Here is a 288,358-nt window from a genome sequence, read left to right on the forward strand (position 1 = left end):
TTTAAAAATGGAGGGCAGACTGGACTGACTTGTTTATGTCAGGGTCTACCACGATGTTGTTGGTTGAGGATACATTCGACAACAAGGTTCTCTGTTTATCTGTTAGCGTTAGGTACTTCCCTGCTGAAGAAGAACAGCATTGAAAGTCGCTAGCGTATGAGTTAAGCCAGTAAGTTTTATAGGTGAACAGCATCTATGCTGCTCCACTAGCAAAACAACATTTACCAGAACAATCCAGCATTTACAAGCTGGCCTGTTCAGCAGGCTAGACCACTTCTCATTTGCCTTAATGTTTTCTATTAGGCAACAAAAGCGTTGAAGAATTCCTAACATTCATATATCCGAAGGAAATATTTGCATATTCACATTTTCTCTCCCTTCATTATCTGAACAGTATTATTTCTCACTTTAATCTCTCCCCGTGGAGCAGAGATCAGTAAATGTACACATTTAGACGGGCCGTGTTCTTTATGATGTTGGTGAGGTAAAGGGAGTCTTTAACCGAGCTGACCCCCACCTCTGTGTGTTCATATGGGTATGAAGACATGTGAAGATGAGCCTGGTCTCAGAGAGTAGGTGGTGGGAGGAGAGAAAGACGGATAGATTAGGGCTTTTTATTTGACAGAACAATAGACTTCTCCTTCCTGTGCATCTCTAGCAGTGAGGTGGTGGTGGCTGAGTGTGCGGATTTGTATGTGTGGTGTTGTGATGTGCGTGTCTATGGTACAGCGTACTTGGTAAATGTGTCATAATGTAGATGTAATACTATATTTCGTACAGGGTTTCCATTATCAGTTTTAAAGTGACAGTTCACCCATGAAGACAATGTGAATATTTATTAATTCGCATGCAATTCCAAACCTGAAGACTTCAATGTGAAGCACAAAAGGAAAAAAATCACAGTTTTTTTCCCATACAAAATAGCTTATATATTTTTAATGATTTCCGCGATGTGGAAAGTGCGGACAGAATCGCGAAATGCATTAAAATGGAATGTGATGTGTAACGCAGAATGGCGCGGAATCTTGCACATTTAGAACCTCTTCATTTAGAAAATAGCACTGAACAGCTATAATAAAATTCAATTTGTGCTTTAAATAACATCAGTAGTGATTCAGATGCGGTTTAAATCTGCCTGTTCTGCGTGTCTGCGTGTTTCCTGTACTGCACACATGACACGTCTGTTTACAGCATCTCACTATATGGGGATGCGAGACATCTTCAGAGATTCTTTAAGAGTTTACCTCATGAGCTTTTCACATCTTCTTTTGAGTAAAGCTACTGTCAAACATGCAATAAAAAGGTCTTTGCAACAAGTTAAATAAAAGTTTGGTTAACTTAAATTAACCATGACACACCCACATGAATATACTACAGTATATTATATTATTTACTTTAAGTAAATGTACTAGTAAAATAAAAAAATCTTAAATTTGAGTAGGTGTAAAAAACAAAAGAAAAAACAGAAAATGCACTGGAGAGATGCTGGTTTATATTAACATAGTTGTGCATTATATTGTTTATGGATTTTGTCCATTGGGTTCAAAAACACTGTAGTATCTAGGTGTCTTACTATAGTTAATGAGTAAATGCTATAGTATACTGAAGTATTTTTCATGTGGGCAAAAATATTACTAGTGTATCTTAAAAAAGAAAAGAAAACACAGAATCCAGAAAAATTAAAACAGAAAAACAGAATTTGGGAAAAAATCAAACGGATTTCATAGGGCCCTACTTATAGTGACCACTGTTCAAAGCTCAAATAAATTCACCATTGAAGTACATAGTATAAGTCTTCTGAAGCTACAAAACCAGATGAATTTGAATATTTAGTGATATAATATATTCACTTTTATATACAATATGTATTTGTATATTGTATCATATTCGTTGATAATAATCTCCTTTGCAGCAGCACGCCTGTGCAGCTATGAAATCAGTGCCTTTTTTTAGACTGACCGACAGGATCTCCGTGAAAATAGTGCTGCTTTAAAATGCTTAATGTGTGACATAATGGCAGCATGCAGGCTTGAAGTAATATTATTGTAAGCAAATAAAGACAGAATTTGTATTGTTGGGTGATATATTACTTTATTAGTATTGCCCCAGCTTTACTCTCTACAGTGAGGTCAAAGCAAAGGTCAGTATTAACTCATGTATCGATCTCCATCCCTTCTTGATTCAGGCAACATATGTTCCCGGGCAGTCGCTAACATCGTGTTTCTTCCGACATAGCATCTTTCTCTTGTCATCACAAGAGGACGCTCCTTACTTCATCCATAAAAAAACAAAAAGCCTTTTTAATTTCACCCACACATGGTGCATTTACAGATTCATGAGAATTAAAATATTCCAAATAAAGTGTAGCGAATGAGGGGGGCAGGCAGAACCATGAAAACACATCAGATTTATTCCCCCTGTCTTGTTTACTGGGCCACGGAACATTGGATGCAAACAGAATGCAAATTCATTTGATTGGATCAGGTGATGCAGAGGTAATTGTATTTGGAGAAATGTCCAAGACTTCTTTTTTTCTTTATTATTATCAGTGGGGGAGGGGTGCTTTATGAAATCCATCTTAAACAAAAGCTATCATCGTCCCCAAGCCCTGAGACACTCCTTTGTCATTTGCGGATGTGGATGCGTCTTTAATTTCCTTTCAATTAAAAGTAAATATGCGGTTTTCTTTTTTCTCCCACCACTGTGAAATCTAAACAAGAGGAGTCAACATCAGCCGACAGGTGAAGAATATTCATTTTGTTGCTGTCTGATTCAACAGGCTCCGAGTTTCTTTGCCTTTTTTTCCCTATACTCGTCGGAGTCAGTTTTTTGACTGCATGTTTTCTAAACATTTAATACACTCAAAGTTGGCAAAGAAGAGAAATAAGGTAACATCCTCCTTTTTTACAAGTATGACTTCGTGTCAGTGGCCTTGATATTGAATTAGACTGTTGTTTAGGATTGTGAGCCCACAATAGGTTGTTTGCACATAACGTCACGGCACTGCGCGATTTTCTCCAGAGGAATTCAATATAACAGACTCAAAATACCTGTGTTTTGCGTCGGTTTTGACTGTTCAAATCGATCAAACCATGAAAAGGTTTTTTTTATTGTGTAGCAAAAGTTAAAAAGGGGAAAAATGCGAGTATTGACTGAGAAACGGAGATGAAAGTGGCTTGTAAACCTGAATCTGCGGTTGGGATGAGCCGAGCCAGATGACTTTCTAAAACGCTTAACGAGGCTTAACGTACCTAAACAATGACCAGGTGAGCACAAATTTCTGTCAAACCTTGTCATGAACACTAGCTGCAAAGATGGAGTCCTGATTAAAGGGATAAAGTGATAAATCTCGCGTTAAGCATTTCTCCCCCATATAAGTCAATTATAATGAAACAGCTAAATGTACCGAAACAACGACCACGTAAAAACAAATTTCTATTAAACCTTAATTGTAATAAACACTAGCTACTGTTAAAAGAACAAGCACTTATTCCAGGGATAAGAATAGTCTCACATTAAGCTTGTTCTTCATTAAAGTGTATGTTTGATATCAGTGATAAACAAATGTATTTCTTTTGGTTTTCCGTGGCTGTTGTTTTGGTACGTTAAGCTGTTTCCTTATAATGGATGAAACGCTTAGTGCAAGATTATTCACTTTATCCATTTAATAAGGGTTCGTTCTTTTAACGGAAGCTAGTGTTTATTACAAGTACAGTTTGACAGAAATTTGGGCTTACCTGGTCGTTGTCGTTAAACATAGATACTTTGAGTTTGTGACAGTGAATTCCTATGGAGGAAAATCACTTCCTGCCCTCCAGCCGCGCCTCGCGCGTCATAAAAACCATGTGATTGCAAACGACCTATTACTCTCATTCCCTTACAGTACATTAAAACGCAGTGTGGCATTTTTATGTGTGCCCAATCTGACTAGAGTCATTTTCAGATCCCACAAATATTAAACTCTTATTTATTCCTTCCTTTCTTTTTTAAATTATTTTTTGTTGTTGAGGCATGTTTTGGCAAAAGACATTCAATTACTGTATTTGATCATTCATCAGTCCTGTTGGAATTGTTCCTTGTACGGGCGCCCTACTTTTAATCCAATTAGCTGCAGCCCTGTTTTAAAACACATTTAAAGTCCACCCTCATATAATTTCAAACCTGTATGACTTTCTTCTGCAGAACACAAAAGAAGACATTTTGAAGAATGTCGGTAACCAAACAACATTAGACCCCATTGACTTCCATTTTATGGACACAAAATCACATTTCTTAAAATATTTGTTTGCGTTCCATAAAACAAATTACACAGGTTTTAAATGACATAAGGGTGAATAAATAATGATATCATTTGTATTTTTGGATAAACCATCCCTTTAAAGTTGAGAAACTAGGCCCAGGGGTTAGCGCTGGAGTCATGATGCATGAACTGGTGTTTATGAAAGAAGAGCAACTACAAATCTGACTTCTCCTATCTCTCATTGTAATTAATAAGTTAGTGAGAACAGCAACAATAAAGTAAAAAATAATGTATGTTTGCTCAAGTAAGTTGTTGTTCTTTTCGTCTCTTCCCATCAATAAAAAAATAGTCCAGGTATTGAGTGGCATCTAAGCATCTATAGATGCATCAGGACTGTTGAGTCTGTTGTTTTTGAGATCAGCATTGGAGCAGATCAGTCAAGTACATAATGGCAGAATTATGAATGTGTCAGTCACTCTCAATAGCAACAGTTAAAGAGCCCTCATAGTGTCAACAACACAACAACTTCAAAAACAAACCTCTCCTGTCGCAGCCCTTGCTGCTCTCAATGGCTTTTAGCTGTGTTCACTGGTTGCATTGAAACGTAATCCATGACCCTCGTGCTCAAGTAGACAAATACAGATAGATAGCAATTACGTAAACCACAATCAATAAAAAAAATCTGCCAACTTCCCAGGCTATTTTTGCTCTTCAGATGCGCTCTCGAAAATTAGGCTTTCTGAAAATCAAAACGCTCTAAATCAAACTGTGTCTTGGGCCTGCTGTAACGTAAACAACAAGCATATTCAATTTACTAATTTTACATGAAGAAGGACACTGGTTCACCTTAAGTAATACAGAATCAGGGGTTTGATTGAATTTCAGTGATGTCATTATGGGGTCACATTTCAATGTGTAATATGATATAAATTTGGTTATGGCCGCTCTCCTCGTCTGCTGGGCCTGTTCAGCTAGTGCTTTTAAGCGGCAGTGTTTCTCTCAGCACACTTGATGATGGATAGCTACAGGTCTGCCCATTGTGTTAGCGCTCATTAAAGTTTGTCCTGATGCCATTGTCATGAGTGCAGGAGCTGAACAGAGGTCAGCATCACTGTATACCGTGTTCAACTGGTATGTGGCTTTAGTAACGTGGTGATGGGTTTCCTGTATATTATGATGATATTATGCTTTCCTGTAGCTCAGTGGTTAGAGCATGGCGCTAGCAACAGCAATGTCATGGGTTCGATCCCAGGGGATTGCACATACTCAGATACAATGTATAGTATAATGCAATGTAAGTCGCTTTGGATAAAAGCGTCTGCCAAATGCGTAAATGTAAATGAGATTGACAAAAGTGAGGTATACAAGAAGGTTACAATGCATAAAATAAAAAAATACTCTATTTAATTTCTTATGTAAGCCCCAGTCTCTTTTTTTCTCTCTAGGTCATATTTTTGAGCACCATTCACATTGTTTTCCCTCTTTCTCTCGTCTGTCTTTCTGCATCACCCAAGGTGAGCTAACACAGAGCACCTCCTTGTTCTCGGGTGTGATTTCGTTTTAGACCCCATGCTGTCGGAAGACTTTTTGAATAACAGACTCCTGCGCGCAACTTGTTTTCACCAAGGCCTCATGTAAAATGGATAGGGGTGGCACATTTATTGAAGTTTGATTTAAAGTGAGGGGCAAAAAAACGAGATCCTGTCATAAATTATTTTACTCATATCCAGCCCTGGCGATGTATGTTGGCTTGTTAAATAATGCATCAGCCGCCTCGTAATTAGGACAACAATAGTCCTTTACCCCTCGATGAAAACTCAACCGTTCCCTTCCGTTTGCGGCCTGATTTTCAAATGAATTCAGAAGACACCTGAATGATCTCCGCGACACATTTCTCCTCTCTAAATGGCAGGCAGTGCTTTAAATTCATATTTCACTCTAAATGATATAGGTTATCATTCCAGTGCTCATTATCATTTAGACACAAAATAAGCAACAGTAATGTGCCCGGGAATGCAAGTCACCAGCCTAATGTTACTCCCAATAATATACATGCATATTTGTCTCAGTGATTATTGCCAGCCGTAGCGCACGTCGTTTGATTCTAATGCAATGTGACAAAATGTAAGAACACTGTAAAGGAAAGGCAAAAACGAGAGAGATAGTGAATTAATTATATATATTGCCTCATTCTTTTTGGGGGGCGGTAGATAACACCTTTGGAGGAAGTGCCCAGGTGCATTAATAACCTGACAGGACAAATGGGCAATCTCCCACGTCGAGCCATTACGGCACATTTATCAGTGACCCGCACGCTTTACGCGACTACAGTTAAAGTCCGTGGAAGTGTGTTTAGACAAAGACAAAGGCATTACCTGCACGGAAACCCCTCATGCTATTAAAGGCTTAGCCCTGGCGATGTGAACTGGATATTAAATATCCTTTATCTTAAATTTCCCTCAGCCTCGGGTAAGCCGATATCTCTCTGCGCCTCACCCTCATTTTGCTCTATTGCTGTAATAAATACATAGATATCAATGGTGGTAAGTTTGTCCCAGTCTGAAAAGATTATGTGCGCCTGGCCCGCTTTAATAATGTACGACGGCTTTATGTTTATGTATAAAGGAGGAGTTGCTTGTAAAAGAAAGCTTGCTTGTGAATGACCATTGTTCTGGTGACACAGCGAAGCAGTTAAGTGCACAAACACAGGGGGTAGTGCAGGCCATCTGGTGCTCCTTGGGGAGCGAGCTCACCTGTATTTGATCTCTCACTCTCTCTCTCACCCTTCCGCTCTCTCTCTCTCTACTCTCACTTTCTGTCTCGCAACTTTCTTCAAGGGAACCTTGCGTTGGGAGCTCCCCCAGGCACCGGCTCGCTCCCCAGAGCCCGCGGGGTTGATGAAATTAACCTGCGTGTAGAGCTCGATCCTCTCTCATCGCTACACGGCTCTGTGGAGTCAAAGATGGAGAGATAGAGACTTTAAAGCGTTGCACCTTAAACACAGCGTTTCCATTTCGATGTCAAACCACTCCGCTCTGTTCATCTCAATTTCCATTTCCCCTGCGCTCCCTCTCTGTGCGTGGCATTTTTAGCTCCGTTCGCTTAAACCGGGATTTGAAAATGATATGGTGAGTGCGTTTTTCGAACATCCCGCAGGCTGTAGATACTTATTTGTGTCTAGGATTGCTCTCGGTAACCAGTAAAGCGTCAAGGCCCCTTGCTTCAAACTTAAATATACAGTAGTGACTGCATCCATTCATGTTAAGTCATCCTTCTTCAAATACTCGCACCCTTTTACATCTTCCCTAACCAGCCTGACAGAAAGCAATAAATCCCGGTCGGGTCGCGCACACTAGCTTTAACCAACCCCTGTAAGATAAGGTTTACAAATGCTGCGGCATCTATTACACAAACGGAGGGGTGAGTCGCTGGAAATACGAGGAACCGGCTCATAACTCTCTTATTATGAATAGCCCCAAACGAAAGGTCATGGTCATGACAACCATGTGATGGATGTCACCAGCACCCAATTAAATCTCTCTAAAAAAAAAGGCACCTCCCAGCGATCTAGTCCCTTATTAAATATGAAACTGCTAAATCAACAGTCAGAGGGATGGGTGCAGTTTTCTCATCTGCTTTTGGACAAGTGCTGGCCCGGCTGTGAATAATTCATGGTGTTGATAAGAGGGTCAATAACATAACAAATCTTCCTTATTAATGTTACTAGCTAAGCCCAAAGGTCAGTCAGTAACTTTTCCAATGTTCCAACTGCTTTTTTTACTTTCTAGACAAACAGAGACGGCACTGGCGTAAATCTGTGTTTGGTGGCAAGTAAATATTAGCCGACCAGCCGCAAAAGCTTTTGATTCATAACTGCCTCCATCATTTCTATCTGCTTCCTCCGTGTCTCTAACTTGTGATGTGTGTCTATCACCGTTTCTGTTTGCTTTGAGGGTATCCAGCCTCCATGCAGTCTACTGTATGTTATCTTCCGGAAATAAAAGAGAGATGAGCAGCATACAAGATGGCCGCGACGCTGAGGTGCGGACAACTGTTGCACTCTACCAGAAATGCCAGGGCACGGGGGTCATATTTAAAGCTTGTTAGTCTGTGAGCTCGACCACATAAAACTAAGATGAATGTGTTTCGTTTGATGTGTTTTGTTCTTTATCTACATTTTTGCTGAACTTACGGTGCCTCTTCTGCCTCGTATAGGCAGTACGGGAATATAGATGATGATAATAATAATAATGTCATTTTGGACCGGAATCTCTGTCATTACCTGCCGTAAAGTGCTTCTAATTGATATCTCTGGAGAGATAATGATTGCAATGCCCTCCAGGAAGATATTATTACAATATTAACCTTTGTATATACTTTTATGCAGAGGACTCAGGAACATTAAGTGATCTGTAAATCTTACTTCTGTGCTAATGCTGTTACAGAAGAATGGCGTTCTGGAGGCGTGCCCTTTCGCTGATTAACTATGTCCAGGGTTCTGTTCGCTGTGAAGAAATTGATGACAGTGTGAAGCTATTTTCCAGCGCTTCTCTCTTGACAGGGTAAAGGTTTTTGACTGAACAACAACCAAGATTTTGTTTGTCCTCTTGCCAGATGGGCTAGAGAGGTGGACTGCCCACAGACAGGGGCGGCCAATCCAGAAATAGGGGAAAGAGGTTATTTTTGGACAACGCCGTCGTCCCGCAGATAATTGGGACCCGCCACGGTCGCCGTCCCTGCTCTTTGGCAGTGGATTGGCCTGACATTGTAGCAGCGGTGGCTGGCAACGTTCTGACAACACAGGACAAACACTAGGGGAATGTTGCAGAAAAGCACACTGCGAAGAGGGATCCACCACAGATGCAGCTGAGGAGAGAGCCGCGGCAGGCTGTTTATGTATTTACTGCCATAGCACTGTAAAAAACATACATACAGTCAGATTTAATGATCAAGAAGCAGAAACAGACTCGAGCGAGGGAGATTCTTTGCTCTGCCACAGAGAACAACTACATATTTTCAGTTGACATACTGCAAATGAAAACAAATTAATTCAGGGAATGCTTCTGCTAAGAGTGTCTGCGAGCGAGCAAGCGAGCGAGCGAGAGAGAGAGAGAGAGAGAGAGAGAGAGAGAGAGAGAGAGAGAGAGGCTAGAGTCAGGGAGGAGGGTGGTGGCAACATGGGCAATGATTCAAACTCATGACATAGAAAACACATCACAAACTGTGTCTGTGGGTTTGGACATTTAGAATGCAGGAAGTGATTGTGACCACAGAGTGGGTGACCTTTGCTCATGGCTGTCTGCTGGGCTTCTCCAGCCGCAAATGTACAGTCTTTTCTTGCAATACTGTCTCTGGCCTCTAGAAAGTGCAATACTGACCGTGCATGCCACACAAACACACTTTTTTCACATTCTTTACACTGTGTAAGAAGCTATTGAGCACAGGGCAGATGCCTCTACAGTACCACGTGAAATCTATAATTAATAACATATAATAAAAAACAAGGAAAACAATACTTTGGAGCTCTTTTGTCACCCTGTCATGATCTATTTTAGATTCCATTGTCCAAGGCCGGTTGATTCCTGTCTTCAGCTTATATTAGTGGTTTCATACTTTTGCCTCAAAGTCTGCGGTTTTCACAGATGACATGCATAACTGCTGAGGTGAGGAGAGATAATTTGCTGATCATTTTAGCACTTGCCACAGCATAGATGTGTCGTCCGGTGTTTTCTTTATAAAACAGCGTATTCCTCCTTTTATTCTGGCTCTGCTATTGTTCTCCGCAGTTTTCTGAGCTGACATTAACCCACTAAAACAGGCCTTTTGTTCTGGGTAACTGGAGAGCATTGCTAAGTGTACACAGAGGTTGGTGTGACTGAACCACTTGTGCGGTGTGGCCGTGCCTTGCACTTTACGCTCTGCGTGGTCCACAACAATGGAACAAAATGGTAAAAGAGGCCGGGACGGATTGGGCACCGATGTTGGGGAGAGATAGCAGGTGTCATATTGGATATTTAGTGGGTTTGTTTATGGTATTTTCTTAAACTAGATATTTATACTGTGCTAAAGGAAAGACTATAGATTACCGTTTTGCTTGTTTATTTGGTTGTGAATTAAACGCAGGCTGTTGGCAGGTTTCCAGTGAATTATACTGCGCATAAGTGAATTACGGCTGCAGTCAAAATAGCTGACCCAGGAATTCGTTCTTAGTTGCGACCAACTTTTCAGTTTTATAAACATATCGGTGGAGTCAAAGATCTTTCTCTGCAGCCACATAACAGTTGTAGTGCCCTTTAACAACGATTCTGCATTCACCATACAATGTGCGAATGCAAGCCACACGCAACTTAATGCAGCAATTGTGGTCGTGTCCCGGCACCTCACCATAATCTGACCATTAAACAGTAAGTGGGGGGAGCAAGGAGGAGAAGACCGAAGAGGTACGCATGTCCGGTGGAAGTCATTGATGGTCTGCAAGGTTCTAATTATGTGCTAATAGCCACTGAGGAGGTCATTTGGAGCCATTAGCAAGCGCCTGTAGGTAGTTAACGGCCCACAGCATAACCCAGGCTCCCTAATGCTCCCATGGAGGCCGTTAGTTCGCTGTCACCAAACGGCAGACGCCTCATTACCATGATTAGAAACCAATTGATAGGTAATAGTAAAATATGATGGCTCGCTTTCACAGAAATATGAAGTTTAAAGAGGAAGCAACACTGTGTTTGAACTGTGGTGTCGGTCGTGGAGTACGTATTACAGGGTTTCGTTTTTGGAGCTGTTTGAGTTCAACCGTGTCAAAGTTCAATAATTTGTTTTTCATGGTCTCAAGACTGAGATTAAGAGAAGCTAACGGTATAATGAAACAACTTAGACACTGATTAGCAAGCTGAATTTTCCCAATGCTAATGTTGTTTGTTTGTTTGTGCATCGTAGCTCCTCTTGTGAAGCAAACTCTCACAGAGATACGCACACAAACACAGCGCCTGCTTTAACTAAGAGATATAAGAGTGATGGATTCTCAAAAGGGCCTGGATAATTTAAGCATGTAATCATTATTAAATCCCCTGCTCAACATTGTTAGTAATCCGTTTGAGTCATATGTTTTCATTTAGATTTTTGTTCCCAAGCTAGACATTGATTCAGATGATTTAAATTAGCACCGGTCCGGTTATAAGTCATAGACATTATACACTTCTCTCAGTTCATCAGCAGTGGGTGGGATTCGGAGCAGACGTGTTATCTAAACTGTGGCCTGAAGAATATGGAAAACTTACTCTCTCCCCTCTAGTATCATCACACCGAAACACTGAAAACGTAGAACTAGGCTCTAAATATTTGCCTCTGTAATATTTCACTAAATCATCGTTAGACTTTTAGATCTGCCAAACATGTTGTCCACCTCCCAGTGAAGAGACAGGAAAACAGTAATGGAGTTTGGAGAGTTTCACGAGGGGCTCACATAAGGGACCAATGTATCAGATCCTGATGAGAGGATATGAAGTAAATACAGCGTAGCGTGTTTGTTATGCCAGGGCTCCTAGTTAGTGGATGTCATACTTTAAAGGGTAATTGATGCAATTCTTAAGTGCAATTTTAAAAGTTTAGAGTCACAGAAGGTTCAGAAAATCAGATTGTTTGAAATTGTGCTCACTCCCTTCTCATTAAATCAGTCGGCGTGATACTTTGAGAACATTTGTTCATCAAAGACCTGGAACAGATTATGCTCAGAGAAACTTGATTTAAAAAGTTTTTTCCCTTTTTTCCATATGAGAAAATAATTCTGGTCTGGTTACATGTGGACCTTCATGCTGGCGCTGGATGAAATGCTTAGGCAGTCTTTAGTGTTTTACACTCTCTCCCTGTTTCTCTCTTTCTGACTGATCAGAGGGGTTTTACTTCCTTGATCATACAATTAGTAGATTGATTTTATTATTGAATGAACTTTTTATACTGGACATCAGCTAAAAGGTGTATACACTCCAAATAGCCCAGGCAAATGAAGATAACAAATTTTTTGTTTTCTATTTTCTTTTTACATTTTTAACTAAACCTTGGCATAACACGTTTCTAAATTATGCCCGTGTTTAGATAAATATATATATTTACAGTGCCAATGTGTTTAAATTCAGTCATTTTTACTGTGACTTTGACACTTTGGTTACTGTTATGAGCGTGCACTGGAAGTGAAATGCACAGTGTTTGCATGTACTTTGATGTCTTGAAATATTTACATTGAATGTGTGTGGTCTTGGTCTAATAGTATAAACAAACCCTGTGGGTTATACTCTGAGCAGTGTTTTACCCACAACAGCTTTTTCAGTGTCACAAAACTAACAAGTCCAGTTTAGTAATGCAGTAATGCAAAATGAATGGCCCACAAGTCTCAACCTTACAGCAGTAAACTAGTATATTAGGAAAATAGTATGTATAAAAAATTCAGTTCAACTGAATTAAAGGCTACGCGTACATATTAGTACAGTAATTGAATTATATATCTACATTAAATATAAAAATTGTCTTCATGCATACATATAATCTTTAAAGAAAGCAGGTATGAAAAGGAAATATGAAAAGATGCTTTGAGACCTCCCTTCTCTCCCCTTGTGCACCTGTTGCTCGCGGGCAGTGAGGCGTCACATGACTCGAGACGTCAGGATCTTTCGACCTTTTGATTCCTGTTACAAGTTGATATTTGCGGAGACAAAATGATCAATCTCAAATGCTGCCCTTCCAAACACCCCAGACAACGTGACAATTTTACCGTATTCTCTTCCTGTTCCGCCAAAATCCATAAAATGGATACCAGCCAAACTGAACGTATCCACATTTGTTTGTTTGCATAAAAGCCACAAATAAAGTAAACACACAAGAGACACAGACGAGCGATTCACTTTAACAAGAATACAGCTGTCCTACTTTATCCACAACAAATGTCTCAACTTCATTTAACCCTAAGCACTTCAAAATAAATGATAAATAAAAAGAATGATCAACACATGTCTGTGTGAAGGAGATCTCTGCCCTATATTGTTGAAAAGTGCATGTTTAAGTCCATATGGCAACTTCCTTTTGACCTGCTTTCCCGTCTTCGTCGTGTATTGTCAGGCCTGTCACCGATAAAGAATCACTTGACTTGCTATAACAAGTTCAAAAGAAACAGAGAATCCATGAAGAATTGAGTAAAGGAACACCCCTACTGCTTTCGCTATCATTCCCATAGAGATAGTGATATTATTGATGGGATGGTTATGCTAATTTCTTTAGAGGCACAACTTTTATTTTGGAATTTGTTCAAAAAGGAATTTCATACACATCAAACTGGAAAATGCGGGCTGAATTCCTGAGCGTTTAAGGGGCAGCATGGGAATCTGATTTTCATAGTGAATAATGAATGTGCTATCTTTTAAAACGTGTGTTTTGTCTGGAAAGAAAATAAAGAGAAGGCAAGCCTTTGCCTCGGGATTTTAATAACAATTAATGCTCCTTTGAACAAGCTAAATAACCTCAAACACGCAACTGCTCTGCACTAAAAGAATGAAAAAAAGTAACCCTTCTAGTCCTAAAGGTGGCAAAGCATAAAACCGTTTCCTGGATCATGTTAAGAGCCAGTGTTTTGTCCTTGCTGTGTAAATATGGCATATCATTAGATGTCAGGTGATAATACGGAAATCATTCATAATTTAACCTATTGATTTAGTTTTTCTTTTTAGAAAAAAACAAATCAAACAAGTTCAGATCCGTCGATAACAACAACAGAAAAAAATAATGTGCAAAATAAAAGTTTGCCTACTAAATATTATTAATAAGTAATTAAATAAACAAATTAACAAAATTAAATACAAATACTTAATTTATCAAAGGCAATATGAGCCTTTTAGTATAGAAAATATGTCTATTGTTTTTTATATTGATTAATTGATTTAATAAAATTCATTAATTGTTTGTTTGTCTCTTCAAGGATGCAGAATTGCTGCTCGGTGGGAAAAAAGAATAGTAAAGTGGAGGACTTCACTATTTTAAGCTATTGCTTCTTTTTCCTCCTCCTGATTTACCGCGATCTATATCACGATCAATACATTCAGTAATCAATCCGTCTGCATCCTCGCATCAGTGTCCTTTTCTCCACGATCAGCCTCTCTCACCGTCCAAAGCGTTCCCTGAATCTAGTCCCCCTGGATTGCATTTTCTTTTATTATTATTACCAAAGCATTCCCATAATTGCAACATAATCATAATATAATCCCTGAACAAAGACTTTATTGAATCAGTAGCTTTTGGTACACTGCATAGCCTATATAATTGCATCATTCTGCCTCGTAATCTATCAAACTTCACCGGCCTGAGCGCTACTGTCCTGCCGCTGAAGTTCAGCCCCAAAAAGTTTCATGTCCCCATCGAAGTACCTTTTCAGAGGACACTCTCCCACGTCTCTGAGCTCGTGTCTCGACCGGTGTCTGGACCCTTTTCCTTATTCTGTAATGAAGAGTGAGGTTGTTGGTTAGACTACGCGCCTCGCTTAGTGGCAGTTTCATATCATATCATATTTACAAACCGATAAGCTTTCCTCGCAGTTGTTTTAAATATGCGCTCCTGCACGACGCGTTATCTTATAAAAGTGTGGAAAAAGCGCTTTCCATCTCGGCCGTTCTCTGTTTGTATGTATGTATGTGTGTGTGCGCGCGATCGTGTGCAACATAACCGGCTTATTTACATTAAATACGCCACAAGGTTACAGTGCAGATGAGCGTCATTTTATCACTCATTACTTCTCTCTTATACTGACTGATGCTCGCTCCCTCCGCTCATCTCACTGGACTTTTTCTCAAGCGTTCAAGACTTCAGATAGTTTCCCCAAAAGGTAAGAACATCTATTTTTGAATTGCATTTGTGTTTTTCATCGTGTTATTTAAAGGGCGACAGGCATCAAAGCCAATTACGCCTCGTCTGAATAACGGGACTGACAATGTGCGTGAGGGTAGACAGATTTGAATAAGTGTTTACAGGGAAGTCAAGGTCAATAAAATGATCGGATGGAGTTAAATTCGTTTTAGCATGGGGAAAATAGACGATTAGAGATTATATTCCGTTCAGCGGGGCTGCTTTATCAGGGTTCGAGCTTTTAGTCCCATCAAATACCGCAAGACTCTCTCCGCTCTCTGGGAATGGACGACAATGGAGTGTATTTTTAACGGTACAATGCGTTTCGCCGTCCAGATAGGGGGAGTCCGAATGGAAAGATGAGGGAAATGTCTTGTGATGCTGGCCGATCGGTATCAATGAACGCGTTTATATTGATAATAAACTGAGCGGGGGAAATCAAAGGCGCTTTTTCATCACTCGGGATGCGCGAGGAACAGTTGGGAAAAGGATTCAGGAGAGGACGAGCATAACAGGTCCGAAGCGCGCGTGTGTGTATACTTTAACCCCCTCAGCAGTATAAGAAAATGATCGGCTCAATCATGTGGACATGCTTCGTTATTCAATGAAGACAATCTTTCACAACGCATCTTGTACGCGCAGGACGTCTGGATAAATTTTAAGGTAAGAAGTGGCGAGATCGGTATAGTGGCTTCGCGGATGGTCTTCTCTCGATTCGCGTTTTAAGACAGTTTTGCGTGTGTATCTTTACATATAAGCCTTTTAATTGTTTTGATGGGAAGCGATACGGCATTAAATGTCTAGTGCGTTGTCGTTTGTTGTCACGAGATAATAAAACAGCTTCATATCGAAAGCGCAGTGGAAGCCATTGCACGCGCTTGCTGGAACTTACTTTAAAGAAAAAAGATCGCCGTGTTATATTGAACTCTTATTAACACAACTTTATTAACAAAGCATTAAGACATATCGTGCATCATTTATTGTAAGGTGGCATAAAGCTTTCCAGGGATGCGCACCAGACTTACATTCGCTGCTGGCCAAGCAGAGATACCAAGCTGTTAGAAACTTTCCGCTTTTCCAATCTCTGCTCAAACTTTCTCACTTCAGCCCCAAGGGGTTTGCGTTTAGGATTTCAGCTGAAGTGAACGCAGATCGGTTGGAGAATTATGATCAAAGTTACCCGGTGCGTGCCATGTGTCAAAACTTGTGAGATGGAAGAGCCGGTGAGACCTGCCATTTTGTGCTGTGATCGACCTCTTATGAACAGAAGCTTTATGATGGCATTCAACAACTGAGGGCTAAATGTCATATCAGACTTAAAAACCTTTTTATCTGCAGGAAAACACGCACATCTCCCATGGAAATTGAGATTTTAACGACTGTTGCGAGCATTGTCGCTTGGGGAAATGATGTATTATGGGAGGAAAAAAGGCAAAGAAAGTTGTAAGAATTAAAGATGAGGAGAGAAATGCGCGCGGCAGTGCGGGAGTTATTGAATCTAAGATTAAATGTATGTAAGCACAATCGCGTCAGCCGCGTTTAGACACGCTATTTAATTCCACGCATTGTTTGGCGCATATTTTGCAAGTTCACAAATATCCCGATTATGACATTTAAAGGTTCTCAGGGTCAGAATGATGATGTGACAGATTGCATGACCTCGATGTTGTATGGCAAATCTACTGCACATACTTTAGGTACTTACTGCAGACTTATATTGTGCTGAAAGATGTAACAAAATTGGTCTCTCGCTTTTGATCCAGGTGCACGTTTCTTTTATTAGCATGAGCAGAAACTTTTACCAATTTTTTAAGGAATATGAAACGCACGCACACATTCAGCTCTGGCCATACTTTTAGTTTGTTTGCATCTTCCGTAGTGTTGAAATGAGATAACTGTTTTTTTCGTCAGGTTCATTGTTCGTGAAAAGGGACAAATAGCAGGCGGTACAGATGTACCGTCATTGTTTAACGGATATTATGTCTGTAATTGTGTATGGGCGTAGACATTTTTTGTCAGCTCTTTTCATTTTTCTGACTTGAAATGACATTGTGATGTAGTCAAGTCACACATTCTTCTCAAAATCCCACACAATTTTGCGTGGACATTTGAAAGGCCAGCATTAATATAACCACAAGTATAGTTCTGTTGTCTTCTTTATAAATTAAAATAAATAAATAAATGAAAAGGGTGTTAGGAGGATGTGGAAAATTAGGAAAGGAATAGAAAATGGGCTAGTCATGCATGGTGTGTGTTTATAATTGAGAAGCCATCTGATTGTTATCATACAAATGTTTGATTAATTTATCTGCAATTGTAAGAATATTTAATTACAAAATAATTGTAGGACAAAATATTTCTCTTAAAAACAAATATTTTTTATGCCAAATAATAACATTATTTAACGGATATATTTCTAATAATTTGCATAATTAATAAAAATATCTGGGACAATCCTAAAGATGTTGTTGTTGTTGTAATTGCTGCAGGGTTAGTTTATTCATTTTTGTTATTATTTTTGCCATCACAAAGACAGTTTAACTGAAAACGTATATCATGCTAACATGGATTTTATCATCTTTGAGACAAAATGTTTTTTCGGCAAGGAAAAATATCAATCTCGTTTAAATGCAGTGAGAGAGAGGGTGTTATGAAGACTCTTGCGAATACACTTTGCCAGTGCAACTGATAGCAGTTCGATGGGGCTAAACAGACCAAGCCAATCCTGTCAAAATGTCTCCTCCCTGGTGTGTACGTTCTCATTTACATATGCGTCTTGCACTCATCCGGCAAGGAAAGTGTGTGTTGTGTGGCAGAACTTGGCATCGTTTGCGCGTCAGTGTGTCCCCAGGTCTGCCCGCTTGCCCCCGCCGTCACCGATAACCCTGGTGTGTGGAGGTGCACGTCGCACGGCCCAAACCACAGCCGAGGGCAGGGCATTGCCAACGGGCAGTAGAGACGAGTATGCAGCCCTCTCTCTCTCTCTCTCTCTCTCTCTCTCTTTCTCTCTCTCTCACCCAGTCTGTCTCTAGGCCTGTCAGTCTCCAGTTTTGCTGGATAGATCTGTGCTTCAGCCTTGGAGACTTGATCAAACAGCCATTGCACACTTAAATGCCTCCCGCTCCTTTTAATTGGAGGAAATTGTCTTCCAGATGCCCAGGCCCTAGCCAGGGAACTCTGGAGGGACGGTGTGGCAGGCAAGGCCATGGTGTTTAGGTATTAATTGATATGTGCTGCGGAGACACCAGCCCCACGCCCCCACCTCATCGTCGCTCTCGTTCCCTTCCTCTTTAACTCGGGCCTTTCCTTTTCTGGCTGTAGAATCCCCAAACACCTAGAGCGTCGTGTTTATTTGTTGGGGGGCATCTGCACGATGCTCTTTGCTTAACAAAGACAGTGCTAGGGCTTGTTAATGACCTTGATACAGAAAGTTAACTTAAGGTTGTTATGTTTCTTTGGTAATGATATTTAAAATCCGTCTGGACAAAATCGTTACAAAATCTTTTATTTTTTGAAGCAAAGGAAAATGATTTTTTCCTTTTTTTGTGAATAGCATTGTTTCCAAACTCATGTTTGTGATCGCCGTGCAAAGCTCTGGGTGGGGTCTTATACCGGCTGCTCTAGAATCTCTGAAAGTACATTTAGAAAAGGAGTGCCTCACATTACTCCAATGCCTGTCCTATCCAATTGATTAAGCGCATAATTCCCTGTCATTCAATATCCGCCGTGTACAGCCGAAGACACAGTTCAGCATGTCACTTTACGTAATATAAATGGGAATGTTCAGTTACTGACAGATGTCAACTTTTGTATTTAACAAATAATTATAGTGGAATAAGGACATTTCGTTATGCACATGTCACTTATAAATGAGTGATGATTTCTAAGGCTTTTCGGAGTTGTTGGAAAGAAGGAGGGAGAGAGGGGAAAGAGGGGGTAGAGGAGTGGAAGGTTTTGAGCGGGCTAATCACAGACGTCAGTCAGTGTGTGATCTAAGAATAAAGAGTGCCCTGACAGATGAGGTGGTGACGGATGATCTTGTCTCCACTGCCTCATGCCAGGGTGCCACCAGAAGGAGCGTCTGTCTGTCTACAGAGAGAGAGAGTGAGAGGGTCTTTGGTTATACAGCTTGCTCTATTCCACCCCGAGGCACTTTCCACGAGGAAAATATATAGATAGATTAATGGTGCTGTGAGAAATATTGAGCAATGGGAAATAAGCGTACGTTACAGTTAAAGTTAGCCCGTGCACGAATGACGGAGCTGAACAGATGTGTGCAGATGTTTTGTGTCCTACTAAGTTTTTTTCTCCCTTCTCATAATTCTCTCCTCTGGGAGAGAGAATGGGTGGACAAAATTCAGCCCCAAACACCACCAAACACACATACTCCTCTCTATTGCTCTCGTTTTCTCATTTCTCTACTGAGTACACAGGGAAGACAGCGTATAGACAGACTGTGGCATATGTGGTCATTATGAAGAGTGTCGAATCAGGGCAGGTTTACACAGCGTTTGGAGACACGGTCAGCCTTCGACTATGGCCTTAAGCTTTTTCCAGAGAGGGACACCTATTTAGCAGCACACCCATCCGACCACACCCCATTCCATCTGTTTGTTATCAGTTTTATCTCATAAGTGCAATAATAGTTTTAATTGTAACTTTATTGAATCAACTTTATTTCTTAAAACTAACCAAATTCATATTTGCTGTAAGGCACTTTGTGACATGCCTATGCTGGCTTGTTTTTAATTTAGCGAGAAGCACAAAATTACAGCCATGTCATCTTTGCAGACAGGGGCTTTATGCAAACAGACAACTTCCTGTCAATCACTGGCCTTAAGCACATGCTATTATGCTGTTTTGCATTCTAATCCGAGCTCTTAAAATACCGGTAAATATTTGCAGCCCTGCATATGTAGGCACCAAAAATAGTGGCAGATACCTCTGGTGACTGGGTGGTCTGCGTGGATCGGAGGGCATCTCCGTTACAAGATGTCCCCAGATAATTGAGGGAGTTTAACAACGCCTATGCTTGAACTGTTTCCAGGTCGTGACCCCAACGGATGCGCCCTCGAGCGCAGGGGACAGCGGTCCCCTAGAGGGCGGCCCAGTTAAAATGGACGCCAGTGAGAAGTAAAGAGGGGACCCTGCACCTTTAATTATGATCAAGAGGTTTTCTCCAAAGGATGGAGGCGTAGCAGTTATGTTGCCTCGTAAATCTGCCTCAGATGCAGTATATTGTGTTGAACTATTACGGTACACTATTATACTGCATATTCAACTGGCTCTTCAGGACCTGATTTGCATAATTGGATCTTTAATGAAACTTGCCTTGTGGAACAAAAAAGGAAAAAAATGAGGAGAGAGATGAAAAAATACATTATAGTATTATAGGCAAACCCCAGCGAGTATTTGTAGTAGAAGGTTGCACTTGCCTACAAAAAATAATAATAAAAAGAATCTGTTTAGGAGAGTGTATGAGTAGTGACCTACGCGCTGTGTTTCTTACACACATACATCACTGCCGGGGCTACAAATAGGATGAGAAGTACCTCTGAAAGCTGTACATACTCAGCCAGGTCTCGGGGGTTATTATTACAATAGCTGGATTTCTTTAGCCTGAGGGATTTTAGCTTCTCTGTCGACATTCATTCCCTTCACTTGTTACTCAGAGAAGATGGGTCCTTTGTAGGGGAGCCCATGCCGCTCACATGTCGGAATTCCTCCACCGCAAATATTTTGACAATTCCTAATCACGGGCAGTCAGATTTGCGGCGACTATATTTCTCCTGTCCCTCCTCCACTAGGGGTGCCCATATTAAACATGACACAAGCCTTTTCTCTCCATAATTTGTTCTCTATGTGTGTGTACTTCTCCAAGGGTGTCTTAATGCCTTGTTAGTGTTTACCATAGGTACACATTAAGCTTTGGTGTATTTGTGTGTTGTGTTGTGTCTGTGTGTATAATCGCCACAGTGATTTTACGGCGGTTTATTTACGCGTTTTCTCGGGAACAGACACTTTATAATCCATAACATCTGTTTTTATTCCCTCTCTTATTCGGGACTCAGGGTTGTTTTTTTATTGGTTAATTAAAACGCATGCGTCTTTTTTCCTGTTCTTGAGCAGATGAAGGTTAAAATGCTGATAGTGACCCTTTCAAACAGACGTGACTGTCATGGTTAATGAAATGTTATTTGTCCTATCTTTGAAGGACCTATAATTTAAAAAGTGTTGGGGGAAAAGGGATTGAAAGAAAAAGAGAAACTGAAATTAGGAGAGAGAGAAGAAGAGGCAAGCTGTTTAGCCGCGCTGTAGCAGTAGCGGTTCGTATCCAGGGGGGAAGAGTGTTGTTAATCAGGGAGAGAGGTTAAAAACGGATATTAGCTAAACGATGATGATTTATCATTGGAGGAGGGGGCCGAAAACACAGAGGTGACTCCACTCCAGAGGCCTGGGAGTGGATCATATGGCTGCGCGGTTCACAGGTGGCTATTAGCGCAATGTTCGAGAGGGGCAGCAAGGGGAGACAGAAAAAGAGGGGAAAAACGGGGAGGGAGGGCGCGGGAAAAAAGTGCCACAGCTAGCGGCGAGCTGCCATTTACCCTGTATGTGCAAACGACTCTCACTCACTCACTCTCTTTTTTCCTCTCTCTTTCTTCACGCTCTCCACTTGGGAACTTTCAGCTGACAGTGTGCCCCGGTCCCTGGTATCTCACAGGTAGGCTTGTGTTATTTTTACTCCCCATAATTTCCCCTGAAAACTACCCTTTTATGTTTTCCAAACACGCACGCAAGCACACAACGGTGGATGCATACATGTTCGTACACACACACACTTACACGCGGTCATAGTGCTTGTGCTGTTGATTCTCCCGGTAATGATGTCATTGCGATAGTGGAGGAGAGCAAATGTCTCCTGATTCCTCCATTTAACGGCTGGCTGAATTGGCTGATAATGATAGCATTGGCGTCTCCAGCCTTACAGACAGATCAGACCCTGTGAATTAGCAGCTCCTAACCAGAGAGAGAGAGAGGGAGAGAGATGGCATACGGAGGAGAAAGAGAGAGCCACTGGCACGGGGATAAAGGGAGAGAGCGAAAAAGATAGAGATGTTGAAAGAGAGAGAGGGTGATGTACTTAACATATCTGTGCTGTGCTCTTGAACAGGCTGCGAGAGATCTGTGTGTGGCAGTGCTGATAACTGCCGCTTGATATCAGTCAGGGACATGACCGCCTGTTTGCAAAGCTCTTTAATGCCTCTGCACGTCTGTCCCGATACTTTGAACTGAATCGTGGTCACATCGGCGCCGTATCTCCCGATATCTGACCTAAACATAACAATTTATTTAAATAGAATGGAATTCATATTGAATATGTATTCATGGAATAGAATTAAAGGAAATTCATATCAAATGTATAAAACAAAATATCTTTAGTGAATTATTTAAGCACATAATCTGAACGCCTTTTGATTGATAAAGATGATTATTTTAGCACAGTGGTTCTCAAACTGGGGGCCCCAAGACAGATCCATGGGGCCCACAGATTTTGTGGCATTTTATGAAAGAGAGAAATTTATCATACATTTTATGCAATCAAAAATCAGAAAAATAAGCCCATCAACTAAAAGAATTGATGTTCGGGCATTGTATACCTGAATATGTTTTTGGTTGAACTAAAACTCTAAGTTTAAGATTATATGTGTTTGTTTGGGGGGGGGCAAAACGATGCACCCTAGGGGGCCTTACCACGAAAAAGTTTGAGAACCACTGTTTTAGCATTTTATATGGAATTTTACAGTCTTTGGTAATTCTAAAAACGACCAAAAATCTTGTACTAAAATGTATCTGCAAATATTGAGCAACTTTAAATACCACGCAGCCTTCAACCTTTAAAACATAATTTTCCCTCTCCTCTCCTAAAGCGCTAATAGTGTTGTACTGTTTTTCCGGCAACCTTAAAGTAAATAAATAGGTCTGAATGCTAATGAGCATACCGAGCTTTGAACACATGAACCTCTGTGACTGTCCACCCCACACCTCCCCATCCCTCTACCCTCACCAGCACCAGCCAGTCTTCAGACCTCAGTGTCATATGAGTAACCAGACCTGCCTGGAAGTTTTCAGAACAAATATTAAGTATCCATGTACTGTATATGTGTGCTATATTTGCTGATTTTTAGCTTATTTCTGAAGTAATAGGAGACAGTTCACACTTTGGTTAATTGTTCACATTTGAAGTTATTCACAAGAAAATAGACGCAGTCTTGCTGCACAGTCACATATTAAATGTTTTATGTCAGCATTGTTAAAATGTAAATTATATAAAAAATTATAATATTGATTTTATATATAATAAAACATGACGGTTTATATATTTATGACGGTTTATATATTTTAAGTCGCTATGTATTTCCTGGTTGCTTTGTTCGTAGAGGACTGTCAGTCCTGTGAGGAGCACTTTAACTAACTCTTGCTGAAAGTGAGAGTTAAACAGTATTTACTTTAGGGAATTTGCCTTTATTTATCTGCATTAATAGAGGTGAAATTTAAAGGGCCTCTCAGAGAGAATTCCCCCGATGCTCAGCTTACTTTACACACCTTTAAAGTCTTAAGATGTGTTTTCTCCCCTCCTGCCTACGCGTACCCATAACACATCTCCCACAATCTCTGCCGATTTTCACAAATCAGCTTTTTTTCCCTCTCCCCCTTTCTTGTCTGTTATTGTTTTTGTTCTCTCGCCTGCTCCCTTTTTTCGGTCTTGATCACGAAGTGTTGTTGTCTGTCTCTTAAGTTGCCTGTTTCATCTCCTTTGTTATGGCGTCCATGCCAATCGTTGTAATTGGGAAAAAGCGAAGTTAAGTGAGTGAAGGAGAGAGTGTGGGGTAACTTGCCTTGTTACTCTTCCCCGCGATTTTGTAAATAAGGCTGTCAGTATAGATCAGCCTGCGGTAATGTGGACAATCCAATCCACTCCAAACCCACACGACTGGAGGCTGGAAGTTTAGAGGGGGAAAAATGGAAAGCGTGCTCGGAGAGGACAGCTCAGAGTTCAGTTACACTTCTGCAAGTTTTTATGCATGACTTCGTTGTGTCAGATTAACAGCCAACATCCTTCTCAGCTTCCCAAGGTCAAGTGAACTCATAAAAGAGGTGCCGTGTTAGCTAGCGTCTCTGTTACTGGACACATACGGAAATACGTTTGAAATTATATAACATTGTGGAAGGCAGAGTGCATTTGTTCTCTGAAAAGAGTTGTTTCATGCTTTTTAGAGAGGCGATTTTCCATAAACAGTGTAGATTAAATGTCTTTGATTTTCTAACATGTAAACATAATTTTAATGATTTAGATTTTTTTCTACGAGAATGGTATTTATAAGGTTTGGTATTTTGGATTTTGCTAAGATTCTTAAGGAATTAATTTCATGTAGCTACTGTATTTAGAACAGTTTCAAGAGCAAAGTGGAGCCGGCGGTGATATGTTTTCGTGTTGATCATTTACTCCCGCTGTATGTGCAGCCCCCCTCATCAGGCGGCTAAAAGATCATCTCTGTTTAAATTTGCATGATGATGGTACTGTGACCAGTCATCGTTAGATCAACTAACTAGAGAGGCTTAAGGTTGGGCAGAGAAGATTCATGAGTCTTAAACCCACTCCCCCTCCCGCAGACGCTCTCCGTCGTGGGAGGTCCCCTTTAAAGTACAAACCTCAGCCCCCCTCTCGTCCCGCGTCTCCAGGAATGATGATCCGACGCGATCCTGTTTCGGGGCGAGCTGAACAGGGAAGCTTTGGGAGATTTTCGCTCCGTTTATATATTTTTCTTCCTCTCTCTCCCTCACTCAGCCCCGCTGATTGCCATAGCCTCGGGGCTCTCCGCCGTACGCTACATCCCTGTGATTATATTAATGGCCTCCCGCGCTGGGTTCGGAGGCTGAGGACGGCCGCGGTAATGCGAAGCATCGCGGAGGAACGGTTAAGGAGATGGACCTCTGACCACAGGGGGTCCCGGGATCAAGGCCCAGGTGGGCCACAGCCTAGCTCCGCGCTCCCTCCGGGCAGGCCACTTAACTCGCAACGCCTCAGTGAGCGCCCTAACCGCAGCAGTCGAGAGAAAGAGAAATGTGATGTGGGGTTCTGTGTCTGCTGTGAGAAAGGGAAGTTATGAGTGAGACAGAACAAATCACACCCAGAGGCTTTTGGCTAAAACTCACAAAGCTGGCTAATAATTCTCCTCTGAGAAGTATTGATCTTTATTTGTTATTATGTGACTTCTAGGCACTCCCGCACGTTTATTTGTCTTCATTAGACTTGCACAGCACCTGCAGCGTTGTTACTCTAAAATGGAGTGTGTGCATTTGCGTTATTGCATACGAAAATGTTTGTTTGATTCCCTGGTATGTGTCTATGTGTTAGCACCTTTATTTGGGGGGACTTTGTTATTTCTTTTCCTCTAATTCTGGGATTTATTGTGAAATTGCTGTGCGTGCGTTTGTGTGTACATGTGTGAAATGACTTCTGTCACTGCGCGCTGAACATATTACCTGATATGTGGAGCACAAGCCGTATGTAGAAGTGTTTGCGTTCTCTGTCTGTGTGCAGTGGTAGCAATTGGGGTCCTTCTTTCCTCGGCTGCACCTTTGATCAAGGCACAAGAGGGGTTTACCCCGTCTCCTGCCCCTGTATTTCATCAACTGGCCTTGGCCGCAGGATTCCCTTTTCCTCACTTTTGTTGTCGTGTGTAATCTCGGAATTGATCTTAATTATGGAGGATGGCCCGGTTTTCTTTCCCTACCACCCAAATGCGCTTTTAATCAAACGGTGCAGTCAGTTAGTTATGAACAAGGGGGAGGAACCCCACACCTCCAAGCCTAGGATGAGGGTTGTGTGAAGGGATAGAGCAGGTGTTCAAGAGCTGCAAAACAGACCATTTTAAAAGATCATACTTTTTTCTGGATTCTTCTGGTGGGGTGGTCTTACGAAACACAAATAAATGTAGGAGTTTAACAAAAAATAAATAAGTGTGGATTTATTTGTTGTAACTGGTTATATAAATGTATATTTCTGAGACCGATATGTCTATTTTGAGATTATCAGCAACTAACAGAAGCGTTATTGCTCCCTTTTCAAATACAGCCAATAATAACAATATTCGCAGTTTTTCTTTTCTAAAAAACTATTAAATGTTAATACTGAATTCAGAACATAGAAAATGTTTATAACTGCCTTTTTATTTATTACAGTAAACTTGATTTTTAATTTGAGTATAATTTCACGGGTCAGTTTGACACAGTTTGACTTTAACGGATGGAAAGATAAATACATTAATTATTTAATGTCATTTAATTTGAGTTTTTATGTTTTACACATAGTGACAAAAGTTTTATACATTGCAGCTAAAAAATATATATAATTAAGTAATATACTTGTTGGATAGTATCACACAATGAAAAATTAAAATGATATAAAATAAATATTTTAAAAAGGGGAAAAAGAGAGGCAGTAAAGCAGGCGATAGTAGAGATGGATCGAGGAAGAGGGATTCCATTACACATAAACATGCTTTAAGCACTGATAGGATGATCCAATGGGATTAAAAGAAAATCCTGATGGACGTTGAAAAGGTGACCACTTGGTGGAAAGGCGTTAATATATGGCTCACTGCAAATCCCACACACATACATGCAGACAGAAACACCCAAAAACTCCCGGATCAGGAAGAGGGGTTATCGTAAAGGTCAAAGGCCACACAGTCTGCTTAACGCTTTGTAAATCGAGGATTAATAAGTGTGAAGGCTTCAGTGGCATGTGTCTGGATTCTCAAGAATGACTTATCAAAAAATTGTTTTTGTTTTTTTCCAGATTTTTTATTCACTCCGAAAATGTAGTTTAAATGTTAGGCTTACAGTAAAGCCAATAAAAACACCAAGAAAATAAAAATAGGAACCTACAGTACAACAATTGAGCACTCATGCTGTCTACAGCTGAATCCCTTAAACTGAGTCGAGTCGGCGGCCGCACAACAAATTAGATTGTGTAGCACTGCAAGCGTGTGTTTTTTTATACCCGTAACAAAAGCAAGTAAAGTTCACACAGGGGCAGATTTGGATAAGAATCAGTTGTGATTTGCAGCAGGGGATCTAGATCTTCTCATTATGTATGCATGGTGGCATTCCCACATCTTGTCTCTATATTATTAAAAGTAGTTTGCCCATAGGCTCTGTGCTGAAGGAAGTTGGACAGATGGCCATGTTTTTTTAATAGATCACAACCATATCTAAAGCACGACAGAGGATGAGAGAAAAGGATGGAAGCACCTCTCTTTCACTGGCTGCTGGATTCTCATCGGGGGAAAATACTCCTCTAGCTATAGCATTCGTGAGTGTAGCGATTCATTAAATAGAATCTAAAAACTAATACAACATTCAATGAATTCTTGCTGAGGATGACAACTTAATTTGCTGTTTATGCCTTTGTATGTCACATTATATAGCAGTTATGATGGTCTTTTAAATAGCGTGTGCGCCATGAACTGTTTTTAATCTTAAAAACCCTCCTTAGCCTTTTTGTGCTTGGCTGAAAGTTACTCATAACAGGATGTTTAATGTATCGCAGGGAGAGAGGGAGGGAGGGAGGGAGAGATTATGTCTGTGTGGTTGCACTATTTCTTGATGTATACGCCATGTCAGGCAGCCTTTGTCTCCTGGGTAAGGAATGATAGTTCAAATACCTACCATCTCTCCCTTGGTGCTCCAAATGCTCGCCTTTGAAGTTTTTATAATCCATCTGTCATCTTGAAGGTGGGAGGGCACATGTTCTGTACCACACAATTATGGAATTTTTATTTTTGCCAGCCACATTAGAACAGAAGAAGAATAATGCAGACGACCCGGAGAGAGATAAAAACGATGTTATAGATTCTTGAATTTCTCACTAGTTAATAATCCGTCTCATTTTCTATCATGATTTCCTCACGCGTACGCACACAGGTGCGGTCGCGCTCGCACACACACACATCGAAACAGAACATTTGTTGTGGGTGGAAAGCCTAAAATGCTTCCCACTGTTACAATTATAAGAAATTTGACTGAATGCTTATTGTTTCAAGTGGGCTGATTTTGAACAATCCTTTCAAGAGGCTGAAACTGTGTTTTCTTCGCTAACGTTTAAATTAATCATTTAATCTAACTTTTTACATCATCTAAATATTTATTTGATGTGAAAACACACTTCTAGAGGCTGAGAAACAGGAAAACAGAATAATGTGTGTGTGAATGGGATGTCCCATACAGAATGGAGGAGAGAGGCGGTTCCACACACACCCTAATGAAGTCTGTCGCAGTGCATGGTGGTAAAATCATTTTTAATTAGAGAATGCGGCACAGGCTTGCAGAGTTATAACGCTATTTGAAAATCACAAAACAGACAGATGCATAAAGAGGGAGAGCGAGTCAACAAGAGGATCCGAAAACTTCACAGACTGTTTCTTAAAGATGAGGGGAAAGCAATAACAGCAGTTGGGCATCGGAAATCTGAAGCATTTCTTTTACACAATAAAACAATAATAACCTTTTACCTTTAATATTTTACTTTTTACGTTACCTTTAGATGTCTTTGTGTCTCGCGTTATCTGAAGCGAACAGCAAAGCACGAAGACGGAAAGATGAAAGATTGCAGGAGGTGTAATGATAAAAGGAAATTTCACAGTCTTTTGTTGTCTTTGAATCATCAATATTTGGGCTGTAATTGTTTTGTTGGCGCTATATATCTTCATTTACGGTGGAACAACATGTAGGCCTTTTTTCCTGGCTAAATAAAAGCAGCACCCATCTGCCTCTAGACGGGCTCCAGCCTCCTGCTCATCGCAAAAATAATGCGCGTCCTAATGACTTCCACATATTTGGAAATCTCCCTTTTGAAATTGGTCTTGGCAGATTATTTGCAGGTACTTGAGTTGCATCTGTTTGCAATTTCGCAAATGTGGAAGACTTTAATATGGCACTCTTGGTTTGGAATGATAGGGGCTATTCTAATCCTGGGGTAGCGCCGGCTGTCATCACCAAAACAAACGACCTTCTCTTTCCTCTTTTCTTCCTCAATGGAAGAAGAGAAACGATAGATGTGAGATCCAGTGTGCAGGGCAAGGTCATGAGAAACACCCTGGTCTGGAGCGGACAGTGACTCAGGTACACTTGTGGCTGGAGTACGGTGTCAAAGTTTTTAAGGATGAATAAATGAGGGAAATAGAAAGAATGAGAGGAAAAATGGGAGGGAGGGTGGACATGCAAGCCAGGCTGGAATCATTGTGCTTCAGTCCTTGTTAGTTCTACCATGTGGCAAGCAGCTGACCAGCCTAAGCCATTTATTCTCTCTCTCTCTCGATCATAATTTTTTCTTTCAAATATAAACTCTACTATCTGTTCCTGTTTCCCAGCCTGCGCGCCTGCGAATTCTCTCTCTCTCTTTCTCACTCTTTTACCAACAGATTGCAATTGTATAGGTGGTTACAATTACATCCATTACAGATTTCATCAACTGTGTTTATTCAGAGCGAGGAAAAATGAAAAGGCGAACTTTTAACTCCTTTGTTTTGTTTCCCCCCCTTTCCCTCTCTCTTTTGAATTTTTGGAGAGGTTTTGTTTTATTAGGAGTGAGGGGCAGGCGATGCCAGACAGGGAATTATGTTGAAAGTGTATGCCTTGCAACTTTTCTCCCTGTTGGAAATGTTTATTTGAACAGTAAGCTCATGATTTGAATATTTGTAATCCATGCTTAAATTTACAGGCCAGATGAACTTTTTGGCACAGATTCGCTACCATAAGTAGGATTTTCTCAAAAGCTTTACAAAATTTTAAGCCATTTGCATGGCTTATCTAATTTAGAGGGAGGGGGACGACTCTCCCTTCTATTATTTTCATACCTCTGGAAAAGAACATTGTTCGCCTCTTAATGTATAGGCATACCTCCGCCGGCAGTCTGTGGTGACCAACATTGAAAGCACTTAGTGAGAGACAAAGGGGAAGAGGGAACTAGGGAAAGTGGAATACATAAATGCATGTGTGGAAGGGGGGGAGAAGGAGAATGTATGCAGTGGCCTAAGTCTGGAGTGCTTTTTCTCTACATTCAATTCAAATGAGTTTACTAGGTATTGACTTCTAGTGTGGGGAGAGGCCACCCATCTAGTTCCGGGCGGTCTTCTTGACACTCTGCGCTTTCTTAAATGATGCTAATCAGTCCGGTGGGGCCTGGCCTCTGTCCACCATCAGTTTTTCAGTCATTCACATGTGGTGAGAACCTGAAATGAAACGCGTCCGCGTGTGTGCTGTAAGTAGACGTGTCGAGATGTGCGCTTTGTGTGTGCGTGCGCACGTTGGGGTCAAGGGCAAACCAAATTAGCAGGAAACTGCTGAAGCTCTGGCTTTCTCCTGGTCATGTTAAGGGTAAATGTCAACTTGATTTAGCCGCCGCCCCCTTGTCTGCTGACTGGCTCCGAATGGTTTCTAGTTTTTATATCTCAATTATGAGCATTTTTTTAACGATTTATCATTTGTTTGTAGGCGTCAATGTTTATCTATCAGCGTGCCGTGCCTATATGTGTGTACGTCTGCAGACAGCAGTTGGATGAACAGCTGACTCAATGATGTAGCCGTTACCCGTGTTTCCGCTTGGCTCTGGGCGCTGTGAAAAAGCTCGCTCTTTGGGGGCATTATATAGATTAATGGTGTGGGCCAAGGGCTCCTGGGAGGCCTAGCGTGAAGCCTTGGACTCGACTGGGATGGAAGGGGGAGCGGAGAGAACGTAGCCCCGGCCTGCTGAAAGCAAACACAGGCTTCTGGTCTGGATCTGGTGGGATGGAGCTGGAGCATCATCTGCTCCAAGCTGCTCGTTATATCAGCACGACCCTCCTCTTCTAAGCCATCAGACACCAAACACCCACAGACACACACACACTTAGTCACTTGTCAATAACACAGTCCACTCGTATGTTTACACATTTGCTTCCCGAATTCCTCGAACACGTCAGCAGTCACGTACAGCAGAGATTCACAAACATGCTTGATATAGGCTCTCATTTGCAAAGAAAGCTCTTATGTGTCTTTACCCACTGACCTCTGCATATCTTGACCAAAGGAGTAGGTGTATTAAATATATGTTGTATTTATTACGGGTTATGTATAGTATAATATATTTATTATTATTATAATCATCATTATCATTATTATTTTTCCTAGAGAAGGTCAAAGCTCTGCCTCCCTCGTGTGAGAAATGAGAATGCAATAATTGAGAATCCTATTACGCACACACACGCTTGCGGATGAGGGCCAAGGCCTTTTTTTCTCAAGGACTGGTGGACAAACAACAAGAGAGCGAGCATGTGTTAATGAAAGGTGAAATAAAACTCCAGAGGACGCAAACAGCACATTAACTCACAACAGGTTCTTTGTTGTCTCTGTGCTGATGGCTGTGTTTAAGACCGCTGTTTCATAACTTCACCTGTCATGAGGAAAATGACTTGGCTTTTGTTGTGTGAGATTTGAGCACATTCCAGATAAGATTATGATTGTGTGTATAAAAATGGCACAGAGAGAGTTAGAGAAGTAAACTAAGAACTAGATTTCGTTGTGTCTTTGAGGCCCGGTTTCACAGACACGGCTTAGCTTAAACCAGGACTATGCCTTAGTTGAATTAAGATATTTCTGTCGCTTTTATAAAAATGGCATTAATGCATCTTGAGACAAAACAATGGCACTAATATATTTTTAAGATGTTTCTGGGCAAGTTATATTCAGTTAAGACTGGTCAAACATTCATTTTAGTCTGGGACTAGCCTTAAGCCTTGTCTGTGAAACCGGGCATGAGTGTTACTGGATGTGTTCTGCAGTGACTAACAATACTATCCAAACTTGATTTCAGTCGTGTGACGGTGATACGTTAGTTAGCACTTACAAAATATAGTGGTATAAAATGCTTTATTTTCCATCCTGTAGTTTTGTTGTGCCAGATTTTAAGTGTCATCTTATAATTCTACATATCGTTTGCCTTGGCATTATAAAGATCTATCTGACATTTTTGTCAAAATTTGTTCAAATTTATTTACATGTGATGTTTACGTTATGCACATTTTGGGACTTTTTTTAAACAAACAAAAAGGTTTCATATACAAAGTCAAATGGAATGCAAAAACTTTGAAGCTCAGAATGCAGATAGATCCTTATAATATAATGTAAAGGTATAGTTTTTCTTTAAATAGTTTAAATGTATAATTTGCTTCTTTTTATTAGCTATTTATTTATTTATTATTAGTAGTAGTATTTTAGATAATTGTTTTTTAAATAATATTTTTATCTTGGCAAGCTTCCGTACATAACTGTTATTCTGATAACTCCGCCTTAATGTAAATATGTGCTCTGTTTGTAGACATCTACATCTGGTCTATACGCTGTACATGTCTGGCATCGGTATGATTTCACGCATATGCCAGACGTGTGTACGTTAGTGTTTGTGTGCGTGCGTTGTTAAAGTGGGGAGCTTAAATAACCTACTTTTGTCTTGACAACAGCATCAGTTGTAGAGGTGCACATATGCAGAAAGCTATTTGGAAAGGCATCCTCGTGCCTGTCAGCTTTTATTATGCGGGAAGGTGTCATGTTTGTAACGAAGCTGAGTGCAGATGGCAGAGTGGAAGAAATGGATCACTAATTTTAACAATGATTAATGAACAGAGATGGAAAATGAATTACGCTCCACCATTGGAGGGAGGAATATTCTCTCTGAAAATGTTAACTTCGGCTGCCAGCCGAAAAGAGGGAGAGAGATGGTGATGGGGGGGTGTCTGTTTTTCCCCGTATCCTTTGTAAAGTCAACACTTCACTGGTTTTGCTATTACTTTTACCGTTTTGCCGCTCTGACAGACAGCATTGTTCCGCGATCAGCCTGTTAAGTTCTAGGAGTGGAGAAGCAGTTCTTTAAAAAGCAAATATTGTGATTAGGTAACTGGAAGAATCATTTCTTTAATTCTCTTTAGTGCGGTCTTGAGGAAGTAGAGCATTATTCAGGCATTCTGCTGATAAGATGCTGTCGTTTATTGAAGATTGGGCCTGGCGGGTAGCGAGCGCGCTCCAATGTACTGCTCATGTGTGGGTGATCCGAGATTGATTCTGGCTCGGACGGGACGTTTCCTAATCCTAATCACTTCCATAGTCTTCTATTCACTTAAAGCCAAACCCCCATAAAAATATTTTTTAATTAAAAAAAGAGAAACAGATTTTCTGCTGTGGCTCTGAGCAGTGAAGTTTTGACTGTGTGATACACCTCCGCTCAAGATGGCAGGTGTTGGGCATCGGAAATCAGTGTTAAAATACGTTTAAGCTCCGAGCGGAACAGCTCGAGGAATATGTTGGCATCCCACAATAAGTTTTAATAAAACAAAACTGTGGGATATCATTGTCAGTCATCAATCATTGTGTTCCGCACGCAAATGCAGAGGAACTTATTTTAGGTCACCCCTCAGAAAAATACGAAGAAAAAACAATATAATAAACATGCACCCCCCCCCGACTGCAAGTCTCACCTAATCTCTCTTATTTTTTAATCTTTCCAAATTTTATGACGGGTGTTGTTTTTTTAAGTTTGACATAATAGATATATGTGTGGTATTTTGAACTTAATTAAGCTCCTAATGGGAAATACCTTTAGGAGGAAGAAAAGAGCAACTACTACTTCTGGAAACAATATGTTTGTGTGTGTGTGTGGTTGTGTTAAAGAGTGCTCAGGTTACCCAGCATATGCTGAGAACTCGCAAAACATACACAATGCCTTTGGTGAACAAGGTAGAGAAAAAGCTCTTGGGATCCAATTTAGAATGTGACTTAAGGCAGGCATGCCTTTGAGTATGTGTGTGACTGTGTATCTGTTTGTGTGTATGTTCATCTTGGCACTCTATTGAAATACTACAGGGTGATTAGAATTCCCCTTGCAGGCTCCGGGGGTGGGCTGCTTTTGAGCCCCACATCTGTGCCCCTGCCCTTACACTGCTGCCCTCTCTCTCTCTCTCTCTCTCTCTCTCTCTCTCTCTCTCTCTCTCTCTCTCTGGGAGGGCTGTATTCTCATGGCTCTGTGCTACTTTAAAGGGAGGTCAGGTTATGTAGTTCACAGAGTTTATGCCGTCCAGATTATTTATTTAGCGCTGAGCAGGAGTCTTTCAAAGCGGGATTGGGTAACGCTCAAGACTTTGTACGTTTGTGTCAGATTTTTTTCATTCTGTAATAGCCTGCATGTCTGTTATGATTACAACAAAACAAAAAGGCTAAATAAATGGAGTCATTGCATGCAAGTGCATTTCTCGTGGGCCTTTATGGAATAGGTCATGCTTAAATAGGTCATATCATACTGTAATTTTCAGAACAGAAGACTTTATGCTAAGTTCATATAGAGGATTTATTGGAATTGAGCTAATTAAAAGAAAGAAAAAATCTTTGGATGTCAGACCAATCATAACATCTGGCCGTTCACATTTACAATGATGCCGATTGGGTGAAGAGAGACTTGGCCCAGCCAGTCAAGGTGAGATATAAAGATAAAGATTTTTCTTCTGGCTGTCTTGCACTTCTGCATATACTTCTGAAGGCTCAATGTTAGACAGAACAGCTTAAGTTTATGTTTAGCAAGATCAGTCACACTTTTATGACACTTTGAAGATCTTCTCAAAAAGAGAAAACTAAAAGAAAAAAAGAATAATAATAATGAAAAAGAGTTTCTCTTTTAAAATGTATTACTGTTAAATAATGCATTTCATTATTTGCAAATAATTGTTATATTAATACGTTAACCACAACCACTATAGGCTAAACACAGTTTCAAAGCCACACAATTCACAGTGTTTTAGTGAGTTTTTATCCGGAAAGTTGACATGGGAGGATCGCCATCCGATAAACTGACAGATGTCGCAGCCTCTTGATGACTGAAATCACTGCCGTCTTCTCATACATTGGATAAAAGTCAGGCTTTAAAACATAGTTGCGTTTGTATGAGCTCGTGGGACACTGGTGTGCACCGGACTGCTTTGACACAGCACTGGTAAATAGTTGAATAAACAATGGCGCAAACCAGCGTCTCATGTGCGTTTCGGGTTAAAGAACGTGTTTCTTAATGTGACAACTAAAGACCAATAGACTGATGAAAATGCGTGACATTTTCTCGATATGCGACATGCGGGACAAGGGGTGAAAATGCTGTGCGGTACAACGCAAAGCGGGACGGGTGGTCACCCTAGATGTAGGCCGGGGGGAAGAGACTGTTATTGAAGGATGGTGCTGCTAAAAACGATATTGAACATGACAGCAAACTCAAAGCTTGTATCTCAGCCTTGAAAAGCAGTGTTGTTATTTTATGTGAAAAGGCCGAGCAGCAGTTTAATTCTAATGGTCAGTCAGATGGTGGGAAATGGCCATAAAAAATTTATTAGGTTTTGGCTCAAAGAGACTACTAATATAATAAGTGAAACTTTGAGAAAACTTTATAAAAGTATAAAATATGACACATTTATAAATTCTCATTCGGAATGAGGGGTGTTTGTTTTGCTTTGGGTAAATCTAAAACGCCACCAATGACACTGGTGACAGAGACACAGATGCTGAGGATGCGGATGAGGGAGGAAAGGAGGTTTTGTTCTCAGGAAAGTGGCACCTTGGACAGGAATCATATTTTACCTGATCATCAAAGTCCTCTCCTCTCCTGCACCACATACAGAGCTCATGGTCTGTCTCGACACGTGTGGAGCAACAAAACAGGTTTCAGTTACATTTAACCCATCCACGGCATTCAAGCTAAAATAAAACCCATAGGACCCATAAAAAAGGAAATTCACTGAGATTCACTGAGACTCTTTCATTTCTCATTTGTTTCTCCTTAGAGCAAAACTAGATGGATAGCAAATGAAAGCGTACATGTACCGCTTCTCAGTTATCATTTTTCCTGAATATAGCAGTCTTACCAACTCTTCTAGAGTTTCAGGAGAGACTTGAATAATGTCTCTTAAGTGTTCTCAGATTTGTTTAGAAACCAAAATCTGCAATGAAAAGATTTTAATGTGAAACACTTCTCATCAATTTCATCCAAAACCAGATTGCCCGGGCTATGCTATGCTTGTGAGAAATTTTGGGAGAAGTGTTTGAAACAAAACTGATACCTATATGAAACAAATCCGAGAACACTCATGAGCTATGAAAAAGGAGCCTCGGAGAAATAAAATGTCTTCTGAGCGTCTCACTGCTGTTAAGTTGAGTGTAGAGGAAGATTTAAATACTGAAACTAGGGTACTGAAAAGAGCGGCTTTTTATTAGAAAATGAGACTTGATTATCCATCGCCATTTTTTTTTTTTTTTTTGCAGCTGCCACATTTTAGCTGCGTGAATACAGCTCGACTTTCTGAAGTTGTAATTACAGGTAAATCAAACGCATGGTTGCTGAATCTCTTGCACGGGCTGAGTTTGTTTACAGGCGCTTGTCTACCCCCTCTCGTGAACCTGTCTGTGTTCTTCCTGTGCCGCCTCTCTCGTACGCCCGGCTGCAGGTACGACTGGTTGGCACGGGGATTGATGGAGGCAAAAGAGGAGGATATTAAAGATGTCTGTCACGCGCCCCTCCTCGGCTAAACAAGTGGATGTGAACTTTTCAGCCGCGCGCTGTCACCTCGCCTAATCAGGACGTGAAATCTGTATCCAGGCGTAGTCGTTTAACTTTTACCACGTACTCCCCCCTTCGGCAGGAAAATAGACAGCGAAGACAAAAAGAAAGAGAAGAAAAGGATAAAATGACAAAAAGGAAAAAAAGGAACAATCGTGGAGGAAGTAATGATATTTTCCAAATAAACGCCCGCCTGTCAGAAGCAGGAGACATATTCACTTCCCCAATGTAGCTCAAGGAGACAATTAGCAAACAGAGGTGACACGGTAAACAGGTGCAGCCATTATTCCGGGAGCTGCTGGCGATATATCCCCATCTCCCAGACTGATGAGGGATCATGTGACAGGAGGGGTGAATTATCTGTCTGTATCAGGGCTCGACTGATTGGGTCTGCCTGCCGTTTTACTCAAACATCTTCTGTCCTCCAAAAAAAGAGATGAAAAGGAATGATGCTTCCCCAACAAGCTCACAGGGTGGGATGCAGCGTTCCTACAATTTTCAGTTTTACATCTGTTTCCTCACGCTGCTTTTCTCTCTCTCTCTCTCTCTCCTCGGGTACTTTTTGGTTTTTAGTCATCGTGTCGAATAATGTTTTTCGTCACATACTTTCTCACACTCTTTCATGTTCTTTTTTATCTTTCTTTTGTCTTTTCTAAAGTGATTTTAATTCAGAGTAGACCATCGTCCTATATGCAAGGTCAGAACAGTTTGCAGGAATTGATTGCTTGCTGCTAAAGTGCTAATCAATGAGAACCTTTTCTGGAAACTGAAACTGAAAATGCTAAAACATAAAATACGAATAGAAGCATAATAAAGGATGGTAACGCATGAGAGTAGGACACAAAGAATGATGTTGACCAAACAAGTTCTGTTGACCATATTTCCCTGAAAAAAGCGACAGGTCTGAATCGCTTTGCCAGCATCAGCTGCTTTTTTTATTTAATGCTAGTCTTTTGAGGTCGTATTTGTTTTTGCATGACTATTTGTTGATCTGATGTAGAAATCTTCTTGCTTAGATGACTGTCAAACTATCTGACGGAACATGTTGTGAAGCCGCTTTGCCTTCAGTCTGAACTCTCCGTGACTCGCGGCAGTCATACGGGATCCATCATAAACATGTGCCGTCCCTCACAGGCTCATTCAAAGCCATTCTGTAAATACGTACGCTCATAACTCAATAAACCCGTCTACTCCTACACAACCATCTCGGCTTCAGAGAGAAACATGCACCGCACAACCGCTCGCAGTCAGCCAGGTCTCGTGGTCTTCCTCGATACATCTACGAAGAAACAACCATGCAAACAAAGCAAGAAACATAGCGCAGACTTCTGCGGGGCCCCCAAAGACGCTATTTGCGGCGTCTAGCTTTCGACTACAAAGGCCCACGCTGTTGAGTTTAATTTGTAATGTAGGTAGACATTATCCATCAAACCTTCATCCCCCACGTGAAAATGCTAAAAACGTGCCGTGCTTTCACCATCCGATGATTGACATGGCACATAGGCGCTCTGTCTCTGACAGTTTAGGCAGCATTAGTTGGAGTGGCAGCCGTCTTGCTAGGAGTTAATGATAATAATTATTTAGCATTTTTTATTGCAGGATAATTATTTAAGAGGTTCATGTAGTCAGCAGTGTAATCAGTAAAGAGCGATTACAGAAAATCCACAGGCAAGCAGATGGTAGCTGTTGTTTTTTTTTTCCGCTTTTCTCTTCCCCACTCGTATTAAACCAGCGCGCATTATAGCTGCTTTGGCAAGAGGACAATGAAAAGGGCAAATGATAAAATTTAAACCTCTTCACCATCTAAAAGAAAAAAATATATAATCAGTGGCATAATTAGGACTTTTTTGGTCCTGGGTGCCAACACTGGCCAATCAGCCCAACCTAGCTAACAACAACAGCACTGAAAAAAGTCTGTCAACATCAAAGAGATGCTCTTAAACAAAAACGCTTGACCCTGTTACTTTGCTGCTAGCGTACAGCGTATCACATTTGATATTTGCACACAATCAAAACTCACTAGGTCATGGTTTGGGAAATATTCAAGGTATGTACAGCTCTTTGGTCTAACACTTATTTTACAGTATGTGTACCTATAGTGTACTTACAGTGTACTTACATAAGAAAGTACTGGGTAGTAAAAGGTAACTACATTGTTATTCGTTTAGGTTTAGGGGTAGGTTCAGGGTTAGTACCTAGTTATTACCCAGTTATTATATTTACTGTAATAAGTACACAGTATGTACATGGGAAACGAGACTGTAAAATAAAGTGCTACCCACTTATATATATGTTTTTTTATTCAATTGTTTTCATTTATTTTCTATTTCACTGTACTCGACCAGCACAGAAGAAACCTCTCTCTCTTTCCAGGATCGGAGTGATACACAGAGGCTGTTGCCCTACATTCCTGACTAATTGTGTAATTGGAAAAAGCTCTCCAAATGAGCGGCCCCCTTTCGCAAGTGCAATCTTCCCAGCGCTTCACCCTTCAAAGCAAATCACAAAAGACCATTTTGGGAATAACAATCATTTCAAAAAGCATCCGTTATTAATCCAAAACAGTAGAACATCACCAGAGCCATCACAAAAATGCCACCTCCGTCGCCACCGCACACAGAGCTATCGCTCTCGCGGCAACCTGTATTGAAAACTGAAGCAGATAATGCTGTTTGCCTCTAACTCTGGTGGTCCCTGTGCTCAGAAAACACCAGCGGTCTCTACACTTTGCTGTTTAAACGTCTACCATTTTGCACTCATATTTTACAGTTATGCCCGTGCCCATAGATGGATTGGATTTTTAGAGTTATGGCCCCTCGCACGCTCCGTCATTCATTACTACGATGGCAGCGAGAAGGTGGGATGATTTCTGAGGTTGCCGGTGTCGCGAAGTGCAGTTAAAACGAATCTGTTAATCAACCCTATTGATCAGTCAAAAAATAGAGGCAAATGCGATTTGCATACAGCAGGCACGATCGATGCTTTAACTGATTTTTCATCTCCGCTTTTTTCTCCAAATCTGATTTTCTCTGTTTTCAAAGTGAGAGAAAGAGAGTTGAGCCTAATGCCCATTGATCCCCCATTGCACAGACGCGAATACAAAGCGTTTTATTATGCAGAGAAAGGTAGGAACATATTAGGAACGCTTCGACTTCAAAGTTCGATACGTCGAGTTAGGAAACGTCTTTCTTTCTTCGCCGCCCCTCGCTGAACCCTGCGCTACTCCTGTGCGATCTGTCTGTGTCGTTCTCTAAAACAACGATAATTAAAAGGCAGTCACAGTTTTGCTCTGTGAATATTATACTTGTGCATTAAATACTAGTCTAATTGTTAGCTGAGTGGAACACGTATTATTAATAAGGTGATATTTCTTCAGGCAAAACAAAATCTGTTCCCTTTTTCCTGATTGAGTCGCAAGCAACAGCCAGCGAAACGACGACGTTTAAAAAAGGGTGGGGGGAAAACAATAGGTGTTAAAAAAGCAATATGCTGTGTTTTCTCAAGAGCATCTTATTATAGCGTATTGATTTATAAGGCTTTAAATGCGATCCACCACGCAACAGTCAAGGGCAGAAAGAAAGAGCAGAGAGAAATAGCAAGACGGAGATGGCTACAGAGGGGCTTAGTGGCAGCGCTGGAGAATGGCCTGTGCTGAATAGTTTTGGAACACAAAAGGGTAATTGTTTTAGCCCAGATGTTGCTTGCGCACAACAAGCAGGATACAATGTTCCTACTGAGCTGATGAGCCCAATCAGTAGAATGATTAAAAATTGATTTTGTCCCTGTAATTACAGTATGTAAACTACTTAGCCAGGATTGCAAAGGAAGTGATTTTCTAATTACGTATATACTCTGGTGTCTAATGATTGGTTTTTTGAAGTAATGAAGAGAGGGTCCTAACGACTCCTCTGTGTTCTGTTGGTTAAGGGGAAAAAGAAAGTGAGAGAGAAGAGAAAGAGAGAGAGAGAGAGACCATCGTTAGGGCAAAGGCAGCAGGCAGACAAAGAGCCAAAATTGAATTTTCGCCACGGTAAAAGGCGAAGGGATTGTGTTTGTTAACATGCGAGCCGAACGCTAATGGTGGCCGTGACTTGCGTGGGGTCACCGGTCCGACAATCTGGACTCTCCAATTAAATCCCCGTGGAGTCATCATTACAACACACACGCACACACAAACACGCACGCATGCACGCGCACCCATTATTATCATGTTTTTGAGATGAAAGTTTTAATGTAATTATTTGTTTCTTGTTTAGGTGGCCAGCATCTTATGAAATAATAGGACCTCTGTGGTCAGCTGTCAACAAAACAACCCTGTAACCATGACAGTAAAACAATAATGTCATTTTGTGTGTGTGTGTGTGACAGAAGATGATAGAAGATACAGTGTTTTCTTGAAAGCTTTCTTTTTACCCCACATCCTATTACAGTATATACCTATTTTTAATGATTTCCGTTACTAATTTAATTTATATTCTATTAATAGTTCCATCTAATTAGTTCATCCGTTTATTTATCCTCTCAATGTTTGTTAAAAAAACAAAAATGATTTTGTTTCATATTCTTGAGCTTTGTGCTGCTAACTCATTGTCTTGGTTTAGGAGGTCCCGGGCCTACGTTAAAAACAAACAACAAGCGCATATCTGCACTGTTGAAAACATTGAACAATTTCAGCCCTGCTTTTAAATTCTTTAGCAACAGATTAGGGTAATCTGATAACGGTTGGCATTCTCCGAAGCGAACCGGACGGAAAAAAGAAAACAAACAAACAACAATTCCACACAATCGGAAGCGATGCTCACGCAGCGTTGCATTGTGGGTGAATTTGTGGGTGACACAAATCCAGATTCATTATGACGAACAAAAAACTTTGAGGAAAAGAAAATCAAGCGAAAGAGAGAAAATCGCTCAAGCTTTGAAATGCTGCCTGTGTCAAACTGTAGTTTTCAGACACAGTTGATTGGGAGAGAAGCCGATAGCTTGGCGCAGTCTGGCCCCTTTAATAATTCATTTAGTTAGGCTATGATCTATCATTTTGTACCTTTTGACATGCGATATTGAAATTTAATATTGCATCAATACAAATGATGTATTGCCAGTCGGCGCGGGAGATGTGGATAGGAAAGCGATCTTTGGATGTCACTTCCCCCTCTTTTCTTTTCAAAGCTAGATTGTGCTTGAGCACAAAGGCAGATGTTCTCTCTTCTCACGTTTCTCTCTTCCACAACTTTGATATGTATGTTTAAAAAAATGACATCTTTAAAGACTAGTGGAGCGCTCGCTGTCTTGGTTGTGTGTGCGCATGTATTTGACGTGTGTGTGGTGATAGTGAGGAAGATGCCACAGTTGCTGAGAGGAAGAGACGGGCTCTGTTATAGAACAACTTCAAATCATCTCTATCCCATGACACACAGCAGCTCTATTCACAGGCAAGAGTTGAACAGCAAGTGCAGAAACATTTTCTTGTTGCAGTGTATATATTACTAGGGGTGCACCGATACCAGTATAGATATCGAGCCGATACTAAGCTCATAAATCGTAAAAATGCACCGATACCAAAGAATACCTCATGTGACATAACTGAGAAACTTGTAGGAAACTTGTGGAGTTGTATGTAATTAAGAAGCTATTCTATTTTTATTAGTCTCACTGTGTTGTGAAAAGGTACAGGCATTCGTATCGGCGAGTACCAGAAAAAAAATATCGTTACTCGTACTCGGCCTTTAAAAAATGTGACCCTGGATCACTAAACCAGTCTTAAGTAGCAGGGGAACATTTTTAGTAAAAGACAAAAATACATTGTGTGGGTCAAAATTATCGATTTTTCTTTTATGTCAAAAATCATTAGAATATTAAGAAAAGATCATGTTCCATGAAGATATTTAGTAAATTTCCAACCTTAAATATATAAAAACTTTATTTTTGTGAGTGGATGGCCTGCCACAGTGCCCCTGATTAACAACTTCAAAGGCAATTTTCTCAATATTTAGATTTTTTTGCACTCTCAGATTCCTGAGTTTTAAACGGTTGTATCTGAGCCAGATATTGTCCTATTCTAACAACTCATACATCAATAGAAATCTTATTTATTCATCTTTCAGATTATGTAAAAATCTCAATTTTGAAAAATTGACCCATTGTTTTTATTCCTTTAAATTTACCCATTTTTCCATTTAAAAATATTTTTTTGTAACAATAATTTTAAGTTTTAGACTTTTGTATAATAATAACAACAACCGTATATTATTATGTTTAATTGTTTCTGTCCCACTATTATTAAATATATTCTATTTATTATTGCAGGTTAAATAAATACATTTTAAAATTATTAATATTAAATGGAACTAATGGGGTCAATATGTGAGGATTGATCCTGTCAGTAACATTATTATAGTTGACGTTATTAAAGTAGTTCTGCCTGCCCCAATGTAAAGCTGACGTGTACCATGAAGCACAGCAAATGTCCTCACACCAACTTTTGGATGTCATATTTGAGGAAGTGTATTTTGGGCTGTGATTTCTGACACTTGTTCCTAAGGCAAGCAAGCTAGTGCTAATGATATCCGATGAGTCTCTCCCTTGCTCCACCCCGCCACAGTCATTAACACATGGCTTTCCTCCAGTTTACTCTCGCACAATGGCAACCAGAGCAGGATGTCTTATTAGGCTAGACTTAGAGTAAACACTGTATGTGAAGGCACACAGGTGAGATGCAATACAAGCAGTGTTACTAATAAGATCTTGACCTTAATATGTCGAGATATTTAAGATATATTGAGAGAGGATTGAAAAAATAGGTAGATTGCAGTTTGAAGTAAACAAAAATTGTGTTGAGGAATTATGTCTGGAGAGGTTAAGGGCTGGTCTGTAGATGTTACTCAATCATGGGAGGCATTTGGTATTAAAGGGGTCATATGAAACGGCTAAAACAAATATTATCGTTTGTTTTAGATGTAATGCAATGTGTATACAAGATTTAAGGTTCAAAAACGCCATATTTTTCACATACCGTTCATGTTTGTATCTCCTCTTTAACCCCGCCTCTTTGAAACGCGCGGATCTTTTACAAAGCTCATCGCTCTGAAAAGCGAGGTGTGCTATGATTGGCCAGTTAACCAGTGCGTAGTGATTGGTCGAATACTGCAAGCGTGTGACGGAAATGTAACACCTCTTACCATATTTGGAACATTAGGTTCCAAAGCAATTGTGCTGACAGTACTGACTTGTGTATACATTTGGGCGGACTTAGTGAACTCATACCACGAACTGATGTAGATTTGTGGATTCGTTTCAGGCAGGTCTGGGTGAGCATTCGCTTTTAGATAGAATGCATCTTTTGTTCCGACACTTTAATTTTTGCAATTTTACGTGTCTAATACATGCATGGGCAACTTATAACACACCAAAGACACAGAAAAACACGTATTCGCGCCATATGACCCCTTTAAATATATATGAATTGGAGTGTCATTTTGGACCAGTGAGATTTCACTGTGTACATTTTGAAATCTGTTGGTGAGATCTTTAACTTAAAACCGGTTCATTACGCAGCACTAGAGAATCACGGACTTGCAGTAATGGTAAGGAACAATTACAGGGTTCCTCTATTAGAGATGTGATAATGATCTTATTTGAAGGTACATTTTGTCATCGCATGAGAATCATAAATTTACGAGCGTGCGTACACGGGCATGTTCTCCGTCACTGGGTTGGTGGACTTTTGCGGCACTTCATATTAGAAATCTGAGGCAGCAAATAAAGATTGATTTGGACGAAAAAACAAAAAATGCATATATCATCTCAACATATATTATGATTTACTAGTACGTGACATGTTCGGGCACATATGCATACACATAATCAACTGTCCCTGCGTATTCATAGGGGGCTGCTGTGTTATTAAAGTCATATGACATAATTGCATTTGATGTGGAATAAGCCGGGATTCGGTGTCTCTCCCATGTGAGGATGGCAGGAGTGATGGACGAGCACATTAGCAGCAGGGACAACATTAGATTTGCTCAAAATTATTGATCTTTTGTTTGCCAGCCAAGTCGGCAATAAATAACCGAATAACAGAGACGCGACTCATTATCGCTGTGCCAACTGACAGACCTCTATCAAAACTACTCTCCTGCCCCCTCTCTCGCTCTCTTTGTCTCGCTCACATTCTCCTAGACACAAGCCGACATTAATCTGCTTTTAATTCTTATACTTGTACAGCTTGTGCTTTAACTTTAGGCCTCTCCGTCACTATCTGATTCCCTTAAAATTTTAATCCAGACGTGATAACCTGTATTATTCCATATTTTACACACCCGCATTTGGAGGCTCTCTGTTTTATTCCCACCTTCTTAGTGGAAAAAATCCTTTTATCACACAATGGGTAATTTATATCCATTACCAACGTTTTCAATCCTTTTCAGGGCTGCTGTCAGTGCCTTTGGCACCCTCATGATTAATGTGATCTAATAATAGTGTGCCATTATATTTCCTTTAGTAAAACATGTACCAACATCCTATTCAGCCCCAACCAAATTCATAGCCTCTTAGAATGGTTCTCGCCCTGCTTGAGCTGAAAGACAAGATTGCTATTTTTGCACAGGGGATGATTGTGGAGAGGATTCAGGGATCCAAGGGCTCACGTTCAGCGTCATTTGGAGGCATGAGATGATGTGATTGTGTGTGATGGGAGTGAGGTAGTATCCTAGGCAGGTTATGTTTATCGGTGCTTGAATGTGCATACTTGTAAAAGTAGACGAGCGGGTTCATGATAAAGTTACTGTAATGTTCAATTTGCGTTCTCTAGAGAGAACGGCTCGATCCGGCTCTCTGGTTTGATTAAGAATAAGGATAGATTGGGGCACACAAAGGGCTTGTCCCTACACTACATTTAAGATGCTACTTAATAATCCCTTGAGCCTTAATGTAGTATAAGTGTGCGTAGTTCACATTAAATAGTTTTAGGAAGTTGACATTTCCTGTGGTTTGACACGTAATACTCCATCTTTGGCTATATTTAAGAAATTTAGCTAATTATTTTATAATTATTATGTATGCCGTTTTTATGACCTCATTAATTGAGAGTCTACCGCACGTGGAGTATTTGTACTTTAAAAAAATAATTAGTCATAATACAGGAACATTTAAAATGAACTAGTAAGGGGGAAAAGGTGATTAAAAATGGCAAGAAAACTTAACACTATTCTCTTTATATATTCATATAAATATATCATCTCGATACGCAAAGACTAAAATGATATTAAAAAATTGGTTATTGATAGTTATGCGCAGTCCAGCAAAAAGCAGCAGTAAATTAATGTAATTTAATACTCTGCCAGACTTTACATTTGCATTCTCGACATAAAAATGCATTTGCAGATCATTTATTTATACCCAGTAGAAAAAAATCAAGAGCAATACAAATACTGAGATTTTGTAATAATATCATCTTCATTTGTATTGTTGGACATTTGATTTATTTTACAAAGAATAGCAAAACTTAACAAATAATATTAAAACATATATTTTCTCCCAAACATGTAAAACTGATCAGCTGTAGCAGGTAATTTCACTGTGTAGATGAAAACATGGTGCATCCTTATAGTTGTCCCTGTCAATGTTCAAGCCAAACTTATGCTTTTGTATCAAAGAGCAATTTAGTTACTTCTTCAACAGTGCTGTTACAGCCCTTGGTGTATGTTTGTGGCTCTCATGGTAATTCGTGTGTCTGTCTGTCATGGTTTTGTTTATTACCCGTGTGGTTGGTGGTGAGGACCAGCTTGCAGAGGGTCCCACCGCTGTGTGAAATTGACATCAGATGGTCATGACGACTAGAACAATATCACATCCAGGCTACATTGAGCAAGGGGCAGCTGACCCTAACACAGACTACACTGAGACCCCCGCACAGGACCATTCACAGCTGTCAACACTTCCCTTTAAACATGCCCCCTTCTGTCTATCCTACTTACCTCCAGCCCCCCCCTTCCGATTTCAAAGTTAAGCAACAATTTAAGGTGTACTACTTTGCTAATTTGCTTCTAGTTCTAGATTGCTTCGACTTCTGTTTAAGAACAGCATGACATTAACATTTACCCTACAGAATACCCTCACTTAGAAATGTTCTTGCTCTAATTGGGCATACTTCATGTTTGACAGAGCATGTTCTTCTAAAAAGAAAAAAGAAATCATACTCTTTCATCTTTCGCCATTAACTTTCAGCTCTGAAATGACTTGCAAGCAAACATTATATTAACCAATAGCATTATATTTTAATCATGTTTCCAACCCTCACAATCCAAACAAATTCTGGTTCTGAAATCGTTATCTTGTGTCGTACTAAATCGTCTGTTTCACGCAGACATACATCATATTATGGAATCTAAATGCATTGTGATTACCGTGTCATGTTATAAAAGAAAGGAAAGATGAAAAAATGGAAATGAAACTCAATCCACGTCAAAAATCAAACAGTATTATCTAATACAATGAGCTTGAGCTGTGTTGGCTTTGGTCAACAGAGTTACGGTTGACAGGGAATGTTATAGAATTCCTGAGGAGGGAAATAAGATACTTTAACACAGATTAAAAAAATGATGTTATGTTTATTTATATGTACTGTATATACTGCTGCTGAAAGAATTAAGAGACCAATCTCAAAATTCTTTTCAGTTGTTTTGAATTTACTATTTATAGGTATGTGTTTAGGTAAAATTAATATTTTTGTTTCATTCTGTGAACTACTAACAATATTTCTCCTACTGTATATACATTTTTTTTCTATTTGCATTTATTTGCAGAAAATGACAACTGGAAAAACAGGTCAAAATAACAGTAAAGATGCTCTGTATTTTTTCAGACATCAAATGCTGCAAATAGTTTTAAGCAATACAAGGGCAATGTTTGTACATGTATTTAGGAAAAGTAAAAAATATATAACTTTTATTTGATACATTTTTATTACAGTTTTCATATGTCTTGTCACTATGTCAGTTTTTCACATTGCTGTTGGATGACTTTATGTCACCCCTGAGATTTGATTTTGTTGAAATTCAACAGACACGGATCTGGAAAGGACCCAATACATCTAGAAATTCTGATTAAATGAAAATTTGGAATGGTCTCTTAATTTTTTCCACGTCTGTATATGTAATGGGATATTTTCGTTTAGTATGTTTCAAATTTGAAAGGTAACTATGAAGGGCGTAATAAGAAGCTAGGGTAGATAGGAAAATAAAAAATGATAATAATAATAAGAATAATTGTGATGGCCGGTCGTTGCTCCAAACCTTTACGTAAATTCAGATAATCAGTTTATTCTATACAATTTATTATTTTGTGCTTCCAAATTCTAAAGAGAAAACAGGCATAGATAGAGAGGTACTGTATTCTTCCACGAGCTGGTTCATGGTGTGGGGCTAAGGCTAAGGTGTTGGTTAAACAGGTGAGTCATGTTCTCTTCCCCTCCCGCCCTATTTAACCGGGGAAACCCTTCAGGCGGGTGGGGGAGGGTGGGTGGTTAGACATGGGGGGGCAGCAGAGGAGATTGCTGTGAGCTCAGCATTTTCTAGGGCCCAGACCAGAGCTAAGCAGACAGGCAGGGAGAGAGAGAGAGAGAGAGAGAGAGAGAGAGATGTTCCCACTAAATAAGCCTCCGTCTGAGCTGTGACTGTGTGCACGCCTGGTGGCACCGCCGCCTGTCTGTAATTCCCATGATGCAATCCGTATGGGGTGATGATGATGACCATAATGATGAAGATGATTATGATGACTACCCACTTTGTGGCTTTATATCATCTGTCCCTTTACATGTGGATCTGCAGCGCAGCTAATTCCCCTTTAATCTCCTAAATGTTCCGACCTAGCAGAGAACGAGACACTCATAGCAACAGCTCTTTAAATAACATATTATGGGACAGGCTGCACCATATGCAGCGAGAGAAACGCTCGTCGAAACCAGCCATGCAAAATATGCGAAATTGTGATGAAACCACTCAAAACGAGTCCTGAAAAAACTTGAAGCGTGTGTGTGAAAGTGTTTATAGCTCGAGTCCAGGTGGCCCAGGTGGGGTGACATGAGCGGGCGGCTCTTTCGGGTTAGCTCACCTAGCTGCTATTTCTAATAGAGCCGGTGGAATGTCCCGTGCAGCCGAGTGGAAATATGCTGAATATGTAGCACTCATCTGTTGATGGCACATTTTAAAATTATAAAAGATATAAAAAAACTGCTGCCATGTTGATTTATATCTATTTATATTAAAGTCAAGATGGTCTGCGAGCTTGACACCTAAATGCAGTGGTGCAGAGGCATTTTCTCTCTGCTCTTTCACACACCCTCTATCGCTCGCTCTCTCTCTCCGCCTCTTGCTAAAGTCAGAACGATGACGTGAAATGAATATGTGTCATAATTCTGAAGCGAGTGGGAAGATGTGTGGCGTATGTCTGTGTGTGTGTGAGAGAGAGAGAGCAAAGAGTCCTGTAGTTATGAACTCGAGCATTATGGTACTGTAAAGGTTTGAATAATTGAGAGCCTACATTATCTTGAAATGCCATTCTCTGCAATTGAGGCAGGGAGTTTAATATGGAGGGCATTGGAAGTCCTATGAAATGTGAAGGAGCACATTCGGTCCACGGGCGCTTGTTCGCCATTGGTTGAAGACTCTCTGACACGAGATGTGGGATTTTGTCACACAGGTGGCATTGATTCTGTCAGTAGCCTGGCGTGATGTCCATCTCGTATGTTCGTCTCTCATGGCCTCGTATGACCATAACCATTGACCAATATGTGAAACAAAAAACTGCCATATTTTATTCATATTTCAAAAGTGTGCTGGTCTGCATGAGCGCTAGCCACAGATCAATCTTAGGGATTGCACAAGGCAGCCGTCTGGTAGAGAGAGAGGCGTTATCGATTTATCAGTGGAATATAGCGTGTGTTTGCGTTAAATGGCCACACTAAACCCAGCTGTCACCAACTTGACATGCTGACATTTACACACACATATGGGAGAGATAGATGGAGTCAAACACATTTTATTACGGTTTAATAAGTACTATAAATAGTATTAATTATACACATACTCCTTGCATAAAGGTTTACCTTGACACACACACGACGTATAAACGAATGGAGATTCTCACTTACGGAAGGTATTTTTTCAATTTTCAACCACACAGAGCGTTGCGCCTTTTCACGAAGCCAGACGCACACAAACACACACACACCTGGCACGCAGACAGCGGAGGGTTGGGTGGAGAGCCGCTTGCAGTGTGAGATGCAGCATTGCGGGCCATAAAAAGGATAGTTTAACAATTGATCGGCAGAGCAGTGGTTGAAATGGCAGCTGTAAATCAATTTTATCTCTCAGCCTCTAAAGAGTGTTTTCTAATGAGGTTAATGTCACATAATGACCAAATTCCGCCATTTAAGAGATGCCCTCAAGGTGTGCACGCAAGATAGATGTCGCCCCGGCCAGAGTTAACGCAAGACGCCTCTGCACACAAGAGAAAAGGTTCTCCTTGATGAACGCCTTGTTTTATGTACAAAAAAAGAAAATGCAATGATGGTAGATGAAAATGCTGTAGAAAACCATTGAGACTTTGCATGGTGGGATCTTTTAGAACAGAATGACCCAGCACTAATGCTCTGTGAAATTACAGGTTAATGTCAGGACAGTGGTAGGAGGACTATAGTGGAATGCCGGAGAACGCACACACTCAGAGAGCTCAAGAGCTTGAATGCTTGTTTTACAGAGCAACTGAACTGATAAATCTCACCCGTCCTGCATTCATACGCGTATTGTAAGAAGTTACACACACACACACACACACACACACATACATGCACGCTCGATCGTTTATGCTCCAACCTCTTCTCCTCAGGTGTAAAGAGTTTGCCGTACTCAGCTATTTGCACCCACTCAGGAAAAAGATTAATTCAAGCTCTGGACAGAAGAAGAAATATTAAGAAATCTGTCAGATTCTACGACTAGCATCTATCATAAGAGCCCTAAAGCTATTACTATGATCTAATCAGGTTTAATATAATATCCTATCAAAGCCATGTCCAAAAATGCTTGCCCCAATTCTAAAACCACATTACAACTGATGACACAGGCTAAATAGTTTTGTTCTCTTTCTTTCTCTCGCTTTTTATTGCCATGGAATATACATGAAGAATAAATACATTTGACATAATAAAGTATTATTAGAATAATCAATATATTCATAGTGTGAAGCGATGACAATTTGAAATATTATACATGAGTATTATGTGACCAAGGACACCTACACAGTGCTAACAAAAACCACATGTATAGGTGATCTCAGATCAGAGCGCTTTTAAAAAAAAAAAAGTGAAAGTGACCTATTTGTCAGGTATGGTGACCCATACCCGAAATGTGACCTCTGCATTTAACCCATACAGAGAGTAGTGAACACACGTACACCCGGAGCAGTGGGCAGCTATCACTGCAGCGCCCGGGGCTTTGAATTATGGGTAAACCATTTCCCCATTTCTTTAGTCCTTTTCATCTCTCTCTCTCTCTCTCTCTCTCTCTCTCTATCTCGCTCCTTTTCTGCTTTAATGAATTGAGTGGTAGATGAGATGATTTTTGGGGGGATTAGGCAGCCGTGGCTGTGCCGTGCAGGCACTGACCTATAAAGAAGGCCTTTAAGGAGCCTCATTAATCCACCTGTCCAGGAATACTATATTTATATGTGTCTCTCAGGTCTGGGCTGAGGTGCTCAAATGCGATCTGGAATTACCACCACTGGCACCTAATTCATTCCAGTGTGATTAGTGACACAACCACACGGAAGCCGCTGTGGGTGGCGTACGGCGCAGACGCTGGGGCTTTATATGGGTAAGCCAGCACAGTGCTGACAGGAATGTGTGTGTGTGTAAGTGAGTGAACATTTACAAAACTCTGTGGTTTAATGCAGTAGACCTACTCTTGGTTGGGCATCACATACTGTATGCAGCCTTTTACCCTCTTCATCTCCACAATTCCTTCCCACAGTATCTGCTCAAATCTCGCTCTCACGTTCACAGACCATCCACCTTCGCCTTCTAAACATCCGTCATATACCCTATTTTGATCCGTTCACGTTTTGAAGCACCACTTGCGTTAGATGGGGGTCTTTCTTTCACCCTCTCCCTCGCTCACTTCATTTTTTCTTCTTTTCTTTGATTGATATGTGAAATAAGTCCCTCTCCTGCTCTCTAAAGGCAGTCGGTGTGGAAGGCCTGAAAGGTGGCCATTGTCAATGCGAGAGCACTTTGTCAGGAAACAATTCTGTTCCCAAGGCCCCGAGGACATGTTAAAAAAGATACAGCCCCCATTGTGTACTATAGGAACTTTAATTTTGCTTGTGAGGTCATTTTAATCCTGATGAATTTTTATAGTCGCTGTGGCGCTGAATGGGGAGCAGTGCTAATGCTTGATTAAAAAAAAGAGAGAGAGGAAAAAATCTACCACCCACAGACCACCTAAACTTAAGGCATTAAAAAAGCCAGACAGAACAGAATTGGAGAAGCTTTTGTTGAGGGACACATTGGGGTGTATTTAAGTTTACAAAGGACTTCTCCTCAATGGAGACTGGTTCCTACATGGAAGCTTAAGATCAGTGGGGGCTTAAAGATAGCCATAGTGTAAAGAAACAGCGGTCATCGCTATGAGAGAGTGAATTTGAAAAGAAGAAATAACGTGATGCTTTTCTCTCTTCAACTCCATCCCCTCTATATTTATGAGGGGTTTACAGAAATGCGAAGCGGCGCTGTAATACCACACCATAAAAACACAGAAAAGGGAAGACGAACAGAACGAAGGTGCGTGTAAAAGCGCCACGGAGGAAATCTCACGCCATTTTTAACTTGTTTTGTCTGTCTTTTCATGCACATTTAGAATCAAAGTTCCTCAGACTTCCACAAAAGCAGAATTGCTGTGGGCTCCCGGCCCTCCCCTCACCAAAGAGAGTTCTGTAACGTTGAGGTTTACTCTGAGATTTAGCTTAATCCCCATTTGTACGCTGAGACTTGATCTGGTGTTTGCGTCGTAGTTTTACTTCCTTCATCTTTTCTGTAGGTTTTCAACGTTTTTGTTGTCAGTGTGACTCTCTTTGTCTTTTTTGTGCAAACTTTTGAATACGACTTTGAATGTGGCTCGAAGGAAACACAGGCAGTCAACAGATGCGAACTATGGTGGCTATAGACTAGAATTCAATTAGCCACAGAGATGCAGTAATTGATCCAAACGAGTGAGTTTTTCTTTCTTCGTTTTTACTTTTAACTTATCATTCATCTCCTCTCCCACCCCCCGCCTGCAAAGTTTTTTATAAGCTGTTGTTTAATGAAAACAAAATCCTGTTTTCAGAATAAGGACTGGCTGCCTGACTCATGCTCGGCTATTTATATAATCTCCAGTCTTTCCAAATGGGAACATGTTATGCCTTGTGCTAAACGCATCATTTGCATCACTCAGTGCTGTATTTGGAGATGTTTGACTCTTGAGTCTTTGAACTCGAGTCCGATATAGCCTGCGCCACAAAGCGTGTGCGTTATCCCTTTCCCCGCCCCCACAAAGTTTCAACGAAAACACTTTCAAAGGAAAAATTTTCAACGCGTATCCAAAAAGTTAAAGAACATAAGCAAATATGAGTGCCATTGTTTGGAAGCACCTAAATGGGAAGTCGTCTGTTGCGGTGAATCACTGATGGAAAGTTTACGATGTGCTGCAACTGACTTCGACCTAGTGACTTGCTTTTTGTGTTTGTCTAATTGGCGGGTAAAACTTTGTTATTCCTGACTCTGCTCTTTGCACCCCGCTTCTCCATCAGGGGCTTTCAGAAGCACGCGGTGCATTAATAAGGACACCTGCTTTGTTCCTGGCAGCCTGGTTTCTGTTGTCATGCCTTGTACACTCATTCCTCCTCTTTCAACATCTTTCAGTGGTCTGTCTGCAAAGGGCCTACCTGATCTTAAAGCAGGGCTGAGGTTTCACTTCATCACCCATCCTCTAGAGAGAGCGTGTGTGCAATTGTGTCTCCCAGGCACAATGCATTGCTCTTTTATAGCTCAATATACTGTTCTTTAGGGATTTATTAGTTGTGTGTCTTTTGTCTCAGATGTCTCTCTTATATTTATTTATATCAAATACAGTTGTATAGTGTAGCTAAGATAATTTGGTTAGTTTTAGATTAATTTTATCTTAACAATTATCCTTTTATTTATTTTCAGAAAAGTTCATTTTGAAATCGTTTCAGTGAAGATATATACAGTATATATTAGGCATGCACCGATACCATTTTTTAAAGACCGAGTACCTATATATTTTTTACCGATGCCTGTACCTTTTCAAAACACAGTGAGACTATTAAAAACATTTCTGTCAGTTATGTCACATGAGGTATCGGTCTTTAGTATCGGTGCATGAGCTTAGTATTGGGCCCGATATATATTTTAAACCTAAGAAATTGTTTCAATGCAACTTAATGTACAGCGAATGTACTTTTTTTTTTGAGTAGTAAATTTTTTCTCATGAACCAGCATCTGACTCTTCAAGTCAAAATGTAGCACGCACCTGTGTTGTCCCAGAAACTATTTACAATCTTTACAACAGTGTCACAAAGCAAGAGATGAAATGCACAATCAAACACCAATTTGGCTGAGGTTAAGCGGGATAGGGAGATGGTGGGTAGGGGGTTGAGAGAAGTGAGGAAGAGAGAAAGAAAGAAGAATACAGAGAAGGGCACAATATGTTCTGTTACATTATACTTTCTTAGCTGAGAGAGAGGCAAAAGGGCAGTGAAAAGGAATACTTGCTATTTAATTACTGTCAGCTGAATGAGCTGCGCTCTCTGTCGTTCTCCTCACCCCCTCCCTGATGTTAAAATTCTTATTCACTTAGTATGTAGGTCACATTACAGTGGTGTCTGGTTATTGGACATGGGCTTAGATAACTGTTTGTTGAGTATTAAATGCTTTTGCTGCCTCAGCACCCTTTCTAACTGGTATTTTTCACACAGCTGTGCTACTGAAAAGAGGCAACACTGCTGCAAAAATCGCGTCGCCATCCCAGCACCCAAACAACCCCCCCCCCGCAAACGCCGAACTGCCCATAGGGGTCTTTAAAAGAGGCACCGTCTGTGTAAACTATTTATATTTGTGTTCATAAGGAAAGAGAGAGAGAAAGTTTATATTTAAAAGGGTCTGATGAAGGAGCTTAGTGACGAAGCAGATGGGAACGAAATGTGCAGGAAAAACTGTAAAAGAAGCCACACACTAACCCCCCCAAAAAACTGCTGTAAACCCTGTGGCCCCTTGGTCCCAAGGTGTTAGTCAACCGGACGAATCGCTGCTTTTTTCCGCTAATCTGTGTTTGCTTTCTGTGACCTTGCTTGCGGCTAATGTGCGTCGTTCTCACAACGCCTAATGGCCGGGCGGGCCGCCCCTGTTGCCGCAACGTTGCCACAATGTTGCCAAGCGCTGGTGAGTTCTGTCTCTCAGCTGGACGTTTTTCTTTATCTTTCTCTCTTCCATTCTCTTCCATTCTCTTCCTCTACCCTGTGAAGAGAAGAGCCCAGATGGTGATTGATTTTTCGAGTGCTGACATCTCTGCTTGAGAAGCCTTGTGCTCCTCTTCCTTTGTGCAGAGCAAGTCGGGCACACTAACATCATGATGCGATCAGCGGTTCCATACCGCCGCCGCCGACTAGCGCCATTGATTGACAGATCACGCACGCCACACATCACCACACACAACAGAACGATCCGAGGACTTAAAAAAAGCCACTTCTGTTGAAAGAAAACCGAAACGGTTAAGAAATAAAGCACAATTTCACTTGGGAGACCTCCGAGACCTGGTGTGGTACAGCTGAAAATGTGGAAATGGAACAAATTGATCTGAAGAGGCACCACGCTGCTTCTGCATAGCGACGAGAGATAGACGTTTGCCACTGTGCAAATTTGCTACGGGTGCATTGAGTCGACTCCAAAGCTCAAATGATGTCATTGGCTAACTAGCCATTCTCAGGCCATTGCCTCTGTTTGCGTGACTAAATACATACAATTAAGGGCTCGGCACTTCTCAATCTCTATGAACTCATTGTTAGCCCGGGTTCAAGTGCACTGATAATGGGGGCCGGGGGAAAACAGGCGTATCATCGTGATACTTCACACACACAAGGCTGGTGGGTAAAAGAAATGTCTCATTATCTGACGCATTCTCGTTCACCCAACAACTCTCTCGCTTCCTCTCTCTCTCCCTCTGATTTGTTCTTTTGTTTTCCTTAGGCACTCCATTTTCATGGAGGTATGACGTTGTGTTAATGCCCATCTCTCTCTTTCTCTCTCCCCCCTCCTCCTCTTTCTCTCTCTCCACTCTGCTGCTAATTCTCCAGTTAAATGCATCATTAGTCATTTAGGGTGGTGTGAAAGTGGCTGGACAGTGGACAAGAAGACCCAAATTTGCAACTTGATGAGGAAAAATAAAAGGCTGATAGATCTATGATAATGAAAGTAATCAGCCCTGAATATGGACGCAAAACGAAACAGTCCAGAGCTAATCCTGCTCTCATTATATTCCGAGCAGATAGAGACCAAATGTCCGCATAGATTGAATCACGGTGTTCTTTCACTTTTGCTCCCGTCCTGGAAAAGCAGACCAGACACTGCCAATGTTGAGAACTTTCTGAGACCTTTATCTAAATCTTACATGGACAACCAGAACGCTCAGGCCATCTGTTGATTGCTAGAGTAGCAGTTATTGTGCCCCACACTTTCCCTCAGCTTCCGCTATCTCTCTTCACATACTGTAGATAACCCGGCACTAGACCATCTGAGACATGAGATGGTGAGGATGGGGTGGGGCGTGTGCTTGCAGCTGGAACGGCAGGCTGAAGGTAAATGGATCTTATTTTGAGGAGTGTCAACATGTGTAAGGGTGCCCACGGCTCATTGCTCGGCCCTGATCCCTCCACAGATACGCTGATGGATGAGGAGCGGGGGCCCGGCCCCAGACAGGCTCGCTCTGCGCTTCTCTCTCCCATCTCCCTCCATCTATATTCATCTCTCTCTTTTTCCTAACAATACCTCCTTTCTCTTTTTTTTTCACTTCATCTCTTTGTATTTCCCTTCTGTACAAATGTGTCTTTTATTTGACTTTTTCTGCTTTTCCTACATCCTTCTTCCTGTTTCTTGCATTTAACTCTGTCATAAGTCGTCTTTTCTTTATTTCGCCCATGTTTTCCCTCTTTGTCCCTTGTTTTCAGCCACGGTTGAACACAGAACGTCAGGCTGTTCAGGGTCTGGCAGTCATTACTCTGGGACCACACCAGGAGGCCTGTAAACGATAATGCCTTTTTAACCGGTTTAGTCTAATTTAGATTAAAAAAAAAACTCCACTTTTTGGTTCACTCCACCTGTTACCTTGCACTCACCGGGGCATATCTCAAGTCACCACTGTCCTACTTCACCAAATGTTTTTCCTCTTCAGCACAAAGCACTGGCAGTCGAATGGCTAATTAGTTACAGATCGCTCTTTAACCTCAGGGTTACACCGCCCTGGCAGTCTTAAGGGAGATGGAGTGCGGTTTACAATGTGGTGAAGTGAGGAGGTCACCAGAGTTGGAACGTTGGAGGTTTCTGCACACGTGTGTGTTGTTGTATTTGACAATGGCTGGGCAGCTTTGGGAACTCTGTAAACCCAAAATCCATTGCCTGTGGTCTCAACCAAAATATTCCCCAGACACTCCCCTCGCACATGTAAGCCTATTTGGACGCCTGACGGGTTTTCTCTGAGGAGGTCAGGTAAATTTGTGTTTCACAGACGTACTTTGTGATTTTGATTCTGTTCAAATCAAGCATGTCTGTATTTTTCTCCCACATCCCCAGTAAAAATGATGGAGAAAATCACCTACTGTTTTTCGGTTTACTCAGGGGTCCTGTGAGAAATCTTATCCCTTCCGGATAGTAGTGTCCGGGATTGCATTATATAATTTTTTCGCAATGCTTCTCATTTATTTTGACCTTCGTTGAATACCGTAACTATAACACATTTTCTTGTTTCGCCGCCGTGTGCACCTTTACTATGAATTTAGACCTTTTTGCCAAGTTTCTGGGTAAAGTAACAGTGGGTGGCTGCCAGCACTGCTAGGATCTGATGTAAAAATAAATCAAATAAAAAATGCTCAGGACGGTCACTGTAGCACTGCATCGTGTAAAATTCTCATCTTAATTCATTTTGTGCTGTTTGTTTATTTTCCAGAGCACATTTTATTATGACCACATCCAGACAATAGGCACATCAACTCTAGTAAAACTACAATTCTGTCTGAATCATATCACAGGTGCGATGATAATTGTAACTCATTTATCCTTTGAAAAACAAATCCGGTCCGAATAATGCTTTAGAACGAGAATGCCATCGAGTGTGTTTCACTCCTGCAATCTGTCACTCCAAAGCATCTGGTGTTCTTTTTATTCTCTCTCAGTTTTCTTCTTCTGTCGTTTCTTTACTCTTTCAGTCCTTCCCTGAATCTTTTCAGCGTGTCATTACAAACATGCTCAATTGGATACGCAACAGTCAATGCAGCAGCCCCTCAGACAGCGAGCAGGGAAAGGGGCTTCTGAAGAGTCCTAATCCACCAATCCCTACGTGTGCATCTGGGAAACCTGCTTTACCAGTTGACCTCTGCTGTCCTCATCAAGCTGACTGATCACAAATAAATAATTAAAGAAGATAAGGAGAGAATAGAGGCATGACATATTGTCATGCACACTTCCATGCACACAAGTCCCATGATGCTTTCTTGTCATGGCACATCACACCTTCTCTCTCTCTCTGTCTCTATCGCTTTCTTGTCTGTGCTCTAAATCTCTCTGCCTTTCTCTCCATCATCTCCTTGCCCCTGCATGTGTCTCTGGTGTTGGATGTCAAGCTAATAGTTCCGTAATGCATCCTCTGAATGATAGTCACACTACCTCGCAAAGCAGCAAGTCTGAAATCTAAGAGACCGAAAAAGCATCTTCACAAAACTAAGACAGTATTTACAATAATTTTATTAACAACATTTCAGTTCTCTCTCTCTCTCTTTCTCTCTCTGTCTCTCTCATTGTATGGGCTTATTTATGTGAGTTCATAGCCATGTCTTTTGATGCAGAAGAAAGGTGTCATTATCAATATAATAAGAACCATTCAAGTACCTGACCAAGAAGAAACTCGCACAACCTCAGAAAAGCTGTCATTATAGGCTTTACCTCTGGATACACTGAAAGAATAAAAATACACATAACTGTCAACACACATTAGCTCCAAAACAAGAGTCACTCATTCTGTTTTTCTCCTTTTTTTTGGACAAGATTTTACTGAAAATTAAAAAAAACAAAATCATGAGCATGTCATATTGTGCAATGTCCCTAAAATGATAATACCTGTTAATATTAACTGTTTGCATCAGCGAGCAGAATGTTGTCCTTGCCGAGTCCTCTCGTAACTTGTCTCATATATCTGATGAACATGCCTCATTGAATGACTCATATTTTCCAGAATCATTTAAACACTTTGTTTTGACCATGTGTGTGCGAGATAGGGCCGTAAATAACCAGTTTGGGTCTTAACGCAGTTCGTGGTTGTATGCTAATTAATCATGTGGTCGCACAAGAGTACTACCTTATAAATAACAACAGGGGGAAGCGTAACAAATCTGTAAGGTGGGAGCTTAGTCTCCAACACAATGCCAATTGATAGCGTTTCCAAATCACTTTTGCAAGCTATGGAGAATGTAGGGCTAGTTTATGTGCATTTTGTGCCTGTCTTTTTGTGTGCGCACATGTGTGCTGTTGTATGTTTTGTTGACAGCTAATATCAAGCCTTGGTTTTGCAGGTCCCTTGTTTTAGTGCTCTTGGACAGGGAGACGATGCGATTGGCTTTGTTCAGTCTTGCTGGCAGTCGACACATGCTGACATCTGTTCACTCCCAGCCAGTCAAACCAATCTCAATCAGAAGATATACACACACTCAATCACACGCGCGCGCACACACACGCACACACTCACGCTTGATGAAAGATTCACTTGCTCTTCCCAATGCATGCACACACACAGAGCATCATTACAACACCTTAGGTCATATAGAACGACACTGATAGCGCTTACATCACACATATCATACAATGATAAACAAACACACACACACACACACACACATATATGCAATCAGTATATTTCAGTGCTGTATGATTCTGGTTTGTATATACCAGATTTGGTTTTGCACTGTTAATTCATAAAGCAGGCAGCTGGAGCATTTGCACGGGCCGCTGTATGCATCTGCGATGTGTGGAATGTGAAGCCATGTGTTGTAAAAGGCAACCCTAACAGCATACAAGCATTTGCCGGCTCTCTCTCCCGCGCAAAAAACCTGCCGCAATCCTTGGGTTGTCTTCCAGAAAAGAGCGAGCGTCCCCTGAAAAGCCTGTTTCAAATTAAACGTTGTCGGGCAGAGAGAAATTAATGTGACGCAGCCAGATTTTGTATTTTTGTTACAATTACCCCAAACTTCAAATTAATTCTTTGCAGACGCAGAGCAATGGTGAGCAGGTGGCTGCCATATTTGCGCGGGACAGTCTTAACCACGGCTCGTGCCTCGCTTGATAAAGGCCGCTCACTCTGAAGCTCGTATGACACACTGTCCCCTTCCCATGAATCTCTGCCACTCTCTCTCTCTCTCTCTCTTTCCTTCTGCTTTATTCTTTTCTTCCATCCATCTCCTTCTCTCCTCTCTTGTCCCTCTTTTTTATACTAATACGAGATGACATCATTTATCCTCACGCATACATATTCAACACTTGTTCATGAGTAATCATGTATTTTGGAGAAACACCCACTCCAGCAAGCGCCTCCCTTCAAAGTGACTTCGTACTTATTCCCATAGTTCCACCTTTAGGGGATTCAAAGTGAGGGAACAGGCACTGGAGAGTATAAGTGATCTAATGTTATTAACTGATCAAACTGACTCAAGGAGGAAATGGAAACTCTGCAAGCCAAGAGAACATTTATAGAGGGGGTAACAGACGCAGAGCTTTTATTGTACTTAACAGATTGTGGTTTCCTTACCAACACAGCCATCAGATATTTTACTTTAATCCAGAGACGCAACTGTTTTCTACCTATCTTTGGCGCAGCATTGGAATTGTTTGTACAAATGTTTCCTGTTTCTCATATGGGTAGTTGACAAATAAACTGTCATTTATGTGTCCTATGGTGTGACAGCAAACGTTTAGAAATTTAGAACTGTTAATATTTTATATTACTAATATATTTATATTTATAATAAAATAGCACGAGAGAGATTTATCTTTATTGTTCGTTTTTCTAAATTAATTTGTGCTATGTCCCACAATAGGACGGAATTATGGATTATTTGTCAAATACCCATACCGTTTAATTGTTAAAATGTGTTTTTATTGCAGTTTGTTTTAAGCACAGTTTCTCTGTAATATCTTGGACAGAAATAACAAAAAATTGCTAGCAAATAGAAACTTGCTTCTCAAATTAAAAGACATGATTTAATTGATCTGAGTTCAATTAGAACTGAATTCTAAGAGAGATCTCAACAATGTCACAAACTGTGCTCAGATTTGCCAAGATAGCAAAGTCCATCGTTTAAAGTCAAATTTTTAAAATGATTTATTTTTAAAATGACCATCCGCACTAATTTTATAGCTCTGTAATCTTACAGCATGTCAACAATTATCTAATTTCTTTCTATTTTCATCACTCCTAAGAGAAGGAGGAATTTTACGAGAAACATTTGAGACAAAAGTCATGCTTTAAACAAACTCCATCAAATCTCCTGTGCTATGTAAATTTTAATCCAGGGATTCATTTCCCATTCATTTGTGTGCACATTCTCCAGTCACACAATCCATGGGTCTGGATGTTTGCGGGGAATTCTCAGAGTAAATCGTCTACTTGTAAGGGAGGGGGGGGCACTCTGAGGAGCATGACAGTAATATTGTGCGGCAGACACAACTATTTCACTAGGGTTTACAGGCCCTCTCGGATGATGTAGTCTGTCAGCACTACACAGATCCAATCTGAACTCTGCCACCATTCCCCAATATTCGCTTGGATTATGTCTCTGAATATGACTGAGCGTTCGGCAGACGTGCAGAAAGAAAGGAGGAGAGAAGTAGATGGAAGACGAGAAGCAGATGAGTAATCCTCATGTGACTTTCTAATGCTGTAGATGAAGTGTAGTGAGAAGGCGTACCGTGGGACGGTTTGCGGTTGACACACACACATGTGCGAGCACACACACGCATACTTTAAATTCTCTTCTTGTCATTTGCACCTGCTTATTTGGATTTAACACTTGATTTAATGTCCTAGAGCTACAGCACCAAAAAATTCTGAAAGTCATACCAACGAAAGAAACTAAGAATGACGGTGAGAGGAAGAAAAATCACAAGAGAAAATTATTCAGCCTGCTGAGGAAAAATAGGAGCGATATGCAGGCATTCTGAGGGAGGACAGTAACATTCTGTTCTAGTGAGCAATTTGATGATAAAACAACAAATGCGCACACAAACCATTGGATCGGCCAGAACTGATTAGAATATATCAGCACACCTCTTCTCAGCAGGGCAGCTGCTCGGAAAACACAGTCTTACAGCAAAATGAGAAAGGCTTTTGTGTGTGAGATTGAAAACTATTTTTAATTCATTATTCTTGGCCTTAAATGCTCAGCTCTATTCATCTTTGATACTATGATAGATATTACAAACATCAACATGACATTACGTTTCCTACTTCTCCTAATGAACACATGAACAGTAACACGTGACTTTTTATAATGGGCTTGCACAGTAGCGTTTTAATTTAGGCTTTATTTACATTATGTTTATGTATCTTTTAGTAGGTGGGGATAACAGAGGCATAATGAGATTGCAGTTTTATTCAAAGCATGGTTTTCTCCAGTAGGCTATGTCATTTCTCTGTGAACACATGAGCATTGTGTCACCAACACAGTACTCTACAAGTCGAGTTAGATCTAAAAGGAAGGAGCGAAAGAATCTTTTCATAGTTGTTTTCTAGAATTTCAACAACTTAACGTGTGCAGCTTAGGCACTTAATGGCTTTGTGTGAGGTTCATTCATACAGTTACGCTAAACTGTGGCCCTCCGGAGCCCCTCTTACATGCTCACTGTATAACAAACCCTTCATCTCAACCTGCTCTTCCACTCTCTCACAGCCAACAGCTGACCTCTTCCTCCAGCCTTTAGACGCTCTCTACAGCTAATGTGTTCTTTTATGGTACTAGCATTACTGAGCCAGTGAGTGACAGAGAGACGAAATGATAGCGAATTTACCATTTGTAAGTTAAACCCATTCCAGCCTTGCCCCAGTTTAAATTACACTGTTTTTCTTTTTTGATTTCCATTTTGCGCATAATGCTCTCTCTCAGCATGTTTTAAGTTATATTATTAGCGGGTCTCTGGAGAGTTTCCCCCCTCGCTTTTGGGGTGGGATTCTAGGCTCTGGATGCATTAGCTCGTCGTAATTGGCGAATGATCATGGGATGGAGTGTGGATGGAGAGAGAGCTCGCAGCTCAGCTCGCACCCCCCCAACCCCCCCCCCCCCACACACACACACACACTCGTCTCTGTGCTGTAAGGCTGTGATACTGGAAGTCAATGAGGGCCCTATCAGTCAAGCCTAATGCTCGGCCCTAATACACTTTAATAGCTTCCTCCGCTGTCTCCGATCCCTCTTCAGCATTGATCTGAAATCATCTTTCTTATTCTTTTTTAGGGGGTCTTTGCTGACTTTCACAGCATTTATTGCTGTCACCTGTCTCGTGTGCTCAGATTAATACGGGCCGATAGGGTTGTGCTGGGGAAGGAAGCCATTTATTAGCGTTCGGATGTGGCGCGCAGGGCCGCTCGCTTCGCGAGGTTCGGGAAAGGCTGGAGACTTGGCTGAGCCGGCGTGTTGTATGAGCCAGTTTGAGCCCAGGATCCGTCAAATGAATGTGTAAAATACCCAACGCCTGCGCAGGCTGTCACACAAAGGGCTATCACCCTATTATTCAAGAGCAGCCGTGGAGCCAGGCCAGACTAGAGTGTTTCGGGGGGAAGGGAAAAATCGGCTTGATTGTGATTTGCCATTTATAATTGGCCAACGATGTGAAATGGTCGGCAGCCAGACTTTTTTAAAAAGGCAATCTGTGGCGGTGGAGGGGCCGATGGTTCGCTAATGACAGCTAGCGCAATAAGCCTTGGGAACAGAATGGTGCTCGTGTAAGGGTACAGAACACAAATATGTTTATCTGAAGTCTGCGGCGTTTGCGTGACTCAAATGGCATTGTCTATTGATTTCTTTTTCCTAAACATGGCTGACACAATGGAACGAAAAGACAGAAGCAAAAGCGAAACATTGTTGCAATTTGGAAACAAACAAGCCATACCCATCTTTAATTCCAGAGTCGTTTTCGTATTTGTTTACGCCTGTAATCTTAAAGGGAATCATTCTTTTCATTGATTTCAGTCGCTGCCGTCCCTGGTCTGGGGAGCTGGGTTTAAACTCCGAAATGACACGAGGTCAAGGCTGATTCTCCTGTTGGCAGTGAGGCATGGCAGACGATTTCTCGAGGGGGTCTGCCTGCACATTGTGAGCTCAACAAAAGATAGTATTTGATAAAGGTCCCCCTCCCCAAAATCCCCCATAAATAATGAAAAGTTAATGAAGAGGTAACTTAATGATGTAATGAATATGGCAACACAAGGTCAAACAGAACTGTCGTGGGTAGGGTGAGCTTGTGAAGTGCGCACTCGCTTGTGTGTGTCTGCGAGCGTGATTTGTGTGCGTGTGTGTGCAGTTTTAATGAATGTTTTGTCACAGGAAGTGTGATAATGTTTAATTAGTTTCATGTGTGTGTGGCATGTTATATGATTCTTAGATTGCCTGCTGTCAAATGTTAACTGCGTGTGTGTGTGTGTGTGTGTGTGTGTGTGTGTGTGTGTGTGTGTGTGTGTGTGTGTGTTTCTGGTCGATTTATAGAAGAAAGACGAGATGAAAACGAGCAGGTTTGACGGAGTGTTACACAAGTGTACACCCGTATGTTTACGTAAGGCAGAGTGCCTATGAAACCCTTCTGTTTTGGACGGTTTGTTTGAGAGTGTGTGTGCGGTGGTCTAGTAGGAGGGTGGGGTCTGGACTGGTGATTAAATATTGAGGAGGTTTGAATAATACGAAGAGAGTGTGCGAGGTTCAGGTGCAATCAATAGGGCAGACAAGCAAGTCATCACTGACTCAAATCCCTGCCTAACATGCTGGGTGCCCATGCATTAGTGTGTCCTACAAGATTTGTTTAATAGTCCTGCGTTTCAGTTAAATCTCTAATTATAGCTAACATTATTAGATTATGACGTACAACAAAGTAGACTCTCCCTTTCTATACTGGGACGTCTAGAAAAAAATGACAAATACTGTAAAAAAATAGGACAGGAATATTTTTCATGACCTACTTTTGTTTTTAGACAAACATCAATCAGTGTGTGAACACAACACCGGTGAATTTTCTCTTAGACAATGAATTGTTGAGGTGGTTCTGGTTTCAGTATGTTGTCCCAGTGTGTAAAGTGCTTAGTCGGCAGCAGGCAGGTAAGCACTTCGATCTGTTTCTCCTGAACTAAGGTGAGGTACTACCATGCTGGTGGTCTCGGCTTCAGTTCTGACACTCGGCTCGATTCTTTAGATTAAACACTGGTTAACAGTATAAAAACAGTATAGAGATGGAGCCATGGGGTAGCGGTTAGGATCAGGTTTGTATTTGTATTTGTAAACTATAAAATGAAAAGCCATAATTTAAAAGCATTTTCTTAATCTTATATACAGCAATGCAAATTTGTTGTAAAATATATCGAGTCATCTGTACTTTATAATCTTATAATAATAAACTAAACTAACAACATAAATATAAAATGTCAGCTGTGTGAGCCAACAGAGTACAACAGAGGAATGCTTTGGTGAGAACTTAGTAATTGAAATTATATTAATAAATACTTTTAATAATACTTTATGTAACCCAATATAATGAGTTCTATGACAGAATTCTCAAGTGATAGACGTCATCTGTAAGTATTAGATCATAGCATAGACAACAGATGATTGGCCAGCACTTTGATATGCAGTCAGAGAAATCTGAGTCTCAAAACACGACCACACTCACACAGGGACCCTTGCAAAGGGTCAGTACGTTTTTATCTGTCTCTCCTGAAACATTTACAGTTCCAGGACTGCACCGGCGTTGGCCAGGCGTGATTTGTAGTTCATGTGCAGATGTGTTGCTGAGAGACGTTTTAATGTGACGGGCGAGGCGGGTCTCGGTCTGTCTCTGTGGGTTTATGGAGGAGCTCCGTGTCTGTATCTCAATCTCTGAGACCTCCCCCGTGCTCCCAGACTCCCGATCTCTCCCCTTAACAAGCCTGGGGTCATGAAGAAATAGCACAGTGCCCCACTTAACCCAAGGTCAGGTCCCTGAGCAGATTCGCTGTATTCTGTCGTAAGTGCCTGACAATAAAACAGGGATGGATCGCTCGTGTCAAGCCCAACTCAAAATTTCACAAGTTTGCTTCCATTTTACTGCATGTCTCTTGACGGCTAGGCAGACAGGTAAAAATCGTCCTAAACTTTAACAGTATATAGCGAAGCAGAAAGAATTACAGCATGTAGAGTGAATGAGTGTAGCAGATGACATTTTCTAAAAATGGAATATAGAGTAGGGCCTAAAACCTTTACAATATTATTTTCCTCAAATGGATGGTGAAAGAGGGTGTAAAATGTCGATGTCCTTCCTAAAATGTTGATTGAACTAAACATGGTGTTGTTTTTCTATTCGTTTTTTGAAGGTTTGCAAAAAGGTTGGTTACTAAAATTTCAGACATGTCTATATAACATTTTTGCTGAATTTCAATGTTTTAGGATGGTTATTTTCTAGCAGTAAACATCAAAACACGTATGAAATGTATTGTCTAAATTATACTATAAAAAGTATAAATGGTAGTTAATTAAAGATGTACCCGAATAGATAACAGGGTTGCAAATTTAATCCAAACTAACCTCTCACTTGGTAGAGTACAGCTAGTTTGGGATCAGTTGGTTTGAACACTTGCCCATGATGCACTTGATACACTTGCCCATAAATTACACACAATTTGCTTGATCATTTTTCTTACAATATTTTGGGTTAAGTGGTTGAATAATTGAGCTTGACAAATGCAGTTAATGCTACAATTTGTGTAAAATGGACAGAACGGAAAAGTGATGGGGTAGCAAGGTTGCATGCAACAAGTAAATATTAAAGAGCTAAATATCATTATGTTTTTAGTAATGTTTGTAAGTAATTACAATTTATTTATTTTATTACAATTAACTGAATAATTATGAATAAAATAAAATAGATTAGTGTTACCATCAGATTTTTTAACAGTTAAAAAAAGTTGTAATCCACAAAAACAAAATGTAATCCAGTGGACAGACAAAATCACGTTTTTTCTGTAGAGAATAAACGTTTGATGCGTCAATAACTACCTTGTAACATGTAAAAGTTTTTTAATATATATTTAAGTGTTTTACTCAAAAAGCATATGTCTCTACGTCTAAACAAGAAAGAACACACTAAAGCGTACTGTATTTATGGAATGTGTCACGTAGCTCCTGGGTCACTGCTGTGCGTGAGGAATGCCTTTAAAGTAAAATCATTTCCTTTTCTTAATCAAAAGATGACAGGCTTTAGTCTCTGAAATCCCATCTGCACGCCACTGACTGCACACGGCCCGGAGCTTCACACAACGGGCAAAATGATGGGGCGATGTTACGCTCTGAGGTTACGGGCTGGGTTTGACAGGGCTGCTCTCGAGGTAATTCCCGCTGGCAGACTTTCAAGTCTGCCGGAAAGGAGAACTGTTTGACATAACTAAAACGTAAAGCATAAAACAATAAAATGACATTATGCTAGGCTAGTAGGCGTATGCTAGGATTAGTTTTGCCACTGGTGCATGTAACACTCTCACGTTTCAGTGGGGAAAACAGAGCAGCCAGTTTGACGGACAGATTAAGAGAGGCCTGTGGACCTTTGCCATATGTCGAAGTGTGGTTAGCTCACAGATTGTCGCGTCCATCTCAGCCTTCCCACCTCATCACCCTGGAGGCTTGAGCGTGAGGTTTATGAAGTGTGAATGGTGTGGTCGGGGTGGCGTGTGCCTCGAGAGCTCTGTTGTCTGCTGCGCTCTGAGAAAGCACCTGTGTAACAATGAAAGTCTTAAAATGTTTGTGGTGGCACAGGGCATATCATTGAGGAGCGGCATTGTTAAAAGACATCTGCTCTCCCATCTGATGTGGATCACTATCCTGTCTTCGAGGCCGTAAGTCATTTGTATCCTTAACATTTCAGAACAGTGATTCCCATCCATCTCTTGGAGTACTTGAAGGTTACTTGGAAGATTTTGATTATGGTTAACCTGTAAGTCTTTGGTTCTTACAACTTTTTGTTAAACATTTGTACATTCGGGTTTGTGTATTATAATTTGCGTGATATTTTATGCTTGTCAAGCTGCTATGATATTTTATTTATATTTATACAAAATGACGAATTATTTGAGTAAACGTCTCTTCTGGATTGTAAAGTTTCTCTAAGATTTGTCGTTAAGGCAAACAAGCTTAGGTATCTCATTAAATAGAGAGGAAGCAATTTTGATTTATTTTTGCTGTTATAATGACCACCTCAATTATATGAATGATAATAATAAATGATATCTGATATGAATCAAAAGGACCACATTTCTGAAAGCATGCTTGAGCGTTAATGATGGAACTATGGGGTGAATTTCTTTTCACTCATGTTTATTCCATTGCTGTAAATACACGGAACAGACAAACTTAGTCCTGCAACCCCCCAAAAAAGAGAAAGAAACAGAGTGAAAAAACGAATGGCCTCAAGCAGAGAAATTAAACAACTCAGGCTGTTCGGACATAAATAGTTTAATCTTCGCTTCATAAATCAGGTGGTGAGGGTTCGTTTGGCCTGAGCGAGGCCTTCAGGTTCACACTCGACCCTCTGTAAACATGTTTTCTAGTCAGGGACCCCCAGAGTGATTCATCCAAAGAGCCATAATCAAAAACAATAACCATTGGAAAGCGTAAATGTTTGAGAACGTCGCTGAGAAGTATGAAATAATAATCTGTGTGTGGCCTGGCAAATGCTGAGAATGCAAACATTTCACAATAAAGTTGTTTAAATAGAGACCTTGGCATGGATGACTAAGAGATAGGACATGCTGCGTTAATTACACCCGCTCATAAAAATAAACCACCTCTTTAAAATATGACTCTCCATACTACAGGATTTAACCTATTAAACGGCAGTGAGGTGTGTTGCTCAGATGTGAGGAAGGGCGTATTGTTTAGAGTGAAAACACAACAAGTTCTGAAAAAAATAAAAAAGAGAGAGAGAAATAGCTGTACAGTGTTTACTCTGAACTTAAAGACTTTGGAATTCCTCGCCGCCATTGTGTGGCATAGGACGAGAAAACAGCTAGACTAAGTGCACGTTTATTATTCTTAAACCGTGTGAAAAGTAATATGCTTTAAGGACCCGGCACATGTATCGGTGGAGCTGCAGAGGGCCCACACATAAAGTTTGAAGTTTCATCAGGGGATGCGAGAAATGGATTATTTTCCTAGAGCGTGGACTTAAGTTTTTAAGTTCACTGCCGGGTGGCCCATTCCTATTAGCCATGTTAACATAAGAATAGAGGTTGAGGAGGAGAGAGAGAGAGAGAGAGAGAGAGAGAGAGAGAGACACCAGGTTGCTGGGGGTGGTTTGAATTATTCCTTGCTTCTGCATAGCAAGGGCGGTTTTTATCCACTTAGAACATCATGTATTATGTGTTTCACTTCTAAATTTACTAATAAAGTTCAAGATGTTCAGGTAATGTTCCAATCGGGGATGTGATTTTCAGCATGCCAAGTCAGTCTTGCCCGAGCCCAACAAGTTTTTGTGGGCAACACGACAAACACACGTCCCAGCTTAGACGCCTGGCCGGAGAACAAGGAATCCGGTCACAGAAGCGAGCGCTCCGGCTAATCACGTTACACTGTTTTTGCTCAACATTAGACTTGGTTTACCCCTGAAACGGCATGGAAAGAGCAGAGGCAACTCTTAAGTCTGAGAAGAGGCATGCCGTTATGAATAAATGTTTGTATACATTTGTTGTGTATCTTGGAGTGCGCACATGGCGAACGGACTGCGCTTAAAGACATCTGGATGCGATGAAATAGAATTTGTTTAAACAGAACGAAGCCCCTCTCTCTCCACCTGGAAAGCCACCCAGAGCGCACGCCGCTCATCACCACGCACTTGTGCAGCGATTTTAATACGAATATATTGACTGATATTTCAGAACAGCGTTATTGAGGCTTTTGAAAATGTGTGAAGACTCGCACTGCTCTCGCTGAAAGAGTGAACATGAATGCCGTGACTTCACATAGCACATGCCTAAACTGCACTTGTGGCATTAGGCTAAAACCCCAAACAGGATATGAAGTTATTTAGAATATTGAATAATATTGCATAGAAATATTTGTGATAATCTGTAAAACGGTTTTCATATCATCGTTATTGTACCCTGTGTAGTAGATTTTTTCTTTTTCAGTTTTTTTATTATTATTTACGAAACACTGATCTATACTTTTTTTTATGCATATGCAAAGCGAGTCTCATGATTTGCTGCCTATATATTAAAGAGATGGCGCTATTATTTACGCCTACATTAATTTAGCGTTTTCACACTGGGCTGTGGTCTTAATGGCATGTCTGTTAAAATAACTGCGTCAGCTGGACATGTAAATAATAAACCATCTAAATGTAAAACACTCCACTGCGATCTATGGCATATTAATCAGCATGTTTAATGAGCGACTGCTGATGAAGGGTCGGACAAAAGGAAAGAGTGGGAGAGAAGTGGTGAGGGGAATGTGCATCTAAGAGACACCTATGGATTTATCAGCCTCTTAATTCTATTCAAAGAAATTGTCCGGGACTCTTGGATGGCGGTGCAGAAACACGACTAGGATAATAAGCATCATGGAAGCTAATCAGATCTCTAAAAGGAATTGATTGTTAGTGTTTCCGAAAGAGCAGGAGAAGGCTTGACAATAAGCTGAAATTTAAGTGTTAATTTTTATGCTAATCTGCCAGCATCTCCATGTGATGCAATTTGGTTCCCTGCTCCGCAGATATGAAATTGTCCCGCTCGCAGAGAAAATGTCAGCTTGCCAGACCCTGAAAGCTTGTAATTTATTAGGTATGTTTCTATTAGTATGTGTAACACTTGTTAGCCAGCCTCTCTTTCCCTTTCACACACACACTTGTGCACATACATACCCCCACACTCACACGTACATACACAAATGCAGACTCGCATGCTCCATGTGTGTGCTTCTCAGCCCCGCGGCCTTAAAGAGCGTCTCAGATCAGTGGCCATAGCACCAGGGCATTAATGTATTATCATATATCGGGTGGTCCTTGCCCTGTGGACAAAAGGCTGTTTAATACAATTTAATGACATTCCCAAGCAGGAGGGAGAGAGGGGAAAAGAAAGGGCAGAGCCCAGATTAAATTAGCATTTGTGGTTCTTATAGTTCACCCATGCAAAACTTAGCAACAGAAAAGCTATGATTCCACCCTCCTTCACAACTTTTTTATTGTTTTCGTCTTTGCGAGAGTGTGTAGTGATGAAAAGCAGTAAGAGTTGTGGAGACAGAGAAACAGAATGTAACACAGGTTGCGGATCATAACCGGTCATGGTCATGTTCCCCAAAGGCCACGACGTGATTGATTTCCTGTGTGGTGCAGTGATGTCATGCACAAGAGACACAAGGTGGTAACAGCCGGTGGCTTTGTCCGAAACCTAAGCAGTTGCCTTACTGCCCAGTCAGTCAATCTTCAATTACTAAACATTAAAGGCTACTTTTGATCTAAAATATTCAAGTGAGCTTAGAGATAACCAAGGACATATTAGGTAATGTTTTAGTCATAAGTTGAAAAAAAAGTCGAATGGAATATTCATTATTGTGGGATGTCATAGGCAGCAAATAAAACATCTGTGATGCCTTGAATGAACAAGATTAAGGCACTCTAGACATTCTGGAACACTGGATTCACGACTTAATACCTTTCCATATACTGCCCGTAAGGACCGCCTTTTTCAGCTTTTACACACAGCCAGTGTATTTAGTCATCTCTGTGCTGTCCTCAGACACGGATCTCAGCTGTGATGCTCGGGTTTCTTAGTCTTCATCTTTATACATCTATATCTTTCTCTCCCTCTGTCTCGCTCTCCCCCTCATTTACTCTGTGTAGCAACCCTGTTTGTGTTGTGTAAGGAAGCCAGTGTCGGGCATCTAGTGTTACTGCATGCTCGACGAACACTCAGCATACTTTGTGTAGTAGGTTTGGATGCAATTCACATATAGGTCAATTAAATGCGGCAACATCTGCTCTCTTCTAACCATTTGCATACAGTATTCATATGTTAATGATGTCCCTTGTTTTGTGTGTCTGTGCGTGTGTATGTGTTTTTCACTTCCTCCCCTCCTCCTTGTTCTTTTGTAAAAAAAATCAGAGATACAGATTTTTTGGATTCAAAACGCTTCGTGTGGCGACTCCAAACCGGATAGTGCCGTCCTATTTTTATTTCCTCTGCCTCTCTGGCTGAAAGCAGAAACTGCTTCGCCGCAGCCGAGCGCGGGCTTGTTTAGCTGCCATTGGCCCTGATTTGAACAAGAATCCTTCTACTGTAGCTGCAAAGGAAGTCCTTGCCTTTGGAAAGCAGCTTAACGCCTTATAAATCAGTGATGAGGCAGATGGACCAGCGATAATCTATTTAGAATGCCTCACAGCAAATATTGTCGTACAGATGATTAGAGATTGAGCTATTTTAACTTGGCCTTCTCTCCACCCTCACAGCAAATCTTCTGCTTCTCTGAATGATTTAAATTGGTGACTTTCCTTTCCCCTTCTTTTCCTCCCTAAATATATCTGCGTTTTCGAAACCGCACGTGGGTGCGCACGCACAGGCACGCGAAATGGGGAAGTGTACATGTTTTACGACGCCATTTTCTTGGCAGGCTTCAATAGCGTGGCGTGGAACAAAGAGAGCAGGGAGATGGGCCCGAGCCAACAGGCTAATGACAAAACGCACGCTTCTTAACCCAGTATTAGGGGGACGCGGTAAGAGCGCGGCTCTGCGTGAGGGCTAAAACCACACCGAAGGCCCTGTCCGGTTTTATGGTCGATAGGTCCCGATTTAGCACGAGGCCACAGAAGACAGGCCAGAGGATGGATGGATGGAGAGAGAGAGCGAGGGAGAGAGAGGGAGAGAGGGCGGAGTGCGAAAATGAAGTGGAGATTGTCAGATGTGGCAGCTGCTTGGAATCCTGATAAATATAAGTCCTTATTGATCGGTTGAAAATGAAAGATCCCAGAGTGGCGTGCAGTATTTAGCTTCTTGTCTGCTGAGCGCGTCAGCGGTGGCCTTGCCTCACAGGGATAGATTTTCAGCGGCGCTCTGAGCCACGGCTTTGATTTCATCTTTAACCTTTTTCGGGTGCTTTTCCTTGACCTCTGCGCCACTGCTGTGATTCAGTGAATTTGTTACATTTGGCCTGACATCCTCTCTCTCTCTCTCTCTTCCTCTCTTCTTTCTGACAGAATAAAGACTCATCACTACTGTCATCGCTTGTTGCTGCACAGACTCAGTGGCGGGGTGAGTCACGGTCTCTTTAACCTGACGGGCCCCGGACCAGTATGCATTTAGAGTGATCAGGTAAGCAAGAGTTCACTTACTCCCCACACTCGAATCCTATTCACTCCTTGAAAAAAAAACATAATTTAAGATTTGTAGCGTACATTGACACCTGGACCAGATTAGCATGCATGCTCAGACACAGGACATACATTTAGTCACATGCCAGCTCACTGATCCCAGGTCTGTACGCTTGAACAATCGTTAGATAAAATGTAAGGCATGTTCACTTACCTACTCGTCTTATATCGTCAGTGTCAGGATGAGATTAAATGATCCTTAAGACTGATCCCTAGCAGACAGTCCATTTGAAGTAGCACGTTTTGTGCTGAACACTTGTAATCTTCTACTGCGATGTGTCTTAAAGCTGAACACCTAAATGACATATAAAAGCCCAATTTAGAGCAATCGCTTCTCCAATTTGCTTTTCAATCCAGTTCAAGCCTTTTCACTGACATGTTTCATGTGTGGACATCATGAATGTGCAATGCACATAAGAGGTATAAGGAAGTAGACTGCACTTTTATCTCAGTTTTACTGTTTTGAGGTATCGAGAAAGTGCAGTTAAACAAGTTTTCGCTAGCCGGTTTAGTTTTTTGTCAGTGTATATTTAGTCTAGGAAAAGCGAAACTGAGCAGATCAAGTGTGTTTTTCACAGATGTCAGGTCAAGGCAAGTAGTCCATTTTTTGGGTGCATCATGTTGTAACAAATTATATGTGTTGTATTTTTTTACATAATATGCCGTTTTTGTTTGGCAAAAGAATTTATCATTTATTTTTGTTACAATTTTCTGTCTTAAATTGTTTTGTGTTTACCAATAGTTAACTGTATAAATTTAGCTGAGAAGCATAGTAGCTGTTATTTTAAATCAATGCATTTTCAGTAAAATGTATCTTTTCTCCTGGGTAAAAAAGTGAAAATAGTTTAAACTAAATACATGAAAGTGTGATATTTAAAACAAAATGAAAAATAAAGAGAAGCAATAAGGATTTACATTTTTCACATATTTTAAGAAGAAATAAAGGGTGAAAAAAGCAGCCCATGAATAAAAGTCTTTTCCTCCTCCCTTCTTTTGAACAATGCTCCAGAACACTTTTAGATAGATTATAAATCCCCCTATGAGCGAGCTTGCAACAGCTGTTGGCAGACATACTAGATATGAGAATAGCAGCATAGGATGAAGGAGCATTAAAAATTAATATGCTATTTAGCCTAGGTGTATTTTAGGTATTTGACATTTTCATGTCTGGGACAGACTAAATTTATTCATGGTACAGAAAATAAAAAAAAAAAAAAAAAAAAATAGAAAAAAGATTGTGGACGGGTGGGAAGAGAGCTGTACGCAGAGACTGCTGGGTTTTTTTTACGGTCACCCTTTCATTCAGTAATGATAGGTGTTAAGACATCGTCTACGGAGAAGACTGGAGCCCATTATGGGCACGGTAATAATTAGCACATGGCACAAAGGGAACCGTTTGCCTCTTAAGCCTCTGCTTAATGCTTTTTTGTTGTTTTGTTTTGCTATTTTTATTTCTATTTATTTTGTTTTCTGGTGTTTTTTTCCTTCCTTTTGTGTTTTGTTGAATGGTTAAAGGAACAGTGTGTGTGTTTGTGTGTGTGTGTGTGTAGACGAGACGGTGTGAGTGGAAATCCCAGCTTCAGTAGTGATTAATTACTAATACTCCCTCAGAACATCTCTCTATCCCTGACTATCTAATCACACTGAAATCTAAGACATGTCCTGAGAGGAGAAGAAATGATAGGACTGCATGGACCCCCTCTCTCTCTCTTCCTCTCTCTTCTTTGTAACTTTATCAATCTCACTCCTCTTTCCTTAACTGTCTCTCTTTCTTTCTCTAAATGGCACAGCGATCCCTTCTGTCCTTCTGTCTAACATCCCTCTTTCTCCCCACTCTGCTATAAAACCATCAGTCCGTACGCCTCTGAATTTTTTTAACATGCCCCATTCCCCCTCACTTCTCTCTCTCTTTCTCTCCCTCTCTCAGGTGTTATATATACACATACACTGTTACTCCCTGAGGTAATATTTAGCAATAGCATGCTTAACACCACAACCCTCCAGTCACAGCTCCTCACATCATGCTTAAAAAACAGAGACGGGTGACACGCTTCTAAATCTGCTGTATGTGTTTCTATCTCTGAGCTTTTATTTAACAGTTATAGCTATTACAGGATCACACAAAATATCTCAAGGCAGGGATAATTTCCATAGATATCTCGCACTACAAAGAGAAATGAAAATCAAAGCGTTGCCGTCGTTTAAAGAAAGACGGAGACTTTTCGAATGACAATCTTCATTTTGTGGGGATTTTTTTGTTGCTGGTGGAGTATTTGCATAGCTGAAGTTAGCAGTCTCTTATGACAGGCTTGTTAGAACAAACAAAAATACTCTCTAGAGACGCTCTCTACCACACAGAGTGATGCAAACTTACATATATTAACAGCGCGTTGTAAAAACACTAACTATCAGAGGGAGCCGTCTACCCAGAATCCACGGCGTATCTCATATGCGTTTGTCAGCCCCGTGTCACCGTTGTCAGTCAATACAGAGTTGCTTGAACGTCGCCATGTTTGATGTTTTCAATGTTTGTAGTTACTTTGTTGCCATGTTTAGACATGTGTGACGAGAACCTCGGCCCCTTTGGGTCAGCGTGAGTGCGGCGGGCGGGTTGGAGTGTCGTAGTGGATGTGCCTTTGAGGCCGTAGCGCGGCAGATTAGCGTCTTTTCTTATCATTCAAATCAAGCCTCCGCTTCCTTTGAAAAACATATTGTACATATCCCCTCCCTCCCCCCCTGTCGCCCCTGACGACAATCTGCGGCCATGATGGCTGCCTCCAAGGAGCTTTCCCGAGCTGGTGGCGGAGAGAGATTGTCAGGGGACGTCGGAGGGAGGGGTCGTCCATCCCGAACCCTCTCCCACATCATCAGAGTGCGATCGCAGCTGGGTAATTGATATATGGCTGAGGCTGTCTCTTCTCCTCACCCTTGTTAAGGTCAACTTATCTACATTTCACCCCTTATTTCTCCACTCCCATTATATTCCACCGCAGATATTGACTGACTGGTGCGGCCTGTCCTCCTGAAAATATGAATTGAGGATGAAACAAGTGAGCGAGCGAGGCGTAGAGGAAGGGGGGGGTGTCTTTATTCCGGTGCCTAACCCTTGCCTGTTATCAAAGTAACTTCCAGTTTATTAGTAACAAAAGGCCTTTTTCTCCTGCTCTCATCCCTCCGCCTCCTCCTTCGTCCTTTGTGCGGGCCGTGTTCGCTAGCGCTTCCTGAATTAAACTGCTGGCTTCCTGTTCTTTTATATGCATGGCCACATCTGGGGGAGCTTGCTCACAGCCCCGCTGCTTAATAACAATCACCTTCTCTTTCAGTTGCCCCTGATTGTTTCTAATTCACTCTGACAGATAGTGGCTGACAAGCCGCCCGCGCCTCCTCCCTCCGTGACCCTGGCTCACTCACCATACTTATACCGCCTGTCATTTTTAATATTTGATTTCGCTTTTAAAGTTATGTGTTTTAGTCCAATGATGAAATCAGCATTTAAACGAAACACAAAATGAATCTCTCCCACTTTCTCCAGCCTTCGTTTTTGGCACCAGCTTTCTCTCTCTCTCCTCTCGCTCTCTTTCTCTCTGTGGTTTTCTCTGTTCTGGAAGACAATGGACTGAAGGTGGTTTAAATGCCATGCAGGGTGGCACGATGGTGCGTCGTGCTATGGCATTGTAGAGATGATTTTCTTGTTGTTTCTCAGATCCATCTGGACGTGTGGACTGGAGGACTCTATAAAACCTAGCGGATTGGATAGAGTCATGACCATGTTTTCCATTTATTAATGTGAAAGGGAGTGTGAAGGAGCGCTCGGAGCAAACATTTTATTCAACAATTATTCACCATCGGCCTCGGGCTCATAGATTTCCAGAGGTTTCACTCAAATTGTTCGCAGTTGATATTCATTAAAGACACGTAGCCATGCATTATTTATATTTATTTATTTTTTGACAGCGTAGGGCCACCGCTGGATTGTTGAGAGAATGGATGGATGCATTGACAGGTAGATGGATTGCATTTTGTGAGAAATCCATTCAGTTATTCGATTAAAAAGTACAACCAAACTTTGATTAAAAATAAACTTTTGTTAGTCAGTTCACTGATGGTCTCTTATGCGTTGTGGATAATTCAACCAAATATGAAAATTCATCAACGTTGCTTCACTCTCTTGTTGTTCCGAACCTTATGATTTCATTTTTTTAGGGAACGCAAAAGGCAAAATGTTAGTGACGAAAGGCTAACACCGCGTCCTAACCAAACGCGACGCTGCGACACGCGATAAAACGTATCTTTTCCATGTTAACCAGAGGTGTTGTCCTAACCAGCCTCGACGAGAAACGGTTTCTATTTCTGGGACGTCGCGGCTGACAGCTCCGCCCACACAACGGTCTCATTCGATGTAAGTTCTGCACCTCATGAATATGAATCGCCAAACATGGATGATGACAGGCTATATACGTTTGATTACATACGTTTAGATTCTGAAATTATAGCATAGCGTCTGGTGAGGCATCACTGGAGTCATGAGAACAGATGCATCTCTCAATGTGCACTCTTCAGCTGCAGCGTGAGAGGGTGCGTGGACAGAGAAAAACTGTTCTAATTGGCTGTGTTTAGTGATTGATTGTCGTGTTCCGCCCCTTTTTCGTGTTCGGGATGGACAAACAAATTGCTTATCGCAGGAATATCATCGCGTCGTTTTTGGTTAGGATGCGGTGTAAGTCACCATTCACTTAAACACCCAAAAGTGAAAATTGTGTCATCATTTATTACATTCTTCAAAATATCTACTTTTATGTTCTGCAGAAAAAAGAAAGTCATACAGGTTTGAAATGACAAGAGGGTGAGTAAATGATGACACAATTTTCATTTTTGGGTGAACTATCCCTTTAATTGTGTGGTAAAAAGAGCAAAGTCAATATTCTTCAAAATTTCTCCTCTTGTGTTCTACAGTGGCAAGAGAAGTCACATGGGATTGAAATAACATGAGAGTAAGTAATTAACAGAATTGTCCTTTTTGGGTGAACTAACCCTGTAAGAGCCTGGCTCATGCGATTTAATTTCTCTATGATGCTCAAAAACGTATCAAAGCCACTGGGAGAACCAGATAACGGACGAGAAACACGGAGCCTGTAGAGTCTGGCAGTTAACTACAGTACTTGCCAGTTACAGAGCAATTGACATCAAATACTTTCATCCTCACATACACATGCATCATTATTTTTACAAAGCACCACATATAGTTCTTTAATCAGTCAAACGCTGAATCTGTGCCATCATAATGCACCCCTCACACTTCCTGTTGTTCAAACACTATCCCACTTGAAATCAATGGAATTTTATTTTTAACTTGCTTCAATCAAACCACCCACACTGTTTGTGTACTCTGCTCTCTCCATCAATAGTCTTAAGACTGAAAATTAAACTATTGTGTTGACGTTCAACCTAGCGAACACAAAGACGTTGCATCATTCTGGGACGCGACAGTGCCTTGGGCATGCCCAAGTCCAGCATTTCTTTTTATTTTTTATTTTTGAATGACAAAAACAGAACTAATTGGAGAACCATTGCATGTTTTTACTAAAGGCGCAATTTAATTACATTTGAACCGGGACTGAGTATTTTGGGAATGTGATATATTCGTTCAAACAAATGGAGCGAGAGAAACGCAATATTTATTTTGCTTTGATTAGCAGATTGGCAGGGCATTTTTTTTGCAGAAAGGAAATCACAATCTTTCCTCAAACCAAAACTTTTGGATTCCATTTTACCAACAGAAGATTCAAGTTTTCTTCAAGTTCAGTCGACTCAAGTTTTTTTTACATGATAATGCCACCGTTTAAATTGTGGCAATGCTTGTCCTGAAGGGGTGTGCTTGTGGACTACATTAACCAGCTTGTAGCATTCTTTGTCCTGTAGTGGCGCTGCAGATAAATACTTTATTAATAACTTTCTAAATAATGTAAAGTGTATTGTTGTCTCCGAGGTTGTATTAATAAACATGAAGGAATTTATTTGTCTTTAACAAAGCATGATTAATGCACATTAGCGTGTGGATTACTCATTCACACGCTCCTCTTCTCCCTGCCCAATAAAAAACAAAAAACACACCCATCAACATTAAATATTTATGGCATAATATTAATGGTTTTGTAAAGAAAATAACAAGTTATTAATCCTCTGATTAACAACTGATTAACCTTTTTATTAAACACGTGATCCGTGCTTCATGGATTCAGGATGTGTCGCTCGAGTGTGCTGCGGAATAATTATTTTTGTGTCTTTTTTAATTGCAAAAATTGCACGGATGAACTGTTTTTCTGCCCTTTTTTCCTTTCTTTTCAAACATGCACAGATAAAGACAGATAAGCAGTTGCGAGAGAAGATTTTGTCAAAGTAAAGAGACCCCGACATATTTTACAAAAAAACTGGACTAAATATAGCATGACATGTCCACGGACAATGAGGTTTAGTTCATGCATCCGTTTATTTCCATTATTGGCATATGTGGGAAAATAGGCAGAATACACACGCTGCTTTAGTACGCCCCTCTTTCTCTGTATCTGTCTCTGCTCATCTCGCTGCCATTGTGTGTATTTTTAGGTCTTGTCTGAGTCAGTTCAAGCACAATTATGCTTATGTTACCCACAGCCAAGTGTGACTTCATCTTAGGGACAGGAAACCGAAAAAAGAAAGGGCTGTCCAGTTAGTTTTGAAAATAAAATTTCAACTATGTTATGTATAACATTTCACATTGTCATAATTTCCTGCTGCTTTTCAGCTTCTACATACAGTATACAAACACAGAGAGAAAGTGCATTTAAAGTTGAACCACATCTAGCAGTTCCCTCCCCTCTGTGACCATTGAATCTCCCTGGGAACCTTCTCAGGTGATTAATACAAATGTGGGGCCTGTGCTGTTTTACTAACATAAAAAATGTCATTCATAATGCGTTTTATACCCTGACCCCTGCCATCTATTGTGTTTCTATTCTTTAGCTTGCAGAATCCATCAAAGGCCATAGTGTTGTGAAAATCGACAACAATAGCAGTCTTTGTGTGGAGATGTATGTGGGGATAAGGGTGTTGGGACACTTGTTGTTTTTTATGCTTGGTCTTATGATGGATTGGTGCTTGTTCGGTTGGGTGTCTTTGTTAACATTCACACACTCTATTTTAATTTTTCTTTTTTTTCAGATGGACTGATCTCACCTTCAGTGACTTTCTCTCACCCCCTCTCTCACTTTACATTCTCTTTTTTTCACTTTTCTCTGTCTGTCCTGCTGTTAAGTGTTTCCTTCTGCATCTTAACCTTTTTTCATCAAAGCCCTTTATCTTTTTTAACTTTCATCGTGTAGTTTCTCTCTCTCTCTCTCTCTCTCTCTCTCTCTCTCTTCATGCAAGCAAACTGGTCACCCTGGGAATCCTAGCAGTCAGTCACACACCCCTCCAAAAACAATTATCTTTGAACTTGCTTTTAGTGCTGTTTGTCCTAATTACAGATCATTTTCCCTGTCACATTTCTACTTTTATTGCAGTTTTGCCCTGAATGTTGATCCTATTGAGGTTCAACCTTATTTTACTCGCTGGAACACCCCTAAGACCTGGATTCATCTACTATTCCCTTGTGCCTTTTGCTCTCTCTTTTCAAATTTGATTTTTTTCTCCTTTTCTTCTCTCGCTTTCTTTTTTAATATATCATTTTTGTAGCATTATCTGACTGAATTAGACTGAGATCCCAAAATACACAGAAAGGACGTATGGCCTGTTCCATTTATGGCGTTATGGTTTTGAAATGTGTGTGTGTGTTTCTCTTTTTTGCACTGAGGTATGAGCTGCCGTAAGGCCTACTAACTTCAGTCCCACAGGGAAACCCAGCGTGTATTTTTAGTGCTCCGCTACAGAGGTGGACTTCATTGTAATTAAAACCAAGTAAAGGTGGTTAATTCCTTCTGTTTCAAATATCAATCTACTCCTTCACCACGTTTAAATGCATCTCGCACATGAACACACACATACACGTGCCTGCAACATAACACACTCACTCAAACATGCACACGCACTCGTAAGCCTCTTAGAGATCCGATTCCGTATGCAGACATAACATGCGCTGGAGTTTCAAGGAGAGGTTTAGACATGGTGCAGGGCCTTTTCAATTAGAGGCGTATCACACACAGGCCGATAGGATCGCAATGCAGCGGGTCCGGGTCAGTGGCGGGCTGTAGGATTAGAACCGCGCAGTGGTTCTGGCAGAGCAGAAAAACACAAAACACCACAACAGGGGGACATGTATTCTGTATTTAGATTGGCGACACCTCACCGTATACTAATAGAATGAGCTTTAGTGTAAAAACCGAGATTACATTTTTTTTTACATTTTGCCCCCCCAGTGGGTCTATGCCCCAGAAGTTAGTACACATGCTCCAACACATTGAGCTGTGGTCAGAGGTGTAAAGAGTACCTGAAAACCATACTTAAGTAAAAGTACAGATACCTTGCAGAGAAAATGACTCCATTACAAGTTACAAGTCACCAATTCCAAAACGACTTCAGTAAAAGTCTTAGAGTATCTGATTTTAACAGTACTTGAGTATTTTACTCATACTGAATGTATAGGCTCAAAGCAGCACTAGTCCTCAACACTTAAGAGACACGTCAGTGAAAAACAAGAAACAGTTGATTTGTGAGGTGAGCAATCGCATTTATTTTCTTAAATCATAATAAGACTGAACACCTCAAAATTGCAACAAATCATGGTCGACACCATAACCTACGTCATTACAAACACCCAAGTCTCATTTAAACTCAAGTGCTCATAAGTAAGCCAACATTCTTCAAAAAGGTGTCTTCAATATAACGGATAAATAAAATAATGTTAAGTAAAATTAAAAAGTCAAATCCTTTTTGCACTGGACATGCTGGTTTGGGCCTCATCGCCAGCTGCAGTCATGTCCTCATTTCACATACACTGTTAGCCCTTACCTGCCATTTCTACAGTAATACATTGGCAACAGTGTTGCCAGCTAGTTACTGTAGGTGTTTTACAGTAAACTACTGCAATGGCTGTTTGAAGATACAGATGTAAATAACAGATGAACACAATAAATCTGTCAAGATTTCACCAGAGGAGAATTAAAAACAAACATCAATAACATCTTCACATATTACAGACACCACTTTCACTTTATTTCTGTCATCTGTGTAAGATCTTATTGAGATTTAACTCTAGTTCATAGTGGTTCAATTATGTTTTAAGTCACCATTATGGCGATCAGTGTTTGCTTTGGTTGGACTCTTTGACTTTCTTGTAGCTTTAAAATGTACACTTATACAATAACACTGAAAGGGACTTTACAGGAACCGCAACTTTATGTTTGCTTAGTAACTGAAGATACATCTGAAAGAATTCAATCATTAAATAATAATAATATAGCATTTAAGATTTATTAAGATATGTTTGGTAAAGTGATTACATGTTATAATGGAAAGATCTCTGTCAGAAAATCTTTCTTTGCAATTGAGACACAGTTAGACACTTGACATACAAACCTCATCAATGGTGACAAACAATCATGAATGAGTTTTGTACTATGTACCCAGCATGCATTGCAGCATGAAGCTGTTCAGTTGATTGTCACCATTGTTGAGATTCATATGTGAATTGTTCATTTCTCTGTGTCCGACTCATTCTATAGGTTAATATTTTGTCTATATAGTGTGAGAGCACTTTTGAAAATTGAAATACTATACATTCTTTTTACTGGTTTACATCACTTCATGGCAATAGTCCCACCATATGGTCAAATTTTGAGCAAACATGTTTAGAGCACATTTAGGAAGAGTTAGTTTTAAAAATAAGAGCTTTTGTAGATGTGTGACCTACAGTAACTAGCTGGCAACAGTGTTGCCAATATATTACTGTAGAAATAGCGGGTAAGGGCTAACCATGTATAAACCGCCAGCGATTGACATCTACCTGATACTGCACTCATATTCATATAAAGAAGCCATGTTGACAAGTTTTTGTAAGTTATGGCAAAATCCACAAGATTGTAGTACCTTCATTGCCCTGTAAATGGCAATATTAATTATAAGATAGGTGCCATGCAAAATGTAATGTGTAATTGCATTAGTCATTACAAATGTAGTGGAGTAAAGAGTACATATACTTGTTCAAAAATGTAGTTAAGTAGAGAGTAAAAGTTGCTAATATCTTTAATACTCAGTACAACTACAAAGTAGCCAAAAAGATACTTAAGTAAAGTAACTAAGTACATTTACTCCAATACTTTACACCACTGGCTGTGGTGCTCATATGGACTGAATGGGTTCGAATTGTGACATTTCCTCGCTCTCCCTCACCACAATTCTATAAATAAAATTGGCCATAAATTAAAAACAAAACATTTGAATCCCACATATTTTTTTAGGGCTGTCAAACGATCCACCGCATCCAGAATAAAAGTTGTTTGTTTACATAACATATGTCTGTGTACTATGCATATTCATATTGTATTTATAAACACACACACACACATACAGTACATGTATACATGCATACATGTATACATATTTAGGAAATGTTTACATGTATTTATTTATATTTAACAATAATTAAAATGATATATATACATGTTTAATGCTTTTTAACATTTTCCTTAAAATATATGCATATATGTTTATGACAGCCCTAGTTTTTTCCCCTTAAATTCCATACACCGTTATTGTAGCCTTTTCTCACTTGTGTTTTTAATGTTTTATAGGATTTGTTTTACCGAGTAAGCTGGTATTGCTTAGTACAGCAGAAAACAGTCCCACAGAATAATAGCCCTTCCATCATGTCAGTCCCCAGGGTCCCCTGCACCTCTCCCCTGATAATCTCACACCTGCATGTCAGATCACCTTTTTAATCCAGCCTTTGAAACTCAAAGAGAGAGAGAGAGAATACCTACTTAGCCAGTCTCTTATCTTCATTTACTTTTCTATTTTTTCATAGAGTATTGCTGCTTCTCGGAAGACAGAAAGCAGACAATTTGGAGCACAGAGAACATTGATAGTGTTGTGAAGTGCCCCCTCGAGGAGGTGCACGCACACACACTCTTACAGAGACATGCACACACGGACACACACATTGGAGAGTTGTTCATTTATTCTTTGCCCTGATGAGAGCAGTACTCTCTCTCTCTCTCACACACACACACACACACACACACACACACACACACGCACACAAAATGTCAAGCTTTATGTGTTCAGTCTTGCAATATTCAAAATTTCTCACATACACACAAATGCACAATTTCCTATCCATGAAACATAATTGATTTACTGCTTGAGTCTTTTGCTAAAGAAAACAGCATCTTTAAGACTCCTATGCTTAGCCTTCCGGCTTGACTCAAAGATAATGTAGACTGAAATATAGACTTGTAAAATGAATGTGATGCTTTAGCAGTGTACATTGTTTCCTTCTCTATCAAACGCTTACTCTTCACCAGCTAGAACATAGTGACAGACCTTGATAGGTGCTTTGTTGGTAAATCCCTCTCCTGGTTTAATGAGCTTGTTTTCTATTCTGACCCAATTGTTGGTTCGCTTCTGCGTTTTGCCATTCTTCTGTCATTCTCAGCCTCGCATGCATTGACAAAGAGAGGCTTTTTTTTCCACAGCGAATCAACCATTTCCCGAATCAAAGAGTGGGAACTTCAGCTGTATGCCACAGTAGCTCTCTTCTGCCACACATCCTCTGTCTCCAGCGCCTGTAGCTTGGCGGCTTCCTCCTCAGCAGGGAGAAAGGTAAATCATGTGAGGGAGAGGACTAGGGAAGGGTAGCTGACTGTGACACGTACCTGTCAGCAGGTACTCAAAATAATTGGTAAATGACTGTAGCGGGATGGAGAGGGCTCTCTCTTCCCCTCCTCCATTTGATAAATATTTTAAGTTGCCAGGCGGTCGTGGAGCTCCGCGCAGAGAGTGGGAAAAGCACGAACATCGGGAAGGAGAGGGACTTGGAAAGTAGAAATAACAGAGACAGGCTTATTGTGGAACTATTTGTAGCAAGGGTATAGAAACTATTTTGGGGTGGGGAGGGCACATTATATAAATTATGTTATCAGCTTGGCCAATGTGTAATAATTAGATCACATAATTTGGTCTTTAGCAAATATAACTTTTTTGATGTGCCAAAAAATGCCAGGGGTAAAATAATTGATATAATATATATAACGTATTTCATATAAAGTAAATGTATTTAACATGATTCATTTAACACTCTTAAACGTTAAAAAGATAAAAAGAACATATTTGAAATAAATTATAATAGTGGATGATAACTTTACTGTAGGTATGACCGTGCAGTGTGAATACAGTGTGCAGTGTGTTTTTTGTGGTATGATTATTATTTGTATTAACACACATTTACTACAAATATCATGGTAAAACTAGGACCACTGTACTGAGAAAAATATAAATTTGTGGTTACTTTGGTTTTTACAACAAATGAATGAATTCTGATTGGAAAGCAGCAAACACCACCATAGTTGTGCCATAATGCGGATCCAGCGAGAGAGGCACTTATAGTTCATGAGGCCCGGACAACTGAACTGTCCCCAGGTTGGTTCTAGGCTGATGCAATGCATACTTCAGTGTAAGATCTAGTCATCGGATTTGGGCAAGTTTTGCAAGGTTCATAAAATTAGTCTTTAAAAGAGTTCAGATCTTTTCCCCAATAAGTATTGCTGGCAGGTGAAAGTGATGAGAAAACCGAACAAAACACTAGAGTGTTTTAAACATGTTCTCGCTGTATGTTGGTGTGATTGGTTGATCACAACGGTAACATATTGATATTCTTGATTTTTATCAAATAAAAAGACTGTTAAATTGCTTGACGTTTACAGTAGGTTCTTCTGGAAGTTTAAAGCTAATATGTTTGGACTGGCTTTGGTAATCTAATAAAGCAGACTTACATTTATACCTACATTTATACCTGCATTAACTCATTAATTTAATTACACAGAGTGTGGGCTTGTATGAATTGAGCTATAAGCACTCACGCACACACACAGGCTCAAGTTGGCAGCCCTCTGCCACTCACACACATTAAATCTGAAACATTCATAATTCTTCATAATTTTGAAACAATGCCATAGAAAGTGCAGTCCGATAATTACTCGGCGGACAAATGTGCTTTAACATTGGGAAATCTTCTCTCCCTGCCAATTTTAGGAGCGCCATTGGGCTCTGTTTGTCTGATAATGAACAGTATTCATTTTCATCATGTTCCTTCACCCCTCCTTAACTCCTTTACACCATAGTCAATTAAAGTCCTTAGGGCCCTTCCGTGCATAAAGGGATATATAACTCTTTTGACATTTGGCTGCGGACATATCAGGCACACCCAGCGGACATTTTGAACCAATAGCCTTTTTAGCACATTTCAAGGCCCTGCTGCAGCTAAAACCAGAGAGGGACTGAGCATGAGGCAAGGTTAAGGCTTTGCACCTGCGTGTCGAGTTAGAGGCCAATGGAAAGATAACTGCCTTTTAAAGCGAACTAGTTGGATCAGATAAATGTTTTTGTGGTGTGATCCGTTCAATATTTGATATCCCGCCAAAGCTTTGTGGTAACGACAAGCACCAAGGTTTTGAGGCCTTGTAAGATGGCGTTTCAAAGACAGCTGGTTAATGGCAGCTTTGAGGCAAGACTGCTCAAAGACATGAACAGCGGTCTTGGCCAGAGGACTTTGGATAGGAAAAGTGGGCTAGGCTACACGGTTCTCTCTGCCAGCCTCATGGTGAAGGAGTGGAAATACGAGACCACGGAGCCACGTCCATAGCTGTTTCCGCTCTGCCGATGGTGACTGGGGGACTCGGATAGGAGGTCTGGGTAATGAGGCGTGAGGAGCACGTCCTATCCTCACACGCCTAGCGAGTGCTCCTCCAGGGCTGTCTGGAGCAGACTTGCAGGGTCATGCATAGCGCTCGCTGGCATAAAACAGCTCGAGGTGTGAAACTCATCCCGTGGGCCCTTAGCCTCTTTGCCTTGTAATGCTGAGTCAACTGAGGACCAGGGCAGCTCGTTCAGATCCAAGACGATGAGACTGAACTATTGTTCCGTGGACTGCAAGCGATGCTTTGTGCTTTACGGAGAAAAGACCCTGGTGGCTATATAGACTTCCGTGGAGTGTTATTGAGTAGATTAGCTTGAATTACAACATGTTAAGGTGTAATGCCCTCTTTGTCTAGCAAGATTAAAAGCATGTTTTTATATGACTGAAATAGACCCGTGGTTATGAAGTAAACTCTAAAAATGTTCACTTTGTTGCGCCTCAGAGATCATCCATATAATCGTTGCATATTTGCCCAAAGTCACTATCTGACACCCAGAATTCGAGTGTCATCAAAAATAGCTTGGGCTCTCAATATTCGCCTTGGCTATCTTCTGTAACAAATAAATGTCCTGATACAGCAGCTCTCCTCAGGACATTTCCATTGACATATGAGAATCTGGGCGAATTTTTGCATCGCTGGCATTCCAAATGAGCCACAGTAAGTGTTTTATGTGGACATTATTATCATCCAGATATGGCTCTCAATGCATGTAAAAAGGAATGACCCCGGCGTCGTGATTTATTCATTCGCGTCTAGGATATATGCATAGGCTCCGAAAATCCTCGATTCTGCTCCGAATGAAGGCGGATATATAATTCATGAAAGCTAATGCATTGTTTCTGTTGCTTCATCTCATAGCTCTTTTTTCCCTCTCTGCCAGCCTATTCTCTGGCAAAAGGTTGGCAATAATATCAGTATTGAAATGAGAAGTTTGAAAGACGCACTGCTTCCTTTTTATGTGTGTGTAAACTGATTTGAATCACACATTGGGGGCTTACCGAGCGGAGCTTTAAATGTTAAATGGGGGTTGAAGTCTGCCTGAACTAATTTGTAGAGCTTTGCACCATGTTGACATTTAAATGTGATAAGAATAGAAAACTGTATGCCGACCTATTTTGAAGATGCTTTCGGAATACATTCGCATCAGCCGCGCTCTATAATTAATATAAAAAGACAGGATATACCCCCTCCCTGTCAACCTTTTTTCCACCAGATTTGATTATAATGCAATCCTTACAAGGCACATAACGACTGAAAAAATAAAGAAGGACTAAAATATGAGCGTGGAGGGAATCAAGAGAGAAGTGGATAGCACACACCTGGCTTTGGAGGAGGGGTAGAGATTGCATCGGCTGGCTGCTGCGCTATCGCATTACCGTGATCCAGCCCCTGTGTTTGTGAGAGCGAGCGGGGAGGAGAGGGACCTCGCCAAATCAGCATGCAAATAACGCCACATTGTTAACTTAATCAGATGCAGGAGAGAAAATATGGAGAGGGGAGAGGAAGGGAGGGAAAGATCGAGAGGAGGGGGCTGCACAAACAAGAGTCAGGGACTTTTGAAATGGCGGAGAGCGAGAGATTAAACCTCTCTGCTGATGGGGTTGATGTTTGCAGGGTGCTGCTGTCAGGCCCTGGAGGGGTTAAGGGTGTGTGTTTCTGTTTGGGACGTGTGTGTATATGTGTTAGGCAGAAGACAGAATCATACAGGCCTTGTCTCAGCTCTGTATGAGCTTGGTGATTGGCTTGGTCAGAGCCAATCGGGTGACAGAGACCTGATGCTTTCTGTGCCAAAGAGTTACTGTTACACAGGCGGTCGGGGTGTTACACGTTTACTGCTTTTTGTATATTTTCACGTTTCAACTTAGTCTAAAACCAGCAACTTTTTCCCACAAAGGATACTTTCAGTACACGTATGCCTGTTTTGATATAATTTATTTCTAAACAAGCTGTATAAACAGACGATAAAATTCTCCTATCTTCTCGCCCAGCTGTTGTGAAGCTTCTGACAGCCAAATTGCGCATAGAGGTCGCGACTTCCCCGACAACGCTCGTACGGAGATCAGTGCTCGAAGCGTGCCGGGAACATGTTAACATGGCAGCTCGTACCAAACCATAACAGACGAAGAGAGGAATATGTGTAAATTCCTCACCGCTCGCTAAAATGAATGAGCCACATGCTCACCCCGCGTCTCACGGGACAGACTCGGGTCATTTTTCACCAAAACATCCTTGGCTTTATGAACTTATCTTTCCTTTGCTCTTCTCCTGTCCCGTTGACTGCGGGTCACCGTGGCGGCCCCCCGTGAAAGAGGATGAATTTGTTATCATGTTCAAGGTCTCACAGGGCAGACAGGAGGATAAGAATGTGTTGAGCAGGCCAGGGGGAAGAAGAACGAGGGACTGAGTGAGCAGAGACATCCGGAATCTGGTGTTTTCGCCAACTCGGACCTCTAAAGCCATGCCTCTGTCTTCTCTATCAGTTAAACGCTAATGTACAAATGCCACAGGTGGAACGGCCTTTTTATCAGATCAAGCAGGCTTTGATTTGAGAATCTGTCTTTTGACTCTGTGCAGTCTTATTATTGGTTTTATCCGGGATTGATTGCTGAGTTATTATTTCAGTTTTATTAAAAGTTTGAATAGGTTTTTATATTGATTAGTTTTCATGTTTCATGGTAACAGAGAATTAGGAGAAAATAAATACAATGTCACGACGGGATTTTAAATAACACACTTTTAGTCAATGATTGGGACACTTGGATACTTTATTGAATATATCATGATCATACGTAATAAATCATAATTCATGATTTTGTTTTAATTAAGATGTTGTTCTTTCATGAAGTCATGAATGGAAGACTTTGAACTCAGGTTACTTCCTGATAATTCACGAGGTATTAATGCGTCAAGTAATGTGTAGTCCATACATGAATGTATGACTGAATTCATGATCATTCATGTACCCTTACCGTAAAGTATAACCGCAATTTTGTTATGTACTTTTGTAACAAAAAATGTTTATTCATGTTTTTATATTGCCATTTTAATTTATTTTATTTCAGTTGTAGTTTAGTTTTAATTTATTTTAAATTGAATAATTTTTGTGCCTCAATTTATTGCTGAGGCAACATTTCTTATTTTAGTTTCTTTAAACGTTTTAAAATAATATTTAGACCGTTTTTTGATTCGATTTAAATGATCAGAAATGTTTTCATAGTTTTATGTTAAGTATACTATAATAATCTACATGCACAGGATAGGTCCTCTCTTACTTGATTTTAAAGTGAAGAATTGTTTTTATACATAAAAATAGTTTAAGCAATGCTGTAAGTTACAAGTGGCTAACTCTGTGCTTTACATAGAGATGTTAAGGCAAAAATACCACCCAATCTACAGACTTGATTTGTTAACACCTGCTTGTTTTTGTTGCAGTTGTGTTAGCATAGAAAGAACCAGTGGATGCAGCTTTTTGTTTTGCGGATCAGAACAGATCTGTTTTTTTATTTTAAAAAGCCTTTGAGGTTTGACCAGCTCTGCTTTGGTTGTTTAATCATAGTCGTGTGTCAGTGTAACGCTGACAGGGAAGTAAACGTTTTCTGCCTGGCCTGTGGTAGAGAAGAGGGTTTCTCTCCCCCCCTCTCTCTCTCTGATTCTGCTGGGATCTGTGGCCTCACCATTTCCGATAAAGGCTGATAAATAAACATGTGCCCTGATCTCCCTGAGGTCCTCCGCCCTCTCTCCAGAGTCCACCCATTCCACACACACTTCCTCCCATCACAATTAGTCCATAATAAAACACACTTTTCTTAATAAAGAGAGGCCTTTTAACATACAGTCAACCTCCACACTGTTCCTCTGTTTCTCGGTAGTGATTATAGGAATCGTGAAGAAAAAGCGAACTAGTATCTTTTCTTTCCACTTGCGGGCAAACAGTAGAACGGCAGAAAAGAAATACAAAGTAACAGACAGAAAAATAAGAAAGGGAGAGAAAACAATTATTGTAGCATATACAAAGAGACATGAGCATTTCCAGTCAACTCTGACTTCCTGATGCCTTTGATAAGATTAGTGGCTTTCTTAAACAGGATGTCAGAGGGCTGCTTTTAAAAAAAACACGCCGTATGGACGGAGAACGGTTGCATAACTGTCTTGACAGTCAAGTTTCTCACAAAAGTGAAACTTTCTCTCGGTTTAGCTCGAGAGTTTATCAAAGTGACAGAATAAAGAAGATTTAACATCAGCCATATTAAAAAGACATGCAGCGGTTCAATATTTAAAAAGCCCATTTGCCACAACAGAAGTACGTTTTCATTCAAGAGCATATGGCTGCGCTACCTGTTTATAGTCTTATCGTCTGCGTGCGCGAAGGAAAAGGGAGAGACAAAAAAGGAGATATTTTCAAAAGACATTGAAGAATCATTCAATTAACGGCGGCATGATGTAAAATAATTACTTGACTTGCCTTCCTTAATGAGTATCTCTAATTAGCCATACATTTGTTTTGTGAAAACTCTAAACTACAGGCTGGAGTTGTGAAGAGCCGGTAAGGATGTTCAAGTAGCAGCAGATTTTTCTCTTCTGTATTTTCTCCATTACGTCGAGCGGCTTTGGTGGCACGATTTGGGGCCGATGTATGCACACAAGCAGCGTTAAACACTGGGGAACGTTGAGTCACATCTTTTCTCTTTTTTTCTCTTTTATTTTAATTAGCCATGCAACAATTAAAAGATTCACAAACTAAATTGAACCTTGTCTCCCTCTCCTCTCGACTCGATTTCAGCACCTGTCAAAACAACACCCCTTGTTGGAGTCATTATGCAAAACTCATGCGCACAAAACCAGCGTGTGCGAGAAGAAAACAGCAATTATTTCTGATATTCACTTATTTGGGGGTTACGTTGACATTTAAGTTTTCCACAAAGGTAATCTTTGTTCACCACAGCTGAGAGGGTGTCGAGAGAGAACAGATTGTCACCTTCAGACAGTCAAATAAGTGATTTTGATACAGCTTCATATCACATTTATTCAGGTCCTCTTTAGATTCCCTCATAGGCAAGAGTTCAGAGCGTGATGCTCAGACCTCACTGAAAACACAATGGCGGTTTTTAATAGAGGCATGATCTTTCCTGGCAATGAGGGGTTTTTTTTGTGGTAGTATTGTCTCTGTCCTAAAGCTGCTGTCCTGAGTAAAAGTGGAGATGATGTAAGGTTTGGATGTTTGCCCCTTTGCCCATCGCTACACTGGGTTCATTGTTGTTGAGTTTTTTTGTGCTGAGGTGTATTCATGCATGATCAGTGATTTGTCCACGGGTCGCTCAGCTTTGTCACTAGGACACGTCTTTGTCCTCTTCTGTTCTAACACACAATCTTGATTGGACTCCCAAAAGACTATTAGGTCAAACTGGGTTAAATGCTCTTTTCTGATGTTTTGAAAAATCACAAATCTATTTAAAATCTCAGTCCATTCTCCTAGACTTTTTTATAGTTTCCGAAGAGATCTTAACATTGGTTTTCTTGGACACCAAAGTCTGCAATCAGAGGTCAATATAAAACATAGTTTTGTATCAAACATTTGCAAGGGCTGTTATATCCACATTTATTTTTATAGCTCTGTATTGTCGCTGTATGTCAAAGGGATAGTTCAACCAAAAATGAAAACCTGTATGGCTTTCTTTCTTTTGCAAAACACAAAAGAAGATATTTTTTAAGAATGCTGGTAACTAAACAACATTTGCCCTCATTGACTTCCATTGTATGAGACATTTCTCAGAACAGAAAAGAGTCATATAAAGGTTTGAATGTCATGAGGGTGAATAAATGATTTTGTGTGAACCATCCCTTTTAACCATTGTGTCTGTTTTTAGACTTCAAGTGGATAACTACACAAACCATAACTGGGAGCTCATTGAAGTCTCCTGAGCTATGAAAGAGCAACATCTGAGCAGTCATATTTTCCTCTGAGCCGTCACCTCATGTACAATTACAGCCTTTTAATTTCTTCGTAGTTGTGGGTGGTAACCGCAAGGGAAAGTTTTAGAGATTAATTGTGTCATGGCTTTGACCTTTAGTCAAATATGTTTTAGGATAAGGTCTTGAACAATGGTCACTTGACGTTCTTTCTAGCTTTCTTTGTGAGGGGTATGAAGATTACGGCATTTATCCCACTCTAACCACCTCAACAATTGAACAAATGCTCACAGTTATCCATCTTTTCCCTCTCTCCCAGTCTGAGAGCTACAGGCAGGAGACTCCACATGCTGTGACTACTATATTGTACAGCACACACACACACACACACACACACACACACACACACACACACGCACACACACACACACACACACACACACACACACAGGGCACATCTGCTGGTTTTCAGGATAATGTCGCAAATGTTAAACATAAAGGGAGGCTTTGAGCTTCGGGCCGGCTCCAGATGATGATGAGGGTGATGATGCAGCAGGCCAGGACAATGAACTGTGGGAATTCTTTGGTCCCCCACTGATCTTCTCTCTCCTGGCTTCCCAACAAGTCTGTCAGACTTACGGGATAAAAGGAGCAGCATTTTTCCTTTCGTGGGCTCATACTGATCTGTAGAGATGAGCTGTAAGCTGAACTACCTGTTGAAATGCTCTCTTAAGACTCTCTCAATAACATATTGTGCAAGACAGAGACCAGGGGAGAATGTGAGAGTTTGAGGGCTGAGCTAACAGATCAGAGCTGTGTAGAGAGGAAGGCAGCCCAACCCACGTGTATTTGTGACTGTAACAATTCATCTGTGGTGGCGTCTCAAACCATAAACTAGGTATAATTAGGTCACCTACTGTCTAACCACAAATAAGAAAACAGCCTGCATCATGCGTCGAGCTGTTTGTTGGATGAGAACGAGTTTGTCCTTTCCGTGTGCGTTTCTTTGTTTGATTCAGATTCGGTCTTGTGCTGGAAACCTTTGCTTAATGCCTCATTACAGCCACTAATAATCCAGTTCAGTCAAAGAGCATCGGGAGTAAGAAAAACAAGGTACGTTTTATTGGATTAATTAGAAGTATTCTGAAGACCACCTGCAATAGACTAAACACGAGCAGAGAGAGAGGGACAGATCAAACTTCGCTGATAAGCACACAATGAATTTTAGCAACGTTTAAGATTTTGTTTTTGTGCACGTCTGGCCATATTCCCATAAGTGCATAGCATGTATTGCTGTTTCCATCCATTAAAAATGCAACATATGGCAGCCATTTTCCAATACACCCCCCCCCATTTTCTTTTATACCGGGGCCATTAATGATCGGGTGGAAAAAAACTGACTTTCGCACTTTCTGTAAATAATGATTGATTTATCAATAGCGATGACCTCTTTCATAATTAATTAATCATCTGCTGCATAGTAATTAGTCAATGGAGTTTGGTCGATAACGCCTCACAATAACAGACTAGCTAATGGCCCTGCAATCTATCTTTTTATTTCCATTTCAAGTTAGAAATACTTTGAGTATAGTTTGTTTAACTTGTCAATACAACCCCCGCCCGCTGCTCCCAAAAAGCACAGCATTCTCTAAGTGTACACACTTTTTTTTCCGAACAAAGATGTGGAAGGACACAGAAATTATGTTAAATCAAGACTCAAAGCCCGAAAGAGCCAGATCTGCTCTCTGTTATTTGATTTAAGGCTCGAACATGCTGTGAGATCTAGAACATTTAAGGATTAGATGTGTTTTATGTCCTCTTTGAGGTTAGCCATACACATTAAAACACTTTGTTGAGAGGCTGTTCAAGGCTGAAGTTTGCTCGCGTGTGGTGGTAAGTTTGTGTATGTATGTGTTTTTAAAATGGAACCTTGCTACTGCCCTCCGTGTTGATTTGCGAGGAGCCGCTAGAGGACCGGCTCAAGGACGCGAATTAGCACGTGCACCTGAAGTTTAATGTCATATTTTGTCACTACAGAGGCCTGGATTTGGTCGTGTTCACCTTGATGTCCTCAAATCAAAACGTGGCCCTCCAGAAAGCTATTTGAATGCCAGCTCCAAGACACAAAGATTATGCAAAGCATAATCATGCATCTTGCAATGCTTACTGCAGGCGTAGAAACCACAATCAGTTCAAATATCTTAGATACACCTTTGTTTAGCAGCCTGTTTGCTGCCTCGTGTTTGTCACTTTGAAAGTGCTTTGAAGGGTTTGTTTCTCATAGTTACATATAGATGCTGCTACAGGTATCTTCATTAAGAAGTGCTTGTATGACTGACATGTTATTCTCATAGAACAGAAAAATAAATGTCTTATATAACATAACATATCATATCAGTTGTTTTTCTAAGACACTGAGTGCGTTTACATGCACAGTCTTACTCCGATTATGCTTAATAAGCTGATAACAAGTAAGGTCATGTAAATGCGCAAAACAGTTTTCTTTGATCGGCGAAAGCTCATAAATGGCGTAAGCAAAACCCGCTCGGCAGAGGTAGTTTTTTACCCATTACTCCGATTCCGCGCTGCATGTAAACGCCTTTGCCAGTTTTCTCTCAGTTTTGTGTATGTGCACATGTCTGACAGCGCAATAGTAAAAGTCCCAAACGGATGTAACAGTAAAATAACGCATAATTTTTAATTACTAAAACAGACTATCGACGATGACGTCACTGCACGCGAGAAACCCGGCAAGTCTCAAACTTCTGTGGTTTTCCGCATAGCCGGTTTATTACTATGAATGTAAACACGTGAAAACAGGTTTCTTTTTGAGCTGATTTTTGATAGATATCCATTTATTTTGTGCATGTTAAGTTAAGTTAATAAGTTAAACGCATTAAATATTATTAATCACTCAGTTTGCATTATTCTTGGTATTAATATTTCTGACGTTGGATTTCAGAAATTGTTGTTGGGAAATGTTTTTGACACGTGAAATTAGCAAAATGTTCTATGTTCGTTACAATAGTGAATGCTGTTGAGACATAGTATTTATTTTTTCTGAAATATTACGCGCATCAAAAATACGTGAGAGCTTCATTTAGACTGCAACTTAGAAAGGTGGTTACAATAAAATGTTTCTCGAAGTTGCGCAATCGGCGGAGGCACAAATCACGCGACGTGTTCTCTGATGATAAAACAATGGCCCTGCTTGACAAAGAAAAGATAAGGACAGAGGGACAACAGTATGATTGTGGCATGTGCACCCTCTAATTAAGAGGTGAATTGCAGAGTTTGCAGAAGAGAAGAGATCGTGAGGTAAATTGAGGTTAAGATAAAACATAAATCCGGTTGTTTTGCCATGTTGTTTGAAAGGCTGAGTATTAACCACAGACTGTAAAGCTGCATGCCACTGGGCCCTGTGTGACAGTGCACTAAAGGAAGTCTCGTGGCTTTTCATGAGACGTGGCGGCGGTGCACGCGTTAATTAGAGCACGCTGCTGCTGTTACACTACGTGTGACAGGTAGTATCAGACCACTGAGACGTCGATCGTTTCGTCTAGCTCCTGCCTAACCCAGCTGCCCCAGCTCGGGAAGAGAGAGCCGGGGGTCTGGGACAAGGAGCCTCCGCCGTGTTTGCTGTCAGGCCTACATGCTGTGGGCCACGACTCAATGGCACTGATCCAAATAGGTGAGGCATTAGCATTTCTAACAGAGGAAGGAGAACTTTGCAGGGCATCCTACATAAGCAGATAACAGAGACATGCGTGCTAAAGAAAAACAGAGAACCAAAACGTTAAGACTTTCAGTGTGGTATGTTATGGTATTCATTCTGAATTTGTTTGCTAGTTTGTATGGGAAAAAGTAAAATGCAAAGATGAATCAGATGGAACAGAGTTTGGAAAAATGCACGTGTGCATTTCACAACGTATAATCTTTTCATCTTTTTGAATTAAAGTGTGTGCATTTTTTTGACAAATTGCCCCCATATGTGCTCTGCAGATTTGGTTTGGAGGCGTTTTCAGGTATGCGTTAAGCATGGCGATATTTAAGAGCAGATGTATTTAGATTTTAATGACTTTGTGCCGTTAGAGATAAGGCTCTTGGCATGAAGTTTCTGCTAATTATACTGTGGAAAATATGCATTTTACTGATAATTGTTCCGAAGTGATGCCTCTCATAAAGAATTCCCAGTATTCAATTTATTTATTAATGGATTTATTTATTTATAGATGCTCTTTAAAATGAGGTAGACTGTGTCTGTGATGTTGTTTGTTTGAGTTTAAATGTGAACTCCATACTGTTGTCTGCCTCTGAAAGTGTGTGTGACACCTCTTTAACCATATAAAATGTCCTTTTTAATCAGAAAAAAATGAAATGACTTGGGAGCAAAGAAGGCATATTAATGCACTTCATTTGCATACACTCGTCAGGCGAGGCTATGCTCAAAAACAAACTGGATTCGTCAGTTCATTTCACATTGTTCCATTGTCTATCTGGCTTTGTTATATGGTAAAGATAAAGAAAGAAATCAAATAGAAGAAAAGGGCAAGCAGTTATCTCTCCAAATGAGCAACCGCTCATCATGCCTCGCTTAAATCATAGATTTCTTTTTGCAGAAGGCATGCTAGCCACATTCAAAAAGGACCTTGTCTGATATCTGCCAAGATTTCCGATGACTCGAACAAAATTGAACTATTCAATACCCAAAGAAGCTCCAAAGTCATGACACATCCTGGCCAGCATTTTAGAAACTAAATGTTTGCTTTTGTCTGAGGACTGTGGCTTTAATTCGATGACCTGGCAGAGCGAACCGTCCGCCGTTTATATTTGTCTTGCATTTACTCCTGTATTACGTTTTGCTGAATATCAGAAAACCTCACAAAACTGCTTAGCCGCTTATAATTTGCCATGCACATGCTTACACGCGTGAGTGTGTTTATAACACACCCGGTCTTTAAATACATAATACACCTACAGTGTATTGTTCGCATTCCGATTCCAGCGTTTTTTTTTCCTTTTAAATTCCTCAGAGTTATAGCTCTGGACAAAAGAGGAATGGCATTCAGCAGCAGCCCACAGTGTGTTTAGCAGCGGCCTCAGTGTTTTTTATTCATGCTGGAGATAAGATTGCAACCAACATGGCGTAGGAAGAGCAAATAGCTAAAGAACAGGCGGCCCTTATTAGAGTTCTTATGAGAGCATCAGCAAATATGTGCTCCAAGCCCACTGCCTTCCACTGGAGTCTGTGTGTACTGTATGTGTGTTTGTTAGTCTTTCTGTGTCAGTCTCAACCAGTGCACTTTTTTTTTGACTGTCAGACCAAAACGTTCCACCAACTGGTTTGAATTTCTGCTGCTTATCAACAAAGAAATCAGTTATTTGTTTTCCTGTGCATTGGGTCATGTGAAAAACAGGCATGTATGTTTGTACAGCATTGTGATGAGCCACTGCGCTCACACTGAACTGTCATACCTCACTGAGAAAGACTGAAATATAATGTGTCAGCAGCACATAGACTGCAGGTGCTGAGTCATTAGGTAGTCCCTCTCCAATAAGTAAACTGGGTCAATCTGTACCATTTAAAAGGTTTATTAATGACCAAAGGGTGTGGGTATCCTGCCCGAGAACACCTTACCCCTCAGGCGGTTAACAGTGTGTTTGTGTGTGTGTGTGGGAAACCGTGTGCGAGGAGACACCAGCATGTGTCTCTAAATAAAAGTGGAGTGGATCGAAAACTCTCACCTCTATCATTCTGGACGCAATTTCCTGAACATCTGCTCTTGCCATTGTCTTTGTTAAAATGACCACAGTGCATTTATTTTTATGTTTGTAATCGTGTGTTAAAGTGCATAGCCGCTGTAACCAGGCTGCATACTAATCAGCTTAATGAGATGTTATACAATATTTTGTTGACCAAAGCAAAACTCACTGTATGGTTTCTGAAGCTTGACCCTGTCCGTCTCAGGGGAATGCGGCAGCATCATTATCCTTCCTTAAGATGGTGAGCAGCATCCTGAATAAACCCAACCAAGCCAGATGACAACAGGCGCCGCTTCGGTTTAGCCCGACGGTGCATGGGGCCGCTCTGTGACCATTTTAAATGACTGGGAAGCCTGTGATACATTGGGAACCTTTTCAATAACGCCAACTGTTGTTTTCTTCTCATCGGAAGCCATACGAGAGTGAGAGAACAGAGAGGGAAAAAAAGAAGGTGAACACAGAATGATTTGCATCAAACGTAATGTGCCTCTTAATGGAAAATTACGCCAAGACAAGTGTCGCAGCAGTGAGATAAGGGCTTGTGTTTACTGGAGTAACCCCTTGGTTTTAAGTGCTATTGTTAATATCATAATTGTAGTATTGCGGCGGCTTCATGACAATACCATTGCTCCGTTTCATTAAGGCGTGTAATTGGAGGGATTCTGATAGGATGGGACCAAGTAGCTTAATTATGCGGCGCCTTGCCGTGTTTACTGGGTAATTATTGCCTCCAAAATTGTGTTACTGTTTGAGAAAAAGTTCTGAGAGTTGCAGCTTCTCTCCCCAAGTGTGAGAGTACATGTAGTACTTCATAAATCAGACGGAGATGAACTCACTCCTTTTTTTTCTTCACACTTGTCACTGAAGTGCAGTCATCGTTGTTAACCATTTCCTCACACTGTATTCAGACTGCTGACACACAAAGGGTACTTAAGAATGAACTGAATTAACTGCCTTATAGTGTGATTTCCTTTGCCAGACAATGCAGCATGTAATCTGCGATGGAGATCTACAAAAGATTGCATCTACTGTTTTGCTTTTATGTTCACACTTACACCTACTTCAGCAAAAAACTAAACACCTTTGTGTTTGTACTCATGCCTAAAAAAGTGACTACTTGAGGCTGTGAGGCTTTCAATTTGGAAATATGACCTTTATAACACCACAGAGTGTCTTAAAAGGTCTGAGTAAAAAAGTATTTTTCTCCATGAAATCCTACACCACTGTTGACAGACAATGGTGAGGTTAAGAAAGTTTGTTGCACCCTATTCCATTTAAATCATTGCATGTTTACTTCTTTGTTAATGTTTGTTACGGGGTACCTGATGTTCCATGTATCATTTTACATATATTTATATATTGTGTTTCCTGTTGATTGTTCATAGTGATAATACAATGAGTGTATCAGTGAAACTGCACCTTAAGGCTACATAGAGGTGTATATTGCCTGAACATCTGCTCTTCTCCTTGTTCTTGAATGCCTGACTCAATACCTGTTCTGTGTTTTTGTCTTCTAGGATGGAGGACTCTAGTTTGTGCCTTGGTGTATCCTCGGTGGTCTCTGATGCTGACCCCCATCTCAGCAACGCAGTGCTTAATGGCCGTTACCCAATCAGTCAGAAACTGCACCAGCTAACTGCTCAGCTGGGTCATGCCTTTCCTGAACTACAGAGTCGCCAGCAGATCCCAGATGAAAAGGCAGCCACCCCACTGGATGAAAAAACCCACGCTGCCTTAGCTAGTCAGCCAATCAGCAGTCAGATGGCCTTGTTGGCCAACCAACTTAACCGTGACATGGATGTGGGTGCCCTAAGTGGTCTCAATGGCCGTGTTGATTTGCAACAGTTTCTGAACGGGCAGAACTTGGGAATCATTTCCCAGATGAATGACATAGAAGATGATGCCCGCAAGAACCGTAAATACCCTTGTCCGCTATGCGGCAAACGATTTCGCTTCAACAGCATTCTGTCTCTTCATATGCGTACACACACTGGAGAGAAACCCTTCAAATGCCCCTATTGTGACCACCGAGCTGCTCAAAAAGGTAACCTGAAGATCCACCTCCGTACCCATAAGCTGGGAAATCTTGGAAAGGGCCGCGGTCGCGTACGCGAGGAGAACAGGCTTCTTCATGAACTAGAAGAGAGGGCCATTCTACGTGATAAGCAAATGAGGGGCAGCCTGCTGCAGCCCTCACAACCTCTTCCACCACACGTGGGCATTCAGAGTCACAACCAGCAACAGCCTGGCTCTGCATGTGGCCTGCTTTCTCCCACCAACATCGGAGGCTCACCTGATGGACTGACCCAGCCGTCTGCCTCGCCTAAGCCTGCAGATGAGCAAACACTCAACCCAGCCCAGGGGTTCAGATGCACTTTCTGCAAGGGTAAATTTAAGAAGCGTGAGGAGCTAGAGCGCCACATTCGCATTCTCCACAAACCCTACAAGTGCACCCTGTGTGAATTTGCTGCTTCCCAGGAGGAGGACCTCATCAGTCATGTGGAGAAAACCCACATCACAGCTGAATCAGCTCAAGGGCAGGGCACAGGAGCTGGCGGTGGAGAAAAACCTGCCAATGAATTTCGCTGTGAGGTCTGTGGTCAGGTCTTTAGCCAAGCTTGGTTCCTTAAAGGCCACATGAGGAAACACAAGGACTCCTTTGAACATTGTTGCCAGATCTGCGGACGTCGATTCAAGGAGCCCTGGTTCCTGAAAAATCACATGAAGGTGCATCTCAATAAACTGGCCATCAAGAGCAAACCCACAGTTGGAGTTGATGAAGATAGACCCTCTATTAACAGTATGAGCAGCCTGGCTCAAGAAGCCCATGCCAACCTGTACTCACGCTACATTTCTTGCCTGCAAAGTGGCTTCCTCACACCTGACAAACAAGGCCTAGCTGAACAACAACACCAGATGCTGGCCAAGGCTGGTATAGCCATGAAGGAGAAGGAGATGCTTGGAAAGCTCCTGAACCCAATGGCCGGCATGGGCCATGGTTTTGGAGAAAATGAGAAGCGCTCACTCTTGGGTTGCCTAAACCTGGTACCTCCCCTGAAGTCAAGCTGTATGGAGCGCTTGCAAGCCGCAGCTAAGGTGGCAGAGATGGACCCCCTGAACAGCTACCAAGCATGGCAAATTATGGCACGTGGAATGGCCATGGAACGCTCCTTCATGCCTAAAGAGCAGCACCATGGGGTGCACGGACAAGAAGATGATCTTGCAAGTGCACCTGGCATTGCTCCATTTGCGAAAGATAAGCATGAGCACCCAGCACTAGCCTCTAGTGATGGTTCCAAGCAGAAGCAACATCCTGAAGTCCTCCATGGAGTGAAGTCCAGTGGAGGCATGATGCCGTTAAAAGATGAAGGTGTAAGCTTTGATAGCCACCGTGAGTTCTTGTCTCACCATGGGGGTTTAGGCCTCGGCCAAGGGCTTGAGTACAGCTTGGCCGGCCTTAAAGAAAAACCCACTGAGTGTCCTGACTGTGGCAGAGTCTTCAGAACCTACCACCAGATGGTGGTCCACTCCCGGGTTCACAACAAGGACCGTCGATCCCTAGAGGACAGCTCCCAGCATGGTCTGGACGAAAGGCGTGGCTCAGCCAGCGACCCCGAGTCTCAGTCCATCAGCCGATCCACCACCCCGGGCTCCTCCAATGTGACAGAGGAAAGCGGTGCTGGAGGCGGACACTCCCAAACAGGCAGTGTGCAGGATGACAGTCCCCACCCGTCTTCTCCATCTTCAGGTAAGATCTGTTCAGCATACATATTATTTCACCCATGACAACAAGTATAGTATATAGTATATAACAAGCCAAAAGCACAAGCCAATTTCTAACTTGCAAAGCTTTAAAAGTTCACCCAAAAATGTAAGTTCTGTCATCATTTGCTCACCCTGTTGTCATTTTAAACCTGTATGACTTTCTTTTGCATAACACAAAATATTTTGAAGAATGTTGGTAACCAAACAACGGCAGCACCCTTTGACTTGCTTTGGATTTGTGTTCATACAATAGAAGTGAATGGGTATTGCCGTTGGTCGGTTACCAACATTTTCCAAAATATCTTCTTTTGTGTTCTGCAGAAGAAAGTCATACAGGTTTGAAATGATAAGGGGGTGAGTAAATGATGACAGAATTTTCATTTTTGGATGAACTATCCTTTTAAAGCTTTGTAAGTTAGAAATGGACTTTAATAGTTTATATAAACAGCTAATGCAGCGAAGGCACCGTGTTTTGTATGTGACTGCTTGAGTGCTTGGGTATGACTGACATTTGGTTCTTACACTTAAAAGAAAATGGGTGATTGTGGTGATGTTGTGTCAGGAGGTGATTAAATCTGATGGGCGTGTAGGAAAAAAGGTAAATCTGAAAAGCACATTCCGTGCATAACTGGGATGCTTAATGTTATTGTTCAAATAACCATGAAACATCCTTGGAGTGCATTCGAATGAGTTGACATCATTCCTTTCTGTCTTTTAGCCTAGTTTAAACAAATTCATTACTAAGATAATAATACCTTACTTTGGCATGCTCTTGGTGGTGGAATGTCTTTAAAATGTGCCGTTCGTTATTATAAAACACCCCTTTGCCGTGCTTACAGTTGAAGGCTGTATGTATACGGACATTACGGGTGATTTAAATATTCTCCTTTAAAAGAAAAGGACAACGAATCCACCCCAGCTGAGAAACTCCGAGCTTGTGAGATAAAGTGTATGTTTAGTGGGATTAAGTGAAGCTGCAGCTAATGATTACAGAAGTTTTAAAGGTAACTTTCTCATTCCTTGGGGTGGTACACCACTGTTAGGAAGCCTGGCTGTTAATTAGGTCACGTCTATGTGATAATCAGTTAGCTTAAGCTAAACAAGACACTAATTAAAGATATACATATAAAGCAGGTCAAAAAAAAAAGAACTTCATTTGCTGGGTAAAATGTGCTTTTAAGTCATCCAAAAAAAAGGCTTAGCTTAAGGCTCTAAGCAAGTTAATTTCAACAGCAAAGAAGAAATTGTTTATTTATTCCCAGTCCTTATCACCCTCATGTAGTGAGATGAGTTTGAACATGCAATGGGCTATGTTTATTTTAATCTAAGGAATAATAACAGACAACCCCCACCCCAATTAGGAATTAATGAAAATGAGACTGAGATAAAACCTATTTTCTTTACAGAGACTATTAAACCTAAACACAGAAAGGAGGGTATGTTGCCGAAGTAATTATAAAATGTGAATTTTAATGCATGAAGTTTTATTTCTTTTGCATCTCTTTTACTACTTTGAGATTTAAAGTATGGCATGTTATAAACTCCTCTCAGGCCTTTGTAAGATTGGCAGTGTGTTTGGAATTAAAGTGATTAGTGTTACTGTTATTATTTATATAAGGTTAAGCACTAACTGAATCAGGGGACGGAGAATTAATATACAATTTATTTCTTGATTCTTTGACACTCTCATAGCATTTATCATACATGAGCAGAACGGGATTTAAGCCACACTCATCTGAGTGAATTGGTCATGTGATATTTCATTAACATGCCCTCAATTGTTTAGCTATACGTTGTCTTTCCCCCTTCTGTATGTATCTGTCTGCTAGACTCTCTATTGGGAGTTTGTTTTTATCATGTGCTTTAATAATAATAATATAATCGTATATATTCATATATTTTTATATAATAATGTCTTCTTTTTAACTACAAAACGAAACATTAAGATGAATTTTGTATGCAATTTCACTTGCCTAGGAAAAAAATGCATAATTGATTAGTGACAAAACAATGCAAAATCTTAGAAATTAGTTATTTAATTTCATAGGGTTGTTTTGTTTTAAATGTTTCTGATTATTTATAGGTCTAAATTAGATTTTTTTTCATAAAGAAAAAACATTTTTAGTGTGCACTCGTATAGTATGTACAGTAACAGTGACATGCAGGGCATTAGCCAGATAGCTATAACCAAATACTTATTTTGATCTTTTTTCATCTTTTCCTGACCTTTTTTAAATGAAAAGTAGAATCATTAGATTGGATTAAGATCTTGGTTATGGCCTTGTGTTTATTATAGCTGTCTCAAAAACATAAAAATATAATGACAAATAGATAGTTCAAACTTAAATAACAAAGACACAGAGTAACATTTGTGTCACATAGTTTGGCTGGAAAGCTCTAGCTTGTTCTTATCTTTCAATAAAATCTTGTTGGATGTTGCAGCTGGGCCATTAAAATGCTTTTTGGCAAACTCCAAACATCCTCTTACGTGATTCTTGAGTTGTGCCACTCCTTCAGAGAATGATCGTTTCACCTATAATCTCCTCTTCGCTTCTGAACTCTTAAGTTTATTGTGATTTTTGTTCTTGTTTGCACAGAGAATGGTGAAGAACAACCTTTTTAGTTGTGACAAAGCTGTAACTTTCCTGATTGTTTAGCTGATGGAGGCCAGTGCCACATCCAAGCACTTGTATTGTCATGCACCTCTTTATGCATTTAATATATGCTTTGTTAGTTTCACATATTTTAACTTTTATAAATCTTATCACAACCGTTTTTTTTTCTTGTTTTTTTTTGCACAAGTTTATGCAACACAGGTAATTGGATACTTCTGCAGAAAGCATATACAATTTATTCATTTCTTTTTAACTTTTATTTAAACCAACATGAAACAAATGTAAGATATATTTATTATTAATAATATTTCTAACCTGGTCACTAATTAATACCTATACTATATACAGTATATCAATCTCACACTCTCTATCTCTCCCTCTCTCCACCCTGTGGGTAAGAGTTAGTGTCAAGGTGGAGTGTGATCACAAGCTGAAATCCCACGTTACTGCCCAGCTCAGTTAGCGGGCAGAGACTTCTCACTGTGAAGTGGGCATAATGCCGGTCCCCCCTTGTCTTAAGATTGACCTTCAGGTCTCTTTGCCTGCAAGCACAGGCGTGTGTTTTTTCATGACGGAGTGATGCCATGGTAGGGGAAAGCAGTTTGGCAGATTCCCTGACATACAGTAGCTATTTAAAAGTATGCATGCACATGTTAAAGGGGCTGTGTTTTTGGGCCATGGCACAAAGCATGTACTAAACCCCAGTAAAGTAAAAGGTGTGATGTACAGGAAAGGAAGTGTTGCATCGTCTGTGAGCCTGCCTGTGTTTTGGTTTAATGTTGTGTAACTTTATTAGCCCCGAAAATGTATAAGGTGCAGAAAAGTATTTCCTCTCTCACCAAGAACCAGCTGAATCTGCCTCATACGTAGAAATGATTCCAACAAGAAAACAATTCTCAAGGGCCGTGTTTTAAAAATGCGGGTGCGTGCATGTGTGTTCTTTATTACATTTCTTTTAGGGGGTGGTGTGTATGTTTACGTACTTTGCAACAGGATGTGGCATGCCATACCTCTGTTTTACTTTTAATATCTCACATGTTCCTCTAACCCAAAGAGAACAGACTTCCTTTATCATCAGTCGATTTTATTTGCTGTTTTTTATCCCCTCTCTTTAACATACGGCAGTTTTATCTGCCGTCTCCCTTCAACAAGCTCAACCAACCTCTAAACCACCTACCCACTGCAATTTTGAGTTAAACTTGAATTACAGTAATCAACAATAACATCTCAACTGTGAAAGAAGGTCGACACAATCGCTTTTGTCTTTGACACTGCACTTGTTTAAACACAGAGAGAGACAGATAAAAAGGAAAAAAAGTTGCCTCAGAAATGTCCTCTAAAGGCCTTTTCTTTTCTCTTCTCAATAATCGACCTTAAATATGCTTCTTGTGCAATAGAATTTCCAGCCTCTGTACATCTCTTCCTTCTCTTTCATTCTCTCTCTTTTTTAGTTTATTACGTTTTTCCCCATTCTCTTTTATTTCTTATTACCATTACAAGATTGGCTTGACTGAGGAGGGGATCTATTGTTATTTCAGATTTCGCACTCTGAATTGGGCTTCATAAACAAGGGGGGCTCATTCCTGATAGTGTTTCTAAATTCATTATTGTAGGCCTTTGAGTGACAGCTGAGAGAGAGGGAGAGAGAGAGAGAGAGAGACTGGAATAGAAGCAAAGCATAGACTGAAAAAGAAAACACACCATTAAAACTTGTCTATATTTGTAATGTATATATTGCATATATTAGTTTAATTAAATATATATTCAATAAAAATAAAAGATTAAAATGATTTTATATATTTTTATGAAATAAATATTTAATAGTAGATTTGATAAAAGATAGATTTAATAAAACTAATTACAAATATATAGTCAAGTTTTTATATATACTGTATATCTGTATATTAGGAACAATATATGGAACATGCTTAACTGCAGGTAAAAAACAAGGCATGTTTGTAGTCGATAAGCAAGCAACACAAAATAAAATCATCAACATTTTTTTATCAGGGAAATGTACACATGCTTAATTTTGATCAAAATCTGGCCAGATTCAAGTACAACTAACTCTACAAAACCAAGTAAAAATCATCTGGTCTTTATGAATGGCCTTTTTCTACCACATGATCTTTGTTGCTTGGGGCTACGAACCTGCCTTGTCTTTTTCCTCCAGTTGAGAATCCCCCATGTCTAAATATTGTTAAGAGGAAGAGCATTTTAACACGGCAAGGATTATCAGTGTATCCCCAGGTCTTTACAGCTTGCCGCCGTTTTGGGCGAAACACTTGCTTCATACAAATTGAAATTGGATTTGCCAATGGATGCCTTAGGTTATAAAGCATGGATATTCATCTAATTGCACAATTACAAATTGGTGTAATTACACATGCAGACTTACTGTTACAATGTATTTCAGTGTAATTAAAGTCAAAATAACCCAAACTGCTTTGCAAAATGCTTCTCTATCTACAGAGACACGGACCTCTTCCACCTTCCTGATCACAGGTTTATAGATTACGTAAGGACATCAGAGATATGGGAATATTTAATGCTATACTTTTTAAGCCACGTCCAGTCAATATCAGAAAGAAGAGTTACACAGTGTGCAATGCAAGTATTGCTGTTTTTGTAACACTATATTTGATGGGTTAAGATCGTACTATGAGACGGTGGTGCTGAATGTTCATATATGTACAGAAATTTGACAGTTGTGGCAGGAAATGAGCTGAGCTGAGAACTAAAATTACATATATTTTGTGAGACAGAAGTATTACTTATCACTAACATCACCTCTGTGACATTCTCTCACCCTCTCTCTTTTTCTTAAAAATGTCTCTGTTGCTCTCCAAAACCTTAAAAACGAGGACACGCTACATCTTTCTCTGTGCTAATTAGGAAGTGCAGACCTTGGAAGAATTATGTCAATGTTTATTCCTATCATTCACCTTCATTGCCGTTTGTGCCCTCTGCCCTCTCTCACCCAGCATGCATCACTCTCACTCTCATTTTTTGGATACTGCGTCTAGTCTTTATATGCAAATATAGCTTAATTTATATGTCTTAATTCTCCCCAAACCTGAAATCTGTCATCTTTTTTGGAATTTAATACAAGAAAGTGTGTGAGGAAAATGTTATTACACCGCTTTATTTCAATACAGTGGGTCAGGACTCTGGTGTCTTTTAAATGATAAAAGTTCTATTCAACGTGCTAATTGTCAGTGTGCTCAGTTGATTGACATGTCTTAGATAAATGTAGACTTAGTATTTTTGTGCACGCTTGAACAATAAAAGGGCAATTTATTTCCCCTTTGCAGCAGCTCATTTGATTTCTCGGTTTCGCATGCTCACTTTTCTCTGTTTCCCTGTTATACTCTCTCTCTCCCTCTCTCTCTCTCTCTCTCGCTCTGTCTCTCTCTGTCTCTCTCTCTCTCTCTTTCTCTCAATTTGTAAATATTACCCATAGTGGGAATTAGCATTGCTTTTTTTCCACTATATTTAAAATTCCAATTGTATTCCAAAGTGTATATGAAAGAGCTGCTGCTAGTGTCGTCTCTCTGTGCTCACCGTACCCCTGTGAGGCTATCAACGGGCAGTCCTTATGAAACATTTATCAGTCTGTTTTATGTCTTAATGATCCTGTTAGGATTCCCCGCTTGGTTATGGAGACAACGGCAAGCTATGTACTGCTCAGAGGAAGAGAGAAAAAGAGAGGGAGAGAGAGAGAGAGAAAGCCGCGTGCAGTATACCAGATTTTAATTCCATGTCTTTGCCAAAACATTGCTTACCTTTGCATACAAGCCTCCTTGGCAATGCTGCGCTTTTTCATCAGTCGCTTCATTTCTGTTTTATGTTTTTATAATTAAAACATAATATTTATCTTTCCCCAACAGAAGGCTGTCGTACTGGGGGAGCTAGAGAGTTTGAATATTAATATTTTAAATGCATCAATATGACGTCTTTCTGGCGACGGCAGAGGTGTCGTCGCTTTAAACGAGATAATGTGGTCTTGTATACTATTAATTGTACTTGTTAGAAAAACTGAACCATCTTGACTGAAGCGTATGAAAATGTCATTATCAAACCACTGAGGAAAAAAAGCACGATTGCGTATTTCTTAAATCGAATTGAGTTTTGAATTACTGCGCGCTAAAGTAGACGCGAGTGTCACTGTTGACAATAACATTCTTTATAGAAGAAAACAAAACGTCAAAGTTCGAAAGAAACTTTATTTGCTGAGAGGTTGGATGGCGCTCTCGTTTTTGTGTCTGATGAGAATGTTGAGGAAAGGGCGACAGCTGTCTTCCTCTGTCAGAGCTGAATTCCTCTGGAATGAAATCGCCTGTCTCTCTCTCGCTCTCGAACCAGTGCATACAAATGGCATATCTGGGTGGGAGGGCGCTTTGTTTGAACAAGTTAACTTTGGCATGATTGGGGTGCCTCCCGTGTGAAAGAGCAAGTGAATACATTGACCTTTGTCTCATTAAATATGGAGGACCAGCCATATGATATCATGACAGAAGAATCTTCCTTCTCTTCCTTTCCTTTCTCCTGTGTCTGTCTCACTCTCTCTTTCTCGTTTAGCGTCTTTCTTTCACACAGTTGCGCAAACACAAGTTACAGAGGTGTAAAGCAAGAACATTATGTAGATTAAAAGCAGTATTTAGGGAGAGAAAAACACATGTGTCAAAGTCCACCCCCCTCGCCACGGCACGGCTAGGAGAGAAGGAGGGGGGGCTTTACAGGCATTCATCATGCACTGATGAGTATCTCTCCCCTCCTCTCTCTCTCCGTCTCTCTCCTAACCCCATTGACAGGCCGCATAAAAAACCCTTTTGTGTCAACATCACGGCACTGACATGAGGCAGATAATGACATGAAAAGTTTGCGTCTTCTTCTCTGCCCCCCATCTTCATTTTAGTGATAGTTATCTTCCAATCAAAGGCAAAAGAAGGGTAAAAAAGGAAACTGGGCAAAAAAGTCCACGGATTAAGATCTTCATTTTCTTTTTTTTTGCCTGTGCATTCCAATTGTTCTTAAAATATTTGGCAATGTCAATTAGTAAGTGAGCAGAGCTAGCTGATGAACACAATTTTCCACTAGACTGAGCACCCTATTGTTGTGGAGCGAGCAGCAGATTTCTGAGGTCATTATCATTCCCCGTTAGCCTGGCCCAGCTGCTCCTCTCGGCTTCAGCCAAACTCCACACCACGGCTCTGGTAGCAGGCAGCAACAGGGGGCCTGGAGAGAGAGAGAGAGAGAGAGAGGGATGGAGGAGAAGAAGGGAGGGCTGTCAGGAGAGAAAGAAAAAGAGGCAGAGAGAGATAGAGGTAGCATGTAAAGGCAGGCTGAAATGAGCAAATGATGGTCAGACCAGCTAATAAAACCTAAAAAGCAAGATTGAAAAACGCCTGAGTGATAAAATTAGAGTGGATGAAACAGGGATAGAAAAAAGAATAGAGCATGAGGATGGAGAAAACAGAAGGAAAGAAACACGGGGAGATACAGCGCTTGGAGGGAATTAAAAAATCAGTCATACGCTTCTTGGAGCCGAACGCCGAGCGCTGAGATTATGAAGGCAAAAGATTTGGATGGTAATGCAACTCGGGGAAATAAAGATCCAGAATGACACACTGCCTTGGTTGGGCAAACCTCTCCCCCAACAGACCCCTATGCTGGCAGGCGAGGGCAAGAGAGAGCGGCCCCAGCGAAGCCATCCTGTCTGCAGTAAAGTAACTACAATGAGGGAGAGATGAACACATGGTGGAAGTGAGGCACGGGTGAAAATGAATGCAGTTCTAAATGAGTGAAAACACTGTATGTGTTATGAGGGATGGAAACTCATGAATGTCTAAAATAATGATGGCGAATGAGTGAGAAGAAAGTACATGTGAAAGAAACATGAGAACAACGGAAGAGAAAAGTGGAAAACAAAAATGCAAGAAAAAATAATTAGGAAGTATCATGTGTTTATATGAATCATCCTAATTGCACTACTAAGTATTTCCTGGGACTGGGTAGTGGCAAAGTTTTTTTGTTGTGTGAAGGGAGACAGGTTTAACACATTATTTTTTAAAATCCAGGCAAAATTTAACTGAACTTGATAGCCTGCTTTTAACATGCATTTTTTTAAAAGCAGTTTTGATATAAAATAAGGGTAGGGAGATTTTTTTTATTGGACATTTAAGCCCATTGCACATTGAGTCCGAAATTTCTGCACGTTAAAAAATAAATACGACCTCACGTTGTGTCAATCACATTTACACACTGCCTCCGATATTTTCGTCCGTCATAAAAACATTCGGACCGGGTTCGATTTTCTGCGTTTTTCGCATCCGTCAAGCATTTTGAATGGCCTTTTATAACAATTCGGAGACACCGTACAATCGAGAGCCAAATACGAAAAAACGCATACGAAAATTTCAGACTGTATGTGCAAAGACCTAACACTGTGGCTAACACTTTGAACATTTTACAATAATCATGCAACTTAATTTGAAAGGATACAATATTTTAGGTTTCTAAAACAAGGCCAAATCCATTTTTCTGTTTGAATAAGACCAAATGAACATCTTATACTACATAAAGTTCTCGGAAATCTAAAAATTGACACCTCTGAGGGGCGTGGTTGGCTGCTCATCCACCTGACATCCTTATAGAATTAATGTATGAGTGAAGGAATTAATATTTCTTCTTGACTAATCACTGGTTTGGGACTCTCCTTAACCAACGCCAGTATGCCACGACCACCTGGATGATTTTGACGGCAGCAAATCTGTGCTGTCTTGTTTTCTGTTACTCGCGGTAAACATTTTTTCCTACTTCTTTCTATGTTCAGTTTACATTTGCAAGCATCAAGTTGTGTTTTCTTTCTCTCTAACTGAAACAGGCCACCACATTGTTTTGTGACCACAGACAGTGACAGTAAGTGGCACTTTGAACATGACTACCTCCTGTTTAGAGTGAGCGGATCGTGATTAATAAGAGTTGAGTTGTTTGATCTGGAGTGGAGGGCACTGTGGCATCTTCACTGGAGTATGTCTATGCTTTACCCCCTCTCCATTCTCACAGGAGAGGGCTGACAAGCTTCCCCAAAGGAGGGACATTTGACTCATCAGCATGGTGGTGCTATCCATTTCCTTCCACGCAGAGACACTTGAATCATCATCATCACCCTTTTCCCCAATCCCACCCCCCCCCAAAAATATAAAATGACAGCACTGCATTCCATCTTTAATCTAGTAATTTAGACCTCTACGTAGAGCTTCTCTGTTGTGTGAAATTCGATGTTCTACCAGCTGCTTTTTATTCGGCATTGATTAAAACAGCAAAAGAGGAGATGAAGTGTTTTATTCATTCTCTTCAAAACATCCTCATACCTGCATCATTGTTTCCAAAGGAAGCTTTTTCAGATGATGAAAGCCCCTTTGACTCGAAGAAAAAAGAGAAAAATATAAAAAACAGCTCTCTCACTTTTGTACTTGCCAGCTGTACGTTTTAATGTGATCCCAGAAGCCTTTTCCCTCCTCCCCGTTCTCTTGGCACACCATCTCCCTCTTGCCCCTTTCCCACTCTTGCCGTCTATACGTCTTATCCTCCCCTCACCTACCTGTAGAAAGTTTGCGTTAGTTGCACGGCACGGCATCAAAGCATTGCTCTCAGCTTGCAGCTGCCAAGCTCCTCGTCCCCTGTTAGCAGGCATCCAGCTGTCACGCGCAGAAAGGGGGAAAAGAGGGAGGAAATCTCTCACCAGCCATATGGTACCCGGCTCTGCCGCAGCCTCGCCGCTCCACGGGCAAATGGCAAACTCATAGATCTCATCAACACTCCTAATATCCAGCTTGGAGATAGAGAATATTAGCCCTTTCACCCTCCTCCATCCAGGCCTGACTTGGTGGAGGAGTGGGTTCCTAGTTAGTGTGAATTGCTGTTTCTCACCATGTGCCCTCGCCGGGCGTAAGGGGTAGACTTGGTTTCTGGAAGGCTTTTTGAGAATGGATGCGTGCCATGCACTGTGACTCGATTTTTGATAGCTTGCGTCGTGAGTCTCTCGTAAAGCGCAGCTGAATGAAAATCCCCGAACAGGTTGTGGTGTTTGAAAAACGGTGCGAAAAGCAGACACATTAAAGATTCCGCGTGACTGACCCTCGAGAGTTCGGCTTGCGCGTTCGGTCTATTAGCAGGATGCTACGTCTACCCTCCTAATCCTAACAGGCCTGAGATATCAGACTCCGCTGTCTCGCTGTAAGTGGTGCCTTATGGCAGCGCAAGCTGCGGAGAAGCAGTGGAATTATGGGTACATTACCACATAAGGCTGAAAACACTGTCAAAACCAGCCCGGGTGAATCCTGCATGCTTATGCATACACCGTTTCTGAGTTTAGCCTTGAGCAGAAGGTACATAGAGTAATTGGTGCTGGAAAAGAACGTGTTTGTGAACTTCAGCATTAATGGATATTAATTGAAGGAAGAGGGGGGTGTCTCGTGCGCAAGAAAAGAGAAAAGCAAAAAAAATATTTCGTTATTTGGCTTATTTATTTTCTTCCTCAACCCAACCTGAAGCGGTCGCCATTAGGAGTGAGAGCTGGAGAGATTAATATGGCGGTTGCAGCGTTTTGGAGGGACGGTAACGTTAATGGTCCCACTGGGTTTTTAATGAGTGTTGTGCCCCAAACAAAATGAGCTAATTAGTGTTATCATCCATATATCAGGCCATACGCATACACACACTGATCTACCCTCAAACGCACACACACAGCATCACACTGCTCCTCCATCACAGGAGAATCTGATCAGGGCTTTGTTCTGCCCTAACATTACAGGGCGCCATAGTTCGAGGAATGACCCTGTCTTTAGCCTTGCCATTTTCTACAATCGGTTGTGATTGAGGTGTAGTTTAGACATTACCTTTGTTTACCTATACTGTTGGCGTGACTTTTGCCACACAGAACAGCGCAGCCAGTTCACACTCAATGTTTTGACAATCTGATACGTACAGCCACAAACTGGAAAATTATAGCTCACACTGGAAAATACGATCAGGTTTCCTTTAATGTCCCTCAGTGCAAACAGCCTAGATATATGATATTGCTCTTAATATGTCTACAGGGATCATTCGTCCAGCTGTTAACGCAGAGAAAGAAAGACAGAAAGACAACTTTGACAACAAGGAAAGAAAGAAAGCTTTCCTGTTTGGACACAGCTCCTGTTATCTTTGCATAAACTGGGGGGTTTGTCACGGCATTTACTCACATTTAAGTTCCCTTGCTGTCCTCCACTTTATTTCTCTGGCTTTAAGCCTATTATAAAATCAATAAACAATTGTGCCTTTTTCCCCTTTAAATCTTTTTTCTCCTCTGCATATCCTCTGCAATTGGAGAGAAGAAACAGATATCACAGCTGTGGTGATAGCAGGTACCGACACGGTGACCTGTCAATAAAAACAGACTCAATTTAGTCCACAAGCATGTTGGCCTCATGTGTTCTGTGTCATGATCCATTAATGTCTGATCTCCGATAACCCGGGGCTAAACCTAGAGCCCTGCTCCTATCATAAATGCATTCAATATTAATGCTATTCAGTTGCAAGTATCTAATGTTTTTTCCTCACTGTCAAACTTTCACGTTTTTTTTCAATGTGTGCTATTGAAGGCCTATTTGGTCTTTGGTGAAATATCGGGAATCGGCAAACTACGCAATAAACCTGACAGCTTTACGCTGCAGCGTATCTATCTCGTACTAAACGCTCCGGAACGCTCTGTTTCTTTTTCTACTCCTACACTCCGGCGTACTGTAGATTGGCACCCTGAGGCAAAGTTATGGAATGATCGAGGGCTTTTTAATTGTCACATTCTCAAAATGTAATAACCATCCCGATAAAAATCAACAAACACTGAGTTTGACAGCTGATTCATACATTGTGCATCAAAAATAAAAGCCATTTACAGATTTTAATTCCCACTGTCAGTTTAAACTAAAGTGTCAAGCACAGCGGTAGGCATGACAATGTAAACCGCTTTCATTTCTCCAGCTTTAAAGAACTTTGAAACAAAAATGCCTGTAACAAGGCTACAGTCGCATTGTTTTTCTCTCGTTCGTGCTTTTATTTTTTTCTCTTCCTTCCTCTACTTTTTTTCTTAGGTCTCGTTCGAGTGCTGGTAATTATGGGTAATCATAAACAGCGGAGCTCCTGCTAATGAGCCTGTGTTGTATGTTGGGTTCATACAGAGCCCCCTCTTCACTGCAACCAGTGTGGGTAGAAGAAGCTGCTCTTTGTTCTGTTTGTGGTGGTCCTTTTTCATTTTTTTGCCAATTTGAAACTGTGCCTTTACATTAGGTTTCATTTTTATCTTTCTTTTTCTAGTTCTTTTTTCTGTACTGTCATACAAATAATTAGATTACCAAGCAAGCTGTGTTGTGCGTATCCATGGGCTCCTCAATGGTCAAAGCCGCCTTGTGATTGGCTGCCCTTGATAGAGGAGGTCGTCATCATTTTGTTGTAGCTCGTATCATCTCTAAGCCTTTGCTTACGGGGCGACTTTTAATTGATCAGAGTAGAAATGCATTTTGTAATTGAGGACAAATATGCAAATCTATACAAATAGAATGGCGAGCACTTATCCATGGTGGTATACATGTTTGAAGTTTGACACATGGGTACAAAGGTTTGGCTAAATGTCTACTATATAAGAATATCTAAAACCGACCAACATTTGAGTTTGTTGAGTTTATTTGCAAAAACAGATAACTCTGTTTAAAGAAAAATGATGTTTTATTGTGTAATATTGTGTATTTACATTGTGTGTTAGTTAGCTGTATTTTTTTTATTATTATTACTTAATCAGAAAAACCCAACTGCAGTTTGATTGATATAACTTTGAGTGCACAATGAAAAACTTTGCAAATGAACTTTGCAAATGAACTCTTTAATTTTTTAAGTCATTGAGTCATTTCTACCCTTCATCTTAAGAGGTTTCTGGGACACTGCTCTTGTCATAAAAATCCGAGATGGTTTAAAACATGATCCAGTGCACAGGGCACCTCTAACCCTATTTGCTCAGCCCTTGTCACCCTCTTTTGAACTCCTGTAAGTTTCACAGAGAGAACCGCTCGCTCTCTCACTTTTATTCTCTTTCCCTCTGTCTCTATCGGTCTCACTGCTGTTCCTGTATTTCCACTGGGAGAAACATTGACCTCATTTGTGAGGACAATAACCCCCTTGACTTTGGGGATTAAGACATGAAACCTTTGTGGATTAATTAGGTTTGGAGTTGAATTCATTTTGCTGCTCTGGAATACAACAAGAAAGTGAGAGAGAGGAAAGAAAAAGAGAGAGAGAGAGAGAGGGAGAGATTAAAAAAGAAAAAGAAAACTAGGCAAAGTGAAAGTTCAGTTGTTGTATAGGAAAATTGTTTTACGACCCCCAATATATGCATTTTTATTGGTTTTCCCAAATGCAGCGTGCCACAAAAGAAGGTGTTTGCTCCAAAACTCCCACTGTCTCTGTAATGGCGCTCCACGCGCAGCAAGCGAGAAGTGGCAGCGTTGAGGATTCACATTGTTTTAGTTGTCTTGGAAACAAAGCTCGGTGTTTGTTTGTGTAAGATCTACCCCAATTGCAATTTAGATGGTTAACACCTATTGTTTTTGTTAAGAACATATGTTATTTGAGTTTAACTTTCATGTGAAAAGAGCTGTTAGCACAGTTTGTTTACAAACTAGCAAACACTCTTAATTCACGGTAGAGGAACTAAAGAACAGTGCAAAACCTTACATCTGTGATTCGCTTGCACTCTGCTAAACATAATGGAACACATGGGCATGATTAACCTAACACTTCAATAATGATTTAGGCTTGGTTTAGTGTTTACCAAGGTCATTGGAGTTTTTCTTTTCATCACAATATTTATAATGACTAACGTTGCCAACAATCTCTTTCTTTCTTTCTTTCTTTCTTTCTTTCTTTCTTTCTTTCTTTCTTTCTTTCTTTCTTTCTTTCTTTCTTTCTTTCTTTCTTTCTTTCTTTCTTTCTTTCTTTCTTTCTTTCTTTCTTTCTTTCTTTCTTTCTTTCTTTCTTTCTTTCTTTCTTTCTCTTGCAGATTTTGTAGTTTAAATACATCTCTCGTGTTAACCGAGTTTCCTTTATGTTGTTCTGTTGCACAAGGTGCTCGTATCAGTCAGCAGTTGGCTTCCATCATGCATCCCTTCCTTCATTCTCTCCAAAGCGCATAATATCCTTTTTACGATTCAGCAAACTTTTCCCTGGGGATTCTCACTCGAGACGTTATGGAAAAGATGTGATGTTGTGAACAGACTCTGGGCATTGTGACAGATTTGACATATTACAGATAACAAAATAAGAAAAACAATATCAGCTCAGGATTTAGCACTGCGGGCGTTGAGATGCAGGGCCATGTTGTTTCATTTAACACCAGGCCTTGTGCATGACAAGTTGTGTCGACGTTCCCCTCAGGACACAGGTTTAGTGCTGGTTTTAAGAGGGCCTCTGCCTGCTTCCTCAGCGTGGCTAAACCACGGCTGAGCCCCCGCGAGCCCTTCTCTGGGGACGGATCGCCCAAATGCCACCTCTCCTGGCTCGGGGTGCAGGTGAGGTGTAATCTTGCCGCTGAAGCACTTCCCTTGCCAGAAACAGGTATTTCCTGTAAGACACAGAGATGAGGATTCAGTAAAGAATGTCAAATCTGTTTTTCTCTCGTTCTCTCTTCATCTCTGTCTCTGATCCTCACATTTCACGCGTTTCTGCTGGGCCTCAAGAATAGCAGATTTGTCTATTGTGGCGCAAAGCGAGAAGAGGGGCAACTTGAACTTTAGAAAGAGAAAAAGTTTTGAGGACATTTCTGGATTATGTTCATGAGACACAAGCTGCTCGCAGTCTGAACATGGCACTATGTCAATGCATGTCTATTTCCATAAAGTTTATTTTTACACCCTGCAAGGCTCAGCACAGTAAGACACCACCGCCATCTACAACTAAATGGATGTAGGCAGGAATCTTAAGTCAACACATCCTGATTCCAAATATTCTGACAGCTAGCGTTGTGTAACAACCTGTCCTTCTGCGCAAAGCATATTAGAGAGCATTGTCCCAATGTCAAATCACAAACCCCCCCCATTAGCATGAAACACGATAATGAATCATTGCCAAAGGGTTGCCCAACGTTTCCTAAACGTAGCTAACAGTGTTGAAAAGTACACCGTGGCATTGGTGCTAACAGACAGGCTTTTCTTATCTCATGCTTACTGTAGCGGTAAGTTGAACATCTGATGGCTCTCTGTGATGCAGCGTGGCGGACAGGTGAGATGCGTGAGCGAGCGACACTTTGGAGACGCGTGTTCACACCATGTCACCGTTCTCCATCTGCAAGCCTTCAGAAAAATTTCCCTTTAGTGTGTCTCTGCCAAGCTCACACGTTCACAGGAGCTGCCGCACGTTCTGCTTTCATTTATCAGCCACTGTTCGCTAGTATTGTTTCTCACTTACTCAGCGAGACAAATATCAATGTTTAGTTAAAGACTCGCTGTAGTAGCATGAAACAGTAGACAGTAAATAACAACTTCCAAAGAAGCAAGACGCAATATGAAAACATAAAATGAAAAGGTGATGAATCCCTTCAACCCCAGCTTTAAATTCAGCGCTGTTACATTCACATATACTTGCTTTATGTGTATGTTTTCGTTCAAACCTTTTTTGTCAGCTTCTCTAGCAGGTTCGCTTTCCTGCCTTGCCACATCACTGAATAAACCTTGAGGCCATGTCGGCTAAACAGATACCAACACCGACAGACCGTCTCAGGCTCAGTGAAGTATTATCCCTTTAAAAATAGGGAAAACTCGGTGGGCTTATTGTAGGAGCTGTGCCGAAACAGACGGTCTCCCACTGCCGAGTGGGTTGAGGTCCAGGGAGCACCATGAGTTTTTTGCGACGTATCCCCAACTCGTTGGAAACCAGAACGCAAGAGAGTGCCATCTTTCCCCCCTACAGTGCTTCCAGAATATCTCGCCACAATCTTCCCCTCAAACACTCTGTTTGTCTAACCCCTTCTGTGTCCCCCACAGAAATAGCCCACAGAGTCCTCGTCCCTCCTGCCACACGCACATACGTACCGTCTCTCGTTGTCTGTGTACTTATTTCATCTCATTCTGTTTATCTGGCCTTAACGTGAAGATTACCACAGTTCACAAATGAACAGTGGAAATGACATTAAAGGCTACATTAATGTTGGCAGACGCGTCTACTCTTACAACTATGTATTGCTAGCCTTACATTTATGAATTTATATACCCTACACAAGAGTAATTTCCTCATGTATTCACAGGTAGTAAACATTATATGGACATCACTGTTGTCCTATTTCCCTGGTTGGGTATGTCAGTGATCTCTACTGAGAAAACTCATCACCTGATCTCCACCCACGCCACGAGCTCGCCTTTTAGGGAAACATCCGGTTCTGTCATGGAATTTGTGTGCAAACACAGCCCTTCCTCACCCTCCATCCACCCCTTCCCCCTCACGTGTAAATTAAATCCACATAACAGAGATCGATGGCTGCCTTCTAATCGCGTTAGACGTATTGTTTTAAAATACCAGCGCTCAGCTGGTGAATCCTGGGTGCTCTTCTGTTTGTCCCCGTTGCAGAGATCAGACCTCTTTAGCTTCCACTTTCTCTCTCTCTCTCTCTCTCTCTCTCTCTCTCTCTCTCTCTCTCTCCCAAGCTCGCTTTCTGCTCTCACCCCTTTTCCTCAAGCTGTTTGTTTTCAAAGTCCAGGGAATTGGCCCAAATCCTAGGTATCACATATCTGACCATATTTCAAGCCGAAATTAAGCATGTTAAAACCCTTTTCCCTTTAAAGGTCAGACATTAGTGCTGGTAAAAATTGATCTGTGGGTTTTATGAATTTAGCCCCTGTGTTGGAGCTGCTTTTGTAATGGGAAGATTCAGTGGGGGAAGCTTAACACGGCATTGTTTTGCTTTGACAACGCAGCCACGAGAGCCTCTGCAGCTGTTCCCCCTGCTTACAATGGCAGATTAATTAACACAATCATGTGCTGCTGGCTTCAGCTCAACATGCAGGTCTGCTCTGGGACAGATAGGTAAATCCTATACATGCCTTTCCAGACAGAGCATATTCTTGATGGCTTTCGCAACTAGATATATATTTGTGGTGTGACTGGTCAGCCTATCAAGTAAAAAAAGCAGAGGGGCAAGAAAAAAACTACAAACCAGAAGGAGAGGCCTAAGCTAATTGAACCAAAGCATTGCTGGGAAGTGTTGTCTATTTCAGAGCAGCACTTCCTATACCCACCCCCTCCCCCCCCCCCCCCCCCCCCACACGAGCTGCCAGGGCCATTAGCCGGGTTTCCTAATTAAGATTCTGCCGGCCGATCCGTCTCTCTTTCTTAGTTAGTTCCCTGACATTTTAAACTGTCTATTATTCCACCCGGCTTTCAGGTGCAATGCTGTGTAAATGGCAAGTCAAAAAATTATGTATCTCTCATACAGTTATCCATCAAGGACTATTAGAGGGAGCGGTCCAGGCGCTTAAATCATTACCGAATGCTGTGATCTTTCCCGATTGATCTTATCGCTCACATCCACTGTCATACTGTTACCACACTTCATCCTTCCATTTCCCCCCTCCTCTTCCTCTCTTTTCACCGCTCTTTTTTTCCCTCTGTCTGCACCACACCCGTGTTTGCTTTTCGACATGACCACAGAGTGTCGATATCTCAACCTTGCACCCACTTCTCTGTTGATACGATGATCACTTAACAGTCAAGAGCAAAGAATGATGGGAAATAAGGGCGTCATCAGAGGCAACAACAGCAGCCGAGCAATTATGTTTCTTTCAGGCCAAATGCTTTGCCATTAATGAAATCCCTTATCACCCCGGAGAGGAGCAGGATGCTGGGACAGGTGTGCAAGATGCGCGTCACTCATTTATCTTGTTTCTCGGAACGAAGGGAAAGTGAAATGTGCAGATGCGGTGGCAACAAGTGCAAGGCGAGTTTTATTGCCGTAGATAATGTGTTTCTCAGTTACATATTTTAAACTTTGATTGGCAGCTCTGGCTAATTCTATTTTGAGGTGTGTAAATATAGGATCTCATCAAAAAAGTCTTGGCACGCCAGCTTTCAGTGGGAGCGTGTGAAAATGTGTATGGCTTTGTGTGTGTGTTTGAGATTTGTTTGTGAAGCCCTGCTTGTGAATGGGTGGGAGTGAGAGATGAGGGAATGTCAATCGAGTGTCTGACATCCTGCAGTGCCTGTGAGCTGTGGATAGCATTTGAAGTATTTGCCCCAACAACAAGGTGTCTGCCCTTTACCAAAGCAAGTGGAATCCATGTTAGTACCTCAGACAGCAGCAGCAGTGCCTCCAGCAGGGGGGCCCCGGAGCAGAGGTAGCCCAGGAGAGGGGGGCCGGGGGTGGATGGGGTGGCTCTAATGACGCTAATGCTCTGTGAGATTCTGGCTCCTGTTAAAGGAAGCAATCTGATTGGAAACAGTTCTGGGAGTCTGGGAGGTTGGCCCTGGCTCGTTTCATTTAATGACCCATTTCCTCAGCTCGTGCCACAAGCAGTTAACAAAAGTCAAGGTGCCCAGAGGTTCCCCTGCTGGGGGAGCGCGCCAGACCCCAGCTGAAGGTGGGAGGTGCAGAGAAGGCCAGAAGGAGGGGTTTATGTTGTAGATTACCGGTGTTTTTGTCAGCTGACTGTCAGGTCAAGTAGGCTGTGATTTTTTTTTTACATGCATTTAAAAATAATTTTGCCCTGCATTTAATTTTATAATAACTGTAATTAAGGACTTTAAAATTGCTATCATTATGCAATGCTCAACAGACTATTAGTTGCAAAGTAAGAAATTAGTTAAAAATGTCATATTATGTCAACTTATATTTTGATATAGCTTTATACATTTAAGCTTTACCCATCACCCTTGACTCCTAGACAATTATTATATAAAGAAATTAGTTTGAGGTGCCACATCAACCTGATGTACTGTGATTTATAGAAAGGTTAACCTTGTAGCTAACGCTTTCATGCTAATAGCAGCAGCAGCAGGCAGCCCGTACCGTCTAGTTGTACTAGAGATGCTGCAATGACTTCTACCACATGACCTTCTACCACAGTCCTCACGGCCCCAGGAGCTAGTCCTAATGGAGCGAGTAAACTCTAAAAGCCAAACTTGAGCTCACTCACACATACATATCAAGCTAATGATCAATTATTAATATTCACAATCTCTAGCCTCAATGTCCCCATATGGGTGTAGACGACAAGCAATTATGTCATGCTTCTCGCTTTTCGGACCAAGCCGTGTGAAGCTATTTATAAATATATAAAAGATAGATCTTATTACGCAGAGTTATTGCCCTCTTATTTCAGATGTACAGATTCAGATTAATTTGTAATTAGTCTTGAGATTTTGAGCCTCTGTAGATAAAGGATTCGAAAGTCTATGCTTCATTCCAGAAACACAGATCTTTAAAAAAACTCCCAAATGCTGGTAGCTGGACTAAAATAGAATAAGCCTAAATGATTGTGCGCGCAGACAAACATATGCACGTATGTCTGAATGCCCTGGCAACAGCGAGCTTGCCAGTAAATGAGTTTTGAAATAAACTGTTATTGTTTAGTTGTAAACATCGCATCCATGTAATGGAATCTAGGGTCGTGCTTAAGTGACAGCGTGTTGGTGGTATTGTACAAACACAGTCTTTTAAAGACGGAGCGTAGATGGGGAAAAAAGGAAAATAGGAAAAAAACAAAAGAATAGGGCAGCAAGGCATCCGAAGCCCTTTTCTCTGTAACGCTGTGATTTAATTTTCAATATCCTGTCATGCAGCACTTTTCGTCGGGCTTAGGTTCACATTAATTTGCTCCAAATGTCAGATATCTCTCCTCAGATAAAACAGACAGAGAAATAAAGACATAAGGTTACGTCTTTTCTGTGGCCTGTACCCGAATGGTGTTATTCATATTAGTGGGGGAGAGTCTATTAATAGTTGAGTCATCAGTGCAGCAATGTTCTGAAATGGCAAATTGTTTCTGTAGCTCCTCAATGGTGATTCTTGCTCTCGTCAGTGACCTTCATAAGACATGAACATTTGGTCTGTGGAGGAGATAGGAGCAAGCTTTCTCACTGACATGTGTGAGGGGTGACGCACCGTCAGCTGGAGGGAATGGAGTTGTAAGAAGTCAACAGTGAAAGGATGATGGAGAAAAGAGAAAGAGGGGAGTTACACGAAACCTGGCACCCGTAGGATTGCATTAATATCTCAATTGTTTTTCCTAGGCAGCAAAAACATTAAATGAAGAGCAAATTACCACTGTTGCCTTTTAGAAGAAATTTCAACAATGCCACAAACTGTGTTCAGGTTTGCAATCAAAAGCCAGCATTTTTAATATAAACTCAAATATTTGGCATTAGATACTTTCATGACTGAATTTGCTGTTCACAGTTGTAGGTTTGATTCCCAGGGAACAGACATACTGATAAAAAATGTTTACCTTGAATGGACTTTAAGTAGTTTTCGATAAAAGCATCTGCCAAATGCATAAAATATAATCTAAAAGAAACTGTTTCATTTATTGTAGTTTTTTGTTTCCTGTCAAATTTTATGAGAAACATCTGAGACTAGGTTGATATTTAAATCAAACTTAAATGAGATTTTTATTAAATCTCCTGTGCTGTGAAAGAGCGACCTCTGAGGAATATTTTTTCTGGACATAAATAAAAATAAAGCATACATGATATAATCAGGTTTGGTTATATGGATGCTTGCCAGTACCGTTAATGCATAATACATCTTTGTATTGAATCTCATATGATTTCTCATGTGATTTGATTGAGTTTCATGTGATTAGGCTGTTATCATCAGTCTTGTAGCACAGTCCATGTTTCAACAGTTCTCATCCTGCCCGCATGTTTGCAGTTTTTTTTGTTTGTTCTAAAATTACTCTATCAAACTTCATTCAGACATCGCACTCAGATTAATGTGGGTTAAATAAAAGATGTCCAATGCTATTTTTGATGGATGATGTAACCTTGAGGGGGAGGGACAGTTTTAAAGCATCTCTGTCCTGCTCTCAGCATCTTGAAATGTATTCTGATGGAGTTGCTCAGTCATGAGACTCTCCTGTGTTAGGCGGCATGATAAATCTTTTTATTTCATTTTCCAAGACAGTGGACAAGTGCATATAAGAGTAAAACTGAGGATGTCCTTGACCACGCGATTTATAGTCCGTGTGGCTGAGACACAAAAAAGCCATGTTTTACAGTTCCTGGCGGGAAGGTTTTTGGTTAAGGCGATACGTAAAGATGCATGTAATTCATCATCTTCACATTATAGTGTCAGCCTTTGTGAATGTGTAGTTTGGTAATGTTGTTATTGATCAGACCGTCCATATGGTAATTTCCCTAATATCTTCAAGTACATCAGTATTGTTTTAATTCTCATTAATGAAGGCAATAGAGGAATGGCTTTTCAAAGCGTATGGCTTTAGAGGGATGCTAATGGATTTAGAAGGTGCTGTAAAGGGATGTGTAAGTCAGCTTTATGATTGCCTGGTGTACTTGTTGTTGATTTTGTCGGGTGGAAAAATGAATAGGAAATCAATGTCAGGCGAGGATATTTTTTTCTACCCTGAAAGACTTTTAAAGGTACAGTGCTGTGCCTAACTAATGCGTGATATAAATTCTTTCTTTCTTTCTTTCTTTCTTTCTTTCTTTCTTTCTTTCTTTCTTTCTTTCTTTCTTTCTTTCTTTCTTTCTTTCTTTCTTTCTTTCTTTCTTTCTTTCTTTCTTTAACATATTTCTGAACTGGCAGCATCCAGCCTTCACTAATGATAATGCTGCCCATTTACAAAAAAGTGGGCGTTCTATGAATATTTACCACCTTTAACAGAAGCCAGCCTTACTGGAGTGAGGGTTGTAATAAGATGCCCGCCCTCAGGGGCCTCGCAAGCTCACTAAGGCTTCAGATCATGGCAGAAAGGCTCCTCTCATGCGTCAGGCCAGCAGTGGTCATGTCGTCCCCTCTTTCATCCCCTGCATGCTGTGATCACCTTGCAGAATAATAAAGTTATTGAGACCTCACTGCCTCCTCATCGGCCTGGGTTTCACTTTCTTTTCAGTGCGTATTTATTAATTTATTAATCTTAATTTTCATTTCTTTTTTCCCCTTTTTTTAATTTGCTGCTCTTTGAAGCCTGAAAGCAACTCGAGAGGAGCAAACAAAGATGGGCGAGTGCCAGGCGCAAACTTATGGCACCATTCCTGTTCCCTCAGCTCGACAGAGGCATAGCCTTTAAAGAGGGAGAGGCGCACCTTCTGTCACTGATGGAGAGAGAGAGAGAGAGAGAGAGAGAGAGAGAGAGAGAGAGAGAGAGAGAGAGAGAAGGGGGGTGTTCTCCAGTCAAGAGTACTGTCAATGTGGTTCATTTGCACAATTCTGCCACTTTCACCTCCCTGACCTCCTGAGACTTCGTATGTTGGCGTGTTGGTGCGTGAAGCCTGGCGTTTATACAGGGTACATTTTATGGAACCCGAGACTCTGCGATCAAATTTCAGTTGCGACAGAGCCGTGCATGACTTGGCTGTGATCCTAGCGTCATGTTGAAATGCTCATGCTTTATGTCACCCATTATGCTATCGAACTATTGATGTTATAGGTTGAGGGGGCTAAATTAAGCCCGCTAAATCAAGAAAGATTTTTAACTTCATGCAGTCAGACAGCAAATACTTGAAGCTCATTTTCACCTGACCCCCTCTGCCAGCAGGCAAAACAAATGTGCTCTAAAAAAGAGAGGGAGAAAAAAAGCAATAGAAAGAACGAGAGAGAAATGCGGCATTCTGTTCACAAAGCAGAAAAGGGACAATCTTTCCTCCTCCTCTTGTAATCCTACTTTCACTCAGGCTGCCGCTAATAAATATAAATGTTTGTGATTAGCATCACGGCGGCACAGGTGCATGTTTGTTGCGAGGAGAGGCATGTTCATTAATTTTCAGCGATGAAAAGTGCACTGCGCCATAAACACAGAGTCCAAAAACGCATGGGCTGATAAATGAACGCACAGATTGTTAATGTACCATTGTATGGCTGAGCCTCCACAAGCTTTAAAAAAAAAAACACGGGGCCTTCTTGCCAAATCAGTGCTAGCTGGAGGTAATGTGCTAGCGGCCCCCTTTTTCGTGGTCCAGATTACAGGGAATGGAGCTTTAAAACTGCGTTTTGTGTGCGTGTGCATATACTTACACGTAGGATATAAGGATTATATAGACAACACAGCTTCCCCCCACACTTTCCCTTTGATCCTTCAATGCCACGTTGCCAGTAATTTAGTTTTTTTTTAGATTGATATATACCGTTGTGTTTAGCTCTTGACTGTGTAGGTTGCCAGTCGGATGAATAGATGTCAGGTTAAGCCAACTAATTCTAGGGTATCATTACTATTTATTAATCTAGAAATAATGATAAATAATATAATGTATGATGTATGATATGAGAACATTTATGGCAACAGATAACATATGAGATCAAGACTGTTCATGTTTAAATACAACAATGCTTTAAATATTCAGCAAGAAAATACTGATTTCCTGCAGACCAGGAAAAAAAGATCTTGAAAATGGGTTGTTTTTCAGTCACAGCAAAAATGTTTTATTAGGGGACCGCTGAACACCTGCCTTAAAATGTCGTTTCAACATCTCCCGAATGCCATTTTGCTTAATTGACTTGGAAATGGCCCAAATGTATTGCTGAATGCAGTCTAATTAATATTAATAATAAATGCCATTATTAACATCAAAGAACATCTGGTGCCCCTGTTTACCCACATGCCTTATATGTAGCACATTTTGCGGCTGTTTCATCTCACAAACAGAAAGGGGGTAAACACTTTTTGAATTTAGTATTTATTTCTTTATTTAAATTCTAGTTTGCATCCACAAATTTATTACCTCATTGACACGCAGGTCATTGCGCGCCGCCTGTACGCAAGAGGGCTCGCTAACATGCTGAGTGAATCTCAGAAACGCTTTGACAGATTTTTTTTGCGGGCAGGACTCAGTTGTGGTGGTACCACGGAGGGGTTTCGGGTCCCTGGTGTACCACTAAAAAAATAAATAAGTAACTGCTTGTGCGAGCATCTGTGCCAGGGGGCTGCATTAGGAGTTTTAGCCACCATAAATCAGCAGGCTAAATAACTTTAATCTAAAATTTCATTAAGTAGTCCTTGTCAGGTAGTAAAAGGAGGGGATAATGCAGTGGTGTTTAATGATAATTGGTGTTTGGTTAATAAATTCTGCGAGTTCCGATTACTTTCTAGCAGTCGGAGGAATGCTAGCCTCAGCAGTGTAACTAAACCTCAAATTGATTAACTCGCCTGAACCAGACTGTTCACAAAGATGGCACGGGTCCAAATCAAAAAAGAGAGAGTGCAGCGCGCGCATCAGCCGGATGGTGTTGTGTTGCTCCAGCGTAAGAAAATCAGCTCCCCCCGGGCGCATTTTTAAAAGCCTAATGCCTTTCAAATGATGTCATCACATTTTACCTCTTCTCTCTCTCTCTCTCGCTCTCTCTCTCTCTCTCTCTCTCTCTCTCTCTCAGCTTTTTACTATCTAAATCCAAATGTTTCTCTCACATTTTCCTCGGGTGCTACAGAGGCAGGGAGGTCAATGACTGAGTGTGACACGTGACACATTATTCTAATGGATATGGGAGACATCTTGTGTTTTTATGATTGCATCTTTTTTTCTCCGAAAGTGATATGAGAGTAATCAGAACCACAGACTGATTTAGAGTGAAAGTGTGATTGTGAGCGATCCATTAAAGGTGTGTGTGTGGGGGGGAAGGGGGGTTGTTTCATAGTGGGCTTTTGTTGTTGTTGTTGTTGTTTTTATTAGTGGGAACAGGGTGTGGTCCATCTGTGGAGATTTGAGAGGCTGTAGACACACACATACACAAACAAATACCGACATAAAGAACATTTAAACTTATTTCGCTGTGACAAAATACATATTGTACATGCACTTTATCTCTCAATATATATGCATCTTACCAGCTTCCATAAGCATGTGTAAGTGAGTTTGAAAGAGAAATGGGGAGAGAAAGCAGACGACAGGGTGAGCGACACACCTCCCAGATGGCTTTTCCCAATGGTCTCTAGTCTGATTCCAGTCTATTGTTCTGGCATGTTCTGCAATACCGGTCCGGTAGAACATGTATGTGTGCTATTATCTGCAGCATTACGGTATGTGTTCCTTTAACTAACTGGATGGACAATAAGACTGCTATTGATATATTGTGTCACGCGTTTGGAGATGCTCTTTATTATTGGTTACGGCAGCAAAAATCTCATAAGTGAATCCAGTGGTCGATGAAATATTTATGGAGATGGAGATGATTGATACCAGCGTAGTCACAACAAGCAAGCTAATCATAAATTACAGAAGTAACTTCATTATCGCCATGTCTAATTAGTCAGACTGTAAACATCTATAAAAGAATACTGTAGCATTTGATGATGTTTTGGAGCATTGTCTGCGAGCCGGACTAAAGAGTTATTGTTTTCAAGCTTAACTGGATAATATATGAAGGCCGCGGCTCGTTCGTGACAATAATTTTAATCTTGTGTCTCTTACACATTTTTCTTTTGCATAAAAAAGGGCCGAGAAATGGAAAATCAATATGCAGAAAATAGTTATAGGTGGCGGGTTATCGAGAATCTCTCTGTTCCAGACACCCTGGGCTGAGAGATGATGCGTAATATATGGGGTGACCTTCAAATGTCATAAATGTGTTGTGCAATAAACTGTCAATATTTGTGGTTATTTGGTGCAGGATGACTTTTACAGTAATTGGAACAGCCGTATTAAAAGCTGGGGAGCAGTCAGCTGATTAAAGACAGCCCTGCTGGCCTGCGTGTGTGTGTGTGTGTGGAGAGAGGGGGGGGGGAGATTAAAGAACAGTATTACCTGTTAAGGCCTTGAATGGCTATGTATCTGTCTCCATGATGTTCCTGTACTGTCTGTAGTTACATGACAGATGATTAAGATTCCCTTATGAAAAATTAACAGTTGTTTAACTATAAAAACTGTGTATATACAGTATATATATATATATATATATATATACTGTATATATATATATATACTATAATAACATGATATTTGTTGTTGAACTTTGGTAATCAATCCACCAAAATCCATTCTTATTTACTATAATAAATCTACTAAAATAAAAGTGTTATGATTGACATTCAGATCATTACAATATGTGTATGAGTGCTTTTTTTGTTGGTGTGTGCAGTTGTGGGACAACAACACTGTGCTTTCTCTTCTATAAAAGCCTCTAAAATTTGCTAGTATAGGAGTAATATTGTAAGTGTCTGTGTACCAGGCTAAAGTGGGTCAGAGTGTTTGTATAGTTGCGAGTATGTTTGGGTCAGAAAATGGGGCACACATCACAATGTAATACGGGTAGGCAAAACGGAGGCAGCAAATTGCAGGAATGTGATCAGTCACAAGAGAGACGGAGATGCTGACTCAACTCTTCCTTTTTTAACTTGTCAAATCTCATTCGATTCTTAAAAAGAGGGTAGAGAAATGTGGCGAAAAAAGCAGGAAAATAAAGAGAGATTACTAGTACAAAAGCTTTTGATTGAGGCAAATGGATGCTAAAGTGGGTTGAACAATTGAGACCATCACTGCGTCCGAAATCGCATACAGTACATACAGATTTAAATGAAGTACCTACCTATCGACCGTTAAAACAGTATGTTCTATATAGTATGTGTGGGTGCAGTATGAATAGATTTTGGACGTACTGCATCCATCATGTTTTATTGTCATGTGACCCATATGCTCTTTGACCTATGACGTATTAAGGCCTGGGCGTCGGTACAAACATAATTTATTCACGAGAAATTGATTATTCTGTACATACATTTAAGAAACGGACACCTGCTTTGAAGTTTTCTGCTGTTTTTATTTGATTACATTTTGAAATTTGAACATTGCTAAGCTCCCGTTGCATCATGGGATAGAGAAGTGTCCATCTGATGCACACTCACAAATCTCGGCGGACGCTGTAGACAATCCGGGTATTTCTCGCCTACTGTTTTGTGCATACTGAGGTTTCGAACCTACTACTCATGACTCATACTCATTTTCGCCTACTAAATAGTATGGAAGTAGGCGATTTCGGACGCACGGCATGTCTCTCCTTACTCACACACGCACACCGTATCATGTATGCACGGAAATAAAAATGCATATAAACCCTTTCTCACACTGTGGCTGGTCATGTGCTTGAAGATGTACAAAGTACAGCATGTTTTGTTTGTGTTTTTAGGGTCAGAGCTTATGTATATGAAGAAAGTGGGGTGAAACTTTTATTTTTAAATCCAATAGGTGATTAGGTGATTAAGTGATGGTTTCAACATACAATAAAGGTGTTTAGTTGATCTGTGAATAAATGTAACTTGTGAACTTGACCTGGTCTTATATCACTTCGTAACTTCACCGGAGTGTCAGACACTTCACACAATATGATAACCTCCATAACTCACCATGGTGTAACACTGCTGACATTTCACATATAAGCAAAGTGACTAATTATCTCGAGTGTGGACTTGTTGACACTCTTAGACATTATTGGTGTGACGGTTGCTCAATCAGAGCGAGCCCATCGTTAACACCGTTTCCCATCAAGCTCCCCGTCGATGTCAACTGTCAAAACCAGGGCGCCACGGTGAAGCGAAGACCCTGTTGCTGACACGGCTGATTTTTTTCTGTATTCTTCATTTCAACACAGTCTGCCATATGCTTCCCAGAACATATGATGAGAGACTGGATAAAATGTTGGGATGTGAGTGTACATGGGGGGGGTTGATATCTGTAAAAAAAAGCTTATAAACTGTCAGCATTCTGTCGGGTTGTGAAGGGCGTGGGGGAGGAGGGGGTGCACGTGAACTCATTGATGTGTTTGACTTTGCGTGGCATTAGCAGATTTGGGTGGCAAAAGCTGAAAGAATGGAGAAACAAAACATCTGAGGTGTGGTTGCTTCGAAGTGAACCTGAAAGTCGTTCTCTGTCTTTCTGTTTCCTAGATGTTGGGGAGGAGATGCCAAAGCCTGTGAGTGCTGTCCAGCCCCCCACTACCCAGCTCCGGGAGAGGAGCGTGGGCTCCAGCATGAAGGACTGCCCCTACTGTGGCAAATCATTTCGCACCTCCCACCATCTGAAGGTTCATCTAAGAATACACACAGGTGAGAATTTTTTCAATGAGAAATCCAGGAATGTCACATCACAGAAGCTGTAAAATGTCTGTTATTTTAGTACATGTCTGAAGTTAAACTTGTCACTGCAGATTGTAACATTGTCAACACAGCAATTACATGTTTAAAACTTTACCATTTAATTGGGTTTGTTTTTTGTCCACAACGCTCAGTGCATTTACAATATTTTCTTCACATGTCAGGAAAGCACATAATAGGCAAGGCAAGTTTATTTATATAGCACATTTCATAAACAAGGTAATTCAAAGTGCTTTACATAAAATGCTTGACAAAAAAAACAGAATACATAATGCATAAGACATTAAAGCATCTTTTAAAAGCAAATGATTTAAAATTACAAATACAACTTTAGAATTTAAAAGACAATAAAACTGAAAGAAAATTGGTTTAAAAGTGAATACAACTTTTAGTTCAGGCGTTAAAAGTATTAGTCACATGTATACATGTGAACCACAGTTTTTACCGTGTTAATGATTCACGTTTTACGCAGCCCACTTTTGGGGAATTTGAAAACTCAGAGTCCGTAAATGAACTTCAGGTACGTTAGAGAGGACGCCCCAGCCCAGCAGAGTAATGATGTGAGCAGTGCTGGTCCAGTGGCTGTCAGGAGACCCTGCTGTTCCACCCAAGAGCAAGGCTGAGGCTCACTAGCAGGCACAGCTGGCCTAGTTAACATGCAGGATAACCAGGAAAAGCACAAGGAGGTCACCTTACATTCAGCCCACTGCTGTCTCTGTGTATACTAGCAATATTATACAACTATTTAATAATAAAAAAATAATAATAATGAATTTATTTACTGAATTATTATTATTTTAATTATTATCGTTATTTAAATCCCTTTTTTGATAAACCTAATCATGTACTTGTACATAATAAACTCTAAATTGACTGGTTTTATTTACGTTTTTAGTATCCATTTCTTTCTGAATACATTACACCAGTGAAAAAAATTGTTAAGGGTCAGATGAGGTAGAAATCCATCCCTACGGTAACAACTGTACCTTTATCATTCCTTAAAAAGGACAGACTAAAATAGAAGCTGCATTCTATATTGAGCCGATCCCTCTTCTTTCCTTAACTGTAAATGGAATCACTCGCAGCTCAGGAAATCGATGGTTGTTATTTTTTGGTATGTGCTTACAAGAAAGAGCAAAGACCACCCAGATGGTATTTGTCCCACTTAATAAGAAGCACATAGCTGCTCTATTCTGGAGCATTAAGGCTGATTAAAAGGCACGTCTGACAAAGGCTAATATTTAAGTTAGAGCTGTAATCGGGCCTTTAAAGTTAGGCCCGACAGTGCACGAGCCCGACAGAATTCGGCCCGAGCCCGACAAGTACATTTTGATTGACAGCTTTTTAAAAGCCCGAACCCGTTTACAGCCCGACATTAGGCTATTCAAATGTGCGCACGCACACAGCTTTTGTCAAGAATGAGTCATTTATACATGTTTTAACATAATTTATTAATGACTGACGTAGGCTATAGGCCACTTGGAAGTTGGAACAAAGAAATAAAATAAGTCCTCTGTAACATCGTAACATCTCACATATCCCACTGGCTCATTATTCTCATTATGCACATGGTCAAAACTTTTCCTCACCTCAGACTTTGCTTTAGTTGCTGGTGCAACCAAAACGTAATCGCCAGAGCCTCCGCTTCACCTCCTCAGCATCCATTTTCGCATCTTTTCGCGCTAATCGGAACGCATCACATGACCGCTCATTTACCGCGCAAGCCCGAGCCCGGCCCGAGCCCGTGTAAAATGATAGAAATTAAGCCCGAACCCGACCGAAACCATCGGGTCACAAAGATCTTCAGCTCTAATTTAAGTGTCCCAGCCTGCAGTATTTTCATGTTCTCTAGCAGCTGAAGCACAGGAAATAGTATTACTTTTCAATACAGAACTGTAAAGCCTGAAGAGCACGGTCAACTGCGTTTGTTATTGTCTATTATGCACTGTGAAGCAGTTAGAAAGTGTAATATTCCTTTGAGTTACTTGGCAATGACAAACCTTTAAAACGATACGTAGTGCATTGCTACCGGCTGCACTTAGGAGTGTCGAACGTTCATGTAATGACAGGCAGTCACAGTGAAGTGTTTAACTTTGCTTCTCTTGGGCTTCTTTAAACAGAGAGGTTAAGGCTTCGGGCGAGCCGGCTGTATCCTCCTAGCAGCGGATGGATTGGGGAAATATGTTTCTAGCTCAGGGAGGTTGAGTTATGCCTGCTCAGAGCAGGGGGTAAGGGTCCCCAGTAGGGCCATAATTCAGCCGAGAGGAAACAGAGGCCCTCGTCCCAAGCCTCCGTTAACTCACTCACTCACTGCGCTGACTGGGAAGGGCCCACGTGTGTGTGGCGCGGCTCGAGTGCCGTTACACAACCGCTTTACTTTCTGTCGATGCAGCAATTTACACAAGCCCTGATGTACTTGCAAGATGTGTGACTCTTTGCTGATCGGTTATAGGTTTGTCATAAAGATTCCGGCCTGACAGACGTTAGAGAAACGGCGCAGGACTCGGTCAAGCTCTGCTGAAATAATTTACAGGACTAACAGGCATGCACCATGCCGCAGAGTCACTGCCCTCCCTTCCAATCAGGCTGAAACTATGCTGTTGACATTAAACAAATATCCTGCCTTGATTTAAAGCAATCAGAGTCGCAGATGACACAAAGCGGGCTTCAATCCCGATGCCGCCCCGCCGTCACAATGCTGTTGCTTACTGAAGAGGCCAGGGCATTGTGCGACACAATGTTAGATTAATGACTCTCTAACGTTGGCTTGAAAGGAATGAAGTGAATTTAAATTTCTCCAAAAGTTAAAGAGCTAATGTTACAGTATTAATTTCCTCTCCAACAGTGAGCGGGAAAATATCCATTAGTGAAATTAAGCACAGTTTTCTAGGTAGCTAACATTGTGCGGCGTATAGTGTGAGGCCACAGCTAATGAACACTGCAGTGGGTGATATTTCATTATACAAATTAATGCTCACATTTTAATGGGAAAGTCACATAATGAATCTAGGCTTCAGTGACAGCAATTAGAGACACAGATTGTCCCCTTCTGGACAAGGCAGTATTTAGCAGTAAGCAGCTGTAGATAAAAAATAAAAAGGTCCTTGCTCCTGACAATGGCTACGCATAACTTGAGGGCATCGGAGAACCAACATGCCAGACGAATCACCTTTATTTAAACGGGACGTGCGAGTTCACCTTGGACATCGGGAGCTATTACGTATCGCTTGTGAGGCTTGGGTAGAAGCAAGGAGACCTGGCTCGCACGACTGGGTGGCGGTTTATGGTTGTATCGAACAGAGTTTTGAGGCTTTACTTTGAAGAGGGAGAGAGGGAGCGATTACACACAGCTCTGTGGTCACTTGCTACTGTTCCAAACCATAAGCAATGTAAATTACAAAGGTCACTCGGCATGCTCCCGGAGGGAAATCTGACAGTATCGCCTGCAATCTAAGATGGCCGTTTTTGCCAGATGCACGACTCTGTTGCTTTCAGGGTTTTGTGTGTTATTTACTTTTGTTTTCATTCCCTCTCGAGATGCTTATTTGCTTACTGCATGGTGAGTTAGTTCTCCAAAAGTCTTTAAAATGAATCAAAGGATTGAAGTAATGGTCCATACAGTAAAGGGTCATTTCAAATGTAAATAGAACTCGTGGGTAGTGCGTGGAGGGCCTGAGAACTCAAACACCTTGACATTCTTGTTTCTACATTTGGAGTAGATAAAACATGGCAATCTATTTTTCCACGGCAGTCAATCTTTCTCTCTCCCTTTCTATCCCCCTGTGGTATGCAGGCTGTCTTTTCGGCGCTCTGTAAAGCCATATGGAAATTCATCTTATAGTATGTCATATCTATTAACTATTTTAATTGCCCTTCTGTAAGGGCTGTGGGTGTTTACTCTAAACTGTTGCTATGGAGTCATGACAAATCGCCCAAATCCATATGAAATCAGTTTGCGCCGGACTTCCTTAGGTAGAGAGACTGAAAGCACTCTTTTAGAATTGAACTTGCAGAATGATAATGGATACGTACTGCTCACGAGAGGCCCCTGTAATTTTTTCTAAAGCCTGTCATGCTATACCAGATGGCAATTTGATATGTGTTTTTTCCTTCCTGTTTTTATTAACACAGTTTATCAGCAAAAGGCATTGGAAGCTTTGGAAAGTTTTTTGAGTTTGGCACGCTCTCATTTTAAATTATGAAAAATAATAATCTCTTTACCTCTCTGCCTTGGCGATCCATTTTGTTTCCCCGAGGTTGTGTTGTTTGTGTGGATATCAATTAAAAGTGGATTAACGGGTACATAATGACCTTTAGCAGTAAATTGTGTGTAATGTTGCAAGGCAGGATACAGTATATTCCCCAGATGTCACACGTGCCCCTGACGTATGATGGAGCAGATGTCTTACTGAGCCCAAATGGTGCACAAAGAACACGCCACACGCACAGAGACTTACACAGGCACTTGAACGCACACTTGATATAACCAGTGTATACTGTATATACTGGTTTTTATTATACTCATAACATTGTATAGGTTATTAACATAATATGTGACCTAATGTTGTTTTGGACTAGAATAATTTTGATTTTATAAGTATTTTCAGAAGCAGATGCTCAAGATGGAGTGGAAAAAAGCAGATCGCTCTAATTGTACTCTAATTTTGGGTACAGAATATCATTCCTTCCAGTTAAAGGAACTGAAAATGATCATTTGCATCAAGGACGTTTCCTTATTGAATCACATCAAGCCTCTGTTATGCTGCTCAGAGGATAAGCACTTATTGGGTTAAAAGCTCATCTTGCATGATGTCTTTTGAATATACGCTTCAAACGCTGTTTAAAAGAACAAAAGACGGGCCCCATCACTGTTTATCGTTTACTCTCTTTTTTCCTCTGCCCTTCAATGTATGTCCGTATGTACCTATCTTATCAATACTTTATCGAGTTTATGTTTGTGATACTTTATTTAGGAAGCTGTGCAGTGGGTCTGCAGATCTTCCATTCTTTTTCTGGAATGGCGCCCTCCAAATAATGATAAATTACTTGAGCACTATGCCATTTGCTAATTATATCCATGATTTACTACAGAGCCAGACTTAAATCATTCAATTCAGTCTTGCGTAACAATGCAACATTTTTTCTGGGTTAAAAAATGTTTTCCATGTGTATAATCTAAGCGTTTATAGCCGCACACACACACACACACACACATTGAACAACATGCTTTTATATTCATTTTCCCATATCTCTCCCTCTTTTTCCACCTCCTGCTAGATCATTTCATTCCTGAAACATTACAGGGTCTCAGAAATCAACCCTTGCATTTTGTTTATTACTTATTGATATTATAAATCTAGCTTTCATTCCAAGCCTATTATAATTGTTGTCAGGAGGTATTTTATATCTATATTGATTGGATCATGCAAATGCAATTTAGGCTCTTTCTCTCATTAAATGTTGCTCCCATTTCACTTTTAACAAGAATTGTTTTACATTTGCTTGCGTTTCTTAACTGCCTGCATGCTATCTCTTACAGTACATTTCATGCTGGTTAGCATTTTGTAATCCACAGTGTGAGGCTGCCATACGAGGAATGCTCATGTGCACCACATATGGTGTGTTTATATCATTTAGACTATCTTCATTTTCAAATGAGGGCCTTTTATTGGGAGCATTTCAGACCGAGGGGTCATAGTTGTTCTCCAGTGGGAATAAAGAGCTTCTGTGGGGCTTGATTTATCCTCACCGTGATAAACTGCAAATAGAGAATGTCTGCAGAACAGCTTCACCACCAAGGTAGAGGCCTGACAGTAGACAAGGCCAGGAGAGAGAGACAGAAAGTGGGCGAGAGAGAGACAGAGCTACAGAGAAAGGCAGAAGCATCACAAGCATGCAGTTCACCATGTGAACAGAGATAACATCCGGACAGTTTTGTTGTCAGTTGAAAATATGATCTCTGTAGTGGACTGAAGGCACCATATGGTGATATGTTTTTTATGGCACTGACGTGAATGATGGCTCACTCGTCGGATCTGGATTGAACTGGATCGACCCGTATTGAAACCCCTCCCTTCTCTCAAAAAGGCTGATGGATTGTTTACTAAGTGATAAATGTAGTAGAATGCAGCAGAATGTGAGATTTAGAGAGGCTTCACGTAATCCCCGACGTGATTTCTGTCAAATATTTACATTTTGCTCTTCTTCTGACAGGTGGAACGTGCCAAAGGTTCCTGCTGAGTTTGTTGGCACCTACAGTATATTGTTGATGTTGTACTGACATTAACTTCTGCTTTGTTTCTGTCTGTCTCTATCACTCTAGGTGAAAAGCCCTACAGGTGCCCTCATTGTGACTATGCAGGCACTCAATCAGCTTCCCTGAAGTACCACCTGGAGCGCCATCACCGTGAGCGACAAAATGGAGGCGCTCCCTCTGCCAACCACCCTCCATCCTCTGAACACAAGGATGACCACAGCAAGAACAGCAGTAGCAGTGGGGTCTTTGCTCGTCCTGATGTCCTTCGTGGGGTCTTCAAGGGCATTATGCCATCTGGTCTTGACTTCAGAGGGGGTCAAATGCTCCCACACCAGTGGGCTCCACCAGGAATGCTCTCTCCTAGAGAAAGAGACCGTGAAAGGGAACGTGATCGTCATAGACCAGGGGCAGAGCCCACCACAGAGAACATGAAGAGTCCTGAAGGACCAAACACTGCAGGGGACAGTCCTGCCAGCTTCTCAGACCTGAGCCGGGCCTACCAGAGTATGGTGGGAAATGGAGTCAACTTTCAGGGCTCTCTGCAAGCTTTCATGGACAGCTTTGTCCTCAACTCCATGAAGAAAGATAAGGAAATGAGAGAAAATCAGCTGCATGGCCAGCACTTTAGCCAAGAGAGTACCGAGGCCAAGACCAAAAGAACCAGTGAGGGGAGCCCAGAGGAGAATTCCTCCGGTGATGCCAAGCCAGCTGAAGGTGGCCGCTCCCAATATGAACCTCTGGATTTGTCGGTGAGACCTGATGCAGGGTCCCTCCCTGGAGCATCCCTCACAATCCAGGACAATGTTGCCTGGCATGGCTGCCTCTTTTGCTCTTTCACCACTGCCTCTGTAGAGTTAATGGCCCTCCACCTGCAAGCCAACCACCTGGGTAAAGGCAAGTGTGGCCCAAGCAAAGATACCAAGGAACATCTCCTGGGTGAGCCATCTCATGCTGGCAAAGCTACCAGCCTGGCTCTTCCAACACCAGGCCTTCTCCATCACCACGAGGGAGCCCCGTCCAGGGACAGAGAGACCGAGTCTGGGGATTTGAAGGGACAAGCAGGCTGGTCCAACCATCTGGAGCAGCCCCCCCATGGAGCCTCCATGGGAGCATTCTCCAGTGACTTCTATAAACCCTTTGGCCCTGTATTTGATGGCTCTGCGAGAGGGCCTGTTGGATTCCTGGACCAGCAGCAAATTCAGCACAATGATGTGGGTGGTCAGGGCCCTCTGGATGACTCATCCGACAAAGCATCATGCGGTGATATAGAGGCATCTGAGGAATGCGGTGGTCAGTCTGAGGAAGATGAAATGGGTCGTGACAAATCATTGCCCAACCCCACTGCCGCAGAGCGACACATGCGTTCAGATGAAGAAGAGGAGGCAGATGAAGAAGAGGAGATGGAGATGGGTGATGCAGATGGAGATGGATTCATGCAAATGCTTCCTGAATCTCCACTGTCAGGGAAGGACATCCAAAGATGCAAGCTGTCCATGGGACCCCAAAGCTCTGGTCTTTCTCCCCCTCAGCCTCCCACCCCTGAGAAGCAGTGGCAGCAGGCAGGTCTGGGTCTTCTCTCTCCTGGCGGTGGTCCTCCTGGCCTCGTAAAGCCTGATCAGGCCCACCTGGAGCACCAGATGAACATGCTTTCTGTCCTGCGGGCCTACAGTTCAGAGAACCTCGCAGCATTCAATGGAGGCCTAGGCAGCAGCTCCAATGGGGGAGGCAGCAGCAGCATGAAAAGAAATGACCCCTCTGGTGAGCATGACAATATCAATCCTTGCTTTAGTGTCTTAATTTAAAATCACACACTTTTATGCATGAAATACTGTACATATACACTGCATCCTCACTACAAAGATGCATCTTTTTTTTTCAATTGCATTTTTGTCAGTGAATTACACATTGAGACATTGATTCAGTGCCTTCCTCATTGGTCAGAAATTCAGCAAAACAGAAACTCTCTAAAGGCACAAGATTTGCTTTTGAGTGCTTTGAACCTTATTTCAGGCAAATTTAGAGACCATCAGGATGACAAAGTAACATATTAATCTTTATAACGTTGTCATTTTACAAGAGCTCCAGTCCCACCTTCTCTCCTTCCCTCCTCTTTCTGGGAATAGGGGTGTCTGCTTTTACACAGACCAAGAGCCAATGGTCTCTGTGTCATCTCTAGCACACAGAACTTAACTATCTTAGCTTTCATAAAGGCCTCTCCCAAAAGCCCATTACTTTATAAGAGCTCGGGATCTATGGCCTTGTGAAAAATGATCTGTCACCTTTCATGATTCTGCTAAGGTTACTGGTGCTCCTTGAGACAACGGTTTCACATTGCCCTTACTGAAAATTTGGTGATATAAAGAAAAAAGTAATCGTGAATGGGGAAATCTGAAGTAATTGAATTTCTAGTATTATTTGTGAGTGGATCATATACATCATATATTCTTTTTTCAAGATAGTAGGTTTTTTTCCGTTAGACAATTAATTTTGCTGAGGTAAAACTGTCAGATAATAAAATGTATGTATCCTCCATTTTCCTCCTCTTAATATAATTTTCATTAAGAAGGAAACTAATTTTCATATCAGGAGTTGAGATAGACATTTTAGTTTGGTGCTTTACATTGGTGTTATTACTTCTAGTCTGCAAACACAGAGGAGCAAGGCAGACGTTTTTTTAATGCTCTCGGTGAAACAATCTTACTGCAAATAGGTGTAGGATTAAACAAGGGGGTTTAAACTAGTACTGCAAGTATTTTCAACAGGTTTGTTTTATTAAGCTGTCTCATTCTAACAAATCTTAAGACAAATTGTTAGTTTAATTTGGAACAATTGTTCATTCACAATATTTGCATTTGTGTTGCATACTGTGCCTGAATAGTATTAAAAATTAATTTGCAAAAATAGATACAAAAATAGAAACTCCTTTTTAAACATTTTCAAAAATCGTGTTTTTATTGTGCTTTTTTTTAAAGTAATATCAACCAAACTGCAGTTTGTAGTAATAATAATAACAAAAAAAAACAGCTAACTAACACAATAAAAACACGATAAAACAGTAAAAAGCATGATTTTCGAAATAATCTGTTTTTGCAAATGAACTCTTCAATTATAAATGCAGATTCAAAGGGACTTTTAAATGTTTATCATTATAGATGTAATAATATCAGATGTAGTATTTTTATTTCCCATTTGGATCCGTGTTTTACCATAACATTGACCACAAGTGAGTCAATCACTAACACTCGCGTCATCTGAACTAGTCAAAGAGGTGAGTCAGTATCTGAAAGAAAAGCAAAGCCGACTAAACCTCAAGTCACAATATACTGCACAGCCTAGAAAACCCATGAAAATCAGGGAGATGAACGAATATTGTGAAAGAGCTGACCACAGCAGCATTGTAAAAGCAGATAGCCAAGCATCTTTCCATTGTGATGGAGCTTGAAGTTAGGGGAGGACCAGAATGTGATAGTTTTGACATCATCAAGGGCGACTTAGAATAGAGAAAAAAGTGAAGTCTCAAGACTGCCATGTGTTTAATTTTCTCCCTTCAAAACGGTTTACATTAACAATTAATGCTGCCTTTGACCTTTCAATTATGGAAAATGTGTCTGTCATGGAGGAACCTGTTGCATTTTTAATATTTAGAGGAGGTCATTGACTCGGCTGAAAATGAATGCTAGGTTTTTGTCAGCGTAGTGAATGTGTTGTATTGTAATATCCTTCTTTAATCAAAGACATTTAAAAAGTGCCCTTGTGACGTCCTCCTCTCCTGCTGCTATGAAGAGCGACTGACCTTTAGAGATAAGGCTTTGTTCGAAGAACAAAAGTTTTTTTGTTTGGCATTTTTAAAGCATGACTCCATCAGTTTGTATCTGGTGGATTCTGACTGGCAGCCGAGCTCCTCTGTATACACTGTAACAGTGTGTGGGCATGTTTCAGTAATACATACAGTAAAAGCATTGAATGACCATGAGGGAAATTCAACAGACAGTTTATTCATCCTTTTCTGAGGGGAATGTGTTAGTATTACCACTAAACCTGATGTAAATACTTATGTATGTGTACAAGAGATGGTGAATGAAAGCATAAAAGAAATTCTCTCCTGCACCTTTTGATATCCTCATTTTATCTCCTCTGAATGATTCTATACCAGAAAGTAGTCTTTACCAATACTAGACTTTGGCCCAGAGACAGGGAGATATAAAACAGACTACAGCACTGGAATAATCACTAAAATGACTGTCCTTTTTAGCATCTTTGAGTGTATTTGAAACTCATATGGATGTAAAATAGCAATACAAGTGTAACCGTCTGATCGTGAGTCTTTTGTGCCCCAGTCTCTTGTACGGCATTGAGTGAAACACATTTTGCATGATTCCTTGGGGCTGGGCATAAATGAAGCAAAAATCCCTCTGAAAATTTAATTCGGGGCGAAATATGATTATCTGAAGTGGCTTGGCATTAGGTTTGTATGCAAATAATGCATAAATCATTAATATTTAGAATTCTCAGCTGAATTTGGCATGCCTTGACATCCAGGGTGAAGTGGAGTGAGATCCATTTTAAAGTGGCACTCTCATTATTACAACGTTTTTATAAGACACACAAACACATTTACCCCCTCTTACATGTGGAGTATATTACGTTGATAGCATTGTAGATTGGCCTTCTCCCATATATAGTACAGACACGCATTACACACTTTTCTAGTAATGATAACAAATACCTTCACGAATCATTTCATTGAGAAGACCTTGTTTATTGACTATAACCAAAAGAAATATACTCGCATTTAATGATTAAAGTTTATTTGTAGAAATACTAATGCAAAGAGCACATTAATACAAAAGTATGATTTAGCACTTGAGGGTTCTCTTTAACACCTTAGCCTTTGTGTAGTGGATTAGCCCTGTATTGTTCGCATTGCTTAATGGCCTTGTTCCATTGTGCAAGGCAGCCATTGTGTAGATGTATCGTATAATCAATACTAGGTCTGTAAGTGGCATATCTTCATCTATACATTGCACATGTCTCGGGCATTGTGTTCTTTGTCTTTTACTGTTGCTCCTCTTTGTCTGCCCCTTAATTTAACAACGTATCATCACAAGCTACGCATGTTATAATAACCACACATCAGCACCTGTGCTGAACCTTCTTACATAAATCACACGGTAAGAATAAGGCCTTCAACATTTTTTAAATGCTTGCTGGTCTGTAAGAATTTCTAAGAATCACAAGAGTGAGGATAACAAATGGTGATGTATTTAAAAATGTCTCTACATTTATTGTTAAGCACCATTCAGAGCATAGAGCGAGAGATAGAGGAAGAAAAACAGGGAGGATGAGAGAAATTGGGTTGTTAGTGTCCTAGTGCTCTGATATCTTAGTTTTTTTCTTCGTACTGCTCTAGTCTTGCCCTTTTTGTTTTTGTTGTTGTTTATATTGTCGTCGCCGTAGCCTGCAATGTAAACAGTTATCTGGAGTCACTCTCTTTGCCTCCATTAGGCATCATGAAAAATGGCCACACTTAGATTTCTCACAGGAGCAGTTGCAAACGTGAGCTTGTGGTGCTGTAATAAGGGTTTAAAATTAACTTTTTGATACACCTGCCAATGGCATGGCGAATTGAGAACATTAACTGGCCATAAAATTGTACGTTGCATTCATTTAGTTTTAAAATATATTTTTGTCATGACATTGGAACTGTTTAGTTTGTTCCTTGTATATTAGTGACAAACAGTGCTGGTCATTGCATTTCTCTCTGTGCACTACACTAGATGAGCCAGTTTACATTCATAGATAAAACTGCACCTGTCACTAATGTCACATTATGATTTTACTCTGTTTTTCTTTTTATGGCTTGATATGAATTACAATAATATTTGTGGTGGCACATCAAGTTCTGGAGAGGAAAAACAATGCCTCCTAGATAAACTTTTAACCTTTTTTCCAAGGAGATAAAATTGTTTAAGGACAGGCAAGGCATCACAGATGTTTTCTTTATTGGGCGGTTTGTATGGATCTGATTTAAATTGTTTTCAGGGTTTTTCCTGCATAGAGAAATTGGAGGCTGCCGCCTCCGTCAAATGTCGTGCCGCCTCAGGCTCTCGCCAAAATTATGTTGCGAGTCTTCACAAGAAATGCTGCGTGCATTTATCAGACTGTCATTTGTAACTGCAGTTGCGACATTACGCCACGGTGGAGGCGCTGTTTCGTTATCAGCACACTGAGGCGCTAAAAAGTTGCAGAACAAGAGCCAGCCTGTGTTTCACGGCTGTTTGTTTAGCATCCAAGTACGTTTAATTTCTTGAAATTCATTAAATTAACATGACGCACATCATTGTAATGTCTTTAGCTGTGCAGTTGGATCGTTGAATCAGCGTATACTGTACACAGCGAGTTCGCCAGTATGAACGCACATTGCGTTCAGAACGACTCGCACACGAATGACTCATTTGAACCGATTCATTTAAACGATTGAACTTTTCAGTTACTAGCGAATATAAGAGATCCTTGAATCATTTAAAGTGAACCACAGAGAATGCAAGATGTGAATGAGCTTTGCTCATTTAGAAAGAATTAGTTAATTCGGTTGGCTATTGTGGGCTGAAAAGTTAGTTGAAAATGATTTAAAAAAAACTTTATTTGATAAAAAAAACATTTCTGTTTGGTTGAATAAAAGTAATGTTTTATATAACTTAATAATTGTCATTTTCATCTAATTTTATTATGTTTATTAACTTTTAATATGTCAAACTCAAAGTCACTTTGGTTAAGCCACTAAAAGGTACAGTAGGCCTACGCGTGTGTACAAGATCAGGATGGCACCACCTCTGCCTCATTTTGAGCCAGGAAAAACCCTGGTTTTGAATTGCTTGCATCAGTGCAGGACTATCATTCTTACAATTTGATGTGTTAAACCTTGTGTTATGTTGTAGCGCCTAATAAAGTTATCATTCAGCCAGCGAGGTAAATATTTTCTCTCTTTTGGTTCTTAGAGAGGGTACATTTTAGACAGTGACCACGATGCTGAGGAACGTGGTTACCCACACTGTCTTTAGTGATTTTAAATGTGTGTGAATTTTTGAGATGGGCAGCTGTGTGTCAGTGTGTGTTAGAAGCCCAGGTTTCAGATGTTTACCGCTAAGAGCAGTCCCACCACCCACAAACTAGATTTGCCACACAGTCAAGACATTCCTCATGATATGGAAGACAGACAGAAACAGACAGACAGGAAAAAAGAGTAAGAGAAGGAAAGGCAGGGGAGGATGTATAGAGAGATCAGACAGGAGGACTTGTGAAAAGGGGGCTGCTCGCCCCAACTGTCACAGTTCATAAGGCCATGACACCCCCTGGTGGAAAAGCAGTGAACCCTGTCCCCATTCACTCCAAACCACTCAGCGAGGATGACGGATGATTGTAGAAAGAGAAAGATAGAAGGAAACAGCAAGAAGTAGGGGCTAAGCTAAGAAATGTGAGTACACAACACAGAGAGAGAATGCAAGAAATTGATGTTACTGTAGGAATATCCTTTACAAAAAGGTATTGTTTTGGTTCTTCCATTTTTTCTTTTTATGCAAATCCTTTTGGGTTTATCACTTTGCAATTTGTCCTGCTAAATAAGTTATGGCTCACACAACCAGAATCAGAAAATTGAAATTGATCAAGCCCACAAACTATACAGTATAAGGCGGCAGGAAATTCACAGATGTGTGCATGCACTCTTGGATTTCCCTGACTTTCTACATTTTTCATTTTAGCGCCTGTCTACTAGCCAGTGTGCCTATTTCTTTGTATCTTTGTGTGTGTGTGTTGAGATGTATCTTGCCGTAGCAGACAGGAGTGGGTAGTTAAATGTAAATGGTGTTTAATCACCAGTGGCCAATTATCACTGTCAGAAGGGTGTAGGATCAGACCCTCTCTTGGGCGGGTCTTGACCCCAGTCTGGTTTAGGTCAGACACAGTGCACTACTTCCTGTCTTCCTGTCAGCTTTAAGTTCATCTCTCCTCTTTAACTTTTTCTAACTTTATTTCCCTCTGTTTCTGTCACTCTGACTCTTTTTCTATCCATCTCCCTCTGCCTCTCTGTCTCTGGAGCCCTGACTGTGTTAAATGTGTAGCGAGTGTGGTAGTAGAGAGCCTGTGTGAGTGTGTGTTCATCTGACCAGGTTCTATTATGAGACAGTAATTAAAAACATATGGTGCCTGCATTGTGCAAAGCCCACAGATGTAACGGAAGAGAAGCGGCTTTCCCTAAACAAGTACACACTTGTAGGTACATCCTCGCATACAGAAAAAGGAACATTTAATGTGGAACACGTTTTTGGTAATATTGTGTCTTTTTGTGTAACATTTTTTTATTCATTTATTTTTTTATATTTTTTAGTATACATTATGTAAAAACCATAAAGTGTGTGTTTCAGTGTAATCTCATTCATTTTTGTGAAGTGTACATATGAAATCATCAAAAAATATATATACAGAACATTTGTGATGCCATTCTTTATGAATACTCTGATGGCTTGTTGATAATGAAACAGACGTTTGTTTGGACAACTCTGCAGGTGAACAAGTTCTGTACTCACAAGAGCGGTACTCTCATTTATCATTAAGTGAGAAACTTTGTCTGAGAAGGACCTTTTAAAAGACTTGAATTTTTTGCTAAATGAAATCCAGATGGAACAAATATAAGTGAAATCATTTGCACTCTTTGTTTGGCTGTATGCAATTATCATCAAAGCTCAACAAAGAATGAAATATAAGTGAAACACTTTTGATGTCAAGTTGTAACATTAATTAAAGTTCCACTTTGGTCATTTATTGTGTGTTTGTGTTAAATTACATATTTGATCTCATTTATTATAAATACAATCCCATGCGTTCAATATTCGTATGAACCTCACAGTATTCATTAATATCTCTTAATTTGGTCATACGTTTAAGATACTGTTATATTGCTGTTGTACTTTTTAATATCTATCTCAATGTAATGTGAAAACATATGTTTGCTGAAACCACACTCTATGCAAGAATACTTACAAAAACTAATGGGATCACACTGGATAATCTGTTACTTTTTTACACACACACTTTACTTCTGTACGTCATTTACAACAGAGCAACCACCACTAAGTAATTATTGTACATTTTTAGACCGCTAGAACTGTTACAGACACCAAGTGAGAAGGAGAAAAAAATCTAACAAAATCTTTGGATTTCCTTTTTCGTTTCTGTCTCTGTTGGCCCTGACGTTCTCCTTGCATTCGGTGAAAAGAGATCTCCGCATCCAAGAAGCTTTACGAGGATGAAACTTGGTAATTGCCAGTAATGCTGTCCTCATCAGGTGGCTAATTAACAGTAATATTGCTCGTGTTAGTCTGCTAGCAGCCTTGCGTTCGGGTAAATGCGGAGAGCTGGGAGAACCCGTCACAGTCTGATGATACCTACGGCCCGAGGGTCAGCCGGCCCGTGTTTTATGTATGCATAATCCCTCCCTCGGGAACACGGCGGCTCGCCGTAATCTTTAGCTCCTTACCGTTTAAGTCGGAGCTAGAGAACCTGTGTTGAACCGAGTTATTACATACGAGTGATTTTTAAAAGACTCCGAGATGAATCATTCATCTCTGACTGATGATGTTTAACCTGTCACCGGGAGTTTAAATGCTGTCAGCCTCCGAGCACACTGTTGTGGTACATTTAAGAGCTGTCAAACAGTCTTATTACAGAGTAAAGGTAGACTCTTGACACGACTCATCAGACTGAGTCTCTGAGCCACGTCCCACGCTTCTCCATCTCAGAGCGTATTGCCTCAGGGAAGCACTCTCACGTTAAAAGACTGCTCTCTCTCTCGCTCTCTCTCTCTCTCTCTCTCTCTCTGTGGAAGTCTCAGAGGTGACAGACAATGTTGGTGCATCTCCACTATTTCCATTGTGCGGAGTGTGATGAAGGCTCGTCGGGTGAAGGCGAGGTGCTATTTCACATGTTCAATATTACCATTTTAACTTCAACCTAGGTGAATTAGCGCCTTGTCACTCAGCTACACAAATTCTGCTTTCAAAGAGCAATTAATTGTAAAAGCTGTTGTCAAACCCACTGGATGGTACCTGTTGCTCTCCTCAGCAGCTGTGAGATCTCTAAAAATATTTTTCCCTACGCTAATTTACTCTGATATCAACTTTGGCGGTGCTGAAAGCTTTTGAAAGGCCTCGTAATTTCGCTCTCTTTCACTCTTGTCTCGTACCTTGCTGATGTACAGTAAGCTTCATAATTTCCAGCGGGGAAAAAAGAGTGGTCGCTGAATAAAGGATCGGGTTCCAGTATGACAACAAAGGAAAGAAATATTCAATGCTAATGACAGCAAAACAATTATGCTATTCATAATATTCGACAGAAAAAAAGAGATCTCGTTAGAGGAAACCTTGGGAGAGAAGAATATAAAATGTTCTCACTGGTGCGGTAATCAGCGCATGCTACTGTTATTTTTATTCCCCTGTAGCCCGCCGTAGTCTGCATTTAATGACAGAAACCCTTAAGCTAATACTTAATAGATTTGCACCTCGACCCAGTGTTTTTTCCCTCACATATTTGATCTTATTATTTCTTTGTTTATGTTTTTTTTTCTCGACACAGACACAGACTTTGTTCAATTTGAGATTTTCCACATAGCTGTGTTGCTTGCGTTCCCCAGGTGATCTAAGATGTGAGAATCTACTCTCAGTGGAGTTGTACCGGTAGAACAACACTTCCTGCCTTCGCAGGGGCGCGCTTCACACACGCAACATAATGATGATGCTCACACACACACACACACACACACACACACACACACACCGTGTGACACGCGCACTCCAAATGTAATGAGAGAATATGCCCTGACTCCAGACGGCAGGCGCAGGAGTTAAAAAAAGAAAAAAGCACAAGTATGTCAACTTTTATTTGCTCTCTTATTCTACATCAATGGCAAACAATGCGACAAAGTTAATAAAACAAATACAGAAAACACAGTCAGGCTGAGGCGGCACCAACAGGGGTGTGTTTTGAGAGGTAGCGTAGCAATTACAGACTTCTATTACTGTCGTATACTTCTAGTTGCGGTTGTTGTGCTAAAGAAGAGCTGGTCCAATAAGCCACATTTGATTTAAACTTCAAATGAAGACGATGAAGGAAAGTTCCTTCAAATAGAAAGAGTGGAGGAGCAACATAAAAGAAAAGCGTTGTATGAGAAATAAGCCCACATTATGCCATTAGCTGTTAAAAAATGCACTTAATTCCTCTGTAGAGATGGAAATAAATCTCACGAGCTCACGCATTGTTCCACGCAAATCCCATCGAATGGATTTAAGATGGCGTATTGTTTATTAGGGAAATATGGGGGGAGGTGGGAGAGCTGCTGTTCTAATTGCAGTAATTTAATCAGGATTAGAAAGGTTACCTGGATGAGGCAGCAGCGCAAGGACACCGGCTCTTGTGGAAGCAGAGAATTCAGCGCGAGTAAAAATGCACATTTCTCGGTTTATGACGTGTTGATGTTTTGCGTTGATGAATTTACGGCGGAGCCCGAGCTGGCAGCGGTGGCACTCTTCTGAGGATAAATAAACAGAATGTTCTATTGTTTCTTTCTCTCTCACACACACACTCTATGTTTCTCTCACTCGCTCTCTCTCCCAAGCCTCGCTAAATAGGAAGCAAAGAGAATCCATTTTAATCAGATTAATAACTTGGTTGATCACATATAACCTAATTTTCATTCAGTGCTGCCCTTGTCCGCTGAGTCATATACAAAATGACCTTTGTGTCGCCACAGCGACCATAAAGCACAGTAAGTGCCATTGTGCTGTCAAAAAATAAAGAAGATGTTTTACATCATCGCAAAAGTTTAATGTGTCATTTTTTTCTAAAAATGTGATGCCCCTTCCACAAAAGGCCACCTTCCAATTGAGGGCCATTAGGTTGAAACTCGAGTTTCCTAGGGCTTGGGAGATGGGAACAACTTTCCTCCTGCATTCACAGTAATATGAATCGTCCTTTTAAAACAGATATGGTTACATATTCGTTTTGAAAGGTACAGTAACTGCCTCAGCTTTAGCTTTCTGCAACAGTAGGCCTTTTGTGTCCTCAAGAACTCAATAACTGGCCTGTGATCCCATTTTGGTTCTCTCACTCGAAACACACACATACTCAGACACACACACACAGACACTCAAGCTTGAACACTCTGCCTTCTCGTAGGATATTACAATTTGAAAGTATTTGAGCCTGAATGACGGCTGATGACAGTTGCGAGGCAAAGTCTGAAATCAGGTTCACCTTTTGCCTGCGTCTGTTCGTTCTCAAGTGGTGTTTCTGTTACTTTCAGAAGTTATTTTCTATTCCTTCATCAAGATAAATCTCAGCCTTGATTTACTGGTATGATTAGCAGTTTCAAAGGAAATCTGCTGCGATTTAATTATACACAGAAAGAAAAAAAGAAGAGGGAGAGAGACACACGGACACGCACACATGCATAGGCTTTCAGTCACACAGTTTTACGCGCACAAACAGGAAATATGAATGAAATATTTATGAAGTGGGTTGACGACTGCATGCACCCATATGTTTCAGCCTAACAGCAGTTTACGGCACTTCTAATGTGATGAGTTTCCACTGAAGCAAAGAACACTGATTTACAAATTATATAGGATACGAAGAGGAACGACAATGATAATAATTATTCATATTAATGCATTTTATTAAGCATTTTCCTCCAACAGTTTTGAAAACAGTTCTTGGATTTAGCCATGATAACCATCATCATTCTTTTATTTGATTAGTGAATAATTTTTCCTGCTGTAACGTGTTCTTTGTTTCTTTTCCATGCCTCTTGAAAACATTTTGTTTCATTGTTTAATTGTCTGTTCTGGAATCACACAGCCCTAGAAGATGAATTTTCTGCGTGATTCATTGTGCAGCAATTCTTGTAAAATCAGGCCTAGCATGTCTGTTTCCAGAATATGTAAGAACATGTTTTTTATAGCTTTTATAAAAGCCATGAAGCATGCAAAAAAAGGAGAAGGGTATTAAGCTGAGGATTAACACATACTTTAAGTTTAAAAAAAATGTTTTTATGTGAAACTTCATCCCTACTTATTCTGGCCAATCAGTGCTTTTACACGCTTTAAATTACGCATTATGTCCAAATTTAATAACATAGCTTTTTTCGACAATATCAGGGTAACAATTTTTTTGCAACCAGCTTTTAAACTCAGAACAATGGATAAGCACATAGCTGTATAATGCTTTTGTAAACAGAGAAAGAGAGTGTATAAAGCAGAGAAAAGCAGAAAAGGCGAGCTTGGCTGCTCCACTCCATCCATGTCATCCGTCTATCTTTGTATCCTTCCCCATAAAAAAAAAAAACAAGGGAGAGAAAACAAAAAAAATTGAACTAAATCTCTTCTCCTCATCGGTAAATCCTTGCTGATCAGAATGCGCCAGACCCTAACAGAAAAACATCATAGTCTGTCTCCAGTTCCTAATTCACTGCACAAGGATTGGTCACACTTTTTAAGTAGTGTCAGAATGGATTTCCATGTTGGTTGCGCTTTTAACTGGCGCTGCAAATGGGAGGCAAAATGTCTCTTTATTATCCAAAACAACAGTTCTTTTTCTCGCTCCCTCTTCTGTGTCCGTTTTAACCGCTCTTCCTTTTCTGTAAAGATGATAACAGCACCTCCCTGTCTGTTTTTCTTTTTTGTTGCAAGGTCAACCCAGCTGACAGTTGACAAACGATCTCAAGATGGCCACATCATCTGTCCTGTAATTTCTTTTAGGAGGGGGGGTAGAAAATGATAAGCTGAATGCCGTGTATCATGTTTTTTCTCTTCCGCTCGCCCAATTTTCCGCTCAAATCTCTTATCGGCTTATGAAAAGGACTGGTAAGCAGGTGAAACAGTGATTTTTTCATGCTTCAAAGTTGTCGCTGTGCTCTCACAGGCCCGAGATTGGTTCAAATCTCTCCGATCTGGACTTATCCTGTTTCTGCATCTTGGCACGGCGCAGGGATTCAGTATTATAGACAAGCTGGTCATCAGATGGGAGTTGGGTTTATTTCTGTGTCTCATCCCTCTCCGTTCTCCCTCCCCCCTCACTGGCGTCTCATCCAAGTTATGTCTCATTTTTTTCTACTGGACAGCTCCAACAGAATGCCCGAGAACTCCACGTCCTTGAGAAAAGAACAACTTTTCAGTCTAATACTTTGATTGATTATTTTTTCCCCTGTTGTCGTTGTTGTTCCGTTGCTTTTTTGTGACCGTCGTCTTAGTTTTCCTCTTCCCAAGATCATTATTCGTATTTATGCCGAAGTTGTTCGGGTGGGGAAGAGGCTTCAACTTCAGCAGTGACGGCCACTTTGACAAAACACAGAGTATGTTTTTAATTACCTGGATTTTTTATGTTGTTGTCATCTCCCCAGAAAGTACTGCTCTTGTTCTGATGTTCCTATTATGTTCTCATTTGAATGCCTGCTCTCCACAGGAAGTCCAACCCCTCCCCAGCCCCCCCACATCACTTCCACCAAGCCTCCAGTGTTCACCATTTCTGGTTTTTCATTATGCCTAATTGCATTAAGAGACATATCATAGTGGAGCGAGAGAGAGAGTAAGACGAGGTGTCATCACTTTCTAAAACACAATTAGGTAACACCTCATCAGGGGTTCTGTCTGCCTGTGGTTGACAGGTGTGTGAATGTTAGCAGTGTCGGTGTTGGCGGTGCACGGGCCATTGTGAGTGCTTGACAACTGTTCGTCAAACGGAGTGACAGGCGCTTCTTTGCGAGCACATTTGCCCGTCCGCTGTCACATCCCGATCAGCGCTTACAGTCAACATTCGCCACAATCAATACTCAATGAGGTGTGGCAAATGTACCTGGTGTTTGCGTGCGTGCGTGTGCTGGTTTAGGAGGGGGTCTTTAACGATAATGAAGCTGTTCCATGTGTGTCTTCCCTCCCTGTTTACTTCAACTTCATCTGACGAAATGAAACGGTTGCTTGTTAATCTGAGAAATAACATCAGCGAGTTTTATCAAAACGGAGAGAACAGAGAGATGCTGGGAAGCAGTGGTGCAAAAGTTTAGATTTTCACACCCTTGTTTCATTCTGCAACATTCTTTTTTGAAGCCATTCAGGAGATTTGATTCACAGTGTCATTGTGAACGTTTTTATTTAATCTAAAACAATGATGATGATTAATGAGGATGGTGACAGTGATTGCACGCATACAGGAAGAGTGTTTAGAATGTCAGCCATCTGCCTGATCTTTATCATACTAGCCCTTCATTCGGCCTGTACGAAAATAGATAAAACGGATGGAATAAAAAAGAAACAAGATGCCCTGGTCTTGGTAGCGCAACCTGATCATGTTTAAATTGACGCCTTCGGAAGAATTATGTGCCTGGTTCATTATAAAGCTATCCAGCATTATGCTGTATATTTGCTTGGCGTTTTGCTCCGAATGCAGTATTGGATATTGCACCTTAGAGCTGACACATGGAGACAAAGCCTGGAGAGCAAAAGTAATGATCACATATAAATATCAATATGAAAAAAGGGTCGTCGCTAAATAAGACGTATAGCTATTGATGTCTGAAGCGCAGCAATGTCAGGCGACGAGGAAGCGTGAAACGAAAAATAAGGAGAGAAAACATAATGCCTTCGTTTTTCAGAAGGACAAAAAAGACAAAAACGGTTAATCGAAAACACTCCAGAGGCATAAGAATCAAGCTGAGGCCGAGATAAAAACATAACCGCTCTGTGTGCCTCGCGAACAAAACCGTAAATAAATATATAATCAGTTAGTATTATGCAGGTTTGCTCGGAGAGGCATTATCTGTCTGCCGTTGCCTTCTCAAGTCAAAGAACATTTGACAGTGCAAGTCCCTGATGAAAAAAGGAGAGAGAGAGAAAGTTATGACTTCAAAAGTGTTTACTCGCCATGTTTTTTAATTTGTCTGGGCATATGCAGTTTATTTGCATTTCAAATACGCATATTTGAAGCAGGTGGTTTAAATGCCAAGATGCGAATTGATGACAATCACCTCTACCATAAGCGTCAAGGGAGCTGTACTCGCAGCTGACATTAAAACTAAACGAACAGCAGCTAAACAAACACGTCGAAATAGAACTCTGTTACCAGCGCAACCCCCCGCGCCCGCATCCTCTCTGCCCTCGCTTTTATTTTAATATTCATGTACATTTAAATATCAACCCATATAGCGAGATAGCTACGTGTCTTGACAGAATCGTGAGCGAGTGAGAAAGACAGAAAGAAAGTAAATACATCACATTTGGGTGCATATAAATCTATTCATCCGTGAACGGCATCAAACGCCTCCCCCCCTCTCCCCCTTCCTGGCCGTCGGTTCCATCGCTTCCATATTCATTTTTGTAATTTACAGCAAATCCAATAGCTGTCAATCACAAATTAAAAACTCCAAATTTACAACGGGGAGGAAACAGCTGCTTCTACGTTTACAGCAAGACCACTCTAAAATATTAAAGACATGTCACCCAGCTCTGTGCAGCCCTACAACTGCGGCCATCTGTTTTCTATTAAAACATTACACCGAAAAACGCTGCTATTTTCATGCTTTTAGATCAGCACAGGAAAGCGAGACTGACAGTGTAAAACCGCCCGACACGCTGTGCTTTTATCAACGGCCCTTTCCGACGTGTCATAATAAAAGGCTTTGTGTGATGCGGGGTGTATTTGCACAAGTCAGAGATGGAGCAGCGGAGGTCACATTTTATGGCCCCAGACGCTCGAGGACAGCGAGAGGGCTATCTTCCACTAATCTGCTGCTTTTCTTGTCGTTTCTATACTTACTTTGCTCTTGCTCGTGTGATGCAAAGAGTGGGTGTTGAAAAGAAATACGTTGCGAGTGATTTGATGACATTTCAGCGTTGGGGAGAGACAGTGAGAGAGAGAGAGGGAGCTTTCGAAAAAAAGCGATGCTGAAATATTCTGTTACGGCAGAGCAAAGAAGAATTACGGTCAGTGTCAAAGGTAAACAATTACAACATTCTGAGTCACTTTTTGGAGTCTGGGCAAAAGAGGATCATTGCTCCCACTCTAATAGGTAATTTCCTTTGTCTTCAGAGCAGTATTTCACATGTTGCCTTCCACAGGGTGGTCCCCTCCACAAAAAAGAAAAAAGAACGAGCGAAAGAAAGCAAGCGAGCAAGAAAGGAACGTGTGCTTGGCGCATGCATCAGAATTGTAGATGAGACGTTTTGTTCACCATCTCGAACTGCCAACACAGAACAGTTTGTTGGTGGTATGTGGAAAGGAAGCCTGTTTGGCAGATTTCTGCCAGACGAGAGAGGAAACTTTTCCGTAAACTTCAAACTGGATGTAGAATGAGATGGATGTTGTTGTCTGAAAGAAATAACATGAAAGGGCATTTAATTTAAGTTGCGAATGCATGATGAGCAGGGGCCCTCAAGTTATACAGTATCTGCTGTTTGAGTTGTTAGAATATCTGTGTTCTCCCCATGACAGAGACTTCATGATTAACAAGCTGGCTGTTTTTCTCTCACCCTCCATTTAAAAGAAAAAACCCCCACCGAACTCCTGCTGCTCGGAACGACATTTCTCTCCTCGCCGCCTCATCTCGACTCTCCCTCTCTTCCTTCCTCTCCTCCTCTCCTCGTCTATGGCAAGAGTCACAGGTGTGTGACAATAATTACACATACACTCAGAAAAATAATGTCATTTCTCTCCATTTAATAACTTAGCAGTAAAATGCAGAGGGGGAGCGCACAGGGAGAGCAGGCCTAAATCTTATCTGATACCCGGGCCCCTAACTCAATCATATGGCTCTTAAGAACAGGACACGGGCAGCTGGGGCTCACTAATATGCATGCAATATGTGTGTAAAACGATACGCTTTAATTTTGAGCCCACTTTAAGAAGCAACAAAATCTGTTTATACGTGAGACATTTAAAAAGAGGGAGGAAAAAAATAAAGCCATTTAACTCCCTCGTTCCCGCCAAGCTGTGACATCTGTTTAGTCTTTTCTTCATCCCTCTGCTCCAAACGCTCAATCCCAGGAAGACAGAGTTTTTAAAAACCCACTTTTCCTGCCTGCTGTTTATGCTAAAGCTCAGCGCTTTGAATCTGCGGAAATACAAGTTGAGAAAATGATGATTGCACGTGTTTATGTCTTTTCCTTTATTTCAGATGAACTCTGCTTCTTGCGGATTCGGTTTCAACTGACAGACCACCAAAAAGGTCCTTACTTTAAAATGTTTTTTTTTTTTTGTCTAGATTACAACTAAGAATTACATTTGATTTCGCCCACATGAAGAATTTTGCATGCTTTATTTCTAGTTAAGAGACCAAAGTGCACGCTACAAGACAGAAGCTTAATGCTGTGTGCACATTTATAGAGTCACAGTTTTTTGTTTACTGCTGTGTTGCAGATTATTTTACACGGTGGATCGCTTTGCAAGATTATTTTACCCCCCTTGTTATGATTCCAAAATTCTTTAAAGGGATAGTTGACCCAAAAAGAACAATTCTGCCATCATTTATGCACCAGCATGGCATATGTAACCCGTATATGCCTTTCTTCTGTGCAACACAAAAGACGATATTTTGAGAAATGTCAGTAAAATGGGGGCCAGTCTTGTTTGGTTATCAATGATCTTCTTTTTTTTTGTGCATAAGGATGTCATATACTGTAGGTTTGGAATGACATGAGGGTAGTAAATGATAAAATGTTTTTATCTTATTTGCACAGAACAAACAAAAGAACAGTAAAAATACTATATGTATGAGGAAGTGCTTGAATTCGATAAAAATAATTTGCCTTCACCTCCCACCACTTACTATTGCCCATTCCTGCTCTCTCGCTAGCCAGGACACCTGATGCACCCCAGTTTGAAAATTGTAATGGCGTTGTGTCTCACAGGCTCACACTAGTATCATGTCAAGTTGACTATGATGTGTTTTTTGTCATAGACAATTTAAAGACCTAAACATAAAGAGCGATGAAGTGTGCACTTGGCTTAAACAATAGTTTCCCGTGCCGTACGCTTTTATGTGAAGCAGTCCCATCAAACCTATGAGAGTTAGTGGGATGTAATTGGCTGGTTAAGGCTGTTGGTGTGTATGTGCATACTGTATGTGTCGCCACAGGGCTCTCCCAGAAAGCAGGAAGTATGAGAGAGTGAGGAAGAGAGGGGCCTGTGGGGGAAAGACATACATGGGAGGAGGAGGAGAAGAGCGAGAGGAAGGGGGGTTAAACTTCAAAAAGCCTCTGACACATGCTGCCGCTGGCCCTGACCACTCCACAGATGCTTTTGTTCATTGCTTCTTACTCTCTCTCTCTCTCAGTTACTCCTTCACTCTCATTCCCTGTGTCTTTGGTGATATGCGCCGAGTACAGATATCAAAGTCGCGCTGTCTGTTAAGACTTCAAACTGGGGGCCCCGTCCGTCAACCCCAATCATATCTGTGCCCCGCTTACAGACTGGAGTGGAATATTTGATCTGTTCTTTTCTGGAGGATCAACGATCAGGAAGACGGGCAGACATAAGAGACATTGTGGAGGGGGTGTTGTTAAGACTGAGGGTGTTTGTGTGTGTGGGGGGGTTAAAAGCAGCCCACTTCACTGCCCTTCACTCAAGCTAACTACAAAGAGTTGAGCCACGAATGCTAAAGGGATAAAGAGTGCTTTGCTCTTCACCCTGTTGTATTTTACCAGCATTTGACATCTGGCTGTGAGACCAGGCACTCAGCAGATAGAGTCTGTTACTCTATGGAGACATTTACACAGTTCTTGTTGTAGTGATGACAGTAAGCATTGTGGTTTACATGTACCTTAAGTCTTCAAGGCAGCTTACTGTGGCATCATCTGACAGCATTATCTCCGGCTGTTGGGTCTGTCATATGACCACTCCCAACGTAAATCTGTGGAAAGTCTCTAAAATCACATGGATTGGATTGAATCTAATATAGTAAACTGTGTTAAGTGTATTAGTGTTACACTCTTAAAGGGTATACTAAATAAACAATTTATCATCAAATATTCTAAATCTTTAATAAGCACACAGGCAGGACATGTGTAGAACTTGTGAATGACGGGTGTTCCAAATCTAGAAATCTGTGGAGCTTTCTGCAGAGTTCCATATGCACAGATTCTGTGTGGGCCTGGTTATGACTATTAATAAATCCAGACATGTGTCACATAGATAGAGGGTAGTATTCTTAGCTCTTAAATCCTTTGTCTGAGAGATCAGACCCCGTATAATTACCCATCACATTAGAGTGGGAGGCTTTGACCCCTGCATACACACAGGCGCCAGGAACAGCTGTAGGTGTTCACCAGGGCAAGATGTTTTTAGATCTTTGTATGAAGGTGTATGTGTAAATCCATGCGAAACATGTTCAGGATTCCTTTAGACACATTAACAGGATTCAAGTCTTCAGTTGTGATATTTAAGAAATGTTTCAATTCAATAAAAAATGCTTTGAAAATATAAGCAACAATGAAAAGCAAAGGGAAACTTTATTAGGTATCAATATCCGACCCCTCCAGGATTCTTCTAAGTGATGCCAGCTTGTGATTGGCTCTCTGTCCATCGGCAGAGACGTTCCTGCATCCTGCACGTGTGAGAGGGTTGGGTGTCTGCCCCTCCGTGCAGTGTGAAAAAGGGCACTGAGTGCACTAGGAATCAGTCCACCCATAACTCTTTTTCCATTCTTAATCACCCCATTTAAAGCCAGAGATGTGAGGCCTTTCTGACTCGCACCTGCTCTAATCATCACTATATCCTTTAAGAGTGTGTATGTGTGATGTATGTTTTTAGACTGACAATCCTTTATTAGTGTGTGTGTGGTCAGTTGGTGTCAGCAATTGGTGGTGATCAGTGTGGGTTTCATAATTGTCACACCCTCTATCTAAATAAATAAAAGGACACATTAATCTCATTGTGCATGTTGTACATAACTTTATAGGTTTTTATCACAAACTAATAATAAACAATACCTTTACAGCCTTAATTTGTGTTAATATGAATATCTACTTATTATATTTGAACTTTAAATATTTACTGTGTTAAATGCTCAAATGAACTAACAATAAAAATTATTATAGTTCATTTATAGATGGTTTCAAAGCAACAACATAAACAAACGTTACTGCACATGCACGCTTTTGTGGCCCAAACTGAACTTCCGGTACACTTCCGCGAAGAATAGAGTCCCTGTAGATTATTTCTGAAAACAAGCAAAAGAAATAACAATTAAATGAGCTAGCAAGTCTAGCCAGTATTTTTTGGGTTACCGGTAAAAACTATCACTTTGCTATACACTTAAATGCAACAAGTTATACATGCACAACCCATTCAACAAATTGTTTATTTAATACAATTATTATCCAATAAAATATTTATATAAATCAGCCTAACATTAATATAAATTGATTAAAATATAAATAGTTATATTTTAGCTACTAGCCAGACCGATAAACAAACTTGGACCGGAAGTTAGCTTCAGATCATGCATTTGCATCTGATGAAACCATCTATAAATTAGCATTAATCCATATTGATGCTGTAAAAATATTGTTTAGTATTGATTTGTGATATCTAATGCAATAATGAATGTTTATGTATAACAATATTGTGAGATCTTTACTAAATTTTATTTGATGGATTACATTTAGTTGACTAATAATTCACTAACCATTTCAACACCAACTTAATTTAACAGCGATATGATTACCTAAATCCCTATCAGAAGTCTAGTTTCTGGTGAAAACACACTTCCTGATGAGCATCTATTTATTTCACTATATAGACTTTGATCATGCACACCTAATTAACACAGGGATGTGTGTGGACACATGCGGACATCATCACAGAAGGGGTGAGAGAGATGGACGCATGAAGCGAGAAAACACACATGGCTTGTATAAAGGGTCGTAGCTTGTTTTTGGGCCGGCAGTAGGTATAGAGTGCAAAAAAAGAGAGAAGAATCGGGACCAGTTATCTTCCGATTTCTCCCCAAGCCCTGCGACGCGGCTAAGTGAGCCTCAACTGACCAGAAATGATTTGCCTCTGTCTGTTAAACACGTAATGGAGTCATTTAACTAGTCAAATTAGAAGCTGCAGAGATGCCGCATGCTTCATTACTGGGTTCCAATGGGCACCATTTTACATTTACGTCAGGAATGATTTCAGGGCAAATTAATGTTTTTATTGTCTTACACAAATACGCCCCCAACACATAAAAGAGCAGCTCCCCCTACAGGTCATTGACCAAAACTGACTAAAGCCAGAGTACAGGGACGTACTTAGAGTGGTCAGCATTGAAAATAAGTGCTTAACTAACGGAAAATATAGGCTGATCTTGTATAATTATACTAATATTTTTACACATATATTTAAGATCGAACACATTAAGCATTACATTTGACTAAAAGTACCATTTGACCATAAACAGATGTAAGGAAAGCACAGAAACTGTAGTTTGATGTGGTCGACAGCTCTGGACCTCATTTACAAAATTTGGACATTTCAGATTACAGACGATACACAGGCTCGCTCGGCCCTGCCCCACGGTGTTGTTTGATGCGTGTGGAGTTCTGTTCAATATTTGTCTTCCTGTGTATGAAGGCGGGTAGTGGGTGTCGCCACAGAGTCATTTGTCCAGTACTGACACACTGTTTAAAATGGCTTTGTGCTTTTTTTATGCCGTTTGATTATTTTTGACGTGTTATTTTGGTATGGTTTTGCTATCCGGACTTTATATAACAAAAACAAACATAGCCTGACTGTTTATCTTCATCAAGAACAAAGCAGTTTTGTATATCAGAGCTAGATTTGTTTTTTATAGCATGTGCAGGGTGAGTAATATAGTTGGACTTCATCCGTGTCTCAATGCCGAAAGAGCCGTAATAGATTTATAATAAAATGGCTCTTTTTCATCCATGTGGCTCACTCGAATGTCATCCCGCTCCTTTTGGCCGTTTCTGCCCGTTCGTCTTTACGTTTCAGCCATCGGAGCAGTTAGATATTGACACACATAAGCGCGGTGTGACTGACACACATAGCCACGGCTCTTTGTAAAAGAGAGAAGGTGAGAGAGCAAAGAAAGACAGAGGATGCCCCTCCTTACAGCCCCTGTTGTGCTTGACACTCTGTCGATATGGGTTCACCCAAACACAGCGTTTGATCCCCTCTCTAGGTCGGCAGACTTTGAGGCAATGAGCTGCTGTTTGCTCTGTGATATACAGCCGTACGTAAACGTCATCTGCGCGTGTGTCGTCCCACAGACAGCCGCGTGGCTCCCAGAGCTGCCTCGATGTGATAACCCCGCTGTGAACCCCACTTTCTATCACTGCATTTTATACAGCTCTGGCATTCACTTCTCAAGCGTTTGCATTCGCTCTTAAGATCTCTGCTACAAAGCAAACATGAGAAAATAATGTTGAATGTCTGATGATAGACTTAATGTCAGCAACCGCTGAATTATTGTTTGAATAAAGGGCTAGCACGGTATAGAGTGATTTGTGCCTTCCACAGTTCATTTAGATGTTCCCACATGAAGCACATTTTTTAGGTTACCTGACAAAACATTATTTACAGTGTTTATAAACACATGCATCCAGCATTATCGTTTGTTATTGTTTATCATTTTCAGCTATTAAAACAAGACAAATAGAGGACATCAAACCCTCCATCTCTCTGTCTGCCTTTGCGTCATTAGTTTCTCCTCTTTCTGTCGTTTTTTTTTTGCCGTCTGCTATTTATTTATTGATCGTCAGACTGGCTGGTTATCTTTGCATGGTGGGCAGTTATAGATGAATGCACAGAGCATTTTCATCTGAACAAGAGATCGTTGTGTATTGTGGTCCCCCTCCCACGTTCTTTGGCGTTGTGATGGGGAGAGGGGTCGAAATCGGAACAAACGCTGCCATTTCCTGTCATCTATGAGCTTTGGTTAGTGAATGGCTTCGAAAACAAACGGGAGACTTAGAGATGTCATAAAACATAAAACCCCCATAAAACCCCTCTCCTGTTTTCAACTACTATAGTAGTTTTGAAAATAGCTATTACTGTGGAGACACGGTGTCTTGATGGTGACTGTAGATCAGGTGGTGATGTACAGTAAAGAGAGTTTATACCATGGTTCCACACATAACTGGGGCAAGGCTTTGATTTCTGACTTGATAAAGATACAAACAAACACTTGTCTTTGAGTTCTCAAGACGTCTCAGGTTCTTTGCTCTGTTCATCGATGTGTTATCTGAAGCTGTGCAGTGTTAAGTGTCATAAGCTGACAGTGACCTGTTTAGTACATTTTTTATGTCTTTACCTTTTAATGGAGAGCACACGTGAATTTATAGTGTCACAGTATCCCTAGACTGAATTTTTGAGACATAGGTCAAATCATATCCCATCACATGCTATTTGTTTTTTTAATTTTTTTTTAATAAAGTAGAGACATCCCTAACATGTTCTTTACTTTATGTGCTCATTCACTTGGTTTTCTTTTACTTGGTTTTTAAATTGAAATTATGACATTACATTATAACTCACTGACTAAAACCTGCTGTCCACAGATTATAACTCAATACTTAAACATAAAATATTGTATATTACATAAATATTGTATTATAATACAAATATGATATATTATGTACATTTATAAATATAAAATATTTGTATATTTAGAATAGGGCTGTCAAACGATTAATCGTGATTAATCGCATCCAGAATAAAGGTTTGTGTTTACATAACATATGTCTATGTACTGTGCATATTCATTTTGTATTTATAAATACAAACACATACACAAGTATCCATATTTAGGAAATATTTACATGTATTTATTTATATTTACCAATAATTGAAATGATATATAAATGTTTATTAATTTTTAGATTTTTCTTAAATATATGCATGGATGTGTACGTGTTAATAAATACAAAATTATTATGCACAGTACACAGATATATATTATGTAAACACAAACTTTTATTCTGGATGCGATTAATCGCGATTAATCTTTTGACAGCCCTAATTTAGAAGTGTGTGTGTTTTAAATATATAAATTAATATAATATTAATGCAATGTTAATTTAAGAAAAATAGAAAAAATATATACTGTAAAAATGTTTTTGCTAGAAGAGGAAAATGTTTAATGAATTAGTTTATTCGTCACATACAAAACAATACATAGTACGACATGCAGTGAAATGCTTTTTCGACTGTCCGAATAGAGTAGAAAGGAAGGAAGGTTAAACTATATATAGACAATATATAAATATAAATGGTGTAGGGGAGTGGGGAAGTGTCCATGTAAAGTGCAGGTGCTGTGCAATATATGTATATGTAGTATACGTATATACTGTATATATATAAACCTCGTTTCTAAGTTTTCAGGTTGTTCTCAAATTTATTCATGAATTTATGAATTTTGTAAGTCTTCATCTAAAAGTCTTTCATCTACATTTTACTTGTTGAGTTCAACAAGGTCACAGAAGCTGTCGTGTTTATTTTCTGTCAGTATATGTCAACTCGAAATATCACACAAATTATTTTAAAAGATTTTAGGTTGGTAATGTAATGTCTAGGAAGACCATAAATTATTATTTTTTTTTGTGACGTGACTATAGATTAAACATGAACTAAAAATACGAGCTGCAAATCCGTTCATATCAAATTTCCAACTACCTTTAAGGGAATGCAAGAAAACAATAATTTTATATTTTTTTGTGAACACTGGACTCCTTATTTTTGATGTGATGTAGTGGTGTTGACCCATGAGAAGCAAGGAAAAAACTCTTGTTTTCAAACTGTGAAAACAATCTGGGTTTAAACCCAAACACAAAATGTATTCAAATTCGCTAGAAAACCTTTTGTGTTAGTTTGCAGCCTATTTTATCCCTCTACTCAAGAATCACTGCCCTGAAAGTGTCTTGTGATGCGTTTAATAAGAGAAACCATGAAATGAATGTTGATTTGGTGTAGCGTTGTCTTTTATCGGAGATTGTGTTGTGCCGTTAAGGTTAAGTCTCTGACAGATTGCGTGGCGGAGTGAGCCGTGTCAGCAGGAAGGGTTGCAGCCTGGACACACCGACACATCCAGAAGGTTCTCCACAGGATTCTGACGGACTGCAAATGCTGGAGTAGCTTTCCAGGGTTCCAGCGGACCTCCGAGATCAAACGAAGCAGCAGGAGTGTGAGAGAACGAGAGATGGCTGAGGGAAGGGGGTGGGGGGAGAGGGTCGTGAAAGACGGTAGGAGAAAGAGAGATAGAGAAGTAATGACATTTCTGTGACAGGGGTGCGGAGTGATATTCTGAGTCCTCTCTCTCATCCAGTTGCTGGGAGTGGGTGGGTCCAGTGCCAAACCCAACGGTTCCCACAATCCAGCTTTCTGAAAAGATTCATAATTACTCTTAAGAAGGTAATAGTGTCAAATGAATGCCTCAGGGAACAAAGGATCTTATTATGCTTGCTTGTCAGCATGTATGTGTGTGCGTGCGAATGTTCTTGTGTATTTCGGTCATCTATTGCGATTTCTTCGGGACGAGTAGCACGTGCTAGACGATGGGAAAGGGAAAAAAAGATGGAGAAGGAAACACAGTATAGTTTTACCCAGGCTTCAAAGGTCTCTTGTGTTTACTTAGGAGCTGCATGTTGCTCTTGACGATTGTTTTCAACTTTTCGTGCCTTTTGTAGTGCAGCAGAGTTCACAATAACTGAGCGAGAGACCATCACTCTCACACACACGTCTGAGAGCAGAGAGAAGTCTTCTTATTGGAAAATCTTTCAATAAATCAATGTGACTTTAAACACATTTCCCCGGTGACACCCCTGACCTGATAAGAACTCCGCTAATCTCTTTTGAGGCTGTCAGAGTGCTTTGAACAAAATCTAGTTCGCATCTATCAGCGAGGTTATTTGTCAATGACTTATAATCCTAGGTAAATTTCACTGGTTTTATATTAGAGGAGGCTAATGGTTCTCATGTCTGAAGTTTCTCAGGCTTGGGAAAAAGGAGGAGACCAAAGTGGAACAAAAAGAATGTTATGGATCTGCCTGCCAAAAACAATGGGAGCAGGGAAAAGTGAGGAAAACCGGATAATTGTTGCGATTGTAGTGAAATTTAAAACAGAATGAAGCCCCGTCTCGGTTTATTTGACTTGATATAGTTTTATTATTTTTATTTACATAGTTGCCGCCGCTGTTTTCACTTGCCCGCCTTTATGTGCACGCAAAAATGATTTGGCTCTTGAGAAAGCGTGCCGTGTTTCGTTCCAGCGAAGGCAGAGAGCAATCTGCATCGAGTCGAGGCCTACTGGGTAATTTATGAAGTCTCAATTAGACAAGCACACAAAATAATGATTCTCAAAAGCGCTTTGTCCAGCACACGGCGTATTAGATGCTGTCCATGCTTATTAGACCTGCCTCTCGAACTTCATGAACAGCATTCTCACATGAATTATTAATAACACATTTGAGAGACTTACTGTTCCTTAACTGCCCGTGGAAGCTGCTATTTAGGTCGAATATAGACTAAAAAGCATTTATAATTGATGAAATGATTATATCTAAACAGAGGAGGTCTTTAAAGAGTGCAAAGAGGATTTCTAACAATGAAATTAATGCTTTTTTCCCTGGTATTGTCTAAATACTGTAGACCAACACTTGTTTTCATGGGAAAGTACTTTCATATCTGCCAACTCATGCTTAGTCTTTAGTGAGGACGTTTGATGTTCTGTTGTTTACAGGTTGTGTCAAAAACTAAAAAGCCTTGCCTTAAGTGTTTACACTGCACGTAAATAGTTTGATGTTTCATATTCAACAGTACTTTACTTTTGCTAGTAAATAAATAAAAGGTAAACAAAGGCTCCAGTTCTGGTGCGTGCACAACACTGAATTTCAATACTCGTACTCGTTTGTCACCGTGTTTATGAGTTCTGCAGATCTCAGGTGTATTTTTCCATCGAATTCCCATGATTGTCTGTCTATTAGAAGGAACAATAACTGGCTTTTATGTCATTATGATGTCACTCTTGTTTGTTTCTTCTAATGGCATCATTAGGTTGGCATGATTAGGCACTTGTGTGTGTGTGTGTGTGTGTAATGGAAATACATTCACGTTTATTAGAGATACGAGTGGTCTGTCTAAACCAACACACTTTTTTTTGTTGCTTTTTTTTTAAATAGAAAGAATACTTCAAATATTTTAGCAAGTAGTAATGTGTGGTTGAATTGTACATGTGTCCGTTTTCCATCGAATGTAAAAAAAAACTAAATTAAAGGGGCAAAGCTTTCGAATCCAGGGTTCAGATGCCTGCAGCCTAAGTAGGGATTAAGAAGGCCCATACAAGACCTATGAATAAAGTAAAGTGCTTCAAAGAGAATCCACAGGTCCTAGACAAGCAAAGCAATGGATTCATTATATGTATTGTCTTTGTCCTGTCAGATCTGCAGTCTCATGCAAAATCAATATTACCCTGCGTGGTCATATTCTTTGGCAGACATAACTGTGATTGACCATATAGATACGTATATTGTATGTCTGGAAACAATTGAGATTGCCAAATAGGTAAAACATGTATCCGTGTGCATGTGTCTGTATGTAGCAACGTACCTATTTTTTTACCATCCATAGGAAACAGGATAAATCAATATCCTGTCTGAAGCAGTCTAATACAGCTCCCCCTTCACACACCTTCAAGTCCACCTTTTTTTAAACATGGGAAATATCTTTCACCAGTTCCACATTCCCACAATCAAATTGCCATATTTTACAATCACCTGAGAGCTGGAGTTCTCATCCATCTGACAATGAAGCTGCAAATCTTGTCGTCCTAAATCTCTTTCGCTTTAACGTGCGGCGTAATGTTCTCAAACCCAGCGCTAACCTCTTGGCCGCTCTGAAGAAACATCTGCGTGGAGCGAGGGGCTGTTTTGGCCGGCGTTTCCTCACATATGCGGAAAAATTGAAATGTAAATAAGAGCAGATTCATAAATACTGCTGTCTTAATTGAGACCCAGTAAGAGTAAGTAGCAGATGTTAGATCAGGAACTGTTGAATCATCAGAGACCAGTGGGGAAGCAGGCAAAATCATATCACACAAAAAAAAACTCAGCCAGGTGCTCGCGATTTTCCCGCACTGCAATCCGTGAAATGTGTGCGCGTAGATGTGTGCTCGCGTGTGTGTGTCATGTATGGATTAGGAATCATTTCCTTTCTCTTCATCAAAAACAAACGAAATGTGGAGAAAAATAGAAACGCCACTGACTCCGGAGGTGCCTGGAGTCACAATTCAGATCTGTGCGTGAGAATAAAGGGCTGTTAAGACAGAACTATCATCGCTTAAGCTGTGACACACACTCTCTCGCTCTCATCTCAGTCCAAACTCGAAAATGAACACAGGGAGACGCAAACCTAGTTTCTATCACATGTCACAACCAGCAAAAGCCTGTCAGCCTACATTCCCACTTAAAACATCCAAATCTCTCCCTCGCGTTCTCCCTTTCTTCTCTTACGAGAGACTGTTGCTTGATCTAAGGAGAGTATGTACTAGCTGCGCTCGCTTGTGTGGGACCGCTCTCATGATTTCCTTCCCCCCTGGAAAACGCGGTGTGTGGATGTCAGCTTCCCTCTGATAGCTGCTGTGTTGGGACTGCTGAGGGGAACCGGAGAGAAGGTGGCACTGACAGGTCCCGCCGAGCAAGATAAAAGGAATTCTTCTGTTTCTGCGTGCTCTCTCTCGCTCGCTCTCGTCTTTTCTCTTTTCGTTCTCTCTGTTTCACAACATATAAAGTGACTGACAGTGTGGCACTAAAGGGACGTCGTCTGGAGCCGTCTGACTGACTCAGACACGGCGTTCAGTGCTCCGTTCCCTCGGCTGAGGGCTACGACGCTACACAAAATTAGTAAGCGAGAGCGGCGCGACGCTCGCGCGAATAATAGCAGCGGTAGCTCTGGGGAGCCCAGACTCTTCTAGATTAGGGCTCACAATTAATACAACACATACACGAGACACAGGGAGACAGGCTTGCTGAACACAAGCAACGCTCCTCAGATCCAAGAGGAACATCTCTGATGCCTAGTGTTTATGAATGAGGTTTCGTCTGGCCGTTTTGGGATGAGCTCAACTTTTTACGTTTCTTTAGCTTTTGTAAAACAGTCTGTTTGTTTTGTTGGAGTCATTACTATTTTTTGCACGTTACGTAAGAAGCAAAAGAAACAAAGCATTTCACTGAAACGTGGAACGAAGGAAAGAAAAAACACAGGAAACCTCTTTGATATTTTGAATGTTTCGCTTAGACCGCAGTACGATGAGATGAAATGCGAATGGAGACTTTTGCTTATCTTTTTTTTTTTCCGATTTTTTCCCTCAGTTTATGCAGAGCTTAGGTTGTCTGACACGGGTTTTCAGATCTCAACAATACCGCAAAGTACGCTCAAAAAAGTGTCAACTTTAGAGCAGTAAAATTTGCTCTGTGTAACTTCATGACCATCTGTGTGTGTTTGTGTGTGTCTTGGTGTATACGAGTGAGTTGACTGCTATTGTGTGTGTTTGGTCTAATTAAGCAACTCGTTCTCACCCCGTGTCGAGTCCTGCGAAATAAAATGCATGATTTGTTCTCAAATGGTCCTGATGAACCAAAAATGACCTCATGTCTTCCTGTTGTCAAACAAAAGGTTCTTTTAAAAAACAAAAATAAGGAGGGGGGAGATAGGATGGGAAAAATCCGCAGCAACCCAAATCTCATCAGAGAGAATCTGAAATGCGCGCATTTAAGAGAAACAGACAATGTCAACTTTCACCAGCGGCCCTGCCTCGACCTTGTTAGCAGGGCACTCTGGTAATCTGCTCCTAATGATTTTTCTCTTTTCCTTTTCTCCCTCTCTCATTCCTCCTCTTCCTCTTTTACATTAGACCACAGCTTGTGCCTGAACCGCAGAGTGTCACAGTCATTTAAGACGCAGCCCTTAAGATTTTTTCCTCCGCACATTCCAATGCCATTATGTTACATTGTTGCAGAATAAAGAGTGGTATTATGTTCCAGCAGTACAGGGCACAAGTGGACTGAGTTTTTATCTGCTGAACGAATCAATCAGGATTATGTCAGTTGAAAAGAATCACAGACTGCAGTCGCCAGAGGATAGGGCCTGTTAGTGTATGCGCCGCTTCATGCGCATTTAGGGATAAATATACGTATGAGAGAAATGCGACCGCATACTATAAGTTGTTGAGTGAAGTGTCATTTCTGCTAAAAGATCTGTGTTTTATCTTACACTGTCCTCTCACAGTGAGAGGATTCTGAGGACACTAATTATCATTTCAGCAGAAATGATTAGGAGATCAAATGGAGATCGAATGCCATTTCCTTCCATTAATGCGGGGGGTTTAGTGCGGCTGTCATGCCGTGGCCATCGCCGGGCCTTTGGGAAAACAGCGATTGAAGAATGGGGAGAGGCTTAGAGAGGAGACCAGGGCGGGGCTTGGCAGAGGGGCACGGGAAATATTCATAACAATAGCACGCAGAAACAGAGATAAAGACGCAGATGACCTCGGGAGAGATTGAAAGATCTCTGAGAAGTAATATAGCAAGAAATCTGAGACGGAAAAGGATTTCTCCGTAACGTCCGGATGAGATGGGCATACTTGTGTCTGCTCATAAAACATGTCTCATTTTATTTATTTAGCGACTCAGCTTGTGTTCGTCTGTTCTCACTGGCTCACGTGCCGGGGTGGAGGTCGTGGCCTGAGGGTCTCACCCTCTGGTGCCCTCACAACCTGCCAGTGAATGAGCACACAAGTGAATAGACATTAGTAATGTGTGCTGCATGAAAAGAGCACATTTCTTTCCTGCTAGTCAAACAAATTGTCTCTTTGAATCCATAGCACCCGAGCTGTTTCTCTCTCTCTCTCTCTCTCTCTCTCTTTCTTTAAGTAGCTTTGAAACATCCGAGCGAGCAAAGAGATTTTTATTGTAATAGTGCAAAATTTTAGATATTGCTTAAATAGCTTCTCCATGGCTTGGTTGAAACGGCTGATGGAAAAATTCAAAGTGCTGCATAGCCATTTGTATTGTATTTATGTATTGCAAAAAAAGGTAATAGATCAAGCACATTCCATTATCCCCTTATAAGATCATTAGCAAATATAATTAGATATGAAAAGAAAGTAATTTGGGTTAGAGAGGGAGAAAAGCGCTATCAGGCACAGAAGACAGATTGCAACATCAGTGTTTGGCTTTAAATTGCTCAGTGGAGGTAGTATCAGAGTGAGAATCTCTGTCCCGGAAATAGAATGAGTCAGGGAGCAAGACATATCCACATTCGAGCCCTCGCTTTTCTCTACAAGACCAGTTTGAATCGAGAGCATCTCATTTCCTCTTGATGTCAGACCCGATTCTGTCCGCTTTGCATTGGATGTATACAGCGCTTCGGATCACTGCGGGTTGCTCTCGTTCAGGGTGAGACGCGTGAGACAAACAGTTTTTCTATCATAATTCAGATTCTGTTTTGTCGTAACCTCTGTCAACTGAGGCAGGTGCCTCAGAATAACAAATACACAGTGTTTGTTTTACCTTCGCGATCCTCCTTTCTAAGCGCAACACAGTCACTGTATGAAGAGGAGAGGAATTTCAAGTGTGCCGCATGATTTTTTTTGCTCCTTACAACCGTATGCTTATTTAAAGGCAATCTGAACCCACACAACCACCAAACATGCAATTCTGCTGTTTCCTGCAGAAACATTGGGTTTCTTTTACGTTTTGAGGGCAAAAGGGGGGTGGGGGGGTGGGGTTGTGCGCAAGGATTCTTCTAGTCTTTGTGAATCGCTACAAATGGTATTCATAAACATCCTGTATTCATTAAAACCGTCTAAAAATATGATTTGGGTGCACTTCCTTGCGTTCAGCCTTCTTATATGTGCGCTTGTGTGTGTGTTCGCACACTGACTCATATTTACATAAATACTGGGCTGTACAATGAGGTCTACCTTTGCCAAAAACAACTATTTTCCAGCAGCACCGGACGCCTGGGAGAGAACAAAGCCACACTCCGTGGCAGAGTGTGTTGTGTTTAGGAGGAGATGGTGAACCACATCACTTACATCTACACTTCATTCATATTGAAAAGCAGACTTTGGGACTAGCAAAAACATCTGAAGTCTTTCTTTAAACAGGGGATATAACGAATAGACAAACCACTTAGGAACTACATAATGTGGTAAAAATATCAGTCAAACCAGCCGGAGACCATGTGCTAAATAAATGTTCCCTAGTCATTTCCATAATGTATGTTCTGATGCTTATCTGATTGCTTAAACATGTTTTCAAAAGTTTAGCAATTCATATCCTCACATTTTCCTCCAATTAGGTGACCCCTGATTTAAAGAGAAACCTAAAACGAATAGCCCTTTGAAAATCAAATATAAGCTAAGTAGATTTCATGGTGAAAAATAGAATACCTGAGGGAGGCCGGGGTATAAAGTGGTACTGTTTTTAGTTGTTTTTTTTTGTAGGAGCTGCTCTCCGCCATAACTTTGTGGTTGGGGAATAATAAGCAGCAGTTTGGAAATGTCAGAACCTTGACTCCAGACAGCTTCGCTTTTCCCCGAGTGTGCTGGCCCCTGTTAACTGAGCTTGCTCCCAGCCTTGTGCCGAGCTATTGTTCTGTCTGCCTTTTCATTTAGCCATTCTGTTAAGCATGACACATGTATTAACATAAGATGGATCCTGGAGCTATGTGTCCTCTTACCATATGTCTTGTATTACTTTCCAGGGCCCCTCTCTTGTCTTACAGTGAGAGTGTATTATCAGACTCGAACAGTAGAGGGCGCCACATTCATTTTTTCTATGCGCTTCAGTGATGCAAGGTGTTTCAGCGCTATTACAGCATGAAGATTTACGTGGTTCTTGGATTGTGACCTCATAAATAATAATGATGTTCAAGCAAAAATGATGTATTTTTTATTTGTCCGAAGTTATATCGAGGAATACAAATGCTCGGGCAAACAAACACAAACAAACATGATTTAAACTGACATGAGGAGAGAAAGAGAAAACGGACTGTTAACAACATAATTTGATGGGCTCGAGTTGATGATTTCTAGTATGGCAAAATAATTAAACAATCACTCCACACATGCAAAGAGAATGCGATATTGAACAGAGATGAGGAAAAAGTTGTGAGGATCATAAAGTTTGTGTGTTAGTCTCCAGATCGCAGTGGCAGTTGTTTGGGGAAAAGAAATGGCATCCTTAAATAATAACATTCCAGGTGGCTTAGTTAATGAAGAGTGAAAACCAAATATGGTTCGGAATCTGTAACTCATTACCAAAACTTTCTTTAAGAGGAAGTCACGAAGAGCACCGGCCCCTGGGAGACCAGCCGTTTTTAAAACTTGAGAACATAATTTATTATCATTATGGTTATGATTATCTTAATTTCCTCACGGACACCGGAAATGCAAGCAGACAGCTGTAGAGCCTTGACTGCGGCGTATTCTTAAAAACACTGCCAATCACTTCATATTTGATCTATAACAATCACTTTATCTGTGGATTAACATGAAACATCAGCAGGTTAAAGGAAAATGACATTGAGAAACATGATCCTGTTCTCAACGTGAGTTTAGGCGGATGAGTAATTTGGGGGCTTATACTGCCATCTCCTGGACAAAGTATGTGAACAGCAGCTTCCAGTTTAAATCGTGTGTACAAAAACGGCTTCGCTTTTTTTTATCCAGACCAAGTCCGTTGCTTTTTATTACATTTCCCTCTTTTCCCCCACAATTTATAAAAGGTTTGTGTCCTCAGAAAATTGTGTGATTTTTTTTTAATAAAAAATATTTCCAGTATAAAATAGTGTCATTTCTCACTAAAGTAAATATTTGTTAGTGAGCATTTCCTTATGTGAGTGGGCGAAAGTGGTTTAATCATTTGTCTTAATCTCTATCAGCGCTTTCAGAAGCGCCTGACATGCGAGTTGAAAGTGCGTCTTTTTGAAAAAGCGCATCTCGAAATTGCGCGCATAACGCAAAGCGAGTAGGCGTCAGCGTTATTGCTCTCTGGCAAATCTAAATGACGATGTTTTATTCAGTTATTAGTGGCGAACTGACTCCTCGTTTCATTTCCACAACATCTCTTGCGAGAGCACGCTCAAACAAATGCATGTTTTAATTTCATTTTGTCATTTTCATAGAGGCACTTTAAAAGAACACGACTTGGAAATGCACTCTGTAGATTTTATTGCCAAATAATTTTCTTAGGGGTTGTAGAGGGAATTAAACAACATTTATATTATTTAGTTGAAACGGCGATAGCGCATAAATAGGACAAAAGCAGTAAGCATTTTCACCGGATTCAAACTTCAGCAGTAATTGCACAAGTGAGATGTTCGTAGAGTTATTGTCTTGATATTAGAAAGCTTTATATATTTATATCTCGATATTAGAAGTGGAAGAAGTATGAAAGTGTATAAATTACCCTCCTCCCATATCTAATGTTTTATCTAATAATTCTCAAGATTTGTGTTCCATTGTGTCATTGAAGGTTAAATGTGCATCTGAATTCATAAAGTTAATAGGTACTATTTAAACACACACACACACACACACACACACACACACACACACACACACACACACACACACACATCCTCATGGAGGCGTTATAGTCTTCAGCGCAATCATTTATTTCTTTTTAAATGCCTCATCTCATAACACCTCATATTCTTCATAATAACTGTTGCTTTGAAATTCTTAGTGAGTTATCAAATACAAAAGTGTGCGTGCGTGTGTTTTAAATCATTGTTAGGTTATCATAAACCTGTTTTTTATTAGATCAAAAGATGCACATTTTGGTAACGCTAAATGCAATTAAACCTGCTTAAATGAATAAAATCAAATAAAAATGATCCTGATCCACTGTCATGTTCTTCTTTGAACCGTAAACAATTTCTGTAATTTTTAACAAGATTTGTTGTATTATTTATCTATTGTTTGATCCATGTTATTTATAAGATGAATTTTGAAACTTTATGATGTACTGTATTGATATTATTGATATTTTATATAATAGCTTTACACTAGAGAATGACTTAAAGTATTATTTTAAGTAGATATATGGGCATATATTTGGTGCAATTTTGTATGAACACCGTCAATATAAAATATAAATAAAATATATAATTTAAATGCATTCAATAAAAAGATGTGTTTACAACAAAATTGCCAGCAACATTTAAAACTATATGTATTTATTTTAATTGTTTATGTAAAAAAGCTCAATTATCCTAAATTATTTACATTTCACAGTTCATGAAGTGTTACTAAAATATTGGCAAAAAAGTATATATATTAGAAAAAAATGTTAATATCATTTTTTTTAAGTACTTTTTATTGTCATTATTTCTGTCGATCAGAAACTGTATGTATTTCTGAACATTTGTGTGAGAGAGAGAGCAGGAGGGCGGGCACACACAGGCAGTGGTGTTAATCTGCGTTTGTTCTCTTAACCGTAGTTCATCTGTGGGCGGAGGAAGAGGCTTCCCGAAGGTTTGGCTCTGCTCTTACCCCTGAACATAGCCTAACTGACACAGAGATGCAGGACTAATCAGAAACTAACATCACCCCACTACCGGACTGAGCGACCAAGAGCAGGTGACGGACAAAAGAGGAAGAGGACAATGATGATGAAGGACATTATGTTATCAAATGCATTATTTAACGTTAAAGACTTGAAGAGAGAAAAAATGCTAATAAAATAGATGGTGAAAATATGGACAGCACGGTTGGTTTCCTACACAAGCGTTTCGCTGGATGAAGTGAAGAAAATCTGTCGATGTGTAGTGAGCTGGAAACGAGGAAAAAAAACGATTTTTGCTTCCTGTGTTTTATGTGTCTTGAATCCTCCCTTGTGTAGCTGATAAATACCTTGTGTTTTTAAATGCTTTTTTGACTTAGTGAGGAAACTTTTTAGCGATTGTCCCTCAGAGCAACACATTCCTTGAACCAAGATGGCGGCCAGATGCAGTTGCCAGTCTGAGAGACTGAGAAACTGAACAGACTCTCTTGGACAAAATATAAAATGGAGCTCTATCAGTGTTTGAAACTTGACCAATGTTATTTCTCTGAGACTCCCTAACCCGTTCTGCCAGGGCTTTTGGACCAACCTACCACACGTCTGGAGACCAAGCACACTCTTAATAAAAACTCTTTTGTTCTTCCCGCACACACACTCAGCAGTCAGTGCCTGGACGTCAGCACGGATGAATGACAATCCAGTATGTAAAAAAAAATGAAAACGTGGCCCTCAGTGAAAACCCAAAAAGGGAAGCTAAGTGCACTGTGGCTGTGGCTTTATCCCTTGAAAACCGAATTCACAATATGCGTCCGTGTTGTGTACTCCTGATGTTTTTGGCGTGCAGACGTTCGCAGCTGAACTTCTGAGAAAGAGCGCCGTAGCACAGACGGAACCAGCTGAGGTGGCAGGAAGAACAAGTTTACACCGAGCGTGTCTGATGAAACGACACGAGCCAAGGAGACTGCACAAGTACAGCCTGCAGAAATCAAACAGAATCGAGACCCTAACCCTACACGCTTTGATCTCAGTCTTGCTCACTTCAAGTACTCTGGTTATGAGATTGTGTTTGTAAAATACTGCCACCAATCAGTGTTGCAAAGTGTTACGGACTACTGAAATGGTTTGATGTCTTCAATTATTAAAGAAACAAAAAAAAAAGAAAAACAAACATGCAAACAAGAAACAAATATTGTCTAGCCATAGATACAGTCACGCGTTATTGCATTTACAAAGCTAGCTGTTTTAGAGTGTAGGTATTAGATTGGAGTTTTCTTCTCTAGTACTGTAAGTTTTGCCTTTCACCTCTGTAAATTACAAATAACATTAAAAGAAAGAAAAGAAAGAAAAAAGAAAGATCGACAATCTTCTTCTGTTGCTGCAAGCATATACAGTAAATCCATACAGTATATATATATCCATGCCTCATGCAAGCAAATACAAACTTTTAGTTTCCCCTGAAGTATTTTGCACTGTGATAGTAAATGAAAAACCAGTCTATACAGTACACAGATTGCTAATGGAAAATGAAGGTGCGTGTGCGTGCGTGTTTTTTTGTGCGTCCCTTGACATTGTGAAATGATATTCTCTCGATTCTTTTTTGTGAACTCTGCTAATTTGGTCTGTGTAGTTCAAACAATCTCATCCTATGATGGTCATCTCTGTTGCTTTGAGAATTCATTCAATGAACTTCCCCATAAGTCATTGTGTATGGATTCCGTGTGGCGATGCAGTCAAGTCCAATCTGTTCTATTCAAATATTAAAATCTATTCTTTAGTCGTCCTCTTTGCAAAACAAACATCTGAAAAATGAATCTGTTTTCAGTCTCCGTTCTAGTTTACATCCTTTTGTATATGCTACAGTTTAAAAGAAAAGGTCTCAAAGTTGAAACTGTTTAGTGAACAGGTTTACGAAAAACTAGTACAGGCTTTGTGAGGTAAAGGAATATGACAGGGAGGGTCAGTGATAGGAGACCAATCCCTATATACACTGGTTCTAGATGAGCACACCTCTGGCTCCCTCCTCTGTGTAGTATGAATAAGCATCTATCGCTATTTCAATCCGTCTGGACTAATATATGAGCATTCCACACCTCTGAGCTGTCTTGTGGACTGTATGACTTTCATTTGGTTGCTGTATCCTCATGGCAGATGCTTTGTTTTGTAACTACTGAACTGTACTTATAATGAGAAATAAAATGTATTCAAACTATGAAACGTCAGTGTGACCAAATGAGCATTTTTGTGCTTTTTGAGTTGCAATTTTACATGTCTAATGTTGAGTGTGAAAATGTTGAACGTTAAGGCCATCTAGAAAATCATATTCTTGAATCGGTATCTTTGTCATGTGTACAGTGAAAACAAATAAATATCCTTCAAGATTATACAAGTTTACATACTTGTTTTCAGATAACCTATCTTAAAATGTATTGTGTTTTGTATTGTTTCACTGGCAAAATGTATTCCCACTTGATGATTATGCTTGAATCTTCCAATGCAACAAGACGAAATACACTCAAAGGGATAGTTCTCCCAATTCACTCCCCCCAAGTTGTTCCAAACCTGTATAAATTCCGTTGTTCTGTTGAACACAAAGAAAGATATTTGGAAAAAATATATGTCTGAGGAACCACTGACTACCATGTAGTGGAAAATTTTAAATGGTGCCCTAGAACTGGTTGTTTTCCTAAATGATCTCATTTTGTGTTCGACAGAACAAAAATACCCTACCATGGTAGTCAATGATGTCCCAGATCGGTCAGTTGCTAACATTCTTCCAAATATCTTTCTTTGTGTTCATCGGAACAAAGGCATTTATAAAGGTTTGGAACAACTTGCTGCTTTTGAACTCATCTGTAGAGTTACAGGCACACACGAGGGCAGCACTTAAAGATCGGGTAACACACGCAGTTTCTGCCAATCTCATATTAATCTTGAGTACCTATACAATGGTATTGCATACGTAGTATTTAGTTTGATCAAATGTATAAAAGAGAGATACAGCTGTACGATTATTTCCGGAAAAAGACGAGCTGATGGAGGCAGTGACGGGACTACAGCATGAGCACATAATACATCATCGCAATAATCCCTTTGTGTTTTGTACATTATGCACGTACGCGCCGATTGCCAACAAAACACAGACATATGACTTAGTTTGACTTACCGCGTGCAGTTCATGTCCGGCATCTTTTAGCACTGGGACTGCGCCATCTATCAGTTTCAAACGATCTCCAAATCCAGCGTTATATCTACCGTTTACATAACATCCATCACTGAAATGCCGTGACGAAAAAAAAAGCACACCTTAACTTCTCTCACTATCGCAAGATTAATGAGCTGCAGCTGCAGGCCCACAGCGCAGCCAATCTTGACGCAGCGCAGCCGATCTTGATAAGCGGGTCTTCCTATCGCTCGTCTGTTGGCGCGTGGGCTGGCTATTTCTTTCGCCTTAGAATTAAAAGGAATAGGATCCCTGTTACGAAACAGGGCTCCAGACTTATAAAAAACTTTCAGAAACAAGTTGGAGTGCTGGGGGAGTGTATCAAGCACAGAAATACTACGTCATACGTCCAACTCGTTTTTCAACAAGTTGACCATGTTAAGCATGAGAAGCCAGCACGTTTAACAGTGTAAAGAAGTCAGAATGCATGAAATAGCACGTTACCTGATCTTTAAACATAAACTCTTACTAGCAATAGCCATACTTGTAGGATAGACAGCAGAAATGATAAATCTCTCTCTCGTTCTCGGTTTCTCTCAACCCCTGACACCAGTGTTAAGTGTAGTACATGGTGTTAGCTACAGGGCTACAGGCCTGTGTGTTTCTGGTGAGTGTGTGTATGTCTGACACAGGAGCAGTATAGATTATGACAGCTCGTATTACCAGCTGTGTTTCTGCTAACCGTGCTTCTATAGCCTTGGGCTAGAGCCGTGTTAATTCTCTAAACCTGTAAAAGCCTGAAAATTGTTTGGAAATGTGAATGCTTATCCTCTTATTTCCTCTGACTTTAGTCATTGCAACATATTCAATAGCCTGTGTGTCTTGAAATCATTACACGTGGCAGTTTAAAACCTTTTGACTTTCTGAGGCACTCGTGTGATACCAATACAATAAGCAGATATGACTGCTGTTTCAATGATGTCATTTATCGTCTCTGAGCAACAAACATTTAAGTGCAGGATACGCCTCTCAAGGACGTTACCGTCTCACTGGCTCTTACCAGAGATGGATTTGCCCTGTCACACACTCTCATCATAGGCCGATGACAAGCTCTAACTGACACCCTTTGGCACAAGGGTCTATTATGTCAGTAGCTCAGAGAGATAAGACCAAACACACAAAAATGGTCCACTCAGCACACCCATTCCACTGCAGACTAAGGGATTTCCCCCCTTATAAGTCAGTACTTTATTGTATTTTTTTCCCTTTAACCTCTTCCTGTGAGTTAGCATGGCCCCGTGGAGGGAAACCCGATCTACAGTACTTTAGCCTGATGAGATCCATATTTGTGTTAACCTGCCGTCAGGACCCCGGTGAGAGAAGGTGTCTAAGGTCAACGCCTGACTAATTTTTAAACGGATCAGCTACACTAGACCAGATGGGGAAGGGCCTGGACTTAATAAAACCCACATCCTGAAAAAGTAACCGTTTCATTTTCCTGGCACCCCTCCTTATGTCTGCCCTGTCTGGAGCAGTTGAACCATGTGGAACTTTTTAACCAAGAACAAAGTCGACAAAAATAATTTGATTATCATAATTTAATGTAAGAATAAAGGACAAGATATGGACAGGGAAGACAATGTACATATCATTTGGGGATTTTAGAGTATGGAGGGGGTAATAATATCCTGTAACCTAAAATTTCCTTTGTTATTTATTTGTCATTTGTTATTTATTTTAGCTGATAGGAAGACTAATCAAAACAATGAAATCAAACCAGATTAATTATAAAACAAAGGCAGATTTTGACCAAAAAGCTGGCTAACACGTCATATAAATTGTTCTTATGTGTAGTGTTGAATCACCAAAAAAAACTAATACAAATCATGTTACTGTACCATTTTAGTGATGTGTACCTTGGTAATGCTATATTCTTACTTTTTTTAAGTATTGTCTAAATAGCATGGGATAGGAATATGGTTAGTATTATTTTGTTATCATACACATTTTGTTATGTGTGTGTATATAAGCCCTTTGAACGACTGTCAACAGTCACAGCACATTGCTGCCACGCCATTTATATATTGTATAAATGTGTGTGTATGTAGCTGATGTGTTTAAGAAGGCTGCACGGCTGGGTTGCTGTGTGCCAGCACTTGTAGCCAGGCAGATGGTGACCTGAGCTTGAACCTCTCTTCCCTCTCATTTGTTCAGCTGGCTTTCATTTGGCCTGCAAGCTGAAAGTGGAGAATCCACAATTCTTTATTTATACCACCAGATGGCGCTATAAACCAACTAATAGCACCATCTGTTGCGGGGAATGGAGGCCTCCAATACTTTATAATCTTTGAACGCCAACACAGTGACAGATAAACGATTATAATTAACGCAGGGAAATTATACTAGTAAGTCTTGATAGAAATGATGTGGGAGTATCAGACATGTTTTACAGGCATAGTTGACTCCGAGTTTCCTTCATTTACTGTTCTTTTATGTAGCTCCAAACCTGTGTGATTTTTTACATCGAACAAAAACTTGATGCATACAATGATAATGTTTTTCATACAATGAAAATGGATGACCAGGGACAACGATGGTCACCATTAGTGTTCATTGTAAGGAAAAAAGCAATGTATGCCATCCGCCAGATAGCTCTTTGTGTGTAGCCTGAGTTGAATAGGTTGGAACAACTCGAGCGTGAATAAATGGTGACAAATGTTTCATTTTTGAGTGAACTGTACCTTTAATACTTTAGATCTTATAAGATTATTCTTCCATCGAGTCGCATGGGTGATATTAAACACGTTTAGCCTGTTCATATGAAATCTCGTCATTAGAGCGAACTAAACGTTATCTGAGAGCGAAAGGCATTGTCTCCAGAGAGAATTGCACTTTCTTTCCATTTTCAATCCGTAGTCAATCTGTAATCAATCTTCTCAGACGTTATTTGACAGCCTTTTCACATTTCTACACATTTTTGTGCACGTCCTTACTCTCTCATTTACACACACACAGATAACAGTCATCTGTCACCATTCGAGAGCTCTGTGTGAATACCCGGCGCCTGGATACAACGTGTCGTAATGGTCATCATCAGCGTGCGCATGCGGCCTCACACACATGCACACGCAACTTGCGTGCGTTTGTGTTTCTGTGTGTGCGTGTTTGCTCATCTCTCAGACAGGGTCTTATGAATCGATGATCATGTGATATAAGAGAGATAGATGGCTCCAAGCTCCATCATGTCTTCTCTAATTGTAAAATATTAGTTACATTAGAGTGTGTTGGGTGATTAATGGAACATATTTGGAGGTGGCCCGTCCTGGCCCTCCCCCCGCTAAAGCCTCCTCTACTAACTCCCTTCAACTGAAGGGATTTCTGTTATGGCAGACAAATAGGTCCTGGAGAGGAATAGAAGGTAGGAATGAGAAGAAAGCAAGAGATGGAAGTAGAAGGGGGAAATTCAAGAGAAGAGGGGGGAAGAGTCGTGTGGAAAACAGGCAATGGTGGATAGTGAGAGAGCCTAATGTAATCATTGATTTTGTAGCAAAATGACTGCCAGACACCACAAAACCTGCGTTTGCAGTTATTTCATGAGTTTCCATATGATGCTTGAACACAATAAAGGGTAAACTACAGTACTTTATTAACATAGTAAGTGTAGGCTAATATTTCATACATAATAAATTGGGTTAGTGAAAGGATAAAGAACTGTGGCAAGAGTGAATAAAGCAGCTGTTTACATACAGTAATCTTGCACAGTGATGGACAAAGAAAACATGCACACTCCTCACAAACTTTAGTTTTGAGCATTTATCAGTCAATTTATGTCATTGTTTATCAGCCTAAGCTTGTTTTCATTGTTACATTAACTAAAGAGAACAGTCACCTATTGTCCCGGATAAAAAACTTCAAAGTTATACCTTACCTCTATACCTTTACATGTACAAAACATGAAAGGTTTTCCTTTTTGGTGCACACTGTTGTTTACCTTTAAAGGTACAGTTAAAATGTTTTGTAGCAGAAGTCGTCACTAGCAAAGGCCATTGATCACAGTATATAAACATCACAATGTAAAAAACCTTTCCTTAAACTTTAGTTAAGTAACTTAATATTTTAAACTTTGTCCAGTGGTGATTTATTGCAAAACAAACATTTAAAAACGTAAAATAGTAAGTTGAAATGATTTGTAAACATAAGTCAGCAGGACAAGACTGCATTTCACAGTGCAGCACTTGTTAACCCAGTATGGAGCTTAAAAATGACCCCAAAATTACAATTCTGTCATTACTTACTCACTCTCTTTGTTAGTTATCACCACTTTTAAAGACTAGTTTGAGACTAGTCAGCTAGAAGTTGGACTCTCTCACACACACAATCACACACACACACACACACACACACACACACACACGCACGCACACACACACACACACGCACACACGCACACACGCGCACACACACTCGCAGACATTTATTATGTGTCTGCAGTGACAGCTCAGCACTAGAATGTGCAGCAATATGCTCTATGGGGAGAGAGAGAAGTGAGCAGAACAGCAGATGAGTACTCATGAACTCTTCCTCCCTTGGCCACACAGATACCCACACACAGACATACAGTACTGCTGAGACTGCCTGACACATCGCTCTCATCACATGATGTATATACAGACTTTTACCCTTGAGCCTTTCTAACTCTTGACCAATCACAGGGCTCCATGTAGGTCCTTGCCAGAACCTCTCATACACTGCCAGTAAAGGAAGTGGTATATTATCTAAAGAACCTTTCCCCCAAACTTTCTCCACGTAGTTATTCAGACATGTCCGTGTGGACAAACAAAACGAAACGCTCTGAAAGACTACACAGAATTCCATTTGTTCAGAAAAGGATGAAATGAAGCCGGCTAAAGATGATGAGTAGAGACATTTTGGGAAATGTTTAGTACATAAAATGTTCTTTTTGAAAGTGAATTACTTCTGATGCAGCGGTTAGTAAACTAGTTTAGTGTTTAACATGGGAGCTTTCAGAGCTTTTGCACACACTCGCTCACGACCAGTTCTCAGTTCTTTTGCATTGTTTTTCTGTTGTTTTTCCCAGAGAGACAAACCACGGCATCAGTTTTTCAAACTGCACCATGATTTTCCTTAGAGCTCCATGCAGCATTAAAAATATTCTATTTTTATGTATAAGTCTCACGGCTTTTTTTAAAGAAATATTCACTGTGGTTGACTTGTGAGAGGCGGATAACCTACAAAATCCACTGTTTGTCTTTATAAAAAATTCTCTTGATCTTGTTCATAACGATAAAATCTGTCTAAAACAGAATTTATATCTGAGCGCGTTTGTGTTGTGGTGCAGTGCAGGTTTATATAGAGCCGTGTAAAGATGTTCAGCTTACTGTTGGCCTATTGTAGTCATGTCTTTGCTTCGTTGTGTTTACCAAATCAGAGCGAGTGGATCTGAAGGTGTGATGTCGGTTTTAGTGTGGAATCTTTCTCGGCAGGGTTTTGGGAGCAGGTGGGGAGAGATAGTGCGTGGCGCACTAACGTTGCGGAGGGATTTGGGTGTTTGGAAGCTCTCTTTGCTGAGTAATCTCCCAGCCTTTACAACACGCAGGTTATTACTGGCCGACAGATGGTACATCACTTTTTACTGCTCACACCTTCTGTGGCTTGCGTGCTCCCCAGACACACACTCACACACTCTCTCTGTTTTTTTCTTTATCTTCTTCTCCTCTTCCATATAGGTGACAGTCAAACACACACACACACACACACACACACAGAAGAAAAGTTTCCACTCAGATATAAGCACATGGATATACGGCGCGTGCTGTGTGAGTGTTCTCATAGGCACGTTGGGTTTTCTCACAGGAGCAAAGCAGAAGAAAACTGGCACATACACAGACATGCAGCACTTTTGGGCAAGGATTGCCGTGCCTATACAGGTACTGGATTTTAACAGTTATGTGATCAACTAAAGCCATGAAAAAAAGGAATCTAACTAATGAGATTTCTCAAATATCTCAGTTTGAATCAAGATGATCTCATTTGTACCTTTAGAATCAGACATCTGTAATACTACTTTATGAATTTATCATTTTGTCGCCTTGAAATTAAAAGTTCTATCTGCATTCTGAGCAGTTTTGAGATATTAAGCTTTTACAGGTTCTTGTATTCCAATTAATTTTGTATAAAAAAGTCCCCAAATCTTCAAAAACAAAGAAAAAATATCACAATGTAAATGAATAATTTGAGAATATCACAGTAAAATCGCCAGTGTTAAAAAAGTCAAATTAACACTCACAGTGTATATACTGTATAATCCACACTCTCAAAGAGTGGATTATATAAACACTGTCAGAGTTAATTTGACTTTTTTTTAACACTGGCGATTTTACTGTGTGTGAATAATTCAATTTGGAAAAAAATGCCAGATAATTCCTTAAAATGTCACATTTTCTACAGCTGTTATATATGCAATTGTCATAGTTGAATAGCAGCGTATCAACAATTGTCTCACATTTCATTCAATTTCTAATTCCTAAATCCTAAAAAGATTAAGAGAAACAACTGAGATAAACTTGCTACTTTCATAACATAACCCAGTAAAGTCTACTGAACAATAAAAGAGTAACCTCAATCTCAGTAAAATGTTTCTCCTTGTGGGAAACTGTGTACTAAAACATACCCCATGTTAAACATGAACCCTAACATGGAGCGGATGTTTTTAAACCACATCAGTTCTGAATCAGGCGACCTTACCCATACCTTTAGTGTGACCTGAAAGGATATGAGTGTTTAAATCCTTGATCACTCATAGAACGGAAGTCTCTCTCTCCTTCAGTTTTCCCATCTCACTCGTTCTTAGGGTAGAGTTACTCACAGTGAGCATATGAAAGTCATTAGAGGCTCTGCAGCGTGTCAGGTGCCAGCTCACACACACGCAAATAGATGCACACAAACACCACAACATGCTATACTGTACACATACCCCCACATAAAGCCACACACATGCAGGAACAGAAATTCATGACATGCTCATGAGCTATTATTTTTCAAAGACATGCCACACATACACAGGGACACATGCTCGACTGTGTAAACACACACACACACACACACACACACACACACACACACACACACACACACACACACACACACACACACACACACACACACACACACACACACACACGTATTGTGTTACCAGGTCCCTGTTAATGGCTTTTAGGTTTATCTGAGAAATTGTTGTAATATTTTTTCTGTATCATATTGTATTTATTATTTATGTCATCCGCATGAATTCATTTTAAACCTTAAAATATGAGAAAGATNACACACACACACACACACACACACACACACACACACACACACACACACACACACACACACACACACACACACACACACACACACACATTCACATACACATACACACAGGCACAGTAAAAGTGCTGAAGCCCTGCAGGTTCATTCTGCTGCATGGGGCAGGGGATTCGTCATGTGCTGATGAGCTGTTATAATAATATATGAGCAAATCACAAGCATTCTGCAAATTAATCATTTTTCCTTCTCAACACCCTTCTCTCCCTCTTTCTCTCTGTCACACACACATGCTCTTTGTTGCTGATCGTCGGAGAGGGTGACTTCTCACAGACAGACAGAGGTGAGAGGCAGTTCTCTCTCACAGATGGTAGCTCTGGCATCAGATGGAATTTGTATAAGAGTGATTTTGATTACATGCCAAAGCATCTCCGTGTCTGTGCACGTGTTCGCGAGCATGCTTCTGCTTGCTTACATACCACAACATGTAGACGCATTGTTCAAAGGCATCTTGTTGTTTTGTTCGTGCATTTTTAGATTGCGTTTGTGTGTGACGATGAGATTATAGGAAGAGAATGAAAATGACAGAGGGCGAGACGGTAATAGCAGAAGGCACCGCAAGAGGGAGCCTTAGACGTGTTTTGGGAGAGGATGAGGGTTTAAAACAGAGACTGAAAAAGATATTAAGATATCCTGGTATATGGAAATACAAAATGTGTGAATTGAATGAATGAATGAATGTGAATGTTTTTCGTTTGTTCTCTTTTCATTTTTGGCACGATAGACAGTGAGATTGGGAAGGACAGTGATGGAGTGATGTCGGGGAGTTTGCAGGAAGTGGATGTTATCATTGGTTCTCCCTCCTCCTCTCCTTCGCCCTCTGATCTCCACATATGAGGCCTTCGGGGGTTAATTAGGCAGGCGTGATAATGGCACACTGCTGAAAATAATAGAAGTCTTTCTCTTTTTCTCTCTCGTCTCTCTATTTTGAGACTAGGTTACAGTAAGGGGAAAAAAGAAAAAGATCTATATGTTATTTAAAAAAACCTTGTATGTGCAGCTGCAAATGTAAATGAGTGGTTTTTGGAAACAAAACATTCAAAGGATGTATTGGTCATTGGTAACAAGCGCATTGGAATTTTTACTCACACAGGACTTGGAGTTTCGAGAAGCAGTGTAAGAAAAAACGTGGAACGGATTGATGCGTGCTGGAGAGAAAGGGAAAGAATGAAGAAATGAAATGATTCATACTAGTTCATGTCACTTGGCACTGATTCTCTTGATTCACGAGAGCTTTGAATAAAAGAAATGAAAGAAAAACAAGAAAGGAAAAGAAAAGAGTTTCTACCATCACTGTCAGTATTGTTGCAAATATGTACTTTCCCATAGAAAAACCATAAATGAGATCTCTGTGATATGTCAATTATGTCTCTTAGACTGCAGTGAGATTAAATGAGGAACAAATGGAAACTTATGTTTAAGCCTTTTTTAAAATTGCAATAATGTCAAAAAAGATCTCAACAATTTCACAATCTGTTTTCATCAAAATACCACAGACTCCAATCAAAAGATTCTGCCAAGAACAAATGATTTGAAGTGGAGACAAAAGTTCTATTGTTTTAACTGGAGCTAATTAACCTACCCATAATCTGAGCCCTAAAAATAAACTTAGTTTTTATAATAATAATTTAAGTAAAGATGTACACACTATTTAACATATTTTCTTTATATGTTTTATACATTTTAACATAATCTTTATATATATTTAAAGCTTTGTCTGGGAACAATCATCACAATATACATGCTTCACTGCATTTATTTTGAACATTTAAAAATATAACAAACATGTCAAAACACACCTCCACACATAAACACCCATGTAAAGCATAAACTCAATTCTGCTTTGATAGTAATCAAGAGAAGCACACAAAAGTGTTCATGTTTTTGTGTTGTATTTTTAAAAGTAAAGGACATAAAAGTATTAAGGGAGACGACTAGGGCTCTTTACCGTCACCTGAAAACAAACACTAGCATAACGCACATGCTACAATACACTGTGTGTACATCTTGGTGCATCACATTTCAGCTCTCGTCCTTTTTCTCTTGTCATTTAAGAACCAGCAATAAAACTAGCCAAAATTGGCCCAATTAGTTTCTTTGAGACAACTATTACGGGGAACATTTTGAGAAGGGGTTCAATGTTATATTTATCTGATATAAGAAAAGTGTCTTCTGTCACAAAACACCCCTTGAAATAGGATTCATTGTTACCAATTATTTTGACCACCAAATAGGCACCCTTAAGGGGCAGTATTATCTCACTTTGAAAAGCGAGCCGCGAGATTTCCGGAAGAATATGGAGCGGTGACAGAGGTTCCATATCAATAGGCTTTCTTCTTTTGTGTCTCTATGAGAACTGTTAATCATTTACCTGCGGTTCTGTCAGAGCCACAGCGAGCGCGACACCCCCTTCTTTCTCTTTCTTTCTGTCTGGTTCATCCTTCCTACACACACAATATGATTCTTTTTAAACAGAATTGGAAATTGCCTCCGTCCATTGAACCAGCTATAAAAACTCCCTCCGCATTTCCCAAACACCCATTCCTTCATGAAAACAGACAAAATATGTGAGAAATAAGAAAGAAATCTCACAGTTGGCGACACTCGTTTGCTCCATGTATAAAAAGGCACGAGAATAGTCTGCCTCTCAGACTTAGTGCGATGTAAGGGAGTGTGAAATTAAAGTTCGAATGAATCAAGCGGCCGGGATTGTGCGCCGTTGGCTTGCTTATCAGACAACTGGAACATCGAAAGCACTAAAACTTGTAGCAATCCCCTTTGTACCAGGGCCTCAACAGACACTGTCATATTCAAAACCCTCTGAGACTCCAAAGCCAAACACAAAGTGCTTATAAATCCCTCTTTTTGCTGCCACACACACACCCGGGGGATGCGTCGATTTTTTTAACATTACATTGAGGCTCCACCTTTAATGCAGCCGCTTTACATTCTCCACACCAACACGGCTGCTATTTTAAACCAGCATGTTAATTTGATTTAGTGCTTTTCAAATTGAATTGAGAAAAATGGAGAGCCAATGTACTGTTATTAATGTTCTAAAGTAGTGCGTAGCCGAAAGTGCCTGGCTTTGCTCTAAGTGGATGGGCCTGATAAGAGAGTCAGATATGATAGGCACGTAATCTGCATTCCTCAAACAGACTTGTGTGGGCTATTAAGAGCCATTGTGTACAATGCGCCGATGATCAGATCCAATCTCTTAAACAGTTGTACTTGCTCCAAGCTGAAAAGAGCACTTTCAAAGGTCTGTGGAATAGCGCACAAAGAAAACGTTTGTGTCTAAATAACCAAAAATGTTCACAGTTTCAAGCAGATTGGGAAAATAGATGTAATACAAACTGACGAATCAAAAGATTAAACGTCTGACTTGTAGTTTTTGTGATTGAACTTTTTGATATTTTATAGAAAGACGCTTTGAATAAACAATGGTAAAATTGATTTATTTATGATTTTGCTTTCTCTTGAACACACAGGTCACGGAGGTCAGAGGCCATTCCAGTGCCAGTACTGCCCCTATAGCGCTTCTCAAAAAGGCAACCTGAAGACCCATGTTCTGTGCGTGCACCGCATGCCCTTTGACAACAGCCAGTACCCAGACCGCCGCTTCAAACGTTCCCGCATAGACTCGGATGTTACCGGGAGCTCAGAGGATGGGAACCCTCTCTCTTCGGCACAGGGGACCACAGGAGAAGGTATTTCTGGTGATATGTCTCACTTTTTTGAGTGAAACATAAAGCTTGATACAGGGATCTCTTATGACCTTCAGCGGTTTGAAGTGATAATGTCATTGTTGCAACATCACGTTAGTGGACACCACGTCATACAAGTGTTAGCACGGCAAATGTCCAAATGAAGAATTGCCTAATACAGCTCTCAAAAACTACACTGACTTTTATTCGATAATATGTGGATCAAACCGAATCAATTCACTACGGCCTCACTGGGTGTTTTGTGAAGCACGGGACAGAGATGATAAAGCAGACAAACCGAATCCTGTTCTGAAACTAAATACACTGCTCTTATTGGAACTGCCTGAAATGAGCGCTGAAGGGACATTACTGAAGAAAGAAAGAAAGAAATGACAATGTAAAAAAAAGAAAAAAGACTGTCATTAAAGTCCTCCAAAAATAATGCTTTTATCAGAAAAACGATCCGCAGCAACGATTCCTCGACAGTTGGAAGGGAAAGAAAGATGGAGGGGAGGTGTTGAGCGCACCCTTCACGAACATGACACCACCAGTGGCCATTTGCCCAGCGCCACTGACGTGCAGGGATGGAGCGAACGGACGGAGGGATGCGGATCGTGAAATGAGGGGGGGTGGAGGGGGGACTTGGTGCCAGCCTGACTGGAGCTGTCATCACAGAGGAAATCAATTCAACCCCCTCCCACCCCGCTTCCATTCACCCCCCTCCCTCTTCCTCATTTCGCCTCGCCTCACTCTTTCACAACACGTCAAGAGAAACCTTAGTCGCCCGTATAGCCGGGCGGCTGAGGGGTCAGCCTCAGACCTGTCTGATGACTAGTAGCACTTCCTGTCAGCCTCCCTCGTTCCCTCTCGCTCCTTCTCCTGTGACAAAAAATAATGATGGTCAATAACATTGTATAATAATCACTGGTGTTTTTTCTTTTTCATTGTTGTGCAGTTTTATGATGTAATTTGGGGCAACAACACAGTGGGGAAACACTGTACATGTGCTTTATTTCCATTCTGCACTTCTTAATGATAAAAAATGTTGGTTGGCCTTGATGAAAGTGCTGCTTTTATTCAAACTGGTGGATGTTAGGTAAAGTGTACAGATGTACAGGGAACTATTTAGGCAGAGGCTGAAAATGTTGTTTGTTTTTGTGTAACGTGAAAATAATATGAAGGAACTGTAGCGCTTTTGTGGGGTTTATTGACTACCTTCTTTGAAAGCAGCATTATGAAGACAAACTGTAGATATGAAGTATATAGATAATCACTTTTACTGCTACCTGACTGTAATCTTAACTTCAGACATTTATAGGTTCGTTGTTTTGTGTGTGTTTTTTACATGATTGTTTATAACATGAAGTTTTGATTTGTTTTTATGTTTAAAAAGGTCTTTTTTTATCAACATGGCCCCATTTTTGTGTACTTGTTATCCTGAATGTTCCTCTACTGAAGGAGATTAACAACGCAGGCAGTTTGGATCGTATGGAATCAAGCCTCTTAAAGAGCAAAATAAAGTGTATCAACTTTCATTGTACTCCCTTTTATTGAAGGGTTAGAAGGTAAATAAGTATGGCGCTTTTTCTTGCCCGTGTAGGGGGTTAGAGATGCATGGGTGGTGGGGGGGTGGATATTAATGTTTTGTGATAAACAGAAATGATCCGGACTTTAAGAAAGTCAGTATCTTCTCGCTCAGCACAGGGAAGCTCAGCACTTAAACCCCAGGGCCTTATAGCTGCTCTGCTCACACCAGAGGGACTTTAGAGAACTCACAAATACCCGCCACGCTTCTCACTACGCAGTAAATAAAAACATTATCCCTTATCAGAGCCCTAGGTTTCTCAAGAAACAAAGATAGAAGTAAAAAAACTAGCAGTGGTCTAGAGATGTTACAAGGTCTCCATGTGACAGTTCTTTCATTTGCCATAACCCAAGAAAATACTTGTGTCTTTTAGTTTCATTTTTGAGTCTTTTTTATTTTTTAAGGATAGTTCTCACTGCCTTAAACCGAGTCGATAAATTAAATGCAACTATTTGTATAATCTCAGCAAGGGAGGAAATGTTTTAAAGACATACTTTGTAACTACATTAAGCTTTAGAGGTTTCAACGCACTACTGTGTTTTCTGGTGCCTGTCAGTCGCTTGCTTTTCTCGTGTGTACTGTATGTAAGTGTGCGCACCCCAACCTAAGTAGATTCGAGTTTAAAAAAAATCTAAAGACATTCCATTCACCGCACTGTTTCTTTGCTTTTTAGTATTTCTGGATCGTTTTTGGAGCTCTGGCAATCATTTTGTTATTGACACTGGAAGATGTTTTTATTTATTTCAGTTCTTTTGTATTGTGGTTCTTTATCCCATTAGTTTAGGTGGTAATCCCCATTAAAAAAAAAACTGTAACCGAATTATGTCCATCGATACAGTTACTTGCATATTTTAGAGCTCTACAATATTGTGCTTCTTGGGAAAATAAAAAATCATGTCAGTTTTATTTCTCTCTATAATATTCTATATGTGTTCATGAACTGTCCAACTGTATACTGTCCAACATTCCTAAATGAAGAATATTTCTATATCAGAGATGGTGCAAAGGAGGCTAGAGGATTATATTGCTTCTAATATTTTTTTAACAAGTACGACTTGTTATTGTATTTAAGGATTATTCCCGGTCTTTATTTATTATCATACATCTGTTTGATAAAAGAAGAGAAAGTATTCTGATGAAGTATCAAAACTTTTATTTGAGCAATGGCTGTTTTCTTTCTGCTGTTTAGAAGTTCTAATGTCTTTGAAGCAGTACAGTTTGATCCAGTGTTTTACGCAATAAAACCTCTACCTCTAAAAACGACGACTTTGCTTTGTTCATCAAAAAACGATTTTAAAATGTGTGTCGTTGTTGGGAAAATATTTTCCCTTGTTGCTTAATACTTGTTAATTACTCTTAATATTCCTTTATGTTTTTTAGAGGCAAAGTTTATTCATCTTAAAAAATGTGGCCATTAGGCAGAATATATTTCAGTTATTTCATTTTAAGTGAAAAACAGTTTTGGAGTTTTATGTGCATATGTGAAGTATACAGTTCTTCTAACAATAAAGGTTATTTAGATCATGTTCATAAGTTACACAGATGCACACACAAGTGCTTAAAATGAAATGCATAACACACACAACACACTTGCAGAAAACCACAGATCTTCATCTAAAAGCTTTTGTAGCCATTTAAGTTCCTCCACGGCTGCTGCTGCTGCCCATAATGTTTACTGATAGTGAAACTGAAAAATAGTCTGTTGATGTGTGGTTCCAAAGAGAGCTGTGAACAGCACTAAATGAAATCAAATGGCTTTCATAAACCGTAATGAGCACCACCTGTAACACGGAGACCCACAAAGTCATCAACACGGGCCGCATGCAAACATAAGATCGTTAAAATTTAACACTGACATACAGCAAATATGAAATGATCTTACTCTTACCTCACTCTCCGTTTATGTATTTCTCCTATATTTCTCATTTACTGGAAGCTTTCAGAACAAAGAAAGCAATGGAAATTAGAGCACTGAAAACGAGGAGGAGAAAAGCATGAGAAAACACAACACACAGCTCTGAATCTAAACGTCCCCAGCGCTCTTATACTGTTAATGGAGAAATACAGTGTGTGGCATGTTTAATAGGCTTTATTTTTATTATACAACACTGAATAATTAACTCTGAGGCGGAGTGTCACATAGATTTATCTTTTAATTAAAACTGCGTGGTTCACGCATATTTGAGTGGTAGTCCAAATAAACGCAATATCCAAATTTATGTTTTGTTTATCCTCCTGTTAATTATCGAGAGATTGTTCGCTCTATAACCCTTCATATTTTCCCTCTGCTCGCACAAAGTTGGGAGGTCTGTATCGCAACTAATAAAACCTTCCAGACATATTTTATTAATTTATAGGTCATCTAAAAACAAGGAGGATAGGTGAATATTATGATCCTGCCTCTTTGAAATACGTCACAATTTCATAGAGTGTAAAGTCAAAAATAGGAATTACTGAGTTCTTGATGCCACCCTGAACATTACCAAACAACAATATTTATAGAGTCTTTTAATATTTTCTGTCTACATTTTTATTATTTGTAACATACTGTATAGTCTCATCATACACAGTGTGCGAATGCTTTTATTTTGTAATGACCTCATGTATCTGTATTAAACCCGGCGGACACCGCTGTGACTTTAAACAGGTGATGTGTGATGCTAGCATTGTGTTGTGTAGGGCCAGGTCTCTCATTGCTCTAATCCTCCACTGCTGTTCAGAGATCAGCCCCTTCAGGCCCCTCCTGAGCCAGCGAGCTCTTAATTATGGCTGTTTTGTCAGGAGTTGGCAAAGGCCGTCATTTAAGCCTGCGGTCGCCCAATTATATTCCTTTTTACGAATTGCAGGCAAAGGCGGCCATTTTCCGTATCCACGCTCCCCTGTCATTACTGAAACTCCCTCAGCAAGAGAGGGTCGTGTTACTGGCCTGTTTAATTACCACCCGTGTTCATTAAGGTGCCTTAGTCTTATAGGTGGACTTTCATCAGCTCGCCATAATTAGTGCCAGTAGGATCCAAAACGGGTTGGTTCATATGGCAGACATCACGAAATATTAACGTATCGGGTGTGGCTGTAAAGATAATGGTAGAGCCAATCCAAGGTCTGCACTTGAAGTGTTACTGCGATAACCTTTACTGGAATCAGCGTGGTGTCTAATTATATATAAATGATACAGCAAGAGCATTGCATTATGATTCCTATAATTACTTACAATAAGCTTTTATGTCGGCTGATGTACAGATGGCTTAGAGTCGCACCAAAAATTTCTCTGATTATAATTCCACATCTATTTTAGCTCTGTGTAGTTCTCTGCCTATCCTGCAATGAAAATATTCTCACACGGTCTAGCAGCATTTGTGGTGGTGAGCGCTTACTGAGCATGCTCAGATCACACTTATGAGAGACAACGGAAAGCGAGCTTCCTCACCCTACCGAGCATGAGAAGACAGTCTTGTTACCAATGGTGGCCAAGAACTGTTCGGTTACAAGGATTCTTCCAAATATCTTTCTCTGTGTTCATCAGAACAATGAAATTTATACAGATTTGGAACAAATGAAGACTGAATTTTCACTTTTGGGTGAACTTTTCCTTTAAGTTAAACCTGTGTAATGAAAAATAATGGTCATTTCCTCTGCATTTCCGGATTTACCACAGCTCCAGTGTTGCTCTTATAGACCATGTGCTCTTGACCCCACAAACAACAGCATAATTAAACATCTGCATGTGCTCTTTCCTTTCTCTCTCCTTTATACGTCGAAAGCTGGAGAACAAAGAGTTAACTTCCCGAGATAAAATATAAGATCTGTTTGGCCTGCAGATATCCATTAAAGCACAGAATGCTCTTTTCTATCACAGCACAGACGCCAGATGTTCTCCTCCATTTCTAATCATTGCAGATGTAATGGGGTAGAATGCTGCAGTTTGCGGCTTCACTGGAATGCAGTCTGTATACTGCACATGGGAACAGCAGTCTGAGATTTATAATTATACCACATTAATACGCTAGAATTCCACGCTAGCAGTAAAAAACAAAGACTAATAAACACAGCCGTCGAATACTGTGTGTCTTGCGGTTCCGGGAGTGTGTGTAACACAAGCGGGCAGGAGATTAAACGCAAAAGCATTGTTAGTAGAGTGTTACGAGAGGGTCTTTATAGAAGCCGTTGAGCTGTGACTGTATAGATGTGTTTACTCGGTTTCTTTTTCCACATCGACCAGCTTGTGTGAAATTGCGCAGGTGTCCATCATTAAGGGCCTGTTTGGGGTGTGTGGACAGTGCTGAAGGGCTCCAATCACTTAAAGAGTCAACAGACAATTCCACCTGTCATCTGTCTGATGGGTTATTGACCAGAAAGAGGAAGAGATGGAAAGAGAACAAGAGAGTGTGGGAGAGAGAAAGAAAAGGTGTGAAGATCAATCGTGCCCCCTCTTGTCACAGTTCTGTTTATTACATGATAAATATTTATTTTTCACAATGATATAAAATTATCAGGCAAAGTTTCATGACTACGTTATGATTCAAAAATAAAAATATGTATACGTTTTCATGCCAACTCAAACTCATTTCTTTGCTTTCTACAGGAAAAGTGGTCAGGAACAATCAAAATCATAATTATGGTACCGAATGGCTCAGGGACTTGAAAAATGTGTCCAGGGTGAGCTACATTCATCTATTCATTTTTATTGAGGTCTCAGTGTGAGCAGCTACCAAAATTGATTTATATCCCGTGCTTTTAAAAGTGCACGACCCAGACTTCTCCAAATGAGGCCCGATGCTGTTAAGAATTTCAAATGTGCTTTTAATACATCCTCCTTTTATTGACGTTTTGGTGCAAATCTGTCTGTTTTATTTCGGCCATTTCGCTTGCCTCCACAGATGTTTGTTTGAGGGTGTCGACGTGAATGCGTGTACGTGTTTGGAGGTTTTAAGCGTCTCTTTTCTCTATCGTGCATCCAGCAGCAAGAGAACACGGTAATGGTAATATTCTTTTTCTTTCTATTTTTGGTCATTTGTGTGTAAGCTTTGATGTGAGTGCATTGAGGAGGGTAGACTGATCTGAGACCTGGATATGTTAGAGATCATGTTCTGTCCTCTCTTTTACCGCCCATCTCATTTTGATTAATGACCCAGACGTGGATAAAAATATCAAAATGACTTCTATGAAAGGTGAGGCAGGCCCATTGAGGAAAGAAAGTGAAGGATGACATTTGTCTTTGCATAAAGCCTAAACTTTTATGGCGTATAAAAAACAATTATGGGATACTTATGTTAGTGTTGATTGCCAGACAATGTGCATTATATCATTTCATTCTATGATTAATGGGTTTATAATATAGAATATTCCTACTTGTGAGCATAAGGATTTGACAAATTCAGCATATTCTTTCTTATTCTAATATAAATAAAGACTCTTTTCTCTCTTGGGGCAGACACAAGAGATGGAGAATGTGTCACCTCTAAGCAGCTGTCTGAATACAAGGCGAGAGGGAGAGAGAGAGAGAGAGTGTGTGTGTGTGTATGGTGTGTGGAGTGCTTGGTGTCATTCTTCAGATTTTGGACAAGTGTGTAAGGCCAAAGTAACATCACCTGACAGCATTGCCTGCTAATTGACATTTTCATTAACACTGAATTTATATACCTATTTCTGTCTGTGCTAATGACCATTTCTTGGAGAAGCAGGAATACTGTTGACGGGCATGTGATTGGGGAGAAACTCGCATTATTATAGCAAAGCCCTTTGTTGGCCCATGACACACTCCATTGTTAAACAGATTTCTTTGGCCCTTACATGTAGAGCATGGATGTAAGCGGGAAGTTGTAAAGTTTTAATAAAAATCTCTTCGCTTCTTTAAGTAAATGAATTTGCTGTGGGGATGCTAGGTGTCTTGCTAATCAGGAAAAAACTCTCACTAGACAGGAAGCGACTCCATTTGCATACAGTGCAAGAAAAATCTGCTATCATATGATTAGCCAAGGTAATTAAAACAGATGTAACTTAAACACGCGCTTAAGTACTGCTAATTAATATGCGATTATGCACTCATTTAGACACAAGTTAACACATTTAACAGAAACAGACATCTCCAGCTACACTCATTGTCATTATCAAAAAAAAGCTTTTCAATTGAGAGATAAAAACAAAGATTATGTTTAATGACGAAGGATACAGATGCTTGATAGTTTTCGCGTTGATAATGTGTGCACAGCTCAGGCAAATAAATGTTGATGGTTGTTTAACTATTTTCAGGACTCAAGTTCAAAGGTCAAAGGTCATTCACATGCATACATGGCTCTTGTGCTTTATTTTGAGTGGTTGTAACCTCCTAGATAACTTTCAATCTATGTCATAAAGTCATCATAAAGCTGAAGTTGTGATGGTCTTTTTTTAGGAATTGTGTGCACGGATAAATAATTGATAATAATCACTGCAAAATTACATAAACATTTTCAAATAAGAAAATAGAAAAAGATTACATGCAAATATAAATAAGACATTTCGTTGCTGTCCTTCTGAAACCTGTTATTCAGGAAATGAAAAAACACTGTACTTTTTAAATGATTAAATGATGTGTTATTGAAGCGGACAAGTACTTTTTTAATACTTTGTATTGGTTAGCTATTTGCAAAACCCAGTGAAAAACATAAAGGGTGACTAATAATAATAATGTTTTATGGAAAAAATAAAAATATGGAAATATGGAGATGCAAGGTTTCAGAAGGGCAGCAGCGATTTGCAGGCTGGATTTCCTGATAAAGTGCAATACCTAGTGAACAGCTATCAAAAACTGCTCTGTTTGTTTGAGCATAGCAACATTGGTTCATGAGTTTAGGGTACCTTTATGTTTGACCTAATGTATATAAGCGTAATATTTAGGGAACTTTCAGGGGATTTTTTGTATTGGGCAGCTTTCGCCCCAAACATCACACACTTCCACTTTAACAGTCCCCTCTCCGCTATAGGACAGTCACTAAACTGAATAAACTGATAATGTCCCCTTCATTTCTTATCATATCACAGGATTATGGGAGTGGGTGTCCATCTGTCCTACTATAGACTCCTTTCTTAGACATGAATGGCAGTGTTAGACTGGAACCCTGTGGTGAGGTGGGGATACGCAGCGGGCGTCTGTCGCTCGTAAAAGAAGAGATCACCTTGGGCGGCCGCGTCGGTCTGCTCCACCGTCGTTAACAGTAACGTGCGGCTGATCAGCAGCATTCCTGACATCTCCATTCAGCCACCACCTGCTGGCTGTCAATCACAAAGAGGGGAGGGGGAGAGGCAGGCGTCCTAGGGCTATTGACAAAGCTGTCCTCACAGAAATGAAACGTGCCTATCAAAGCGCCGACTCTACCTTTCTCTCTTGTTTTCTCTTCTCTCATTCTGCTATGTGGCATTACCTCTACAGACCAAGAGTAAGGATACAAATGCATTTGGACAACTTATATAGCAGTCTATGACACCAATGTTTCTGCCACATGTGAGTGTATTTGTATTTCCATTCCATCCGTTACCACATTTGGGTTCAGATGTTTAAATGAACCCTCTGATAACATAATAACATAGCCTTTTGACCCAGGCTTGTCAATCACAGCAAAAGGGCTGCTCCCGGATGCTTTTAACACGATGACCTTGTTGGCATGGTAACACGTGCATGCAGTACAGTGTAAGACACTGTAACAAATCATCTGCTATCAGATTAAGGCTAAATCAATTTGTTTGTAGCTGCACTAGTATACACTCATGTATGCTCCCATTAGTAAATATTTTTGTTTTTTCACATGTACTGTATATGTTTATATATGTATACAATTGCCCTATGTAATAAGGAAATATTGATAAATATAAAATAAGTCAAACATAAAGTAATTCTTTCAACATTAAATGCTCACAAAGAGTCAATCATTCCAAGCATCTTACAACGTCTCTTTCAATGTCTTCCTGTCTCTTGAATAGAGTGGAAACAAAAGGAAAGCAACAATATATCAGAAAGAAAAAACACAACAGCATGTCACTTTGCCACGATTATTTGACATTTGCACGTAGATGTGAGCACCTTAATCACCCGCTGCTTTAATATGCTTTAAATAATGCACAGGCTCAAAACAGAACACCTGTTGCTCAGATGTGCTGATGCAAATATCAAGGGGATTAATTAAAAGTCAATTATATTAATTTGGCTTTTGAAGGGTGATCGCGCAAGATAAAGAGTGATTCTATGAGTACAGATACTCCAGCTACTGATTTTTAATGCGGTTTTATCAGAGTCCATTAAAAGAGCTTGTGCACGAGTGCCATGTTGTTTAGATGCCATTCTATGTAAATTTAATGAGCTTTTGAGTTTCAACTTTTTAATGCGCATATATCTGTCTTATGCATAATTAAAAAAATGCTAATAACTAAAATGTTTGTTTCCCCGGCCTTGTTTTTTTTGTGTGTGTGCTGAACAATTGTTTTATTTTCTTTATTTAAGTGGATGGCGATTTGATGCACTGAAAATACTGGCAGCCATCTGTTGTATGTTTTGTTTATACCGACACCTTTCTTTATTATTACAGTTAATGGCAAAGAATGTTTGGAAATCTGAATCGATATTTCTTACTGACACACCAAAGATAAAGATAGAAATTAACATCATGAAAACACTCTGGAAGAAGTGCCTTGAATTTTTTGTAAAATATTGAAAATGATTTTTACACAGTATTGTGCTGTATAACAAGCTACCATATTAAAGTATATCCGGATAGTAAGTTGTTTAGGGAGAACTTTAACCTTTCTATCAGCCTCAGTGGAGCATTTGACCTGAAGGTTTCATTGAAGGGCATATGGTGTTCAATCTCACACCGACATACATAGATCCAATCCAGTCTATCCTCTGCGGTCCTGGAACTTCCCTCATTCTTGCTCTTTTTTTCTGACTCTCTCCACCCACACATTGACCTATTCCTGCTCCCTGTGGAAATGCTTATTCCTATTGCTTCTGAGAACTTTATCTGCATACCCACACACGTTTATGGCAAACAAATGCTTTCACTCAAATCCAGTTTATTTTGTTGCTCTCTTTCTCTGTCTCTCTGTCAGAAAGATCTGTTACTCGAAAAAAGTTTACATTATTTCTATACTGCAAACAATATGTACAGTACAGTTATTCTCTTTAACGTTTACAAGGCATAAATACTACTGTATTGTAAATGTTGAACATAACATAGTTATAATAATGAAGGTAATACATGAAGAGTTCAGATGCAAAACCCCCTAAAGCCACCTCCGTCAAAAATGAGATTATGATGTTAAGTGAATGCTCTCTTCACACACGTTACTCAAATACTTTTGCTTCAAAACCCACTAAATACCACACCCTGCCAGGACTGAAATATCCGCTATTGCTGGAAGTAAATCGAGGAGCCTGATAAAAAATACTAGTTTAAATGAAAAGTCGTCTGATGGACTTAGAGGGTTTTGCATCTGAACTCTAAACATGTACAGTATATACTGTAGGTAGATTGAATATCAATAAATGTTTAAATATATGTAGTAAACTAAACTTAAAGTCAATTAATGTAGTCAATTTAAAATACAGTAAATGCACAAACAAATTGACTGTATTCCACACGTAGGTCAGAGCATCAGTTACCTTTCAGAGAACACACACGGTTGCTTTTAAGATACTCATATCTTTAGATTCTTCATATTGAACTCTTGTTCATGATTTCCATTTCTCTTTCTACAGAAGTATGACACTGCAGTATATATGGCTGAAAAACCATAGCACACAACCACAGTACATTCAAACTCCACACTCCACTTTGACCTGTTGCAACCACACTATTCTAAACATTAAGCTACCCACAACTAAAACGCACTGCTACCCACGACTTTCTCCAGCAAGTGGCTGGTAGGTGGGATAATGGCCCGGGAGGACCGTGATTATGAGAGGGGAGGGGCCACGAGAAGGCTTCCTCTTGCTGCAACATCATTTTTATTATCCGCTGCCCATCAGAGGTCCTTGAGAAACATGTACTTTCAGGCCGGGCAATCATTCATCTGGGGTCCTGCTCCGAGAGAGATAAAGAGAGAGAGAGAAAGAGATAGAGATGGAGAGAGAGGAACAGGGGAATATCGACTGATACCCTTCAGCAGTACGGAGAGAAGAGAAAGCCAGTGACGGACAGAAACTAACAGACACATGGAGATAAAGAAGTGCTGACCAACTGTGTAGATGATACAGAATGCCTGCTGCTCTCTGTTAAACCTATACCAGGAGCCAATCATAATTAGACCTCTCCTTACCTGCAGCCAATCAAATGGCATCTCTGTGTTTGGATGTGATTAAACCATCAAGCCACACATCTTTGTGCCAGGGTGTGTGAGGGTTATGTGTAATGTGAATAAATGTTGTGTTTTAAAAGGAAAAAAGTCAAAGGATCTGAGATGTGGTCATGTTTATCTGGAACATCTGATCCTGATGAAGCAGTCTGGGAGAGGGTGATACATGTTTCTGGGAAGGGTACAAGACTATTTGACATAAAATCTTTAATTCTTCATTTTAGCACTTCTCTGATTAACACAGCACAGACCAAACCCCCCACTATGCTGTGATTATCAGCTCAGGTTGTGCTTACAGTACTAGAGTGTTCTGCGTTTGATTGACCAGCAATAGAGTCATAGCATTATCACATTAACACTGGTAATGTGAGAGACAAATCAAAGATGATCAAAAGGGAGATGAAGGGTAGGACAGAGGAAGGCCACAGCAGCAGCCCCCAAAATAAAAAAGACAATTATTAAAGGGATAGTTCACCCAAAGATAAAAATTCTGTCATCGTTTACTCACCTTCAAGTTGTTACAAACCTGTATAAATTTCTTGAAAAAATGTATTTGGAAGAATGCTTATAACCAAACAGTTCTTGGGGCCCACTGACTACCATAGTAGAAAAAAATTACTTTATCATTTTTTTGTTCTGTTGAACACAAAAGAAGGTATTTTGAAGAATGTAGGAAAGCAAACCATTGTAACATTGTTTTTCCTACTATGGTAGTCAATGGCAGCCAAGAACTATTTGGTTACAAGCATTCTTTCTCTGTGTTCAACCAAACAAAGAAATTTACACAGATTTGTAACAACTAGAGAGTGAGGAATTCATGACAGAATTTTTGTTTTTGGGTGAACTATCCCTTTAAAATGCTGTTCACATTTCCCAAAATGTCTTATCTTTATATTTCAGTTTGTCTTATGAATTAGTCTTGAATGACTTCAAGTCCCTCCTCCATATTGTTTGTTTATATCTTGTCAAGAAGCAAATCGCATAATATTATACAGGAGCTTGATTAGTGCATTATTTGTTAAAATGGAAAACCAAAAACTAACCCAACGTACTCTCTTTAAAAATAAAAGGTGCTAAACAATGTCATTTATGAATGATTTTTGTCTGTATAGTTCCCTTAAGAACCTTTAAAATCCTAAGGTTCTTTGTAATTGAGAAAGGTTCTTTAGAGAATGAAAAGGTAAGAAAGAAATTGTTCTTTTAAAAGCATTTGACCTAATGGTTCCTTGGGGAACTGAAAACAGTTCTTCTATGTCGCTATCAAGAACCTTTTGTAGCACCTTCATATAAACAGAGTGATGACCTTTTATCTGGCATAAAGTGAAGCACACACATCACAAAGCTGTAAATAGTAGCTGTAATTAATATGAAAAAAAACAACACAACATGGAGGGGTGTCTGGGTTTCTATAGTCTCATTTGATGCAGTGCCGGACCATCTAATGATGTAAACTCTCAGTATGAAGAGTTTAAATGTGTCCTGCTTCACTTGCAGCCATGCTGGAGGTCAGTTTGATTGTTAATCTGATCCTGATCCTAGACCTGCCTGTCTCTTTCACACCAGACAGCTTATTGTCATGATGATGGCCATGACAACCCTTACCCCCCTCCCCTCTCTTTCTCTCTCTCTCTCTTGCTTTCTCTCTTCAGATGGTCTCATCACTCTGAAAGGAGCTCGTCTCTCACGCAGATACCTGATGGCCGACAGGCCTCAGCATCCTGTGGGTCTGATAATCAACGTTCTGTCAAGGCTGTCAATATCCAGCAGACGAAGAGGGTACCGGGCCCGCCACACATATACATACAGTTCCACACACACACAAATACAAATACTTGCACACGCATGTGGAGACACGCTCACAGACTCTCAATCACAAGCTAAAGAGCCCATACAGTGACATATTCTCGTATATCCGTATCATTTCATTATACGGCACACATACACACACGCGCACATACACCTGCTGTAAATCAGCTGTGGCTGTCAGGCCGTGCTCTTAGTAAAGGATAGATTAGACACTGTGCCTGGATATTTCTTGATGAACGCTGCAGGCTTTATTAATTAGACTTAATCGTGATGAATGCTGGGCCTGTCTTCTCCTCACACTGACAGCAGACAGGGTTCATGTGGCCTGCTGAAGCTCGGTGACGGAAAAAACGACAAAGCTTTAAACAGGACGCTGACCCGTGTCGCCATAGCCGTCTTCCCCTCATACTGAGATAGAATACATCACTCATTAGCTGCAATCACTGGTGATGAGGACATATTTTAGACCCAAATGCAAGAAAAAAACTAAGGTACGCTCATCACTTACCTTACATCACATCTCATACACATACTTTTTAGTGTGTTTTCTTCCTCTCTTAAAATATAGGGGATATCAGGGGTAGTTTTACTTCAGAAAATATTTTTCAGGGTAAGCCTAGTTTTGTAAATATTTTTTGTATAGACATCTCAAAGTTGTTCACCTTTTCTGACATTATGCCTGAGTAAAGGGGCATGTTGTCACAGTGGAATGAATAAACGGTTACACAATTCTAAAACACAATACAGTTGTGTATATAATGCTAAAGCTTCAAAATACCTGTAATGTCACTGTATTTTTAAGGGTAGTATTGTGGTACCGTAATGTTGCATTCCCCTGAATGAACCCATGATTTGAACAACTCAGATGAGATAATGTAACAAATCAGTCATTTTGAACAAATTGATTGAATCTGGCCGTTTTAGTTTCACATTTAAGCTTAAAGTCACCATGCAATTAAAAATGATAATACTCATTTACTTATTTAGTTACTGATTTATCCATGTACATCATTATTTTTGTCAAATTCATTTGCCGTTGTAATCTTTAATCCAAAACACAATACAAAGTTTGTATAGTCATACAGTTGTTCGTCACACAGTTGTCTGTCCAACTGCATTCTGCTTTGTATGGAGCACGCACCCAAGACTTTCACTCACCACACGTGGTGATGTGACAATAAAAGTGATTTGATTTAAAGCTTCACTCCTCTAAACAACAACTCTTCATGACGTAATGCCTGAAAAAGAGGTAGGACTATATTGACTGTCCAATGGGTACCGGTGGTGTATCAGGCCAATTTACACCGATCCAATCAATTAGGGGAGGGCGACATGAAGTCCCGCCCAACTTTTTTTCAAATTTCAGAAGCCGTTTCACTAGGATGTATGTCACGACACGGAAAAGAAGACAATCGCAGCTTCCGTTATATGGTGACTTTGACATTTCCCTTTGTAAACACTGTTGTATAAATGAAATTTTATCACAGATTTGAATTAGTTCTGTTCTTTTGTATTGACTACAGTAAACTTTACTCAAATTCCTAGAAACTAGTCTGTTTTAGTCTTATCATAGTATTACAGTACTTGCTACAATTGATCCAATTATTACATTAATACTACAAAATATTGTAGTGTACAGTATAATACAGTTTTCATGTACAGCTGTGTATTAAGGAAATTTGGTTCATTTTGTAGATTTCAATTATGAACATGGCACAGAACCGTGATACTACTTGGTACCGTGATACAGGCATAGTATCGCAGGCATATGTGATACAGTCAGAGTATCACAGGTATAGTATCGTAAGATATGTTTATGATACCATGACAATCCTTGAATAATCCGAATAATCTGATTGTGAATATTATCATTATTTATAGTTTATTTTCCGTATATATTTGCTTAGGCAGCCCAGTTGTTTTTTTGTATGCGTCTGTCATTGTCTTTAGTCAGTTACTGTTTTTGCCTTTGTGTTTATTAATAAAATCTTAAAACTTGAAATAAAGTAAAACAGAAGAGAAATAAAGAAGGTATATATTTTATAGACTGGTGTAACTAGCATTCAACATTCAATAAGAACATCATGCTGTTCATTTTGAATGATTATGCATTCTCTACTGTTCCATGAACCATACCACACACATCTTGAGTCGTGTCCACCTGTAAACAACCATTACCTACTCCTTCCTGCGTCTCTTTCTTCTCTCTCTATAGAGTTGCTCTTACTGTGTCCCACTGTTATGCTTTGCATATTACTGTGTTTATTAAGCCGAGCCTGTTCAATCACTGACCCCTGAATCAGTTAAGGAAACAGTCTGACATTGACTGTAATGAGAATAAATGAAATGATTGGGCCTCATCAAGCAACATACGCAAACACACACACACAAACGCACACACACACACACACGAACACGCACACACGCACACACACACACACACACACGCACACACACACACACACACACTCACACACACACACATATCTCTTCATCACCCCCCTTTGTTTCCATAACACACCCAGCAGCAACAATGAAAAATTAGACCTAATTAGTTGCACAGTACAGGGGAACCTTTGTTGAAGACTTTATGTGAAACACCCTCCTGCAAGAATTACACGTTTATGTAAATTCCCATACAAATAACAGCAGAACTAATGGGCTATCAGGTAGACTTTACAACCTCGGCAGGACGCCTGACACGTGACGGGTGACCTGAATCCTCCATGATATAATGAGGGTTTTCATCACTCGTTTTCTCTATCTCTCACTTCTGAGTGATAGTATTTTCAAGCGGTCGTGTTAGCAGAGAGGAACCTCACATCAGTTGAGAACGTCCTCCCTAATGATGGCTTTCTGTAAGATAAGTGCTGCACAGAGTCACATCTTCTGATGACATCAGCACTTTGCTGCACAGCCAACATGTCAAACACGGGACAGACACGTCTCCATGTCACTGAAAAATGATTACATACCTTCATCACAATCTGTGTGTTGTCACGTCCAGCTCAGATTCACAATGTTATCCAACTACCACCTTCATTATTGTTAATAAATGGACACCAGTTTTGATAAATCAATTTACGTTAGCTGAACTTGACAATAAACATCAAGATTTTAAACTTTAAATGATATCTCAATCTGTGTTTTGCATTTAATTTCAAGAGTGTGCTCCTCCCTAGCAGCTTATTACAACCTATGGCTGTGGTTTTAAAGATAGCGCCCTCTAGCTGGTGTTAAAAAATGACAGGGTCATGTTGCATGTCAGTGTTCATTTGCAATTTGATTTAAAGTGATAGTTCACCCAAAAATGAAAATGATGTCACAATTTACTCACCCTGTTGTCATTTCACCTGTATGACTTTCTTTCTTCTGCAGAACACAAAAGAAGACATTCTAGCATAGAATATTGGCAACCGAACAACAGAGGTACGCATTAACTTTTTTTGTTTTGTTTTGTGTCCATACAATAGAAGAGAATGGGTACAAATGGGTCTTCAAAACATCTTTTTTTGTGTCTTGCTGAAGAAGATAAATCATACAGGTTTGAAATGACAAGAGGGTGAGTAAATGATGCCAAAAGTTAAATTTTTGGCTGAACTTTTGTAGCATTTTTAATTCACAGAATCTTAATTTACATTTATGCATTTTAATAAGTGACATGTATATATTTTAACATTTTTCATTATGAGTGTTTCCAGAGATCAAATTCAAGCTTGCAAAACATCTGATTATAGACATTGAACCTTCCAGACGTAATATGAATGTTGAGTAAAGCATTAATCTAATAAGAAGAAATCAGTAGTTTTTAGTCAAAGACCTGAGATAACTGTTAGGTAGCCAACAGATTCGGCAAAGCACGCTTACGGTAGAGCACTATCCAGAAACAATGAATTACATTAGACGAGTATTTGTCCCTCTCTCTCTCTCTCTCTCTCTTTGTTGTGAGCAATGGGCATTCTTCAAAGCACTTCCCACTTAACAAACCCTGCTGACGGTTTGTTTTTACTTTCTCTCTCTCGTTCTCTTTCTGTCTCAGTGTTAATTAAAGCAGGAGCACGCGTGTGACTCCACTTCAGACTGGGAGTGCAGCGGGCTAATTAACCTCGCCTGTCCCTCCGCGCAACTTAGCCCCACAACCACCATTATGGCTTTAATATGCCAAATTAGAAACTGATTTTGAACTGCATCTGGCCTGAAGAGAAATATTGATCCCTACTCTCTCTTTTTCTCTCTCTCTCTTTCATCCTCTCTCTCCTTTTTCCTCCTTCTGCCCACTAGCCATTTGGTCTTGTGGTTCAGTTCTATTGCCTAAATTAGTTATCCGATTGGTCCCTTTGATTAATGATGGGGCCCCGTGCTTCATTACACATGACAACACAGAATAACCAGCGCACACACACACAAACACACTCTCACAAACTACTTCTGTTTTGTCAACCTTACCCTGAAGTGCATTTATAGAATTATTTAGCATATAGTTGGCCGTAATTTATTTGTACGACACATTTCTCGATCAGGAGCCATTGTAGAGTGTCATATATAGATAGGAAAACAAGGTAAACTAGATGTGCAAATCAATGAGCGGAACCCCAGGGAATTTTAGCTGTATAATGAGGATGCAAGACTTGACCCTGCCTGCATTCAAACCTGTCAATGTATGCCAGTGGAAAAGTGATACCACATTTTTAGCCAGATGATTACCTCAGTATACTCATTCATACGCACTCATATCATGGCCTCACTGTGCTCTCTCTTCTCCTCAAAGCTTTTGACTGTATCACTCAGTATGGGTCTTTTTTGTTTATTCTTTTATGATATGTCTCTTTGGATGGATTTGGCCTCTTTGGCTTTGGGGGAAAAGCTGCTTTGTAGTTGCAACGAATGATTAATTTGTTTATTTTTGTTGATTGTGTGTGTTTTGAGGAAATGATCAATGCGATTCAAAACAAGAAAAAAGGCAAAAAGAAAAAAGCGTGCATCCAATGGCTGTTACAGTTAATTAAAGGTGCAGTTTGTAACAATTTCGCTGTAAAATATCCAAAAACCACTAGGCTAGTGTTATATATTTTGTTTAGCTGAGTACTTACAATATCTCAAATGTAACTACTTGTAAATCGACAGAAAAAGCCATTCTAAACAGTGACACGGGGCTGTGCGCTCTACCTGATTTTGCCAAGTGGTTGATGTCCTCAGGACAACATATTTTGTTGACCTAAGCACAACATTTTTATAAATTAAACCTAAACCCACACCAAACCCCAACCCTAACCATAACTTACCCCTAAAATCAGAGGGAAATGATAAGTGAAAAACAATGGCACAGAAGCACCTAATCCTGGTTGGAAGATTAAATTTAAAATAAACTGTAAACTTATTTCTGAAATCTGATTGGTTGATTTAAATGTTGTCCCTAAGGATATCAACCACTTGGCAAAAACAGGAGAGCCATCGCGCTCTGCACTCGCCTGTCAATGGCGTCATATCCGCGTTACCCTTTGTTACCGCCATTCATGACGTAGAAACCGCATGACAACAGTGTCGTGGACAAATGCGGAAGTAGTGTCTAGCGTCTAGCAAGCCACTAGGTTTTTTTCGAGCAGTCACTTATTTATGGACCACAATTATTCGCAACATTTATAAAACTTTACCTCATCCGCTAACATGATTTCTCGTTCCCGTTTCCTCTCGGTGGAGTTGAAGACAACAGATCCCATCATTCCACGCTCCTTCACAGCGTCATCAACCTACGGCATTGTTGTTGTTTTGATTGGGCGGTTTTTACAAACTGCACCTTTAAGTAGAATTTAATTTAATATGTTCTTATTGATTTTTGGGATGCCCATTATTGCAGTGGGGAAAATAACACAGTGCTTTCTATTTTAATGCTAAATTTAAATCTAATCTCTCAAAGGTAAAACTACATATTGCATTAGTAATTCACTTTTTTCCAACTTTTGAAGTCTACCTCTATAGCATTATCGTCAACCTCACAACATGTGTGATTTTACATGTGAACTCTAATTTTGCATGTAAACAAGGGGTAAAAATGGTAAATGTTCACTAGCAGATATAAGAAACAGTAGAAAACAGAGTGTTAACTACTAATGTATCTGTGCAACTGAGCCTCCTGAAACATTAAGTTATTAATTTCAATAATGTTTACAAGTGCATTCAGGCCTTTGGGGGGAATGAAAAATGGCAGCCTTGGCCATGAAGCAGAGCTGCTGTTCACCTTTGACGCTCATCCAACCTCTGTAAGCTATCATTAGTTTGGCTTTTTAAACCTCTGGTGTCTGTCTCTGCGCATGTGTGTGTCCATGTTATGCATGGGGAAATCTATGTGGACTTATTACCTGCAATAGTTTCAGGTGTCCCTTGATTTTTTATTTGTATCTAATGTATCACGTTTTGTACACACAAAAACAAATTATTTAAACACAGAAATCAACAAACTTGCTGACTTGTGATATCTAAATAAAATAAGACAGCATCCTACATATAGCCCAAAACATTAGAGGGGTGTTCAAACTTAAATAAGTTGAACCTCCCTAAAAAACTCTAAAGTACATTAAATGCAGAGATCTATTTAAGTAACTTCCTGTTTATATTTTCTATTTTTTGTACTTTAAAGGAATGCTATGAGTTTAAATACCCCGCCGTAACACTTCTTACACAGATAGAGCATGGAAACCAGACAAAATGTGTTATTTTTACTCGTAGACATATTGCTCCTTATAATAATTACAATTGATATATTTTTTATATGATGCATAGTATTTATCATCACTTTTTCTATGATTAATAAAATTAATCAATTTAAATACCATATGTGTGTTCAAGCTGCCCTTTCAAAGTTTTCACGCTGCTTAAACTACTGGTCTAGACATTGTTTAGCTACAATTAAAAAGGATACATACTACAAGCTAAGAGGGGATTGTGGGAAATCTAAACAAGAATCTCAGCATCGAAAAATAAGACACACACACAAAGAGTTTGGCAAAAATATTAAGGCCCTGAAGGGCAGGATGCTGGAGACACGGTGTCTGCACCTAAAAGACGAGTTAATAAAGTAGAAAATGCTTAACCGATGTGAGCTCTCCCAGAGAGTCCAGGTGTGGCTGCTGTGGCATGTCCATGTTCTTCTTGTTATTTTCAATGGCTCTGAACGCTAAATGTTATTTATATAGTTATCAACTTAATAACTATCTTCAGGAAACATACATGCATCATAAAGTCAATATGACAGAGAGAAAAGGAAATAAGACTAAAGATGCACAAGAAATAGGAAATAAAATAGCAACATGACTCCTTTTTATGAGAGTTATGAGAGACTGCAATGGAGAGAGGACCACCATGGAAGCGTTCAGATGCTTCCTGAGTGTTGACGTACCTGGCAAAAAAATCCGGAAAACATCTTTGTGCCAGGAGTCTGCCCTCTTACTTTTTCTTAGCTTTGACGTTGACAAGTGGCTGTGTTTAGTGTACAGTCTCTCAATTCACAAAACATTTTTACATGGCCTTTGTAACAAATAAATGAACCATCCACTGGAAATAGAAATCATTGAACCGACTAAAGTTGTTGCAGGGTGTGCATGCGTGCGTGTGTGTACAGTATCTCAAGGCCTTGGGCAACCATCAGAACAGGAAAGGATGGAGGCCAACAAAGCAAGTCTTAGAGCAAAAGCAGCATGTCCTGATTATCTATTCAATCATTTGTAGCTTATTTCCTGAGAACACTGGAAATGTCACCATTCAGGTCTAAATCATCCGCAACTCTAATCAACACCAGCACTGCAATGCTCGTCTGTTCTACTTTCAGTATGTCTTAACTGTTCTCCTCTTTCTCCTTTTGTGTTCCACTTTCCCTTCTTTTGATTGGACAGGGAGTTCAGTTCATTCCATAGTGAGGTATGCCAGATTGTTGCTACAAGCAGATTCCTTAGATTTATAGCCAAACTCTAACAGACATAATTAAAGTAAACCGCTTCACTTAAAAGCCAGAGGCCACAATGCCTTTATACATTTTTCAAAAGGTCCATCTCGACCTTAAAATGCATCCCAAGTGAATTTGAATGCAGTTTTTTTACTCTACGCTGCACAATTCTGTTTTGTGAATTATAACAAATATTTTTAATTCTTCAATGATTTTATTTACATTTCTGACTGGGTATTTGAGTCATGCAAAAACGGAGAACAGCAAAGAAGTGTGCCTGTGACTTAATGGACTCCACACAGAACAGTAAAAGACGGTCGAGAAGGAAACTCACTGTTATATAACGCCATTTAACTTCTAAACTTACATGAAACTCACACTTTGCCTAGTGTGTTGGTAGATCTGCCAGTTTCACTACATTTACATTTACATTTAGTCATTTAGGAGACGCTTTTATCCAAAGTGACTTACAAATGAGGTAAACAATGGAAGCAATTGGAACAACATAAGGACAACAAAAAGCTTAAGCGCAGTAAAACTGGTCTCATATAGCCTACCACAGTATACAAAGCTAAGGTTTTTTTTAAGGATAGAAAGAGTAGAAAAGAGATAGAAGTCAGAACTAATCGGTCAGGTGCTGACGGAAGAGATGTGTTTTCAGCCGATTCTTAAAGATGCCTGCTGATCTTGTAGCAGCGGGCAGATCATTCCACAAATGTGGAACAGATCCAGAGAAAGTACGTGAGAGTGATTTTTTCCCATGGGATGGCACTACAACACGTTGTTCTTTGCAGTGAACTAAGTGAACACATTTTAAAAGAAATAACTGAAAAAAAACCAGAACGTTAATACAGAATAGGCTAATCATACTGCTGGTTAAAACGTAGAACTATGTAAAAGTTTGCTCGAATCTCTTTATTACAGCCATCGCCAGGGGCAATATGCACTTTTTTTAAGGGGCACCAGTGGCAGTGCTGGCTCATTTGGTGCCTTAGGCAAGGTAAAACATGATCAAAGAAAAAAGGCAATGTAATTATGTATGCTAAAAACTTTCTGTGAAATGTGAGCCTGTTCTATATCGTTTTATAACTCTCAAACTGCAGTCGAAGTTGTACAGTATAGTGCACTTCAGATGCTGGCTCTATGATTGCCAGTTACAGCTCAGGGGAAAGAATAAAATTGTTATGCGAGTACTGCGTGCACATACGTATTCTGTAGTTAGACCTTAGATTGTTTTTATTTTACACCCTAATTGGTAAGTAAATATTCCATGCTCAGAGAAGAAAATAAAGTCTAATGGGTTCAGAATGAGTGTGTAAACAATGTCAGATTTTATTTTTTTAGGGGGAAATTAGTCTTTTAAGGAAAATTTTGAATTATTTTAATATCAAAACAAATACAGAATTCATGCATTTCATTTTGATTCAATCACCGAATAGCTTACCTCTGTTGTTACGCACAGTGTTTACACAAAGCCAGTGTTTGCACATTAGCATTAGTGGCCCACCTTAACATTAAGTGTTTCCCTCTCACTTTCCTTCCAACATCCCTGAAGTGTCCTCTCCATCCACTGCCCTCGTCCATCTTTCTTTCTGTTGTAGCATGTTATTGTCTGAGGGTGTATCCTGGCCGGGTGCTCCGCTGCAGATGCTAGCGGTGGGTGAGCCGCTAACACGCTAACACCTGTCTGCTGGCCCTCCTGCCAGAACACTGACAGCTCTGTCTGCTTTGACTAATGATGTGATTGATGGACAAAATAAGAAAGAGCACACACACAGTCCAATATACACTCTCATGTGCAGGCGGTGTGAGTGTGCCCTGTGCCTGATGCGGGATGTGGTGTCAGTAAGCCCTCATCATGTGGCAGCTGAAGGTGTATTCTTCCTCACGGCTCATTAGTCAGTAATGGTAGAGTATCCCCCCACATACACACTCCACAAAAAATATGAGGATAGAGGGGGGAAAGAAGAGAGAGAGGGACGGTGTGGGGCTGATTCGTGATAGTAGATGGAAGGCCACTTTATGGACTCAAAGACCATAGTGGCCTATTGCTGGGCATGCTCCGGTAGTCTCCTCTTCACCTCTGACCAGGGGGTTTAGAACAATCATCTCTAACTGGGGGGGTGTTCATAATCCACAGTAGGCTACTTACATAAGTAGGTTACAGGAGTTACAAAAAACTTTTTTTAAATGTTAAAACACAAATAGTGTGTTAAAATATAGTTAAACTTCTTCTTTTGACCTGTTGCTCATCTCACTTTTTATATTGCCATAATATTTTAAATAGACCTACTAATATATTTAAATATATCTTAATTAAATATACTTTATATTAATAAAAACATCCAAGACAAATATATTGTCAAACCATATATTGTTTTGATGTTTTTCAATAAATGCGCCAAATTTTCTTTTGTCAAGTCTCTTTGCAGAATTTCCGGAACAAACACACTGATGTCCATATATGGCACTGAAAGCGCGGTCGTTCGTCTTTCTTCTGCTTTTCATAACAGCCTTTCGAACTAGAAGATCTCCCCCAGTTGTATGTATTACACACGTATTATTATAAAATTTGACGATGTAAATCTATCAATATTCTTTAAACGGCTAAATTCTAAATCGTCTAATACCCTCAAGCATCATTTCACTAATACAGTCAGTCCGTTTGAAAAAGTGGATGAACAGTGGACCGGAAGTCTGCTGGTTCGGCGCTGCTGGCCTGGCGCAGGTTCACTTTAAAGTAGGCCTATATGCAGATGGACAAATCTAAAAAAAAATTTAAACGCGCAAACCTTTGGATTTAAATCACAGGATTTCGTTTCATTAGACACTTTCTGGCTAGTGATTTAATTCAGGTAAGTCAATATACGTTTTTCGTTTTTGCATGTATGATACTTGTTTGTTACTCCTGGGAAACGTTTTGCCGTAAAGATGTTTTGTGTTTTGCTTTCATGTTGATGTAACTTATAGGCTATATAAATGTAAACAAACCGACCTCCTGCCGATCAAGAAATTAAACCAACGTGTGTGCTTTAGAATGATATTTGTTTGCTTGTTTATTGCCCATAGTAGGCTATTAGAGATTTTAATATTTAATTAAGTTTAAAAAAAAATTAAAGTGGCAATGACAATCTAGCTTTATAGTGCACCTGTTGTACAAAACCAGGGGCACGTTCAAGCTCAAACCGGTGCACAACGCTTTGCTACGGTTTCCGGGTTGAACGACCGTTTCCTGGAAACGGTGTGCAACAGGGGTTGCGTCCGAAAGCTATTTCAAGGTAGGAAGGCATCAAGGCACGTCTGAATCCAATGTTTGCTTTACTACCTGTCTCCTGAGATACATCCATCAGGTCGACTTTTAAAGGCAGCATAGATGTAGCCTTCGCTGCCTTCAATGTCCCACAATTCTATGCGTGTGCTCACGGGGGATGTGGTTGGTCGAAAAAATAAAATAGTGGCCAAGAAAGCGGCTAGAGCACAGTTTTTGTCTAAATAAAGTTCTAATTTTTCTTTTTACAACTTTTGCATTTCTATCGAGAAATTAGTATTGTCGTTTTAAAATATTCGATTAGTTATCACAAAGGCGCACTCTGTTAATATTTCAAACAGAATTCCGTTACGCTGCCTCTGAAGGCTGTCCGAATGTGTTTCTCGGAGCTGCCTTCATGCCTAAATGCTGTCTCCGAACGCATTGCCTCATGAGACAGCGAGGCATCAAGTCGGCTGCCTAAGCTTTCGGACGCAGCCAGGGTTTGAGATACGTTGGCTGAATCCGAAATGGCATACTTCCTTACTATATAGTAGGCAAAAAGCAGTAGGCAAACGAATAGTATGTCCAATAGTCCGAATCATCAGTATTCACAAAACAGTAGGTGAGAAATACCCGGGTGGTGGACTATTTCTCGTGAGATTTGGACGTGCGTATACCAATGTTGCATCCAAATACGCCTACTTACCTACTATGTAGTAGGAGAAAACTGTACTTTAACAGGGTAGTAGTATGTCCGAATCGTCAGTATTCACACAAAATGTAGGTGAGAAACTCCTGGATGGTTTACTGGTTACACCCAGATTCTGAAGCACTCAGCAACAGATACTTGAGATACTTCTATATCCCATGAGCCCACGGGACCGAATACCACGCACTGCTCGGAGAACAGCCTCAGCCAACTTTCATGTGCAATTAAACATGTTGTTAATTATTGTAAAGCTAATGTAACATTAACATTGACCTTGCTTTGTTCTTAAATTGACCGTGTTTTATAGTGTGCATAGTTTTAATTTATAGAATTTAAATTCGTAGCATTAATATTGAGCTTATTTTCAGCAGTTTATTTATGTTTGTGTTTTATATATATATTTGCCCTTTACAATATTATATATTGCTTAAATAGTTTTTTAACTATTCACAAATATAACAAAATACATGATAATTATTCATAAGATCATTTTAATCAGGTGGTTTTAACGGATACACTTTGGCCCAATTCAACTTTCTAATCACCTTTCATAAACAAATAATTACAAAACACAAATAAGCCCTAAACCAATTAATTACTCAAATGAAATTACTTATTTATCCAAACGAAAAATGAAGAGACGTGTTGGTGTAATGGTGTAGTTTTATGGTCAAGGAAAGAAAAGAACAGATGAGGAGAAAGTGAACGTAAACATAACGGATAACATTTGGATAATGTCCATGTTAAAACATACATAAAATACATGAAAATAAAAAGCTGTGAATGTGCTGTACTTGAAGAAAATTGAAAGCTTTGATTCATGTGTTGTTCACTTGTACAAAACCCATGTTACGGTGTTAATGCAACCTGTCTCTAATAACATAAATTGTTGCGCTTGTCATTACATCACATGGCTAATGTCTGGCCCACACTCCAGTACAGTAGGTGGCGGATATGCATGTCAAATGTATGTTGCCACCCACTATTGAAAAGGAACAGAAGAAGAATTACGTCACATGATCACGTCAATATGGCATACGAAGGCCGGATCATATTCATACTACACCCATTCATGCAAAACAGTACGTACCCATTTAGCCCTCGTTAATTAAGTACTTACTGAAACTGAGTACCTACTCATTTGCTGTGTCCGAAATCGCCTACTTCCATACTATATAGTAGGCGAAAATGAGTATGATTCATGAATTGTATGTCCGAAACCTCAGTATTCAAAAAACAGTAGGCGAGAAATACCCGGATGGTCTACTACTTCCGTAGTGTGGATTGAATGGACATTTTTCTATCCCATGATGCCACGGGAGCTGAGCAAAGGTCAAATTCAAAAGTAAATCAAGTAAATATAACGAAAAACTTTAAGGCGGACGTCCGTTTTAATGTACAGTAAGTGCCAATAAATGAATTTCTCGTGACTAAATTATGTTTTTATAGACGCTCACGTATAGGTTGTTGTTAAAACGTCATAGGACAAAGAGCATACAGGTCACATGACCATATAACATGGCGGACGCAGTATGTCCGAAATGTATTCATACTACACCCACTCATACTATATAAAACGTACTGTTTTAACGGCCGATAGGTAGGTACTTATTTAAATTCAGTACGTACTGTCACAGTATATTTTAGATGCAGCGATTGAGTATGCCATTTCGGATGCAGCCGTTTTCTCTTGTTTGGTGGGTGTGTCAAGAATGTCAGCCCAATCAGCGGCAACATGTATATAACCCACGCGGTATTAAAGAGACAGCTCGCACAATGGGTCCAAGTAAAGTCGTTTACAAATGTGTCGGGGCTGAACACTGTATGGAAACATATTGGTAGAAAATTTCAATTTGAAATGCAATACGCAAAAGGGCAATGCAGTATGTAAAATGACAATGCATTTATGTGTTTAAGTATACATCAAAATGCATTTTCAAGTATACATCAAAATGCACTCAACGTGCTGCATGTAAATGAAAATGCATTCCCAAATGTTCAGCCTGTTAATGTTAATGGTATTAGAAAAAATAACATTTGAATGATCATTTTGCTACAGTTTTGCTTGACTATCTTAATCATATAAAATCAATCTGGTGAATGCATTTTCATTTTCATTTTGCAACTTAAAGAGCGTTTATCTATTTAAATTATCTATTAAAACTGATGTAGTAACTGACCAATTTAAATTATATTATTGAATTTTCATTTTCATTTTGCACCTAATGTTGCACACATGTTGTTTTAAATGTGTATATATATACATGCATTGTCATTTTACATACTGCATTGCAATTTTGCGTATTGTATTTCAAATTGAAATTGAAATTTGCTACCAATCCGCTTCCATAGAACGCAGCCCAGGTAAACGGGAGGAAATGCAGTTGTTTTACAGAACATCAGACAGGTCAAAAACTGCAAGACAAACAACTACCAACTTTCAACAAACAGCAAGATTAAAATGCTGTAAAATATAAATGTAAAAAATATAGAGAGTGAAAGATCTAGAGAAAGATATCTAGCTCATTCCATTACCCCAGACCATTAAAGGGGTGGTGCAACGGTGTTTCATGCATTCTGACTTCTTTACAATGTTAAACGTGCCGTCTTCTCATGCTTAACATGGTCAACTTGTCAAAAAACGTGTTGGGTGTATTACGTAGTATTTCTGTGCTCGACACACTCCCCCAGCGATCGTACAGGTTTTGGAAAGTTTTTTTCAAACATAAAACTGTTTCGTAACAATTTTTCTTAGTCCCTTATTGGACAATTCTACCGGAAAAGCACGCGGCACGCCCACGCAGCAGCAAGGAGAGCAGGAGAAGGAGAATGCGCAGACGTCACTTTCACTTGTGTGCAGGAGAGAGAGAGAAAGAGAGCATACGTTTGTGAAGTTCGGGTGTTTGTTTGTTCACTGCATTTGGGTGATGAATGTTATATAAACGGTGGATATAACGCTGGATTTGGAGATCGTTTGAGCTGTCCCAGCGCTAAAAGATGCCGGACATGAACTGCATGCGTGAGTGAAACTGATGTCTGTGTTTTGTTGGCGATGGGTGCTCACATGCTTTAGTTCAGCCTACCCCTCCCCCCCGCACGCGCCGTATGCTTTTGAAAATAATCGTACAGCTGTATCTATCTTTTATAAATGTGATCAAACTAAATACTCTTCGAAGATACGAAGTATGCAATACTACTCTATAGGTACTCAAGATTAATATGAGATTGGCAGAAACCGCGTGTGTTACGGCCGCTTTAAAAATGTTTCTTTAAAAATTGTACAAATATTGCTCTGTGATATTAAGTATGAGTTATGCAACACATTTCTGGTTTGTAGGGTAGTTAATCCTGTTTGGGGGCTACAAATAGGTCAGTTTTTAAAATGAAGGTAAGAAGAACGTTTTTGAATCTTTTTTGCTATAGGAGTTGTGTAAGGCAGTAACATCATCCAGTAAAAGATTTTATTATATATTTATATATGAAAATATTTAACATGCTATTGTCATCTCTGTAAATTAAGCATACTGTATCTGTTCTTTCTCACATTTAAAATCCATTAACATTTTAATTGCAACAGAAAAAGCATATAGAAATGTACAGTATATAGTCAAAATTACAGTATATGCAATAACCAAACATAATATTAATACATTTATTTTATGCTTGCTTTGTGTTAATGAAAGTTTTAAATGTTCACACAAGAACATACTACATGTATTGGTGACCTGTTTTGACATCAGAATGATATCTATTTCTTAAAGACTCATCCAATGTAAATATCACAGAGGTTCAAAGAGTACAAGAATCGCAGAATAATTTGCGCTTTCGTTGTGGGACATTTTATTTTGATCATATATCAATCTGTAATTCAAAATATAGGCTGCAGCACCTTTGCTTCACAGACAATCTGCTCTTTCCACGTTTATGCTTGCGTCTTTGAGTGATAAACATGTTAGATTGATGTTGTGAGTCCTCACTTTCTGTAAAATCATAGAAGCATGGCTTGTAGATGACAAGTGATGGGGGGGGTTGAAAGAGAGGATAGTGCAGGCAAAGACCAACAGTGTTAACATTAAGAGATGCCCGGAGGAGGAAAAAGGCTGAAAAAATTGAAGAGCAATGTTTTGATTAAGGAGTTGTCTCTCAAGAGTCTTTGGCGCAGAGCGAAAATGAGATGTTGTTCATTTGAGCTCGAGATTTATGTTCTTGAAAAATACGGAAGTGCAAGCTGAATTATGGCATATTGGCATGCTCTGCTTTCTTAATAGCTGTAATTGGTCTTTTTTTGCAAAGGCCTCTATTCTGTTTGCTTCCAGCTTGATGAAGAATATGTCTCATGTGTTAAAATATGATTTAACAGAAACATTCCCATCAAAACAGCCCCATACTCTTAAAAGAACATAATTTATTTAGACAGAACAAAAATGTGGTAATTTACTGTCTGTAAAGTTGGGCATAATTCTTATCTCCTAGTAATTGGGATTCACTTTATTTACAGCTCTCAGCATAATGCAGTAAATGTAGTAACCATGGATACATTGGTCCCCATGCTGTTTAATTGTCAATTAACTGAGAACTATATGTTTGAATATAATATTATGCAAATGTAATTGTCATACAGTTTATGACGAACTGTAGAATTGCAGCATACATTATGTTTCTGGTATTTCAAAAGTATATAAATAATAGTAAGTCTTTTTGTTGAACTTGCCGTTCGAGCACCAAATTTGCGCATGCGTGAGACAGTTAACATATTACAACTGCCAAACGTAGCGCTGAACACGTAGGTTCTTTGGGTTTGTCTACAGTATATGACTGCAGTTCATGTGTGTGTGTGTGTGTGTGTGTGTGTGTGTGTGCGTGTGTTTACAGTATGTTTGCCTCCAAAAGCTCTAGAGTTCAGCGGTCTAATTCTCCACAGTACCATAGAAGCAATTCCTCTCCCCTCAGTGGAGGTTTAAGGGATAAAACGGCTCCAAAGTGCCGGACCAGCCTGCTGATCCAGCTCTGACAGCCTGCCTCCCCCTGGTCTGGTTCTTGCTTCTCTCCCCTTGTGTCTGGTCTAAAAGAGAGTCAACGACCAGCAGTCTGGTCAGGCACACACACGACTGTCAACCTTTCCACCCTCCGGCCTGCACTGCTGTCAACACTCTCCATCTCCTACTCCTCTCAGGAGAGAACGTCCCCGCCTCTGCCACAAAACAAACAGACTGAGATATCAGAAAACACAATAAAAAAAACTCAAAGAGACCTGTCACAGTCTATCTATAAAGATGTCACGAGAAGCTATTTTGAATGTATACCGGTTGCGTACTGCAGACAAAAATCAGAACAAAGGAAAGGGTGGAGTTGAGAAAAACAGAGAAAAAGAAAGAGTTCGACAGATGGATGAGTGTTTTGGTTTCAACACTATCCTTCTCATCAGAGCCCCATTTCTGTCCCTCTCCGCAGGGGACTGGTCTCCCCGTGATGCTCCGCAGAGAGCTGGACGACTGGGACTCTCCTCCCTGCATCAGTGGTCCAATCTGCCGCCCGTACACGTCTCCATTTAGCACGCATCTGGATCACACTCTGGATCCAGCTCTCATTATGTCTCCCTTTATATAATTACCAGCATCCCTATTGCAAGCCATCATTTTATGACATGTCTGAGGTCACAGAAGATGCAAAGAAAGTTGGATTGTTGTCACTAATCTCATCATATCCATGTGAATAGTCTATAATGGAATTAGTATTCTACTGTATTTACAACAGAGCTGTCGAATGCTTGATTTTGACTAGACAGTCTGGGGTGTTGATTCATTTGCTATATCCACCTGACTATAGTAACACTATAACACTTACTACTGAGAAAGAATAAAATGATACGTTTGTTATTTTTAGCAATGTTGGGGCAATACAGGTAAACACTCAAACTAACACATTTATTCTTTTTCACTTGATCTCACTCTTTCTCCCTCTCAGTATGTTACTACAGTAGTTCTAAGGTGACACTTTTAAACTAGGTTGATGCTTTTGATCTAGCAGTGACAGCTTAGGCTGTTTCCAAGCAAAATGCTGAATCGCCGACTCAAGTAGTTCTAGATAGAATAGCATTTTAGAAGTTAAACGCCTTGATGTGTATAGCATAAGCAAAATAATTATGAAAAATGAATGATTACTGAAACAAACAGTTTTTATGTCTTTAAATCTACACAATGAACAAAAAAACATTACTGGGTGTGACTGAAACAAGCGCTGAGACGTATCGCTCTTTCACAGCACCTTCCAAGAGTGCTTTGCATCAGCACTTAAAACGAGATGTCTTTGTGATCAGCAGTAATTCTGATAGCGACAGAACCTTGCTGGCTGTATTTCAATATGCAAAGTCCGTGTCAAACAAGCAAGGATTGAGAGGCTACCAATTACAGCGACAGCATGAGAGAGATGTTTATCAGCTCGCAGACTTAGTTCATCTCCATGGCCATGGAAGTGTTTTATTGATTGGCTATTGGGTAGCTAATAACATGGGTTATCTACATGCAGCAAGAGACAAGCACTGCTCTCTCTAAAGCAGCCGGATGAGGATTTGATATGGTCCTCAGTCCACCTTGGCAAAAAGGGAAGGTTGCAGCACTCAGGGGGATGGGGAAGGTTTGGGTGTGTGCGACCAACAATCATTTAGTGTGTCTGTCACAGATTTTTTATAAAAAAATTAAGTTTAGTTTTGTACGGCTTTATCTTAGCAGAGCGCACGGTGGTATTTTATAAAGGCAGGTCAGTAAGTGTTTCTGTTCTGTTGAAATGATGGGTTTCTTTTTTTATCTGTAAATCAAGCAATTGGGATGTAGGAACACAGCTTAGCGTCAGCTCTGGTGTGCTCATGTTAGCATGTTTATATGGAATGTCACTCACAGGTCATGCATGCTCGCTTGGGCTGAACATGGTCATGAACATGTCAAACCCACATGTGCCAGTTTGAGACTTGTCTGTAGACAAGTGTGTGTGTGCGTGTGTGTGTGTCCATGCATTAATCACAATGACAGAACAACCCATGTCCTCTACTGGGCTATGGTCTCCTGAGAAATTTCTGTGACCTCTACAACACACACACACACACACACACACACACACACACACACACACACACACACACACACACACACAAACATACACTTATACTATACTCATACTGGGACTCTCAACCCCCACAAAAATCTTTCTGTTAACTACCTCAATCTGTTTTACTGTGTTTCCTAATGCACACAGGGCATAAAAAAAGCTGATGAATGACGAGCCATCAGAATTAAGCATTACGTCCTTAGTTGGTCGCTGTTTCAGGCGAAATGGGAGCGGGTTCAAAAAAAGGGGATTACTGAACCGAAGTCCAAGGTTTCTGCAATACTCTTGGGGAGAACCACGTCTCAGCACAAGATTACATTTCGGTCCAGGCTCACGTCAAACCATGCCAGACGGGACAGGAAATTGTGTCCCTGTCACTGGGACGCTGGAGAAAAATGTAAATACCCTTCCCCGGAAAGGACACCTCATATGCACCCTGGGGTCCCATCCATAGCCCCCCACCTCAGGGTGTCCATCTTGTGTCAAAGCTGCCTTTTTAATACCACACTTATATTGTCTTTTTCCTTCCTCCAGCAGCCGTCCCGCTCAGTCAGCTGAAGGAATCTACTTTTGCCCAATGCGGTTTGGAGAGGCACGGTGAAAGGGAAAACATGCGGAGAGAGAAACTGAGAAGAGATGGAGCAGCGACTGCAGGGCTGTGAGTATGAAGGCATGTGTTTAAATCCCCCGGAGAGTAAATACACAGAGCAATTACTATGTAAAAACAATGAAAACGGGAGCTGCCTGTAAAAGCGAGCCTTGCGGAGGAAATGTCACTTTCTTAAAGCACACCTCTCTGTCAGTTGTATTTAAATGCGCAGGTGATGCAAAAATAAACAGCTGTCCTGAAAAGAGAAAACCCTCTCTGTCGTGGAATTTTTCCCCAAGTGCCCTGAAGCTTAAAATTCCTCTGGTAGTGTAAAAGAGAATTTAAACACCTGTGCAACGTATCATTCTGCGCATTAACCTCACTCTCAAGTCGGCCAGTCATAAGGATGTTTGATCACATAAGGATCTACTCGCCTTTCAGCTGAATGCACCTTTTTGAAGCAAATTTGCCTAAATTGTATTTGGAGTGTTTTAAAGAAGAAAGGCAAATACAAAACACAATACAAAATAATAATAATTTAAAACAGACATGGTATAGACCACTTCGCAAGATGTAAACCCTGGTCCAGAAGCACTTATTCTTTCATTTATTTTACTACTTTTTTAAATCTTTCATATATAATTAAATCTTAAAGATGTTCTTTTCACATTTTGATTCAGTTTTAAATGTTCTGTTGGTTATATTTTATTCAAACTGTCATGAAATTGAAACAGTGAGTTCTGGACCAGCATTGGATCAGCATTGTTTATGTTTTCCGATGTGGTCTATATACTTTGTCTGTAGGTCATGATTTTTGATTGAATTCTGATTGGGTAAGCTGTGTTTAAAATCACTGTGATCATTCTCATCACATTTTATTACTAAACGTCACAATTTGTGATTTTGCCATGGGTTTAGTCACGTTGTTCTTATTACTTTATTTTTTCCTTTCTAAATGCAAGCTGCTGTATCATGACGTGACCTAAATAAGTGTATCATGTATCTGTTAATGGTGTACTGGTATGTGTGATAGGTGATGATTTTAATTAACAGTAGCATCAGAACACTCAGCCATTATCAGCCCTCTTATAAATGACTTACATTTGGGGACATATCCGAGTATGCAAACGTGCAGTTTATTTGGACATAACATATGTGCCCCGGTCAACACGCCCCCAGGTGCGTCTGGTCTCGTGGACCACACATTTGACTGAGGTCCTTCCTCTGCTGGACGAGGGGGCCATTTATCAATGCAAACGTAATAACATCCATTTGAATCTAACTAAAAATCAATATTTCATTACCAAATTGTTAGTGGGAATGAAGAGGGATGGCGGAAGTCGGGGCAGGCGCATCGGGAGGGAGGCGTCAGAGGTTCGATGGGAAGACGAGATGATTCATGGGACCATCAGAGGAGGGAGAAGAGAGATGGGGGAGGGCTGATGGAGGACGAGCGGAGGGGGAAAACTTGGAGGGGCCCAACTCCCCTATGACCTTGGCGGAGAGGGAAAAATATATGTAAGAAAATGAAAGCAACTGTCGACTCCCCACTGGCCAGAATCAGCCCATAAATCATAAGCAGAAAGATGAGGAGGGGGTGGAGATGGGTGGGAGTGGGAGGGGTCGAGACACATCTCACACCTACACAATTCTCATGGTGCACACTGCCGAAAGAGCCTTTGAGGAATTGTTTGACTAGCCTTAAGGTGCTTATGAGTCACAGTTAAGAACGGTTTGTGTGTTTATTTTGGCAGTAAAATGGGAAAAGTGATCTCAAAAGATTCTATGTGTGTGCTTGAGAGATCATTAACCTATTGCCCTGTTGATTAAGAGAGACAAGACTGAGAGCCGAGCAATACAAGCTTAGTGAGATCTGATGCAACCACGTGCTGCTTAATCGATGGATCATTGAGGGGATTGATTCTAGCTAACAGATGTACTCAAAGTTGTACAGTATATGGACTGTGTTGCTACATCTTGCATCACATTGTTGTTCAACCCCCCTGAGACTTGGAGATTTATTATTAGAAGTCTTAAGCTGTTGTGTCCAGTCTATTTGAATTGTACGCCACTTTATTACTGTTTTAGATGATGCTAAGGGTTAATTGATGCTTAATACAGATTGTGTGAGTGTTTAAAGGTAAAAATATTATATTATTTTTTTTTAGTTGAAAGACTTGCACGCTGGTATTTTCTGTTTTTTGCTGCATGATGTTCACTGGCCCTTTTTCTGCCCTGCAATATTGATAGCTTATTATCAATTTACATATAATTTCTATAAAGATTTCCAAAAGTCACTTAGCTAGTGAGGGATTCTCTACCTCTTTTAGGATATCATATTTTTCTAATCCTAAAAATGATATGAGACTCGTTCTAATATTTGAAAAGCAAAAAATTGAACTGACAGTGATATATGAATTGTGTATGCCTCTTAGAAAATGAAGCTTAATTGTCAATTTGCCATAATAGCCATGCTGATTTGTTATGCTGGACAACAATTTAGTGATTTTTTATGTCAGGAATTCCACATTAAAGACTTTTGCCATTTTGATTCTGGTAAGGATAAGAAATGAAAAGAGAACATAGAATTGTATTTTAACATCCCCACATGCTGCCTTCTTCAGAACTACAATTTTAAATTCCTTTTAAATTATGGTTTATATATTTTATTAGATTTTTTTTATTATTATATATTTCGATATATTTTTATTTTAAGAAACTGAAGATAGACAAAACCATGCATTTAGTCAATGGGTCCTTGTATTTAGTTATAAGAATGTATTTAAAATTTAAATGTTTTTCATTTAAACACATCTAGAAAGTAGAAATGGCTTACATTTATTATTTTTCAATATAATTTTTCGCTGTAAATCTGCATTTTGTGCCAGTAAAAATTTAGTATTTTGTCTGCAACAGCCCTCCACCTCCTCCCTCACACAGATGAGTGGGATATGAGATGCTTTTTTGACAGGGCTCCAGATTGTAAGCGCATCAGGTGACAATTAAGATGTAACAAAATAAATTGTTTGCTGTCACTTTCACTTACCCTCGTCGTCTCGCCATCCTCCCAATGCCCCACAACAAAGCAGTGGTGTCAAATCTGCCTCCCTGATGTACCCCCAAGATACCGGAAATGCTTTGTACACACATGCAAACACGTACACATATGCACACACAAACACTTACCGTGTAACCCCTGGAAACCTGAGATACGTATTTATTTATAGGTGGGAGCCATCTGCAAAACTTGGCTGACTTGTTTTCCTTCTTCTCATAAGAGACTGTGACTTTCTTCACCCTACTTATCATTCCCCATTTCAAACAATCCAAAAATGGCATGCTCACGCTAAATAATTCATCAGCTGCTAACATTAAACAACTGTTAACACGCTCAAATAATTAGTTATGCTTGCTTGACATGTTTGCATCTTTAATAATTGATGCATTTGTCTTAATTACCAACAACAGTTTTTTGGCCTTGTTATTCCTTTTCTGCAGAAAAAGGAAAGAGGCAATTATTCTATAAATATTAATTAGATACCCTTATTAAAATCAAGACAAAGGGGCAGGGAGAGTTAAACTCTCCCAGTATTTTCTTTGAGTTTAAGCTAAGTTATAAATCATCTTTCTCACTCCCTAGACAGGTATCTACACGGAGAGACATTTTTATCAGTGGCTTTGAATAAAATATCGTCACGTTTTAATATGTGCTTGGGTGTGATCACATTTGGGGAAACATTAATGCTGTCAATGAGCCATGATGATTAATGCAATTATTATGATAATGATATTAAGCAGAATTATAAATGCATTCACATTAATCAAAGATCTTCCTTTTTCTGCCCCTGTCTGCGAATTCCTTCTTAACGCCTAGAATGAACAGAGACGAAGAATACAGAAGGAAACAAAGCAGTACTTGCAGACTTTGTAATCATGTACATTACTTATAGCTACAATGCAAAACAATTCCACTTTCTTACAGCTCGGCAGCCATTTTGTTCAGGCCACACGATGAGCAGGCCCCTGTATATGGTGAAATATTTAAAATGCGTCACCGTGAGTTTTCTTCTAAACAACAGGGTTTGGAGGGGTGCCAGCGATGCCTCGTGTCACGTTTAAACTTTCATGCATGGCACCTCTGTAGTGAACAACGAAAGGCACGCAAGACGTTCACAATACAGCTGTCAGTGCGGAAGTGGCTGACTTTGGGAGGACTTTGACGCTCTGAAGAAGCAGGGGAAAGTTATTTTCCTTTTTTTGTCTGCTGGTAGATTAAAAAGGCAAATGAATGACACTGCTCAACACCCAAATCAGCCTCCGCTATTAATATTTCACACTGATGGCAGCTGTTTATCACAACACAGCAGCATTAAGGAGGTGAAGATGCATGGCAGAGAGAGAGAGGGGAAGGAGAGGGGAGGGGAAGAAAGAGAAATGCCAGGATGTGGCATGGCCTCAAGTCTTCATTAAATATGCCCACGTTCAAAGTGCTCAGCAAACAACCGAATTCGCTGCTACTCATTTCCCTTTAGTGTTTTGCTTTGGATTTCAGCGGAGAACCCCTATTACATCTTGAGACCTGTTTGTTCTTTTATTTAAAAAGCCATAGTCTCCACATCAAACATTTATCCGAACGCACCTACCTCCGCTGTAATCCAATGAGTGTGATTTTCAATATACTGTAAATTATGCATGCGCGTGAGCGCCAACAAGAATATCGGTATCATAATACTGATCAAAGCCAAATGAAAAACGATTTAGAGATGAAACGAGTGAATCTTAAGGTCAGGAATTAACCTCATCCTTCTTATCAGTGTATTGTGCTGCATAATAGCCATGAAGCATGCAGGCTATCAGTGACACTCTCAATTGGAAATGTCCATATTAGGCAATATGCAAATACAGTTGATGGGGGTATAAATTCCAGGACGAGACAGTAAGCCCGCATGGGGCAATGATTAAAATGAGGCTGTTAAAGATGGAGGAGGGCTGAAACGGGAAAAGGCGGTTAAACTGATATTATAATCAGCTACTTTAGAAAGCGATGACCATCGACTGAACCGAACCCGGTCAATGGGCTAACAAGTACATCTTTCCTTTGAAACACACTTACAACCCAAATGAGCCAGCTGTATCAATAGCTGTCAGTCTAAAATGACTCCCGTTGTTGGTTTGTGCGCAGCACAGCACATTGGAGGACTACAGTGCATTGACTTTTCAATTTGAAAATCTTTCTTATCACCAAGAGTTCTGGCGTTATTGTAATATGGCCTAAACTCAGATTTTTTGTCTGTGGAAGCTGAACAGCACGTTAACATTATTCTGCAAGATAGGGCAAACCAGATGAACAAATGGTAATAAATAAACAGATAAATAAAACATGTGAAACATTTGAGGCTGGCGAACCGCTCAGCACATCAGGATTTTAAATGTCACCAAAGCAGATTTATGGCCTGCTTTCGAAGGACATTATTTGATCTTGACAGCCTTAATCATTCACGATTTCCTCTCCGTCTCCCTTCTCTTTTCCTGCTGCCCGTCATGGATTATTGAAATAGAAAAATAACAAGTGAGAAAAGGGCCCAGGAGCTGAATCAAAATGTCAGGTTTGTACTTACAGCCGTATGCGGTGAGACAGGGTCAAGGGTTTCAATTATTTGTATACGGCACGGCCGGGCTCTACACGAAAGGTTATGTCACCCCTTAGCTGTTTACCCCCCGATTTGAATGGGGTTGATATTCAACCGCAGGCCCGGTGCCACTGATATGGAACAGATCTAGCATTTGAGTGGAATGGAGATTGTGGTGGGGAACGCAGAGATTGACAGGAAGGCTTGGGGGAAAGGGGGAAGTATTGCCAGACTCCGTGTCATTGTACTCATATGTGAACAAGATGATTGCCTGGTAATGTGTGGCTGATCCGTGCAAGATTGCTCCATGTTTCAGATCCTCAGGGATGGTGGCGTGACAGTGTAGCCTGAGAGGACCTGTCATTTAAAGAACAATGAAATAATGTGGCGTTAGATCTTCTGATGGAGCTTGCTGATTGCTTTTGGAGCCCAGCATATCGTCTTGCTAACTTTGCAAACAAATGTGCAGTCCAGTGAAGGCAAGTGTTCCAGGCATAGGTGGATGGTAGATTTTTTTTTTTTAAGTAATAGTTCACCCCAAATTAAATTAATTTCATTATCCCAATGACTTTCTTTTTTTTCCTTCAAGAAATGGTTTTGGGTCCATGCATTGAAAGTCATTGTGGACCAGTGTTGTTTACCAACATTCGTATCCATCTTATCTTATATAAATATCTTATTTTAAGAAAGTCATAATGGTTTTGAATGAGATTAGACTAATTCCAATTACTTTAAGGCAGACGTAACACACACAGTTTCTGCCAATCTCATATTAATCTTGAGGACCTATAGCGTAGTATTGCACCTATAGAGTAGTATTCACTTACTGCGTGCGGTTCATGTCTGGCATCTTTTAACACTGGGACCGCTCCATCTATCAGTTTCAAACGATCTCAAAATCCAGCGTTATATCCACCGTTTATTACACGGCTCGTTGGAATGCTTGATTCTGATTGGCCAGTCGCAACATTTGCAGGTTCGTTATTCCCAGATAACAACCTCTCAATCTAATAACACACGGTAACCCCGATGCAGCAAATCATTTTGACAGGCTTTTTGACAAATTAAATATACAGTTTCTCACAGAATTGTGTACACCCCTCACAAATGACATTTTTGTAAATATTTTATTATATCTTTTCATGTGACAACACTGAAGAAATGACACTTTGCTACAATATAAAGTAGTGAGTATACAGCTTGTATAACAGTGTAAATTTGCTGTCCCCTCAAAATAACTCAACACACAGCCATTAATTTCTAAACCGCTGGCAACAAAAGTGAGTACACCCCTAAGTGAAAATGTCCAAATTGGGCCCAATTAGCCATTTTCCCTCCCCAGTTGCTCTACATAAAGATGGCCTAGGCTATAACAAGATTGCCAAGACCCTGAAACTAAGCTGCAGCAAGGTGGCCAAGACCATACAGCGGTTTAACAGGACAGGTTCCACTCAGAACAGGCCTCGCCATGGTCGACCAAAGAAGTTGAGTGCACGTGCTCAGCGTCATATCCAGAGGTTGTCTTTGGGAAATAGACGTATGAGTGCTGCCAGCATTGCTGCAGAGGTTGAAGGGGTGGGGGGTCAGCCTGTCAGTGCTCAAACCATACGCCGCACACTGCATCAAATTGGTCTGCATGGCTGTCGTCCCAGAAGGAAGCCTCTTCTAAAGATGATGCACTAGAAAGCCCGCAAACAGTTTGCTGAAGACAAGCAGACTAAGGACATGGATTACTGGAACCATGTCCTGTGGTCTAATAAAAAAAAAAAAAGATAAACTTATTTGGTTCAGATGGTGTCAAGCATGTGTGGCGGCAACCAGGTGAGGAGTACAAAGACAAGTGTGTCTTGCCTATAGTCAAGCATGGTGGTGGGAGTGTCATGGTCTGGGGCTGCATGAGTGCTGCCGGCACTGGGAAGCTACAGTTCATTGAGGGAACCATGAATGCCAACATGTACTGTGACATACTGAAGCAGAGCATATGATCCCCTCCCTTATGAGACTGGGCCGCAGGGCAGTATTCCAACATGATAACGACCCCAAAAGAAGCTGAGGGTAAAGGTGATTGACTGGCCAAGCATGTCTTCAGACCTAAACCCTATTGAGCATCTGTGGGGCATCCTCAAATGGAAGGTGATGTCGTCATGGAGGAGTGGAAGAGGACTCCAGTGGCAACCTGTGAAGCTCTGGTGAACTCCATGCCCAAGAGGGTTAAGGCAGTGCTGGAAAATAATGGTGGCCACACTAATTTTGACACTTTGGGCCCAATTTGGACATTTTCACTTGGGGTGTACTCACTTTTGTTGCCAGCGGTTTAGACATTAATGGCTGTGTGTTGAGTTATTTTGAGGGGACAGCAAATTTACACTGTTATACAAGCTGTGCACTCACTACTTTACATCGTAGCGAAGTGTCATTTATTCAGTGTTGTCACGTGAAAAGATATAATCAAATATTTACAAAAATGTGAGGGGCGTACTCACTTCTGTGAGATACTGCAAATATGTCTGTTGAAAACATATATGACATTATATTTACAAATGATTAAACCAAATTGGCTGTTCGTGACATTTGAAAGTAGTTTCTTACCTTAAAACCGAAAGTAAACGACTTTTCTTCACGGGAGGTCTGCATTCGGAAAAATGAGTTAATAAAATATTTCAAAATCACATTTCATGTCCATTTTTTAAGCGGGATAATGTACAAGCAGCCGGCTGTTATTGCAATATAAGCCCCTTCAGTGTGATCAGCACCCGACGTGTAGCGGAGGGGTTTATTTCTACGATAACAACCGGCTGTCTGTACATTATCCCTTACTTATATAACATTCCTCACCGAAATGCAGTGTGCAAACAAACACAACTGAACTTCGTGAACGCAGTGCTCTCTCTCTCTTGCTCCTGCTTGTTGACGTGTGCGCACGCTCCTTCTCCCGCTCTCCCTGGTTGACGCGTGGGCGTGCTTTTCCGGGAACATTGTCCAATACGTTGTTACGTAAGGGAATTTCATCTTCAAAAAAAACTTTCCGAAACCTATACGAATGCTGGAGGAGTGTATTGACCACAGAAATACTATGTCAAACGTCCAACTGGTGTTTTGACAAGTTGACCATGTCAAGTATGAGAAGCCAGCACGTTTAACAGTGCAAAGAAGTAAGAATGCATGAAACACTGTGGCACTCCACCTTTAATGTCTCTAATGTAAGATTAAAGTCAGAGCACATAGAGACTTTTGTTTTTTGATACCAGCTCCTTACATTTTAGGAGTTTCAGAAGTGATTTTAAAATGTTACAAACTTAGCTAGGACTACATTCAGAAGTCAGATTTTAATATGAAAATTCCCATACCTTCAAAGGTAAATTAATTATATGAAGAATCCAACCATATTACTTTTATAGCTATATTTTGACACTGTATGCTGGCAGTTTTCTCATTTGTGTCTATTTTATTTCTCATGATTTCTCATGAAGTTGATTACCTAAATAATAACTAAATTTTCTGAGCTGTCAATAAGCAAACTGTTATCGATCAAAATTGGGGAATCTCACATTAGACTTTTCCCTGCGTTATCTTATGCATCAGTCTCTCATAATATCTTTGACAAGACCTCTCTCATTAGTAAGTGAAGATCTAATAAAAAGCATAACTATGAAGCCATTTTGGCAGCCGATACTCTTAAACCAGACGTTTTTATACAGATTTGGTCAAACTTTATCACCTTTCAAAGACATTTTTCTTGCCTACAGCACCTTGAACAGAAGAGGCCGGACATTGATGTGATGAGGGCTATATCATCCAAAAAGACAATCATGGTGATCAATTAGATTTAATGCTGACCCAGGCTGGAAATGATTGCAGGTGGAGCGAGTGACATTAATGGCTAGCCACGGATTCCTATCTTACCTCATGAAAGTTGTTTCACCCCGGCCCCTCCACCCGACGGTCCCTGTAAAAATCTCAGGGTTATTGAGAGTGATATGAAATTTCTAAATGTCATTAATTGACACCTTTTCCCCCCTGAGCTGTCAGGTGGGAGACAGAAAGGTCACAGCTCAGGGGTGAAATATTTATATATATTTCACAGTCATTTGAATTATGGCTGTCATTAACAAGAGGGAATGGATGGCGGGGCCCACTGAAAGCCTCCATCGATTAGTTACGAACAGGGACAGCAGTCGCCCAAAATGGGCCGGGGTCACCAAAGTACCCCGACTAATGTGAAGGCTCCCTTGTGGAAGGTGAAGAGGGTTAGACTGTCTCTGAGGTAAGCTTTCATTTCGCGAAGCAGCTCCATTACACAAAAAGAATTATGTTAATCACCATCCCAAACTACAGTATCATTATTGCAACATACTGTAAAGTATGCGTTTGAACATTTTTACCAAAACATATTTTACAAGATCTGCTACTCAATAAATGTCATAAAAACAGTTAGTCTTCATAGAAGCCGAAGAATATTAAATTAGCCGTGGAACCAGCAGAACATGGTGATCCTGCAGTGATCATAATGCCACAGGCACACATCCAGCTAAACAATGTGCGGGACGGAATGAAAGTTATAAAGACGCCTACTGTCTGAGCGCCGTTGCGGCCGTGCTGGGTGAGTCCCAGCCTCTTGTGGTTTTCTGTTGTGTGACAGCTTTCAGGGCGAGAGGCGTTTAATTTTTGGAGTGAATACCACACTACATAACCACATGGCATTTAACTTGAGAAATGGCTTTCTGCTTCAGCTGCCTGTGTTTTCATCATCGGGGCGGGCTGGTGGGGTGGAGGATGGGAGGGAGAGGAAATGGCATTTTTTCAGCTTCCTGATGCCATTAGACATAAGCACACAGCGGGCGCATGCGTCTTCTTGGTATGCGTGTAGCGTAGAGTGTTGCGGAGCATGTTACAACTGCTGAAACACGCCAGGGGAGGGGGAGGCGGTGGTTTAGATGGCTGAGATCTTTATCTGTGGGGAAGAAAAATGTATAAATAGGCAGTGGGGAGATGAGGGGGGTATTAAAGGTCTGCTTTAAGACAAACCCGGCCCTGATTCAAATTCAGTTTAAATCGAGCCCGAGAGAGGACCGTCCCACTGAGAATGCACTCCATTATCAGCCTGAGCCGCGATCTAAGAGGCCGTGTTATACATCAATGCTGAACCACAAACACATGAGTCTGCTATAATTTATCTGTCATAAACTGTTTATAAACAGTGTTTGACAACTAACTCAATGTTCCCAGGCAGTACTGCAAGTTCACATGATAGAAAACATATTTCAGAAATCCATCCCGAGTAATGATATGAAAAGCGGAGCTTTGTTACATTAGTAATTTGTGTTACTTTGTGGAAACATTTGACAGTTATGATTTAAAGGCATATACGGTCGTTTCGTGGTCTAAAACAACTGTAAAGTAAAGCAGCCACGCAGAGCTCTGATGATGTCCCGTAGGCAGATATCTAATGAGTTCACGATGTGGAGCAATAACTAATTACAGGCTTAGATTAGACATACAGATGGGAGGTGGCCGACAGAGTCAGTCTTTTTTTTTTTCTTTCAAAGGCCTTGCCAAATGGAGAGAAACCAATCTAAACAACATTTTATGTAAAACCCTAAATCTCATTAGAGACATGCAGAAGGAGGAGGAAAACGCTTGACAGGGGAAAATGTTGAATCACTTCCTGTACAGTAACACAGTAACTTTCATGTGGTGCACAGCCTAATTAAGGGGAACGTTTTGTAGGAGCTCAACCGGGCATTACAGTAACGAGAAAAAACGTAAGGCACAAGTCAGAATCTGGATCTGAAGCATTAGCCTGCGCAGCGGTCCCAATGGTCCACCTAATGCTGGGTCACAGGCAGAACGCAGCCAACATCATTCAACATTCTACATGACAGAAATACGGGCAAAGAATATGTACCCCATCAAGGAGATTTAGGACACTTGTTCAGCGGTGGCAGCCTTTGAGCTGCTTCCAATCAAGCTCATGTCGAGTGAGTTTTCAAATATCTGTGCTGTCACAGTCAAACAACTCACTCTGACGCTTGATGTTAAATGAAAAAAATATATAAGGACATACTAATAAAGTAATAGATATACTGCCGCATGCCGTGCACTATTCCTTAGCGCCAACAGTGCTTGTTTGCTTAGATAAAAGAGGCATTAAAGTTGCACAATGAAAATTGAAAGGCATGACCTCATCAGGGGAAATCAAAGACAGACTGAAAGCTGATCTTCTAACAGATCTTCTTGTAGTCATACAATGTTGGGTCATTCCAATGCAGAGTCTTCTATCTGTCTAACCCCGAAACTTGCTGCTTAAGAGCTCTGTGCATTCGACAACAAGGAGTTTAAGTAGTACACTTTAGAAAATAGTGGGTTTCTTCAACCCTTGGTTAGGTAAAATACAGAAAGACTCAACCGTTGCATTTTTAGAGGGTACAGGTGCCAAAAGCTGTTGGGTCATGAAAAATGAATCTATTTGCAGTTATTTAGTTTACATTAAGTAGACAAAAGTAGAAATGTTGAGACGGAAGTGCTTTAATCATGATTTTGTGTTTTAAGTGTTTATGAAAGATGTGTGTTTAGCTCTTGCTTGAAGGTTATAAGGGTCTCAGCAGATCGGGGTTGTAAGCTCAGCACAGAAGAACAAGGAGAGTTATGGATTGTGAATAAGATAAGTGAAAACAACACATTTTTTCCTGCTGTTGTGTTGTCTGTCTCAATCAGCTCAAACTCACTCACTCTTGAAAAAAACAACACGGGATTGATGTGTAGTTCATCAGGTATAAAGGGGTACTTCACCCAAAAATGAAATTTCTGTCATCATTTACTCACCTTCGAGTTGTTCCAAATCTGTATAAATTTCTTTGTTCTGATGAACACAGAGAAAGATATTTGGAAGAATGCTTATTACCAGACAGATTTTGCCCCCCATTGACTCCCATAGTAGGAAAAATTACTTTTGTAATATTTTGTTCTGTTGAAGACGAAAGAAGACATTTTGAAGAATGTAGGACAGCAGTTCTGGGGCACTTTTGACTACCATTGTATGTTTTCCTACTATGGTAGTCACAGGGGGCAAAATCTGTCTGGTTATTAGCATTTTTCCAAATATCTTTCTCTGTGTTCATCAGAACAAAAAAATGTATACAGATATGGAACAACTCGAAGGTGAGTAAATGATGACAGAAATTTCCCTTTATGTATCCCTTTAAGACAACCCCATATAGGGGTTGTACAGAAAAACTCACAGAAAATGACTGGAATGATTCCTGCAGTGGGGCCTGCCCGCCTCCGAGTGCGCTAATCAATGGCAGTGCCCTTGTTACACAGAAAGATTTTGTGTAACAAGCTTGCTTGACCACTGATGAGGAAAGGGCTTAGTGGGACTGGAGGTTCGGGTGATGTGGACGGTGGAGAGGTAGTGGGGGAAGACAGGTTTTCAGCGAGTGACAGTTTTAACTCTTTTCAAAGGTACAGAGTGATTAATGAGGGCCTTTTATGGTGAGCGGGAGCAGGGGTTTGGGTGAGTCACGGGCCTGAGAGTATTGACATCTCCATTATTTACTGAGTGATTGGGGCAGCCGAAGGGCCCCTGATTAGAAAACAATAAATGCTGTTATTGGTGATCTGGGTCTAAGCAGGACACTTCAAATGCATGTCTGAGGTTTTCTAATTACTGTGGCCAACTGCACGCTGGACTGTGATAAACCAAAAGCAATAGAGTAGTCCCCGGGGGGGAGTGGGTAGGGCCTGTGGTCTGCCTAAGTGCGTGTGCGTGTGTGCGTGTGTGTGTGTGTGCGTGCGTGCGTGCGTGTGTGTGTGTGTGTGTGTAAATGCATTCTGCATTAGAATACAATGAATGATCCTGAAATATATGAAAATCCCTGGAGAGCATATTCACTGGATGGGTATATTGCATTTACTGTCTTTCTGTTTAACAAGTCTAAATTGTATTTTGACAGTCATTTAGTGTCTGTATCAATAAATCACCACCAACAACGCATTTTTATTTTTTATTATTTTTTCACACTGATCCTATTCCCCGTGTTTTGAAATACTGTACAACTGCGGCAAAACATTTAGAGAGCTTTCCAAATGTTCATTTAATCAGCATTTCTAGATGTACTGTGGCCATTCCAGTCCAGTCAGTGCCTGTAGAATTTCAACAAAATCAAACCTCAGGAGTGACAAAGTTATATGAAAACTTCGACTTTTATCACAGTTATCACATATTTAAAAATAATAATATTTTTAAATTAACAATTAATAATAATTTTAAAACTTTTCCTAAATACAGTACAAATATTACTGTATTGCCAAAATGTGTATATGAACTTGTTTTCTTTGCAGTATTTGAGGTCTGAAAAATATTGAGAATATTTTCTGCTATTCTGACCTCTTTCTTCAGTTCTCATTTTTTGCAAATGCAAATATAAAAAACAAGAATATAAAAATAGCGAGAAATATTGTTCAAAGTGATCATTTTACCTAAACACATACAGTATAGTAAATTTGAGAAAAACGTAAAATATATTTTTTTCTGCTGCTGTACATTTAATAGCAAAGGAAATGTAAGTTTAAATATTAAGCAGTTGATAGTGTCTAAATCTTATGGTACTGATAGTTAAGGGTGTTCACAAATGTTATGTATGTCACACATGACAGTTGCAGTTGAAAACAGAAACTTTACAAAAACTTCACATTCCAACAATTTCTCAGGCTTGATATAATGTGTCAAGGCTGTGACACAGAAAGTAGTGGTGTGCGGGGTGTGTTGCATGAAGAAAGCATTTCTTTCTTACCAAACATTATGTGGTAGGGTTCATTCCAAAGGTGACATTGGGGAGATGGATACATTGGATACAGTCATTCCACTGGCGGCAGTGGTAATAGTTTTTCTTGATTAAAACCATATGTGATGAAATTGACTGGAGCAAAATAACTGGTGTAATGGTATATAATTTTGAGTAGCTAAAGGTGAATTGTTTAATTTCTGGACCACTAAACAAATATTCAATTATATTGAAAGGCATTTTTTCCTATGTAGAATTTTAAGTCCAACAATAAGGTAGTCCCGCCCCATTCTACTGCTGTTGGTTAAGCCATGGGTAAACCAGGCCAAGTCAAATTATCAGAGGTCCATTGTCAAGCCAAACACAGTCAATAAAGTAATTAATGTGGCTTAATTAATTTGAATTTCCAAAGAAATGAAACATTATCCCAAAGTAAAGTGATTTGTAAAGTCACTAGACACTGATGTTAGACTGTGTGCAAAATATATTCTGTTTATTCATATCTATCTTAGTCAGTGTGATATCTTCTACACAGATGACAGATTAATGTTTGAGATGTCTGAGCCCCATTATTAATCTTAAAATATACAGGTTCACATAACCATGATGTCTTTACAGAATCTGAAAAACATGATTGTAGTTGTAACATTTATAGATTTTAAACAATGACATTCATATATTTTTTGTCTGCCATATGGAAAATAAATGTTACAAAATATAACCGTATCCACAACTACTTTTTTTTTTTGTTCCACATTATTTAAAAATAGCTCCCTTAAATAAATTTGCATTTTAATATTTAAATCATTGAGCCCATATGACACATTTATGAACACTGGACGCAGTGTGCATAGAAACAGAATAATTTCCAAGCAAACAGAAGCATCTTCAAACGTTTTTCCGCCTGACATTTAGGCTTCGAGAAAAAGCCCACGTTTAATGAGAATCAACCTTCCGATGCGATGAAATATTAAAGTCTAATTTTAAACATTATGATGGCTGCCTTTCTGTCTGATTACAATGAAACGTTTAAATTCTCACAAGAGGCAATATTTCCACATTACAGCTAAGCGGGTAACATTATTTACAAACTTTTTAAATGAAACTTTTTATATAGCAGTCAGACTTAATTTCTTGTTTTTGAGAAAGTGAAGTAATTTTCTTTCTCATGTTATTTTCATTTATATGTTTTATAATTTGTTGTGGGATATTGTGTAATTTGGTTTCTGATGAAATTATTTTGCAACAATGGTTTCATTTACAACAGCTTGATTAACATCTCCATTTTAACTATGAGCAAATGAAGGAGCTTTGACCCCCTTTTTTATTTGGATAAGGTAATTGAATTATTGTGTATCAAACTTTATATTTCTAGATGATACACTTTATTTCACTCACAAAATTAAATCAGTAGAACAAAGCAAATATATCTAAAATAATAATAATAATAATTTTGACCATAATATATCTGATTGTTTTTTACGTTTATGTATCTGAATCTGCAATGTCAAATATGTTGTTGCCTCATTTTCTAGTTAAAAAGGGAAGTGTGTTTCAGCCTGCTGTGTTGAAATGATGCTTGATAAGCCCCAAAAATATCATTGCATATCACAAGTGACATCACAGATGGCAAGACGTATGGCATCCCATCATCAGCTGGTGACACAGTTGCCCAAAGTCACATTTCTTCCACAATTCTTTATTTATTTATTTGTTTGTGAACCCAGCACAGCAACTCTGCCTCATGAATAGAGAACTGAATATTCTATGGCCAGGGAGATAATAGAAGAAAAATCAAATGCGAGCACACTGAACATGGAAACTAGTTGCTTTGAATAAAGTATAGACTGAATGTCAATGAGAGTTGTTTTGAAAGAACTTCAAGGTCAAAGGGCTGAAAAAATCTAAGAATCATAATAAAAACATTTCTAATAGTAAACAGACACTAACCTCTTAATACGAAATATATATATGTTGCCTAATCATAAGATTGTGAGTATACTGTAAAGTGTGTGTGTGTGCTTGTGTGTGGGCAGATGTTTTGAAACAGGCATCATAGAGGATCTGTATGTTTGACGGGTGGAAAGGCAGGCGATGGAAGCTTTTCCACACTGGATTTATGTCAAGCACAAGCCCTCCGAAATAGCTGTTCTCCACCCTTCCTGGATTTACGTGTCACTTAATGGGCAGAGACAGGCCCGTCCTTGACAAGTACACCTGTCAGCCAGCCGTGAATGACAGGGCCAAGTCACATCCTATCCTCAAATTCCCCTTGTCAAAACAGAAAGAATAACATCGAAATCAAACCTGCAAGCAGGTACTAATCAACTCCCGTACGCCTCACACAGAAACAACAGCGAGCGAGTTTATATAAAGAAAAACCGTGAGTGCGTAGGTGAATGCCGCCCACTGTGTTCTAAAGAACTGATATGCAACCTTATCTCTCTAATCTGTACAGGGGGAGGGGCCAAAAAATAATACGATGGATCTTTCTGCTAACATCATTGATACTGATGGTGAACCTTGATATAATAATTGAACGTGCACTGTTACAGCTCACCTTTAGCCATGTAAAATAGCATGTGACCGAGTAATCTGTGGGTGAACGGCGCCAGCACAGAGCCGAGAGGCAGTAGAAGTGAAAAGAGTAAATAGCCCAATCCTTTCTTTAAAGAGAGCTTCAGTGTCAGATGCTTTAGAGAGCTCTGCAAAGTTATCACATCATGACAGCAACAGCCAGGAGTGTCTCCTCTTTCGACTCTTTAAACAAAATATCGCGGCGCGGTAAAATTGATGACGCCGTTGAGTTGTGTTCACTTTCTTCTAATATCTTCAAAGGAATGCTGCCTCGCAGTGCGGAACGCTGGGTGTTTATGTGTGCGTGTGTACATGCATATACGTATGCGGTAGAGAAAAACATGCTGTTGGTTAAAAAACTCAACTTTTCTTTTTTTTTAAATCGTCTAAATTTACAAAGCTCATCTAATCCAGTTAAAAGACCAGCCTTGCTTAAACTGTTATTTTCAGCGGGGAACACATAAATCAGACAAACTCCGTCTCGGACTGATTGCGAAGGGCTTGTAGACTAAAGGCTGTCAGAGAGCAGTATCTCTCATTGTCAAGATTAATGAAATTCAGGCAGAGATCAGAGGAACGAGGAGTTACCCTCAACCCCTGATTTGGAATCAGCCTTTCCCCCATCAGAAAGAGTGTATTTAACCGTTATCTGCCTTGAAACCATTATAGTGACATACTCATCGATGCTGCACTCCTATCAGCACCCACCAATGTCTTAGATGTCAACAAGACACATTTTTGTGACCTGCCCATTAGAATGATGCCTTCAATATAAATCTACTACTCGCAGGCTATTCAAAATACAGTTCCAGTGTGAAATGAGAGAGACAAAGCACATGGAAGAGTGTGTCTGGGAAATATCCAAGTGTGTGTGTGTGTGTGTCTAAAGAAGTGTATGGGTGACACATCCTTGGCATCACGCAGCACACAAACTCCTCACAGAACGGCACACCAATTCTGCGGAGGGACAGGATTGACTGTGACACCCGGCAGCCCAGCCCTGCGCTATAAAAAGCCTGCATATGCTCTTCTCTTGGGTGTAGAAAGCAAGCGAGAGAGTGAGTGAGTGAATGAGTGAGAGAAACACCACTGAGTGAGAGGCCGTGTATGTGTGGACCCCACCATCACCACCATTCCATATGGGGAGGCGGACCCTCGCACCACTGATGGACAGGCGGGCCGAGATGGCCCATCTGCGCCTTTTTGCAGGTGTTTCCAATGATTATATTATTAGCTCTATCCGCTCATCTTTGAGTTTTATGGGCTTTTTAGTGTCCGCGGCTTCAGCGTGAGGGGAGAGGAGAGGTAAACTATATCCGCCAACACCGCCATCTGTCTCCAGGAAGATGCACCTCCCGTCTTCGAGAAAACAGGGGCTTTATTCCAGTTTTACGAGGGCATAGCATTTGATTTCATTTTTCATTGCTGTGATTGCGTGTGCGTTTGTGTGGGGGTGGATGCATGCATGTAACCATATGTTGAGCAGGGATAAGCTGGGGAAATGTTTTGACTAGGCTCTGAAACCATTAAAACGATAATGCTAAATATAATGCCAAATTAATTAATAGCATGCTCTTGCTCGTTATGAAACTGTCATCAGACACTCAAAGCAGGAATCAACATGCGTCGATCAAAAGCTTTTTGAGGCCTGTGTGCTGTTTTGCTCTAGGAGATGATTTATTCACCAAATTTTGTTTTGATCATTTATAGTTAGGCAGTTTTAGTTTTTTCTGGTTTTAGCGATTTACAGTGCATGTCTTTTATCAGTATGTGTGTTACTTGGGATTGAACTCTCGACAATTGTGCTAGAGGTGTGGCCTAGAATTTGCAGAAATGTTCTCTTGGCATGTTATCAAGCAGCTTCCTAGCGTTTTACCCAGAGATGCTTTTTAAACAATATTGTAGGAGTTCCAGTCTATTCTGCGCTCTTACTGACTGCTCTTTTTCAGTATTCATTCAAAGGCAATCATTTCACAGACGTTTTTATGAAATAAAGAATGAGTTTGTATTTGCACAGTATTGTTGTCTGCGACACCTTGCGACACCTAGACAACTTCACATGAAAATCTTTGAGAGACATTTCACTTAAGTGCTTTAAATCTTTTGACCGGAATAGTGTATATCATTCTAAATTAGTTGCATATGTATTCTCTGTGGTCTGTGGTCAGCATCACACCTCAGCCTTGCATGTTGCTTCCGAATGGTCAGGCCTCTGTTTTTGTAGTTTGCGAAACGCACCATGTTCTCGTTTGAGATGACAACGGCAACAAAAGCTCATTATTCTGCAAAACTAGTTGACACAGTGAAGAACGTGTATAATCTGCTGCTAATCTCACCGGATTATAGGAGAAAAGAGCCTCTGCCTCTGCAAATTAGACAGAAAGCATCTTTTTGTTCTTTTGTTGCTGCACTTCTCTCTCCTCCTGTCTTTACTCCTGTCTCTCCCACCCTCTTTCTCTATCATATTCGACAGCCGTTGATTTTGTATTCCTCTTTGTCACGGTTGCTTCTCCATGCTGCAGTGGCGGATGTTTGGTAATGGCCATTTAGACTAATCAATCGGTCCCTTTGAAGTCAGAAGATGAAAGAAGTGTTTGACAGCTAATGTGTGTCTGTCCCATGATGTGAGCTGCATGCCAATGTCAGTGCTTTGAAGGCAAAAGGACCGGCACATCACGTTGAATTTATCCTCCTCAGAAAAGATATACCTCAGCCGAGCACTGCCGCAATAATAAGTGTCAGCTCTCTCTCTCCCTCTCTCTCTCTCTGTTTTTCAACCCCTCATTCTCTTTCTCTCTCTGTTATATATCTGTCACATACCTATACCTCCTATGCAGCTTGTGCCATCTTCTATTCCACGCTTTCCCGCCAAAATTTGTTCAAGTAAACATTTCACGCTTGCTTATGCTAAGGAGAAGTGGCAGCTTCAGGTAAGTGACAGGCTGAGATCTAACAGAGCTTTAGACCGATATTGATGAAGAGAGTTCTCTTTTTTTTCTCCTCTGTGTTTCTCTTTATACCCTCCCACAGTTCTTCTTTATGAAGTTTAACATCCTGAATATGACAATCACATTATGTTTAACCATCGACGGTAGGCTACTCACAAAAAAACAAAAGAAAAATTCACACACTTTTAAACATTTCTGTATTATTACTCGTACGCAGAAATGTACTGGCATAACACTGAGCTCAAAACAACAGTTCATAACAGTTACTAAAAATGAGAAGTGTACATTTGATCGTTTTTGTCTTTTATACTGTCCTCACGGACCAAGTTCCAGACGTAGTCACCCATCATCGCTTCATCCCACCTTCCCAACCGACAACTGAAAAATAATTTTTTAAATATGTGAAAATTTCATCCTGTCCTCAAAGTAAAAACGACTCAAAAGGCTGTTTGTGCACGTAGCTTATTACGACAAGAGTTCACGTTTTAAATGTAAGCGCCCTCTAGCGACTGTTATGAAAACAACCCCATGCCGTTTTGTGCAGCTTGTTCCAAACCCGTATCAGTTTCTTTGTTCTGCTGAACACACAGGAAGATATTTGAAAGAATAGTATTTATTTTCCCTACTATGGCAGTAAATGGGGAATGAGATCTGACATTCTTCTAAATATGTGTGTTCAGCAGAACAAAGAAATTTATACAGGTTTGGAACAATCTGAGGGTGAGTAAATGATGGCGGAATTTTCATTTTTGGGTGAAGTATCCCTTAAGCACAGCTGTTGAGCATTACCACGAGAGACAGTTAGAGGACGCAATGCACAGCGCTGAGAGGGGGGCAGCATACACCCTGCTCTCTCTCAGAAACACATTATTAGCCATAACTATGCGCAGACCGCACACACACCATGGTGGTCCCTGAACCCTGCGCAGGAATTCTGGGAAAGCGGAGGCCTCCTCCTGCAGAGAAACATGAGTGCTGAAGTATGTTAAAGGAAGTGATCTGTGGCTCTCCTACATGCTCGCCCAGCTGGGTGCTTGTAAGGTTTTTATGACATCTTGCAGAGCCTGGGTGCTTCTTTAGCACAACTCTGCACCTCACCATTGCCTCTCTGTCTGTCTCTCCTTTTATTCCCTTCTTTAATGTTCCTACAGTAATATCTGCACATCGCAGTATAACACGCTTGCATAACCCAAACCACATGTTGAGAAAGAAAAAAGTAGAGAGAGAAAGCGAGAGAGAGATATAGAGAGAGAATACATGCAATTACAAGGTAGTGTCCAGGCCTTTGATCTCGCAAAATATTCTTTTGTGTATTTGTTTACACATGTCTAATAAAAAATTCTATGCTTTCTTGGAATCATTTCTGTAAATTATAAACTATATACAGTTTCATCGGAGGCACGCACCTGGCCCGAAGTTAACTTTGTATCCATCTATTGTCTGCTGACAGGTTTAAATAAATAATCAATGTACATCAAAATTATTAGTTGCCGGAAATGGATCTGACTGTTCTTGTTGTCACGTGTAATATAAACACGTGACAAGTAAATCTTATGTAGCACATTTCATTTTTCCCAAATGCCAAACTATTGTGTTGTTTAAAAATGTACTATACATGCTGGTTATAAAAATACTTTTTATAACACAATTTCGATTTAGAAATAAGTAATGTCTTAATGTCTCCTCAAAAGCTGATGAATCCATAAAACTTGCTAATAGTCTTTCAAAACAATTTCTGCTATTGAAGGTCACAACAGTACGCATTGTATTTTAACTTGTGCCTTCCAATAATCCCAACGTCATTTACACAAAAGAACTGTGAGTGTAGTAAAGATGAGAAGTCCCCTTCCTCCCTTTTTCTTAAGCACAGATTCATTCCCAAAACATTTCATCCCTCTTTTACTCTCTTCCATAAGCTCCTCTGAAAATATCCCTGCACTAGTAACATCACAAAGGCATACTTATCTCGGTATTACCTATTAAAGGTTTAGATCCCTGCGTCTTTGATAAACACTCTCAATAAGGGTTTATCTCCACAGCCTTATCAAGCTCTTGACGGTTCTTCTACCCTCACTAGAGTCATTTGCTTAATTAAAGTGTCATTTCAGAAAGGAAATATGGGGCTCGTCATTCACTGCGAAATACAAAGAACTTTACAAGGCTGTGTGAGTGTACGCATGCACGTATACGTGCATAAGCATGTGTGTTTTTAATATTTTCATAATATTATTATTTTCTGCCTGGCTTAGCATAAGCCCTCTTAGTTTGTTGTGGCCGGTGAGCTTTAAGATGTGCAGGGACATTTCGGAGCTCTCTAAGGAGACGAGAGGAGAGGAAGAGCAGGAGGAGAAGGAGAGGAGATGAGACGCACAATAAATAAAACGGTTGCTTTCTAAACGAGGCCCGCGGAGGATTGGCTTTTAACGCCCGCAGCCTCCGTCAGCACTTTGGGCGATTTGCGTGTGATTTCATTAGGGGTGAAAATAACACTACAATGAAGATGAAAATAGACTATGGAAAGTGTAGCTGGAAAGAAAGATGCACTTAGACTTCGACACTTAGACATAAACAAAAGCTGCAAATCTACCAAACTGAGGCAGAACATTGTGTTTTACAATTCGTTGCAGGCATAAAGAATTAAATTAAGCCATACATCGATAATTACCTGAACCGTGTAAATTATAAAACAGATAAGGCAGATCTGAAATGCAATAATAAAGTATTGTTACACATGCAGACTCACCTGTATTTCAAAATGTATGCCCATGACTGCCATTAATTTAGTGAAGATGAGAATAGATTTTAATACCTGCAGCCATTTCGCAATGTTCGCCTTGTTTTACCCCATTCCCTTCTCCTGCTTTATTCTTTGTTTTTCTTTGTTTTTTGTTTAAGAGACCTAACACCGGGTTCATGGCACCTAAGCATCTTCTGGCCTTGTGACAAGGTGTGAGACGAAGAGATTTATGCACGTGGGTGCACAGATGCGGGGAAAATAGATACGCAAGATCAAATGGAGAGGCATGATAACACATGAAATACGACTCCCCGGTCTCGTAAATTAACAGTCAGGAGAAGGTTGTCATTATTCGGCTGCATTTAAGACTATGGTATGGAACCCAGATGGTAGGGGAGAGATAGTTGGGCTGAAGTTTGAGTAATTGATGACTTAAAAATAAACCAGAGGGCTCATCTTGGGAGGGAAGGAAGAAGAATTACCCAACACAACAAACATGTAGCATTGGGGTCAAGAGCGTAGCAGGAGCTCCCTGACTCTCTCTCTCTCTCTCTTCAGACGAGAAAGCATTAAAGATTAAAACAAGGACAGAAAAATTAGAGTTTCGGAAAGTAGGAAAGTTCTGAAACTTTCCTCAGTCTGATGCAATCACATCCACAAAATACCTCATTGTTCTTGGCATAGGTTTGTATGGATTTATGAGGGTTTAGCAGTTTAGATATTAATTAAGACTGAATTGCATTTTGTAGTATTTACACACAACGGAAAGTACTGTTTGTACATCTGTCATTTAATGAGGGAAAAATTGACATCGCAAAAGTTATTCTTTCAGTGAACAGAGTAAGAAACCTTTACATTTATTTTAAAACTGACAGTTTAATCTCCCCCCACACACACACATTATTTATTTTTGTCTTGTAATATACATTACATGTGTGTGCGTGCGTGCATGTGTGGGGGAGACCATGTTGCCACACTACTGTTTATGACAACTTATAACAATAAAACATCTAAACATTGTACTGACTTATTTTCCAAATAAAAATATAAATATTAAGAAACGCAATAATTTATTAAACAGCAAAAATATAAAGGCAATGGAAAAAAGAATAAGTTAAAATAAATGTGCATGACAACTTTTAAAAAATCACGTAATCTCATTAAAATGCGGTGCTTAGCCTGAGGTTAAACACATTTCACTAACCATTTGCTGATAAAGAAAATATCCAGTTTGCAAAGTATGTAACGTGTACATTTTTCCAGTTGCAGTCGGTGTTCATCTGAATGTATGAGTTCAATGCACAATGACGGGTCCCCACACCTGAAAAAAAGTGGGAACTAGGAAACGTAAGGAGCAAAAAAGACATATGCAAATATGCAGTTGCTACTAACATATAAACTGTCCATCATTTCCTTTTGATTAAATCTCTGTTGGATTGGTGTTTTAAAGGCCTGACATGTTATTAATAAACCAGCCTCTAATAGAAATATCATTCCCTTATTTTTCAATCAAGCACAACATCGTGCTAAATCTGCAATGCGTGACTTTAATTAAAGATTGATGGGATGACCATTCGTCAAAGGCACCGTTGATCCAGTAATTAAAATGACAAAAAAAGATTTATTTATAGAAATTATGTTTAACTCTTTTCACTTCACTGTCAGCGGGCCATGCGCTCTCTTTTAACGAGAGGAGTCAGGAAATGTAATTTTCTCTCTCTTTCCTTTTCTCTTTCTCCCCACAGACAGAACTCGAACATCAGCATAGGTGGTTCTACAAGTTCTATTTGACACGTACAGGCTGTTTCAGAATAAAGTCTCTTTCTAGAGGGCATGCCACAGTTTTCATCGCTCAATCAAACTTTTCAAATAAGTGAAACTTTGGCTTTCATTGACCTTAGTTCAGCAGTAATCATAAAAGAAGAAAGGAATACAAGCAAAATAGCTTTGCATTTTTATTTTGGTGAGTAATTATGTAGTCTCTTGGAGTTTGACAAGGCCTCTAATGAGTTCTCCAAGGACCTCTTTTATTTGTTTGTTTGTTATTTTTAAGCTTGATTAAGTCCCATGTATTTAGCTAGCACAATTAAACCAAGGGGGATACAATATAAGCTTAACTTGGTATGTTTCATTCACTTTTGTTTTAAACACAGGTTTAGCCCAGTATGCTAATTGGTTACTTATGTAAGAATAGCTTACCTCACGTTTGAATACTTATTTTTATAGCATAAATTATTAAAGCATGTGTATGTTGTTGTTGGAGAATGCAACTCGACAAACTATTATAGCACGTTGCAGTATAATTCGCAATATAATGCGTGGTACAGACCCCTTTAAAGCTTTACATCTACATTGAAAAAGATTCATGTAATAAGGTTTTCAAAATTGCAGGGAAAATAAAGACACAGAAATGTTTTCCGAATTGTTTCTGACAAGTTCTGTGATTGAGAAGTCATTTGATGCTATTCAAACCGCTGTGGCCCGATGGCAGTGAAAGGCATGACGGGGTTCTTTTGTTCCATGAATCAAACGCACGTTTATGTGGACAGACACATTCTGACTAAAGACATTTTAAAACTATGAATAAACTATCATTAACTCTCACTTGTGCCACAGACAATGAATCAGTTCAGCTGAGTTCCAGCCACAGTGAATTAATGATACAGATCCACCATCTGTAAATTCCCCACAGACTCTGTAAAACAGGCAGCCATCATCGAACCTCTTTCCTACTGTTCGGTGGCAAACTTCCCATTTCCCTGCTCAGTGTTTTAAAATATTTCTGCAACAAATGCATTTGGTTCTGTGTTGTGAGTCAAACCAGAAAAGTAAAAGAGATCAAAAGATGCATTAAATGATAATGATGACTGATGATATTTCATCTTTCTTACCTTAAAAATGACTTCAATAGCACGATGGTCAGATTTGTGAGGCTGACAGAATTATTAAAACAGAAAGGCTTGAACGATTCCCTTACGTTTATCGGCCTGTACATCACACCCTCACTAGCCTTTAATATATAAATGTAACAGATTCCGCCGATGTCTGTTTTATTATTTTCTGCTATTAAAGCCTTCGGCCCGCAGATCCCGAGTTAATTTCAAGACAGAGTTGGCAACAAGGAGTGGGGAAAAAACCACGGCAGGATTTATAATGTATTCCGTACACTTTTCCTTTTTTCCTCCTGAAATCGGGATGATACCGGCGTGCAGAATCCCGTGCTGACCAGCGAGGAAATGGAATCGGTGGCTCCCTCCTACTTGATAAAAACATAATACGTCTTATGATGAATGATGTTATAAAGCACACCTGCGATAAGATTCAAGTATTCATAGTTTCCATCATGTTAATGCTGGAAGATAAACCGAGCTAGTCCCGCTACTGTCCACCTCAGTGCCTCTCTCAGGCCTGCGCTCTGTGCCCTTTTTCTATGTTGTCATGCCTAACGGATGGTCCTGCTTCTGGGTGTACGTAGATGTCAGGACTGTGCCTACACTGGACCAGAGTCTGGCTGAGATAATAAATTATGAGCGGGAAATGTTGGGCGGCTAGTGTACAGTATATCAGCAGTAAGAGTGCATTGTTCCTTAAAAAAGTGTGTGCTATTGTTGGTATAGTTGACTCAAGTAGGGTTTGCAATCTCTAAGTGTTTTATACGTATACGATCAGAAGACATGAAACAGCTTTGGGTTTAATCATACAGAAGCATTAGACTAGGTATAAGCTTCCTGTTTTCCTCACTCATTTACAACCGCTCTTCCTTTTTGCTTTTACGGGTCCCTAGAAGTGACACAAGCAGCTGTGCACCATAAACAAAATTCCCTTTAACCCCCTCACCAAATCTCCACGGTCTCAGCAACCCCACCCCTCCATCCATTCAAACTACAGCAAACAAGCCAGCCCAAATGCTGGCAGCTGCAGATGTGAGACTGTGTCACCTGTGCCTCGTAATGCCCCCTCATACCCCCCCAGCACACTCTCATCAACCCCCCTTGTGTGCCCCTCAGACTCGGCTGGCGTCTGGCGTGGTAAGAGGGATGACTCTCTCGGCACATCCCTTCCTCTGCTCAGCCCGTCTCCCCATCAGCCCCTTCCCATAATTCCCGGCCTACTGGCATCATGGGCCCAATTAGGATGACACATCCTATCAGGGAGCTTGTTTTGCATAGTCGAATACAAATGACTGTGGAAGTGAAATGTTTTCATAAACTTGGTACAATGAAGACAAAGCCGGCTGTTAGTTTCTGCCCAGGCTGTCATGAAGAAAATGAACATGTCAAACAATGTTTCTGTGCAAGAGATTTGGGCTTCTTTATTTTTACTCGCGTCGTTTTTCGTGTGCTCTGTTGACTAGGGATCGTCGTCTCTGTTTTTAAGTAATAAACCTATATGTAGGCTACATATGTTTGCTTTTGGTTTTTATTGTATTTATTGCCGACTGAATGTTTTAGCTTAAAACTATTTTGCAGAAATGACACCATAATGCCTGCATCAGTCATCATTATAACAAGATGAATAATTTAATTGCTTCTTCCTCTCCCCCCCAAAAAAAATCAATATTCCCCACCCGTTTGAGCAATTTTTGGCTTTTATTTGTCCTCTAAAACTGTCTTTAGCTAAATGATACTGACCCTTTGAATCTTTTAACAACGCAATCAATAAAGCATGTTTATGCAAAGCTTGCAGAACCATCAGTTTGGGACTTTTGAAAAAATATGACCCTGGCTGCAGCTTGCTAAGTGCAGAGCGCTAGCACTAAATCTCGAGAGTTAAAGTTTTACTGGGGCGTTATGGGTAAAAATGCCTTGTCAGCCATCTGCCACATTCTCTCCCGACGTCCATATTTCCAGAGCCGCTCAACTCCTGAGAGGGACCCGTACCGTCACCGTGGGGCCGAACTCCACCATAACAGCTCAGCTATTGCTGCACATGTCCCAAACAGCAACGCACTCCATTAAAAGAACTTATGACAGAGCTATACAGTAGATGCTGCTGTTCTCTCTTCGGTTTTTAAAGCTTTAATGAATTTGAAGGCAATCCTGTCAGCAGGACAACCTGGCATAATGTATTATAAAACGTTTATATAAAAATATAATTGCAATTGTATCATGTCATGACAGGGCTGCTTCCACACACTATGGTAAATGGTAATGATGACTGAATAATAAGGACTAGTCCATTGATCCAAAAAGGTTACCAGTCCACTGTGCAAAATTAGCTGCCTCCCTCATGTCCCTTTAAATTCCAAAATGGCAATCATGGCAAAGAGTGCATTTCAAAAGCACCTCTTATGCCTGGTTCTCGTGTAAGGGGTTATTTTTTTCTGAATACTGTTTTGGAAAATACCGACTCACATTACATCTTATTCTCGTTCGCGCTCAGTCTTCTCTCTTCTTTCTCCAACCATCGAACCGGTTCTTTGTTTCTTCTTTGTTTCATCAATAGCTGCTGGACTCCTTCCAGCTCTGCAAGACATGTCTTATCTCCTTAAGCTTCTTGATTGCTGATCAAAACAATTTGTTACATTGATGTGCATGGGTTTCTTTCCAAACAGACTTAAGTAAATAATGCTCGACTCCATAGATATAAAACAGCTTTTAATTGGAGCTTGTAAATATACAGTATGACAGGTAAGATTAAAAAAAAATTGGGGGGTCAAGTTAATTTGACGCACCAAAAAGTTTGTCTCCCCCTACAGGACAACAAATTGAGGTAGTGGCACAGTTTGGTTGCCCATATTAATAAACTGTTAAAATTGAGATTCTGGACATTCATTGTATTCATTAAAGCTGATAAACTATTTTTGACAAGACTGATACCAAGAGTAAAAAAAATTCTACTGCTTTTTCTGATTTTTATATAATAATAAATGACATTACATTATAAATAAATTAAATTATAAAATAATAAGTTATGTTATCAAAAATGTAACAATTTAAGTTAATAGCTGAAAGATTGAAATAGAAAAAACTGAGAAGAATTTCAGAGTCTCCTTTTGGTTTTAATGACAACTTGCGTTTGTGAAAAAATTGTTAAACCTTTTTAACAAAACATGATTTGAAATTTGTTTGTGTACTGAAAAAGAAGCATAGGGAATTTCACAAGAAGTAGTTTAACATAACATCAATTACATTTGATTATTGAACCAGATGCTTTGTCATCTCAATCTCTTCCAAAGTCCTATAAGGGGCCATTCAGACAGAACGCATTTTTCCATTCCAATGTGCTACTTTCCCTTTGTTTTTCTATGTAAACACGCGTTTGAAGGACGTGCATACGCTCGCGTCACGCGTCTTTTGAATTTAGATGCAGAGACGCGTTCTGTCTGAATGGCCCCTAATACAGTATTTTCTAGGGTAACATGAAATATATATGTATATATATATATACAGTATATATATATATATATATTAAATAAATAAATACCAGCCAGATTTTTGACCCTGCTGGACATATAATATTTGTTTGTGCCATTTTTATTTATAATCATATATATTGTATATACTGTATACAGTATATATATATATATTTTTTTCCCTAAAATCATCCAGGTGGCATATTCGCACACAGACCTCTGACTATTTATTCTATTTCAGGATTTGATTTAGTGTTTTTAGATGAAATCTGAGTGGGGAGGTGGTGTGTAAGAAAAGTGCCATGTACAAAGTGTCCAGGCATACAGTACCAGCACCACCTAAGCCAAAAAAACAAGTATGCCTCCTGCTTGGGCCGGCAAGAATTAGTGAGCTAAGCACTCTTAAATCACAGTGCCTGTGGCTCTCTTTCCTGTGCCTCTGAGTGCAAAAGACAAAACACGGAGTTCACTTTGGTGTTGGTGGGGAAAAAGGGTAGAGGGTCTAGAGGTGGGAGTTCGGTCTTGAATACAGCATCATCTTCTGGGGGAAATCCAGGAAGGTGATCTAGCGCGAGAACATTGTGTCAACACTGGAGTGAGAATAACACCAAACAGAGCTGTGACTGGAACTGATAACGTATGAAAGTGGTGTGATTTTTTTAGCGTTCACAGCTGGGTCTGTAAGCGTTTTAGCTGTAAAAATGCTAAATCGACACTTATAATGAATTCCAGCACAAACATTGTGACATCATAAATGCAACATGCCATTTTCATTTATCAGAGTGAAGTTGCTGTTGGAGGCCTTAGAGTGTTTTTAGATTAGTGGATCATCACTCAAGATATTCAACAGAATGAGCAGTGGGGTATGTTTGTATGTTATCAAACTGTGGCAGGAGGGATGGTCCTTCAAATATGTTTTTACTAGAAATAGGTCACAACGGTCTAGTTGTCCAACAACCAAGTAGTCGATTAGTGAGGTTAAGTGCCTAATTTTTCAGGGCTTGTCCTGTACTTAGCCGGCTAGTCATCCAGGAAACCCCACGATTTAAAAAAGTATTTTGCACATCTCAGTTGTCACAGAATGGTTTGGGGAGTGTGTATTGACACTGGCAGCTCATCAGTCCAATTTATTCCACAAGTTCAAAGGGGCCTCAAACACTGTTATTTATATAGATTTCAGTGAGAGACAGAATAAACCACAGTGATAAATGTGTATCAAAAACATTATCTAATGATGTCTTGTGGTTCAAACATTGCTGGATTTATTAAGTTTGTGGCTCCATTGCGAAAGACGTGGAGACACTTGTAGCAATAACAGACTGAATCCCCAAACTTATTTTAATGATCCGTTTCATCTTGTGTTACCAAGATGTTACTAGATGTTTTAAATCTACTCCTTATATTAGTAATGGATATTATTCTTTACATCGATTTTCACATCCAACAGAATATTGAAAAGCCATTACTAAGTGCAAATGTTCGTACATGATAGAGTTTTCTTTAGGAAGTAATGTAAGATGAAAAACACAAACTGGTGTCTGGTGACAGATACCTGGATGCTATTCAAAAGGGAAATGTTTCTCCACGTTGTGGTTTTGAACAGCAAATAAACCATATTTAATAGATGACAAGCCAATGGGCTATTATTGAATCTACGTGAAACGACTAACATAAAATGCACATTTTGGTCAGCGTGTGATGCCGAACCCCCGGCTTGCGGGAGAAGCAAATTCTGATCTAAAGCTCGTGCAGCTGAGATCATATTTGCTACTCGCTTACAGCCTAAAACCACATTTCCTTGGATTTAGCCAATATCATGGTTAGTAATGAAATTCCTCAGGGAAAACAGATTGCTGCTGTCACATAATCAATAGACATACGGGAATAAATGTCAAATGCATGTTCCCTCACTGGTCATGAAGCATAGTCAGCCTGCATGCTTATGTCCTGCAGTGCCCTTCCCAGCATGCACTTGGTTCAAAAGGTCTCATGGTTCCAGTTATTGTAGACTCCTGCACATGATTCCAATTTGTGAATGTTTGTTTAGCTTGAGTCTTTAGCAGGTTTCTGTGGCTGTGGAGGTGAGAGGTGTTCTTGTGTTGTGTCAGTCTCAGCGCTCTCAGAACTCGTCTTCTGCATGACTGTGGCTGACAGCGCTCTCCTGTGAATCCAGTCTCTCAGGTGGGGGCAAAACACATTGTTACTGCTCCTTGCCTTGTATCCGATAATTAAAAATGTGATTTATTGGCAGGCGTCAATAATCACAGAGGGCCTCTCTTCACCTCTCAGCTTTATGATGTTCATCCTTCCTGAGGCGAAATTTACTTGACGAGAAAAAAAGGGTGCAGGGGGAAAAAAGAGACCTTTGGTTTCTTACCCTCTGTCACCTCATCTAATTCAGCCCCCCCAGGCTTGTCTGTCACTCAGCTGCCGTGGCAACAGGAGCAGACGGGGAGCAGAGGCACTGACCAGCCTTGCTTTGGTGCAGTTTATTCTAATATTTATCGCCGTCCAGAAAATGAGTGTAATGCAGGCGTGCAAATGCAGCAACACTGAGCATGGTGGGTAATGTCAGTTTTAACAAAGACCCAAGGGAATGCGGACACAGCAAGAGAAAGTTTGATCATTTTACACAACAGTGCCATAAAGCATGTTTGATTTTTCTCAATTTTGACTCTGCTAGTTTATAGAACTGGAAGTGTCTTGCATGTGTAATCCCAATGGGCTTGAACATCTGTAACGTGACAATTGGTAATGTGAATTTCACATCATCAGGAAAGCTACAGAAACCTGTCAATGCTTTGTCAGATTTAAAAAATCATCAGATCAATATACTGTTTGAGTGATTACCCGTTAGATTAAATTGCAATATATCAAACCAAATGGCTTTTATTTTAAGAATATATACATATGTATACACATAAATGTATATATGAAGAGTTTATTTCCAAAAAGAGGAAATAAAATTCTGTTTTAAAATATTTTCAAAAAATCAGTTTAGGTGTTTTTGACAAGGCAAAACGTGTGTCGTTTACACAACCATTGAGTGTTTTTAAGTAAAATATGTTACAGACATTTCATGAAGACCCTAATAAATCATGCCAACTTGTTGAAAATGTTCATCCAATGAGCCCTTTAAGCCATAATAACTAAAAAATACAGCAAACTAACACAATAAAACAATAAAAACATGATAACATAATAAAAAACATGAAACTTGAAGATTTTTAAAAACAAAGTTATCTCTTTTTGGAAATAAACTCTTCATATATATATATATATATATATATGATATACATATATGGTATACATATTTGTTTCTTTGTTTGTTTCTTTTATTATTTATTTATATTAAAGTGTACATAACATTATATAGCCTACACAGTTTTATAAAATTATATTTGATATAATATTTTCTGTAATAAAGTTTTTACAGTGTAAAATTCACTATTTTCAGCTGCATTAAAGTTTTAACTTTAATTGACTCATAAAGCTAATTTGATTTAACTAAAAAAATTAATGAAGCTGCGTTTAACTTAAGTTTTTAAGTAGTTTTTTACAGTGTAGTGTTTAGTTTTTTTACTTTTTACTAACAAGTGATCACAATATGAAAAATGATCAATAAATGTTCAATGTTTAGAGTGGGGTTGAGGTCTCGAGTAGTATGTTCTCATGCTCCTTTTTCTCAAAAGATCAAGAAGATTTGATTTTCCATGATATGTTCTATTTACAGTAAAATGACAAGCAAAACATTACTCAAAAATGAGTTCATATTTAAATCATAGAATGCAAAACAAGTATTAGTATTATTAAACTCTAATTAAATTAATTAATAAATGAATGAAACTCTAAATAAAATTCAAATATTATTAAACATATTCATAGTTAAACATGCTGTTTACTCTACCTGGACACCTGTGTGAATCTGAGAGGATCTCACTTCATCCACTAAAAATAACCTCGGGACCGATCAGTCAAACGTAATAGCAAAAATGGTTTAGAAGGTGAAGTTAGTTCATTTGTTTCAGACGCACTTGGCTTTATATTTTATGATTTCATTTAACAATGAACGTTGAAAAACTTTAAAGTAGCACGATATTTCTATATTCATCTTATTAATTTATTTTGACATTTTTGTAGCGACTGTATTTTGTGGGTTTTAAGGACTGTGCAGCTCAAAAAGTAACACTCAGAAGAGATAGAATGTGAGACATACACATACAGTACACGGACACTTTCAAAACTAAAAGAGGGCCGTGGATGTACACTGTATCAAGTGTATCCCACAGTCAGTCAGACAGACAGGTAGATGGCTGGTTGCTGGTGCTCTATCAGGTGCTTTCTCTCTCTGGGAGGCCTGAGACAGGCCTGTGCTACGCCGGCTGTCATCTCATCAGGGTGCACAGGTCCGGCTGGCTGACGGGCTCCAGCTCTGAGGCCTGGGCTGATGACACCTTCCTGTTCCACTGTGACAGGCCCAGTCCGACAGGCGTCAAAAAACACTCATCCCTTCTCAGCGTTCACAATGTCTAATACACACACGGACACGAGCGCACATACACATTCACAACCTCATACCTGCTTTGACATGAAAGAACACACACATATTCCCGGCTTACACAAACACACACACACACACTCACCGATTTACACTCACTGCCTACCCATTTCCACAACCCACCCTTCCGCGCTGTCGAAACATGATGAACTGAGACGGAAAACGTGAGGACAAACATACAAACATACCCAGACCCACCTAAAAAAATACAAATAAACAAAGTTGCCATAAAACTCATCAGGACAGGAGAGATCCAGGGAGAGTAATGGCTTGAGTTATTATAGGCATAGGTGAGTGCTAGAAGCCGTCTTTGCAAGTTGTCAGTAAAGAATGCCCAGAACGCAGGTACTTCTGCCAGACCTCTGAAGGTCGGACAAGCTTATGTTTGGCTGAGGAACTTTGGCTGAGTACACACCAGCTGTCTCTTTAACCATCACTCAAACAGTGCTACACTGTTCGTGTGTGTATGTGTGCGGCTTGTGCGTCTTTATTGTCGTTCAAATGCTGCCAGTGTGTGTCCCGTGCTAGCTGCGCCACACACACACACTTACCCGTTTCGTGGGCTACCAGATGCTGACTGCTTGAGGCCTAAAGAGAGAGAGAGAGAGAGAGAGAGAGAGAAAGAGAGAGAGAGAAAGAGAGAGGAAAGGGAGGTGAGAGGGGTGGGCACTAAGCTCTAGCATCACACTCTCTACTCTCTCTCTTCCATCCAGTCACCAAAAGATGAGCTTAATTTGTTTTGGGAACTATCCAATAGACAGATAGAAAAGGAGAGAGCGTGCACAGAAAGAGATTCAAGAGACAGAGAGGGAAAAAAGGTGAAATACAGAGCATGGGAATAAGAGTGTGGCACCCCACGGCGTCGAACAGAATGGGCCTCACCAGATATGAAGAGATTAGCCAGCCGCTGCTTCAGCCCAGGCCTGTTTTTATGGCTGCTAAAGCCTCTGGCAAAAGTTAAAGCTACTCTCAACAAACTCCTCAAGCCCCTGCCCACTCCTGCTCACAAACACAGAAGACGGCTGGGAGAGAGCAAAAGGGGTAGTCACACTTGGCGTCAGTGCATTAAAGTTTGTAATATCATAGCAAGTATAACTGACTTAACAACAGTTAAAAAGCTAACAACCTTAGCCTCTGTTCCCATCAACATTCTGTTGCATAATTCAAAACAAAATGTGATTCATTTGATCAAATGCCTTGTTTTTTTTTTATAAATAAATTAGTTAATTGTTAACATTGCACTTAATTTAACAAAGTTATTATTTATGCATCTTGGCTAATTGACTGTTAGAGAATTGCTAACAGAATGTACTGCTCTAGCTTTCTGAAGTTTTGTTAGTGATTTGTTGATCAGAATGTCTTTAGGTCAAAATCTGTGTGTGGAAAGAAAACTAATAGCATGTGTCAGATTAGGATCTATTATACTTAGACTTTGGCTAAGCGTGATAGACTGTCTTGGTGCATTTATGTGTTGATGTTTATTGATGTCAGTATTTATGCGTTGTTTATCGAATGGTGATTATGACACTAACTTCATCTGCTTAAGAGATCTGTGTTCAAGATAAAAACAAATGGCATAAAGAGTAGAAAATCATAAAACGTGACGGGAAAATAATCAATTCATAAAACAATAATGTGCAAACGGAATCGTGTTTTTATTCCAGAATATTTGATAGATTTTCATGCTTTGTAAAAATCCAAACAGCTCCCAACAAGACAAACATTTGAATACACAACACAATCTCACGGCAAAAACGTAACTATTTTACGATGTCCCTAATTCGTATGAATTTGTACATTCATTCGTACATTTTAGTATGATTTGCTTTCGCACCGGTAACGTGGGGGGACAGGGCTTCAGTATTGTCTTTTTTCTAGTAATCATAAGTTTTTGTATGATTCACAACGTACACTGTAAAAAATGACACGGATTTTACTTAAAAAATTATAGTAACATTACACAAAATATTTTAAGTACTTTAAAGCTTATTTTTAATGCAACATTTCATGAATAAATCAAGTAAAATTACCTAAATTATTTAAGCACGTCACATGATAAACATAAAAAATCAAGAAGAAATACTAATTTGAGCATTGGAGTTAACTTCTTGATCATTTTTAACTTCAGTTTAACATTTATTATTGTTTACAACATGAGCTCCCATAACCTAAGCACAAGCACCTCTCCTCTGAACGATGGTAATCATGAAACTCAAAAATACAAACAGAATCTCTTCTAAATCTTAAAGACAACTGAACAATAAACATCAAGTCTTTCATTTTATTGTAAATCGCATAAAATAGCACCTTTTCACAAAAATGACTCTCCTAATGCTGTTGCATGCAAAGCATGCTGGGAACTCTAAATTCACTGCTCAGTTAGTGACATTAACTAAGATCCTATATACAAGTTTAAGTGGGTTTAACGTGATAAAACTAAGTGTGTGTGTGTGTGTGTGTGTGCGTGCGTGTGTGTATGTGTGTGTGTGTTTGCATGTGTGCTTGTGATGGGCTAATTCAGGGCCTCAAAAGAGCGCCAGCACTAATTCTGCTCCGGCTTGTTCTCTTTTAATCGCTTCTTCTTTATTTTTTAATTTTACACCAGAGATGCTCAAACAGTCTCCTCAGCATTTTGCCTTCCTCCTCACCCTCATCATTCCTACCTGCTTAATTCCCCTCTAACGGCCGAGCCAGAGTCATTGCTGATTAAGGCTCTTAATTGGGCTCAGAAGAAAAAGGTGAAGACGGCTGATGATTAGAAAAAAGACACAAATTTAGTTTTTGGTTCATTTTGATGGGAATGAGGATCTAACTTTTTAGATTTGAACGCAGCACAATTTACTTTTGCCAAACACATTAGGGTAATATTTGACTAATTTTTACAATAATTTCACTCTAACTTCTAATAAACTTCTGAAAACTAGGAATATAGAGTTCAGATTATGTCAACTATTTTTTTAATGATATTTTTAAACTAACTTGCTTGAAAAGACATAGTTATCTAATTGACTTTCTATTACATTTTTCAAAAATTATATAAAATACAATACACACGCTGAAAGGTTTAGGCTTAAATACTGTATATAAAATAGGATAAAAATCATTGTGAACCTGCATGTGAAAACCCAGCTAAAGTAATTTCTGGTGATTTACAGTCTTCTACATGAAATGATTTTACATTTTGTGGAAATATAATCTCGATATCTTTAATAGTGACTGAGTAAAGCCATGTCAAAAATGAAAATCATGGTGAAATTAATGGTTGAAATAAACCTTTGATGCTTCTCTCAAAATTACATTTTGAGCTTTAGCCAGACAGGGTGACGATTGTGCAAAAATAGAAATTTCCTTCAGTACATATTTTATTAAATATTTTTTAATGGATGTCTTGGACTGAAAAAAAAGGTCAACAAAACCCAGAATATATGGGAACTCCTTTAATACTGTTTAAAAAGCACACCGGGTTGCTCGGGTGAGACCTCGAGATGCTGCAAGAATCTACTGGGCACAGGGTGACTATGAAGATGGTAAAATATAGTTTTGATTTATTTTGAATTTCTTTAGTCACACCATAATTCCATTAGTTACATTTTATTGTGAGGAGTGGAAAACTATTTATCCATTGTATATCTAGACGTGTCATGGCAATTGTCTCTCTTGTTCTGCGAGGCATTATTTGTACCCCTGGAAATAAGGGCCATGTAAATGCCGAAAGTGAACTCAAATCAGGTTGATTGTGATCCCTGCCTGACCTTGTGCTTTTAGTAAAGCACTGATGACCGCTCCCTGGGCCGCCTGTCAGTAGGAGATGACTGCTTCTTTTTAGTGTGTTGGGCTGTGGGTTGAATGACAATAGAAAACTAATTCACTCCTCCTCCTGACTGAGTGCATGTCTGGGTCATGTAAGACTGGGTGGAGTCACGGTTCAGGACGGGGTCAAAGCTTTTTTAATGCGTTATTTACATGTGAATTAGGTCATGAGGTTATACATATGCGGTCCTTTGTGTGTGATGTAATGATTGAGCCCTGATATGGTTACATTGTTACTAGATACTGTAGCTGTTATGTATGTGCACAGTTTCTATTATATATAATTAACCGTGCTGTTTTTCTTAATTAATTCCTTCCATCGTTGTCACATATAAAAACTAATTAAAAATAAATAATAAAACAAAGCTGCTGAGACAAGTGTCTTTCTTGACAGCGAAAAGTGGCTTTATGATTACTGAGACAGAGGGAGAGAGAGAGAGAGAGAGAGAGAAAACAGTGATAGAGAGATGCGAGGTGATGAGGGCGTTTGGGGGGTAAATCGCTCATTATGGAGAGAAAGACATTTGTGGATTTGGGCACAGGGCATGTGTGCTATTACTGAATAATGTGGACAAAAAAGCCCTGCGTGATCAATGAAGAGAAGATGAGTGAACTCTGCCAGCTGCTGGGATATCACACACACAACAACAACAACACATTTGAAAATAATACACATACATCTTTGTGTATATCAAGATGTACTACACAGAAATTCTTTCATGCGTGCACACACACACATAACGAATGCACACACACACACACACACGCACGCACGCACGCACGTGTCAACGAGTGAACAGAGACACAGCATGACATTTAAAAGGAAAAAGCTGACATTGACTCCATCACTGTCACGGTGGCTGCCATAAAGCAGCAGCAAATATTAAAACATTTTTCATCTGTGCTGCATTATTGGCACCAGAAATTGTTTTCCTCTCCGTCTGATATTCTCCTGAACTGCTGCAGCTCTCCCCAGAGACCATATGCTTTTACCAAGGCCTCCAAACATATTGGCAGTTGATGTGGCGGTATTCGTGTACGCTTGCCACTCATAGCATCCTTATCCTGCTCCCCCCCACCCCTTGCTTTAACTGCCGTCTCTCTTCGCACATGTCCTCCTGTCTCTAAACTAAAGACGGAAGGAGACACAGTGTGACCCTGTCATAGGAGGTGCTATGTAAGTATGTGTGTGTGTGTGTGTGTGTGTGTGTGTGTGTGTGTGTGTGTGTGTGTGTGTGTGTGTGTGTGTGTGTGTGTGTGTGTGTGTGTGTTTGGTACAGTGAATGAATCAGAGTGACTCATGTGTGAAAGAGAACCTGTGGGTTATGTTGTTGTTTAAATCACACTTGCAGTATGCTCACATTAACCATGGTATTTTTGGTAATATGGCAGAGCGTAGAATAGATATATGGCTAGAATAGATATGACGCACGTCTGTGTTTGGTTATAACATGACAATGAATTTTTACTAAATTAAATTAAAACTACAGTAATTGATTTCTTTATTCTTCTAATAAAAATAGTTCCAAAAGGAGCCAAAGTTTTATTTTTTTAATATAGTATTGTTTCAATGGTTACTGTGTTGTAAAAACAGTTAAGCCTCCCAATGCGGTTCTGGAAATATACCTGGATTCTAGGGACACCTCTCGTCCAATCATATCCAAGAACTAACAGATTAATACAGTATAACTTTTCCTTTTCTTTCTTTATATAAGATTGCAAAATTTCCCGATCCAGCCAAAAGATAGCATGGACTGGAAAGTTTCGCCAGTAAACATTTTTTTTTCTCAGGTGGCCATCTTTAGCTTAAGGGAAGAGAATATGGCTCCTCCATCTGCTGGCTCCGATAAGTGGTGTGAGTTTGATTAAAATCATTTTCCACGCTGCTTCTGCTGATGCTTCTGGAAGCCTCTTCATCTTGTCATATCCCTCACGTGCCCGGATGGCCTATTTACACACACACACACACGAACACAAATTCAATCCAATCGCACGGCACGTGTGTAATCAAAAGACGAGTACGTGCCAGTCAGTGAAGAGACTACACAGCAAATCTCCCAGGATTTACTCAGCTCTCGGTTCTGATATAGACGTCAAAGAGAACATAATATACTGTAATAATCAGACCGCTTTGATTATCATCTCGTACGTCTACAGTTAGAAATTACACAAACTGCTAAAAATAATCCTAGATGAAGACACAGGACAGGATAAATCGGTGTAGTGGTTCGCTTTTGTTTTTAGCAGAATCAAGACTTTTCTCTTTACGTCACCTGCAACGAAAGAACATCAGGACTGCTGTTTCTCCAGGCCTCCAGGCTCTTTTAAGGGCACTGTAAGATATTTGCCTCTAATGCGCACAAATGAGGGGCCCAAATGGTCTTATTACAAGGCTTCCCTCAACAGAGACAATACATCAGGTGAAAACACACTGCAAAATGGAGAGCGTGATTGTTCTGGGAGCACAGCGCTCATTACTCAACACAATCTCTCTTGCTTTTTCTCTCACATGTTCCCTCTCTTTCTTGCTAACATGCGCACATTCACGCTCTCCGTTTCCCATCCTCCATCTCTCTTTTCTTCCCCAAAGTCTCTGGTTTCAGCGGGTGCACATGCATGGAGCCAGATCCACCCACCCCAACCTATTAGTCCCTTGCTTTTGTTCTGCATCTCCATAAGAGTAACTAATGCATGTCTGGTGCCTTACTGGATTAGATTAATGTCATTATTGACTGCATCAGTCTCCGTCAAACATGCAATGAAGAGGAGATGAGAACAGGCCTTTTGATCAACAGGGCAACATTTCATCATGCTTCTCAGGTAGCTGGGTGGACTTTTATGTTGATGCTGTTGGCTGAACACGGTGAAAGTATGAGAGGGAAAGTGTGTGTGTGTGTGTGTGTGTGTGGTAGAGGGAGGGGGTAAAATAAATATGGAGGATTCAATCTATGTTTTTTTTGGTGGTTGAGTGTGTTACCTAACGCCTCGGCACTTCCACCTCCTGAACTTGCTGTGACCTAGGGGCACTGTGGGGTCAGTTGCCTATTGGCCAGGATAGATGATGTAGTCGGTAATGGCATTACAGACATCCCTGGAGCCTGCGGCTCTTTGGAGCAATAATCACTCATTGTTACTCTATCGGTGCTTTAAGATTTAAACCCATTCTCTGCTTGAACTCTGGCAGCTTCACAATACACCACAGCAGCTGCTTAAATACAAAATACTGTAACATTTCACAGCAGTGTGATTCATACAGTTGTTATTTTCTTGTCGTGTTTTTTTAAATGATTATTATTATTATTAATTCAATGAATATGTATTTCAAGTTGATGCAAAGTTAATAAAACACAAAAGGGTTTATCTCTCCCTCATAGCACAGCGCAAGAATAAAGATCAAATTGGAAAGGTATTTTCTCTCTCTCTGCCCCCCTCACTCTCTTTGCTCTGTTGTACTCTGTTTATGAAACATATCGAGAGAAGAAGAGTGAGACCACACAAGAAGGGAAGCTGCTCGCTCATTCCTCTCTGCCATCTGCCAGGTCACGTGACCCATCGCACACCACAGCCCTGTCAATCAATCAAAGCGAGGGACAATCGAGAATAATAATCATGACAAACTAGGCAGAGACGTCCACACACACACTGACTCGCGCTCTCCATGCATCGAAAAATGAAGGGACAAAACTTAATCAGGAGGGGTCGTGTTAGGGAGTGGGGAACAGATTAAATTACTATGGTATTAGATACGGGAAATGATTTCTGTCAAAACCATCTTTACTGCAATTATAATATGTTAATTATGTATTTCATTAAGTAAGTGGATTAGAGGCAGCGCTGATGGAATCAATCTGAAAAAGGACTGGACCAGGACGACCAGACACATGCACGCATACAATATATAGTTAGGAGTAAATAGAGTAAAGCAGATGTAGCAAGCACCACATCTGCCATTTTCCGCCTTTTTCTTTTTTATTTACACTGAATATAATTATTTTATAGTTAGATTGACAGTGTTTGTGGTTGCATGTGGCCAATGTGTTAAGATGGATTTGGCATTTGCTTTCAAAACACATCAGCGTTGTCTCTTTGTGCCAGCTTCGTGGTAAATCTGATGAAGTAAACTCAAAGAACTCAATGTATGGTTGAGATGATAAACTAGATATAAAAAGTGTATCTGCATATGTTGCTTGCTATGTTGACGTTTTGAAAGATCTAGTAAGAGCTAGCTGAAAATTGTCCATGTTTTCTGTGTTTGGCGTTATATAAACAAAGCTTTGTGGGCTTTTGACCATTTCTGCCATGCTCTGCAGTTATGAAATTGTTTTAATAAACAGATCACAGAACAGAAAGAACAATGGCAGAATGGACAACTAAATTGTAAATTCAAAAGGCTGCAAAGGTCACTTTGTGAGCCCTGAATGTCAACAGAGAAGTTATATTAAAGGACATAATACTCATAGAGAATAAATGGGCAGGATAAAACTAACAACCATTCGTGACTGGACATTTAACAATCCAGTCAGAAATACTGCGTGTGTGCTCAATATGGCGCTCTTTTCAAAGGCAGAGCAAGACTCCAATTTAGATGCAAATATCTGATAAGAGAGAAGTACATCCTTCCAGTGATGGAATGCACTTTTTCTTTCCAATTTCATATCTGATGTTTATTCTTTGACAGACACCAGACAAAAGTGAATGTTGTGGATTCCACGTTCCTGAGGGGATGTAGAAAATAACAAGGGCGGGGGGGGGGGCAGAGAGAGAAATTGGAAATAGACAGCCTATCCAATTAGTCGGTTTACACATTATGTGTTTTTTTTCTTAATGAGAGGCAGTCACAAGTACTTGGGAAATCTGTCATGCATGTTAAAATGTTATTGGTCATGACAGTGTCGTTTGCTTACAAACACCTTTTTATAAAATCATTATTGTTTGCCATATTTCGGGGTTCAAGACATCATTCCTGATTCAGTACAAACTATTGTTGTCATTGTATATGTGTATGCACATGTGGGTGGTCCAGAGTTTATGGCTGGTCAAACAAACACAATCATAAAATCACCTCATTCCTAGCAAAGCGTCACCTCCAATTAATGTAATTTACTGAACGCGTGGAGTATTTTACCTGTTAGAATGCAGAACACACATGTACACACGTCCCTGAACCAATCCAAACGTGTCAAAGCATCAGTGCCAGGGGGGTAAATTATTGGACTCGGGATACAAGTGCATCATTTCCATATTAAAGCCTGAAACTTTTAATTCTGCTGATATTGAATTCTCATTCTTGTCAATGAGGGATTTCTTGCAAGCTTGTAGGACTGGGGTATAAAAAAATCTCATGCATATGCTAATACACACAAAATAAGAGATAATAAGCATGACTCTGATACATAAAACTCTCTGTTTTTTCTCTCTCTCTTGTGCTATTTTTTACATTTCTTGTTATCATAGCCCAATAATGAATTTATTTACTTGCTCTTAAAGTAGGTCTGCATTTGTTCCCGGCTATGTTACTTTTCGCTCAGCTCAAAAGTGTTTGATGTGCCTTTGAAATGCATTCCTAGAAAACAAAGCCATGTGTAATTAGGACCAGACTACAATTAGACTGTGTGTTTTTGCTGCCTCTTAAATAATTATCAGGGGATAGTCTGCTTACACAGGCATTTATGAGTTACTAATAGAACAGGAAGGCCGTAGATTGAAAAGGAGAAGACATAGCACATGTGGAGTTAGGATGCATAAGTGAACTTTTGGACATTTGTGTAACACTGTTTGCGATTATGTGTATATGGAGAGATTATATAGTCTAAGAGGCTCTTCGGCAATATGATACCCCCACCCCCAACTTCCTCTGGGGACATATTACACCTCTCATTATGCTACTGATTGGCCTGATTTCATCTAGAAAGCATTCTGTGAAGAGCACCATCCCTCCGCACCGCTAAACCTGCAATCAGACACAGAGATAACAGAAATAGGTTTGCTTACCAAAAGAACACCCACAGTCGACAGTCAATGTCATTCAACAATAAATGATCATGATTCTCGAGCTAAACCCTAAACATCCCATATATCACCAGCTGCTGTCTGATAGTAAGAGTGCTGCAGATGCACACCAACCTGAGCATATCAGAAAAAAGACATGCCTATTCCTTTCTCTTTATCACTGAACTTGGAGCAAACAGTCTAATTTACAGGGCAAACTTTCCTCTCTTCGATAGCCTGATTTGATATACTCCAATAGAGCCTTTCTTCCAGACACCATCAATTGTCTATGGATTTTTCTTCCACCACGGAAGAGAAACAAAAAGAAGGCCTGCACTGCCTCCAGCCTGAGACGCTTTATTGATATCGATGCAGTAGGAATATTGCCCATTTTCACCAGGGGATCAATCTTGCCCGTCGCGGGGTGTTTTACGAGGCGCGTCCTCTCTGTGTGGGGTGGCACTACAGTGTGTGTGTGTGTGTGTGTACGTGGGTGACAGCCTTGCAGGAATAGGGTGCCGCTGCAAATCAAGTAGATCTCGTATGCACGCTGGTAGTAGGATCACAGAAATCGCCCCCTGCGAGCGAACAGACTGTTTTTGTAGGTGAGGCGAATCCAAATTGACCAAAAAGCAACAAGCAATCAACAGCAGGAAAATCTGATGCAGCAGTCGATGTCAGTTCACCAGGGTCCCAGACTTATTTTTTTATGAGGGCAAGCATACCGAGAGTAGGTCTATGACCACAGCAGGTGTCAGGCCCTGTTGGACGGTGTCTCATCCAGTTGCGCTTTTATAGACTGCAGAGTTGCTTGGGTTTCGCTGGTAAGTGCGTTCTGCGGAGGCACGCTAGCGCCCCTTGGTACTAGTTAGCATGGCGGCTGGCAGCTGGAGCAGGCTGATGGAGGGTGATGAGTGGAGTGGAGCGTTACTAGGAGGAACGAGAAAGGAAGAGGTGGGGGTGGGGGGGAGTGCACACCTGGCATCCACCACAGATGGGCATAATCATCTCTTACCCAGAAGCCCTCCCTTTACCGCCACCATCTCAACCGCTTGAGTGCACGCAGGCAGGCACACGCGCATTCCAATCTCGCACACAATCGTTTGCTCCCAAGCAAACGTGCAGGCAGATGCGCAGACGCAAGCAGTTTAATCGGTGGAATGCACACATGCAGATGCGCACACACGAACGACACCTCCCACATTCATAGACGCATGCCGGTTGCTGAATGCCTTTGTTTTATTGTATCTTTTACATTAAAACAGTTTTGCGATGTTTGTGTCAAACAACACATTATTTGACAGTTTAACATTTATTAGAACACAAGGTACAAATGAGACATACTTATAGCAGTGCTCACAGAGGAACTCAAACACATACGCTATTCTATTCTCCTTGACTGTGAATATATTACACAATCAGGTTGAGCAATTAGACACATCCATGGGGACTCTACACACGGAAAACAAACAAGCAAACAAATCCTAATAGCTGGAAGAGCACCGGAGCCCTAGAGACACCTCCAGAGGTTTGAGTTCATGTCATTATCAGGGCTCGGTTTTGACACGACAGAGACACGCATCAGAATGGATTTGTTATTTTCAGGGGAGCGAGCGCTGCAAACAATAGCTGGAACACAACCCGTATACGTATGATGCGTTCTAGAGGAAGCCGACATCGCAAGGCGTTATTCAAATGACAAGGCGGCTTACCTCTCTCCATTCCAGCAGGAGAAAAAGCTGCTATAAAGGAAAAAAGCCAATGTGTGCACTTAGATTATCTCTGTGGCCTGGTGGATGCTAAGCGGTTAATGCGTCAAGGGTCCTGTGATTTATTTATCAAAAATATTTCACCAGGAAACACGCCCGAGACAGACCATCTCATTTAGCTCCGAACACCCCCCAGGAGAGCCCTCCATTTCCAGGCAACAAAAGGGTCCGCTATGCATCCCCTCCACTCCTTTGATGTTTATTTTAGTAGCCCACCCCTGCTGCTCCAGGTCCCTTTTGTGTCCAGCCAGGTACAACAAGATCAAGCTCAGCCTCAGCCAGTCAGACTGCCTCTAGGCGGCCCCCTCCGCTGACCTGGTCATGAGATGTCCAGCCCCCTAAACCCTTTATCCCTCGCGTCCCGCTACGTTCCCCCAGTCTCCTGTTCGGCCTAGGGGCAGCTGGTTCTGGTGAAGTGGGAGGAGGCAGCAAAATATTAGGGCAAATCTCTCATTCAAGCAGTGGGAGGGGGAATGATGGGATAGTGGTGGTGTGAGAGAAATTGTGTGTTTGTGTAAAAAAAGGGAGGGGGCAACATTTCCTTTCACTGGCTGCCAATCCATCAAGACTCAGGCTACTGCTGTGAGGCCCATCAGCCAGCACAGAAAAGTACAAGACCCGGCAACAGAGCCCCTCACTCTACGGCCATCACTCATCCACTCTCTCTGAACTCCCTGTGACCCTTTCCTCACGCTCCTCTCCAGAACTTGCAGTCTTTGCACCTTAGCACCTAGTTTGAGCTTAAAGCAGAGGTTCTCGACCTTTTCTGAGTTCTAGTTTTTGTTACACAATTCTTGCGATCCCATATTTTAACTCCGCCCTGTCCCACCCACATAAGAGCACTAAGCTAAATACTTTAGGATTTCACAGGTGGCAAATTATGAATAAAAATAAACAAAGGTATAATATATGACTATTTAACATTAATAATAATACAAGTATTATTATTATTATTACCCTTTGTTTATTGTATTTCTGTTTATTCTTTTTTATTCATAATTTGCCACCTGCAAAATCCTAAATTATTATTATTATTTAAAATAATATTTTAAATTATTGTTTTTTTAAATTATTATTAATATGTATTTATTTATCATCTATTATTATTATTATATTGGAACAGTATATATTATAAATAATATTTAGTTCCTCTCACAACCTGTGGGGTCACAACCCTATTGGTTCTGAACCTATTTTGAAGACAACCATGTGACCATGGGTGTTTGAAGCAGTGGTGTATGTTCTTGTTTGTGTATGATGGTGAGATCACAGTAATGGATGGAGTAAGGTGGATGTGTTTACACGACACTGTGTTTGTGTCAGAACTTTGCTGTTCTCAACAGTTAGGAGAACGAGAAGAACACAGACAGAAACAGAAAGAGAGCAGGAAGGCACACTGCAATGAGAACACTAGTTGACATCATTAGGCTGGACACATTTTTGTCACGCTTCCAGATTTAACCCGTCTGCGTTTCGCTGAATGCCGAATCAGTCTCGCTTCTTTTTTTCCTCTGCCTTCTTTCTTTTTTTCTAAATATCTCACATGCTCAGTGTCATAGACATCCTGTCTCTCACAACAGTCTGATGAAGGGTAGATACTGTGTCGTTGAAAGCTAAACAAAAAAAGACGAAACAACCACATAAAAACAGCTGTAGAAACATGCCGCAGAGGTCCGAATAGCCGTAGACCAAAGCCTTCAAGACACAGTACAGTAAAAAAAGCACATAAGAAAAACTCCAAATATTTTTTAAGATATGACTATCCGTTTCTCACCGCATTGATTTTTAATAAATGTGATTACATCAGGTTAAATCAAATATGCCCTTGCTTATTGTTTTATCTTCACATAGACTTCTGTAATCCAAATTTACTTTTCCACTCCACTTTGCTGTTTCTCAATGACTTAATTGTGTTTGCTGGTGTTGGCCGAGACTGTGAGGCCGTTATGAAATTCTGCGAGTTCAAAAACAATCTGACATTGTTGCTGGCGAATCACGTTATTGCGACGAATGCCTCGGGACAATGTGTGTGTCTTTATGACAAGACGCTCGGCAATATCATGTCCAGATGCCGCACCCTCCGAAACAACACCATAACCTATAAAACAAACCTGACCGCGGGCTGTTCTTAATCGCATGAAGCCTCGAATCGGGACACAATATTGTTTGAATTCTATTTGTATTGGTGCAGCTGACCCTTATATGACTCACTGCCAACATTAAAGGGGAGGAGAGATGGAGGAATTGCGGGATGTTTGTGAGAGGGAGAAAGGCGAGCGGTTATTTTTCAACCCAAGATGGATGTCCCAGCATCCAGTGTGATTAGAGAAATGGATAACTCACTAACATCTGTGCAAAGTACAATAAAGAGGGATTTAGTGTTACCCTGAGGTAGGCAAGGAGAGCCTGTCTGTCCATTAAACGGTTTATTACAGAGCCAGAAGCCCTGTTCTAACTCACTTATTTCTGCGCGGGGGTTTAGACTCTGTGACTGCTTGTCATCCTCAGTAGACAAGGCTCCAGGCTCCATTTCCCCCTCTCTCACTCTGTGTCTCTCATTCTATCTGTTTTCTCTTTCCACCTCTCTCTCTCTCTCTTTCACATTCTCCCCTCCTTTTCTTTTATTCTCTCGCGTTTGCCTCCACATCTCTCTCTTTCGCTCCTCTCTATGTGAGTGCACTAGGTGGATGACAATCAAATGACTCATTGAGCAGCTGGAGAGGCCGACCCCCGGCGAGGGCTTAACTACGGAAAGTGAGCATGATCATGTCACACTTCACAATGCTCGTTGGCTGTAGCCGTGGCAGCGGGAGGAACGGGGAGGGGCTACCTTAAAGAGACAGTGACACGGCTGCAGCTGGACCACTGCTTCATGCTGCCGAACTTCCAGCTTGCTAGCAAACGTATGGTATTGTCTCCTTTGTATTATTTACGGCTGTGAGTTGTACTGCAAAATACTCATTTTCGTAATTTATTACAGGTATGAGAATTTGATTTCAGCAGGTGTGCGCATTAATGTGATATATTGTGTCTGGCTGTTAACTCCAGCTCAGGACAACTACAACTGATGTGTTTTACACTTGAAACGGGCGAGCGTATCAGATCAGTAATGTATCGTCAAAGCATGACAAACACGAGCGCTTGTCTCATTAAATGTCCCCATGCGCCATTTCAAATCCGAGCTCGGTGTGCGTGTGCGTGCGCAGGAGGAGACAGCATTGGCTGGGAGGAATTGATGCCCTGTGTTTGGCTAATTAAGACAGCACTAGACATTTCCGTGCGGCGAGATGGCGGAGAGGTGCTAATTCATAATTGACGTAATGGATGGAGTCTGTCTGTTGGCTTTTTAAACGCTCGCGATTTCGCCGTGATTAGCTGACACGTACCTTTGTGTGAATAATGAAAATATGCCCCATGCTCCACACTTTAATGGATACTAAGCCAATCTCAAACCAGCGTTTTCCGACAGCCATCTCTTCATGAAAAATGGACCTTGTTTGAGATAGACACTTTGTTAAATATAATCTTCTAATTTTCTATTAGTCCAGGTTCCCACACAGGAGCCAAAGTGGGTTGATACAAATTCCTGCTTTCAGCTCACACTATACAGTGTGCTTTTAGCAACATTGATACTATCACGAGCGGAAACGTGCAGTTTTGGGTTGCATTGTATTATTCCACTTGTGTGTTTTACAAAATCCGGCATGTAACATCAAAGCACACTTTGTATAGAAATTTCAGCAAGCCATAAAATCTCAAACAACGGTCAAAAACAAAAATGTAGGAGGATGTGTATGTTTAAATCATGTTGTCTGAAACTATAAGGCCTATTCTGCAATGCCGGCAGGTGTTTGTTTTTATTAGCTACACCAACAAAAACATTATGGTAACAACATACAGTGATATTATTTATTATATATTGTACATTCCAAGTATCTTGGAATACTGTGTACATACCGCACTATATTATACAATTATAACCATATTTGATACCAGTACTGTACCATCACACTCATTTTTAAGGGTAAGAGACCTCCACTATTAGAATGCCAATCCTGGAATCATAGTAAAACCAGATAACGACGGGTCTTTTTGCATTTCGATCTCCGTTCATACATTAACTCTGCAATTAACAAAGCAAGGCGTGTTGGCCAGCCATCTCTCTCCACAGACAGAAGACAGTGTATCCATATCCACGTCACTCACACTGTGGCCCAAACAGACAGCTAAAATAACCCTCTGGTAGCATAAACAAAGCGAGATTACACCCAGGGGAGTGTGCGGTCTGATTGTCTATTGTACACCCTTCACCAATCTCCTCCTCTTGTCTGCTTGACTACAGCCTTTTGACATTTAGTAGCAGTTGTCAGCATCTGTCTGTACTGTAAAAATTAAGTTTATGTATGGCTGTATTGTGTACGTTTCTATGTGTGATTTTTTTCTTCGTTTAGTAGCCCACAAGCGATTCAAATGAACAAACGAAAACCAGAAAATATATAATAATAACATGACAATGAGAAGCCATTCAATGAAAATGAAAGTCAAAAAATGAATAGAGAGAAAAACACTGAACCACAAATGGTACAAACATCGCAAAGTACGCAGGTACAAACAAACCCAAAATGGAGAATGCACGTGCGAGAGGAATAAATCCTGTGTTTTTTGCCATAATGAGATTACAGCCATTTTGCACCACAGTCATTAGCACTGCAGCAGAATAATCCAGCCAATCAGAGCGCAGGGAAAGAATCAGCTCTGTCTCTGATGCCCATCAGCTGTCAAGCAGGGCCAGCTGGGTGACATCATGGGGTCTGTTTCCGTGGTGATGATTGACATTGTGTCTGTCAAAGCTTGAGAGCTGCGCACATGTGACTCGTCATTAACGATGAGAGGGAGAGAGAGAGAGGTCTCCGCTGCCACTGTCCCCCATCCTGTCTAATCACCTGCCCATTGTAGCTGAAACGCTGTAAACATTAGCGAAGAAAAAGTGACTGATTTCATCTCATCAAAGGGACACATCAGGGATTACACTTTCTTCAGACATCATTATCTTTTATGATGTGTTATATCGCGCACAGACGACATATATTTGTGTGTTTTCTAGCTTCCTTGTTAGATTTCAGCAACACTGCATTGCAGGTGTGTTGAATGATGTTTAGACGCCATTCAGTTAGAACAGTTTGGTTTTAATATAACTGAACTATATATAGGATTCCTGTAGCTCATTTGGTAGCGTATTGCATTAGCAATGCAAAGATCGTAGGTTCAATCCCACGGAGCACACATACAAGTGTATAACTTGATGCACTTTGGATAATATTGTCTGCCAAATGCATAAATGTAAATAAAGACACATAATGTAGCTATTGGATACATAATGTTTTAATGTTATTACACAGATGTTCTTTACTAGCTCTTTTAGTGTAATTGCACCATAAAAAGGCAAACAAAATCTTGCAGACCTTCTGACCCGGTAGTTGCCATTAACATCTGTACCCTATACCTAATTGTAAACTCCTGTGTTCTTCTTGGCCGCCGTACAATTACTAAAGATGTTCACCAGCATCCGACAACTTTGATCGGTCAGAGCAACATTTCCGCCTCTCAATGGATGTTAAAGTCAAGAGTACTTCCGTGACTAATCGCAGTGAAGGCCCTGTGTTTCCACAGGGTCAAAAGTGACGTGCCGACCCCCAACCAGCCAACATAGCCCTCAATGTCAACATGTATGCAATGAACTGACATTTTTCTGATTCGCTTCTTTAGCGAAAGTGTCATATCCACACTTGGCTACTGACCAGTGGAAGCATCATATCGCATCTGAAGTCACTCCAGATGTTCCCGCTCTGGCTCGTCGCAACCTGCACATCTGTTTAAAGCAAACCGCATATCCAGGTGCATATCAAGATGGGTACAATCTTCAAAGAAAAGATTAATTAGCCAACACTTTAAATTAATGTCCATTGATGGACCTTTAATTATGGAGTAATTCATTATCATTACAACAGACTAATTATATCATTAAGGAAAGTCGACCAAAAATAATTGAATTACACTAAGGTGGTTGCGAGACACTCTACTTATTTTCAACCCAAGCGCATTGGTATGTAAACAACATCTTCGTTGTTATTGTTCGTACAGACCAGCACAACAACGGAGGTGGCAGCTAACCGCATGTCTGACTGTGGATGTCGGCTTCAATTAATTTCCCTAAAGTCTAGGAAGTTATTTTGAATGCTAGCGTAGTAATAATATCTTCACTAAAGAAAAACATCTAGTATTTTACAAGGGCTGATTAAAGCATCTCGTGCATGATGTTTACGCTCTTTGACTCTCTTCTTGTTTTGTTTAGGATTGAAATCCCCACAAGACAAGCAGAGACTGACGGATCTTAAGCAAAGTTCACACTGTGTGCGCCGTGAGATGCACCGAGCCCACCCAAAACTGTCAAAACGACAAACAGTACATCTCCCCCCACAAGCCGAGCCCTGATATCGCAGCCGGTGTCATTGCAAATGGACGACATCTTCTGTGCGTGCCTGATAAGGGCACTCACCTCACAGTGACCCGATTCGATGTACACACGCACACTCTCGCAAATATAACATGAGCGTATACAAACACACACACGCACACACATATCTGACGCAGATACGCAAAGACACACACAGAATCTCTCTTTCTGTCTCGTTCCCATCTCGTTGCTTAGACGTGCATGTCTCTGGCAGATGTACAATGTCACAACCGGGGAAGAGAAAAAAAAGTTGTGTTCTCAGGCAGACGCATGCCTGCCAATCACATTTCACCATGTCCAACCCTGTCACAAAGCCTGTCATTCAAACCTCACATCACACAGCCATCCATAGGGTTACCTTTCCTCTGTCATTCTGTCAATCACAACGCGTGGAGCCGAGGCACGATCGGACAAGAGCACGAATTTGCAAACCCCATGAGTAAAGGAAACTCTCCGCAAAGCTAAAAGGCCTCCAGTCCTGCAAATTAGTTGACTGACAGCTCATGATTGTCCTTCCTCAGCAGTGACACGTTGGAATACTCCTAAACTACCATCGGCTCGTCTTCATTGGGCTTAGCTTTTTCTCATCTTCACTCATTCGTCTCCCCCCCCACTCACTCACTATGCACTTTTTTACCCTGCATGCGTGTGTCAAAACGTCAATTTTGGCACGACAGGATGTGACAAGGCCCGTTGCCCAGGGGGACGGCTGGAATAGAGGGCTGCGCAAATTGATTTTGATTTCATTCCAAATCATTCAAAGTGTTTAGTTCTAATGGGAGCTGATCAGAGCGCAGTTCGGAGCACGGCACCGGGTCTAGAGATTAGTTCTGTCATTCGGGCGATCAGGGCCTGTCGGGTCCGTTCCCTCACAGAGCCACGTCACATCACGGGCCCCGTCAGCTGGGCTCCATCTAAAGCCTACGGTTTACATAACGGACACAGAGCAACACGAGCGATACCATCTACCTCACACGAGAGGTGCAGAGATCCACCCACCGGCGTCCAAAGCTGTCACTAGCATATGCTAATGCGACAAGATTGAGGAAGAGAGCCGTTGCTACAAGCACTGTATGCAAACAGGCTGCTGGGACTGGGGAAAAAGAGAGAGAATTCTTTCAGTGGATGGAAAACAGAGTGGAAGGTTCGGATGATTTGAACGTTTTGTGGAGCTTGACTGCAATTTGCACTTTGTGCTCTTCAATTGTCTGTTTTTTAAGACACGTCGGAGAGACTGAGGCTAGTTGTCATGTTTTTACTCTAGTGAATATCTTTGAAAGTCAGTTTCTGTATAGGCACACACCTTATCTTGGCTACAAAAAATATTGAACATGTTATTGCCCAGAAAGAAAACACATTATATTAGGGCATGGTGTGTCACACTATGATGTCACAAAGCAATGAAACCATAAAGATCGTGTATCACAGGCAGTTTCTGCCAATCTCATATTCATCTTGAGTGCCTATACAGTAGTATTGCATAAGTCGTATCTTGAGTATTTAGTTTGATCAAATTTATAAAAGAATTTTTCCGGAAGATTATTTCCGGAAAAACACGAGCTGCTAGAGGTGGGACTAGTGGGGAGAGTGGGATGGAACTACAGCACGAGCAAGCAACACATCATCACATTAATCCCTTCGTGTTTTGTACATTATGCACGTACACGCCGATTGACAACAAAACACAGACGTATGACTTAGTTTGACTTACTGCGTGCAGTTCATGTCCAGCATCTAATTATTAAAATCTTTCCAAAACAAGTTGGAGTGCCGGGGGAGTGTATCAGAAATACTACGTCATATGTCCAACTCGTTTTTTAACAAGTTGACCATGTTAAGCATGAGAAGCCGGCACGTTTAACAGTGTAAAGAAGTCAGAATGCATGACAAAGCATGATACCCGATCTTTAAATAGCCCACTGTAGATTTTAAGTCAAATTTAAAAAGTTAAACAATAAAAAAATATTGGGCTAAATCTAAATATATTTATATATAAATATATATAATTATAATTTGATTTTTATCATTTTACATTTTATATTTCAAATTTAAAAAAATATAAAAATCTAATTGTATATTTTAAGTTATCTCATTTAAACCCATGACAACTGAACCAAATAATAATTGAAATTGAATTTAGAGCTGTTAAGTCATTGTTATTTAGGAGAGAATAGATTTAGTTGTTTTAAGCCGACATATCAACTTCCTCCATGACAAGTAGCCCCTCCCCCTTGAACAACAATAGTTTTCCATACACTACTGAGTATGCATAATTTCTTCACAACATCTAAGAACTGCAATATATGTCAAAAACCCTCATTTCTAGAAGCTACGTTGAATACACCTCACATTTGTCATCCCTGCAATGTACTGCTTATTACTTTCCTTGGTAATCACCCCAACTCCTGTCTTGACAAATAACCTTTCTTCACGTATGTAAGTGTGACAACAAACCCGAGACGTGATGTAGTTTGCGAGGATGAGCCAGGATTGCTGCTTTGTGTGGGTAAGGAACAAGTGCCGCTGGCTGCACAATTGTAACTTCATGTACAAGGTTTTCTAATTTGCAAGCAGTTGATGGGCCAGAACTTTCTGAGCCGATCAAATGTGACAGCATCAAAGAGTGAGCTAAAGCAGACAAACTTTACAGCCTCTCCATCAGGTATAGGAAATCCCAAGAGATGCGAGAGATAGAGAGAGAGAGAGAGAGAGAGAGAGAGAGAGAGAGAGAAGAGCTTGAGGGTTATTGCAGTATACACTCTTTCATTTGCACACGTAGACAGGTCCATATACTACATATTTATATAAGTCACATGAGACAGGTTTATGAACAATGTGAAACGGTATGGAAAAAATACAATAAAAATACTTTTATACAAAATAGTTTGAATATTTTAAAATGTAGATGTTTAACATCTCATTAAATATTTGCATATTGTGCATGTTTCTCTATGTTGAGGTTTATAAAAATCTAATTAAAACATATGGAAGGTTGAATGATCTGTCCCAGCCTTGAATACTTACGGGATCAGCCTCAGTCAACAGCATCTCATCAGCTCTGGTCAGACTTATTACAAACTTTCATCAGCGTGACATGGGGGCATCGCTCTTCGTTCAGTTGTGTGAGTGTCTGTGTGGAATGACAGTGGGGCGAGATGCCAGTCTTCTTAGGGGGCATGACTGTGCCAGAGCCCTGGAGCCTGTGCCCTTACGCCAAGGACAGGTGTGGAAGAACACTAGGTTCAGCTAAATAAATTATGTTTACCAGTTTTGTGTCAGTTTTTGTCTATTGTGTGACTTTCACGAGCATCCATATTTACACAACAGCTTTAATAGAATATGGCTTCACCAAAATAAAGAATTTCTTATTAATAATAACATAACGAAGAAGAAAAAACGCCACGGGAAAACCATTTGTTTGTTTTTCAATATTCGTACCACACTCTGACGTTCAAATTTCATTTCACATTCTAAACAAAGATGACGTTCACATATTTGCTCGACGTTTGACTTGCGCATGTTTTAGCTCAATATCATATGTGAGCTAAAAACACCTGCACGCATGTCTTGTTAAGGCTGTTTTTTATTCTGTGTGAGATCAGAGGCCCGATCCCCATGAGGTCAGCACTTTCTCTCTTTCCCCTGCATCTCGCCCCTGCTTTAAGGTGCATACTCATGCCACAAAGAGACAGGATCTAATAGATTGATACACAGGTTTTGACATGCTATTTGAGCGTGCAGCCGCCCTGTAATTGGCCACGTCATCATGCATTAAATTAACGATATATACAGAAGTGCCCAGAGACGAGTGTCTTCGGCCGATCCATCAGACGTCAGGACAAACTGCATCTGACGGGTTTCTCCATGGGGCTAAAAGCAATGAAAGAGAGAGAGAAGCGGGAAGGATTTCAACACTAGTCCTTTTTGTAGAAATGCTTTAACTGATGAGCTCGTGCGCGATAAAAGTCGATTCTGAAAGTAGTTGGTAATTAATAGCTAGAAATGATTACGCTTTTGGTTAGTAACACTAACATTGTTTGATAAGCGTAATATAAAACACAATAACTTCAAATACAGTAAACTTGCACAAATAACATTGATGCTGAACTTCTTTCCACCTCTGTGTGAAGAATAATAAACTTTCTGCATATACCAGGCCTGTAACTCTGGCTACCTTACTCCTCACCGAAAGGTTTATACATTCAACCTCCACTGTGCACGAAACACACATTAACTGCTGTTTCTCCCCTTTAATTATCCGGAGATCCGCACGTTCCACCTCTAGTACAGCTATTAATAAGGCAAGCGCACAATGATTAGCTAATCTTCGAGTCCTGCTGTTAAACAAAAAGAACAATGGGCGAGATGGAAAATATGACACTGGTTTTTATGTAGATCTGGATACAGCCCAGTCTGGAGAACACTTATTAAGCTGGGTACGTTCACGTAGCGCACAAATGATTAAAAAAATATCACCTCATGCTGCTTAAGGGTGCGAGCAAGATGGAGGTGCATAATATGGAAACACTGACAGAAGCCATTTTGATCTTTAAATTCCCTTAAAAAGGAAGAGTGACCTTTACCTAGAAGTTATATAAAGCTGCAATTTAAGCAGACTCTCCGGAGTTCAGATTTATTAACACGAGATCTGAAATGGAGCATACTTTATTGCCCCTTGCTCTGCCATAGGACTTATGGGGGCCTTTGCCATTTCAGGCTCTCAATATTACCATATTATTATTTCATTATTTCTTTATACTGATCTCTAAACTCGAACGTGGCCGTAAGTGCCAACGACGTCAGTTTAAAAGGGAAAAGTACATATTGAAACGCAATCATGGCGGTGACTCATATCTACAGGTTTTCACCCATGGGTTTTCCTTGGCTGAGGAAGCGCTCGCTCACCTCAGCCTCTCACACCCTCCCTCTTTCACACACACACAACCTTTATGTTCACACAACACCGTTGTGGATCCAGTCAAAGGGCCCAGGTTTATTTTCCTTTGTGGGATGTAAGCATTGAAGACACAAGCTGTGTTTGTGGGAGGAAGTTGGCGAGACAACAGAGGACGCTTTATACTGCCGACACAATAGCGAGAGGATCACAATGGCATCCTGCCGAGCCAGTGGCACACAACGGGGGATTACAGGGAGTGGGGCAGATCCACTTCAACCAGAAGACATCCACAACCACAGCAGAAGAGGTTCCTGCTTCACACCTAGCGGTGACCCAAATGTTTAAGCTGTATAAAGATGTAAAGCGCTGTGAGAAGTGCGCTGCGGTGTATAAATACTGCGCATGGCTCTTGTTATTTCCACCCACCTTGTGACTGAAACCGAGTGTGCGCTTGAGATCAGTGAGAAGCATTCAAACAAAAACCATGTCTCAAGTCTGCAGTTGAGTAGTTTCTATATTCAATTACAGAACATCGAAAGTCAGTTTTTCGAAGACTATAGCTAATTTGTTTTCCGCCTTTAAAAAAGGTTTCTGCTTAAGATCTTGACAGTCCCAGTCCTCGTTTACTTTTATTATAAGGAAGGGATTGGCCTCTTCAGTTCTTTGATAAGAAACTCTTTGCTCCGAGGACGGGTAAATAATGACAGAAAGTTCATAGTGATGTATTCTCTAGCAAACACTTCAGGTGATACCTTTTCTGACATCGATAGGTAGAAACACTTCCTGTTCGTCTCTACCCCCCTTGTTGACTTTCACGTCCGCATTCTAGCCCCGTGCGCACGTCACTGTCCTACATTACGTACCTCCAGGTGTCCTTACAGAGGGCTATCAGCAGCCATCTCAACAGGGGTGCCGAGGGGCTCTGTCACGGGCCCTGCTGTCAGACCTGGCCCCTGTGACAGGGAGCAACGCGGCTGCTAATAAGGGTATTCATCACGATGGCCAGGAGCCATGACAAGAGAGCCTGCACCACTCGATTGTAGCTCAAATATGAACTTATCATTTAATTACTCTCCCGTGCCTCTTGATTGCCTTGTCAAGATGCAGGTTAGTTAAGAGAAGAGATCTCTTCTCACTGCCCGGGCCCTGGCCCTCATTGTGACAACTGCTCGTCTCATCAAAACATCAGCTGCCCGGGAGATCCTCGAAAATGAGATTCAATTTCATCCGCACTGATTCCGGCAGCTTTTTTCCCCTTGCTCTGTCGGTTGGAGGGTCGGAGTCATGAAGTGGGTTGATCCATAAGCGGGGGAACATTTGATTGCTACACTCTTAACAGAATAAACAGGGGATGGGGATTGAATGGAAGCTCGCGGTATGTTTTTGAGGCAAAGAAATGCAATGTTTTCTTGTACAAATGACAAATAATTACAGAGAAATGTAAAATTACATTTAACAGTAGCAATAATGCCGCAATTAAAGCATTCTTCTTGTTTTATTTGTTGCTTTGAACGTTTGTTTGAGGAATGTTTATGTTCTGGTTTAAAAATAAACTGAAAATAACAATATGCTATGAACATTCGGTTGAGAAAGTCTCAAAAGTCGAGAGACACTTACACTGTGACAGAGTCATTTCTAATCGTGCCATTTTTGGCTAGCAAATCTTACAATTCCACAACTCCAATTCTGTTCAACGCTCATGTAATAAAATCACTCTCAGTATTAAGAGGGATCTTGGCATTTCTTTTTTATTTCTGTGCAACAGTTTACAGCCCTCAAGGGGAAACAGAGCCCAACCTATAAAAGTTCCAGCCTGGCCTGAACTGAAGTCTTTCAAATGAAGACGTATGTCATAGAGTCTCCAGCTCACTCCAAAGTGAGACAGAGACCAGGATAACTTTTAAGCGCGTGCTGTAGATACCCTTCTTAACTAAAGCACTCATAAATTCCATTGCTGTGATGTGATACAAATGAAATTGTGAGCATGAAATTTTGACCATTTCTTTTCCACATGATTGGAATGAATACGGGGTAGTTAAAGTTTAATATCCTCTTATGTGTCTCTTTTACTCTTACTGTCTGTCAAAAAGGCTACTTCTAGCTGAGTGTGGAATTTTACTGGCAATGGTGTTGAGAAAGTCTTTAGGACAGTGATTCTCAAATCTTTGCTTTAATCTTTTACGTTATTTTTTCACATTTTATACAGCACTGTAATAAAATATGAAGACAAATACTTTTTAGCATAATTTTTTCTTTGCCTTCTAACTCCCCATCATTATTTCAAAGGCACTGCGTGTGTTCTTTAATGATGGTTTATAAGTGAAACGTAACATTTTTTGTGTAAATATGGGAGGACGAGTTCTAAAATGAAAGTTCAAGGAGCATGTTCAACTAACTCTATCAATCACAACACAAGTGTATATAAACATCTGCCCACCTCACATCTGTCAGAATTCCTTCAGCATCTCTGTTTCTGCCCAACTCCACATGTATTTATATTATGTATTCAATGTTTGATATCTTTTTTTAGTTAAGAAGTGCGAGGGAAGCCTGAGTCGACTCTCATTCATGAGCTAGGCAAGATTAAATGAAACTGTGAACTAGTGAAAATTTTGTCAGTATATGAATGCACAAAAATAAAAGAAATTCTGCGCACCTGCTCTAATATTGTACTGTTGAAGTACAGGGCATATTTGCCTCTGAAACGAGTTTATAAATACGTATTATTTGTACTTAAATATATACAGTATTTTAGAGCACCCAAGGTGTTGAGACACGGGTATTTATTGCAAACACTGACCAAAAACAGTATAAAAGCTTTATAAACCGGTCATGTTGTGTTTCGAGTCTTCTAAAGCAGTACAATATTGTTGTATGAGCACAGCAGGTTTTAATCGCTGACTATCACGCTCCAGGAATGCACCCAGTCGTGTTTTATTAAAGTGTACGCTCAAGGTTAGTGCATGACGCAATCAGACAGCCAATGGCGTTTCGTAACGTAAGCTAGCGTAATGACACAATCAGTCACAAGACACACGAGAGCCAATGCCATTTCACTGTCGACTCTGACGTAACAGTTCACCCACAGGCAGCAATTTTTAAATTCTGTCACTGTGCGCAGCCGGTCCAGATCAGTGTTTTATGGTGGACGGAGAAGGGGATCGCTTTCGGGTCTGTTCTTTGGCCTCGGAATGCTTGGAATAATTGCACTTTTTGAATAAACAGCATATGTAGCCGTATCTTCCTGTTACATGTTGAGTTTTATATTGCATAATATACAAACTGTTTGGTTTAGGGGCGGGGTCGGGTGGGGTTACGTGCTCAAATACTTTGTGGCTCTGCAAAAAGTGCACAGAAGTACGTATTTCCTATGAGACCAGGTTGATTATAGTTTTACACCATAATGAGCTCACCTCCAAAGATACGGACACCCAGCAAGCTTCGTTGATATTGCTAGAATAACATGGTAATGGTTTAAATGTGCCTACCCTTCAGACACCATTTGAGATTTTTAAAGGCCCTCGCCCCACCGCGTAGGGTGTTTTGCCGCACTTTCCTTTAAAAGTGCTCTCTCTAACGATGCTAAAACCCATCTTCTCACAGCTCAAATTTTATCGCTGGCAATAAATCCCAGGAACAGCAGAAAGGTGCTGCTTAAAGTGAGGTGCGAGGAACTTTCAGATGAATTGTGGCAGTCAGAATGCTGACTTTGACAAGCATATCAGCATGTCTCCCCGGATCCTGCATCAGAGGCGCAGTTGGAAAAACATACCGAGATCTACCTGGCCCGTCTCCTCCGCCGGGACGGAGATAGCAGCGACGACGGGCTGAAATCACACTGCACTTCCCCCATCTGTGCCGAATCCTGCAGTGACAAGCATGAAAACCTGCGTAATCAAAGCGTAATTGATTATACTAATTGCCAGGGCATAATTGGATCCGACTCAATTAAAAAGCCTGAGTAATTGAAATGAATTACAAATGACGCATTTATTACCATCGAAATAAAAAATAAAGCGAGAGAGAGAGAAAGAGAGACGGAGGGAGAGAAAGCAAAAAGCTTGCAGGGTTGGGCTTTGTCTGCAGAGCTTGGGGTCCTGATGCACCTGCAATGCTAAATCATCAGTGCTTCACTAGATAGCGGTGGGCCGGGAATGCTTTGTGCTGTTTTTGCAATTCCTCAATGCGGATTTATATCTTTTGCTTCAGGAAAGGTTGTAATATTTCACAGCGTACGGCACAGACCGCGACTCAGTACTGTGCGGGTGTTCAGAATGAGTGCTGGAGGGGGACAAGGGGGAGGGTTGAAATACAGTATCAGCATATATTGTAATTTTATTTTGATAAGGCCACGCTTAAAAGCCGAGGACGCGCCCATCCGCACGGGGGACGAGCGGTTTATTTCTTTTACATATACACAAAGCCTACGGACGATTCCTCAACCATCATTAGCAGTCCCTCTACGACAGGGGATATCAGCAAATGAGAACAGGTGCACCCCCGACAACAAAACTCAACAGTATACTTGATAACACAAACCACTTTGCAGCCACTTCCTGAAATGCAGCATGTGTGTACTTTGCATCTATGTGTGCCCAAGTGTGTATGTGCACATGAGTGCGCATTTTTTATTCTCCAGCCCTGTCAGAATTTCCTTTCAAACTCGTCTGATCGGGTCGAGTCTCATCACGCTGTCACCCCAGCTCGCTTTTCATTAGTCTGCCTCTCTCTCTCTCTGCCTCCCTCTCTCTCTCTATCTGTCTCTATTCGCCTAGCCAAGCAGAAGAACTCAAACACATGCGCAAATTAAATCGACATCCAAACTCACTCTCATATACAAAGCAATTTAAATGATATTCATTAGAGCGATGACAAGTCCTGATGAGGCTTCCAGGAGGAGAGCACTCCTTCAGCGCTTTTGCCGACTCCGTTTCATGCTCACCGATGCATGATGCCCGTCGCCATACCATCACTTAAAATACAGAGAGAAGAGAAAGATAGGAAATGAAGGAAAACACAGATCCTGCAACACTGTGTCTCAAAACAGCTTGTCCCCATCGCTTACCTTTCAAAACTGTACATAAATGCAGATACGATTCTGTTTCCCTGTCCGGCTGTTTGCCTTTTGCGCCCCGTCCAAACATCTGACCTTTCTGCTGACAGATTAAACTCATGTCTCTTTCGCCCCGAAAAAGAATTTCTGATGTTATTTCCTGCATCTCTTTTTTTCCATCATTACTCAAGTTATGTCCATGGCAATTAACCGCTGTCAGCTGCTCTTAATGTATTAAAAAGCAGAGCTCTTTCTTTTTTTTATTCTACCCTTCATCCGGACGAGAGCCAATTAATTTGGGCTTTTCTCTCAGCCCCTAATTAACCCCTTCAGGACTGAGATGATGGCTAATGCCACTGATTGAGGCCAAGCCTGAAATTACCCAGAATTACCCGACTGCTGTGAGCTGGAAGGGAGATTACTGCGTGCCCATTGTTCAGAGAACTGCCATTCATTAGCTCGCTTACCCATAATTCATTAGGAGGAAGGGAACAAAATGGAGTCGATAATGTAGTGGTTTGTTGGAGACGTTTAACGTACATTTCTCTTAGCCGCTCCTGGTCTTCTATCTTTCCTACCTTTGTGTGACTCGACGCTTTGGCCGACGCCAGAGTCTGATGTCGTAATCAATATATGTGAGCTGACGTGAGTCTGGACATGCGTGTTAATTAAGCAGCTTGTGTGTGGAAATAATTTGAGTGTGATAATGAGTTTTGAGAGGGACTCGAGAACAAGATAACTGTTTTTGGAAGTCAGCCATTTAATAATCCCCGCCCACATTTTGTCAAACTCTACTGAGAGACAGGTAGCCATCAACCAATCGCAAACAGGATTCATGTTAACCACTTTTCTCAGCTTCTCTTGGATTTAGATATGCACCTGGCCAATGTGTACATATTAAAGGAATAGTTCGCCCAAAAATGAACATTCTGTCTTCATTTACTCACCCTAAAGTTTTTCCAAATGTGTATACATTTCTTTGTTCTGATGAACAAACAAGCCAAACAGTTCTGGTGCACTTTTGAGCACCACTGTAACTTACTATGGTAGTCAATGGTGGCCAAGAGCTGTTTGGTTAAAAGCATTCTTCCAAATATCTTCTCTGTGTTCATCAGAACAAAGGAATTTATATAGATTTCGAAAAACTTGAGAGTGAATATATGACGACAGAATTTCTATTTTTGCGTGAACTGTCTCTTTAGGTGAAATGTCAAGATAAAATATATATGGCTAAAATAAGGAGCTTATCATTATACAGTTTAGTATGATGTTATAGTTATTGTTGCATATTGTATTGCAATTATTTTTTCAAATATTGATTATTCAATAGTTGCTTCACTCACCTACTATACATAAAGACAAAAAAGAAAAAGTCTTATTACCAAATACTAATATCTAGGATTGTACAGTCAGTATATATATCAGTAATGCAGAACTCAAAGTATCCATGGTAGTGTGTCTAGGCTATTGTTTAGCAGATAATAATGAGAAGAAAAACACCCCCAGGGCTCAACACGGCCGCTGCCATTTCACAAAATAAGACACTCAACATAGTTTTGTCATGCTGACCTCTTAATTCTGTTATTCTATTAGAGATGGGAGGAAATTGAATTTGTGTGTGTGTGTTTATGGAACAGTGTGAGGGGTGTTTCAGGTTAAATGGTACCAAGCACTTTCCCTTATCACTCTGCTTTAGAAGATCCACCTTTGACCTTTCTAAGAGGTCCTCTCCAGTCTGAACCCCAGGGCAACAAACCCTCCGACATCAGCCAGCCAAACAGCGACAATCGGCTCACATCACTTCTCTGACAGCCCTCAAGCGACAATCGTGTATTTCTCTTTTCCTTTCCATTCCATCTTAAATCAGTGAAAGAAGAACGTAACTACTTCCAACAGTTTAGTTCTAAATTAGATAGAGAAGAACACTGTACGCACAGTTCTATTTAAAGATGAAAGAGGTAAAAAAGAGAAAAAGAAAATTTAAAAGACATAATTGCATCAAGAATATGAAATATCAGATGTCAAATGACTGTCACAATGTGAGAAGGAAAAGAAGATGAAAGCCGTGATGCAGACTTAGAGAAACTACTGCTACTGTGCACATATAGCACTCAACATGAGATCTCCAGCCATATGACATTTATTAAAACGATATGGTATATAAGGTGTACAGCTTCCTATAAAACCTGGGATAAAACACTTTTAATACTGTTTATTTTCTGTTAAGCTATATAATTATTTTATAATATTTAAAAAAAAATTCCAACAACATCCCTGATCAGAAAAACAGTTTACCACACTTAATTTGCATCTTGTTTACTTCATAAAAAGGCAAAGAGGTGAACCGCTAAATAAATTATGATTTACTAAAGTTTGATACATTTTGATGAAATTTTCTAAACTATTTTTAATATTTGATTTGATTTAATACATTATACTATTAATATATCATTTTAAATTATACAGTTTTTATTTAAAAACTGACAGTCTTAACATACGTAAATAAAAAAATGAAATAATGTGCTTACATGTTTTAGGAGCACCTGACTTCTCACTGCTTCCTAGAGTTTCAGGATGTTTGCTGCCGCTGGGAAAACGAGCGCCAGGGTTGTGCTTACATTCAACTGTGGCCTGCTGTTCACCCACAGGCTCAGGTCAGAGGCCAGGGGTGAATGACAGGGCAAGAGGGCCATGTCGGGGCCATGCTTGTTTAACTCTTGAGAGGGCAAAAGAGATTCAGCAACGTTAGTGACAATGAAAAACACAAATATCCATGATAATGATCATGATAACACAAAATAGATCAAATGGAAGGAAATTTGACAGCCATGCAATGCTGTATTTACTGTACATTATCGTAACGTGTAAATGTAACTCCATGGCAGGTCAATAAAGAGCACTACATTTCAGAGAATAAGCCAGGTTTTTCTTATTATTTAAAGTCAAAATATTTTTCAAATCACTTTCATTCTAAGTCTCATGAATTATATCATTTATATATGTAAAGCTTTGAAAATCCTTCCGTACTTCTAATGTTTACCAGCAGCTATCTGGCATCAAAATATCACCATCGCATTGTTTCAAGCATGGCAACATTTAAAATGCATCATTTCAGTTTGTCTCTAGGGCATAGGTGCAGTGCAAACGGAAATAATGCTGTTTTGTAGGCAAATGAAAATGAATTAGTATATCAATGAAGTCACAGTGGCTGGCATCAGCAACTCCCAACTACCTCAGACACATTTTATTGTGTTACGTGCACCCTCAGTGTCTTTTATAAGCATTCGTTTTATAGCGGATTTAACATTCATCTCTGTTGGTGGGCTTTAATGTCTACACATGGCGTGCGTGTGTATCTGTATTGTAACGACTAACTGCGTTTCTACTCCGGATAATTCTTTTTGTGATGTGTTTGTCTGTTCACCGACGCGTAGGCCAACATGGGTGTGTGCTCACCGAGACCTTATTACCTCTTCCTGCGTGGAGTGTGTTGTGTCTCGAGTGATTGGTGATCACATTTGTAATGGCACACTGCTGCACAACGCCATTATGCCCTTTGTCATCGTACCGAGCCACTGACAGCCAACCAGCTCTCGGAGACAAAAGATATAAATGGCAAACACACACACTCACATACACTCAACATGTATGTGAAGTGATTTTGTCACAGGAGACTACAGGTGTGCGTTTAGTAGTTTTAAGTAGGAAATAACGTCTCTCCAAGCCCTGGTTCCCTAAGCTGTGTGGCATATTGATTTCTTGTTGTGAGAAGAACCATTCAAGCCCCATTTAAGATTTCTATCCCGCACGTAGCTGGGAGCACACCGAGGCCCGTAAATTAGGGAAATTGCACATTCATCACCTGCATTATTTTAAGATACTTTGGGAGCGCGACAGCTTGAAGATCTACGGTGGTGCATTACAACATGGCCCAACTCCTCCCTTTCCATCTCTCCCTGGCTGCCTTTCTTCTCCTCGGGGTAATGTTAGGGTCATCAGGACACGCTCATGATTTAAAGGAGGTTTTTTTTTTGCATTAATATCCGCTTTTGCCTTTTCTCTGTGTGTGTCGATGGTCTGCATGTGATTGAGAGAATTTATAAGGTGCTCTAAATTAGCATTTGTAATGGGAGTGCTTCCAAGGTGAGACTGCAGATGGTGAGTGAATTACAGCGCATGTAAATTACACAGGTTAAGAGAGACAGCTCGCCTCAAAGGCGTCTGCAGACAAAGTGAAGCTTTGGGTCAGTGCAGCAGTGAATCAATCAGGCCCGATTGTTGAGAAGTGCAGCA

The 288,358-nt window shown here is 40.3% G+C and overlaps 1 protein-coding gene and 1 long non-coding RNA gene across 13 annotated transcripts; both read left to right on the forward strand.

The window, feature by feature from the left end:
• Positions 1–14,683: 14,683 nt before the first annotated feature.
• Positions 14,684–191,984, forward strand: znf536 (zinc finger protein 536). 12 transcript variants are annotated; one of them, XM_057329411.1, is made up of 8 exons: positions 14,684–15,098; positions 21,806–21,839; positions 100,826–103,056; positions 131,815–131,973; positions 138,344–140,035; positions 155,862–155,979; positions 156,492–156,542; positions 188,929–188,979. In XM_057329411.1, the coding sequence occupies exons 1-7, from the start codon at positions 15,026–15,028 to the stop codon at positions 156,493–156,495; spliced, it is 4,311 nt and encodes a 1,436-aa protein (XP_057185394.1). In that variant the 5' UTR covers positions 14,684–15,025; the 3' UTR covers positions 156,496–156,542; positions 188,929–188,979. The 12 variants fall into 12 exon arrangements, with proteins under 12 accessions (XP_057185394.1, XP_057185385.1, XP_057185313.1 ...); XM_057329402.1 differs by lacking the exon at positions 188,929–188,979 and adding an exon at positions 174,824–177,257; XM_057329376.1 differs by lacking the exons at positions 14,684–15,098; positions 155,862–155,979; positions 156,492–156,542 and adding exons at positions 15,207–15,781; positions 73,579–73,693; positions 85,419–85,545 and having other exon boundaries at positions 188,929–191,984.
• A 78,264-nt stretch (positions 191,985–270,248) lies between these two features.
• On the forward strand, positions 270,249–276,058 carry LOC130558393 (uncharacterized). The gene is made up of 3 exons (XR_008963423.1): positions 270,249–270,509; positions 273,368–273,496; positions 273,954–276,058. It is a non-coding gene; the product is annotated as an uncharacterized LOC130558393 (long non-coding RNA).
• Positions 276,059–288,358: the final 12,300 nt, after the last annotated feature.

This window comes from Triplophysa rosa, linkage group LG1, assembly GCF_024868665.1.
Source record: "Triplophysa rosa linkage group LG1, Trosa_1v2, whole genome shotgun sequence".
NCBI lineage: Eukaryota > Metazoa > Chordata > Actinopteri > Cypriniformes > Nemacheilidae > Triplophysa > Triplophysa rosa.

Coding starts and splice junctions, on each gene's coding strand:
- znf536 (XM_057329330.1), top strand. CDS start 15,026: ATGCTCGCTCCCTCCGCTCATCTCACTGGACTTTTTCTCAAGCGTTCA. Junction 21,840..100,825: donor CGGTCCCTGGTATCTCACAG/GTAGGCTTGTGT, acceptor TTTGTCTTCTAG/GATGGAGGACTCTAGTTTGT. Junction 140,036..188,928: donor GAAAAGAAATGACCCCTCTG/GTGAGCATGACA, acceptor TTGAACACACAG/GTCACGGAGGTCAGAGGCCA.